Source organism: Saccopteryx bilineata, chromosome 1 (genome assembly GCF_036850765.1).
Source record: "Saccopteryx bilineata isolate mSacBil1 chromosome 1, mSacBil1_pri_phased_curated, whole genome shotgun sequence".
Lineage (NCBI taxonomy): Eukaryota > Metazoa > Chordata > Mammalia > Chiroptera > Emballonuridae > Saccopteryx > Saccopteryx bilineata.
Window position 1 is genome coordinate 51,936,505 of NC_089490.1, and position 288,358 is coordinate 52,224,862.

Consider the following 288,358-nt stretch of genomic DNA (forward strand, 5'->3'; position numbering starts at 1 on the left):
CACAGAGGGTAACTTCTTTTAGTCTTGACTAAAATGAATCTTAATTTTTAAGATAAGCCATTATCTGAGTTTTGGTACCTAACACATTAAAACATATAATAAGCTTTTGCACATCAAGGTTTTTGGTTAGACAGGTATCCAAATAGTCTCCCATGTAATATCTTCCTTCCAAACATTTCGGTCTGTCTGCTGCTTGCCCCATCTGTCTTCCCTTGATTTTAGGCAGCTGTGGCTTGTATATTTGCCTTTAAATGCTCTGGCAAACCCCACCCAGGGGACCACTTCAGCACTGAGAAGGTTTGGAGATAGAAGAGTGAAACAAAGGAAAGCCACAGAGCTGATCCCTCAAGGAGCCACTAAACAGGTCAAACTACAATTCTTTTACAACAAGGCCCATATGGTTCCCTACTAGAAATGCAAGCTGCTATCTTCAAGGTCCCTGCTGCTTTGCCCGAGTGGGGAATGGTGGGTAAGCCAAAGCACCACAACTCTTACTGAAACTCAGCAGCTTTTTTCATTAAACAGTCATTCCCCTGGTTATTTTCCATGAGATTCCAGAATTCTGAAAAAGTTATGACATTTTGCCAGTTTAGTAGAGGGCTGGTTTCGAAATTTCCTATGCCACCATTTTTGGTGGCATAACTTCTCTAGCAATCTTAACATTAATATTAAATTATAAATACCTACCTTCTCAAATGCTCTTTGGTTCTAGATGAATGGACATATCCAGAGAGCCACTGGAAAATCACAAACTCTAGTACTTTTGATTGGTAGTAAACAAGTATTTCAACTCACAATTTATAGTTCTAAGGATTCATAGATCTCCCACTTACTTATAATCAGGCCATGGCCACAAGACATAGCTTGCCTGGAAGCTATAGAGTCAATGGCATATTTTCTTTAGGACTAAATAGAAAAGCCAAGATTGAATCATGAATACAGAGGACAGAAAACAAATTAGAAATAATCATAGGCTATTTAAATTGAACTGGACCCTGAAAATTATCTAATCAACATGTTTTTTACTTTACAGATGAGGAAAGTGAAGCTCAGAGATGACTCAATTCCAATCTCCGTTCATTGCACTGTGCTGCCAACATGTCTAGCTCTTTAGGCAGAAAAGGTATCTCACTGAATCCTTTGTGCTATTATTTTCCCAAACAAAACCAAAAAGTCATCACTATATGGTAAATGTGTTAAATGAGAAAATATTACAAATGCAAGGTATTATACTGCAAGGAACAGAAGTTTTGTACTTTAATGTCTTTAAATAACAGAGAAACTTAGAACATAAAGTTGATGTTACTACTAAAAATAAAGAAAAAGTGGTTGCTGAAAATGGAATTTTTCTTGGCTGGTTCTTTAAGTATATCCTGCATAGTAGTATCAGTCTACTTTTGAAAGAAACGTATTCAGGAATGTTTTACCTGCTTTCCTCAACTTAGAAATTTATTTTATACAGTCATTTAAATAAAACTTCTTAGGAAAAAACGGTCATTAGTAGCACAAAAATCACAAATCATCCCCCCACACTTGCTTACTCTGATTTTCATTTATTACACCTTTATGTACTCCTTATACTGAGTTGGGGTTCTCATAAAGTCAAGAAAAACGTATGCCTATCAGAACAAATTCCTAGGAAAACAACAATAGTTTTATAAATCTCATTACATAAAACTGCTTAATAAGAAACTTTTTCATTGTTCTTCTATTTAATTTTTCCCCCTTCAGTTTTTCTCCACACTTTTGGGAAAATACTTATATGAACTGTTCCTTTTAAGTACACTACTCACAAAAATTAGGGGATATTTCAAAATAAATATGAAGCAATAAAAAAAGCATTTGATTTCTTTTCATTAAACAGTAACATCAGAAAAGCAAATGACAGGTCCAAGAAAGTTTGATTATGCAAATGAAATGCAAAACCAACTTTTATTTCATGGGTGAAAATGCACTGTACAAAAGGCTGCAAGTACTGGATGAAGTATCTGCATGTTCCCTAATCACTTAACTTTTGTGAACAGAAATATCTAGCCTGACCAGGTAGGTGGTGGCACAGGGGACAGAGCAGTGGATTGGAACGCACAGGATGCAGGTCCAAGGCCCTGAGATCACAAGGTTTAGTGTGGGCTCACCAGCTTGAGTGCAGGGTTGCTGGCTTGAGCGTAGGATCATACATATGACCCTATGGTCACTGGCTTAAGCCCAAAAGTTGCTGGCTTGAAGCCCAGGTTGCTTGGCTTGAGCCCAAGGTCACCGGGTTTAGCAAGGGGTCACTCTGCTGTAGCTCCCTAGTCAATGCACATGAGAAGGCAATCAACAATTAAGGTGACGCAATGAATAAATGATACTTCTCATCTCTCTCCCTCCTTCCTGTCTGTCCTTATCTGTCCCTCTCTCTGTCTCTGTCACAAAAATAAAATCTGAATATCAAAGTATTTTATCACCTACTACAGTAATTTGCATAGTGGCAAATCAATAAAATTATTTCATTAAGTGTACACACTAAAAGGCAAATTATTTACTTTTGCAAACAATTTTTTTTTATTTATTTTTTTATTTTTTTATTTTTTGCATTTTTCTGAAGCTGGAAACAGGGAGAGACAGTCAGACAGACTCCCGCATGCGCCCTACCGGGATCCACCCGGCACGCCCACCCTGGGGCGATGCTCTGCCCATCCTGGGCGTCGCCATGTTGCGACCAGAGCCACTCCACTCTAGCGCCTGGGGCAGAGGCCACAGAGCCATCCCCAGCGCCCGGGCCATCTTTGCTCCAATGGAGCCTTGGCTGCGGGAGGGGAAGAGAGAGAGACAGTGAGGAAGGCGCGGCGGAGGGGTGGAGAAGCAAATGGGCGCTTCTCCTATGTGCCCTGGCCGGGAATCGAACCCGGGTCCTCCGCACGCTAGGCCGACGTTCTACCGCTGAGCCAACCGACCAGGGCAAACAATTTATTTTTAACCTTCACATATTTTGGAATTAAAGTGCATTAGGATGTCCACAATCCTTTGACTAGTAATTACAACACTTTGCTAAGTAGACAGGGCATCAGAAACGTTAATATACCATCATTTCCCTAATTGCTTCTTTGGTATAGTGCCGGCTGAAATTATGTAGTGAGTGCTTCATGTTAGCAAAAAAGAAAAAAAAATCCAAATAATAAATCATGAGACTCTACAAAATAGTTTAGAAAAACAAGTTTTCTATTTATTTAAAAATAAGTTTGTAGTTACTACATTGCAGGGACAGGAATTCTTACACATACATTCTAGTTTGTATAAAAGGATTCAAAGAATTATGCATCAAAACTAACATAGAAAGTGTCCACATAACAGTAAAGAAAGGTCCAATCAATATGTACAAAAAGAAAGGGCACTGCTATTCTGGTGTGAGACTGCCATTTATAACATGATTCTCCAGGTTTCTGGAAGGAAAAAAACAAAACTCTCAATAAAGCTAAATAATTTGTCTTTAAACTCTGTTACTTATTACATACAACAGATTTGCTTGTGTTGAACATTGTTTTCTGTACAAAATAAGCATAATTTTAATTTGAAAATGTGTCAGTTTCAACTTTAACCCTCTAGGTCAGTTACTTTTTAAAAATTGAACTACATTCTTCTACATGTCTAAATATTGTGTGACAGGATTTAACAGTTTTCTAAAAAATCTTTAATAAGACCCCGTGTCTTGTAGTTTTAATATGGTCCAAAAATGTAACTTTGTATTTTGTCTCAATTTATAGTTTATCATTGTGATGAATCAACACGCACAATCTTAAAAGTAACTAGCATACACATGTGCATCCTGCACCATATATGTGTACTATATATCACCTCAAACCCATTCTTTTTAATTTTTAGTTCCTTATATGAAGAAACTCATAGCCACCCACTGTCTATGTATTTGGTTTGTGCCACATAAGGTTAATTTCCTGATGATTTTATCTGCATTAAAAAGTATTTCAACACAGAGCTATCAAAATTAAAAATAAGTATGTATTTGTAGCTCATTATAGTTTCTAACTTTTACTGCAGTGCATACGAAGTTCATCTCTGGAGCGTCAACAGTGGTACTTACAGGATTCTGACTAAATTTGACCTCTTCTTGGGTACTGTATTTACTACAAAATGACTTCATTTGGAGTGATTAGCTCAATATAATTAATAACAGAAATAGTTTCTTAGTAAATGTAGTACTTAGTTCAAATCACTTGGAACTCTGGGGAAGTGAGAAGTGCAAGGAGAAAAGAGAGTTTAAGGTTTATTTTTCCAATTTTAATAGGAAATTAATTCTCAACTAAATATAACTAAACCATTTCTCAACCTATTATGTAAAAACTACTTTCTATGAATGGGAGTAAGTCACAGAACATAAAAGTACTTCCTCTATTATGACTTTTAAAATCATATATTTCCTGCATATAAGAACACATACAGCCCTTTACATACTCAAGTATCTTGGTCCTTTCTGCCAGTAAGTTTTAGGTGAACAAAAACATTCAGAATAATAATTTGGTTTCTTTAGACAGAAAACTGAAAATCAAATCGCCTCCAGTTAACATTTGACAAAGATATATAAATATGTATAAAATGGAATGCCTGAATTATGGTAAACACTATTAACTGGATAAACTAATTTATATTACAAATTTTATTTTAAAACAATGTAAATGTTGCTAATATCACATAAGCAAAAAATGTTACTTGAATATATCTGTTAAAATGTCTAATTAACCTGATGCACTGCAGATAAAGAACAAGTCTAGATGTTAATACATACATGCCACATGAGGATTGGCTGATCAGTGCATCTTATATAATCCATTTTCGAGTGATACAAAATTTAGCCAAATTCATGTCTGAGATGTGACCCAATGAAGCTCACAAATATTCTATACAGTAATTTTAATTAAATTTAAGGAGTACCACAGATTCATGATAATAAAATGGTCTTCAAATTTGAAGCTGTGCTATAAAAAAAAAGAAACAATGGAAACAAACCCAACAAACTTTTAGTACATAAATATATGCAGAAAATAGTCCAATGCCGTAGAGCAGATGACAAAAGGTAATTGTTTTAAGAAAATTTACTTCTATTGCCCTGTTGTGAGACTATCATTACACTAAATGTTTAAACTGCTCATTTGCAATGTTTTATAATTGTTGAAGATTTGATTGAAACTTGAGAACGTTGGAGTGAAGACAGAGATTAGGGTTAGGTACTAAAAAACACATAAATTGCTTTACAATGTCCATGCACGTAATAGATTATATTTCCAAAATTTTTAGTAACCTTGAGTTTTTATAATTGCTCACCTAAGACAACTGCCAACATTCCCTTATGCTTATAAACAGTCATACATACATGGAGTCACTGTCTCAAAGAAGATATTTTCCAAGTGGTCAAACAAAACAAAAACATGGTGAAGACTCAAATTTCTCAATTCAACTTCTGCAATATATAGAAGCTAAATTATAAAAATATAAAATCTAAATATATCTGAGATTACTAATACATTTTTAAATGTTTCAATTACAAATAATCTCATCCAAGTCACTTTTGCTTTACTAAGAAACCAGTGTCTAATAATGTCCAAATAAGGTCATAAATATACAGTGTTTTTAGAACAGGAGTAATACATTTACTTGTTGCAGGTAAAATGGTAAATACTCATCTCTCTGCTCTAGAGTTAGAACTAATCCATACACCATACTAGAGGTATATTCCACCCTAAGACTGTGTACGAGCTTCCTTTTTCTGTACACACTTTAAACTGTACACATATTTTTTACAAAAATGGATTTATATCTATAATTTTTTCTAACAATGCAGATAACATCAGGAAATTACATGTTTCAAATAGATTGCCTTCAAAAGCAACAATTACTTCAATGACAAATTTCAAACATATACACTATTATTTTCAATAATGATGTAACTGAAAGACTCATTTTACTATACAACCAAGCCATCCATTTCTGCATTATGAAGAGTTCAGCTACTGAATTTTAATTATATAGTAAATATATCTGTTAGAAAAAAATAAATATACAAAAAACCTGAAAAATTTGAAATTACTTTTCAACTGCAAAATCACAGCAATCCAGTTAAGATCTGGAAAATGGTTTACTTAATTTCACAGGATTTCTGTACAAATTTAGTTACAAATGATTTAAAAAGCCCAAATCCACTGCTTTCCATTCTTCTTCAAGACAATTAAATGACAGCTAACATTTATCCCTACCAGAATTAAGAAATAATTATGTAATGTATTTTGCCAAGGTTCAACTTAAAGACTTTATTTTTCTACATCAGTGTTATACTGATATTTTTTTAAATGTAGTATCTAAAAATTTTGGTTACATTTTTGTACCATACCAGTCCTTGGAAAATACTACATTCTTTCAACTTTTAAAAAAAATGGACAATAATTTTTAAACAACTGAAATGGTATTTATGTTGGTTTTTAAGGTATAAAATAAGTAACTGTACCATAAACAAATAAATAACTGCTTTCCTTTTCCATAGCAGTACATATAGCAATACATTCTCCTAAGTCATATAATTATCATTTACAATAGACAACTTAATTTTACTAAATGCACAAAAATAATAGAATACAAGGCACAATCATTAAATGGAATTCTTTAGGGTGTATACTGACATACCAGCATGATAAGGATACCGTAAAAAGTGCAGAAAAAACACAATGTGCAATGAGACCACTGTATAAAACATGATTGCATAAAAAGTGATTTGGCCTATTTTAACCTTTAATAATTGAAAATAACGAATCTTCCCCTTAAAATTAAACTATAAAGTATGACATTTTAAAATTATTTGTATTCTATCACTATCTAAAAAATCCTGAAAAAAAGAATTTATACCTGGGTAATAGTATATAAGTATGTGTTTGTATATATATTTAATTATACCCATTTATCAATATATACACATACACACACAGACACATTTCTTTGTAAGTCATTTTAGCCTATTAGATATGTCTAAAGTTTAGAAATGACATTAATCCAGATCAATAAGTAAACATCAAATCCCATACCTTTCCTGTATTTTCCTTGAATCCTTTAACCACTTAAAACACTTTATCTAAAACATCTCTGTCAAAGGACCCACCAGTGCATTACTTTCCACTATTAGTTCCAAAAAAAAGATACATCTCAGCATAACTCTTTAATAAGTTGCTCTTTAGAATATATACCTTTCCACCACTGAAAAGTGTATGCTGTCCTGACAGTCAAAAACAGGCTTTCCACTGCACTGATTCTCAGTCTTTGGCACAATAAACAGAGATCAAGTGATTGATATAAGAATCAAGGTCTGAAAAATTAGACAGTCAAATGTTTTCCAATGTGGATATGTTTCCTTTCCATCAGTACATTTTCTCTTACGTTTGGCAGAAATGGAATACAGCAAAGCCTCCTCTAGGTTCTTTGTAAATGAACATTATACAATTAAAACTAAACTCTTCAGGGTATCAAATTGCAGGAATTTTCTATTTATCTTTAAAAGGAAACACATTTCTTAATTTACTGCTGTTCTGGTATCATGTCTTCCTAGGGGACATAACTTCTCTATCATAGAAATGTACCTGGCTTGGTCAAAAATAATTCATTTTAACATGAAATGCTCTATCACTAGGAATATTATGCTCCTTAAAAATGTAGCAGAACCATCTTTTTCAGAAATAAACTAGAAATTCATTATAGGTCCTAATTTCTTTTTTTTCAAACAGCGAATGAAATGAATGTTGAAATGCATAACCTATCTAAGGGTAATAAATAGCAAACATTTAAAATATATATGTATATATTTATATATATTCATTTAAAGAAGTGAAGTGTCTTGTAAGTTTGTTTCCTTTTTTTGCAAATCAAATCATAACATTCCCTAATCCATCACAGCAGCAAGGAAGCAGAAGAGCCTTACTTAGTTCTACGTATTCCTTAACTGTACTTGCTTTATGATTCTGAAGTAAAATAGTTTGGTACAAGTTACCAACCAATTAAATTAGCTTTTGCTTTTTCAGTCAACTTTCGGACTCGTCCTCTGCTAGAAGTTCCAAAAGTCAAAGAGGTGTCTTCAAACAACAGCTGCCTTTGCTCCTCCTCGGAATCATCCTCATTATAGAAAGCTGTCCTTCGACCTTGGTTTCTAGTTCTCATGTGGGGTTCAGAGCCTTTAAGTTCCTCAAACTCTTCTTCCTTATCCATAGGATCATCTGTCTTTTTTCGGTTACTTCTCCTTAGCATTTTAACACTTGTAGGAACTATGAGATCTGAGTCTAGTTTTTGGGTCATCTTCCTTTTGGGTTTTCTGCCTCCACGACTCTTTTTCTGTAACAAATCCTCTTTTACAGCATTAGTTTCAGGAAGAAAATTGCATGTTGAAGAAGGAACTACTTCATCTCTGATAGGATGCATATTATCTTGCTCTGCATTTTCTGGCTTTGCATACTGAAGCCTTTTGGGTTTTCTACCCCTTTTCTTGTGTATAAGTTCACCACTATTAGTATTAATTTCTACTTTAGGTTTCCTTCCAGGTCCCCTCTTTGCAAGTTTAGGCGGCTGCCCTCCATGGCCATTTACTTGAATGCTTCCTGGTACAAGAGCATTATTCTTACAATCTGTTAAAATGGAACAACAGCACACTTAATATATGGAATTGCATTGCTTTTTTATTTAACCCTCAAACTAATCAGTAAGACACTGCTATACTTATATATAACATAATCCTAGTGATTTTTTTTACTAACATAAGAAAAAGGACCGACAAAAGGCTAACAGGTTAATGATATTATTTATAGGCATACCTCAATTTATTGTACTTCACTTCATTGAGCTTCGCAGATATTGCTTTTAAAACAAAACAAAACAAAAAAACTGAAGGTCTGCATCAAGAAAGTCTATCAGCACCATTTTTCCAACAGGCTCAGATGATGGTGAGCATTTTTTTAAGCAACAAAATACTTTTAAATTAAGGTATTTACAGTATTTTCTTTAGACATAATGCTATTGCACACTTAATAGACTAAAAGCATATTATAAACACAACTTATACCCACTGGGGAACCAAAATATTCATGTGATTTGCTTTATTGCCATATTAGCTTTGTTGAGTTGATCTGGAACCAAACCTGTAGTATCTCCAAAGTATGACTATATTTGTGCTACCAGTACCATGATTAAAATCCCACAGTAACAAACTCCATGATAAAGGTCATCATGCTTTTTAAATATTTTTAAGTGAGAGAAAGAAAGATAGAAAAGGAGAGAGATAAGAAACATCAACTCGTTGTGGCACTTTTATTGTTCACTGATTGCTTTCCTACAGGTTCCCTGACCGGGAGGAGAAGGAGGGCTCAAGCCAGCAACCTCAGGGCTTCAAAGCTGGGTCCTCAGTGTCCTAGGTCAGTGGTCGGCAAACTCATTAGTCAACAGAGCCAAATATCAATAGTACAACGATCGAAATTTCTTTTGAGAACTAAATTATTTTTTCTTTTGATAGAGACAGAGGAAAGAGAGTCAGAGAGAGGGACAGAGAGAGACAGGCAGGCAGAAAGGGAGAGAGATGAGAAGCATCAATTTTTCCTTGCAACACCTTAGTTGTTCATTGATTGCTTTCTCTTATGTGCCTTGACCACGGGGCTACAGCAGACCGAGTAACCCCTTGCTCAAGCCAGCGACCTTAGGTTCAAGCTGGTGAGCTTTGCTCAAACCAGATAAGCCTGCACTCAAGCTGGTGAGCTCGGGGTCTTGAACCTGGGTCCTTTGCATCCGAGTCTGATGCTCTATCCACTGCACCACCGTCTGGTCAGGTGAGAGAAAATTTTTTGAACTTAAAACTATATAGGTAGGTACATTCCTTATCGAGGTAGCGCCTGCATGTGGTATTTTGTGGAAGAGCCACACTCAAGGGGCCAAAGAGCTGCATGTGGGTCGTGAGCCGCAGTTTGTCAACCAAGGTCCTAGGTCAATGCTATATTCATTGAGCAACTGCCTGGTCAGACCCATCATGCTTTATTAAAAAAAAAAAAAAGATAATTGAGGAAATCAAATTCTAAATATGTAGTATCTGAAGATCATGATGAACTACTTTTGTGTGGTGTAAAAAAAAAATCTATTACCCTTTCTGATGAAGAAAAAAAGATGACACACATGCACTACTACTAACTTTTTTGTGCCAAAATTCTGAAGTTTTTTGTTTGATTGTGGTATGTGATCTGCAATACAGTATTTTAAAGGAAATTCATAAAAAGATGGAAACTGCTTTTAAAAAGAATGCTTCTTCATAATGGTATTTTTTGCCATGGGTTCATATTTATGAGTTGTACTTCATAAATATGAAGAAAAGACCCAGCAACAGAGGGAGAAGCCAAAGCCCTAATTTCCTGACCCCAAAAGTACACGTTTTTCTATAATGGGGGATGCATGGGCATGGGAGAAATGTACATGTATATATGTGTGTATAAAGTAGTTAAGCACTTTCTAACAAACAGTTAACACTTAACCTGCCTGAGAATTCTGTGTATTTTTTCATTTATTTTCTATTAAGACTGACAAAGGTTCTAAATATCCAGTCCACATACCCACTAGAAAAGTTCTACAAATTCCATTCAAGGATTCCTGGAACTCCCTGAAATGGTCCAAATTTTGTGTGGATAGACCTATGTGCATTTTCTAGCAAAAAGACTACAGGTTTCATCCATTCCACAAAGTAATATATAACCTAAAATGGTTAAGAACTAATGCAGCTCTCTTAAAAAGGAATTCAAGGACTTAAATAAAAAAAACACTGACCTGGACCTGCGCTGCCCTGGTATTTGCTAACCATATGGCTATGGATACTTAAACTGCACCTATGCAACTGATGAACTAAATTTTTAATTAAATTTAAATGTAAAAACATAAGCAGTATACTTTTTGATTTATTTTAAATAATTTGAGTAATGATTACATGTTGAAATGGTAATATTTTGGGTATGATAAAATATATTATTAAAATGAGTAATTTCACCTTGTTGTTACTAACAACAGAGAGATCGCTTCTAGACAATTTAGAATTACATATCTGGATTATATTTTTACTGGACAGCACTGCTCTTGATTCTAGTAATTTTGTATCAATATTATATAATAAGTCATCATTAATGAATCACTTAATAGCTAATTGTGTTTCTATACTGGTACTCTTATGTATTTGTAATATTAGAAAATTATAAATCAAATTGACTATTGGATTTCCTCTACGTACTGTAATGCTAGTACCAATTCACTATATACATTTAATTTCTCTAGGATTCAGGAGTGACAGAAGTAAGGCTAATATATTATTTAATACTTTTAATTAAGTTCAGAAAAGAAGAAAATGTTTAAAACACTGATACACAAAGTCACTTGCTTATTTTTTGAAATACTTATTGTCTACTATATAGAGGTGATTTAAAAATGAATAAACATAAAATTTTGCTTCTACTAGAGAGACATATAAAAAAAGAATTCTATCAACAGTTTAAGTGCCAAAGAAGACAAGAACATTGAAGATGAAATGGTTTAGATACAACTGGAAGTCATGATTCAAATGCGTATTTGTTGAGGGATCTGCTGCCAACAAGCTATAATAGTTTGAATATATCAGAGTGTATTTATAACACTGACTTTCACTTTTCAAACATAATGCTTTACAACGAAAATCTGCAGATGAAAGAAACTGGATGAATAACTGTAAAAGGCCAAAAGTTGTATACTAGAATATAGGCTCTCGCTGTAGACAACCTTGATGAATTATTTAGTGAAGGTTGATGTGTGTTGAATTTTATCATGTAGTAAGAACTAATTTTTCTAAACAACTGAAGACTACCCTGGTCTGGTAGCTCAATTGGTTAGAGATCATCCTAACATGCTAAAGTTGCATGTTCGAACCCAGGCCAGGGCACAAATAAAAGTCAACCCATGAATGCATAAATAAGTGGAATAACAAATTAATGTTACTCTGTCTCCTTCTCTCTCTCTAAAAATTAATTTAAAAATTTTTAAAAAAGCAAAAACTGGCATACAGGTTAACTAAATCTAATTTAAACTTCTTTGATATAATTTTTAGGTTTTTGTCATAATGAAGTAAAAACTCATTTACACCCTTAAAAATCTTTGATTCTATAATTTGTTTTCATTTCCACATAAAAAGTTTCTTGGCCTTCCAAAATTTAATAATAGTTTGCTTTTTGACACAAAGCTGCAAATCAAATGTCTCACTAAATTTATCAACTAATGCAGATTGTGACTTAAATGAACAAACTAAACAGCTGATATATGTGCTAACTCCAACGATAGCATCATTTTAAAGAAAGATCTACTGTATCTTGAAAATACAAATAACACCTTACCTTGCTCAATGACAGTTGATGACTTTGAAAAAGAGGATGTCTTTGAGAGTACAGATGATTTCATTTTACGTTTGACTGGCTTTTCCTTATCCAAGTTTTCCTTTGCAGAGTTATTCCTAGTGCCATGACTAAAATTGGATTGACCAGGACTTGAAAGAGTATTCAAGGTTTTGGAATGTTTCACAGAATTCTCTAGAACTAAAACAAACACACAAAGAAACATTAAAAACTAAGAGCTATTTAACCTAAAAACAAGCAAGAAGGCTGGGATTATTGCTAACCATAATTGCTTGAATTGGCCAAAAGAACAAAACCTGGGAGATGTGTAAAGCTTCTTTAGGAAATCTACTTTTAAAATGGGAAAAAGGCAAAAACAAACTCTTAATTTTAGACCTTTTAGAAACTGTCCAGTCACTTCAAGATTATGAAGGCCAACTCTTGGCAAACTGCTAGCAAGTCTGGACACTAGGACTCAAATATTGGTAGTCTGGGTCAGAGTTACCATTTTTAAAGCATTATACACTGACATTCCCTAACCTCAATTTTCTTTTTCTTGTTAAAAACAGTTTTTTAAAAGAAAAACCAACAGAGTCTGCTAGAATTTACTAAAATCTAGTATATTTCATTTGGCAAAACAGAAGCTTAAATTAAAAATAAAAATCATTCTACATATTTCAATTTAGAAACTGTAACCGGTTCTTACTTGTTTTCCCCGGCACTGCAGATGTATTAGCTTTCGATATAAAAGTCTTTGCTGCTGAGGAAGTAGATGGTTGCTCAGCAGTAACTGGATCTACAACCACTCGGTTACTTCTGGTTCGAACTACAGAACTGGATTCTGTTTTACCGTTTATCTGAGCAGCATTATGTCTAGGTGGTATTAATCGTGCAGGTGTTGAGAATGGAGAGGTAGAGATATCTGACTTAAGTTGGGGTTTTATGATCCTTTTTTTCCTTTCAGGGCTGTAAATAAAATAGTATCATTAGTTATTCTTATAGCTCTATGATAATGAATAAAACAGTTTTACAAATACTACTGGATTCAAAATTTGCTATTATGAAATATGTTAAAATATGAGATTTGTAGTGGATTTCATATGGAATATTTAGTGAAGGATCGCCATAATACTATAGTTATACATGACAGAAAGCATGATGCCATCACTATCCTAAAAATGCTGTTTTACTGTATAGATTTAGCAGTTTGAATTTAAGCACTTACACTAGTATAGCTTTAGTTAAAAGAATAAAAATCCTCCACATCATAGGAACTCGCATGTCAAATATATCATTCTGCAATATAGGGAATAGTAAAGGACGTATTAAAAAACACCGAGTTCTATCAATTTAGATGACAGTTATAGATCAGCTGATACTATTTAAAAGAAATCAAATACCTTGATGCAACACTACTGGAAAGAGAGCTGCTTCTGTTTCTTTTCTTCCTCCTTTTGGTTACTGTATTTCTTTTATGGAAACGAAGAGCAGATTTATAATCTGATAAAACTGAACTGATGTGTTCTTCAAAGAAAGCAGACAGGCGCAAACTCATGCTGTAAATCTATGATAAGAAAAAACTGTTTAAACATTTTTCAAAAGAAAATGCCTATTCCGTAAATATTAACATATAGTTTATCTTCCTAGCCCATAGTTTTTAGAACTTAAACTTTGCTTTTTCCCAATTTCTTTTAATGAAGAGTAAAATTGGAGCATTTTTACAATTACTTTTGTATTTAGACTGGGCAATTTCCAAGCATTTAGATTCTTAAAGAAAAGCCCTGGTATAAATCCAGGGAGCTCATATAGACAAAACTTCTGTTAACTGTCATAGTGAAAGTATTCCTGAGGGTTTGAACCAATTTTCCATTGCTGCCTAGAACTAGCTATGTATTCTTTCTCATTTAATTTGCACATCTGACCCCTTTGTGATGTCTTGTCTGGCCAAACACAGGTAAATTCAATTTTTACTCATAGTTGCAAAAGTTAAGCCCGCATAGCTCTAATATATACCAAGACAATATGTACATCTCTTATCTATTCAAGAAAAGTAATCTCTAAACATCAGTGATATCAGTGTTATTTCACAAAAGGAACAAAGAAGAAGTAAATTCCTTCTTCCACTAGGATACCATTAAAATGTTAAAAGTCAGTCAATTTTGCTCTAAGTTTTAAATAAAAATGAAACTTTTTCTAATAATTTCATTTAGCTTAAACATAAAAGAAAACAATTTAAACGTATACCCTTGATCTTTTGCTCGGTGTATATGCTTTAGAATTACTAAAAATAAGCCTGACATCTTTACATAACTCCATTGGTGACTCATAATTCCCGGCCTCTAATGTTTCTCTAACGGTAGCAAAATCCATTGGAGTGTCAATGATGTCTCGGTAGTCCTAAGAGAGGAAAAATAGGTGGTATTATTATCATTACTACTATAGGTGTTATGTGGCAGCACAGGGATTCACATATAATTTCTGTGATGAACAGAATTCCTAGAACTATTAACAATCATTCTTTTTTTTTTTTTCCATCAAGGCTCCCTTTTCTCTAATAATTTTTTTCATGCCTTCTCCCTTATCTTGTAGTCAATAAAGGATGTTTCTCATTCAAGCACCTAGTAAAGTCTGCCTTTTTTCTCCCCTTGGGGAAGAGTTAAATGGTGGAGTTGTGTTGAAATATAGGTACTTAACTATTGAAAAAAAATCTCAGCTCTACAACTACAAGTTTTATGTAAAAAAACCCAAGCTTGATGCTACCTATAAATTCTAAAGGCTGTTTATCCACTGAAATATAATCATAAGCTACTACAGGTCAGGCCTGAACCATCTTTAAATATGATCAAATGTTTTCTCATAAACAGGATTAATGCCACTTACAAATAGAAAGTTTTATTTCTTCCTTAACAATCTGCATACCTTTAACTTCTTTTCTTGTCTTATTCCACTAGCTAAAATTTATAGTACTACTATATATTGAATAGCAGTAAAAATGAACATGATTGCCTTATTACCAATCTTAGAGGAAAAACATTCATTTTTTTCATGATTAAGCATGAAGTTGGCTGTAGGTTATATACATGTATAATAAATGTTTCTTTATCAAGTTGTGGAAATTCATCTTTACTCCCAGTTTTCTGTCTATGTGGCACCCATTCATCAGAGGGCCAATTATATTAACTATTATTTTCTTATTTTCTGTATTACTGATGCTCTGGCGCGCGCGTGCGTGCGTGTGTGTGTGTGTGTGTGTGTGTGTGTTGGGGGGAGGGGCTTAGAGACCACAGAAGACACTGCCCTTCCCAGGGTTAGCCAATTCTTAGAGAAAGCAAAGGGCTGCGCTGGGAACATGTTTTTATACGGAAAATAACCACTTCAGTTATCTAACTTTTTATGTCCTACTGGGATTATTCCAAGTAGCCAATCCTAGACTGTCTACCCTGCCCTGCTTTGTCTCTCTCCTAGAAACCCCAAGAAAGTATTTGGCCTAAGTGTGTCCCTTGCTCCTACATTCTGTCACATGATCAAAACACAGTGATTTCTTATGGTGCTAAGTGGTATTCATTGGGTGATCCCCTCCCTAGAACCTGAGAGTGTAATAAACTTCCTTCCAAGCTTTGTTCTTGTGGTGTGTGTGTGTGTGTGTGTTTTTCTGAAGTTGGAAACAGGGAGACAGTCAGACAGACTCCCGCATGCGCCCAACTGGGATCCACCAGGCATGCCCAACTGGGATCCACCAGGCATGCCCACCAGGGGGCAATGCTCCACCCATCTGGGGCATTGCTCTGTTACATTCACAGCCATTCTAGCGCCTGAGGCAGAGGCCATAGAGCCATCCTCAGCGCCCGGGCCAACTTTGCTTCAATGGAGCCTTGGCTGAGGGAGGGGAAGAGAGAGACAGAGAGGAAGGAGAGGGGTAGGGGTGGAGAAGCAGATGGGCGCAGAGGGGTGGAGAAGCAGATGGGCGCTTCTCCTGTGTGCCCTGGCCGGGAATCGAACCCAGGACTCCTGCACACCAGGTCGATGCTCTACCACTGAGCCAACCGGCCAGGGCCCAAGCTTTGTTCTTATTTTCTCCTGTCACCAAGCTGACTTTACCATACTATTTTATCCAACATGTACATATATTTGAGACAATTCACTTTGTCAAATACTTTTTCCGCATTGGCAAGATCATGTGACTTTCCTCCTTTAATATGAATTACATTGATTGATTATTGAATACTGAACCAGTTTTCAACCCTGGGAAAAAACCCACTTGGTCATGGTATAAAATAGTTTTTACATTATTGCTTAATTCTAATTTGTTGATATTTTATTAAGATTTATAAATTTTTTCTTTTGTACTGTTTTTGTCTGGTTATGGTTATCAGCGTAACAGTGGCTTCATAAATTGAAGTGTTCTTGCCTTGGCCAGTTTGCTCAGTGGATAGAGCGTTGGCCCAGTGCCAATGTCCCAGGTTTGATCCTGGGTCAGGGCACACATGAGAAGAGACCATTTGCTTCTCTTCCCCTCCCTCTCTCCCTACTCTGCCTATTTCCATCTCACAGCCAGTGGATTGACTGGTTGGAGTGACGGCCATGGGCGCTGAGAATTGCTCGGTTGGGCCGAGCGTCAGCCTCAGGCGCTGAAGATAGCTCAGTTATTGAAGCATCAGTCCAAGATGGGGCTGCTGGATGGATCCCAGTTGGGGCATGTGGGAATCTGTCTATCTCCCCCCTCCTCTTACAAAATAAAATATAATAAACAAATAAATTGGAAGGGTTCTCTTCACCACCTGTGGAAGAGATTGTGTAAAATTTGTTTTGTTTTGGGTTTTTTTTTGGGGGGGGGAGACAGGAAGAAAGGAATATGGGAAACATCAGCTCATAGTTTCTTCACTTTAGTTGTCCACTGATTGCTTCTCATACATTCCTTGACCTGGGGACTCCAGCCAAGCCACTTATCCCTTGCTAAAGCCAGTGACATCAGGCTTCAAGCCAGAGACCTTTGGGCTCAAGCTGGATGAGCCTGCACTCAAGCTGGTGACCTTGGAGTTTAGAACCTGGGACCTCCCTATTCCAGGTCAATGCTCTATTCACTGCACCACCTCTAATCAGGCTTATGTTAAACCTTTAAACGTTTGGTAGAAGTCTCCAGTGAAGATACCTGGACTTAAGAAATTTCTTTTTTGAAAGCTGTCACTGCAAATTAAATTTCCTTACTAGTTACAGAGCTATTCAAATGATACATTCAGTCAGATGAATTATGGCAGTTTGTACTTTGAAAACTGGACCATTCCATCTAGAATGTTAAATTTATGTGTGGAGTTGTTTGTAGTTGTTCCTTTCTTACCCTTTTGATGTCTGCAGGGTCTGTAGTGATATTCCCTACTGCATTCCTGGTATTACTAATTCGTGTCTTTTCTCTTTTTAGTTTCTAAATCTTAAGAGTTTTGTCAATTTTATTGATGTTTTCAAAGTACCAGTTTCTGGTTTTATGAAATTTCTTTATTCTTCTGTTTTTAGTTTCATGGATTTCTGCTATTAATATTTCCTTTCTTCTGTTCTCTTTTGGTTAATTTTATCCTTCTTTTTCTAAGTTCTTGAGGGAAGAGCTTGGATTATTGATTTGATGCTTTCTTCTTCTGATGGACTATTTAGTGTTATATATTTCCCTGCATTGCTTTAGTTGTGTCCTATAAATTTTGATATGTTGTTATTCATTTTCATTAAAGTCAATGTATTTTTCTATTTCATATAAATCTTTGAACCATGAATTATTTAGAAGTATACTGTGCTTAGAGATTTTATTACTTTTCTTGCTGATTTCTTGTTTGACTACACTATGATTGAAAGACACTATGATTTCAATTATATCTGTCATTTTATTATTTGATTTGTTCTGTTTTTTACTTTTTTCCAATCCTGTGGGTCACCTGAACAAATTTTAGAATTCCATTTGATTTCCCTATAATGTTCATGAGTCTCTCTATATATATAGTATAAGAGATTGTTCCCAAATATTTTATTAATATGTACATAATTATCAAAATATATCAGTGTCAACATTATACCAGTTTAAGTGTATAGAAACCTCACCTATCCTTATTTTTTAAAATCACATCTGATTCTTTCCTCTATTCTTTTCAGTGAGCTTTTATTTCACTTAACTGTTTTATAGTTCTACTTTCCTTTCATCTCATTTTTTTTGAGACTTCCTTGGTACGAGTCTAAACTAAATCTCAAACTGGATCTTTTTAAAATTTTGTGTTTTAGTGGGCCTACTCTGACCCCACACTTTGGGCTAAAAGGGGGCACTACCTTGTTACTCACAGGTTGGGATGAAGTCCAGGTTTTATTCAGCCTCCACTTGATGGTTGAGGATTGAGGGGGTAGCTCCTTGAAACTGCTAGAAGGGATAGGGAGTTCAAGCTCCTTACCAGGCTTCCAGTGATACGGGGCAGGGTGGAAGGGAGTACCTTTGTTACTGCATGAGCTCCAATGACACTGGGTGGCCTTGTTATCACTGATCAGTAGTGCAAGTCCTGACTCTCCACTGGGATTCCGGCTGATACCACCCAGTGAGGTAGGGCAGTGTTACCTCATTACTGCCAAATGCGGGTAGAAGTCTCTAGGCTGGTATTTGGGAAGCATGGAGATAGATGGCTTTCCACTGGCCTTTCCAAGTGGTAAAGGGGTAAGGCCACAGTTTTTTCTATGGTATTTGATCGAAGTAAAGCAGCTACTATCTGTCAGTTTTTTGTGTTGCTAGGCTGCCCCTTTCCTAGTCCACTGGTTAGGAAGAGCAGGCTTTTCTGGTGGTATATATGGCATTTCTAGATTGTCAGTTTCTCCAGTATACAGAGTTGAATATATAAGGCAAAAAGCATGCACTACTTAGCCTGTCTCTCTTCTTTCTACCTTTTGGTCTTCCACTAATAAGAAATTTAATTTCTGTAAATGGCCAAGTTATTTATACCAAATTTGGTGCATGAGATAGACTAGTACACTGTTTTTACTAAAATCAAAGTATTAGTAAAAGGTACTAAGACTTAATTTATTGTGTGACTTTATAAAGTAATTCTAAATTCACTTATAGGTGAGACATTTCAAAATTTATTTTGCTCTATATGTCAAACCGATCATGAGAACATGTATGAAATACGAAATAAACTAAACCATAAAAAAATCACAATTTAAAAAGCAAACTGTCATGAATAAGATACTAAGCAAAACAGGTAAAGAAAAATACTTACTGGATATTCAAGGAGATCTACTGGCTGGCGGAAAGGCTCAGAATCTTCACATTGAAATATGAGATTTAACAGTTCTTGACATTGTTTCTTCCATGCTTGAATATCATAAGACTGAGCTCTGTTACGTAATCTTCTTCTAGGTTGATGGTCCTAAAATAGAAATGTTCAAAATATTAATAAAAGAACACAAATTCTGTATTTTTAATGTAGTCTTAGAATAATTAGGTAATATACAGTAACTATATAATAGAAAATATCATTCACTTAGTTCTAAAAACTATGCATTTTGTGATGGGAACTTATTTGGAAGTAAAAATCTGTCTTTAAAAACAAAACAAGTGCCTGACTTGTGGTGGCGCAGTGGATAAAGCATCACCTGGAATGCTGAGGTCGCCGGTTCGAAACCCTGGGCTTGCTCAGTCAAGGCACATATGGGAGTTGATGCTTCCTGCTCCTCTCCCTCCTCTCTATCCCCCCTTCTCTAAAATGAATAAATAAAATCTTTAAAAAAACAAAACAAAAAAAGTGCTCCAGATACCTTTTAATTCACATCAAGTAGTTCTGCTACAACAAAAAATGTATTACCTTCCTTTTACGAGTAGAAGTTCCTGGCACATCAGCATCTTTCTCTTCTTCCTTTGAAGCAAGAATTTATCAAATTTATTAAACATTCTAAATCTCATTTATTACAGCAAACCCTTTGACAACATAGGTTTAAACTGCACTGATTCACTTAATACACAGATTTTTTTCAATACTTTTATGATTGCCTGAACATTTTTCTTTTCTCTAGTTTACTTTATTGTAAGAATACAGTGAGTAATACATATAACATAGATAATATTTGTTAATAGACTATGTTATCAGTAAGGCTTTTCTGGTCAACAGTAGGCTGTTAGTAATTAAATTTTGGGGGAGTTAAAGTTACACTCTGATTTTGGGGTGCTCAAGGGATCACCATTCTTAACCCCAAAATTGATCAAGTGTCAGCTGTACTCTATAGTTGTCCATATATCAATTTTCTCCTTTAAACTTTAGTAAATCTAAAAAGTTCCTCCTACTCCTACCTTTAAAATTTTTTCTTTGTAATCATAAAAAACAAATGGAACAATTTTTAAATTTTCATTAGCAGCATTTATCGGAAAACTAAGTGTATGTTTCCTTTTTTTATACAGAGTAAGACTAGACCAATGTGATAATTATAAAATATTAAATACCTCAGAGTCAGACAAAACTTTCTTCTTCATTGAATTGTAGAGTGGAATTAAGTTATAGCAAGTCTGATCCCTAAATAACAAGGAAATGTTAGCATATGAGATATTCATGACATTGTTTTCCTTTAAATCTGTTACTAGAGCCCAGTTTTAAAATAAAACCTAAAGCTGGAGGCTTCTCTCATAAGTTGATGCCACCTCTGACCATGCCCCTCACCTTACATGGAGCCTCTTCTATAGCCTACTTCATTGTACCAAACCCAATTCAATTTTGACCTACCTACAGGTTTTGCTTAGGTCATTGCTGTGCCTGGGATGCCTTGTTTCATTACTCAGTATACAAGGGGAAACTTATATATCTATCTTCCAATTCCTTCTTTCTTTCATTCTTAAGTCCCTAAAATTTTGCCCTTAGTTATCTCTTGACATTATAACTCTCAGCCCTGATAATGTTTATTTCTGCAGTATACAGATAACACATAAAATTAAACTAAAAACTTTGTAGATAAAATATTACAAGCTATTTTTACCAGGTTTTATAAAGAGACCTCTGAGGATAACAAACTCTTGATTATCAGTTTTACTGAAAAGAAGCAAAAGCATTACAACAATAGCCCCTAAACATCTTGCAAGGCAATAGATTCTTTAGAGAAAAAGGTAGAGAAAGGGCATAAAGTTTATCTTACTAATTTTCTCTAGTTTTTATGTTGTAATGACCTGCATTCCATAGCAAAAAAAATAAACTAATGCCAGGGAAAGGGACCCTATTATTATGTTGTGTAAGAGAATAAAGAGAATAAAGAGAATAAAGCTGGAGAGGTTCAAAAAAGCCTCAGTAATTCCTTAATGTAAAAACAACGCTGATAGCAGCTGAATATTTAAATTATGAAATACATTGTGTCTTCTTAACAAGAAATAATTATCTAATATAAAGAACCTTAATATGATTCATTCCTCCAGCTTCAATTTAGAAGGCTCAATTCATTCTATGATTACAAAAAATCCATAAGACAAGGAAATAAAAGTGCAGCTGCCTTAAAAACATTACAGTTATGGGAATCAATGAATGAGGAAGTAAATGTGACTTTAAAGAAGAATCATCTTCCAAGTTAAATTTACTCTCCTGCAGGACTCCTTAAATACTTGTTTATAAACTTGATAGAGGCACTATATAATGTTAAAATGAAAGATTCTCAAATCAAATAGCAGATGTTCATTCACTATGAAAATCAAACAAGTTAATCTCTAAAAGACTCAGTTTCCTTAACTATAAATTACAAATAATCTCTCCCACATGTAAGATTATTTGGCTTAGAAGAACAGTTTTAGTAAAACATTACATGTTAAATAAATGCTTATTATCATCATCGTCCAACAACTGGATTTAGAAAAGGATATCTGTTTGCTTATGTAAACTGTAGAACATAACTCTTAAGAGTCTATAATTAATATTAGCCAACGAACTAAATGCTACTCTGACAGACATTATATGCTTCATATTCTGAGTGGAGCTATGTGTATAGCACAGCACTTCATATTGTGTATATAAAAATGATTGTATTTTACATTTGACATGTTACAATACTGTCATTAATTATTACACTTATAATTTAGTGTGGAAAAACAACTCACTTTATAAAATGTAGAAGAAGATCAGTCACAAACTTAGCAGATTTTACAATAGGGCTTCCAGGTTCATTAAATGTTCGTGTATTATGCTCTATATATCGAACTTCCCACATTAGGGAAGAAACCCTCCTTTAAACAAACAAAACACAGAAGTATTAACTTCATTATATTTAGAAATACAGGCACAAAATTTAAAACCAAGATATTGTGACTATTCAAATTAGTCTTAAATCAAGTAAAAAACTCACACCTTAAAACTTTATTTTAAAAAAATTATAACCTTTTGTGTAAGGGAAGAAAAGTGAGGCAACATTATGGATCTGCACAGAATGTCTGGATTAGACCATAAACAGGTGTTTCTCAGGGAGAGAGACAGTGTAAAGGGAGAATAGCAGAAGAAAATAGTTTTTACTTTTAACTTTACATATTCCTGTCATAGTATCGTTTTTGACAATAAGCATATCTGTTATTTATGTAAAAAGGAAGCAATTTTAATCTAATTATATTACTGGTAATTAAATGGCATGTAAAAATGACAAGCTGACAGCCTGCCTATGAGATATAAAAATATAAAACCAAGGTAACTATGTTAGTTTACCAGAAAGATAAGTAAATAAAAATTATTTTTTAATACTGAATTACCAATATTAGAATAAATGTTGGTGTTGTAAAAGAAAAATCCAAAGACGATTTCTAAAATATTATCCAGTATGTGGTCCTACTTAAAATGAAGAAAGAAACACTCATAAAATCTTATTGATGCATAAATAAGAATACAATTATATAAAATTATAAAAATTGGTAATTCTGGGTACAGAAATACTTCTGTGCATTTAAAATAATATTCATAAGGCTCATTTTAATAACAGAACCACAAGCATCTTCAGGATACCCTATAGAAAACTGCATGTAAAATAAGACATTATATTAATCAACAGCAGGGCAAACTGACAGTTCAAAAAAGTAGTAGCAAAGAGGAAAACCAGAAACTGTTAAGAAGTCTGAGGCCAATCGGTAAAGGAGAAGCAAAAAAGCTTGAAACAGTGAAACAACACTTGGAAGCACCATTGTATAAAATAAGAACATAACCTGGGTTTGTAACCATTATCAGAAAAGTAAGCAGTTCCTAATTTATGTAAGAATTGTATCCCAAAAGATTTTTCTTAAATTGGTTATGAAACTAGGCTAAGGTAAAAAATCTTATTGCTGTAATGTACCTTAGCAATTATCATATGCAGCAGTATTTCTATGGAAAAGTATATTTACAACAGTGGGAGATATCATAACTTTATCTTTCTAGCTGAAGTCCAAAAACTGTGGTGTAAGAATAATCCTTTCTGTTACCCTCCATGTATTTTTTTCCATCCCTGAAGCACTAGATATAACTCCCAAGGTTTAAAAGGACAGGGGTCTAGGAGAAAGAAGGATCGAGTTAATAATTTCCTCTCCATTTATTCTGTTAAAACTTCTGACAGAGTTGAAAAAGATTTAAAGAAGTGTGCTGCAAGGGTAAAATAGCTGGGAGCATAGTATCAGTGATTTCCTCCTCTATGCTTCTGACAAATATCAATGAAGCAACAGCAGAACCACCTAACAAGACCAGAAAAATTGTCAGGACCCACAGTCTAATATCTTAGTTTTCTTATTCCGGTGGTTCTTAATGAGGGGTGATTCTGGCCATTTGGCAATGTCTGGAAACGTTTTTGGTTTTAGAACTAGGGCTGCTTTTGGCACCTAAAGGATAGAGGACAGCCCCAAATGCCAGTAATGATTTTACTGAGAAACCCTACTCTCATCAGTAAGGAATAAAGTGTTTTCAGGGTCCTGATAGCAAAGAACCAAATCAGATTTATACTTAAAATAGCAAAAAGAATGGAAGGCACTAATTTTATTTAGAAAAATATGAATATAAAATATGAATAAGAACTTTCCTAAGTTCAATAAATTAAAATGTAAAGAACTACAGTAATATAAAATTGAACATACAAAGTTTTAATGCAATGTTAGCCTGTTTAGCAAAAGTCATTAAAAAAAGAAGAAATGTTCAAATATAACTTCAATATGTAAAAACTAGACTTAAACTCACTTTTTGACAAGATATTTTAAGGAATAAACCTATAAAGCCTGTCTGAGATTAGAACTTAATAGTTATTGAAATTGTTAACTAGAGAAACTGTTAAAAGATGATGATGCATATAAATTAAAATTGTGTCTTAAAAAAGTTCTAGGTATATATCAAGCTGACCTATACCTATGAAAAATATCCTGTTTTGCCCTGGCCGGTTGGCTCAGCGGTAGAGCGTCGGCCTAGCGTGCGGAGGACCCGGGTTCGATTCCCGGCCAGGGCACACAGGAGAAGCGCCCATTTGCTTCTCCACCCCTCCGCCGCGCTTTCCTCTCTGTCTCTCTCGTCCCCTCCTGCAGCCAAGGCTCCATTGGAGCAAAGATGGCCCGGGCGCTGGGGATGGCTCTGTGGCCTCTGCCCCAGGCGCTAGAGTGGCTCTGGTCGCAACATGGCGACGCCCAGGATGGGCAGAGCATCGCCCCCTGGTGGGCAGAGCACCGCCCCTGGTGGGCGTGCCGGGTGGATCCCGGTCGGGCGCATGCGGGAGTCTGTCTGACTGTCTCTCCCTGTTTCCAGCTTCAGAAAAATGGAAAAAAAAAAAAAAAAAAAAAGAGAAAAATATCCTGTTTTCCTAATTTCTTTTCATAAGCACTCATAAACTGAATATAGGAAAAACAATTTTTATATTGTTCTATAAAAAATAAAAAATATTTCAATTTGATATCCTGAAGAAATCAATTTGATATCCTGAAGAAAATGAAATACTTTGGCTTGCTTTATAAAATACAATAAGAAGATAGCGAGCAGCAGCCTGTATTAGCCATTAGGAAAATCTGTATCTAGGAATCGTATTCTAAGGGTAGTCCACAAGACCAGTGCCAGCAACAATGCTAGTAACTTTTTAGAAATGCAGTCTCAGGTATTATGCTAAACCTATGCAACCAGATTCTGCATTTTAACAAAATCCCCAGGTGATTTTTATGTACATAAAAGTTTAAGAAATACTACTGTAGGAGATAAAGAAATGGGTGAAAGGATAATTTAGCTTTCTGTTGGTAGTGGTCACAGCAAACAGTTCTAACCTGTAAAACCTGTTTTCCAGTCTCTGTTTAATTGTACTTAAATCTGTCGGATATGCCACGACAGTGCAATACATGGGATAGGCTTGCAGATCCACAGGGGCCACAAATGGTGAAGCAATATCTAAAACAAATGAGACAAATACGTTTATAATTTTTGTATTGTCAATTGTACTTCATTGACAATTCTTGAATTAAGACTTAAGTTTCGATCCACATAACCATTAGTCTTCCATTGTCTTTTCACAGAAAACAGTTTGGCTAACCTAGTAAAAGTCTTGTTTTTTATTATGTATACATTTACACTGCAAAATTCTAGAAATATTTGTTATTCATAGACTGCTTAGAAGAAAAAATATAATACATATCTGACTTATTAAGAATACAAACATGGGCCCTGGCCGGTTGGCTCAGCGGTAGAGCGTCGGCCTAGCGTGCGGAGGACCCAGGTTCGATTCCCGGCCAGGGCACACAGGAGAGGCGCCCATTTGCTTCTCCACTCCTCCGCCGCGCTTTCCTCTCTGTCTCTCTCTTCCCCTCCCGCAGCCAAGGCTCCATTGGAGCAAAGATGGCCCGGGCGCTGGGGATGGCTCTGTGGCCTCTGCCTCAGGCGCTAGAGTGGCTCTGGTCGCAACATGGCGACGCCCAGGATGGGCAGAGCATCGCCCCCTGGTGGGCAGAGCCTCGCCCCTGGTGGGCGTGCCGGGTGGATCCCGGTCGGGCGCATGCGGGAGTCTGTCTGACTGTCTCTCCCTGTTTCCAGCTTCAGAAAAATTAAAAAAAAAAAAAAAAAAAAAAAAAAAGAATACAAACATGCCTCTGATTAAAACCTGGCCATGCCTGACTATGTTTTTGACAGTAATTCTATCAGTAACACTATAATACATTGCATTCAAATGTTGAAACCTTTGACTTTCTCTAAGCTTATCACATAAAACTGTGAAATATTAGGCAAGCAGAAAAAACAGATCCAGAAGTCTTTGACTCAAAGTTACTGACCCAATGGCACATAATAAACTGATAAAAATCTAGAAACTAAAGTCACTCTTCATTTTCTTTTTTTTCACTCATTTACACAGTATGACAACTTCATATCCTAAAATATTACTATAATTATTATTTTTTTTTGGTGAGTGGAGGGGATATGACTCCCACATGTGCCCCATCTGGGGCCAATGCTCAAATTAACCGAGCTATCCTCAGCACCTGGGACCAATGCTCAAACCAGTAGAGCCAATGGTTGTGAGGAGAAGAGATAAGGGGGAGAAAGAAAGAGAAGCAGATGGTCCTGTTTCATGTGTGCCCTGATTGAGGACTGAACCTGGGATGTCCGTACACCAGGCCAACACTCTCTCCACTGAGCCAACCAGCCAGGACCAATAATTACTTAAGATATACTGCTCACAAAAATTAGAGGATATTTCAAAATGAATATGAAGTGGTATGATATCCCCTAATTTTTGTGAGCTGTGTATATTTATGAGACACATTTTATAAAATACTTTAGAAGAAAGTATTGTCCAATATGTGTCTCCTGTGTCTTTAGCTCTTCCTATTCATGTACATGGCTCCCTAGACTCTTTGAAACTGTTTCCTTACTGAAAGAGGTGGTTGCTACAAGGCATCACACTAGTTTAGAGGTACTTCAGATAAACTGTGATCATTGTTTTTCTCTAAATGAGGCAAAGCAAGTCATACACCATTTCTCTCCTCCCCTTACAAATATTCTCTTGTATAGTATATGTATTCAAGGCTAGGGAAAAATTCAGCTTTCAGCCATTCTCTCCCAATTTACATCGTACCAGCTTGAACATATAAAGGTTTTGAAATTGGATTCTGGAGGAAGCGGATTGTTCAGAAGCACCCCCGGCATTGCTGGGAGCCCTCATTCTAAATTCAACTAGAGCAACCCTATTTATAACTGTTTTAGATACCTGACTCCAATGGAAGAACTAATTTTTTTTAATTCCACTTAGAAATGTTTGAAAGCCACTGACTTAATGATATGAAAGAATATTTTGTTTGAATTATAGTACATATTTTTCCTTCCCTTTGGTTTCTGCCAGCTTTTTCTGGACAGATATGCTACTATTATCATTTACCTAGTGTCATCAACTGGTTTATTCCTGCAACAATTCTTTCACATTCTTCATCCCTGGGACTGGAACCCCATTCTCCATCAAGTGGTTTATATATCAATGATCTGCATTCGACATCAGTTAAAGGAACACTGGTACCTAATTCTTCAGGAAATACAGCTGAAATAGAAAGAAATGCATATTTTGTGAAAATATGTAGTAATTTCCTAATATTTAGGTGATCTTTAGAAAGTAGAGTAGATGTCATAAAATTAAATTATAATTTTATAAAGATTTGGTAAATATATTCTTTATTTTCATTAAAGAAAAGTATGTTTCAAGGGTCAATGAAACAAATTATTTTCAAAACATCATAATTACTTAAAATTATAAAAACAATTCCCAAATTTTTTTACCTTACCAAAACTTGCTTTCACCAGTTACAGAAGTAGAGTATTTCTATAAAATGATATAAGTATAAATGGTTTCTAATCATTTCATAATTCAATGTCCATATACTTTGTTAAAACATACACAAGGTACCACTTTTGAACTAAAGTGGTATTTTCTATAATACTTCAAACGTCTAAATTTTTTAAAACAAAGGAACAGAGAGAATTATGAATACTGATGGGTAATACTTATGCTTACTGCTCTTAAATGATGAAGGTATGCTTTCTGTATGTGAAAATCTTTAACTGAATCTTTATGAGAATGAATCGTTAGGGGTTAGTTATGACATAAATCTACAAATCTGCCAAGTAACTTTTTCTTTAAACTAGCCAAGTTGTTTTTTGTTTTTTTGGGGGGTTTTTTTTGTGGTGTTGACAGGGACAGAGAGGGGAACAGATAGATAGGTATAGAAAGAATGGAGAGAAGCATCAATTCTTTGTTGCGGCATCTTAGTTGTTCATTGATTGCTTTCTCATATATGCCTTGACCATGGGGCTACAACAGAGCGAGTAACCCCTTGCTCAAGCCAGCGACCCTGCACTCAAGCCGGCAACCTCGAAGTTTCATATCTGGGACCTCTGTGTCCCAGTCCAAAGCTCTATGCACTGTACCACTGCCTGGTCAGGCGCCACTAATTTTTTTTTTAAAGATTTTATTTGATTTTTAGGGGAAAAGAAAGGAGGGTGGAGACAGAGAGAGAGAGAAAGAAGGGGGAGAAAGGAAGAAATAGAAAGCACCAACTCATAGTAGTTGCTTCCTGTATGTGCCTTGACTGGGCAAGCCCAGGGGTTCGAACAATTTGGCAACCTCAGTGCTCTAGGTCAATGCTTTACCCACTGCTTCACCACAAGTTAGGTAACATGCTACTGTGTATTTGTGTACAAAATTTTCCTCCTCATAAAATGCAATTAAACTTAATGGATGCATTATATATATGTATCCAAATAGATAATAAGAAACAAAGTTCAACCCCTCCACATACAGATAGATATATTTAGGTAGGAAACAAATAGTAATTTAATTCCACAAATTCAGAAATATGCCAGGCATCACAAAAAATTATCTTCATTTCTCTCATATTCATAATAGTGACATATGACTTCAAGCTTAAACTTTTAAACAAGAAAAATAAAAACAGAATATAAGCCATGTAATGTGGTTTTAAGTTGAATAAGATACTTTAAAGGTTTAAATAGCTCTAATCTAGCAGTGAGATGAAAATACTCTATTGATATTAAAATTTGCTTTTACTTTTCCACTGATTTGAAAAAGAGATAGAAAGGCAGAGGAAGAAAGAGGGAGACTTAAGAGATAAAGAGAGAGAGAGAGAGAGAGAGAGAGAGAGAGGAGAAGCGAAGCATCAACTCGTTCCACTTATTTCCATTTAGTTATGCACTCACTGGCTGATTCTTGTATGTGCCCTACCCAGGATCCAATCCACAACCTGGAATTAAATTTTTAAAGTGATAATATCTAGAAAAAACTAGTGCTGAACAATAGCAGCATGACTACTTAAAAATGGTTATTTCTACTATGTCACAAGCAAATTGTTTCCTTTTGTTTTTTAAAATCCTTACCTTATCTGATAGTAAAAGTAATATTTTTCTTAAAAAATCAAACAATAAAAAAAAAATCAAACAATACAGAATTAGTTTACATAATTTCAAAGGCTTAATCCTAAGAATCTGGTTTTGAGACTTTAAGGAACTTGCCAAGATGGCAGAGCTATGCTGTGTCTCACTCAAAAGTTTTAACCTAAGTATTCTGTTAGAGTTATAAAAATATCTTTTCTCGTAAGCGTTCACCTTTCTAGGAGTAGATAATAATTATATAAACAACTTCATATTTTGCTGTAACCAATTAATTTAAATCTTCCCTGTTAAGACTATAAATTCCAATGGGCAAGGATCATGTCTATCTTGTGTTCACTGCTATGCCTCTAAAATCCAGGTCAAAGGTTAATGTGCAATAAATATTTATGAATGAATATTTTCTAATTAATCTTCCTAACAACCCTATGCAATACCAAGTTAGCAAATCAGATTTCTTATTTAAGAAATTATTCCATAATATACATACAAAAAGACTAACATACACTTACCATTATTAGGTATAAGCTCCATATCCCAAGGACTCATCTTTTCAGTATCACCATTATCCCAGCTTAAAGGAAGAAAAATGCTGTTATTAAAAAATCTAAATACTGTAATGCATTTTTAAACAAAATCAAATCATAAAAATAATTGCTTCAGTGTTTACAAGAAGTATCTCTATCACTTTACTAATAGATAGGAAAAACATTCGAAGCAAGTCAGGCTGGACAAGAATACACCAAATACTTCCTTACCAAACGTTATAGCACTGAAACAAACTATCAGGGTATTCAGGTTGAAGAGGTTCCTGGCTTTCAATTGTTCCAAACCACCAGGCATCATCTATGACTGATCTGAAACGGTCCCCTGGACAAGAATAAAAGCCATCTCATTACTCTGAAATGTAAAGCTGCTGCTGTTGCTCCTTTTTCCCAAAGTATAACTTTAAGATACTTACACTACCTGTAGGATTCCAGAAGTTATACCTAAAAAGTGACCTACATTCTTCAACAATCAAGACTCCAGCCTAAAAACAAAACCAAAGCAAACAAAAATCCAAACTTCCTTCCTTCATCTCAATTATCCTTAACCTTTAATACTCACACAAATACTTTCCCTTTCCTATAAATACAAAATAAAAAAGAAACTTTGTAAAATAAACTCACTATTTGAGTCTTTTTCCTTCCTTATCCAATTGCATTCAGCTATTGTCATGCTACAGAAACTACTTTTCCCCGAATATTATAGTAAGTTCAGGTTCTCTCTCTGTCATATGACAACTATCAACCACTCTTCCTTTTGCCACATTTACCCCTTCCCTTGGCTTTCATTATACTCACTGACTTTTCTCCTGAAGAGCATAGGTTAGTGTCTGAAAGATTTGAGGTCAAATACATTTTCCATGTGATTGAACAAGTGAGTATTTAAGTTCTAATTTTTTACCAGAAAAAATATAAAAAATGAGTTAAAAATTTAATCTCTTAAGTTTTAAATTGTATGCCCTTTCTGAGTAGCATAAAACCTTGTGACATCCCATGCCTTACTGCTTGGGAGGTGAATCATCCCTTTCTCTTCTATATTTACACTGTAAACTGTAAACACTACCCACGTTAGTGTCGATAGTAGTTGGCTTGCACATGTGCGCATGCGCACACACACACACACACACACACACACACACACTGGTGCCGGGATAGAGAGCACATTCACTTTTATTAGTGTGTTGTTTAATTGTTCTATTTTATTATGTATTGTTGTTAATTTCTTACTATGTCTAATTTATAAATTAATCTTTATCATAGTATGTGTGTACAGGAAAAAAGTATATATAAAGTCCCATACTATCTACAGTTTCAAGCATCCACTGGGAGGTCTTGAAACATATCCTTTGTGGACAAAGGGTCACCACTATTGTTATCTTCAGAAATAAATGACCAAGAAGTACTAACTTTAGAAGAGATATTAATCTCTAAAACTGGGGTGGGGTAGGGGCCTATAAGATCCAAATGAAAAAATTCTGATGTACATCCATTTGAAATATCTCTTTGATTTCTCCAATGCTTGCCATATTTCTTCGCTTAGTTGTTATCAGCCCATTTCTGGAATATTTGTGGACATAAATATTTGTTCTACAATTTATTGGCAGATGCATTCCTTAAAAAAAATAAAATTTATTGTATCAAGTAACAGATGCACATAATTTTTAAAAATTAAATGCATAAAATTATAATCAAAACCAATAAAAAAGTTTAACTATTTCTTCCTGAATTTATCTACAAATTTCCAAATAATGAGTATAGAGCTATTTCTTCACTCATCAATTTTAGATGTTAAGTACTGACCTCTAGACATACAACTGTATATTAAAAGGTATGTGTATTTTATCTAATCCATATTCAGTTTTCCTTTACCATGACTATGTAAATACTGTTTGCTACTAAGCCAACTTGCACACAATTACTTTCATGATTTTGTATAATTGTTTCCTTGTCTTTAATAGTTTTCTTTGCATTTATACTTGTCTTCCCACATTCTCTAAAAGCTCAAACTATAAAACACTCTCCTTTATCTTTGTTTACTACCTTATTTTGTGGAACACATCTTTCAAAACTTCTAGAGAAATGATACATAATTTTTTTCTCCCATGATCTCAATCTTGGTAACCTGTATTTTCCAAATTTTTCTTTTTAAAGAATACATGTAAATTTCTAAGTTTACTAAGCCCAAACAAGACAAATCATCATGCCTAAATGGCACTGGAGTAGAGATGGAGTGATATATCAATTAATGTCCCTTTCCAAACCACATGATGATGTGTGTGTGTGTGTGTGTGTGTGTACACACAACTCCCTATCAAGATGACAAAGAGTGGCCATTCAAAAATTTTTAAAAGGCCCTGGCTGGTTGGCTCAGTGGTAGAGCATCGCCCCCCCCCCCCCTCCTCTCTCTCTCCCTCTTCCCTCCTTCCTTCTTCCTCCTTCCACCTCCTCCCCTCCTGCAGCCATGTTAGAGCAAGTTGGCCTGGGGCACTGATGATGACTCCATGGCCTCTGCCTCAGGTGCTAAAAAAAATGGCACTGGTTGCAACAGAGCAAGGGCCCCAAATGGGCAGAGCATCGCCCCCTAGTGGGCTTGCCGGGTGGATCTCGGTTGGGGCCCATGAGGGAGTCTGTTTCTGCCTCCCCTCTTCTCACTAAATAAAAAATAAAAAAATAAAATTTTAAAGAAATACTCTAATGAACAGCACAGTCATTTGTACATAAATTAATGCACCTTAAATGCCTGGAAACTTAAGGATTTTAAAATTTGAGTTTTGATTACAATATTAATTTTTAAAGATCATAACAGAGTTAAGCAAACAAAAAACGTCAGTTTAGCTTTAGTCCCACTAAAAATTATTAGACATTTTGAACAATACTTCTTTTGCTTTAATTTTGAAATATTAATATTTTTGGATAAAAATTTAAGTCAACACATAAAATAGCTAAAGAAATAACTATAAACAATCTGGTAACAGTTAACAAATGTATTGCATAGAATTTCAGCATCAACTAATGTATTTTCATTCTTAAAAAAAAAAACTTAAAAAATACCTGACACAATACTGTATTTTGCTATCAATATTCCCAGAAATGGCAAGACAATTTCTGATTATCTTTTCCTACATCATGAAAAATATTGTCACTTATAAGACTAAACAAACGCCTATGACGTCTAAATTCACCCACCTATATTCCACCGCCTGTATTTTGCGTCATCAAACTGTTGTCTCAAGACTAGGAAATCTATAACATCAGGCATATCATGGTATCTAATTACAAACAGAAATAAACTGATTAGGTCACATACCTAAAAATATCTAAGAGAAGTTCAAATTTATCTGAATCTTGAAAAACAATCTAAAATACTAAAAAACCATTGTCTCTTTCAACAGTTCTTACTTCATGGTAAATGATCCACCAGTTAGTTTACCAGTATCAGGATCTAGAAAAGCAAGTTTAAGGCAGCAAAGGGTAGGCAATCCCACTTCATACTTTATGCCAACTATTTTCATCAGTTCTTGTTCCTAGGAAGATAGAGAAAATAAGAAACCAACTTCTTCACAAAATAAATAAAATACACTGCTAAACATAACTGAGAAAGCATTTCTTCATTTCAATCTTAATCTAGGTAACTACTCTGTGTATATGTCAAAATTCATTGAGGTATATACTTAAGATCTGTGTATTATATAGTATGCAAATTTCAATTTTAAACAGTAAAGAAAAAAAAAACTTTACTGAAATAAGAGTTTTCTAACACTCAGATGTCTAGACCTCTAAGTAATTTTGAACTACTACTGATAAATCTAGAAATATTTACCAAATTTACAAATATGGAGTTTACCTTAGATGTTAATGTCTAATTTTCACTATGTCTTGTATCCAACTTTTAAACTACCGGAGTATACAAATTCAGTCAACTTTGTGTTTATTTTACTTTATTTCTTTTTTATTAAGTGAGAGGCAGGGAGACAGACTCCCACATACACCCTGACCGGAATCCACCTAGCAAGCCCCCTATAGGGCAATGCTTTGCTCAGCTGGAGCCACTGCTTTGTTGCTTGGCAATCAAGCTATTTCAGTACTTGAAGTGAGGCCATGGAGCCTCCCCACTGCCTGGGTCCAAACTACTAGAACCATTTGAGCCATGGCTGTAGGAGGGGAAAAGGGGGAGGAGAGGGAAGAGAGGGAGAAGAGGGAGGAGATGGTAGGAGAGGGAAGGAAAGGGGAGGAGAGGCAAGGGAGGAAGGAAGGAGGGAGAGAGGAAGAGAAGGAGGAGGGAGAGAAAGAGGGAAGGGGGGTGGAGAAGCAGATAGTCACTTCTCCTGTGTGTCCTAACCAGGAATCAACACTGGGATTTCCACACGGGGCCGATGCTCTACCGTTGAGCTAATCGGCCAGAACCACTCTTGTGTTTCTTATGTTAACACCCTCTACTTAAGATTGCTTCAGTTAAAAAAGGTATTTTCATAATACAGTTTCTTGTACTAAAACTATTAACTATAATTTTCTCTGTATTCCATAATTATATATTTTTGATTTATTAAATAATAAACACCATACCCGTAATTCCATTTTATGCCATGGCTGTTTTTTAGGATTGATACTATAAATTTTATTTTTCCGGGCCATTTCAACATATGCTTCATGTCCTTGTCGGAAATAATAAACCTATAAAGTAATAAATATAGTCACAATTTTATAATTTGAATGTGTTTCCTTTAACCAATATGCAAGAATTTAACATCCTTTGAACTAAAAGTCTTGAAATATTTTAATTTTTTTCCTTCTTACCTCAAGTTTTTCTGTCAATCATAACTAAAGTTTTCAAAATAACATTTTAGTTATAGACTAAGAGGTTTAAGAACGGTTGTTTCTTGGTTTCACCACTTTAGTTTTGGATTTAAAATGAGTTAAGCTATTTTATATAACAGAGTAAGTAGGGCATCATGATTAGTTTATTGTTCCCTTCCTTTTGTAGCAAGCAGTTTATACATATGCAGAACCTGAAAGTGAAAAATGTATCCTCTCATATATTTTATCCTTATTAAAACAGCAAAGCATCTAATATGTTGATTTTACAAAGGTCAAATTTGAATGACTCCTTACTACCATCCTGAAGAACTGGTATTTAAACACAGTGATTTGATACAAGTATTCTTCCCATTACTAAAACACAGAGCTTGTTAAAAAAAACAGTATTAAAATTTTTTTAATGTTATTAAATTTTTAGTAACATTTTGGGACATTCATTATTCTGCATACCTTCATTATATTCATTGATATCATTATTCAGTTTTCTGAAACTTAATATGAAGGAATGGCGCTGATAAATGAGGACTTACCTATTTAGGCGCTAACAATGAAAAAGACTAATTTCTGAAAGAAAATTATTCAATAAGCAACTACACGCTTTCTGACCATCTTGAAATAATATATTAAATAAAATATAATCAAGCATTTTCTTGATTCAGCAGGATCTCTTAGGATCTATCATTGTATTAATGACAACAATGCAGTAATGTTCGGCTCTTCAAGACTTCTTAGGCAAATAGAATCTCTACATGAATTACTTCAGACTGTTAGTTACTTTTGCATTATAAAGTTTTTGTTTTCCTTCTTTTATTGTAAACCACCACCTGCCACTTTCTATATGTGATTAGTGTGCTTGGCTCAAGAAGCCAGTATTAATTCCTGATTTCTTACTTCTCGGCTACTGGACACCAGCTAACCCCGTCTCTTAACATTATGCATAAAGTAAGGAGATATGAACCCCTGAGTGGGAAATACTGACCTAAGATCTTACATTTTCATTTCATAGCCCAAAACTGTATAGTCAAATGGCAGCCAATCACATTTTCTTAAAAATAAGGTATTTCTTTTTTTAAGTGGGGGGGGGGGGGAATAGAGAGACAGATCCTGCATGTGCCCCAATAGGGATATCCCCGCAACCCAGTCTAGGGCTGATGTCTGAATTAACTGAGCTATCCTCAACACTTGAGGCCCAACCAAGCTATCATCAGCACCTAGGGCCAATGCTCGAGCAACCTTGCGACTGGCTGCAAGAGAGAAAGAGAGGAAGAGGAGAGGGAGGGAAAGAGAAGCAGATGGTTGCTTCTCCTATGTGCCCTGACCAGGGATCAAATCTGGGATGTCCTCACACCAGGTCAATCCTCCATCCATTGAACTAACCAGCCAGGGCCCAAAATAAAATATTTCTTTTTCTAATATAATAAAATTTTTACAGTTCAGAGAAATAAGTTATGAAACCTGTAAGTATTTAGGCCCTGGCCGGTTGGCTCAGTGGTAGAGCATTGGCCTGGTGTGCAGGAGTCCCGGGTTTGATTCCTGGCCAGGGCACACAGGAGAAGCGCCCATCTGCTTCTCTACCCCACCTCTCCTTCCTCTCTGTCTCTCTCTTCCCCTCTCACAGCCAAGGCTCCATTGGAGCAAAGTTGGCCCAGAAGCTGAGGATGGCTCTGTGGCCTCTGCCTCAGACGCTAGAATGGCTCTGGTTGCAACAGTGACGCCCCAGATGGGCAGAGCATCGTCCCCTGGTGGGTGTGCCGGGTGGATCCCGGTCAGGCACATGCGGGAGTCTGTCTGACTGCCTCCCCATTTCCAACTTCAGAAAAATACAAAACAAAAAAGGAAAATTGTAAGTATTTAAATGAAACACTTATGAAATAAAATTAAATGAAAGCAAAGTGCTGAATTTCTTTGCCTTTTTTTTTTTTTTTTTGGCAAAAGTGATTGATCAAGAGAGGGACAGATAGAAAGGGAGAGAAATGAGAAGCATCAAATTTGTTATTGTAGCACTTCAGTTCTTCATTGATTGCTTTCTCATATGTTCCTTGACCAAGGGGCTCCAGGTGAGCCAGTGACCCCTTGCTCAAGCCAGTGACCTTTGGGCTCAAGCTGGTGAACATAGGGTCATGTCAATGATCCCATGCTCAAGCCAGCAACTTCAGGGTTTCAAGCTCGGTTCCTCAGCATCCTAGGTCAACACTCTATCCACTGTACCACTGTCTGGTCAGGCAAATTACATTTTCCTTTAATATGCTATACACATTTAAGTCTTAAGCTAAGAAAAGTATATTTAATTTATAAAAGAAAAATTGGCAATAAAGACCTATTATTAAAAAATAGTTTTTTAAATGCCGAAAAATTTCAGGTCTATACTTAATTTGCAATTGCAATATTAATAGCAGCTTCAAAAAAAGATTGTTTCCCTCATTTCTGTATTTTTCAAACATAGCTACAAACATCCAGAATGACATACTTTATGAAACCACTGAAATCTTCTAAAGTTCTGTTTCGAGGGCTATAAAAATGTTTAGTTATTTGAAAGAAATAAAAGATGTTTTTAAAAGTTTAAAAGTACCTCATCACCCATCTGTGGTACAAATGGACACCTTCGGGGAAGAGTATCTGTAATCCATGTTGAAGGCAACCATTCTTCTAATGTCAATCCATTTTCCGTTAGTTCTCCTACAGCCAACCTCTAAGGTTTAAAACATTTAAAGTAGTAAGATCATAAAAGCACTCATCTACAATCTGTCTTTTAAAATTGGTACAATATATATTCTTTAGCTATCAAAAATCTACTCTGGAAAGATGGCTGTATAGTATTCAATCTCTCCAAATCATTGCATAAAAAAAACAAAAAAAAACTAGATAAGCCAAAACCCTACAGACAACATTCACAACAAAACTAAGTGACAAGATAGTCCCACATATACCAAAGTATAAGCTGAGTGTAGGTAGTCTCTCATCTGCTCAAAATGCTATCAGTTTTATAAACTTTCTTTGTAACAAAGCAAAGTATATTTAAGGGTTTTGTTTTTAACTTCTAGTAACACTGTGTTAGTAACAACTAAAGAATGGGTTGATTAGTACAGGACACAGAAAGCTGTTTCCATGGCTGGGTATAATTTTTCTACATAGGCCAAAAATAATCCTCTCCCCTTTTTATTTTTTGTATTTTTCTAAAGTCAGAAGCAGGGAGACAGAGAGACTCCCACATATGCCTGACCATGATCCACCCGGCATGCCCAATAGGGGGGCGATGCTCCAACCAGAGCCATTCTAGCGCCTGAGGCGGAGGCTGTGGAGCCATCCTTAGCACTCGGGCCAACTTTGCTCCAATGGAGCCTTGGCTGCAGGAGGAGAAGGGACAGACAGAGAGAAACAAGAGGGGGAAGGATGGAGAATTAGATGGGAGCCTCTCCTGTGTGCCCTGGCTGGGAATCAAACCCTGGTCCTCCACATGCTGGGCTGACACTCTACCACTGAGCTAGCCGGCCAGGGCTCCTCTCTTCTTTTTAAAGTAGCCACTTTATAATCTTGGCTCACAATTAGCTTCTAAGAAAAAGTTTTTCTTCAGATTTTTTCCAAACAAAATGTTAAGCCAGGTCCTTTACTTTTTAATTTTTGTGGATAAATATAAAACTAGGCCTCTGAGAAAAACCTTTTAACTTTGCTGGTCATCCACAAGTGACTATCATGGTCTGGGTGTTACAACCTTCAAATTAGGGAAAATGGACTTCTAAGAGCCTTTGAAACCTTGTATTATTTATAAACAGAGAAAATTCATGTAATGATTAAATATATTTTGGTTCAATGTTTATACAGTATATGATTCTAAATTTTGCTACAGCTGCTAGTCAATTATCCATTTTCCTATTTATTAACCACATCTTCCTGTTTCTCTGTCAAACACATCAGGAGCACTCTCCTTACTAAGCAAGTATTTCCCCTCAGAAGGAAAATCCTGTTGGTTTGGATAACTAACAACTCTATAAGAAGCCAGGTAAATTGGCTATTAACTAGCAACAAAATAACACTGTTAAGACTCTGGCATAGCCAAGAATCATTATGCTAATAAATCTTGTTCTCACAGTGTAAATCTCTAAAGTTCAAAACTGGCTTGAGATTAAAAAATATTTTTTTTATCTTATTAGCCAGATACATGGCCAAATAAGTTTGATATTACTAATCTAGCACATAAAATAATGGGTCCGTATACATTTATCATCACTGACAAGAAAGAAAACTGTGGACAAAAGCATATTATTCTTGGTAAATCCTTCCCAGACAAAGCAAAGGAGGTTACAAGAAGAATAGTAGGTGGTATAATCCAAATTAAAGTAATTCATAATTATGAAGCTGAAACAAGTAAGAGCTTAACTGAGACAGATAAAATAAACACTTAAAACAAATGCATTCTTAAAAATGACAAAACTCTCTGGGGACAGAAACCCTTTAAGGTCTCCCTAGTATTTAATTCTACAAACAACAATTATATTTAATTCTAACCATTGTTGGTGGTTAAAAAACCACCACCAACAACAACAACAAAAAAAACTACAGCTTTTTGGGGAATAGAAAACATGTCCCTTGTATTTCACTCACTTTATGGCCTCTTGCATTTCATTTACTGTAATGTTAAACAGCTCTTATTTTTAAGGAATTCCAACTTCTTAAGAGCTGAGAGATCTTATTTCTATATACTTATCTCTTACTTTCTCCGACCTGTCTCAAGTTACATAGTAATTTATACTATAAATATACAGTAATCAAACCAATACTACTACTGACCTAAGGATTGTCTAATTATGCCTCACACACTGTATAAATTAATGAAGGCTGTTACAAAAGTAGTATCCTATACTTTAGATTCTATCTGCTTTGTGTTCAACTATAACAAGTTCTGGTGTTCTTATTCCAGGTGATGTTCCCCTTGTGCACTCTATATATTTCAGCAATAAATATAAGGATGGTTAAAAGGTAAAGGCATTTTAAAGACTAATAAACTGTACAGTTTGTTGCACTATTTTAAAAATACACATATACATAAATCTCACTGGGTTGTCAAAAAATATCTGCTATGTTATAAGACTAAATGCTCCAGATTTATAATATAATTAATTCTACAAGGAAACTCTCACATTTAAAACTTGAATGAACTAAGTATATTTTAGTATACAGTAAGTCCTCACTATTGTCAACAGGTTCTCTGACTTATAACAAAGTCGAAATGACATATAACAAAACCAATTTACAAGAGATAATTAATATAAAGAGTTAAGTTCCTATAGCATCACGTCAACATTACTGCAAAAGAACAATGGATGAAACAGCATTATTGGAGGACCTGCTGTACTTTTTACGACTGTATACTTCCAAGTTGTTTTCTATTACTATTTGCTGGTATAACTCAACAATGTTAACGTTCATCAACTCACGTTTAAAGTGTGTGCTCTGTTTTCTTAAGAAAACATTAATTTATATTAAAAAAAAAATCAACCTTCTGTTTTCTTTCTTTGGGCTTCTTTTTCTTTGGTGATATTGGTCCATCCTTTTCTTCATTTACTTTCTTCCTTTCCTTTTTAATCTGCTTTTGCTTCTGTTTTTCAGATTCTTCTTCTTCATCTGAACTGCTTTCTGCTTTCTTGGTTTTATGCTTAGGAATTTTCTTTGGTGGCTGTAGATTAATTCCGGCATCTGCTGTCCAGTCAGAATAATCACTGGAGTAGTCACTAGAAAAGAAGGAAAAAAAATTAAGTATATACACAAAATATACATTAAGACTTTGTTTGCCTGACCAGGTGGTGGCACAGTGGATAGAGCATAGACCAGGGATACTGAGGACTCAGGTTCAAAACCCCAAGGTCATTAGCTTGAGTGCGGGGTCACTGGCTTGAAGCCCAAGGTAACTAGCTTGAGCGAGGGGTCACTGGCTCAGCTGGAGTACCCCAATCAAGGCATGTATGAACAACTAAAGTGACACAACTATGAGTTGATGCTTCTCATAACTCTCCCTTCCTTTCTGTCTTTCTCTCTCACTAACAAAGACTTTGTTTTATAAATATTCATAAGATTATAATAAAGAGAAATGACTGAATAATATATATTAATGAACTAAAAATATTTCCCTTCAACTCATCATGCTCTAAACAGTTTCTTAAAACTCTGTGGGCCTATCTTACTCAAATATCTAAAAGAAAATTTAAGATAAATAAGGTCAGTTTTAACTGAAACAAATTTATGTGCCTTCTAAGATTTTAGTCAAAAATTGATTTATGAGTGCTTCCTCTTCTTCTCCTGTTTTTTTTTTTTTTTTTTTAAGTGAGAGGAAGGGAGGTAAAGAGACAGTTTCCTGCATCTGCCTCGATCAGGATCCACCCAGCAACCCCAATCTAAGGCCAACGATTGAACCAACCAAGCTATCTTCAGCACCCTAGGCCGATACTCGAACCAACAGAGTCACAGGCTGTAAGAGGGAAAGAAGGGGGGAGGTGAAGAAAAGCAGATGGTCATTTCTCATGTGTGCCCTGAACAGAGACTGAACTGGGGATGTCCGCACGCAGGGCCGATGCTCTATCCACTAAGCCAGCCGGACAGGGCCAGTTTATGAATGCTCCTTATGTTCAAAGTATTGTGGGGCATACAAAAATAAGAAACAGAGTCATCTTCCTCAATTCTAGCAATGGTAGAAAGATATACCTGAATACCACAGGAGTAATCAAGAATGAGAAGAGGAGGTACAGATATTCTTTTTCTGAGAGATGAGAGCTCTTGATATGGAGAAATCCAATGCTCTCATAGACGTTGAATATTGAACTGGCAGGGTCACATGTATTCTTGCCCAGTGGGAAGGCCATGCTTGTAAAATATACTTAGCATTTCCATATATCTTATTCTTCAAAGCATACCATGATTCAGAAAACTCCAGGCCTTATTATTTTATGTATCACTCACTACCAACTATGTTTGCCATTTCTTTTCAGTTTATCTTTAACAGACCTAATTACTTAACTGATGTTGCAAAATAATTAATCCAGTTACCTTTGTTTGTTTCAATTTTAGTACATGAAAATATTACTCGATTTTACAGTTTTGCAAATATAAATGCCTTAAGTCTAAATTATACTATATTAAAATCAATAATTACTTGCCCAGACTTACTGATGTACATACTTCACTCTTCTAAGAAAATTCCTTGTAAGTCCTAAAAAGACAGAATTTTCTGCAGTTTTATTCCACTACCACCACCTCTGCCCTTGGCCCAATGTATTTTATAGGCATTTAGCTATTATTTCCCCAAGAATAATCACCAAAATTCAAATAACTAGATTTCTAGTATAATTTCATGACTTCATTTTAAAATTTTAAATAATTTTAGAGAACTTAAATTTAAAAAATTTCAGACACTATTCTGGATGCATAGGAATGAATCTACAGAACATCTATCCAAGAATAGACTGTATTCACTTAAGAGCATTTAATCACACTTATTCCAGCCATGGTCCCTGCAAATAGCACCTGACGGGTGCTACCCTCTGGAGCACTCAGCTCTCCTAGAAAATCTTCTCCTGCCAGCATAGACCTAACTATAAGCCAGATAACCCATGTTTTTTTACAACACTGCCCGCAACTGCTAAAGCCGAAAAAGGTTTTTATTCATTGCCCTGTTTCAAATGCAGAAAACTACCAGATGTAACCGTGGGCACTTGCACACTATTACTGGAAATGACTGTTGTGAAAATAAGAAAGCCCTAGATTCTAACAATGATATAAGGAATTCTTACACCCTCACCTCATGGTTTCTTCAATAATTTTATTTTACAAGCTACTATTCCCAGAAAGTAAGTACAAGGCATTAACCATAATTACCATTTCCAAAGGCTTATACTCCTCCTCGCTACTAAGGCCTTTGTACAAGGTCAGTCAAGAACATCAGCCCTGTAGTAATGATGTGAAGTGCTAGTATAAGGAGCTGAAAAACTCCTCACTTACATGGTCAAATGGGAGGGGGATAACAGGAAAAAGAGACCCTAGCTGGTTGCTCAGTGGATAGAGCTGTGGCCTGGCATATGGACATCCCAGGTTCGACTCCTGGTCAGGGCACACAGAAGCGACCATGTGCTTCTCCCCCACACCTCATCTCTCCTCCTTTTCTCTCTCTTCCCTTCCCACAGCCAGTGGGTCAATTATTTCCAGTGTGGCCCCAGGTGCTAAAGATAGCACCAAATGGAGCACACCAGCCTCAGAGGTAAAAAATAGCTGGGTATTCAAGCATCAGTCCCTGATGGGATTGCTGGGTAGATCCTGGTCACAGCACATTCAGGAGTCCATCTCCCCCCCTCACCTAAAAAATTAAAATAATAAAAAATAAAATAAAATAAAAAAACATAAAAAAAAGAAAGTTTATTCTCATTGCTAGAAAAAATATTAATAGCATTCAACAAATCCATGGTCTCATTACTTTCATAATTTAATGCTCAAATATTTCTCAAAACCAGCAATGAAGCTAACTTATACTTCACTGTTAAAATAACAACATGTAACAATAAAAAAAACAAAAAGGAAGATAAAGTTAAAAGCATCATTTTACAGATCTTGTTGCAATAACCAATTTTTTTTTTCCTACTAAAGAAAACATAAAAAAAAACCCAATTTTTGGACAACTACAAAAAAATCTCTGGAGGAGAAGCAACTTTTAATTTAAAGAAACTTAAAAAAAATGTTACTGGTAAGAAAAAACCTTCAGCTTTTTAAAGAGTTTATATTACATTTGGAGAAATAAAAATTCATCAAATTACCTAGAACTGCCATCACTGTGCCATGCTCTTTCTTCTTCTTCAGAGGTTCCACCACTGACAGCAACAACTTCACCTTCCTATGATAGATTGGACATATATTTTTATTATGCAATTTCATAAAGTAGCATTCTGTGATTGCAGAAAATATTAGTATTATCTAATGTTACCAATCAAATTAGAATATTTAAATTAAAACCTGGCCCTGGCCAGTAGGCTCAGTGGTAGAATGTCAGCCTGGCATGTAGCTATCCTGGGTTCAATTCCCAGTCAGGGTACAGAGGAGAAACAACCATCTCAACCACCTGCTTCTCCACCCTTTCCCCTTCTCCCTGTTCTCTCTCCCCCTCCCTCAGCCATGGTAGGACTGCTTAGAGCACATTGGCCCGGAGCACTGAGGATGGCTCTGTGGAGCCTCCACCTCAGGTGTTAAAAAAAGCTCAGTTGCAAGCATGGCCACAGATGGGGGTTGCCGGGTGGATCCCAGTCGGGGTACATGCAGGAGTCTGTTTCGATCTCCCCTCCTCTCACTTGGAAAAGAAAAATAAGTAAATATATTAATAAATTAAAACCTGAATACTAGTTGAAAAATGTAGGCCTTATATATATTTTTTATATAAAAAGTTATTCAATGTATTTAGTAATTATTAAATATGTTCAAACTTAAATTTATCTAAAGATATATACTACTTAACTACTATTGGATTTAGGGTAACCTCTTAGATAACATACAGGGTGAGGCAAAAGTAGGTTTACAGTTGTTCATATGGAAAATAAAACAATATAAATAATAATATAAGAATGACCTCTGTTTCAAGTGCTCACAACTTAAACCTACTTCTGCCCCATCCTGTACTGTATTCTGCTTGTTGTTTTTCAGAAGCCTCATGCCACAACTTATCTTCTAGATTGGACATCAAATTCTATAACTGACATGGAAAATCAATTTTCACCTCTTGGGCCTTTATTAAAATTTGGGGAGCTTAAAATTAAAAACTTTTATATTATATTATTATTTTTAAAATAGTTTTCGCTTACAAAAAAGAAAAAACTACTTCAGCTCTGGTATTATTTTAACCAAATGATAGAAAATGAAAATCTACCCAAATACTGTTTTTTTAAATCTCTTTGTAATATAACCAAAAAAATCTAAACAAATGATCTGATTACTCCCACCTTTAGTATATTACTTCTTTAAAGAGGGAGAGTAAAGAAACAACACACTGCTAAATACAAAATAGTCACTATATGGAAGTATAAATATTTGAACCAAAAAGACAAGGATTTTTTTCCCATTAAATAATACACTGTGCCCAAGGTAATATTCTGGTCTCAATATATTTCTTTAGAAATTTATTTAACTGCTCTAAAAGGATGGTAAAGCATAAATAAATTAGTTTGAAAACAAACGAAGAATTGAGTAAATTTTTCTTATGTAACAAATGTACTTGAAAATACCTGTTTCATATAAGCTAAATCATATTTAAAGTATTTTCTAAAAATATTTAAAGAATCATACTATAGGTCTTCTAAAAATAAACATTTTAAGGTAAATAATTCATCTACATGTATGTTATGTTTTGTATGCATATCTAAATTGTCATATGTCAAGTTTATGTAATTAGTAAATTTGGTCTTTTTACCAGACTGGACATATCATTTTGACCCGGCCATACTAAGACCTAAAGCCACCAGACACTAACTTTTAAATTATGGTTAGAATACTATCAGTTTGAGTTAAACTACCCTGTCAATAGAAAATATAGTCAGAGAATTTCATACATGTATGACATTATAAAATACAACAAAGCTTTAAAAATGTACAGTAGTCAATCATAGAGTCTTTGACCTAACTGTGGGGAGGGAGTAAGAGAGTGAGAGAGGGGAGACTGTTGTAGGTGCTGAATAAGATTAATTTGTGCTTACAAACTGATTACCTTTGCTGAAAGAATAGTTAATTTAGTAGGAAAAATTATATTTATGGAAATATTTATACATAAGAAATACTTTAAATATTGCATTCAGAAAACTAACAATATAGCAGTGCAGAGATTAAAAACTAACCAAATTTGTTAAATGCCTATTAGTCAAATATTATAGTTAAGAATAGAGCTTCATGGTACCATTTTAAAAGCTTGGCTTTAGAGTAAAAGGAACCCGAGTTTAATCACTGCTCTACCATATAAATTAGGTAAATGTGTAATCTAAACATCTTGGAGCCTCAGATCCCTCATATATATAAAATGGTAACAATTCATACAAATTTATTTTGTGCATCTGAGATTATATGTGCCAAGCCCAAAATATATATAGTAGGTCTTCAGTAATTGGAAGCTATAAATATCATTTCAGGATCTAAAAATACCGTATTTCAGCTATACCTATAAATATGTCAATAAATGATAAAAATCATTTTTAAAAAACAAGTAAAAATGAAAATAGAAACTTATTAATGTGTTGAGATCTTACATCTGAAGAGCTAGTGCCATTTTCTATCTCTTCCGTAGGTCTAGGAATCTCTTCCAATGCAGATCTTGTACGATAACTGTGTTGATTTGCCTGCTGCTTTTTGGATTCTCCAAGATCCAGGAAATGTTCATGTGCATGATTCTGGAAAAACAGTAAATTAAATTTATTTACAGTATGCTTGAAGAGCTAGCTTTTTACTTTAAAAGTTGTACTTATTATTTCTTTTGTTTTTTTCCTGTATTTTTCTGAAGTGAGAAGCAGGGAGGCAGAGAGACAGACTCCCACATGTACCTGACCAGGATCCACCTGGCATGCCCACTAGAGGGCATTGCTCCATTGCAACTGGAGCCATTTTAGCGCCTGGGGGGGGGGGGAGAGTAAAAGTTGTATTTCTTAACTCTAGCCCGACCAGGCAGTGGTGCAGTGGATAATGCATCAAACTGGGACGCAGAGGACCAAGGCTTGAAACCCCAAGGTTGCCTGCTTGAGTGTGGGCTAACCAGCTTGAGCGTGGGATCATAGACATAACCCCATGGTCACTGCCTTGAGCAAGGGGTCACTCGCTCTGCGATGTTCCTCCCCCAACCCCCCACAAGGCTCACATGAGAAAGCAATCAATGAAAAACTAAGGAAACAAAAAAGCTGCAAAGAAGAATTGATGCTTCTCAGCTCTCTCCCTTCCTGTCTGTCCCTCCCCCTCTGTCTCTATGTCACAAGAGTTCTGAGATGTTCTTCTACCTATCATTAAGATAGAGTGGAAGGTACTAGGGATAATAAACATTTAGCCTCTTAAGCTTTCTGGCCAGACTTGGGTGACTTTGCCAGCTGTAACAGCCTTATTGTCCACTGCCTTTTTTTTTTTTTTTTTTACTGATTTAAACCCACAACTACCCATCTCATGTTACAAAAAGCAAAACGACCCAGAGGAGGATAGTCAAAGAAGCTTTCAACACATGGTCTTGCCAGGAACCATATCAACAATAGTTGTACCAATAAATTTCAAGAATTGGGAGCCATTTCCAACTTTTTCCCAGGAAGGCAACCAATCCTCTATAGTTCAGCAAACTTCAAAGCAATGTCAGCTGTGTGACAATCCAGCACAAATGCATGGCCAGAAATGGTTTAGCTTGGATGGTTCAGGATAATAAACTGAGCCATGAAATCACCTGATTTCATTGGAGGGTTATTTTGCTGCCACAAACCACATTAGTACCAAAAGCATCTTTAACACATTCTTAATATTGAAGCCCAATTGATCTCAGGAAGAACTTCACTAAACGTTTCATGATGCATTTCAACAGACTTTATTTCATTATAGAAGTTTCTAGAGCAAAGGTGACTACCATGCTGAGTTTAAGAACACTAGCTCTTGCATGACACGAAACAGTACCAATACAATCGATTTTGTAGATACCCTAGGATGGATGAATTGATTGCAGAATGCAAACCAGAGCTTCAAGCAACATGGTTCCACCAGCATTGCCATCTTTACAGATAACTTTCCTTCCCCTGAATCAACTGTTAGTATTAGCCCTTGGCTCCACTATGTGGTCACCATTCCAAACAAAAATTAGCACATGTGATACTGGGTAGAGGTTGTAGCCAATTTTCTTAATCTAGGTTCTGATTCCTTGATGTTTTTTTGTAAGTCTTATGGCTGTATAATGGCTCAGTGGAGTCCACTTTGTTAACATTTTACGTTAATTTTAAGATGATTTTTTTTTCTCTTAAGAAACTTTCAGAATGTTGTTTTAGCTGTTTTCAAATCTCACAATAATGTCCTGTTTGGAACATTCGCCAGAGGTTAATTCTAGGAAATGCCTTTTCTTTTTTTCCCCCGAGAGAGGAGGGACTGAGAGATGAGAAGCATTAATTCTTCATTGCGGCACCTTAGTTGTTCATTGATTGCTTTCTCATATGTGCCTTGATGGGGGTGGGGTGGGAGGGAGAGGCTACAACAGAGCCCTTGTTCAAGCCAGCGATCCTGGGCTCAAAACAGCAACCTTGGGCTTCAAGCCAGCAATCTTTAAGCTCAAAGTAGTGACCATGGGGCCATGTCTATGATATCATACTTAAGCCAATGACTCCACACTCAAGCTGGTAAGCCTAAGCTCAAGCTGGCAACCTTGGGGTTTTGAACCTGGGTCCTCTGTGACCCAGGCTGATATTCTATCCACTGTGCAACCACCTGGTTAGACCTGGTTCACTATTTTTTAAAACTCTTTCCTTCCTCTGAATATTTTCTCCTCTTTGCAGACTCTTACTAAATAATACTGCAATACTACTTCTAATCTCACAAATTCGATATATACATATTACATAAATGTTTGTTTTTTACATTTCCCTCATTCTCTCCATTATTTTATATGTTATTGATACACTTGGAGGGAGTTTTTCAACTTGACTTTCCAGCTTATCAACTCATTTTCCAGTGTTTTATATTCTCTTGTTCAACCTGTCCACTGAGTTCTCAATTTGTTTCATTACAATTACCTCTAATAGAAAAGCATCATCAAAACTGCTTGTTACATCAAGTTTCCAATATCCCCGCCCAGCTCTCTGAGAATATACTATTTTGAACATCTGTTTTGTGCATTCCATTAATTTCCATATATACAGCGTATAAGTTTGTTTGTATTCTGGCTCCCACCCACCTCTGACTTCACTGTTAGGTAGTAATGTAGCACTGGGGAAAGAGAGAAGAAAAACACTAAAAATCTAGGTCTAGCTTTGTACTTCTAAAAAATGATTCTGGATGTGTAAGAGGGGGTATGCATCTCAACACCTATAAAACTGCAACCTGAATTCAACTATTCATATTCCTCCACCCACCATCACACTCCCTACAACCAGCCTGGTCACTGAAACTTTTCTGTACTTCAGCCCTACCTTACTGGGGCAGCTATTAGTAATGGCCAAGAGAAAATAAAAAACATTTTCATACAGTACAAGCATACAAGATTTACTCCATACACATTCTAAAAGGAATACTACATGATTTGGTAATTTTATAAAAAAGTTAGGAAATATGCAATGGTATAAAAAAGAAAATTGTTCAACTATAATCTCAAATTTTGACTAATCCTTTGTTAAGAAAGTAATATACTGCTGCTTTCGTTTAACGTCAATATATTTACCTACTGAATTCTACTTCATTAAAAATTGTTATTCTATTGTTAAAGCTTTATAAACAATTTTATATCTCTTTAGGATAAATTTAAAGTCAAAGAACAAACATTTTTAATGCTTCAAATAACGTAGTCAAGGAAAACTTTGTCAACCAATATCTCTTCTCCTTTCTTCCACAAAAATCAAAACTTCTTTGTCAAAATTTCATGAGACTAAATTCCAGCCAACAGGCTACCTGGCACAATGCTGCAGAACAATGACTTCAAAGAACCTTCCTCAGGAGAGCATATGTGCTCTCTGCACCTTCCTCACTGACTTGATTCTCCATCCTACAGCTTTAAATGAGGATGCTGACATCAGGCATAAGGTCAAAGTCACACACAAAAGGAGCAGAAAAATTAAAGAAATTCAGTTCTCAACATTGAGGATATCATACCAGGTCTGGACCTACTGAGGCTTTTATATCAAAGAGGAATATACATCCATGTTGTTAAAGCCACTGTAATTTAGGGACCAAAGCTACTGCCCCAAATCAACTTTATAACTGCTTTCTAAACAGTTTCTATATTAATTTGTACTTCCTACCTGTATAGTAAGTATCCTCTATTATTAAAATAAAAAATTGCAACTGTAAAATGAAAGATGACCTCTAATAATTTGTACATCTGTCATTGTCAGTAGCCTAGTATATAGGCTTTCAAACCATTCTCTGTTCTCATAAAATTTGAAAAACAGAAATAAAGTCATACTAGAAACATTACTGTTCTACTTGCTTTTTACACTTAACAATAATGTATCATGAGCATTTCTCCAAGATAATGGAGTAAACTCTAACTCATTTCTTCAAAAATGCTGTATAATACCCCAAGGGTATATACAGATGTCATGACATGCTACTTTTCTTCCACTAATGAATACAAAGGTTATTCCAATTTTGTAAACAGGGACACTATGAATATCTGTGACACAGCACTTTTCTTTCTAAAAATGTCTTTGAAGTAGTACTATTAAGATACAAAGTTGAGTGTATCTGTTTAATAGACAATACCTTATTATATTCATAAAAGTTGTAGCAATACAACTTACAATCATTATGTGAGTTTATGTTTCCATATTCTTGGATTCTGAGCAAAGGATACAGAAAAGAATATGCTTTCTAGCCACCATTAAAAAAAAAAATAACCCCCACCCACCTACCCACCACCAACAACCAACCAATAAACTCCCCCAAACAAAAAATTATTTGATTATAAGAACAGGTATTATGTGGGGGATCCTAAATATCCCAGGGCATGACACCCTTAATAAAATAAAGCACAAAATGGCAAAGGATTACTTGAGTCCTTTAAAGGGAAGTCACAGAACTGAAAATAAAGTTCTAGAAAAGTAGAATTTAGTTTTAAAAAAACCAAAAGAGGGCCCTGGCTGGTTGTCTCAGCGGTAGAGCGTTGGCCTGGCGTGCGGGGGACCCGGGTTCGATTCCCGACCAGGGCACATAGGAGAAGCGCCCATTTGCTTCTCCACCCCCCCTCCTTCCTCTCTGTCTCTCCTCCCACCCCTACCCCCACCCCCAGCCAAGGCTCCATTGGAGCAAAGATGGCCCGGGTGCTGGGGATGGCTCCTTGGCCTCTGCCCCAGGCGCTAGAGTGGCTCTGGTCACGGCAGAGCGACGCCCCGGAGGGGCAGAGCGTTGCCCCTGGTGAGCGTGCCGGGTGGATCCCGGTCGGGCGCATGCGGGAGTCTGTCTGACTGTCTCTCCCCGTTTCCAGCTTCAGAAAAATACAAAACAACAACAACAACAACAAAAAACCAAAAGAGGAAGAAGCACAAAAGCTGGTTCAAAATTCCCAGCTTTGTTTCATCTAGTTTTCCTCAACTTCAGATTCTAAGGCTCTGAAGCTTTCATGCTAATGGATTTAAAAAATATATATGTATATATAACAGAATTGATAATTGTGATTCCTTGGCACTTAAGCAGGTAAGTATGTAGCTTTCCCAGATAATTACATGACAAACAAAATTATTGGATTCAACTTTTTTCAGATTAAGATGACAGAGAAACCAACAGGGAAAACTAGTAGAGATAATTTACCTATTAATGGAGAAAATAAGCACTATAATTTATAGCAGCACAGTTGACTTTATCTACAAAACAAATAGGTGCAAAACAACAAAAAAACAAAAAACAAGAGTGTTTTACAGTATGAAACCAATGACAGAACTAAAAAAGATCTTGCTTAGAAGTCTGATATAGCCTGACCAGGCAGTGGCGCAGTGGATAGAGCATTGACTGGACTGGGACATGGAGGAATCAGGTTCAAGACCTCGAGATCGCCAGCTTGAGCGCGGGCTCATCTCATTTGAGCAAGGCTCACCAGCTGAGCCCAAGGTCGCTGGCTTGAGCAAGAAGTCACTGGGTCTGCTGTAGCCCCCCGGTCAGATCACATATGAGAAAGCAATCAATGAACAACTAAGGTACCACAATGAAGAATTGATGCTTCTCATCTCTCTTCCTTTCCTGTCTGTCTGTCCTTATCTGTCCCCCTCTCTCTCCTTGTCTCTGTCACACACACACAAAAAAATTCTGATACAATTTATTAAATTTAACAGGCATATAAAAATTGGCATTTGGAGAAATGTATTCTAGAAGGCAAGAAATATAAAATAAAAAAAAATTTAATGGTATAATAGATAACACAAAGAGGTAATCATGGAGTAACTATTAATTTTACTTCATTAATTAAATATCCTATTTAAAATGTTGACATTTTTGTTTACAAAAGGGTTTTAAAATGGTCATTATACTTATGAAGCAAGTATTACACATCAAAAATAATTACTATTTACCTTTGAAACAGTGGGTATTTTACTCTCTTTTGGAGCAGTGAAGTGTTTTCTTTTCTCTTCTGACCTGTAAGTCTTTATTTCTTCTTCTCCCTTTGCAGTTCTCCACTCTTCTTGCCTACTGAAAGAGAATTAAAAGCCACACAGGTTAATTTAGAAATTTTATAACTTATTTATCACTTAAAAAGATATTAGGTGTCAGGAGGAAATGCTACTCTTAAATTTTTTCTTTACAGATGGAGACATGTGATAAAGATTTCTGAGTTTAAATTCATAGATTATATGCTCTGGACATCTGGCATTAAATGACTAAAACATTGTAAAGGCAGACTTTGACTACTTGAACTTGATACTATCAGTTCTGATATGTTATTTGGCAAACCAAGTTTGAGGTTCTGGGAACATCATTATATTCCTGAGATAACTGCTCTCATGGTTAGAAATTGGACTTATTTTGAAAATTATTACCCCAGAGTAGGGTTTATGCTGTGCTATACTTATGTGCCGTATAAAAGGCTAGAATCTTAAAAAAAAAAAAAAAAAAAAAAAAAAAAAAAAAAAAAGGCACAAGAGAACCCTCAAGTTAAATTAATATAACTCCTAAAGTTCCAAAAGAACTACACACTCTCCAGTGAAAGGCAGGACAGGCTTCATTTACGGAAAAACTTCAACTCTATCCAGAAATCAAGCTGTAACTGAGCAACAGAAAAAGTTGAGTAACATTAATTGTGAAATATAATTTCATGAAACCTGAACTTGTAGGGACAAGAGAATTTTAATTTTTTACAATTTTCAAGTTTTTGAATGGCAAAGATATTTAATCTTAGAACTCTTAATTTTTTCAGATTTATTCCAGTGAGGAGTTAATATTCAAATTTGGAACATCTATATAAGTTAGACATTTTTTTACTAGAGTATATTATTGTCATTTTATTTAATTGCAAAAATCTCTGCTGCAGTGGACCATAATTCTGAATGGAAAACAAAATGAGTTAATTTAAATCTTATGAAAAGAATTGCCTTGACTTATTTTTTTGTTATTCCTTAACAATTTATTTGTTTTTTTAAACTTATTAATTGTAGATTCATATGAATAGTTAAAAAATAACAGAGAAAATTCCATATAGCCCTTACTCAGCTTTTCCCAATGGTAATACCCTGCAAAACTATATAGTACAATATCACAACCTGAATGTTGACAAAAATACTCAAAATTTCCCAAATTTATTTTTTCTAATCGTGTTTACTCCTATTCAAGTTTATCACGTATGTTTAGGTTTATGTATCCAATGCCCTAGTCAAGATACAGAATATTTCCATCACCACGAAGATCCCGTGTAGTTCCCATTTATTTATTATAACCATCTTTATCTCCTCCACCTCAGCCGCTCCTCCCAACAATGTTTAGGAATCACGAATATATTCTCTATACTTCTGTCATTTCAATAGCCCATAAATGGAATAATACAGTGTGTCACATCTGATATTGACTTTGCACTCAGTGTAATTCCCTCAAGATTCATTCAAGTGCTTCTATCAATAGGTTGTTTCTTTCTTATAGCTGAATAGCAGTAGTATTTCATGGTGGGAATACCCCACACAATTTGTTTAACCACACACCCACCGAAGATTATCTGGGCTGTTTCTAGGTGGGAATGTAAATTTTAATTTCTTTGGCAAAACTGGTAACTGCATATTTAGATTTTAAAGTACAAAACTACTTTCCAGAGTAGCAACAAACACTGTTTTTACATTCCCATCAAAAATACATAAGTGGCCCTGGCCGGTAGGCTCAGCGGTAGAGCGTCGGCCTGGCGTGTGGGGGACCCAGGTTCGATTCCCAGTCAGGGCACATAGGAGAAGCGCCCATTTGCTTCTCCACCCCCCCTCCTTCCTCTCTGTATCTCTCTTCCCCTCCTGCAGCCAAGGCTCCATTGGAGCAAAGATGGCCCGGGTGCTGGGGATGGCTCCTTGGCCTCTGCCCCAGGCGCTAGAGTGGCTCTGGTCGCGGCAGAGCATCGCCCCCTGGTGGGCAAAGCGTCACCCCTGGTGGGTGTGCTGGGTGGATCCCGGTTGGGCGCATGCGGGAGTCTGCCTGACTGTCTCTCCCCGTTTCCAGCTTCAGAAAAATAAAAAAAAAAAAAACAAAAAAAAAACCACATAAGTGATCCTCAGTTTCTCTAAATTCTATTCAGCATTTGGTGATGTCACTGTATTATAGCCATTCTGATAAACACAAATTATTTAATTTGGGTTTTACTTTGCATTTCCCTAATGGCTAATGATATTCAATATATTTTCATGTGCTTATTTGCCATTTGTATATCCTCTCTGATGAAATGCCTATTCATACCTTTGTCCATTTTCTGATAAAATTGTTTTGTTTACTGTTGATTTGAGAGTTCTTTTTATATTATAAATATTAATCCTCTGTTGGCAATATATTTGGGTTTGATTTTAACTAACAAACTGGTCTAACCCATTTAAGGGACATCTAACAGCAAACTTTAAACTGCATCCCAGGAAGATTCTCTAAAGAATATTAAGTATTAAGAGCAAAGCTCGGAGAAGACAAGATGGCGCTGGAGTAGGCGGACGTACCAACATCCACCTCCCAGAACCAAAGTGGATTACAAACTAATTTTAAGAACCATCATCTGGAAAAACCAACTTCGGACTAAACTAAGAGGACTCTTCAACCAAAGAACACTGAAGAAGCCACACCAAGACTGGTAGGAAAAGTGGAAACGCACAGAGGGCTGCCCAGCTCCGCAGAGCGAACGGCAGCCGGGAGAGACTGGCGTGGCGGGAAGTGAGTTTAGCAGAGAGGGGAGGGTCCTGAGTCCCAGGAACAAAGCCCCAGCAGGCAGCCCCAGAGCCCAGAAGAGGCGTAAGGACAGTATTTAGCTGGAAACAAGACAGGATACTATTTGTGAGAAAGTCTAATTTCTCAGACCCAGAATTCTTTTAAAGGGACCATGCAGAACACCTCTCTCACAACAACTCACCCGGGGTTCCAGGGGACAGGGAGAAAGGAGAATACCAGAGTAGCAGGAAGAGAGTGTAATCTAGGAGGCACAGGGAGAAACATTTTGAGAGACAGCCACCCTAACCCCTGGGTCCAGTCACTCCCCAAATCTGAAGTGAATACTTCCCCCGGAAACAGCAATACCAGCAAAGGGAAGCAGGACGCCAGCCAAACAAGCTCTCCCGCAGTGCTCAGAGCAGAGTTGCTTAGAAGGAGGGAGCTTTCAGGGCTACAGTAGTGAGTGTTAGGGTCTGAGCTGCAGCGCCCCCACCCACAGGGCTGAGGGCTAGCCGGAGGGCAGGCAGCAGTGGGATGCGAAGGGGCTGTTCTGTCAGCCGCCACTGGGCTCACGTGTGAGCACAGTCTTGCCTGGCTGGGGAGGATGGGGCGTGCAGAAGTGGTCAAGCGCAGCAGCCGGCACCTTGTAATCCAGCCTGTGGGAGAAGGGCGGGAACCCCGGAAGGGGTGGAGACCAGCCCTTGAGCAAGGGCGCAGGAGCACAGCCTTGCCCTGCCCGCGGAACCAAGGCTTCTGGCCTGACTTGGGAGTTGGCTCCTCCCACAGGGGTGGAGCCAAAAGCCCAGACAGGCAGAGTTCCGCTACTGGGCTAAGTGTGGGCACGCAGTCCTGCCCAGCCAGTGGAACCAAGGCTAGCAGCCATTCCACGAGCAGGCTCCTCCTGCAACGGTGGGGCGAAAGTCCGGAAACAGGCGGAGACCCGCAGCTGAGCAAAGGTGCTGGCCAGTGCCCTCAGGACCAAGCAAAACACCACCCACGGGGGCGGGGCAAAGGCCAAGGCCAACAAGGCTTGTGCACCTGAGCATGTGAGCACAGCCACTCCCGTGAAGGAGAGGTAGACACACAGTAACAGCCCCAGTGGGCAGGCACTGGCAACGCCCAAACCCAAAAGCCCTAGGCAGCAACAGAAGAGGGGGTGGCGGGCTTGCAGACAGACCATGCCTAGAGAACAGGCCATACCCAGTGGACTCCAGGGGCCAAAACCTTCCTTGACACAGAGAAAATGCGGAGGCAGAGAAATGCAACACAAATGAACCAAGAGAAATCCCGAGAAAAGGACCTAAATGAATCGGATATAACCAAATTACCAGATGCAGAGTTTAAAATAATGATTGTTAGGATGCTCAAAGATATTAGAACAACAATAGATGGCCATTACGAACACCTAAAAAAGAGATAGCAAATATAAAAAAGGATATTGAAATAATAAAAAAGAATCAGTCAGAAATGACAAATACAATATCAGAAATAAAGAACACAATGGAAGGATGGATGAAGCGGAGAATCGAATCAGCGAGTTAGAGGACACGATAAATAAAGGCACGGAAGCACAACAGAAAAAAGAAAAGAGAGAATCAAAAGATCTGAGGAAACTCTAAGAGAGCTCTGTGACATGAAGAAAAATAATATCCACATCATAGGGGTTCCTGAAGAAGAAGAGAAAGAACAAGGGATAGAGACTTTGTTCAAGCATATCATAGCTGAAAACTTGCCTCAGTTAAGGCAGGAAAACATCTCACATGTTCAGGAAGCACAGAGAACTCCATTAAGGAGAAACCAAAGGAAATCAACACCAAGACACATCATAATTAAAATATCAAAGCTAAGTGATAAAGAGAAAATATTAAAAACTGCTAGAGGAAAACAAAGACTATCACCTACAAAGGAGCCTCCATAAGGATGACTTATGACTTCTCAACAGAAACACTTGAGGCCAGAAGGGAATGGCAAGAAATATTCAAAGTAATGCAGAACAAGAACCTACAACCAAGACTACTTTATCCAGCAAGGCTATCATTTAAAATTGAAGGAGAAATAGAAAGCTTTCCAGACAAAAAAAAAATTCAAGGAATTCACTACAACCAAACCAAGGCTGCAAGAAATGCTAAGAGACCTGTTGTGAACAGATCAAAGGAGAAAAAGAATATAGCAAAAGAGGAATACAGTTTTAAAGAATAAAATGGCAATAACCAATTACATATCAATAATAACTTTAAATGTAAATGGATTAAATGATCCAATCAAAAGACATACGGTAGCTGCATGGATAAGAAAACAGGATCCATACATATGCTGTCTACAAGAGACACACCTTAAATCAAAAGATGCACATAGGCCCTGGCCGGTTGGCTCAGCGGTACAGCGTCAATCTGGCATGCGGGGGGGCCCGGGTTCGATTCCCAGCCAGGGCACACAGGAGAAGTGCCCATTTGCTTCTCCACACCCCCCCCTGTCTCTCTCTTCCCTCCCGCAGCCGAGGCTCCATTGGAGCAAAGATGGCCCGGGCGCTGGGGATGGCTCCTTGGCCTCTGCCCCAGGCGCTAGAGTGGCTCTGGTCGAGGCAGAGCATTGCTCCCTGGTGGGCAGAGTGTCACCCCTAGTGGGCGTGCCGGGTGGATCCCAGTCGGGCACATGCGGGAGTCTATCTGACTGTCTCCCCGTTTCCAGCTTCAGAAAAATACAAAAAAAACCCAAAAAACAAACAAACAAACAAAAAACACATAGACTGAAGATAAAGGGATGGAAAAAAATACTTCACGTAAATGGAAATGAAAATAAAAAGCTGGGGTAGCAATACTTATATCAGACAAAATGGACTTTAAAACAAAGGCTAAAGTTAGAGATAAAGAAGGTCACTACATAATGATAAAGGGAGCAATCCAAAAGGAAGATATAACCGTTATAAATATCTACACACCTAATATAGGAGCACCTAAAATATAAAGCAGACTTTGATGGATTTAAAGGGCGAGATCAACAGCAATACTATAATAGTAGGGGATTTCAACACCCCATTAACATCATCAGATAGATCCTCAAGAAAGAAAATTAACAAATAAACAGCAGACTTAAAGGACATATTAGATCAACTCGATTTAATAGATATCTTCAGAACCTTTCACCCTAAAACAGCAGAAGATACATTCTTTTCAAGCACTCATGATACATTCTCTAGAATAGACCACATATTAGGGCACAAAAGCGGTCTCAACAAATTTAAGAAGATTGAAATCATATCGAGCACTTTCTCTGATCACAATGGCATTAAACTAGATAGAAATCATCCACAACAGAAAAACTGAAAAATACTCAAACACTTGGAAACTATATTCCAGGGGTCCCCAAACTTTTTACACAGGGGGCCAGTTCACTGTCCCTCAGACAGTTGGAGGGCCAGACTATAAAAAAAACTATGAACAAATCCCTATGCACACTGCACATATCTTATTTTAAAGTAAAAAAACAAAACGGGAACAAATACAGTATATAAAATAAAGAGCAAGTAAATTTAAATCAACAAACTGACCAGTATTTCAATGGGAACTATGCTCCTCTCACTGACCACCAATGAAAGAGGTGCCTCTTCTGGAAGTGCGGTGGGGGCCGGATAAATGGCCTCAGGGGGCTGCATGCGGCCCGTGGGCCGTAGTTTGGGGACCCCTGCTATATACCATGTTATTAAATAACGAATGGGTAAACAATGAGATCAAAGAAAAAATTAAAAAATTCCTAGAAACAAACGATAATGAGGATACATCAACTCAAAATTTATGGGACACAGCAAAAGCAGTCCTGAGAGGGAAGTTTATAGCATTACAGGCATACCTCAAGAAACTAGAAAAGGCTCAAATAAACAACTTGACCCTACATCTAAAAGAACTAGAAAAAGAACAGCAAGTAAAGCCCAGAGCTAGTAGAAGGAAGGAAAATCAGAGCAGAAATAAATGACATAGAGACTAAAGAAACAATACAGAGCATCAATGAAACCAGGAGCTGGTTCACTGAAAAGGTAAACAAGATCAATGAACCTTTAACCAGACTCACCAAGAAACAGAGAGGACTCAAAATAAATAAAATTAGAAACGAGAGTGGAGAAATAACAACTGATACAACAGAAATACAAAATATTGTAAGAAAATACTATGAAGAACGGTACGCCAAAAAACTAGACAATCTAGATGAAATGGACAAATTCCTTGAAACATATAATCTTCCAAAAATTAATCTGGAAGAATTAGAAAACCTAAACAGACCAATCACAACAAATGAGATTGAAACAGTTATCAAAAAACTCCCAAAAAAGAAAAGTCCTGGGCCTGATGGCTTCACAAGTGAATTCTACCAAATATTCAAAGAAGAACGAACTCCTATCCTTCTCAAGCTATTTCAAAAAATTCAAGAGGAAGGAAGACTTCCAAGCTCCTTTTATGAGGCGAGCATAATTCTGATTCCAAAACCAGGCAAAGACAACAAAAAAAAAGAAAATTATAGGCCAATATCCCAATATTCATCAGGGGATGAATTTATATGCAAAAATCCTCAACAAAATAATAGCAAACCAGATCCAGCAATATATGAAAAAAATCATACACCATGATCAAGTGGGATTTATTCTTGGGAGGCAAGACTGGTACAATATTAGCAAATCAATGTGATTCATCACATAAACAAAAGAAAGGAGAAAAACCACCTGATAATTTCAATAGATGCAGAAAAAGCATTTGATAAAATCCAGCACCCTTCATTATCAAAACTCTCAGCAAAGTGGGAATACAGGGACCATACCTCAACATGATAAAGGCCATGTATGAAAAACCCACAACTAATATCATACTCAATGGGCAAAAATTAAAAGCAATACCGTTAAGATCAGGAACAAGGCAGGGGTGCCCCCTTTCACCACTCTTATTTAACATAGTCCTGGAAGTCCTAGCCACAGCACTCAGACAAGAAAAAGAAATAAAAGGCATCCAAATTGGAAAAGAAGAAGTAAAACTATCATTATTTGCAGGTGATATGATATTCTATATAGAAAATCCTAAAGTTGCAGTCAAAAAACTACTAAAACTGATAAATGAACTCAGCAAGGCGGCAGGATATAAAATCAATACTCAGAAATCAGAGGCATTTTTATACACTAACAATGAACCGTCAGAAAGAGAAATTAAGAAATCAATCCCCTTTACCGTTGCAACCAAAAAAATAAAGTACCTGGGAATACATTTAACTAGGGAGATTAAACACTTGTACTCGGAAAATTATAAAACATTGATAAAAGAAATCAGGGAAGATACAAACAAGTGGAGGCATATTCTGTGCTCATGGTTAGGAAGAATAAACATCATTAAAATGTCTATATTACCCAAAGCAATTTATAAATTCAATGCAATACCGATTTAAATACCAATGACTTACTTCAAAGATATAGAACACGTATTCCAAAAATTTATATGGAACCAAAAGAGAACACGAATTGCCTCAGCAATCTTGAAAGGGAAGAATAAAGCGGGAGGTATCACACTTCTGCATATGAAGTTATATTATAAGGCCACTGTACTCAAAACAGCCTGGTACTGGCATAAGAACAGGCATATAGATCAATGGAACAGAACTGAGAACCCAGAAATAAACCCACACTTTTCTGGACAACTGATATTTAACAAAGGAGGTAAGAGCATACATTGGAGTAAAGACAGCCTCCTCAACAAATGGTGTTGGGAAAATTGGACAGTAACCTGCAAAAAAAATGAAACTAGACCACCAACTTCCACCATTCACAAAAATAAACTCAAAATGGATAAAAGACTTAAATATAAGCCATAAGACCATAAGCATTTTAGAAGAAAACAGGCAGAAAGCTCTCTGACATCTCTCGAAGCAATATATTTGCTAATTTGTCTCCACAGGCAAGTGAAATAAAAGACAGGATAAACAAATGGGACTGTATCAAACTAACTAAAAAGCTTCTGCACAGCTAAAGACAATAAGAACAGAATAAAAAGACAAACTACACAATTGGAGAATATATTTGACAATGCGTCTGATAAGGGTTTAATAACCAAAATTTATAAAGAACTTGTAAAACTTAATACCAGGAAGACAATCCAATCAAAAAATGGGCAAAAGAAATGAACAGACACTTCTCCAAAGAGGACATACAGATGGCCAATAGGCATATGAAAAAATGCTCAACATCACTAATGATTAGAGAAATGCAAATTAAAACCACAATGAGATATCACCTCACACCAGTCAGAATGGCACTCATCAATAAAAAAACACAGAATAAGTGCTGGCAAGGATGTGGAGAAAAGGGAACCCTCCTGCACTGCTGGTGGGAATGCAGACTGGTGCAGCCACTATGGAAAACAGTATGGAGATTCCTCAAGAAATTAAAAATCGAACTGCCTTTTGACCCAGCTATACCACTGTTAGGAATATACCCCCAAAACACCATAGCACTGTTTGAAAAGAAGAAATGCACCCCCATGTTTATGGCAGCATTGTTCACAATAGCAAAGATCTGGAAACAGCCCAAGTGTCTATCAGAGGACGAGTGGATTAAAAAGCTTTGGTATAGGCCCTGGCCGGCTGGCTCAGTGATAGAGCGTTGGCCTGGCGTGCAGAAGTCCCGGGTTCGATTCCTGGCCAGGGCAAACAGGAGAAGCGCCCATCTGCTTCTCCATCCCCTCTCCTTCCTCTCTGTCTCTCTCTTCCCCTCCCGCAGCCGAGGCTCCAATGGAACAAAGATGGCCCGGGTGCTGGGGATGGCTCCTTGGCCTTTGCCTCAGGCGCTAGAGTAGCTCTGGTCACAACAGAGCGACGCCCTGGAGGGGCAGAGCGTCGCCCCCTGGTGGGCGTGCAGGTGGATCCCGGTCGGGTGCATTCGGGAGTCTGTCTGACTGTCTTTCCCCGTTTCCAGCTTCAGAAAAATACAAAAAAAAAAAAAAAAAAAAAAAGCTTTGGTATATATATACTATGGAATACTACTCAGCCATAAGAAATGATGACTTCGGATCTTTTACAGCAACATGGATGGACCTTGATAACATTATACTTAGCATAAGTAAATCAGAAAAAAACTGATTTTTATGTCCCACTTATGTATGATTCCATACATAAGTGGGACATAAAAATGAGACTCAGAGACATGGACAACAGTGTTGGGGGTACAGGGTGGGGGGTGGAGAGGGAGGGGGTTGGGGGAGGGGCACAAAGAAAACCAGTTAGAAGGTGACGGAAGACAATTTTATCAATGTCACTCCATCAAAATTAATAAAAAAAAATAGATAGATAATTACAAAAAAAAAAATCCCCGACTTCATGGAGCTTACATCATCTACAGATAGAGATGGACAATAAACACAAGAAAGTCACATTAAAAAAAAAAGAGCAAAGCTCCAACAAGGTCAAATATCCTTTGAAATAATGGCCACAGTCATGCTTGACCACAGATCAATGGTTAAGCCCACCCCTCCACCCCAGAAGAAAAAGAGATTAAAAGGAGAAGGATATCTGGAGAGAAACAAACAGTTCCAATTCTTCATGTTTCTTTCCTTCTATGTGCTGGTAACTCCATCAACTAGTAATCCACACCTGGCCTCTTTTCACCTGTTACTCATTTTTCTCCAGGAGAGGAGAAGTTACCATAACTAATTGTGAAAGGAAAAATCAGCTTAGTAATATATTTTAAATGCTCTACATTTTAAAGAACAAAACCAACTGCTTCTCCATAGGGAAAAATACAGTAGCCCAATGTTACCTGTGTTTGGGGTTTGTTATTAGATTGTACACTTTCATTCAGGAAAAAGCCACATGTTCACAGCTGTATCAATAACAAAAAGTAATATTCTGATTATCTTATTTGTGTTTTCAATTATTTCAGAACTACTGTTAAAAAAAAGGAGTGTTATTTATTGCACCCCTTCAAACCCTAATATTAGAATTAAAAAGTAGACAAGAATCCAACTAAAAATAAACTGAGATCTAATTTTCATTAAGAACATCTGGGTATATTTCCCATCAGATAAAGTTGTTGTTCAAATTTATACTCTAGGTGTGTATTTAATCCTACCCTAACACAAATTTGAAGTGTTGTCCAATCAAAAAGCATAATCTATATAACCATTCAAATTCAAAATTATTTACTTATTTTAACCATAGATGCACCTCGACTTATGATGTCCCAATAACCCCATCATCGTAAGTTAATTCTGGAGGTAGAAAATGCTTAGGGCACCTAAATTACCCAACATCATAGCTTAGCCTACGCTATCTTTAACTCAACTGACTGTCAATGCCAAGCCATCATTATGAGCAACTTATTTACCACATATCGCTAGCCCAAGAAAAGATCAAAATTCAAATTTTAGCTAAGGGTTTCTACTGAATGCAAATCACTTTCATACCATTGTAAACTCAAAAAATTTTGAGAACGGTCTGTACATAATTACTATTATCCTTTGAGTTTAAGAACTAGAAAATTCTAAAATCAAATTCCCATTATAATAGTACAGTAGTATAATATGCAATGACTATCCTTTGGTTTAGATGGACCACATTCATGAATATTTCATTACTGAAAAATTAAAAGGACCTGCCTGACCAGGCGGTGGCGCAGTGGATAGAGCATCGGTCTGGGATGCAGAGGACCTAGGTTCGAGACCCCGAGGTCGCCAGCTTGAGCGCGGGCTCATCTGGCTTAAGCAAAAAGCTCACTAGCTTAGACCCAAGGTCGCTGGCTCGAGCAAGGGGTTACTAGGTCCACTGAAGGCCCGCGGTCAAGGCACATATGAGAAAGCAATCAATGAACTACTAAGGTGTTGCAACAAAAAACTGATGATTGATGCTTCTCATCTCTCTCCATTCCTGTCTGTCCCTATCTATCCCTCTCTCTGACTCTCTCTCTGTCCCTGAAAGGAAAAAAAAAAATTTTAAAAGGACCTGAATACAAAGTTCCTCATAGCATGAACCTCAAAAATAAGGTTATATCAAATCAATACTTTTTAATTTATCCATATATATTTAAATATAAAAAGAATCATTTAAATATATAAATTATTTATAGAATGTATTACCAAAAAATACCTTTTACAATGCCTCTGAATGATATGAGAAAAATTCATTAAAAACTTAATTGTAACAAACTTCTACAGCATTTTAAGCTAGAGTTAATTAAGACGAGTTAAGATTTAATATGCTACTCAATAAATTTCATATGTAGTCAATTCAAATTTATTATTTCCCCCCATTCACTTAACTTATTCTCCCTTCATATCCTTTACATGAATCTTCTAGAAAGGAACATATATATAAATTTTATTTTTCTCCTGTCATGAATAGTTTAAAAATACTAGTTATTCAGATAAATCTAAAATAAATCACAGGGTTGAAAAGGCCCTATGAAGACCACAACTGAAAATGAACCCAAAGTGATACGAAAACAGTAAAAATTAGAGCAGAACTAAATGAAATAGAGAACAAAAAAAGTATATAAAAAGTAAATACAACAAAGAGCTGATTCTTTGAAAAGATCAATAAAATTGAAAAACCTCTGGCAAAACTCACTGAGGAAAAAAAGAAGACGGACTCATAAAAACAAAATCCAAAATAAAAGAGGAGAAATTACCAGACATCAGTTATACAAAGAATCATAGTGGAATATTATGAAAGATTATATGCCACCAAATTCAACAACCTAGAGAAAATAAGTAAATTCCTGGAACTATACAATCTTCCTAGACTGACTGTAAAACCTAATAGACCTGCCTGACCAGGTGGTGGTGTAGTGGATAGAGCGTCGGACTGGGATGTGGAGGACACAGGTTTGAAACCCTGAGGTTGACAGCTTGAGTGCAGGCTCATCTGGTTTGAGCAGGCTCACTAGCTTGAGCCCAAGGTCACTGGCTTGAGCAAGGGGTCACTCAGTCTACTGTAGCCTCCTGGTCAAAGCACATTTGAGAAATCAATCAATGAACAACTAAGGAGCTGCAACAAAGAATTGATGTTTCTCATCTCTCTCCCTTCCTGTCTGTCTGTCTCTATCTGTCCCTCTCTCTCTCTCTCTCTGTCTCTGCCACCAAAAAAAAAAAAAAATCTAATAGACCTAAAAGCAGGAAGAAAATAGAAACAACCATCAAAAACCTTCTCCAAAATAAAACCAAAACCAGAAGGTTACACTAGTGAATTCTACCAAATACTCAGAAATATTTGGTATAGTACCTATCCTTCTCAGTCTTTCAAAATACAAAAGAAGAAGCAATACTCCCTAACATATTTATGAGGCCAACATGATTCCAATACCAAAACCTGGCAAGGACAACTCACTCACCCCACCAAACAAAAATAAACAAAAAAAACTACACAACAAATATCTCTAAAGGCCCTGGCCGGTTGGCTCAGCAGAAGAGTGTCAGCCGGGTATGTGGAAGTCTTTGGTTCGATTCCTGGACAGGGCACACAGGAGAAGCATCCATCAGTTTCTTCACCCTTCCCTGTCCTTCCTCTCTGTCTCTCTCTTCCCCTCCTGCAGCCAGGGCTCCACTCGAGCAAAGTTGGCCCAGGCACTGAGGATGGCTCCATGGCCTCCGCCTCAGGCACTAGAATGGCTCCGGTTGCAACGGAGCAATGCCTCAGATAGGCAGAGCACCACCCCTTAGTGGACATGCTGGATGGATCCCGGTCAGGCGCATGCAGGGAGTCAGTCTCTCTGCCTCCCTGCTTCTAACTTTGAAAAAATACAAAACAAAACAAAGAAATCTCTAAAGACTACACATTGAAAAATCATAATCAAATACTAGCAAAATCAAATATAACATATTAAAAAAATAATACGTCACAACAAGTGCGATTCATTCCAGGAGCACAAAGAGAGTCCAGCATAGGTAAACCAATCAATGTGATACACCGTATCAACAAAACAAAGAACAAAAATCATATGAACCTATCAAAAGGAGCAGAAAAGACATTTGTTTAGATACAACATCCTCTATGTTTAAAACAATAAAATGGGTATAGAAGAAAAGTACCTCAATAAAATAAAGGATATATATGACAAATCATCAGCTAATATACTAAACAATAAAAAATGAAGGCTTTCCCTCTAAATCAGAAACAAGACAAGGCTACCCAGTCTCTCCACTCCTATTAAACATAGTTTATTGGGATAGAGAAGTAAAGGTATCACTTTTTCAGATGACATAATCTTGTATATAGAAAACCCCAAAGACTTAACCAAAGAATTATTAGAAACAATAAACCAATACAATTCCAGCCTAACCAGGCGGTTGCGCAGTGGATAGAGCGTTGGACTGGGATGCAGAGGACCCAGGTTCGAGACCCTGAGGTCGTCAGCTTGAGCGCGGGCTCATCTGGTTTGAGGAAAAGCCCACCAGATTGAACCCAAGGTCACTGGCTCCAGCAAGGGGCTACTCAGTCTGCTGAAGGCCGGTGGTCAAGGCACATATGAGAAAGCAATCAATGAGCAACTAAGGTGTTGCAACGCGCAATGAAAAACTAATGATTGATGCTTCTCATCTCTCTCCGTTCCTGTCTGTCTGTCCCTGTCTATCCCTCTCTCTGACTCACTGTCTCTGTAAAAAAAAAAAATTAAAAAAACCACAAAAAACCAATACAATTCCAAGATGGCAAAAAAGTAGGAGGATGTTCCAACTGCCACCTCCCAGGACCAAACTGGATTACAATTTAAGAACAATCATCTGACCAACCTTAGACTAAATGAAGAAGAGTACCGTATTTCCCCATGTATAAGATGCACCTTAATTTTGGGTATCAATTTTTGAAACAACAATATGTATTACATAAAGTTATTTAACTCAAGTTTTCTTCATCATAAAATTCATACAACTTCTTCATCATTGTCAAAACTCCCATCCATTAGCTTGTCCTCGTGTGTCTGATGACGAATCACTGTCTTCAACAATGAGAGCAAAAACAAGCACGAAAAAGCATGAAATGCAAGTAAATACCCAAGGATCATAGAATAAGCCACATCAAGACTGGTAGGAAGGCCAGAGACACGGAAAGGGTAGTCCCACTCCCAGGAATGGGTGGCAGCAGAGGGTCTGGAAGGACTCTCAGTGCAGAGGCTCATGTTGAGAGGGGAGGGCCCTAAGCCTCAGGTCAGGCACCCCAGATTAGAGCACCAGAGCCTAAAAGAGGTGCCTACATAGCAACTGGCTATGAAAAGCGTTGAGGTTTCGATCTGCCAGAAAAAGAGGGGAGCTCTGGGAGAATGAGACGCCATCTTCAAGTGTCCACACAGAAAATCTCATTCACAGCCACTTACCAAAACTCCGCCACAGGAAAGGCTGAGAAGACTAGAGTTGCAGGAGGGGAGTGTGAGGTTGATGGTCCAATGAGAGACACTGGGGGATTCTCCAATACTGCAGTTTCCATCTTTCTTAGGTGGAGCAGTCCACTCTGTGGGGCATCAGCCAGGGGGAAAACAATCATCCTACCTTCAGGAAATTCTCTTTCCCCACTCTATGGAGACTAAGCTATCCAGAGAAATCAGCCAGGAAGCAAGGAGTGTTTCAGAGATGCAGTTTTCCAGCATTGAGGCCAGAACACCTCCTACACAAAGAGACTCTGCCTAGACGAGTGGTTCTCAAACTTTTTGAAGTCAGGGCGCATTTAAAATTCTACAAATAATTGTAGGAGCACTATATACAAATTTCTAAGAAATATGTTATAATAATTAAGTCAAATATTAAAGAAAAAAATATAAAATCCAAGTGTGCTTCTATGGTAATTAAACGAAATAAATACGACAAAATAAATTAAGATTAAAAAACATGTTTGTTACATTTTTTGAGTTATGCTTTTTAGAATTCGTAAAAAAGGGGTTAAAAAATAAATAAAATGCCAAAAAAGTTATCTTTTTTTATATATAGTTACATTTTTAGTAAGATTTAGTAAATTCGGCAGGTCCCGGTGCAAATGTGTTAAGTTTTTTTATTCTTGTGTTAATAAGACATGAGCCTGATGTGTCCTAGAGATTTCTTCAATGTTTGGGCATATATCTGAAAGGCAAACTCTCATTTCCTCATCAATACATTGAAGAATTCCTCTCTTTTTACTCTTAGTTGTGTTGAATGCAGAAATCCCCCACTATATATAACTCTTAACTTTACACCAAACAAAGGATAGAAAAAACTTGCCTCCAGTCTTTCCGGGGAACATGGGGGGGGGGGTAGTGTAAACAATCCAGCACCACAGCTTAACAGTCTTTTGCAACCTAATCAGGCAAGTGAGGTGGGGGGTTGGACAGACCATCAGCTTACAGCCAATTCCCCACACCTCTGTCCCCCTAAAATCTAAACTCCAAAAATCCTGTTGGTTTTTTGGTCCCCAACAGGTACATATTTCTTTGGAATACCATAGGGCACACCTGGAAATCTTTTAGGGTGCACCAGTGCACCCTGGCGCACACTTTGAGAACCACTGGCCTATGATTGGTGCTTCCATCCTATGGGAGACTCAGTAGAAACTGTCCAGACTGCTGGCAGACCACATCTCTGGGCTTCAGAGGCCACACCCACCAGACTCCTGATGGTCACACCCAACTGAGGTTTGTGAAAAAAGTCTGGACAGAATGACACATCCAGTAGAGGGGTAGAAGGACACACCCAACACTATTGCTAATCCCTGAATTGCTTTAGGCTTTGGAATCCACCAGAGGCTTTATTTCACTAGCCAAGTACAATAAACATAGAGCAGACAGAGGCTGTAGGAGGTAGGCTAGGGGAAACTTGGCCTTTTGCTCACCTTTACCCAAGGGCAGTGTGGGTAAAAGCCAGCCTAGGTGTGCGGCTTGGTATTTCCACGTGCACCTGGGCTCAGCAGTGGCAGCCACTAACTCTGGATTACTTGTAGTTCCAACAAGATTGCTGACGGCCAGGGACAGGCAGAGTCCCCACTGGTCTGTACGGGGTTCCATAAGGGGTTCCCTTCAGGGAGGCCCAAGGCAAGCAGACCCAGAGACCAACTATGGAGAGCATTGGTTCATGACCTAACAACCCTTGCTGGCAGCCTGTCCTAAGAAAGGGTTCATCAGACACCTGGCCCAGATCAGGTGAGCTCCACTTTCTGTGATTAGCACAAGCAGAGTGGCTTGCAGGGGTTGAGCTTCACAGTTAACAAACCAGGTCTGGATATCCTGTCCCACTGGGCTAGGTTTCATAAGGGGAAGGGAGAGAAGATTAGAGCAGAGATATTCAAGGTGTGGATCCTGTGGAGCCTACTGTTTGGTCCGGTTGATGGGCTTAGCCACATTCTGGGGGGGCACAGTCAGTCCCAGAGGAGGACTCTCTCAATCCTCCTCCTCCCTGACATAAGGGGCTCCCCAGCTGGAAGAACTTCAGCAGAGGTGACTGTCAGTCCAACTCAATCTGAACCTACTGCTACTACACTGGGGAGAAAATAGAATTGGAGTAATTTGGTGACAGCCAACACCAAACTCAATGGCGAAAAATTAAAAGCAATTTTAAGATCAGGAACAAGACAAGGTGCCCCCTTTCACGATTCTTATTCAACATAGTTCTGGAAGTTCTAGCCACAGCAATAAGTGTCTGAGGGATTAGGCTCTGAAGTATGGGCTACTTTCCCCATACTGAGCTCCTGACTAAGAGACCTCTGAAGTAGGGGATCCTGCTAACGTTGTATTCCCAACCACAGCTGCCCAAACCCATCAAGCTTGCAAGCTGTAGAGGGGTTGGTAGGGTAAGGCCAGTCTAATCCTACACTATAGTCTTTCTACAGAAGACTCTGTGGGAAGACTCGCAGCTGCAAGAGGAGAAGGAGAACTTGAAAAGTGGAGGTTGGTGCTTTTATGAAGCTGCTGTTATATCTAAGCAGGAGAAAGCTGATCCTCATACACAGTTTGGGCCATCCTACACTACCCAGACACAGAAAACACAGACACAAACGGAAAACAGAGCAGTAGCTCCAGACAGCTAGCCTATGAACGTTACAAACAACTGCTGACACCAACCCCAAAAGACCCAGAAACAACATAACCTGTAGTGAGTGGCAGACTGCACCAATGTTAGAATCACCTATTTACACAAGTAGAACACCCAAAAGAGGAGTCCAACAGGCACCAGACACTGCAGAGAATATACCCAACAAGACAGACTCTTTAGTGTCTAATACACATGATCAAGGTTGACCTTTAGAGCCAGCTAGCCTGAAGGGATAATGGTACCCACAAAAGGACCACAGCATTCAATATTCAAATACAAAAGGAAGGTAAATACTACCCTCAAGAAGCATTCCTAGAGCAAAGAACTCAGATAGACTGGAAGTCATCTGAGACGGAACCCATCGTCTTCAAAAAGACACTACAACAAATTTCAAAGTCACAGTAGTGCTACCTAATATAGACAAAATGAGAAAAGAAATATGACCCAAAGAAATCAACAAGAGGAGTCCCCAGAAAAATACCTAAATGAAATGGAAGAAACCAAAGCTATCAGACATAGAGTTTAAAACAATGGTTACTAGGATGCTCAACAATCTTATAGCAGCAATGGATGATCACAATGAGAACTTAGAAGAGACACCAAGCATCAAAAAGGACATTGAAATCATAAAAAGGAATCAGTCAGGAATGGCAAATATAGTATCAGAAATGAAGACTGCACTAGGAGTCAACAGCAGGCTGGATGTAGGGAAGGATCAAATCAGGTTTAGAGGACAAGATAAATATAAGCACAGAAGCAGAGCAGCAAAAAGAAAAGAGAGTGAAAAAAGACTGAGGAATCTCTAAAAGACCCGTGGAACAACATGAAGACACACAACACTGGTATGATACAAGTTCCTGAAAGAGAAGAGAATGAACAAGGGATAGAGAACCTGTTTGAAGAAATCACAGCTGAAAATTTCCCTAAATTGATGAAGGAAGAAGTCACACGAGTTCAAGAAGCACTGAGAGTTCAATTAAAGATGAACTCAAAGATGTCTACATCAAGACACATTATAATTAAAATGCCAATGTTAGGAGACAAAGAAAGAATACTAAAAGCTGTAAGAGAAAATCAGTTAATTACCTACAGAAGAGACCCCATAAGGATAACATCTGACTTCTCAACAGAAACACTTGAGGACAGAAGTGAATGGCAAGAAATATTCAAAGTGATACAAAACAAGAATCTACAAGCAAGACTATTCTGTACAGCAAAGTTATCATTTAAACTGAAGGAGAAATAGAAAGCTTCCCAGATAAAAACAGGCTCAAGGAGTTAATTACAACCAAACCTGTACAGCAAGAAATATTAAATGGATTGTTATAAAAAAAAAAGAAAAAAATTGTAGATTTAAAGAAAAAATGGCAATTAATAAGTACATACCACAAATTTAAGAGGATTAAACACTCCAATAAAAAGAAATAGGGTAGCTGCATAGCTAAGAAAACAAGACCTGTATATATGCTGTTTACAAGAAACCCACCTCAGAACAAAAGATACATACATGTAGACTGAAAATGAAGGGATAAAAAAAAATATTTCATGCAAAAAAAAAAAAAAAAAAAAGGCTGGGGTAGCAATACTTATATCTGACAAAACAGCCTTTAAAACAAAGGCTATATAAGAGACAAAGAAAGTCATTATATAATGATAAAGGGAGCAAGCTAACAGGAGGATATAACCATTGTAAATATTTATGCACCCAATATAGGAGCACCTAAATCTATTGATGGACATAAAGAGTGAAATAGACAGCAATACTATAAAAATAGGGGATTTTAATACCCCCACTAACATCAATGGATAGATCTTCCAGATAGAAAATTAACAAAGAAACAGTGGCCTTCTACACCACACTAGATCAACTGGTTTAAATTAATATTTTTGGAACCTTTCACCCCAAAGCAACAGAATATACATTCTTTTCAAGTGTTCAAGGTACATTTTCTAGGGTAGACCACAAGTTAGGACACAAAACAAGTCTCAAAAAATTTAAGAAGATTGAAATCATATCAAGCAATTTCTCTGATCGCAATAGCATAAAACTAGAAATCAACTTCAATAGAAAAACTGAAAAAACATTCAAATACTTGGGAGGCTAAATAGCATGTTATTAAATAATGAATGGGTTAACAATGAGATCGAGACTGACCAGGCAGTAGCGCAGTAGACAGACTATTGGACTGAGAAGCAGAGGACCCAGGTTTTAAACTCTGAGGTTGGCAACTTGAGTCCAGACTCACCAGCTTGAGTGTGGGTTGCTGGATTGAGCATGGGATCATAGACATGACCCCATGGTCGCTAACTTAAGCAATGGATCACTGGCTCTGCTGTAACCCTCTGGTCAAGGCACATATGAGAAAGCAATCAACGAACAACTAAAGAGCTGCAACAAACAGCTGCAATGAAGAACTGATGCTTCTCATCTCTCCCTGTTTGTCCCTATCTGTCCTCCTAGCTGTCTATTTCACACACACAAAAAAATCCTTAAATGAAAATAAACATACATCAACTCAAAATCCATGGGACACAGCAAAAGGACTTGTGAGAGGGAAGTTCATAGCATTACAGGCATACCTGAAGAAGAAAAAGCTCAAATAAACAACCTAACCTAAAAGAACTGGAAAAAGAACAAGAAGTTAAGCCCAGAGAAAGTGAAAGAAAGAAAGAAAATAATAAATATCAGAGCAGAAACAAATGTCAGAGAGGCTAAAAAACAATGACCATCGAAACCAACAGCTGGTTGTTTTGAAAAGGTAAACAAGATTAACAATCTTTAACAAGACTCCTGAAGAAAAAGAGAGGACCCAAATAAATAAAACTAGAAATGAAAGTGGAGAACCAACAACTGACACTGCAGAAATAAAAAGGATTGTAAGAAAATACAATGAAGATATAAATGCCAAAAAAATTGGACAACCTAGGTAAAATGGATAAATGCCTAGGATCGTACAATCTTCCAAAACTCAATCTGGAAGAATCAGAAAACCTAAACAGATCGATTACAACAAATGAAATGAAAATAGTTATCAAAAACACTAAGCCAGTGGTCAGCAAACTCATTAGTCAACAGAGCCAAATATCAACAGTACCAACGATTGATATTTTTTTTGAGAGCCAAATTTTTTAAACTTAAACTATATAGGTAGGTACATTGTTATTAACTTACTTAGGGTACTCATAGACTGACCTTTGCTAATCATTAGGTATTTTGTGGAAAAGCCACACTCAAAGGGCCAAAGAGTCGCATGTGGCTCATGAGCCACGGTTTGCCGACCACTGCTCTAAGCAAACAAAAGTCCTGAACCGAATGCCTTCACAGGCAAATTTTACAAAACATTCAAGAAATAATATCTATACTTCTCAAGCTATTCCAAAAAATTCAAGAGGAGGGAAGACTTCCAACTCATTTTATGAGGCAAACATTATCCTCATTTCAAAACCAGGTAAAAACACTACAAAGAAAGAAAACTATAGGCCAACAACCCTGATGAACATAGATGCTAAAATTCTGAACAAAATATTAGCAAACCAGATCCAGCAATACATTAAAAAGATCATACATCATGATAAAGCAGGATTTATTTCAGGGAGGCAAGGCTGGTACAATATTTGCAAATCAATAAATGTGATTCATCACAAACAAAATAAAGGTTAGCAATCACTTGATTATATCAATAGATGCAGAAAAAGCATTTGGTAAAATCCATTTATGATAAAAATTCTGAGCAAAGTGGAAATACAGGAAACATACCTCAACATGATAAAGACCATAAAAGACAAACCGACAGCCAACACCAAACTCAATGGCCAAAGATCAGGAACAAGACGGGGTGCCCCCTTTCACGATTCTTATTCAACATAGTTCTGGAAGTTCTAGCCATAGCAATAAGACAATAAGAAGAAATAAAAGGCATCCAAATTAAAAAAGAAGTAAAACTGTCATTTGCTGATGACGTGATACTGTATAAAAAAAACCCTAAAGTCTCAGCCAACAAACTACTAGACCAACCTGACCTGTGGTGGCCCAGGGATAAAGCATTGACCTGGAAGGCTGAGGTCGCTTGTTTGAGACCCTGGGCTTGCCCAGGCAAGGCACATATGAGAAGCAAGTTGATGCTTTCCATTCCACCTGCCATCCTTTCTCCCTCTCTCACCTCTCTGAAATCAACAGTTAAAAAGCTTAAAATACACACACACACACACACACACACACACACACACTAGAGCTGATAAATGAATTCGGCATGATGGCAGGGTATAAAATCAATATTCAGAAATCAGTGGCAATTTTACACACCACCAATAAACTGTCAGAAACAAAAATTAACAAAACAATCCCCTTCACTCATGCAACAAGAACAAAAAAATAAAGTACCTAGAAATAAGTTTAACCAAGGAGGTAAAACACTTGAATTCAGAAAATCATAAGACATTGAAAAAATAAATTGAGGAAGATACAAATGGAAGCATATACCGTGTTCTTAGATAGGAATAATTAACATCATTAAAATATCTATAACACGCAAAGCAATCGATAGATTCAATGCAATTACTATTAAAATACCACCGGCGTACTTCACAGATCTAGAACAAACATTCTAAAATTTTATATGGAACCAAAAAAGAACCCAAATAGCCTTGGCAATCTTGATAATGAAGAACAAAGTAGAAGACATCACACTTCCTGAGGTCAAGTTATACTACAAGGCCATAGTAATCAAAACAGCTTGATACTGGCTTAAGAACAGATATATAGGTTAGTGGCACAGAACAGAGAATCCAGAAATAAACCGACACCCTTATGGTTGATATTTGAGAAAAGAGGAAAGAGTATACAATGGATTAAAGACAGTCTCTTTAATAAATTGTGTTGGGGAAAACTGGACAGGTACATGCAAAAAAATGAAACTAAACCACCAACTTACATCATTCCCAGATACAAACTCAAATTAGATAACAGATTTAAATAAGTCGTGAAACCATAAAAATCTTGGAAGAAAACAGGAAACTCTCTAATATAGCTCATAGGATCACTTTCATGATATATCTCCACAAGCAAGTGAAATTAAAGACAGAGAAACATATTGAACTCTATCAAATTCAAAAGCTTTTTTACACAGCAAAAGACACCATAAACAAAATAAAACAACAACCCACTCAATGCGAGAACATATTCTCTGATACATCTCATAAGGGATAAATTTTCAAAATTTATAAAGTACTACTAAAACTCAACAATAGAAAAGTAAACAATCTAATTTTTCATATGGCCAATTGGCATATGAAAAAAATGTTCAACACACAAGGGCTGGCAGGATGTGGAGAAAAGGAAACCCTGCTGCACTGCTGGTGGGAATACAGATTGCACAGCCCCTGTGAAAAACAGTACGGTGTTTTCTCAAAACATTAAAAATGTAACTGCCTTTTGACCCAGCTATCCCACTTTTCGAAATATACTCTAAGAATCCCAAAACATTGATTCAAAGTTAGATATGAAACCCCATGTTTATTTCAGCATTGTTTACAATAGCCAAGATCTGGAAACAGCCCAAGTATCTGACAGTAGACAAGTGGATAAACGTACACACAATGGAATACTACGTGGCCATGAAAAAGAAGGAAATCTTACCTTTTGCAGTTGGCAGGGATGGACCTGGAGATTATTATGCTAAGTGAAATAAGCCAGACAGAGAATGACAAATATGAAATCATCTCACTTATATGTGGAATCTAATGAACACGATGAACTGAGGAATGGAATAGAGGCAGAGACGGAGTCACACAAAGCAGAGGGACAGCTGTCAAAGGGAAGAGGGATGAGGGGATGGTACCAGAGAAGGTGAAGAGATTAGCCCAATTATATATATGTAACACAAAGATACAGGTAACAGGACAGCACGTCTCAGAGGGAAGAAGAGGAATGGAAGTAGGGGGAGGGAGGACAATAGGGGGTAGGTTGTTGGGTGTGGAGAATGTTATATTGAATGGGACACTTGAAACCATGTTAACACAATAAAATAAAAAATTTAATAAAATTTTAAAATCATTAAAAACCAATAAATCAATACAATAAAGTTGCCAGATACAAAATCAATAACAAGTCTACTGCTTTCCTTCCCCCCCCCTTTTTTTTTCTGTGACACTGAAAGAGACAGAGAGAGGGACAGACAGAGAGGAAAGGAGAGAGATAAGAAGCATCAAGTCTTTGTTGTGGCTCTTTGTTGCAGCTCCTTAGTTGTTCGCTAATTGCTTTCTCATATGTGCCTTCACTGGGGTCTGCAGCAGAGCAAGTAACCCTTTGTGCTCAAGCTGGATGAGCCTGTGCACAAGCCAGCAACCTTGGGGTTTCGCACCTGGGTCCTCTACGTCCCATTCCGACGCTCTATCCACTGTGCCACCACCTGGTCAGGCTCTTCTGCTTTCCTGAAAACAAATCCTTTTACAATTGCAACAAAAAAAATAAAATACCTAGGAATAAACTTAAAGTATGTGAAGGACCTAAATACTGAAAACTACAAAGCATTATTCAAGGAAATTAAAAAAGACACAATGAAATAGCAAAAATATTCCATGTTCACAGATGAAAAGATTCAACATAGTAAGAATAGTCATATTACCCCAATCAATATACAAATTTAATGTAATCCCCATTAAAATCCCAAAGTCATTTTTAAAGAAATAGAACAAAAATAATATATAACAGGTTTTGTATAGAACCATAAAAAACTCCAAAGAGCCAAAGCAATCCTGAGAAGAATGAAGCCAGAGGTATCATACTACCTGATTTCAAATTAAACTACAGAAGCACAATAATTAAAACAGCATGGTATATGGCAGAAAAATAGACATAATAAATAAAGACCAATGGAACAGAATTGAGAGCCCAGAAATAAAACCACAATATATGAACAAATCATCTTTGACAAAGGAGCCGAAAGCACACAATAGAAAAAGAAAGCCACTTCAATAAAAGATGTTGGGAAAATTGGAAAGCACATGCAAAAGAATGAAACTTGACTACAGTTTGTCCCTTGCACAAAAACTAATTCAAAATGGACCAAAGACCTAGATAGAAAATCTGAAACAATAAACCACATAAAAGAAAACATAGGTACTAAACTTATAGACCTTTGCTTAGAGGACATTTTATGAATTTGACCCTAAAGGCAGGGGAAATAAAGACAACAATAAACGATGGGACTGTATCAAACTAAAAAGCTTCTGCACAGCAAAAGAAACTAACAACAAAGCAAATAGGAAGCCAACTAAAGGGGAGATGATATTCACAAACAATAGCTCCGATAAGGGGTTAATATCCAAAATATATAAAGAACTCACAAAGTTCAGCAACAAACAAGTAAACAATCCAATTAAAAAATGGGGAGAGGGCTTGAATGAGCATTTCTCCCAAGAGGACATACAAATGGCTAACAGGTATATGAAAAGATGCTCATCTTCACTAGCTATTCAAGAAATGCAAATCAAAACTACAATGAGATACCACCTCAAACCTGTTAGATTAGCTATTATCAACAAGACAGGTAATAACAAGTGCTGGAGAGGATGTGGAGAAAAAGGAACCCTCATTCACTGCTGGTGGGAATGTAAATTAGTACAGTCATTATGGCCTGACCAGGCGGTGGCGCAGGATAGAGCGTCGGACTGGGATGCAGAGGACCCAGGTTCGAGACCCCAAGGTCGCCAGCTTGAGCGTGGGCTCATCTGGTTTGAGCACAAGCCCACCAGCTTGAACCCAAGGTCGCTGGCTCCAGCAAGGGGTTACTCGGTCTGCTGAAGTCTCGCAGTCAAGGCACATATGAGAAAGCAATCAATGAACAACTAAGGTGTTGCAACGCGCAATGAAAAACTAATGATTGATGCTTCTCATCTCTCTCCGTTCCTGTCTGTCTGTCCCTGTTTATCCCTCTCTCTGACTCACTCTCTGTCTCTGTACAAAGTAAATAAATAAAATTAAAAAAAAAATTAGTACAGCCATTATGGATCAAAGTATGTTGGTTCCTCAAAATATTAAGAATAGAACTATCATATGACTCAGCAATCCCTCTACTGGGTATCTACCCAAAAATATTCTAATAAAACATTGGTACATAAAGACACATACACCCCCATGTTCATGACAGCATTATTCACAGTGGTCAAGACATGGAAACAACCGAAGTGCCTCTAGATAGAGGACTAAATATAGAAAATATGTTATGGTACATATTATATATACGATGGAATACTACGCAGCCACAAGAAATGATGACATTATTGCCATTTATGACAACATGGATGGACCTTGAGAACATTATAATCAGTAAAATAAGTAAATTAGAAAAAGTTAAGAACTGTATGATTTCACACATAGGTGAGATATAAAACTGAGACTCATAGATAAAAGTGACGTGGTTGGGGGGGAGGAGCATAGGGAGGTGGTGGGGGAAGGGTGTAAAGAGGGACAAATATAAGGTGACGGAAACTGATTTGACTTTAGGTGATGGGTATACAGCATAATCAACAGTTCAAATGCTATAGAAATATTTACATGAAATCTATGTACTCTTATTGATCAATGTCACCTCATTAAATTTAGTTTCCTAAATTAAATTTAAAAGTGAAAAAAAGAAAGAAAATGAACACAAACTACTGCGGTACATAAAAATTCACAGCACCACCTACCTGGCTACCCCGGCTGAAAGCTCAGGTACTACCACCCTTCGACTCCAAGCTACAAGATCCCGCTCTGTGGCTATTTCACTTCTTGGTGCATTGCTGTGCATTTGCCGTACTCCTTCAATCTGTCCACTACGCCTTAGCCCTACATTTGGTGGTGAATGGACCTCTGAGGTGGAGCTTACAGAACCTAAGTGAAAAATACAGTAAGTTCTGTTCAGAGACATTCTACATTAGCCTTTAACAGAAAAAAAATCTATTCATACTATCTTCCACATGAAATTTCATGTTGTGGAAAATAAAACATGGTTATTTAGTTCATCAGTTATGCTAATGAATCATAACTATTGACTGCTAAGACCCAAAGATGTAAAATAATTACTATAAAATAATGCTTATCATATATTTTGGACAAAAATATTTAAAAAGCAGATATAGACAAACCCAAGGATATTTATGGTTCATAAATGTGCCTTAACTTTGCTTTTCTATCTCTCCCTCTCCCCCTTCCGCAGCCAGTGGCTGGAGATTGGTTCAAGCTTTGGCCTTAGAAAGGGGATGCCAGGTGGATCCAGGTTGGGATACATGTGGGAATCTGTTTCACTATCACCCCTCCTCTCACATAAAAAAAAAAATAATAATAATAATAAATACAACAAAGGTGATTAGATGTTTGAGAATCTGGCATTGAATACATTTTATATATTACTAAATAAATTTATTGTAAAGGTTTTCTAAGTTCTACATGTTTATTATGAAAAATGGAAATATACGTATTAAAACCCATAACATATAGTATGAAACTTTATATTAATTTTCTTAAAGTCATTAAATATTTTTCAAACATAACCATTTTGGCACCTAATATTTTATTTTATAAATGTACAATAACTGCTGGAGGTTTGGACTATTTCAGTTTTTTAATGTTTCCCTTAAAAAAAATCACATCTTACCTCTACTTAAGCGACTGGTATTACTAATACCTGCTTCACCAGAACGTCTCAGGTCTTGTTCCTGTTGTAGTCTCTGAATCATGCTGTCCAGTGGGCTGATCTCCTGATTTGCTTGCTGACTTAAAACTTGGTTCAATCCTACATAATAATACACAAAACGCTAAGGCTACTTTAGTTGACTACTCAAACCATTTCACTCATTTACCTCACTTTGAGTGTAGAAGTAAATGTAAAATTTGCTTGAATAAAAGCCCTAAAATGATCAATTATAAATGATGGGACTAAATGGAAACATGTCCCCTCAATCTTAATTTATTAAAAACAAAAATGATGATGATGCCTGAGGATCCATCATGATATTCAGGCACTCACATAATCATTACAATGACTCAGGTGTGCATGATTAACTCCAATTTGCAGGCGAAAAAATCAAAGTAACTACTTAAAATCATATAAAAGTAGGATTCATCTTAGCTCATAGTGGTTTTTTTTTTCATTTGCTTTTTGAAGGCAAATCTGATATCTACTTTCTCAAAAAATCTTTAGTGCTTAATTTATCCAACAAATTCTTCAGTGTCTATGATATTCCAAAGAATTGAGGATCCAATGGTGAGTAAGATATATCAAGGTCCCAGACCTTCCGGAAGCTAATGATCTAATAGGGAAATTGAACAATAAACCAATACATAAGTACAAATTGTAAAAATGTTAAAATAAAGATGATGATAAGAGAAAACAGAGAAGGAAGAGAGAGAGGAATTACTTATGGTGAGTCACAAAAATCAAAGTAGTCCTCCGAGAAGGCAGCTACTGAGTTTATAATTAAAGAATTAGTAATCCATGCAAAAAGGATTACTCCATTATGCAAGGAGCTACAATAAGAACATTCCAGAGAGAAATCTAAGAGTTGATAAAAAACTGAAGTAAAGAACTTAGTGTGTTTTAATCCACTCTGCTTTTCCAGCATCAACTCTCATCTGTACCAGTCATATGGGACTACTTGACTCTGCCTCTCCTAATAGGATCAACACCTTTATACTTTGGAGCTTTTGACCACAATACCTCCACTTCAAGTATACACGTGATAAACAATAACTTATCTTTCAAACACCAACTAAAATGGCATCTCTGTGACATTTCATCTGTGAAATCATTCCAGACTATCCCTGAAAAAACTAGTTGCCCCTTTTTCGTCAAATAATATGCACATGTCTGAGTTTAGCCCAATATAAAAAGGAAGCCCAATAGTTAGTTCCTCAAAAGCATGAACTGTCTTATTTATCTTAATATTCTAATTCTAAGTCTAGCACAAATTTAGGCATATGAGTATGTTCAATCCTGCTGAATTAATAACAAATGTTTTTAAGTATTATGAGATATAAGAAAACACTGATAAGACAGTTTAGAAGGTAGCAATTAATATGGGGAGTGTGAATACAGAAGAGAAGATTTGATGAGATCAAACTTTTAGAATGAGCTGGTAAACGATACAAAAGATATTCTTCAATATAGAAATATAGTAGTAAAAAAAGTACAGTAATGAAGGTATGGAAAAGGTAAAAGAAAAATATGTGCATTAAGCACATAATGTTATAAAGTAAAACTAAAATTCCATGGAATGAAATAACTTGTCTTAGATCACAAAACTAGAAAGCAGCAAAAGTAGACAGAGATAAAAGTTAAAATGCCAGCATACTTCTTTCCTGGTATGTTGCTAGCAAAACATCTCATGTGTGAACAGTGTTGAGTAATTTGATATAGCTCAAGTTTACAACTATGAAAACACATTTAGAGAATATTGTTTAGTGTAACTATAACCAAACTGTACTCAAGCCAATTTATTAATACAATAGCTGTTGTCTAACTCTAAGGAATTTCCAAAAATAAATTATAAATCTAGATTTGCAAATAGAAATATAGTTAGAAATAATGCTGTTTTTTTCAATAAGTATTTGTCTTTTGTTCTATTTTTGTACTTGACAGGTCTTAATCAAAGAAATGATATTTATCCTAGATTCTATGACCTAAAATGCTTAAAAATCTGTGGTTTTCTTTGAAGCCATAATTATTGCTATGGGTTCTTTTGTGGCCCTGTACTAGTAAAGACAGTGTCTATTTTATTTTCAAAGTCAAATTTACTTTTTACTCTAAGGTCAACTTAGTATAAAGAAAGAACAATGGACTGGGAGTCCAGCTGGGTTTGAATCCCTGTGATTCCATATACTTTAACTTAAACAAGATATAATGTTGTTTTCATTTTCTAAACTTTTAGGATTGGGATACAATAGATGTAAGAATTAAATGAGATTATTTATAAAAGCCCTTTATAAACTGTTAAGTGAAGGAAAAAAGTAATAATGACATTAAGTGGCACTAATATTTTAAAAAGTGAGCCCATTCCTCATTTTCACGTACCTAAAATCCCAAACTAAGTATCTACAATTTTCACAAAAATTAGGGGATATTTTATCACTTCATATTCCTATTCATTTTGAATTATCCCCTAATTTTTGAGAGCAGTATATTTTGAGACCTGGGCAAGATCTGATTCTTGCCAGTTCCTCCTCCAAGAGAATCAAGATGTTTATCTTAATTTCAGTTCTATGACTAAAACTTCTCTAATAATTGGGACTTCTCTAATCCTAATGTCTGCCTAGACTTCTTGAATACTACCTGTTCTTAGATTCTTTGAGTCCATGCTGTGTCCATGTATTGAGGCATTTTAATTTCACATACTCCAGATATTCAGGTCTGTTGGACTGTACTACTCTCTACAAGTAGCAGCAGGGACTATTCCTTTAATGCTTCTCCTCACCCTCCATCCTGAGTGGGCATGTCTAGTTCCAAGAGCAGCCCTTCCTATCCAATATGTCCATCTTCATGGCAATTTCATGCCCAATCCTTTAAGAAAAATAAGAAGCGGGTTCTCTATAATGCAGTGAAATTGGCTTTTCTGTGCTGCTTACACAATAAATTCATTATTTTAAAGTTACTCATTCTATTATACCCCATTTGTGTCCTTTAATTCTACTTGTCTATTATACTAGAGTCAAAACTTAAAATATTTTCATAAACATTTCAGTTGTCTAAAATATAACAGAAAGATTCATAATTTCAAAATTGGCTTAACCTTCCTTATAGAGTCTATTATTTTCACTTAATAGTGCTACATTTCTTGTCAAAAGGGTCAAAGAAAGTATCTGTAGACTTTGTTCCCATTTAAACTTCCATTCAATTCCATGACTCATTTGACATTCACTCTTCATTATTTCACTAAAATAGCTCTCAACACTTTTCATTACTACCTTATAGTCTTTTAAAAGTTGATCACTTTTTAAAACAATCTTCAATGTGAATAGGCTTTTTAGTGTTAGTCTCTCTCTCTTATATCACACTATAATCCCCTTAATAAAATTTATCACAATTAACTATGTATCTGTTTATAACTGTATTAATATAACTACTCCATGAAAGAACACATTCGTTTAATAGCTTAGCAGGTGTTGGGGATGAAAAATATTCTCAGTATATATTGCTGAAAGAATAAATAAATTGACTCATCTCATATCAAACATAGGAACTTATACTACTAGCACCCAGAGATTAGAAATAGATATAGACCAAATTATTGCTTTAAATCTTCAATGTTTCTTAATAATCTTGTAATACTTAAGCATTATCCAAAAAACTTTAGATGTACTGAAAATCATTTTACTTCTCATTAGTTTAAATAATTGAAAAAAAAGTGTTATCCAATTGACAATTTTATAAAACTTCAGTAGGAAGAAAAAAATTTGGTTTTCTATAAAAATGAGCATTTACCTGAGGAAGTGACTCCCATCTGAGGGATGAGCTGCTCCTCCCTGCAATTTTCACGACCAGGAACTAATCTCTGATATCTTGATGGATGAGGATTACCATCAACATCAACCAAAAAAGGTGGAGGCATGAGATGAGGTGCTTGCTGAGTCTGTTCATCTAACACAAAATTGTTGGCATCACGAATAAGGGGCCGATAATCACTATGAAAGAACATCTGATCTGCTATCTGTGAAAGTAAAATATCATAAAAGATTGCAAAAATAAAAATTTATCACTACAAATTTCTACGAGAAGGCAAACATTTTAACATAAATCACGATATTGAGCAACATTATAAAAGAATATTCTTTTCTTGAATTAATTGTAAATAAATCTTCATTTTCTACATTAAATTTTATGACCAGAAGAGTAGCTGCTTTGAATTTCCCCTGGGACAAGAGATTATACACATAAAAAAATAGGTTATATAATCTCAAATTACATGATAAAATCAAATCTAGGCATAAATCACCCAGTGGTGTTATTACTTACACAGAGCCACCATAGTCATGTTATTTTTTTGCATTTTGCAGAGCAAAATCATTTAATGAATTTATTCTTTGAATTAAACTCTTTAATGACATCACTTATAAAATTTGAGAAAATCATTAAGTATATAGTAAACATGGCTAATATTAATATAAAAATTTAACAATCCAATTTTCCAAGAGTTAATAAAAATTTTTCTGAAATGTGAGATATAAAATTATTAATATAGACTCATGTCTGAGACATCTATAATTTCAAAATTTTATCGGTTAACTTGGAATTTCTTAAACCATGAGCTATGCCATTTTTTGTACCACTCTAATGTAAATAATTTAAGTCTTTTAGTCACGAATCATAGCCTTTAACATTTAAAAACATTAACTACCATCAGTATACCATACCTTTTTTGGGACCCACAGGAAAGCCACAGATTTGTACCCAGATAAATGCATGTTATCCATATAAATAAAATATTTTACATAATTTCAGAATCCCTTTATATATACTGCCCATTCTCCACTTGTATGCTCCAATGCAATCTGGATTCTTGTAGCAAGCTAATTAAATATAAAATTATTCCTTCTAAAATATACAGATATTAATACTTATTTAAATTAAGACCTAATTATCTAATGCCTATTATAGAAGAGATATTTAAACATTGCTGTCTTCACCCTCCTCTCCAAAACATGTCTGCAGACTATTTGAAATATGATTCCTCTATATGTAGAAATAGTCTTCAAATATACTGAAAGCATAAAAAATTCTCACCCATGCTCCTCTCCAAAATACAACAAATAAACATCCAGAGATTTAAAAAATAATAAGGAGAAGATATCTTCTCATTATACACTACCTTGTCATATTTGCTACTGGAGCCAAAGCCAAAAATTAAAAGATGTCCATGAGAGTCTGTACATGCAAAATGCTGACCATCAGGAGAGCATTTGCAGTCAAATACTGCACCATGTCCTTGGCCTTCAATCTGAAATGTATTTAACCAGCAATCAGAAAATTGCCATTAAAAATAAAGAACCGGTCACTATTGTTACTAGAATTTTATGATGATATAAGCATACATCCTAATGAAGTGAAGAAGTTTAACAACAAAACAGTATCAAAATTTGTGAATATTTACAAAAAGTGCCAGATTAATAGCTTTAAAAACAAATTAATAGAAAAACAAATTGTTCTATTTATCCATAGACCAGAAACAATTCAGGAAATAAAACAGCAGTCTCCCCCACCCATAGCATTCTGCTTCATGTCTTTAACCCAGATTTAAAATATAATTGCACCTTACATTCCATTCATTTCCATTTAATCAAGCCCTTTTGGCAAAGGCTGACAATGTGTAGTAACTGTAGCTTTTTTTTTTTTTTTTTGGTAACTGTTGGATGTAGTAGCCAGAGATCACTGCTCACAAGACACTTTTTTTGCCTGTTAGTAATAAATTCCCTTGATGGTCTGACTCATATTTTAAATGGTGAATTTCAAAGGTTAAAGAAAAGGTTTTTTTTACCTGATAACTGTTTTCTGTTTTCCAGTTCCATTAATCCAGAACGAATGGGTTTCTCCCTGCAACCTGTCAATCAAACAGAGGTGGCCAATCACCACTCTGAATTTTTTTGCTCTCATTGCTTCTTCAGACTATGTTCCAGTTGAAAACTTCATTAGCAGTGTTCTGAAAGAGGTAAAAATTCTACCCTATCTAAAGCACATCTAGGGGCTGAATTTCAGAAAAAAATTAAAATAGGGAGTTAACTCCCTAACAAATAACAACTAAGGATGATTTTAAACAAATGCGACTGGATTTCTGGATTAGCAGAATCGGAACACACACACATTATCAGGTAAGAAATACCTCCTCTCTGTTCCGGTATCCACTGATCTAGAACAAATTGAATTTTATTAGTAATATCCCAATATCCCAGGAAATGCTTGGAAAAAAGAGAAGTGGTAATTTTCTTTCTTTATTGTTAAAAATATGCCATAAAGATGAATGTGCAGTTCACCAAATCCAGAAGTGAAAATCAAATTTAGAAGAATAACTGATTTCTCAAGAAAAGTTTATTTACATTTTGGTCAAAATAGAAAACATCACTTTAAAAGGGTTCTCCTTAATACATTTAGATACCACAAATGGAATGGCCTCACAAAAAGAAAGCAAAAAAAATTAAATAAATAAATACATGACAACTATTTTCTCCTTTAGCTTGCTGAAAAGAAAGAATGAGCCTACTGGTGTTCATTAGTGATAATAATGGAAGAGAAGAATACCTTTCCTGAAAATTTAACCATATGAAAGGAAATTTGTGAATTTATCTAATGGCCACTATACTTGAAGATTTACCGTAAAAGCAAGAAAATGAATCCTAAGTGAAACGCAATCAAGGAAGTTGGAGGGTAAGACAGCAGAAGAAGGAAACATATCCAAGTCCTTTAAAACTATTCAAAAATGATAAAGAACAACTGTTTCTTCAGAGTAATATAAAGGCATTGGTAGCTATAAAACTTACTATTTGCCAAAATTGAAAGATTACAAGTAGAAATGTTAGAATTCAAGTCTCTATTTTTATGTTTTCCAGGCAAATAAAAATTTAAATGAACTGTTATAAATAACTGCATCTACAAAGTTTACCTCTAAATAGAATTCTACATAAAACATTCAAGATAAAAAAATCAAAACTGCCTTGGCTATTTGTTGCTAAATGTTTTATTATTTATCTTAGTTCACTAACTTTTAAAAAAGAGAAAACAAAAAAAAACTACATTATAAATACACTCTAACAAAATAAATGCTTCCAGTACTGTAATATTATTTTAAGTCTAAAATTACAATTCTAAGGATAGAGAATTGAGAAAGAGATCTGAAAGAAGTCTGGCTGAGCAACGCCAAAGGACATCTGACAGACATTCAAAAACATGGTATCCAGTATGGGGTTTTTTTTGGCAGGGTGTTCTGATATGAGAATTAACTCCATCCTCATATTATCTACCAATATTGCCACATTTACAGTTAGCATATCTCTACAAAATATCTGGGAGGCATGTAACTTTAAAAGCTCTAAAGAAGCAAAGAAAAAAATAGCAATCCTATTGAAGATCACTACAATTCCTATGTAACACATGCCATAGCGAAGATGGCAGGATGGTAGCAATTTTCTTTGTATAAGTCATCTGCTTAAATTCAAAATGACTTTTATATAGGAAAAATTAAAGTATATTTCAATAAAATCAGAAAATAGGAAAAATACATTAAAATGTATTTGGTTTAACTTTATTCATTATAGAAGGCATTAAAATAATCTGTATTACTCATGAACCAATCAGAAAAAATGCCATGACCTTATTAATTAAAATGACAAATTTATCTTTGGTAATGGCTCCTTAGACAATCAACACCCAAAACTAAATATTGCAGACAAGGCTTTTCAGGGATACAAAACAGGAAAATATTTTACTTTCCTTATATATTAAATATACCCTGCTGTTATTATTTATGCTATAGTTCGCTAAGTGAACCAAAAAAAGTTGAATATTTCTCGAAAAGAATTTCATCTTCTTATACCAGGGTCAAAGTATTTTAAGAATTTTCAAAGAAAAAAATGTAATATACTGATTGAACATGTATGTATAACTATGTGTAATAGATATCCTATCTATCTATATTAATGTTAAGACTATCATTAAGTTAAATATATTGCTTAACAAGCATAGAAATCACTATAAATTTAATATTGTATATATCTAATGCTAGTAGTATTGCAGCTTTAGCTAATTTAAAAAAAGAAATTTTCAAAATAACTAAATTATAGATGAATTATTCCTCTAATAAAATCAAGTATGTTTGCTAAACACTTAGAAATAAAAACCACCTAATAAAACTCATACACATTAAACCAGAATAAAAGCTGAGAAAACACAAAAGATAGTATTTATGAATCAGAGCAAAAATTTCAAGAATAGGAGTTAAATAAAAATATAAAAATATATTAAGCAATTATTATAAAGAAGTTAGTGTTTCATTTTTTGTTTTTGTTTTTAAAGCAAAAGATGAAAGAACCAGATAGGTTAAAATAATGACTTCTTGTGTAAGAAAATTCTCACACTAAAGAATGTTGAAAATATAACCAAGAAATGATAATGACAGAATTGTCATATTTAAGAAGAATATTAGTACCTCTTCAAGGCAATATAATATCCACAACTTCCTATATAATTTTTTAAGTGAAAAGATAATTAATTAAAGGAGAATGAGGCTTACGACCCAAGAGACCTTTCCTCTATTAATGAGCAAATCACCTCGTCTCTATGTGAAATGACAGGAATAAGTTAAATGATCATTAGAGTCCGATCCAGTTCTAAAATCTTTACATCTGATATTTAGGAAGGCTTTTTGGAAGAACTGGACTATTCTGGAAGTAAGGCATGCTAAAAGCACTAGAAAAAAGACTAAATTATATGGTCCAAATTTTATCAATCATGAAGAAACAGATACAGCTCAATACAGGAAGAATGTACTCCTAAAGGAGTAGAATACAAATCAGGAAGGTGAAAAATGAGAGCTTTCATCCTGTTATGGAATTATTACAAATTGATGATCAGTGTCAATTTTTTTTTTTGGTCTCATTCATATTTTTAAATATACCACTGACTAGAAGGTAGCACCTTACCTAGAAAATACAATTTAAAATTATGAGTCATTTAAAATACCCTAATAATTTTATGTGGTAGACTCAGAAAGTCCTTCTCTTTATATAATGAACCTGTAGTTTATCAACCCAGGGGAAAATAAATTAAGAATGTACACTAGATACTGGAGACAGTCATTGTCATACCTATGACTAAAATGCTGAGACAACCTTCTAATCATTACAATAGTTACAGTGTGAACGAAGAATATTTAAGGGGAGCTATCTACACTTCAATAGTCCAGGTATCATCAAACTACTTTAAAATATCACTGCTAAATGAATGTTTCCTTTAATATTGAAAATTCTTTATAGTAACATTATTACATACTAATTAAGTATAGCTATTTAAAGTAAGTGGTGCCAAGATAAATAAATTTACCTAAAAAGGGAAACTCCTGTAAGTGGCTTGATAAAACCACTAGGCTATGTAAATGATTTTGAATTATCAGCTCTAATTTTCATAAAAAATATATTACCAAAATAAATGACTCATCTTCAAATTTAACAGCATTTTTGTTTACCATATTCTGATTTCTCTGAGAGCCCCAATACTATTAAGCAAGTCCTCCTTAAACTCTATTCTCTTCCTTTGGTCTCTCTGACATGGTGTCTTACACTCTAGAGCAGGGGTCCCCAAACTACGGCCCGCATGCGGCCCCAAGGCCATTTATCCGGCCCCCGACCCACTTCCGGAAGAGGCACCTCTTTCATTGGTGGTCAGTGAGAGGAGCATAGTTCCCACTGAAATACTGGTCAGTTTGTTGATTTAAATTTACTTGTTCTTTATTTTAAATATTGTATATGTTCCCGTTTTGTTTTTTTACTTTAAAATAAGATATGTGCAGTGTGCATAGGGATTTGTTCATAATTTTTTTTTTATAGTCCGGCCCTCCAATGGTCTGAGGGACAGTGAACTGGCCCCCTGTGTAAAAAGTTTGGGGACCCCTGCTCTAGAGAGTGTGATCCCTTCGACATCCTGCTAAATATGACTATTTCTAACGCTTTAGTTTTAAGACCTCTACATTGCCACAATGAGGTAAACACTATTCTACATGGAAGACTAACATTTCTTGCTCTTTACTCCTAGCCTATGTATTCTATCTCCAAGTGCTTGCTGGCCATTCCCACATAGACAGTCCAATACTATGTCAAAGTAACCCTATAAAAATAAACTTAGAAATTAGTTTTTCTTCACATCTTTCATATTTCCATTAATATCAATGTTATCAAAATCACTTAGGCTTAATATGCTCAAAAAATTTATTAAATCTATCAATCTCCAGCCCTAGTCCTTCTAGCAGTCACAAAACACCAAGTCCTGTATATTTCTCTTTCTTTCTTTTACAAACTTCCTACTATCTAGTCATATAATTTTTCGTTATGTTTTCACTAATGACAGTAGTCCCTCCTCCCACCACAACCTGAAATGTTATCTAATTTCATACCTGAAATACTACTACTGGTATTCAAATTATTTTTAAGTTTCCAGAATATAAATATAACTTACCAAAAATCCCCACTATAATAATTATTCTTTATGCTCACAAAAAAAAAAAAAAAAAAAAATGAAGCTATCAAACAATCTGCCTCAATGTCACACTTTTTATTTTTAAGCCATTTTTAAAAATCTATTCCAGACAAATTTTGTAACCTGCTCTATTTCTAACTTGGTTACTTATTATACTCCTTTTATTTATAAAATTACCTCTTCTAATGATTCAATTCTTATTTATCTTTCAAGGCATAGTTCATTTTAAATTCTTCCCCCTTTTCTCATATGCAGGCTACCATTTCAAACTATTTATCAAAACATTTTATGTATGTTTTATCTCCCTGATTTAACTGCATGCTGGCTAAAAACAAGTACCATGTTTTAGGCTTCCTTATGGTCTCCATATTTTGTGCTCATAAACAAAACAGCACTTTAATATTCACCAATCAAAATGTCTTCACCTGTGTGTTTACATTATGCATAATTTAAATACTTTCCCTTATAACTACCAAATCTCAAACATCCTTGTGGCATCACCTCATAGACCATGTCAAAAATTACAACATAAACATAATTACCCAAATATAGTGTGATAAGCTAGAGACAATTTCTAGAGACAATCTCACAGTTCATGGCAACAAATTTTAAGGCAGGATACTAAGATATAGATGAGAATGAGACAGAATCTAAAGAACCCCAGAAACCTGAAGGGCAGTAGCAATAACTAAAGTTTATAATTATAAGACTGAAGGCAATTCCTTACCCAGAAAGACTGAAACAAAGACTGGAAGCATCAAAAAATCCTTCTAATAGAATGCTGATAGGACATCTTGTTGGTTGATGACAGATAGGTAATGGAATAGGAAGGAAGAAAGGAAGAAAGAAAGGAAACGAAGGAAGGAGGGAAGGAGGGGAGGAAGGAAGGGAAGGAGGGAGGGAGAGAGAGAGAGACCTTAAAATCTAGATTCACAAGAGAATACGACATACCTATTTTAAGCTTTTCATTATCCCTTTCCTAGTTATATACAGCTACAATTGTTGTTAACTGAAACATGTTAATGTCAGAAGTATGCAAATGCCAAAATTCTGAGTGGTGGATTGGCAGCCTCTGTTCGTTTGGAACGTTGCAAGGAGAAATTTATTCTGGATTAGTGGACACTGGAACATTTTTTATTTTTAAATCTCAAGTAAAAGAAAGGTTAACAATTATAAAAATAAGGAAAATAAATAAATAAAACTTACTTGGAATTTACCCATACAACAAGAAAAATAAAGCAAAAATCAAATTCAGTAAAATTGCCTTCTAGCAAGACACATTGTACTCTTCACTTAAAATCAGAACCAGACAAAAGGCAACCAGAAAAGAGCTTTGAATAACATGACAGAAACAGACATGCATGTGAGAGAAAGAGAGAGAGAGAGAGAGAGAGAGAGAGAGGAGTGTGTCACAAAAACAGCTAGAATAATAGCTACAGAAAGAGAGCAGGAAAGATAAAGCAAAAGCATCAAACACAGGAGATAAACTAATAAGGAATCTACAAATTCCACTCCAAAAGTTTTTTATTTACCTATCTAATAAATCACCTAGTACTAAGATATTTAAATGTCTCTTTTCCTGTCTTTTCAAATAAATTTAATATTTATTTAAACTTGTAAAAGGTGAAAGATTTATACGATGTGAACTTGTAGTTAAAACTTAGCTGTATTATGACAATTTAAGAGAAAAAGGGCTAAAAAACAACTTTGTAAACTTAGAAACATATATGGTGATACAAACTTCTAAACTTGCCTGCCTCTTACAGGGGATGAAAATATGACAAAAGCCCTCAACTTCAGTAGAGAATCTGCTCCCACTTTCAAGTTATCTCTGGGAATAATCTATTTGCCTCTCAGTAACTGAGTTTAGAGCCTTTAAACAAGAGTTTAGAACTCTCTTCAAAACAAAGCTATACCTATGTTTACCTCCCAACACTATCAAACAAAAATATATGGACTTGCTAAACTATACCTGAACAGTTAAGAATATTCTTAATATACACCATCTGCCTTCAATAAAATATCTAAATGTACTTTGCTTTTACCCTGGATAACAATTATATAAGGAATGTTCAGCTGGTAACATGAATAATTTCCATTTTTAAGAATGTAGATAAGTAAAACCTAAGGCCTAGAATTTAGGTTTTTCAAAAAAGATAAATTTGTCTTATGTTCATAATCTTCTTGACAATATTTTCTTTAGCTTCCTTCTTTAGTTCATTAAGAAAAAAAGGTTCAAAGTTTCTACTTTATATTATGCTTTTTCAACAAATGCTTTAAAAAGTTTAAGATTCTTTCATTTTTAGTTAAAGATGAGACAACAAGTCGGAAAAGGAGTGCAATGAATTTATATTGTCTATTTCTTTTCATAGCCAATTGTAACTTGTCAGACCACTTTCAGGTAACAAAAAAAACCCAACATCCACAACCAACTTCTCTGATTATTCAGATCCTCCATTAAGAACAAAGCTAGCAATAAAAATAATAAAATTGAATCCATCACTTTTTATAGACAATAACACTAGCAAGTTGAGAATCTACTTTAAGATATGGAAATAAAATAAATTAGGAAATTATGTAAGCATACAAGGAACTGAATATCTTTTATCTCAATTCTCAATCTCAAATCTTTTGTTTAAAAATTTGGATGATCCTAAAATAAAGTATAAGATTTTTTTCCCCCCCCGAAGTTGGAATCAGGGAGGTAGTCAGACAAGACTCCTGCATGCACCCTACCGGGATCCACCCAGCACGCCCACCAGGGGGCGATGCTCTGCCTATCTGGGGCGTTGCTCTGTTGCAACCAGAGCCATTCTAGCCTGAGGCAGAGGCCACAGAGCCATCCTCAGTGCCCGGGCCAACTTTGCTCCAATGGAGCCTTGGTTGCGGGAGGGGAAGAGAGAGACAGAGAGGAAGGAGAGGGGGAGGGGTGGAGAAGCAGATGGGCGTTTCTCCTGTGTGCCCTGGCCGGGAATCAAACCCAGGACTCCTGCACGCCAGGCCAACGCTCTACCACTGAGCCAACCGGCCAGGGCCAAGTATAAGATTATTAAAAGTGTTGTCAGAGATTGCTGCAGAAATAAAAATAAATTAGAATATTTATATGAGTCAATATCAGTTCAATATTAAAATATAATGGCAAAATACTTAAAATTTATTAAGTGTATTAATAAATTTATTTAAATATAATTACTATATATCAAATATAGGCATTTAAAATTTTAACTTTTTACCTTTAAAAGGCTTTCTGATGATATAGGATTTTTTACTACTTCTAGAATTTCAAAAAACAATTTTTATTTCTATAACAAAAAAGTACAATGTAATACTGATTAATACAAAATAAGCATTACATGACTTCATTACCTTTTACAAAGGTATAAATTTCCTTTTTCTTTCTTTCTTTTTTTTTTTTTTTGGTATTTTTCTGAAGTGAGAAGCAGGGAGACAGAGAGACAGACTCCCCGCATGTGCCGGATCGGGATCCACCAGGCAAGCCCATGAGGGGATGATGCTTTCCCCATCTGGGGCATTGCTCCATTGCATCTGGAGCCATTCTAGCACCTGAGGCAGAGGCCATGGAGCCATCCTCAGCGTCTGGGCCAACTTTGCTCCAATGGAGCCCTGGCTGCAGGAGAGGAAGTGAGAGAGGAGAGGGGAAAGGGTAGAGAGGCAGATGGGCACCATTCCTGTGTACCCTGGCTGGGAATCAAACCTGGGATTTCCACAAGCCAGACCGACACTCTACCACTGAGCATACCAGCCAGGGCCTAAAGATACAAATTTCTTTCTTTTTTTTATGACAGAGACAGACAGAGAGGGACAGAGAGGGACAGACAGGGACAGGCAGGCAGGCGGGGAGAGAGATGAGAAGCATCAATTTTTTGTTGTGGCACCTTAGTTGTTCATTGATTGCTTTTTCATATGTGCCTTGACATGGGGGGGGCAGGGGGGGCTGCAGGGTGGCTACAGCAGACTGGGTTACCCCTTGCTCAAGCCAGCAACCCCGTGCTGAAGCTGGTGAGTCTTGCTCAAACCAGATGAGCCACGCTCAAGCCAGCAACCTCAAGGTTTTGACCTGGGTCCTCTGCGTCCCAGTCCAATGCTCCATCCACTGCGCCACTGCTTGGTCAGGTAGGTATAAATTTCAAATGGAAAATACAAATTTCATTTCAAACTATACTTGATAAAAACCTGTATTTTTAAAAATTTGTATAAAACATTTTTGCTCTTTTTTTTTTTATAACTGCCTTTCTTTTTTTTTAAATAACTTTTTATTTTTTTGTTTTTTTATTTTATTTATTCATTTTTTTAGAAAGGAGAGAGAGAGGAGAGAGAGAGAGAGAGAAGGGGGAGGAGCAGGAAGCATCAACTCCCATATGTGCCTTGACCAGGCAAGCCCAGGGTTTCGAACCAGCAACCTCAGCATTTCCAGGTCGACGCTTTATCCACTGCGCCACCACAGGTCAGGCCATTTTTTTGCTCTTTTAAAGGCACAATTTACATTCCTTATTTTCTGGCTGAATGTTTATTGGTGAATTTATTTATTCATGTTATAAATTTGATTTTAAAACTCACAAAATATTATTAATTTTAACACTTTATTTAAACTTTCACAGTAATTAGTCCCTCTCTACACAAGGCACAAAAAAATATTTACTAACTTGAATTTGTGATTACTAGTACAATTTAATGTCAGGGATTGAATTTGAACTAGATCAATTTTTACAGTATTTTAGTAACACCAAAGCTTACTTATTAGCTACAGAAAGCTAAATAGTTATAACTACAGCCAAAATTCAACACTCAGGATAATGGGCAGTGAACACAAGTTTCTATTCTTCCTTCAAATTGTTTTTATACTCCTATAATGGCAATGCTAGATGCTTTATCTTCCATCTACCCATAGATAAAACAAACAATGGGGAAATAAAGAGTAAAGAGCAAAAACTAGAGCACTTAAACAACAAAATTCAGAGACTGCAGAAAAATCGTCAAGCTAAATTATATCTCAAAAGACTTACTTATAGTTAATATCATCATGAAAACATTTTCCACTGCACATATCACTTAACTGGCTAGAAATGAAAGTTAGCTGTGTTTGCAGTAACTACATACAAACTAGCATTAGCATTAAGAACACATTAACAAAGAACAGAAAGCCATGGGTTTAAATCCCAAGTACTCATATTAGTAGCTGTATGACCTACTGGACCTGGGAAAAGCATTTATCTCTGTATAGTTTCTCTACTCGCTGAAACAGTAATAATAAAATCTACCCCTATTACAAGATCTTCCAAAGACCCAAATGAGGTAATACATAGAAGTACTTTGGAAACCTTTAAAATCATTCAAAAAAAAAAAAAATCAGAGTATCTTTAGGTTAATAAGATGAAGAGTTGCTCATTTTCTGTATTGTTAAATGCAGAATAAATTTTTAATCCTTTTTAGTTTATTTTTCTCACAGTTTGAAGAGTCTATGATCACTAAACAATTCTACTTATTATATAAAGTTGTTTCTTCTGCCATTTAAAGGCTTTTTACCTCTTATTCAAAAACGGAAAATATCCTTATCTAAAACACTTATTAATCAATAAATAATTTTTAAGGCAGTAATGTAACTAACCCCTTAGCTAATTTCAAAGAGTAGACAATATAGTATAGGAGATTTCTACTTCTGATTTTATCACTAATTTCTCATAGTCTAAGAGTTAATCACTTGAATCTCAAGGTGCTACAATTTTTCTATCTACTAATAAATTGAAATATTAGTGGGATCGACTTACCTGATAAGAAATGATTTACATTTATAACAAAGGTCAAAGCAGTATTCAAGTATGAGAAAATTCTCCCTCTAAACACTCTACTAATATATCAATATCCTTTGAAAATATAAAATTACTAATGTCACTTATGTGTAGACCACAAATTGTTTTCTTTTGAAACTATAAAGACAAACTGCGAAATGACCAATTTCCTTATTCAGCCAAGATGTCCCAAAAAGAAGCAAATGAGAAACACAGGATAGAAAAGTTGATAAAATCTTTCTTTTACCAGCATATTTAAGAATTTGCTTTTTAAAAAAATCTCCTCTGTATATATAATCACTAAGGAAATCCATCCATCTCTAACAATTGTACCTCAAATAATTTGACAAATCTTCTTTCTTACCTAACTGTACACTAAGGCATATAAAGACAGCTACATTAATTCCTTCATTAATAATGCCTTTTTATCTTCTGTTTATGCCTCCCTCAAATTGTTTCTATTAACAAAATCTTACTATGTAGAAGTAATTTTACTATAATTATCAGTCGTATATATCATTTTCATAGAATTTTTTCACAAACTATTATTTTTCACGAGACTGGTTTGTGAAACAATTATTTTTGCACAATCTAATTCTGACCATACAATTGTACTATTTTATGATTTATCACCAAAGATTTCTATCCTTAACTTTTAAAAATATCTAAATTTACTGAAATAGTAAAAACACAATTTTCTGTTTGCATTTTTTTGTTGAAAGGTATCACTGATATATAGGAAGTAGAAAAAGGTAACTAAGCAGTAGTATTTAAGGGCATTTCATACAGTGGTTGAAGAGGAATGGAAACACTACAAAATTAGGTTTATGTAATATTAAACCACTGCAATTCAAATACTCAGCAAAAAACCCACTAAAAATCTATATAAGCAGCAAAATATGAAGGAAACAGTGCTTAATCACAAATGACTAACATACTATACTTCAACTTTATAAAAGGCAAGGCTTCCTGATTCTTTTTCTTTAATTTTTAAATTGGGTAAATTAAATTCTATTGTACTACAGGACTACTGAAGAAATATAATAATAATATATTTATTTACAATTTCTTCTTGTAATTTGCCAAATTTTAGGCTTACATGTATGTGTGTATGTGTGTATATATCTTCATACTTGTTTCTGTTTCACTGTTAGAACTACTATAAAAACTAGCTTAGTTATCACAATATTCATGTATTGTAATATACACAATTAATTTTCCTTTATATTTATCATCTACAGAAAACTGTAGAATAAGCAACTTTTCGAAACTCAAAGTCAAAATAATGTCTGAACACATTCTTAAATGGATTTCCTTTGTGATATGCAGAGTACCTTGGTCAAGAAGTTCCCAACTCTTTTAATAGCTATAAATAGACTGATAATTACCATATTGAAATAAGATCGAATTTTTACTCCTCTTGCCAGATCCCAGACTATCACGTTTCCATCATGACCAGCAGAAAAGAGAACTCTTGGATCAAATGGGTGTGGCTCAAGAACAAATACTTCATCTTCATGACCCTGAAATATTTTTGAAGTAGCAAAAAATTATAAATATTTCAAAAAAGAAATTCAAACTCCAATATAGGAACATTTTGAGAAACTGAGTTTTAAGAATTACTGAGAGTGGCAAAAATCTTCACTTTTATCAATGACTAATAATGAAGCTCAGCTAATATCATGTCAAAGGTTTTGCTATCATTTGGTAAAACCTAAGACTACAACTGATGCAGCCTTAAATACTAAATAACAGCAAGTATCCATATTTCTAAGCTAAACTCGTTTAACTGCATTTTAAAATTATTTCCAATCTCTGGCCAAGACGTGTTACCCATCTAGCAAGTTAAAAGATTTTAGCTAACATAAAACACTTCATTCCTCAATAAAAATAGTCCATTCTACAATCAATTATACTAAATAAAAATTTATCTTTTTTCTCACCATCAGGACATGAATTAGTTGACCGGTATAAGAATTCCAAACTTTCAGAGTCATGTTATTAACTGCAGTTATAACTGTATTGTCATGTCGATCCCACGCTACCATAGTTACTTTCATCTTTGTGATTTTATCTTCTATTCCTTGAAGGTTTTGGCTGAAAGTGATGGAGGCAGTATTTGTTTACACTGACATTATGACCAGTATGACAAAAACCTAAATGTATTTTTATATAATTTATATTTATTAATAGAATTATCACATAACACTTAGGAATAGTTTGAAAATACATACATAGTATATGGCAAAAATCACTGCATTGAGTCAGCAAACTCAGGATGCAACAGCACTCCCAAGCCCTTAAAAATTACTGGACTCAGGAACTCTGTGTGATGTTGCTCTCCATCTTTTACTGTTAATGTCAAACTCTACTAACTGCTTTGCTTTCCCGTACATCTGACACTACTATACACAAATACAAACAGGAAAAAAATGATAAAATACTAAGACCAAAATAACAGTTACAAGGCATAATATAATTTCTTTAGTCTGGAAAAAAACATTGGATATACCACATCATCCCTGTGACAGATGGAACATTATAATAAGTCTTGCTTTTAATAAACTAGTGAAACTTACAACTATTCTTACAGTACCAGCTTCGTCTTAAAAAACTGACTGAAAAAATCATAAATGCAGGTCTTTTTATATACTGCAAAAAATCATTTCATAAAATGGAAACCTTTCATCTCTAGTAGTAACTCTCGTCATAAAGCAATCGCTTTTACATAGATTATGATATATATTTTTATAGACTGAGAGCCACAGCAACCTGTTATATAGCATATTTTAAATGATCTATCTATATTTATATATTATTTCAAATTTGATCTCTTACCCTGCGGGACGAGTAGCCATATCCAACAAAATGCTCTTCCATTCTCTTCGTTTAAATTGCCAAATACGTGCTGTACCATCACGACTCCCACTTACAAACCTGCATAAAAGGTGCCCCCCAAGAGAAAAATCACACAAGCTTTACCAAAATGTACTTTCAGAGTCATGTTTTTAAAAATACTCTAAAAGACAGTGATCATGTTTAATTACACAGCATTTTAATATAATAAAAATTAATTGAATATTCACTACAAATCTAATAACTTCTGAAACAGTATATATAGGCTTTTATAGTTGTATACATACATATTCTAATATGCATGGCTAGGTCTCAAAATAATACTGAAAAAGAGTTTCAAGGCCACTGTTTACTACCTTAGAAATAGAAATGATATTTTCCAATGGAAAAATACTGATGTTCCTCTCAATATTAATGACCCTGACTTATTCTTAGAAATACCTTTCCTTCTGTTTAAAACAAGAACATGGGAAAAACAATTCTGCCTCAAATATTTATATTACAATACATTTCCAATCTCCACGAAAAGTTTCCCTTTACTTTGACATGTAAAAAGAAATAGGTAGGGTAGATGAAAGTACTATTAAAAGTGTCCCATCAACTAGCATTATTACAAATAAAACATAAAGATATGTTCACATGTGAAGGCTATATTCAGTATAATTGGTCATCTTTCTTTTAGGTGGTTGATTCATATACAATTCTAATGAAAACCTGATTATAAAGATAATCTTTATTTTGTATGTTTAAAATTGAAATTAAATTTAAAAAAATAAACAATTATTTTACCTGTTACTAGTGTTGGAAAACTGGATACTGTCAACTTTGTCCTATATATAGACAGACAAAAAAAAGAATCCTGAAAATAACCTGTTACTCATTTAAAATGTACTCATCTAATTCTTTTCACCAGTACTTACAGTATGAAACTCCAATTCTGATATTTTCTCTGGCTGCCCCGAGCCAAAAAAATAAACCCTAATAATATGATCTGTGCTTCCTGTAGCCAGAAACATTCCACCTGAAGAATAACAGCAAACATTTATGAGAAAAACACAATGTCAAAATTTCTGAAAATTAGATAATGCAATGCAAACATCACAATATTTACTGAATGATTAACACTTTACTCTAAAACTATTCCTATGTATCCTAACTATGTAATAGATATATGAATTTAATAAAGACGTTTGCTAACACAGTTTTGACTAGGATAAATTTTTCAATTATTTACAGACATTTTCCACTAAAAGTGATTTCACTAAGATGATGCATAATTCTATGTTAAAATTAAGTCATCTTCATTAGAAAATATGCCTTTTAACTGCTAAAATCATTCTTTTGCCCCATCTCTCATCTGCTAAAATTTAAAAAATTCTTAGGGCCAATTCTTTCAGTAAGTTATCTTACAAGTTTAAAATCAAATGACCCTGATCTTCTCTGAACTCTCATTAATTTAAGACTCTGTCATACAGCACATACATTCTACTTTCCATTACAGTGATTTAGATATGTAATTTACTCTCTCCCATGTTGAAAACATTCCTATATGGCCCGCCCAGACAGTGAAACAGTGGATAGAGTGTCAGACTGGGACATGGAAGACCCAGTTTCAAAACCCCGAGGTACCCAGGTTGAGCACAGGCTCATCCAGCTTGAACACGAGGTCACTGGCTTGAGCCCCAAAGTCACTGGCTTGAGCAAGGAGTCACTTCCTCTGCTGTAGCCCCCCCCCAGTCAAGGCACATATGAGAAAGCAGTCAATGAACAATAAGGTGCGACACAAAAATTGATGCTTCTTATCTTTCTCCCATCCTGTCTGTCCCTATCTTTCCCTCTCCTCTCTCTATCTCTGTCACAAAAATAAATAACCAGTCCTGACGTAACTGCATTCACAGTACTTTAAACACATGTATAGTGCCTATATTAATGTCATTACTAGAAGGAAACTGTCTTTAGGAAAGTAACAGTGGAAATCTAGAAGTTAAAAGTTAAAAATGTTCAGATAGTAAAATGGCAAAAATATTCTTATCATCAGCTTGTAGATACTGATTCTCAGGTACTACTACTGCTATCTACAAATACAATTATAAAGTGAAAAGATAAAGTAAAACAGGTAAAGCGATTAAGCAAAAAAAAACACAAAAAACAACAATAAACAAAAAACCTCAGAAACAGTATGATCATTATCAGAGCAAAAGGGGGATAGGAGGTGGTAGAAGCGAGTAAAATGGTGATGGAAGGAGACTCTACTTGGGATAGTGAACAAAAGGTGTGTAATACAACTGTACACCTAAAACCTATATAATTTTATTAACCAGTGTTACCCCAAGAGAGTCACGATAAAAGAAAAAATGATAAAGTAAAACTGGAAATAAATGAGGAAATAACTGGTACTAGGAACATTAAGTATAAAATCCATTCAAGTTTCATTTTATTTCATCAATTCAATTCAAATCTGCAGATAATTTTTTTTAAAAGACATTCAAAATGCTGCTGCAAAACTCAAACTTTAATCTGAATGTCAGAATTGTTATACAGCTAGTTCTTAAAAAGCAAATAAGAACTGAGCAAATTAATAAACCTGTATAATTATTAAACTTATTTTACTTAGCTATGAGAAACTTCCAAAGTCCATAAAAAATATAAAGCAAATGTCAAATACCTATCTTCCAGCAAGATAACTACTGAAAGATCTATCCTAAATAGAGTAAATTTTGAAACTATTTATTCTCACCACTAGAGCATTATCTTCTTATAGAAAAATATTAGTCATATAGTATATAAACTAAACTCCAGAAAAGTTCAAATCTTTTTGATTTTCATCCCCTAGAATATGTATAAAAATATAACTTATATTAAAATAGAAAATATTTTCCAAAATTTTGTGTTCCACTAAAAGCTAATTTTCTATTAAAAAAAATCAATGGACATCTGTTTCTCAAAGTTATGTAGTCTGGGAAAGCTGAGATCACGGTGCCAGCATGGAGCAAGGGGGACAAAAACATTGAGGCCATGAGAGTACTGTAAAGTCAAGTCAGGGACCTTCATGGTATTTTTATCATAGAATGTCATATTTTCATTGCCTATGTCTTAACAAATCTATTTTCTCTAACCTATGAAAATTTTGGCATTTAATCAACAGCTATACAAATTCTTTCTCGACTTGGAGGGACAGCAAGATGGTGATGGAATAGGTAGACATACCAACTTGCACCTCCCAGAACCAAAGTGGATTACAACTTAATTTTAAGAATCATCATCTGGAAAAACCAACTTTGGACTAAACTAAGAGGGCTCTTTAACCAAGAAACACTGAAGAAGCCACACAGAGACTGGTAGGAAAAGCAAAACGAGGAAGAGGGCTGCTGAACTCTCCAGAGCGAACGGCAGCCTAGAGAGACTCGTGTGGCAAGAAGTGAGTTTAGCAGAGAGGGGAGGGTCCTGGGCCCCAGGAACAAAGCCCCAGCCTGCAGCCCCAGAGCCTAAAAGAAGTGTATGGACAGTATTTAGCTGCAAAACAAGTCAAGATACTGTTTCTGAGAAAAAAACAAAATTTTCAGACCCAGGATTCTTCTTAAAGGGACTGCGCAGAAAACATCTTTCACAACCACTCACTGAGGGTTCTGGAGAACAGGGAGAGAGAGAAGAGAACCGCAGCAGCAAGAAGAGAGTGTAATCTAGAGGCACAGGCAGAAACACACACTTTGAGGGACAGCCACCCTAACCCCTGGGCTAAATCACTCCCCAAATCTGAAGTGAGTATTTCCCCTGGAACCAGCAATCCAACAGGAAGATATGACCATTATGAATATCTACGCAACTAATGTAAGACCACTTAAATATATAAAGCAGACTTTGATAGATATAAAGGGCGAGATCAACAGCAATACCATAATAGTAGGCAATTTCAATACCTCACTAACATCACTACATAGATCCTCAAGAAAGAAAATTAACAAAAAAACAGCAGACTTAAAAGGACACATCGTAAACACACCAGCAAAGGGAAGCAGGAAACCAGCCAAACTAACTCTTCAGTGGCACTCAGAGCACAGTGGCTTAGGAGGGAGCCTCCAGGAATACAGTATTGACTGCTGAGGTCTGAGCAGCAGCGCCCTCACCCACATTGCTGAGGGTTCGCCAGAGGGCGCAAGTGCATTCCCATGGGCGAAGACAGAAGCTGGCCAGGCTGGCCACAACTGAGGTCCAGCATCAGCTCAGTCTCACCCAGCAGGGGTCGAACAAGAGCACAAAAGTGGTCTGGCTGGCTGTCCACCGCCTACAATACCACCCACAGAGGAAAGGTGAAAACCTGGGAACTGCAGAGACCTGCAGCTGAGCACGGGCATGCAGCCCTGCTAGACCCGCAGAACCGGGGTTTAAGCCTGACTCACGAGCACAGATCTGCCTGCAGGGGTTGGGCGAAAACCAGGAAACAATCAGAGACTCGCAGCTGAGCAAGTGGTGCCGAGGCTTGCGGTCCAACATGCGAGAACAGCTCTGCCCACGGAGGTGGGGCAAAAGCCCAGAAATAGGCGGAGACCCCAGGCTGAGCAAAGGTGCTCACCACTGCCCAAGGTGCCAAGCCTTATGGCCCATGGTGCTGTGTGCAGCCCCACCAGCAGGGATGGGCGAAAACCTAGGCTTGTAGATCCAGGCAAAGGAACACAGCCCCTCCCCTGAAGGACTGGCAGAAACCACAGCAAGAGTTGAAAGCTGGTCAGACTAACGCCCATACCCCAACCCTGAAGAGGGTGGCAAGCCTGCAGACAGACCACACCTAGGGAACACAGACACCACACCCATTGGACTCCAGTGGACACACCCTTCTTATACACAGACCAAATGAGAAGGCAGAGAAATGCAACCCAACTGAATCAAGAGAAATCCCCAGAAAGGGACTTGAATGAGTCAGATCTGAGCAAATTACCATATGCAGAGTTTCAAATAATGATTGTTAGGATACTCAAAGATCTTAGAACAGCAACAGATGGTCATAACCACCAACTAAATAAAGAGATAGCAAGTATAAAAAAGGACACTGAAATAATAGAAAACAGTAAGTCAGAAATGACAAATACAATATCAGAAATAAAGACCACAATTTAAGAAATTAAAAGCAGGATGGATGAAGCTGAGGATCGCATCAGCAAGTTAGAGGACAAGATAAATGAAGGGACGGAAGTAGAGCAGTAAAAGGAAAAAGACTCAAAAAGTCTGAGGAAACTCTAAGAGACCTCTGTGACAACATGAAGAGAAATAAAATCTACATCATAGGGGTTCCTGAAAAAGAAGAGAAAGAACAAGGGATAGAGACTTTAATCAATCAAATCATAGCTTAAAACTTCCCTAAATTGATGTAAGGAAGGGTCTCACAAGTTCAAGAAGCACAGAGAACTCCAATAAAGAGAAACCCAAAGAAATCTACACCAAGCCACATCATAATTAAAAAACAAAGCTATGTGATAAAGAGAAAATATTAAAAGCCGCTAGAGAAAAAAAGGCTATCACCTACAAAGGAGCCCCCATAAGGATGACATCAGACATCTCAACAGTAACACTGGAGGCCAGAAGGAAATGGCAACAAATATTCAAAATAATGCAGAACAAGAGCCTATAACTGAGACTACTTTATCCAGCAAGACTATCATTTAAAATTGAAGGAGAAATAAAAAGCTTCCCAAACAACAAAAAAAATATCAAGAAATTCATTACAACCAAACAAATGCTGCAAGAAACGTTAAGGGGCCTGTTGTAAACAGATCAAAAGAAGAAAAGAATATAGCAAAACAAGAAAGAGCTATAAAGAATAAAATGGCGGGCCCTGGCTGGTTGGCTCAGTAGTAGAGCGTCGGCCTGGTGTGCGGAAGTCCCGGGTTCGATTCCCGGCCAGGGCACACAGGAGAGGTGACCATCTGCTTCTCCACCCCTCACCCTCTCCTTCCTCCCTGTCTCTCTCTCCCCCTCCCGCAGCCGAGGCTCCATTGGAGCAAAAGATGGCCCGGGCGCTGGGGATGGCTCCTTGGCCTCTGCCCCAGGCGCTAGAGTGGCTCTGGTCGCGACTGAGCGATGCCCCTGATGGGCAGAGCATCGCCCCCCTGGTAGGCGTGCCGGGTGGATCCCAGTCGGGCGCATGCGGGAGTTTGTCTGCCTCCCCGTTTCCAGCTTCAGAAAAATAAAAAAAAAAAGTAAAAAAAAAAAGAAAAGAAAAAAGAATAAAATGGCAATAAACTACATATCAATAACAACCTTAAATGTAAATGGAGGAAATGATCCAATCAGAAGACATAGGGTAGCAGCATGGATAAGAAAACAGGACCAATACATATGCTGTCTAGAAGAGACACACCGTAAAACAAAGGATGCACACAGACTGAAGGTAAAAGGATGGAAAAAAATATTTCATGCAAATGGAAATGAAAAAAAAGGTGGGGTAGCAATACTTATATCAGACAAAATGGACTTTAAAACAAAGGCTATAGTAAGAAACAAAGAAGGTCACTACATAATGATAAAGGGAGCAGTCCAAAAGGAAGATATAACCATTATGAATATCTACGCACCTAATGTAAGAGCACCTAAATATATAAAGCAGACTTTGATAGATATAAAGGGCGAGATCAACAGCAATACCATAATAATAGGTAATTTCAATACCTTACTAACATGACTACATAGATCCTCAAGAAAGAAAATGAACAAAAAAACAGCAGACTTAAAAGGACACACTAGATCAACTCGAGTTAATAGATATCTTCAGAACCTTTCACCCTAAAGCAGCAGAATATACATTCTTTTCAAGTGCTCATGGTACATTCTCTATAATAGACCACATGCTAGGGCACAAAAGAAGTCTCAACAAATTTAAGAAGACTGAAATCATATCAAACATTTTCTCTGAGCAGAGTGGCATGAAATTAGAAATCAAGCACAACAGAAAAACTGAAAAATATTCAAACACTTGGAAACTAAATAGCATGTTATTAAATAACGAATAGGTTAATAATGAGATCAAAGAAGAAATAAAAAATTTCCTAGAAACGAATGATAATGAGCATACAACTCAAAATTTATGGGACACAGCAAAAGCAGTACTGAGAGGGAAGTTCATAGCATTACAGGCATACCTTAAGAAGCAAGAAAAAGCTCAAATAAACAACTTAACACTGCGTCTAAAAGACTTAGAAAAAGAAGAGCAAGTAATGCCCAGAGGTAATAGAAGGAAGGAAATAATAAAGATAAGAGCGGAAATAAATGACAGAGGCTAAAGAAACAATACAGAAAATCAATGAAACTAGGAGTTGGTTCTTTGAAAAGGTCAACAAGATTGATGAACTTTTAACTAGACTCACCAAGAAAAAAAGAGAGGACTCAAATAAATAAAACTAGAAATGAGAGTGGAGAAATAATAACTGACACAACAGAAATAGAAAGGATTGTAAGAAAATATTATGAAGAACTGTATGCCAAAAAATTAGACAACTTAGATGAAATGGACAAATTCTGTGAAACATATAATCTTTTACAAATCAATCTGGAAGAATCAGAAAATCTAAACAGACTGATTATAACAAAGGAGCTCAAAACAGTTATCAAAGAACTCCCAACAAACAAAATCCCGGGGCCTGATGACTTCACAAGTCAATTCTACCAAATATTCAAAGAAGAACTAATCCTATCCTTCTCAAACTATTTCAAAAAATTCAAGAGGAAAGGAAGATTTCCAAGCTCCTTTTATGAGGCGAGCATAATTCTGATTCCAAAACCAGGCAAAGACAACACAAAGAAAGAAAATTATAGGCCAATATCCCTGATGAATCTAGATGCTAAACTCAACAAAAAATTAGCAAACCGGATTTAGCAATATATGAAAAAAATCATACACCATGATCAAGTGGGATTTATTCTGGGGAGGCAAGGCTAATAGAATATTCACAAATCAATGTGATTCATCGCATGAACAAAAGGAAGGAGAAAAACCACACAATTTCAATAGATGCAGAAAAAGCATTTGATAAAATTCATCCCCCATTCATGTACAAAACTCTCAGCAAAGTGGGAATATAGGGAACATACCTCAACATGATAAAGGCCATCTATAACAAACCACAGCCAACATCAAACGCAATGGGCAAAAATTAAAAGCAATCCCCTTAAGATCAGGTACAAGGCAGGGGTGCCCCCTTTCACCACTCTTATTCAACATAGTCCTGGAAGTCCTAGCCACAGCAATCAGACAAAAAGAAGAAATTTTTATTTTATCACTATTTGCAGATGATATGATATTGTATATAGAAAACCCTAAAGTCTCAGTCAAAAAACTACTGGACCTGATAAATGAATTCAGCAAAGTGGCAGGATATAAAATTAATTCTCAGAAATCAGAGGCATTTTTATACACCAGCAATGAACTGTCAGAAAGAGAAATTAAGGAAACAATCCCGTCACTACTGCAACAACAAAAAAAATAAAGTACCCAGGAGTAAATTTAATCAAGGAGATTAAAGACTTGTACTCGGAATATTATAAAATATTGATAAAAGAAATCAAGGAAGATACAAACAAGTGGAAGCATATACCGTGCTCATGGTTAGGAAAAATAAACATCATTAAAATGTCTATATTACCCAAAGCAATTTATAAGTTCAATGAGATACTAATTAAAATACCAATGACATACTTCAAAGATATAGAACACATATTCCAAAAATTTATATGGAACCAAAAAAGAACACGAATAGCCTCAGCAATATTGAAAAAGAAGAATGAAGTGGAAAATCAAATTATACTACACAGCCATTGTACTCAAAACAGCTTGGTACCAGCATAAGAACAGGCATATAGCTTAATGGAACAGAACAGAGAACCCAGAAATAAACCCACACTTTTATGGACAACTGATATTTGATAAAGGAGATAAGAGCATACAATGGAGTCAAGACAGCCTCTTCAACAAACAGTGTTGGGAAAATTGGACAGCTAACTGCAAAAGAATGAAACTAGACCACCAACTTACACCATTCACAAAAATGAACTCAAAATGGACAAAAGACTTGAATGTAAGTCATGAAATCACGATCATCTTGGAAGAAAACATAGGCAGTAAGCTCAACGACATTTCTCGCAGTAATATATTTGGTAACTTATCTCCATGGGCAAGGGAAATAAAAGACAGGATAAACAAATGGGACTATATCAAACTAAAAAGCTTTTGCACAGCTAAAGACAATAAAAACAGAATAAAAAGACAAACTACACAATGGGAGAACAAATTTGACAATACGTCTGATAAGGGGTTAATAACCAAAATTTATAAAGAACTTCTAAAACTCAACACCAGGAAGACAAGCAATCCAATCAAAAAATGGGCAAAAGAAATGAATAGACACTTCTCCAAAGAGGACATACAGATGGCCAATAGGCATATGAAAAAATGCTCAACATCACTAATCATTAGAGAAATGCAAATTAAAGCACAATGAGATATCACCTCACACCTGTCAGAATGGCGCTCATCAACAAAACAACACAGAATAAGTGCTGGTGAGGATGTGGAGAAAAGGGAACCCTCCTGCACTGCTGGAGGGAATGCAGACTGGTGCAGCCACTGTGGAAAACAGTATGGAGATTCCTCAAGAAATTAAAAATGGAACCGCCTTTTGACCTAGCTATCCGAGTTTTAGGAATATACCCCAGAATATCATAGCACTGTTTCAAAAGGAGAAATGTATCCCCATGTTTATGGCAGCATTGTTGACAATAGCTAAGATCTGGAAACAGTCCAAGTGTCTGTCAGTGGACGAGTGGATTAAAAAGCTGTGGTACATACATACAATGGGATACTATGAGGCCATGAAAAAGAAGGAAATCTTACCTTTTGTTACAACATGGGTGGACATAGAAACTATTATGTTAAGTGAAATAAGCCAGGCAGAAAAAGAAAAATATCATATGACTTCACTCATTTGAGGAATCCAATGAACAGTGTGAACTGAGGAATGGGATTGAGACAGAGGAGAGATCAAAGGGACCAGAGGAAAAGAGGACAGAGGGAAGGGGGATGATAGGATGAGATAAACCTGAAGGAAAGGGGGAAGGGCGCTATAGAGAGGGAGACAGGGAGATGTTGGGGGGAATATGGGAAAGGGGGATGCATTCAGGGCAACACTAGAATCTATGTAAACACAATAAATTAAAGACAATAAAAAATTTTCTCAACTTTAACACAGAGGTTTTGTGTCTTTACACACAATGTGCATATACTGTGTGTGTTAAAAACTTTGGCTCATGGACTTACATTGCTTTTTACCATTTGCATACAAATTTCTCAGAGCATAGAACTTGATAGGGTAGAGCTTATGTCAAGTATAATGAAAACACAGGTGGGGCAAAAGTACGTTTCCAGGAGTGAGTACACTCAACAGTTTATTCTTGTATTATTATTTTATTTTCCACATGAACAACTGTAAACCTACTTTTGCCCCACCCAGTAATTATATACAGGATAAGAAAAAGATTATAATTACAATTTTAAGCAGAAGATTAGGGAAAAAAAGAAATCTTACCAGCACTAAAAGAAGAACAGATCATTTGAACTCCAGGCCGAGGGCGCTCTGTAAATTTTGTGGGTCTTGGGCTACAATACAAAAAAACAAAAAAACAAAATAATTAAAAATACCCCAAAGGGAATAGCAACACCAGAAATCTGTTGTTTGAAAAAATAATCAGGGCCCTGGCCATTTGGCTCAGTGGTAGAGCGTCAGCCTGGTGTACAGGAGTCCCGGGTCTGATTCCCAGCCAGGGCACACAGGAGAGGTGCCCATCTGCTTCTCCACCCCTCCCCCTTTCCTTCCTCTGTCTCACTAAGGTCAATTGAAAAATTAAAAAAAAAAAAAAAAAAGATCGATGAGATAAATGTAGAGCGTTCATTACTAGCCTGACAGGCTATAAGCATTTAATAAAAATTGGGTTATCATTATTATTATCATCTGCCTTTTTAAGGATTCTAATTCTCTCCTTACATTTAATCTGTAACACGCTTAGACAGCTTCCTCCTCCTCAGAGATCTCTTGAGGGAGCTTCCGAGGGACCCAGAGACTCAAATATTCACCTAAGAAGCATCTTTACTAGAGGGAGTTGTTACCATATAAACAAACACTATATAAATAGTGAATTTATCAAGACATTTGGTTTTCCAGAACAGGTTTTATTTAGTGATCAAACCAACTCTTTCAATTAATGCAGATGGAATTGCTGAAGTTAAAGCATAATAGCTCAATACATTTTTGCTTTTGATTAGTAATGAAAACCTATTTGATATAAATATAGTAATCAAGTCCTGCCAAATTTTTTAGTAGTTATCAACTATTTGTAATACAGAAAATAGGAGTCCCTGTCTCTAAGGAAAATTACTCTTATATTAAACCTGACTCTAATTTAAAAGTTTTTAAGGAACAACTATCATAATAGAAAATACTGCTTATAAATAACTAGAAAAAACCTGTATAGCCAAAAATAGAAAAATCGCTAGGCAAAGTATGAAACAACTCCATGGAATACAATACAGTGTAGTTATTGAAATGATTATAAATGGTTAGGATAAACTGTTAAGCAAAAAAACAGAAAATTATATACATTACTTACATCTATATTTTTTTAATTATGTAAAAAATTAAAGTAATGGGTTAATGGGTAATTCTACATGAAGGTTCTAAAAAAACATTTATATGAAAAAACTCGTTTCTCAAGGACACATAAACATTATACTTAGCAATGTAATCCTCAAGAAGCACAAAGAGTTTAATATTACAAAACAAATGTTTATTCCTATGCTAATCACTTTTTCTTCTCTATAAAGACAATAGAAAAAGATAAAGGCATTCCAATCAGGTCCACAAGAAAGTAAAAAATATTCAAATGAAAAGAATTTACTGCTATTGTCCATATATATATCAGTAAAATGTTTCAAATTTTATTTAAATGTCTACAGAAAACCTTTAATATTTTAAATATTAAGAATGCAAACTAAAGTGAGGTCAATCTGTTTTCTCCAAAGAACCGTATCTTTCATCAAAATCTTTTTTTCAAACAAAGTATAGTTTGTTTTATTACATTACTCAAACTACCATGGCCTCCTAATGGCCTGCCACAAGAGGAACTCTCTAAGAATCTTCATACAAGAGCAACATCATACACAAATTATTTTATTAAATAACTTAATTTGCATTGGTAATTTACAAATGAAAGAAATAATTATTGAGATTGACTTTCTATTCTGAGAGCACAGAGATGGCCATTTCAATACTGTATAAACACTGGATATACTACTTCCCCATTCACAGACTAAGTATAAAGTAAACAGAGCACTTCCTGTCCCCACTACATCCACTTGACAGGTCTCATGCATAGACAACACAGGACCAATGGGCAAGAAAGTGTTCTAGTCTTGACTTTTTGCCAACTTTCAAAAACTGTTTCAATTATGGAAAAGTCACTTAACCTTTCTTTGCCTCAGTGTCCTTAATTAAAAGATAATATTGTCCAGTCATCTTGTTTTAATAAACCAAAATAATTTAAATGAAAGTACAAATGCAAAAACCTCCAAGGGGAGGTACATTTCTACCTACCCTAATGTAGTTTAGTGAAAATTTAATGATTCTGTTTTTCTAAATTTCCTTAGACCTATAATAAAATCTAAAGTGTATAAGATACAGTTACAGAAACAATTACAATTGTTCTAAAGAAAAGCCTTAGGATTGCTAAGATTATCTTCTCAGCGCCAGAAGGAGCTACTCAAATACTGTAAAACTAGGGAACATAGATAAACAAATGATAAGACAGGTATATTCTGAAGCAAAGAGCTAGGGCTAGGATAATGATGAGAGAAAAAAGACACAAACATATTAACATGAGAAAACTCTCTGAAGCATGAAAAGCAAAGCATAAAAATGAAAGAGGTCAAGGAGAGCCAAAATTATTTTCTATAATTTACTCAAGGAGAAAAGTAAATTTATTCCTTCTGTCAACTATTTTTTAACTTTTGAAATTTCAACCATTAGACACATTTATGCTTATAAAGTTACATCTGTGAAATAAAAGAACTGACTTTATTTTAAGGGTTCCAGCATCCCACAGCCAAAAGCAAATAGTGCCATCTGCCCCAGTAGAAGATAGGTATCTCTTTGAGCCACTGCACAATGGTGAGAACTGAAAAACAATCGAAGAAAAAAGTATCTTTACAAGAGTGACACAGTCCAAATAACAAACCCATTTTTTTTACCATACAAATAGCAACAAGAGAATTAGAAAACTCCCAGAATTGAAAAGTCATGATTATCAAGTTAAAGCCATCTATTTATAAAGAAAGCAGAAATATTTCTTTTTAGTAAGCTTTACAGAGTAAATTTTAAAAGTGACTTGCTAAAATTTACTTCAAATTATAATAAAAAAGGATGTTACAAGGATTGAAACTACCTGTAGTGACGTTATGGATGCACTGTGGCCCTGAAGAACAGCCAAAGGTGCACATGTTCGAAGACACCAGACTCGAATCATTTTATCACAACTTCCAGCTGCTATCATGGTATTCTCATAGTTTACAGCCATATCTGATATTTCAGCAGCATGTCCTCTTAAAGTAGCTAATAATCTCCCATCATCTGTTGCCCAGATTTTCACAAGACAGTCATCAGAACCCTTGAAATAAAAATAAATATAAATAGAACTATAAATTTTAATTCAAAATCTTAATAGATAAATAAATCATAGCTGTATGTCCTCAATTTCCCATCATTGATCTTCAGCTAAACAAAAACTCACCCAAAGCCAGTTATAAGAAAAAATTTTATCTGTATGAAACCAATAAAAAATATGTAAATTACTTGTTTACTCTGCAATAGCAAAAAAAGCTCTGGAAGAAAATGTAAAAGATACACTGTATTCTATAATACCTATATTTACAAATAAACATTTCAATTTCACATAGCCAAAGCAGAAATTAGAATTTACAGACATTATTTTATTTTTTATTCTCTACTTTTTCTTATTCATTTTATAGCTTGTACTCTATTCCCAATCTCTCCCTATATCCTTTTTCATTATTAAAGTTTTAAATATACAAAAAAGTAGATTATAATTAACCCCATATATTCATTTCCCAGATTCAAAATTTACCAACAGATTGCAATGGCTGCATATATTAAAATTCTTTACAACCTCCCAATCTAATTTTTTTTTAAATTACCACTGTCCTACATTCCTCAGAGGACCTACAAAAGCAAATGATATAAACAAGTTGTCTGCTTCACACTGACGTTTATATATACACACATACATACACACACACACACATATAAATGATCACACACAATTAATAGGACATGTTAAATGTTCTACCTTAAATCAGACTACCAACACTACCCAGAATGCTCTCAATTAACTATAAAACCAGCTCTTCACATTGAGCTTTGAAGCAAATTAAATGCATAACCAAACATGAAAGACTGGTAATAAAATTTAACTGGTAAATTATCCACATTAAAATCAGGTATTCTCATCATGTTCACTTAATCTCAGGCTTTTCATTTATAAAATAAGGAGGTTAAATTGCATGATCTCTAACTTTCCCTAACCTTTAAAATTTGGTAATTTATGCATATGCTTATCTATTTGTCATGTGATTCAATGTACCCAAAACACTGGAGATACAAAGACACAGTATTCCTGTTCTTATGAATAAAAGCAGGAGTATACAGACTCCCTCACCATATCACTGTTCACTTTTCACAGTCTCACTGTAATGTGGATTTTTAAATTGTATATACATAATTTTTTAGTGCAGATTTTAAAGCTATATCGTGGGATTTTGCAGTATATAGGTATTTTTATATATTTTTAAATTATCTTTGCAATAAAATAAGCAAAGTAAGTGTGGGAAAAGCTTACAATAGTCTGGAGAGGGTTTATAAAGCCTTTAAAAAATATATAAATAATAAATAAAATATAAGGTCGCTGCTTCACGGATTTTCACCTATTGCGGGGGGTTCTGGAACCTATCCTCCTGAGATAGACAAGGGACCATTGAATGCAGTAGTATGTCGTTAAGTGCTATATAGATGAGATCTAAAGGGAGCAGCCTGTTTTTCCTGAGAGGTCAAGTAGTGAGATTTGAAAGGGAAACCAGAAGCAGTGAAGCTTAGTCTTATGCATGAAGAAAGAAAAGTAGTGTACTAGGCTTTGAGTACAGACTCCAGGATCAAATGTCTGGGTTCCTGACCTGCTATGACTACTTTCTAGATGCTTAACCTTGGGCAAGTTACACATTATTCCTGTGTCTCAGATTTCTTCTTTTTTAGGCAAAAGAGGGAGAGAGGAGAAGCGTCAACTCATGGTAGTGGCACTTTAGTTGCCCATTGATTGCTTTCTCGTATGTGCCTTGACCAGGAGACTCCAGCTGAGCTAGTGACCTCTTGCTCATGTCTATGATCACACACTCAAACCAGTGACCCTGAGGTTTCGAATCTGGGTCCTCAGTGCTCCAGGCCGACGCTCTATCCACTGCACCATTACCTAGTCAGGCTCGGTTTTGTTATTTGTACCTAAATTATAGGACTGTTGCAAAAACTATAAAGAAATAAAGATGGAGTGTCTGGTACATGGTGAAAGCTATATATGGATTATCTACCTGAACTGCTTTTGTGGGTGGTAGTATTCTTATTATTCTAATATTATTATTAGTTTAAAATACAAATATTCCATATAGCAACTAGAGAGAAAAGTATGATCAGAGGCATGAATATGTGAATGTGGGTACTTTAGGAAACTGTGTATTAAGAAATACAGTATATAATAGGGATCACGTTAACCTTATTACACAGGTAGGTGAGTGTCAGGAGGTTTTTCAAAGATCATCCTGGACATCGGTGTAAATTAGGCTAGAAAGTAAAAAATTTGGTTGAAAGTTATCATAGTATACAGGCAGGAGAGAATGAGTGTAGCACCTGTGATCTAAAATCAGCCCTGGTGACTTTCCACCACTAAAACTTAACAGAAAGACCTACTATATTCCTACTGAGTTCATTATTTAGTAACTTCATCAATTTAATATTACTTTATAATTGTGCTCTATTTAGACAATTAAAAAAAAGTACCCCAACACCAAAAATAACTATGTACATTTTCACTGAGTGTGCATTATCCCAATTAACCTCCCTCCCTCCATTAAATTACAGGAGAGAAATCTTTGAATGCCCTTTCAGGGAAATCTCTCTTCACTGTTCTCTCTTCCATGATACTAGAGTAGCGTGCTATCTCCACTCTCAGCCTTGCTCCCCAGAACTGGTAGAATTTCAAACAAAACTCTAAAGTATCCTTAAATAATTTCTATTCCATGCATCATTCACTGTAATCATTAAGTAATTTCTAAAAATTTTCCATTGATTTTGAGAGAGAGAAAGGGAGGGAGGCAAGGGGTGCATGAGGGAGAGGGGCTAAGGCGAGAGGGGGAGCAGAAAAGGGGGAAAAGAAGCATCAACTTGCTGCTCCGCTTAGTTGTACCATTTAGCTGTGCACTCTGATTGCTTCTTGTAGGTGCCCTGCAGACAGGGGATCGAACATTCGACCTAGGTACTTCAGGACAATGTTCTATCCATAGAGCAACCCAGCCAGGGTCATTAATTTTTTTTATGGGATGTGAAACTACAGATAATCTGACAAATTCAGCAAAGTTATTTTAAAATGACTATTAGAAATATAAATACACTGAATACATCAAATGACTGAAAAGGAATGCAGAAGAAAAATTAAATTTACTGGGAAAACATTTTATAAAGCACAATAGATGAGTTTAAATCAAATGTGAAAAGACAAAATTCTTCTTAAAAGACCACACTGTAAAGCAGAATTTTTGAAGAGATGAACTTTCTTTCCACAAACCTACTGCAAATGTTAGTAAGGTCAATAATAAACCAGAGATTAGAACGTTATAGTCTTTCAATCAAAATGTCAAACAAAGTTATGAACATTAAAATAAAAGCAATGTTATGTTAATGGTGAAAGAGATGATAGTAGTATGGTGATGATTACCAAAGGGAAAGGGGGATAAGAAGTAGTAGAAGGTATGGAGGGGATAAGCGGTAATGGAAAGAGACTTCACTTGAAGTGGTAAACACACAATACAATATACAGGTGATATATTATAGAACTGAACACCTGAAACCTATGTAATTTTATTAACCAATGTCATCTCAATAAATTCAATAAAAAAGAAGAAAAAAGGGGATGAGATCAACTAAATAAGCATGGGGTTGGCCTTGGCTAGGAGGGATACAAAGGCTTCCAAGATGCATGAAGGCCAATAAAGGTATAGTAGAGGCAGCGATTTTAAAGTAAATAATAAAGAAATTAGATGATTCTAACAGTAGCAAATAAAACAAGTATCTGAGGATTACTCCCCAAATGACGGGGAGGAGGAGGGTAAACTGAAAACAGGAAGCTCAAAAAAGGAAAGTTTAGAAACATAAAAGAGACCCTGGTCAGTTAGCTCAGTGGATACAGCGCTGGCCTGGGTGTATAGACATCCTGAGGTTCGATTCCCAGTCAGAGCACACAAGAGAAGCAATCATCTGCTTTTCTTCCCTTCTGTCTTCCCCTTCTTTTTCTCTCCCCATCTCACAGCCAGGGACACAGCTTAGGTCCCAATGTCAGCCTAAGGCGCTGAGGATAGCGTGGTTGATTCAAGCACCAGCCCCAGACGGGTTGCTGGGTGGATCCTGGTCAGGGTGCATGTGGGAGTCTGTCTCACTATCTCTCCTCCTCTCACTTTAAAAGAAAAAAAGAAAAGTACGAAGAATTATTTGAGTAATAAAAGTAAAAAATAAAATCTGTGAGCAACAGTGAAAGTCCTGATAAAATTAGCATGATTCTATTAAAACCTCAGCTGGCCAAATTTCCCAGCAAAGTTCCAGGACCTAGGAGAAGACAAAGTAGTCATTTTTCAGGAACACATAGATATTGCTGCTAGGATTGCGGGTTGACATGAAGTAAATTAAGTTGGGAGTACAAAGTATAGCGGAAAAACAAGAAATTCAGCTGAAAAGATTTATCTGAGAAAGATAATAAATAGAGTACTTTAAAAATGCCTGTTAAGGAGTTTGGATTTTACCTGGTGAGGTAACTACAGAAGAATTTTAAGCAGACAAGACATGGTCAATGTACTATTTTAGCCACATGCTTTAAGAAATCCATGAGCTAGGTAGGTGTGAAATTGAAAATACTTATTTGAAATTAATTTTAAAATCAAAATAAAATACTAAGTTACTGTTTAATGCCAAACAGATAGCAATAGATCACCAGTGTCACTTTTCAATAATGTAAAACCCTTGTAATTACTGTGAAAGTGTGCTCATTAATGTTACCATCTGTGTCAAACCTGGCATAAACTGAAAAAAATTGCAACAATAAGAATGTGTCCTTTTTTTTTTTTTTTTTTGAGCGAGATTGAGAGACAGGAAGGGAGAGAGATGAGAAGCATCAATTCTTTCTCATATGTGCCTTGACCAGGGGGTCTCTAGCTGAGCTAGTGACCCTTGCTCAAGCCAGTGATCTTGGGCTTCATGCCAGTGACACCTGGGCTCAATCCCAAACTCAAGCCAGTGATCCCTCACTCAAGCCAGTAACCTCGGGGTTTCGAATCTAGGTTCTCAGCATCCCAGGCCCATATGCTCTATCCACTGCTCCACCGCCTGGTCAAACAAGAATATGTACTTTCAGTTTACTTAAATCCCCAAACAAAATATGACAGCAAATTTAGTGTTTTTTGTTCTTGCTGTTTTTAATGTCAAGACATCTTGTCAACACAAAGACAAAGCCAAGGAAACTAATAAAAGTACATTCTCTATCCTCAAAGAAAAAACAGTGTGGATATTTGTAAAAAGGCCTGGTCAGAAAAGGTGGGACTTAAACCATAAATTTGCCTAATCATGGGAATTTAATTTGAGTACCCTGTAAGTTTGCTTATTCCACTACCACAACTAAAGAAGCCAAGCACACAATGATGAAATCCTGTGCCTTTAAGACAATCAATATACTTCTTAAAACAGAGAGAAAAAACTAAATATACACAGAATCACTGTTATTTCTTTTAATATTTTTAAGGAAACTATGGAGATGGTAGCACCAATGACCTTTTTATTCTATCCAAAAGAAGTTCCTATTTTGTGAATCTCTTTTAGAAACTGCAAAGTTTCTTCAAAATAAAGTTTGAGGCAAAGTTCAGATAAAAATGACCACTGACATTCTTTATAGACAGAGCTTAGGCAATGTCTAGTAGAAATCTGACTTTAGTAAGTCTGGTAAAGAAAAGTTCCTCAGGTCTCTGTGACATGGTTTTCTACTTTGTCATACACTTGGGTATTAAAATTCTCCTTAAAACCTACAAAAAAACTGTCCTACCTATTTATATGAAATAACTTCAGATACAGGGCTTTGAATCACTTAAATTCTATGCAAAGACTAAAGTAGAACCTGAAGTATATACCTTCCAAATTTAATAGTTTCTGGAAGGTAAATTTTAAAGGGTTTAACTTATTTATTTATTTATTTATTTATTTATATGTTTGCTTAGTTAAACTAAACACTAGAAGATTAGAGGTGACAACAATGTGAACTGGTCAATGAAAAGTACAGGACGGAGCAGTAAATAAAAAATGTTTGACTTCTACAAGCAGAAAACTAAACACATTTGGAAACAGTACAGCAGGTAACATCTGCTCAGGTGACCTTAAAATTAAAAAATAGATCTGTAAACTTTTCCCTGCTAAGAGAAGCATCAATAGTGAAGACCCAATGATGACTACTTTGACATGAAGACAGAAAAAATTAGGTAAATCTAAACTTTATCTTGGAGAATTTGGTGCCCCTTGGCAGAAGCAACAAAGAAAATTCTAATTTCTCTATTACTACATAGCTTTGTAAGTCAGATTTCACTTCTTGGTGTCATTAGAACAAACAGAATTAAATGTTTAAAATGCCATGTATTCTGCAATGTCATTTTCTTATTTCAGCTAAAAAGTATCCTGCTCTTTAGGTAACTAAAAATTGTTTATAATTTAAATTCAGTTCAGTGTGTTTTTCAAGAAAAGACCACTGGTTTTCTTTCTTATCAATCTATCTGACCTGTTTCATTGCCTCACAAATTATCCTAAACTTCAGTGTCAACATTTCAGCACATGTTCAATTTTCTTATTCCCTGTCCACCTAAAACATAAATGACTAACCTTGTATCAGTCTAATCATCACTTGCTCTGATCCTGATCCTAGGATGCCAAGTAAGTACAATTATAGACAAGATAAGCATACTAAATCTGTAACATTTGCATATTTATGAATCCTCTATTTACTAGGAAGGCTAAAGCTAAATTAGCAACCCCCCCCCCCCCAGGGACAGAGAGAGAGTCAGAGAGAGGGATAGGGACAACAGACAGGAACGGAGAGATGAGAAGCATCAATCAATCATTAGTTTTTCATTGTGCATTGCAACACCTTAATTGTTCATTGACTGCCCTCTCATATGTGCCTTGACCGGGGACCTTCAGCAGACCGAGTAACTCCTTGCTGGAACCAGCGACCTTGGGTCCAAGCTGGTGAGCTTTTTGCTCAAGCCAGATGAGCCCGCGCTCAAGCTGGCAACCTCGGGGTCTTGAACCTGGGTCCTTCCGCATCCCAGTCCGACGCTCTATCCACTGCGCCACCGCCTGGTCAGACGCAATCTTTTTTTCTTTTTAATCCCTAACTAGTCTCTATTCATCACTCTTTTACCTATTACCAGGCTTTATCACTCATGTCTAGAACTCAGTCCCATTTCCTAATCAAAATTCTCAGCAGATAAAATATATCATCACATTGACAAACAGGGTCTGTTCACTGTGAACCTAATTAACTAGATTCTTTTTTTTAAAATTATTTACTCATTTTCAGAGAGAGAGAGAGAGAGATCACATGAGGAGGTGCAGGAAGCATCAACTCCCATATGTGCCTTGACCAGGCAAGCCCAGGGTTTTGAACCAGCGACCTAGTTAGTGTTCCAACTCGACACTTGATCCACTGCGCCACCACAGGTCAGGCTCTTAACTATCTTTCTAAATAGTCAAAATAAGCTGCTCTTCATACATCCCATCTTCATCTATTTATTCATCCTCATTATATCCTCCTTAAAGATAATTGCAAGATCCTGGCCGGTTGACTCAGCAGAGCGTCAGCCCAGCATGTGGAAGTCCCTGGTTCAAGTCCCGAGTTCAACTCCCGGTCAGGGCACACAAGAGATGCGACCATCTGCTTCTCCACCCTTCCTCCTCTCCCTTTTCTCTATCTCTTTCTTTGCCTCCAGCAGCTAATGCTCCACTGGAGCAAGTTGGCCTGGGCACTGAGGATGGCACTATGATCCCACCTCAGGCGCTAAAAACAGCTCTGGTTGCAACAAAGCAACGCCCCAGATGGGCAGAGCATCACACACTAATGGGCTTGCTGGGTAGATGGATCCCGGTCAGGCACATGCGGGAGTCTGTCCCTCTGCCTCCCCACTTCTCACTTAATACAAAAAAAAGAAAGAAAGAAAAGAAAAAAAGACTTTGGTATTAAGCAGCTCATAACTTAATAGACATCTAAACAAATTTACTGCAAAATACAGTATCATGGAAATATGAAGTTCAATGGTAGTACTCTACATTCAGAAAACAGCCTTTTTTAATCATCAAGCTTTCTGGAGTGTTAAGTCTGTATCATGTCTTTTCAGTTTTTCAATTCCTAATCCCTCCTCAGTTCATTGCAAACTCAAGTTTACCCTTAATACTAAAATTATTTCTGGAGTGTTAAGTCTATATCATGTCTTTTCAGTTTTTCAATTCCTAATCCCTCCTCAGTTCATTGCAAACTCAAGTTTACCCTTAATACTAAAATTATTTATTTATCTATCTATCTATCTATCTATCTATCTAGTTATTTATTTATTTTGGCCAAGGTCATTAATGGGCTTACCAAATCCAAAAGATGCCTTTCAGTTCTAATTTTACTTTAGGTTTCCGTCTTTCATGAAATACGAATCCTTTGGTTGTTAAGACATCACTTTTTTTTACTGTTTCTCTGACCTTTTAGGCAGTTTTTTCAGTCTCAGTTACTGAGATTCCCCCTTCCTTGTTTTTGGCCTGCTTTAAAAAGTAAAGTTTCAGCCTTCTTTTGTTATGTACATATGAGGTAATATAGTCAATTTCCATATACAGTGATTCCCAAGAATCAGTGGTCCGCAAACCCTGGCTGAGAGCCACATGCTGCTCTTTGGCCCCTTGAGTGTGGCTCTTCCATAAAATACCACGTGTGGGCGCTACCTCGATAAGGAATGTACCTACCTATATAGTTTAAGTTAAAAAAATTTGGATCTCAAAAGAAATTTCAATCGTTGTACTGTTGATATTTGGCTCTGTTGACTAATGAGTTTGCCGACTACTGCCCAAGATGAATCTTCTAGCCCAGATCTTTCTCTCCTGAGGTTCTATCTTTTGAACATTTCTACTTGGCTAGCTACATGAATATTTCAAATTCAACGTATCCTACCTTTACAACTTCTCCACGTAAATTCCCTAACCTATCGTGACAGGACTTTCTAACCAGTCATACAAGTTAAACACATGTCTCCTACAGCATTCTCTCTTAAATTATTCCTACATTCAAATGAATCTCTTAAATCCTATAGATTCTGTTCTTAATCTGTTAATTCCATCCCTATTTCCACCGTGGCTCTGTTCAAGCCCTGATGATTTCTTTCATGGATCACTGCCAGAACCAATTTCTCTGTATACAGACTTAGTTTCAATCCACCTAACTGAGGAATCCAAAGGGGCCATCTAAAGAAATTCTACCTACTCTTCTGTCTACATCTGTCATTTTCTCTCCATTACGTTCAGGAAAAAAACCCAATCCTTCATGTCACAAAAGGATATTGATAATTTTGTCTCCCACCAACATCTCTAGCTCTTGCTTAGTAATGATCCACATTAATTCTTTGCCACACCCAATAATACATATTGAACATCACACTCTCCCAAAGTTTATAATGCTTTTCCCTTGCCTAACCTGTGTTGGCCTAATGAATAAAGTGTCAACCTGGAATGCTAAGGTCACCAGTTTGAAACCCCAGGCTTGCCTGGTCAAGGCACATAGGAGAAGCAACCATTACAATTTGATGCTTCCCGCTCCTCACCCCTCATTCTCTTTCTCAAAAACAAAACAAAAAAAATCTATAAATCTAATACCTTTCCGTAAATCTGCAGCATCTAGCTCAACTCAGCTGAGGTGTCAATTCCCTAATAAGTTTCTCTTACCATCTCTACTACACACTGGATTAGGTACCTCTGTCCTATGATACCTCAGTATCTTGTGCAGCCTCTCTCTTATTATACTAATATTGTCTGTTGACCACCTGTGAAGTCTTCAGAGATGGTTACTATGTGTTTCATTTCTATATCCTAAGTGGTTTAGAACAGTGTTTGGCTCCTAAAAGACTCAAGTTTGTTAAAAGAATGTATAACCTCATAGTCTTTATTATAACTTATAACATTTGTGGAAATATTTTATGCTCTTTTGCCTTAATTTGAAGAGATACATTTTGTTTCTGAAAGAAACGGGGGAGGAGATGAGCTTTTTATGTGGTCAACATACTTTTGTATTTTGAGTTAATGGCTTACTACTGAGAATTCATTAGTTCTACTTTTCTTTACTTAATATTACTTGAGGCAAAGATTCGAAAACCAAGTAAAAATAATTTAAAAACTAAAAAAGAGAATTAGAAATAAAACTGACTTGGAAATTACACTATCTCTCTCCCTGGGTTCTTTTCTTCTATTGGGAAGCATCTATTATTTAAAAGATTCTAGTACAAAATACTGGTAGACTTTCCTAATACAGAATTTATCAATTACACTTATTTATGAATCACTTATCAATTACAATTATTTCAATTTAAATCTAGTAAAGTGCTTATAAATAAGATTTTAGTTGGATAAAGAAATGAATATTTATTTAAATCTACCTATATAATTAATATCAGCAGGTAAAATTTAATGACTAAAACCATATATGTTGTTCAGTATTATTGATATGTATTTCATATAATCCCACAAAACTCCTGTGGGTTGATACTATTAATCTTATTCCCCTTCACTTTTTTTAAATATATGAACACTGGCAATTAAAGAGGTGAGGTCATCTGTCCCAGCTGCACTCTAGGAAGCTGTAAAATTGTGAGTCAGACTAATGCCGAGCTGATGCTCTTAACCACAGTGCTAACTGCCTCTACTTGTTCCTATTCAGAAAAGACTCAAGAGAATGAAAAAAGCTTTCATGATATAGCTACACAAAACCCTTAGTAATAAATGTGCAAGGTCGTAAGATATCAAACACATAAATAGGAAATCCTAGTTGGTCTGTTACTGAATTGTTATTCCAATAAATAACAGTGTGCTCTCTGACTGGAATCTTTCATTCATCAATCATGATCTATCCTAAAGCCTTATCCTATCAGCTTTCAAAATGAATTTTCAAAGCATTAGTCAATGGTTAGTGTGTTTCCAGAAGAGGAGGAACAACCAGCAAGCCATCTACTTGACGAAGTTTTATGAACAGTGAACACATATTTACACTACCTGCCACTTGAGGGGATAATCATAAAAATACAATAAATTTTGATATAACAGTACTTCCATATCTTTGTACTTTCATTCATAAGGAAACATTTTGGAATCTGTAACTACAAATCACCAATAAAAAATTACAAATGAGATTTACTCTGGTATAATTAGCAAATTATGTCAAATATGCAAAACATCAACATCTTGACACTTTTAGTGAGACCATATAAAACAATACAGTGATCATTTTTTCCCTTTATTTATACACGTCTTTAATAAAGGAAAATCATCTGAAAACAGCTTCCTCATATATTGTTCCTGTTCCTCCAATCAAATTCTCTTAAGTAGGAATTACACGGTTAGAACAGGGGCTGCAAATTTTTCCTGTACAGGGCCAGAAAGTAATTATCTTAGACACTGCAGTCATAACTATCAAACTCTGCTATAGTGCAAAAGCAACCACAGACACTATATAAACAACTAAGCATGTCTATGTTTGAATAAAATTTTATTTCTAAAAACAGGTGGCAAGTAAATTTAGACTCATAGTAGTAGTTTGCTAACTGCTGGTTCAGAGTAGGGCTCTTCCAACTCTGTACCTACCACTCGAACTAAACTTATGAGATAACAAAAGCATTACTATTTCACTCCATTTCTTCTAAAAACATTCTAGATTATGGATTTAATTCAAATCAAATTACATACAATGCTTCATAAAACTCAACAACCAAATGCCATCACTATTATCTTTAATTTTTTTGAAATTTATTGATTTTTTTTAGATTTATTCTTTTTAGATAGAAGAGTAAAAGAGAGAGAAAAAAGTGGGGGAGCAGGAGGCATCAACTCCCATATGTGCCTTGACCAGGCAAGCCCAGGGTTTCTCAAAACAGCGACCTCAGTGTTCCAGGTAGATACCTTATCCACTGCGCCACCACAGTGGATATCATCTTTAAAGAAAGAATTCCCACAAGGTACTTTACGAACATTAAAAATTAAGTTTATTTATTTATTATAAAACAATGCAATGACATAACTTTATACTCACCAAAATGAAGTACAAATACAATGAAATGCTTCTCTCATTATTTCAGTTTACTATGAAACTGAAATATAGTATATTAGAGTAGAAATGAAAAGTCTACTTTTTTGCTTGGGAACTGAATTTACATATAAGTATACTGAACTTGAAAAAGATAAATGTAATTTTCCACTACCACTGGGGAGTAAATTATTGTGGTAGGTAATAAAATACTTTAGCAAATATATACACCTGTTCTTCATTGTGAAAATAATGTCAGAAAATTTTTTAAATTTCACTCTTATGTTGCTCCATAGAAAACAAAGGAGATAAAGGTAAAAGAGAAGAATACAATGGTAGGAGATGACCTACAAATGCCTGAAGTGGAATAGAACCAGAAAAAGGATACATCTAAAAATCCTTCCTACATCCTGCTATTTAGCTGTTTTGCAGATGACTGGCTATACAAGTAGAGAAGAATTAGATATAAATAAATCTCAGTTTGGAAGTATGTTTACTTAAAAGAAAAATTTATAATTGTCAGAACTGTGTAAAATTCACAGCTGTTCTCTTCAAAGACAGATATAGAAATTTCTATTTTGATTTTCATTTGCTATTTTCTTATTTTAAAAGAAATTAAGAATCTTGTGAATAAATGTTCCACCTTAAGCTCAAAAAAAGTATTTAATTATAAATACAACCTTATAAGTGTGACCTTTAGTGGATATAATAGTTAAGATGCCTAAAAATAAGTTGAAATATTTCCAAAAGTAATTTTTTCACTAAAACTGAAAAGCTCCATTCAACAAGTTAAAAGAAACAGAAATAAATAAACCCAAAGAGCCTATTTAAATACAACATCATTTAGATTAAAGAAAGAGGTGTTAAGGAGAAAAAGTAATAAGCAAACCACATTAGTCATGCTCAGAATTTTTTCTAACACTATTCTAAAGGAGAATTACCCACAGACTAGCAAATAGTCTTCTACAAATAATATAAATAGACACATTTAGTAATTTCCTCTAATATGCTTAACACACTCTGGAAATGTCCTTGGTTTAGAATTAAGTTATGTGGCATTTTACAAAATTTAAAATTGCATATCAGATATAATGCTGAGAATTACTTATCCATGATGTAGGGCTATAATATAGCTGAAACTGTGATATAACATGTCTTTCAGGAATTTTCCAAACTTGGATTAAGTAAAGTCTTCTGTTTGCTAAACCATCTGAATTCCCAATTTCTCATTAAAAGATTTTGAAAAACAAAGGTTTTATCTGAATTTCAACTATAAGCAATGTTTCTTCAATTCCACAAAAAGTAAGATATTTTAAAAGTTACTTACAGTAAATATCCGTCTGCCAGTCCTATCAAAAGTTACACAGTACACAGATGACAAGTGTCCAAGAATTCGTTTATGCATTTTCATGTGCTGATATACTGCAGTTGGAACAAGTCGCTCAAGCCTGTATTTTCCATTCAGTCGCCTTGAAAACAAAGTATCCGCTACCAAGAAAGGGAAAAATATGTATAATTCAGAAGTTATTTTTCTTAATTATCATCTTTTAAGAATTCACACATTCTAATTTCTCAAAAATAAAGGTGCTTTCTTATGTTAATAGCTTCTAGTTAAAAGAATCCAAAATAGTTAATAAAAACTATTTCACCTATAAGGCACTTTTATCCTCATTTTACAAAGAAGGAAATTCAGATAAATGATCTAACAGTCACAAAGTAAATACAGAATAAAGTTAGAATTTAAATTCAGAATTGTTTACTCTCTGGCTAGTGCTCTGAAAAATCAAAATCATTTTATATGATGTTATTTCTCTAAAAGGCCCCTATAAGATAGGTTTTCTTATAAAAGCAGTTAAACTAGATCCAGTAATTTTTAGTTTTTATCATCCAACAATTACTGAACACACTAAATCTATATGCAAATGACTTTTAAAAAAACTTGCAACAAGTGAAATAGGAATAATTCATTGCATTATTTTAAAAAATAAAAAATAAACTGGGGCTTTTGCCAACAACTGTGTAATGATTGCTTCTTTAAATCTATTCACTTTTAAAAATATTTTTATTTAGAAAATTAAATTTAACAGGGTAACATTGATCAATACGAGTATACAGGTTTCAGGTAAACATTTCTATAACATTTGAACTGTTGATTATATTGTATACCCACCACCTAAAATCAAATCATTTTCATCACCTTATATTTGTCCTTCTTTACACCCTTCCCCCTACTTTTCCTCCCCATCCCTCTCCCTGATAACCACTTCACTTTTATCTGTGTTCATGAGTCTGTTATACATTCCACCTATGTGTGAAAGCATACAGTTCTTAGCTTTTCTGACTTACTTATTTCACTCACTTTCTTTTTTCAACTCACCCTTTTAAACATTTTCCAAGATATGACTGAAAATTATATTTTACTCCAAAGCCTAATGGGCTGAATCCAACCCAAAATGTTCTCTTCCATCTAAATTATGATTGTACTTATCTTCCATACTGATAATTATGAATAAAGATAGCATTCAATAAACATATGCTGCCTAATCAGCAGGCAGATTATTCACCTAGAGATTATCTTTTAACACAAGGCTTTTTTCTGACTGCCATCCTAGTAAGCACTAGATGGATAGTAAGTGCTCTAGTTTCTCAGCTGAATTTAGTCCCAAAGATAATTAAATATGTATACAAAATGCTATTTAACCCAGATTTAGAGCATAGCAATTGTCTTAAAATTGATGAAATACAAATATCTTAGCTATAAAGTACAGAATATCAGTATTTATTGTCTTATCCACATACAATAATTGTCTGAATATGTAAGATGTTTGTATATTTGAAAGCAAAAATAAAAGTCTTGAGGACTGGTGAATAGATATGTAGAAGAATGTTTTACAGGTTCTAAGCAATAATAGAAATAATTATATTATGTTTATATGTTCTTTTACTACATCAGTCATTTTCTATCCTAATAAATATATCTCTTGACTGTTAGCATGTAAGTTCTATGCAAAAATCTATCTCAACATCTAAGAATATTTAAGATAAACTTTAACAATTGTAAATTAGCATATTTAGGCTTCAGCTGGCTGCACAATAACTTAACAGTGATTCCTTAAGTTTCTAATAAGATGACATATTTTTCCTTCTGCAAAGAAATGGCCTGGTAAAAGACATCCTTCAGTGTTTTGGCTCCAAACTGGTTTAGAACAGGAGACACAAAACTACAGACATCAACTGTTCTTCCAAACAGGTATGCAAATGATCTTATCCAAACACTAAGAATCAATGATCTTTCAGGCTTACCTGTCTATTCTGTAAGAAAATAAGTGGTGACGTGTTATCAAGACATAGTTTATTTCCCTCCAACCAAAATTTAACAAAATTCTCAAAATGTCAAATTTTACTAAAACATTTAACACTGTTCAGTTATAAAATATGACTGTTGAAGGTAACTACAATATCAAAACTATTATTTTAATGATCATCAAGCACTTGATTATGTGTCGGAATTTTTTTAATGAATTTGTTATAAAAATCATATAGAAAATCAGAGTTGATGAAGTATTTTCTAAGTAAAAAATACTCCCCTTAAGTAAAGAAGAAAACAATTTACTGCAGTCTTAAACACAGTTTTTACTGAATCTACCTAAACTAGGATTAAATCTTCATTTTCATTTTGGGAATTAATTGAAAAATAAAGAAAACCTATCTTTAGGGGGAATGAGGGGGTAGGAGGAGATATATTCGGTGGGACACTTGAATCTACGTAAACAAATTAAAATCATAAAAAAAATAATAAACAATAATGCAAGAAAATAAATAAATAAATAAATAAAAAGAAAGAAACAGATCAAGAGAAACTACTGACACAAAGCAATGGGGTGAGGGGTGCATAAGGAGCTCTAGGAGCCTCTTCAATAATAAATATGGGCCAATAGCTTCTGACAGCTAATCATCTCTTAATGGGGCATGCCCTTTGGCCTGCATGTTTCTAAGAGATTAAAATGTTTGCAGAAAAAAAAGAAGAATATGCTTTTAAAATGTTACTTTTCAATCAAGTTTTCAAGTAAAACTTTCCAGAAATGTAACCTTAAGCACAATATATTTATAGTTAACCTTATATTCCACACTACTCTTTGTTAGCTTCACTACCAATTAACTATTGACTATCTACAACAACGACTGTATCATAAAGGAGAAGGTATCTAGACAAGTCTTTGCTCTCAAATTACAAACTTGTGCAACAGTACTAAAAAATTTGACCTCTACAGAGAAGCAGTATATAGTTTCCCAGGTAAAAAGTTGGCAATTCAAACTTGATACAGGGAGTTGGAAAATATATAAATTATTGTTCAACAGTTCAAGTGTAACTTGAAGAGGCTGAATTTAAAGAAGGCCTGACCATACTGAGGTAGAGGATTTACACCAAGATAGAGAGAATGTTCTAGATTCCCACTTAGTATACTCACATTTTATTTTACTATACAATTTGCATGTCTATCGCCCTTACCAGACCTTAAGTACCTGTACTTTAAAGACAGAAATTCTGTCTTATTCATATTTCCTACAATCGAGTATACAGCCTTTTAAATAAAAAAGTATATAAATGAATCTTAGTTAATAAGATATACAAGATTATTCAACTTATTTCATAGTTTTATGGCAGAAAGGCAAATGGCAATTATTCACTTTTAAATAAATTCTTAATAGACTAATTGGATTTGAGTGAAAAAGGAAATGTCTCTTAGATTATAGAAACTCCTTAAATTTTATTAAACTAGAACATCAATTTTCTAAATGAGCATGGTTAAACAGATATAAGAGGTCACAAAGAATTAAGTTCTTTATATGACATTAAAATAGTTTAACCTTAAATCAAAAAGCATATATGGCTTTGGTTTAAAAGTACATTTATTTTCTTAAGTATGGTGTCGGGAAATATTCTTAAATTAAGTCTGCCAAAGCAAATCTCTATCTTCTTCACTTGGAAAATGCTCTCACCATCCAGGGCCAGTTAAAATGCCACTTTCTCTAGTAAGATTGTAGTAAAATTACAAAAGCAATCTAACTGGACACCTTGCAACATTACTCTGCTTAAAACTGCATGCTCTTGATTTCACATTCAAAGTAACACCAAATTTTTTTTTTTTCATTTTTCTGAAGCTGGAAACAGGGAGAGACAGTCAGACAGACTCCCGCATGCGCCCGACCGGGATCCACCCGGCACGCCCACCAGGGGCGAGGCTCTGCCCACCAGGGGGCGATGCTCTGCCCATCCTGGGTGTCGCCATGTTGCGACCAGAGCCACTCTAGCGCCTGAGGCAGAGGCCACAGAGCCATCCCCAGCGCCCCGGCCATCTTTGCTCCAATGGAGCCTCGGCTGCGGGAGGGGAAGAGAGAGACAGAGAGGAAAGCGCGGCGGAGGGGTGGAGAAGCAAATGGGCGCTTCTCCTGTGTGCCCTGGCCGGGAATCGAACCCGGGTCCTCCGCACGCTAGGCCGACGCTCTATCGCTGAGCAAACCGGCCAGGGCTACACCAAATTTCTTATCCATCAGTCTACCAAGGCCCTGCATAATCTTGTCTCCCATCACCTCTCTGACCTTCCCTGCTACTCCCTCTAGCCCCCAATTTGGTCTGCTTAAACCACTCTAATCTGTCCATTCTTCTAACACATTAGGCATATTCCTAATTTAGGGTCACTGGCTATTTCCTTTGGCTAGAATACTCCCACGTATGACTAATTCCTTGACTGTCTTCAAGTCTTTTCTCATGTCTGGCAACAAGGTCTAACCTGCCTGACCAGCTCGTGGTGTGGTGGATAGAGTGTTGACCTAGAATGCTTAGGACCCAAGTTCAAAACCCCAATGTCACCGGCTTGAGCACAGGTTCACCAGCTTAAGCATGGGATCATAGACATGACCCCACCCCATGGTCTCTGGCTTGCGCCCAAAGGACCTTGCTTGAAGCCCAAGGTTGCTGGCTTAAGCAAGGGACCACTGGCTCAACTGGTACCCCCCAGTCAAGGCATGTATGAGAAGCAATCAATGGAACCTAAGGTGCTGCAACTATGAGCTGGTAATTCTCATCTCTCTCTCTTCCTGTCTGTCTGTCTCTCTCTTGCTAAACACACACACACACAGCCTAACCTGATCAGTGCACTGAAAACTGCAACCTGTTTTCTACCACCACCACTCATAACTCCTAATTACCTTTTATGTAGCTCTATTATTTTTCTTTTCCCATTACTTATCACCTGATGCTACACACTTATTTGCTTATTATGTTCACTATTTCCTGCCTCCCCTAATATAGCATAAAAAGCTCCCTATGGGCAGGATTTCTGTTTTGCTCTTTGATTAGCCTAAGAGCTGACAGTGGTAGCCGGCATTTAGTAGATAATCAATACATATTTGGTGAATTTAATGAATAAATTACATGTTAATAAAACAATGAGGTTTAGGAATAAAACAAAAATGAAGAATTTCTTTATTGTACAGAGTATAAATGCAAAACATCTCAACAGTACTTCATTTCAAATGCCCTGCAAAATGTATTTAATTTGGAGGGAAAGGAAGAAGTCAACATATTTACTCAATGTTCTGAGTAAACAGACCAGTAAATGAAATATACATTTCAGAAATCACTGCTATAGATTTGAAGTATCAAGCTATTTAGAGTCTGAAAAGAGGCCCTGACTGGTTGCCTCAGCAGTGGAGCATCGGCCTGGCGTGTGGAAGTCCGGGTTCAATTCTTGGTCAGGACATACAGAAGAGCATCCATCTGCTTCTCCCCTGCCCTATAGCCATGGCTCAAACTTTGAAGCAAAGTTGCCCCCACGTCCCCCTGCATGGGAGAATGGCTCCATGGCCTCGCCCCAGGCTCTAGAAGGGCTCTATTGCTAAGCAACGAAGCAGCAGCCCAGACCAGCAGAGCATCCCCTGGTAGGGGACTTGCTGGGTGGATAGGGGGTGTGTGTGCATGCAGGAGTCTGTCTCTGCCTCCCCAGATCTCAATTTAAAAAAAAAATCTGAAGAGAGAAAAGAACAGGGACAAGTGCCTTTTGTAGCAAATCATTCAAAACAGTCTTTGACGTAAAGTTTATCTGTACACCTGTCTACCGTATTAATTACTAGGGATAAATAAAAGCCCCATGATTTCTTCACATTAGATACAACTGTGTACATATCTAACCAGTGGGTTATTATCTGTTATTTCTCAAGGTACTAGGATGATAAATCAAATTCCCCCACAAGTCACTTTGTCCTTATTCACACTCTTTTTCAAGAATGGATGTATTTTTCTAATCATAATAAAGTGCATACTCAATGCAGAAAATGAAAGCGTAAAAAGGAAAAATCCATATTTCTATCCCTAGAGCAATCACTTTTTAAATTTTGCAAATGTTTCTCTCTTAAATAGCATTTTAACAGTTATGCTGTTTTTCTTGGTGAAATAAGAACAAGGCTTTAAGTTCTATATACTTAAGTTCAAACCTGACATTATGGTTGACTTCAACAAGTTTCACTTGATTCTAATTACTCCAGTTATATTTCTAGGAACATTTTCTACAATATACTTTGCTCTCATATTATATATTTTTTTTACATCTCATGATTTCAAAACTTTTACACAGTCAACTCTATAATATTTACTCCTTTCATTTGTAAATTCTTCTACTGCTTTAATATGATGAGTCCACCTGCCTGCCAAGAGTACAATAAACATCCACTTACACATTTTTTATTTTTGTGATTTAAATTTCGAACTCCTTGGTATATCTAGAATTTTTGTATATATTATTAGGCAAGTCTCCAAAATTTGAAAGGAAGACTTTTCTCTCCTAAATGATCAACCACTTGTCTCAGCATTTTCATTTACTAATACTCTATTCATTCCATTAAATTGTGATTTAATCATCTTATATACATATTTCTGTACCAGGTCACTAACAACATGTCAATTTATATGCCAATACCAAAATCTTAATTTTATACTTGATAATGCTTTAATATTTATCCAGCTATCATGCTATATTATGTGTCAATTTTGAGGAAAAAAATTGAGTATCACTGAAAGAAAAAAATTTTTTTTAAGTAAAAGGAGGAGAGATAGATGGGACTCCAGCATGCATCCCAACCGAATCCCATCTAGCAACCCATCCAGCAACCCCATCTGGGGCAGGTGCTCTAATCAACCAAATTATCCTCCACGCTGGAGGCCAATGCTTGAACCAACCAAACTATTCTAGAGCCTGGGGCCAACCACTGAACCAATCAAGCCACTGACTGTGAGGGGAGAAGAGAGAGCGAAGTCGAAGAGGGAGGGGAGGAGAAGCAGACAATCACTTCTCATATAAACTGACATCTTTCTATCCAGGAACATGATGCTTTCTTTCTATACCTGGCAACAAGATTTCAATGCAGATGACTATAGAAAAAGATATAAAGTTACCCTTAGTTTTTCTCACTACACCAATCTGTACCATTTGAAACAAGTTTCCTGGAGGAAAAAATGGGTAGCTGCCAGAAAGGAGTATCTGAATAAATGTAGTAACTACATTTTTTAGGACAAGAAAAATACATAATAAAATCTCTGCAAATAAGAAAGAACTGAAGAAAAGTCTCTCCTTCCACTAAGTACTTGTAACATGGACAAGGACACATGCTGTAACTGCAAGATCAAAATTAACCAGTGTTTTAAATGAGTTACAAAAAAACTCAATTACTATGAATTAATATTAACAATATATTATATAATGTCTACTCCAGGGTAGGAGAGCCATTCCCCCATAATAATCAGAACTGAAGGGTCTTAGAACAAGTGCTTACAACTTCTAGGAACTCAAAAATGCAAAAGCTCTGGTGACAGCAGATCCCAAACCTGAAAACTAATTCTTGTGTTATGTGTTAAAGAATTAGATGAGTAGACAAAGAAAAGATAAAATATGTAACTCAGAAGGTATCTCAGTACAACTTAGCTTCTTTTCTGAAACAGGGATCGAAAAAGAGGTACTCAGGTCAGCAACTTCATCAATATTTTACCAAAAGATTATTATAACTAATTTTATTAAATTCATTTTTACTCTATATTAACTAATTTTATTGTTATTCTAGTTAAAGAAGAGACCTGAAAAGCTCCTAGAGTTCCTGAAAATAAAATGCAGAAGTAAGTATAACTTATAATCAATAACCACATAAACAATTCCTAAAGTACAAAAGAGTAAATTCAGGATAAATAGTAGCTAGGTTTCATTTTAATCTCCACAATCAGTGTTAATAAAGGCTTTCTAAATGTAAGATCAATAACTTATAACTTCAAAACAAGAGTCTGGAAACCTATAAAACTAAATTTGGGTCAACTACAAAAAAATACTGGTAAACATGTAAGCTAGATCACATAAAAATAAATTCCAAACTGATTTACCCTTTAGATGGGCTAGTGCTTCCAGGACATCCCCTACAGATTCTCAAGACCCTTGTAAAAAGTGGCACGGTTATTTGAATATAAGCTGTACATATGCTCCTGTATAATTTGTCTCTGTATTATATGAAACTTAATATAGTGTAAATGCTATGGAAATAGTTGTATTATTTAATAAATAATGACAAAAAAGTGTGTTTCATGTTGAGTACATGTTTAGTATAGGTGCAACCATTCAAAACCTAATATAGTTTTCCCAACAAAATAATGCTATATCCATAACCAGGCATTAAGAAGGCAATTTCTAAATAAAAAAAAAATAACCTTCAAAGTTCATTCAAGTGCAGTATTATGTTGTTTATATATATGATGTTAGTGATTTCAGAATTTCTATCAAACAAATATATTGTGTGGTACAATGTATTTGATAAGGCATAAAATTTTATTCATTTTATAGAACCACAAAATATTCGAATGAAAAGGATATATGACTACAGGGGTCAAGAAATAGCTATAAAATTCACTAAAGAGAAGTTACGATAAAGCCAGGAGTCAAATACCTTGAAAAAAAATGACTATGAAGAAGAGAAGCCTGCAGGGCTTAGAACTAGAGGGAGGTTCTTACTAGAAAGACTCCAAGAATCTGACAGTAGAAAAAAGTATATCTGATCCAATTAACAAAGTGGGTAAATGTCAAAATACAATATACAATGTGAGGAGGAAAAAGGCTATAGAACATTACTATAATGTGTAGATTTGAAAAATGATAGTACTTTCTGAGTGCTTTACTATATACCAAGCACTATTCAAGGAACTTTACATATGCTCTCATTTAATCTTCGCCCATCTTTTAAGATAGCACTACTATTACCCCCAATAAGGGAAAATTCCTTATTAAGGATGAAATGTAACTTTCCCATAACTAAAAGCCCAGGTTTGAATTCAGACAGTTTGATTCCAAAGCATGCATTCTAGATAGACAAATATTACCAAAAAGACTGAAAGGAAACATCCCAAACTAGTAATAGCAGATAACCAGTGAAAGTGACTGATACAAACTGTTCTCTATTTTCAAAGTTTTCTCCACTGAGCATATATTCATTGATTTTTTAATTAAAGTATAACTCAATCTACTACAAGGAACTCTAGAGAGACATTAAAAATCTAAATTGTCTAAACAGATTAACTTAAATTCAAAGAGTGAGAAAAACAGGCCCACAAATAAAGATACAAGTAATTTATTTAATCATAGAAAGAAAACAATAAAGATTATGTACATTAAAGTACCTGAAGGTATATTGTACTACAGAGAATAACCACTGCCTATTTGACAATGGATTCAACAACATGCTACAAAGAACTCACATCTGGTTTGATTTGATAGCCATAAAATAATACAAACGACCATAAATTTTGTTTGTAAGTTTTGTTTCTAGTACATCAAAGACAGTTTAGGTTCAATTTTACTTGGAAAGGAATCGTATAAGGACCTTTTCACATTTAATTCACTATAGAGCCACAACTGGAAAGTCTGCCACAATTTTTCTGAAGTTACCAGTTAGACAGAATCTGGAGAATAATTTAACACAGGTTGGTTTATTGCTACAGCACAATCTGGTCTCTATATTATCTTGCACCAATAACAAGACAAACAAATAACCATCAACTGTAACTATAATAAAAGTCCCAACTTTAAAGTGGAAGAGGGTGGCAACATTAAAATTATATATAATCCTGTAATAAGCTTTTGTCCACAAAAATAAAGAAAAACAGAATGGAAGAGTAAAAGGAAATAATCACCTAGACAACAAACACAATCTCCATGAGAGCTTCTCTCATTTTACTACTGTAACTAATGTAATCACTGTGCATAGTTATCCTCCAAATCTTTACAGTCAATTTTGATGTCTAGTTGTACCTCCTGTTTGAAAGACACTAAGTTTTTAAGATTTAGCATACCACAAAGATAAATGATGTCTGAAAAGAACACAAATACTAACTGAAATAAAATACAGAAAACAATGATAATTGCAAGAGTTAGGCAAAAAATATCCTGAACCAAGTACATAACAAGCACTAAAAACAAAACAAAATTACTAGGATTGTAATTTATTAAACTTGTATAATTATTTGATTTGTATTACTCTGCCTTCTCTTTTCTATTTTGTAAACTAGTATGATATCACTTAAAAGAAAAAATAATACAATGTTTCCAGTTTTAAGTATTTTATATAGCTTATAGTTCTTTTAATAAAAATTTATTTTTAAAAGCTATATAATTTTATGTCAAATATTTTAATCATTCAATTTTGAGTCAACACACATTTATAGAGTACTTAAGGGATATAGCAGAGTAAAATAAAAGACAAAGCACTTACCCTCTTAGAGATTGCAGTCTAGCAGGAAAGACATATGAAACAAGAACTGACAATAGTTAAGCATCATAAAAAGTATAGAAAATTTCTGAAATATATACTGCAGGGTCCTAAACATTTGAGGGTGGGTATCAAGGAGTCAGGGTAGACTTCTCTGAAAAACGGACACTTAAGCTGAAAGAGATCAGCCATTTTTGACTGAAAAAATGAACAACAAAGATCGTTGGTGGGAGGGAAACATATTCTAGGTTGAGGAAAGACATGTGCAATGATCAGAAACTGGCAAGAGCATAGCATTCCAGCAACCTAAGGAAGTTGCGTATAGTTAGCAGAAAGAGCACAGGGGGCAAGTGTCAAGAAAAGACTGAGAAGGTAGAGGGCACAGTACAGAGTACTTTCTAAAGTATGGTCAGAAATTCTGGACTCTTTCCTAAGGACAGTAAGTTGATGGCTTTCAGTTACAATAATGTAAATAATATAGTAAGACAGCTTTGAGGTAACTGCAGATTTATCTCTTGACTGCAATAAGACTAGATGAGAAGGCATATAAATAAAAGCAAAAGCTGATTTTATAAACTAAGAGATTTCTAAAAAAATAATTCACTTCAGAAAAAAATTTATCAGTTTGCCAACAAGATTCTTAAAACTTTTTCAAGGAACTAAACATTTTTTCTCAAATTTAAGTATTTATCTGGCAAGATACAAACTTGAAAGACTAGCCTGACCTGTGGTGGCACAGTGGATAAAGCACGGACCTGGAACACTGAGGTCACCAGTTCGAAACCCTGGGCTTGCCTGGTCAAAGCACATACGGGAGTTGATGCTTCCAACTCCTCCCCCCGCCCCTCTATCTCTCTATCCATCTCTCTCTCCTCTCTAACATGAATAAAATCTTAAAAATAAATAAACAAACTTGAAAGACTGTATCAAGTTATTTTTAGAATTCAGATTCTGAACCAAAAGGGTCCTACACCGAAATCAATATGGGCACATTTCATTTTATTATGCTTTGCTTTACTATGTTTTAAATATTGCAATTTTTACAAACTGATGAAGAGACCTTCAACAGCAAAAAAGATTATGACTTGCTTTATTGAGACAGCCACTTTATTGCAGTAGTCTGAAACTAAACTTTCACTATCTCCAAGGTGTGCCTATAAATGGATACATATGGTACAATACTAAAGCATAGAGAATTTCAGAAAAGGCAAAATGATGCTATATAAACCCATGAGATCAGAAACAAAATAACTAGGGATATAATTGAATTTTAGTTACTACTTCAATTAAGTTTATTTCCTGCCCTGGCTGGGTAGCTCAGTTGATTAGAGCATCATCCTGATATGCTAAGGTTGCAGGTTCAATCCCTGGTCAGGGCAGATACAAGAATCAACTAATGAATGCATAAATAAGTGGAACAACAAATCAATGTTTCTCTTTCTTCCTCCCTCTCCCCCTCTAAAAATATCAACTAACATATAAACCTTTTTTAAGTTTCTTTCTCTTTAATCAAAGGGGAGGTATTTTTCAGAGTTGTTATGAAAAGCAAATGAAATAATACTATCTTCTATATTGACTGTCTTTAAACAATCAAATCCTTATATCTTATAAAAGTAAATCTCACTGAACAAAGTTTTACTTTTTGTGGCTCTCTCCTCTCTAAAATGAATGAATAAAATCTTTAACAAAAAGAAAAAGAAAGAAAGAAAAGAAAGAAGGGAGGGAGGGAAAGAGAGAGGGAGGGATGAATGGAGGCCTGAACTGTGCTGGCATAGTGGATAAAGTGTTGATCTGAAATGCTGAGGTTACCAGTTCGAAACCCTGAACTTGCCTGGTCAAGGCACAAATGGAAGTTGATGCTTCCTGCAACTCTCCTCTCTAAAATGAATAAATAAAATCTTTAAGAAACTATTTTTTGTAGGAGATAATTTTTCCCTATAATCTTCCTTAAGGAGCTGAACAAATTACTGATTGTTTTTATAAATATCTACTCACGCTGATCACAAACTTCCACTTGCAACATGTCTAGAAGGTATTCCACCCTTAACTTCAAAGGTTCCATGAAGACATTCAAAATAAAAAGTCAAAACCTTCATGAAGAAAGTATGTTCATTTCCTTAACTTACAGAGATATGAAACTCAACATCAAACCAAATCAATCTGGAAGAATATGTGACACAAACTGAAAGAGAAAATAGCTAAAGCTTTCTAATTTTTACTGGAATTGCCTGTAAGATACATCACATGGTGTGTGTAGGGAGGTAGGAATACCTCAAAACAAATTTCATGTTATTTAAACCCACCTAGTTCATTAATTACCTACTGCCTCTTCACTTAGTATTTACTAATGCTGAGGAGTTGGGTCTATAAAGAGCAACTCTATCCTCCAGGCCCTAGTAGTAGAGGAGAAAAGTAGTACAGGAGACACTGAAGGATAAAGGATAAAGTCTGTATTGAGGCAGAAAAGGTATAAAACTAAATTTAGAATACCAAGGAAACAATAAATGAACAGAAAAGAAAACACAGAATATTATAACCTTATAATTTACTGAATAATATGTCAAATGTTAATTATATATATTAAATCTTACAGACTGATAATAACATACAACAATCTAATTAGTAAGAAATACAGTCACGAGGCAAAATTAACTCTGCAACTCCAGAGAGATCCTAGCACAGTGTCATATGTTAAGAAATTACCAATTATATATAACAGTTATATATAACAGTGAGAATAAGAAGGAAAAGAACTTTCTCTTCAAAAAATTTTACTAGCAAAATAATTCATTAAATGGTTACAGAAAAAACAGGCAGAGGATGATTTCTTATCATCTATTTTGTGCCTTACTTTGCTATCTCATTTAGGCTTATAAATAACCAGATTTGATAGGTAGTACCTGCATTTTACAGATAAAGGTGAGAGGCTGAAAAATAATTTGCCTAAAGGCACACATCTACACTAAAATAGAGTTAAGATGTATAACTTAATTTTAAGTGAATCTTTATGGCCCATTGTTCAGACTAGTTTTCCCAAAGAGAACTATAAAGGTAGACAAGATCTAAGGCTTCTTGTAACGCACAGGCTTGTTAGCATTAACTAGATGTTTGTGTAGTAAAGCTATTTTTCAAGGCAAAGCGGTTGCCTCACGCACATCATTAAAAATGAGGTTCTCCAAGGCTGCTTTATCCCCACCCACCCAGCCTGAAGCCTTGCAGAAGCAACAAATAAAACAACAAAGATACTGAAATAACTAGGCAAAACAACAAAAATAGATATAACCTAGAGATAAAAGCTTTACTTTGCTAATATGGTAAATGTAAAAATAAAAAGGAAAAAGAAATAGGAAAAACAAACATAAGGTGAATCACGAGATCACTTTACCGCAATCATTTTCACAAGATAAATACACATTAAACTAATCTCAAATTTTAACTTTAAAAATAGCTTTAATGTATCTAAATCTCTTCTGTACTGATCTCCCTCAATCCAGGCCATTTACTACTGAAATAGGGTTTATCCACAAGTGTGGGCAAATACAAAGTAAATTATATCTGAAAACAGACATAATGTAGGTAAGAAGGTTGCATAAAGGACAACAACAGAGATTCCTAATGTTTACTTTGGAAGTAATCATTATTAAAGGGGGTTTTAGAGGGCTGGAAAGTAGATGACCCTTGAATACCAGTTCCAATTTTTCACAATTTACATCATGTACTAGGAAGTACAAAGTAGTCAGGACAGGATTTATAAGCAAACAATGAAATACAAGATGAGAAAGTACTGAGATAAATTCAAGAGTTGTTTCTTAAATTGTACAGATTTGGGTTCTAATATTCCAAGTGTAATAAATCAACTGATAACCTATTTTACTAATAAACCTTAGTTTTTAAAAAATCAGTTTCTGGATTTTTCCTTACCCCAAAGCTTTCCTTGGACCAAATTCTCTCTCTTCTTCCAACTGTCTATTCTATATTTTTACCCCTTCCCACTTTCGAACTTTCCTTGTCTCACCCCAATTCATCAATTATATAGACTACCTACTGCCTCTTCATTTAATATTTATTAATGCTGAGGAATTGATCTATAAAGAGCAATAAAACATAACCTCTTTCCTCCAGTTCCTAATAGTACAAAAAACAAAGGTAAATAAATAGCTACAACTATGTAATAAAGCAATACTAGGGCTAACTACAGGCACTTAATTCTACCCAGCGACATTTAAATTTTAAAGGATGAATGAACAAATGTTCATAGAACAGACTAAAAAGACATACTGCGGAGAGAAATAAAACATACATAAGAGGCAAAGGGATGAAAGAATTTAGCTGAGAACTGCCAAAGAGTTGTACAAAACTAGAGCACAAAGTACAGGTTAACAAAAGTAGGAGAAAGTGAGTTTTGTGGCCACATTATAGGCCTGAGACTATTCAAAGTCACCAGGGGAAAGGAGGCATGATATGAATACATTTGCATTTTAGAACATTTAGAGCAGTTGTTTTTCAACTGGAAGCAATTTTATACCAGGGACATTTGGGAATGTATGGAGATATTTTTGGTTGTCAACTGTGAGAAGGTATAGTTAGTGACAAGTGGTTTGCTACTACCCTTTACTGGATAGGAGGTATGGATGCTGATAAACATCCTACAATGCACAGAACAAAGAATTATCTGGCCCAAAATGTAAACAGTATCAAGGATAAGAAAACACTGATTTAGAAACCCCAGTAGAGCTAAATCCTATGATACAGCAATAAGACTGGAGACAGGAAATTAGGTAGCCTATAAGTTCTAGGAGAACAGAGGCCATGTCCATGTTCACCCTTGCAACTCCAAAAAATACACACATCATCGCCCACTGAAAGATATAAGGTAATGATGTAAGCTCCAGACATGGAAGTACCCAAGAACTGAAATGTTGCTGTTGCAATGGTAATGAAAATCAGATTCAAGACATTAGAACAGAGTACAGGGGGTCCTCAGGTTACGACACAGTTCTGTTCCTACGACAGTGATGTAACCCAAATTTTGGTGTAAGTAGAAACATAACCTAGTCTAGGTCACTTACCTATCCTAACAGTTGTAAAATCATAATCTAGAACAGAAAATCACAACTAAGCCAAAATGGCGTGGATAAGTATACTAGGGGACGCCAACTCCTTCACTTAATATTCCATTTTACTGTTTATTGTTCCACGGCATGCAACCAAATAGTTCGCTGTTCTCCCACGTAGACTGAAAGTACAACTCTAACAGAGTAAGCCAAAACATTCACGTTTCAATTTTTTAAAGTTCTTATAGGAGTTAATGCCATAAACTTGAAACATGGAATGTCAAGAATGTAGTAACCTGAGGAACCCCTGTATATAGATATTATTTACAAAATACACACAAGAAATGAATAAGAGATCTAAAATAAAATGTCTCCTAGGCTTTGAATAAGTTTCCAAGGGTCAAAAGTTCTATTTTAGACATTCTGAAGTTTGACACAACTGTGAGATATCCAAAGAGAGAGGTCCAATAGTTTGTATATAATTTGGAAAAAACCTAAGAAAGGAAAATACAATTTATCACCACATTGATCTTAAATGATCATCTAAGTAACAGAAAGAAGTTCAGTGAAAATGAATAAACCCTAAGTGCAAAATGGTATACGGGAATGATAATCCTGGAACAGAAAAATGTAATTAATGGGAAAATTTGGTGAGATATGAATAGTCTGGTGCTTAGTTAATAATAACATAGCAATGTTGGTTTAGTAGTTTATCTGTTTAACTTTTTGGTAAATGATTTCTTATTCCAAAATTAATTAAAAGTATACTTAAAAAAAACCCTGCTATATCCCAAATGTATTAACATTTAAATACTTGAATTTATATTAAACATTTAAGTCTATATTTTAGGAAAAGCTAAAATACTAAGGCTTTTTCTAACTAGTTTGAAGGATATGGAGTCCAGGCCTAATTTAAGGGCCTAATAAAGTAAAAGGAATGAATCTAGGTGGTATTTCAAGAAGACGACCTCTCAATTTTCCTTCTTTAAAATTTTAAAGGAAAAAAAACTGTGCACTATGCTTTATAAAAAAAATAACAGAACTCTTAGTTTTCCACCCTTATAATTATTCTGTATTATGATAGTCATTCATTAAATCAACCTAAATAATATACATTATTATTATTATTGTTACATGGTAAACCAATGATTTTCAACCTATTTCATCTCATGGCACAAATAAACTGCTAAAATTCTGCAGCACACCAAAAAATACATTTTTTGCCAATCCGACAAAAAAATAGGTATAATTTTTATTTGATTTACAAAAACAGTAATAATAATAACCTACCCTTTTCTTACAAAGTATCTTTTTAAAAAGTCCGGTGCCTAACCTGACCAGGTCATGGCACAGCGGATACAGCGTCAACCCTGAGATGCGGAAAACCCAGGTTTGAAACCCCCAGGTCACCAGCTTCAGCACAGGGTCAATAGCCTGAGCAAGGGGTCACTGGCTTGACTGGAACCCCCCAGTCAGGCATGTATGAGACGCAATCAATAAACAACTAAAGTGACAGAACTATGAGTTGATGCTTCTTATCTGTCTCTCTACTTGTCTCTTTCTCTTTCTCACTAAAAACAAAACGAACAAAAAAATGAGGTGCTTATATGTATATAAAAACATTTATGATACTGTGAATTAACCAATGAGGACCCTGGCCGGTTGGCTCAGCAGGAGAGTATTGCTTCGGCGTGTGGATGCTCCAGGTTCAATTCCTGGTCAGAACACACATGAGATGTGACCATCTGCTTCTCCACCCCCAAATCCCCCTTCTCCCTCTCTCTTTCTAACCCCCTCCTGCAGCCATGGCTTGACTGATTTGAGCACATTGGTCCTGGGCACTGAGGATGGCTCTGTCAAGTCTCCACCTCAGGCACTAAAAATAGCTGGGTTGCGAGCATGGCCCTAAGTGGGAAGCACTGGCCCCAGACAGGGTGGATCCACGGTCAGGGTGCATCCCCCTCTTCTCACTTAAAAAAAAAATTTAACAAATGTGATGCAACCTTATTATGCTACCTGACCAGTAAAATGCAACTCTATTATATGACCTACATATTTGTTATTCAAGACATGGCATTCATATTGGATAGCTCTTGCTGTGTTGGCTGTTGTCATTTTTTTATTTGACCATCTAAAGGAAAAGAGGTCAGTGCCCCTGACTAATCAGGTAGTGCATATTTTAAAAAACTTTGTGGCACACCTGTTGAACATTAATGTAGCAAAGAATTTTTTGTAAAAATAAAATACCAATGAACTATAATTAGTCTACATTACATACAATATACACAATCCATAGTTACATATTACAACTTCTTCACTATTAAGATCACTGATAAAAGAAAAAAAATCCGATAGTATTTTTCTCTGAGTGCTAGTGTACATAATATGAAATTCTCTGATTTCACAATAACTAAAAACATTTTTACTTTCAAAAGCTTTTTACCAAGAGGGTATTAACTTGGTAATGAACTTGAACAACTCACCAATGCTGGGTGGGCTACCATAGTTAATCGGTGACTCAGGTGGTCTTCCACAATGCAATGCAGCCAGAGCAGATCCTTTCCACACAACATGCTTGCAGCCTATTAAACACACATATTTTTATGGAGACAAAGATAAGACAAAAAGACAAATAGTAAAAAAGAAGTGTCTAAAAGCTATTAAAACTTTTTCATACTTTTGTTTGTGCGTAGCAAGGACTGTCTGCCAGCTCCTAATAAAGTTTGTACTCCAGGAACACTTTGTGGAATTTCTTGTTCAAGAAGAGGTCCTAATCGATGACATATTTGCAGCAAGTGATCAGGGGCTAAATGTCTGTAGTACTTCACCTAATATATAAAAGACATAAAATGTTTGTTAAAAAATGACATAATTCTTTACAGTAAATAAAATGTATTTTTAAAAATATAGTAATTCGCTCTAGCTAGTTAATATTCCATTTTAATAGGAGAAAAGTTCAGGTTTTTCTGTGGAATTATTTGACGCACAGAACAGAATAGCTACCCAACCATCATTTAATCCACAAAGAAGGAAAATACTGAACAATTCATGTAAACTAAACATAGCAAGTTATAAATTAACAGATGCCAATCAAGTCAAATATTGTACGATGAAAAACATATAGCATTATAACCTAAAATATTATGTTTCAATTTAATATTTAAATTTTCAAAAACTTCAGCCTGATCCGTGGTGGCACTGTGGAGAAAGTGTCCACCTGGAATGCTAAGGTTGCCAATTCAAAACCCAGGGCTTGGCTGGTCAATGCACATACAGGAAGCAACTGCTATGAGTTGATACTTCCCACTTTTCCCCCCTCTTTCTCTTTCTCCCTCTTTCTCCTCTCTCTAAAAATCAATAAATCTAAAATAATTTTTAAAAATTTAAAAGAAAAACTATTAAAATTTGCCTAAAATAAAATTTAAAAGTATCTAAAATATTTATAGGGTTTCTTCCAGTTCAAAAACTTCAAAAAAAAAATCATCAAACTATAAAATACAAGTGTTTTGCATCCCTGATATTAAAAGTTTCTCCAGAATAATTAAGGATTAAAAAAAGCTTGATAGTTCATGTTATTACAAAATTTAGAAACACTTATATGCTGAGTTTAAAATTTACCTAAACCTAAAAGAAAGGCCAAATTCTAACTATTAAAATATTTTGAGTATAAAATAAATCAACCTACTAGAAAAGTATGCGTAATTTTGAAATACTGCTTAACTTATGGTATCATTTGAAAATGTTATAAAATGCTAATATTTTTATCATTTATCCTAAAGTCTTTTTAGTAATAGACAATATTTGCATAATATTCTAAAGAGAATTAACTTAAAAAAGATGAAATTTACTCTTCTTTCACTTTATATTTAGGTTATTGAGTTACTAAAATTTTGCACGGTAGTACTACCTAAATAATACTCTAGTTCAGCTGTTCTCAAAGGTGTTCTGGAAACCCCTGAGGGTTTTTCAGGTAAAAATTACAAATACTGAGACATCATTCACTGTTTTACTCAGAGTATATTGTGTTTTCCGGAGGCCACATGGCATGCGATGTTACAAAAGAATGAATGCAGAAGCAGACAAGAATCTGTCTCTATTAAATCAGACATTAAATGTTCTCAAAAATGTCTTTTAAAAAAATGACATTAGTCTCAAATTTGTTTTGAAGTAATTATATTATAAAAAAAATTATGTTAACATAAAATAAATTTAAATTTTTAAATAAATATTTTAGAATTTGTTTTAATTTTTAAACTACAAATACGAGATTATAATACACATAAGCAAAGAAACTTTAGTAATTCTTATTAATATAAGGGGTTTTCTAAGGCCAAGAAGTTTGAGAGTTGCTACTCAAGTTCATCTAGTAATGGCAACTTTAGTATGAATTCCATATAAGACTGGTTTGGGGGAGAAGAGGGGTTAAATCATTTCATTCTGTCTTATAGTACCTGTTATATTTTAATTGCTACAGACCATGTATGATGTCTAAAAATTTAGCTGATATTTGTCCTTCTCAGCTGAAGCTAATTAAGAGGAACTTTATTCTTCCTCATAATATACTCCTGGTCTGGAGACAGCATGAAGCCATTTTGTCACACTTTGATAGTATAATTTAAAGCTATAGAGAGTCTGGTATACAGTGGATGGTCAATATGTACTGACAGAATGAATACTTTTGGAAAAGAGGTTCTAATACAAGTTATATATAATGCATCTCTGCTTCAGAGATTCACAAAGCACAGTAACATTAAAGCATCTGAAAAATCTTGACATAAAACTAATTTTGCTTAATGCACAATTTCCCAAACTCAGTTAGCTATAGATTCCCTTTTTTCTTAATATCATCTTGACTGAAAACATATTTTTTCAAATATCTGCTTCAGTATGATTAGCTAAATATAAAAAAATATATATACCAAAATAAGAACCTTTACAATTGTATTTATACTTTCCTCTAATCTTTCCAAATTTGCCTAAAATAAAATTTAAAAGTATCTAAAATATTTATAGGGTCTCTTCCAGTTCTAAACTTGTCTATGATAATTATTCTAATGTACTTTTTTTAAATTGATCTGAATTCCTCATAAAAATTTTACTTTAACAAGAAAGTTCATTACTTATTAATGTTAATTATACAATAATCCTATTTTATAGTCCTCTTGCAAAATATATTTTAGGTAATGAACCTGAAAATCCTTACACAGAATTTCATCTTTTAATAAAATATTATGTATCCACTTTTTCCAACTAAATCCTTCCTTGATGATTTAGTATGTTAAAATTTTTACTTTTTCTTCTTCTTCTTTTTTAAGTGAGAGGCAAGGAGACAGACTCCTGCATGTGCCCTGACCAGGATCCACCAGACAAGCCCTCTCTGAGGTGATGCTCTGCCCATCTGGATTACTGCTCCATTGCTCAGCAACCGAGCTACTATTTTAGTGCCTGAAGTGGAAGCCATGGAGACATCCTCAGTGCCCAGGGCCAACTTGCTCGAACCATTCAAGCTATAGCTGCAGAAGGAGAGAGAGAGAGAGAGGGAGAGAGAGAGAGAGAGAGAGAGAGAGAGAGAGAGAGAGAGATTGGGGAGGAATGGGGAGGAGTGGAGAAGCAGAAGGATACTTCTCCTGTGTGCCCTGACCAGAAATCGAACCTGGGATTTCCACAATCCAGTCCAAAGTTCTATCGTTGAGCCAACAACCAGGGCCAATATATTACAATTTTTCAAAATCAACTTTCATTTTAAAGTTAGAAGAGCTACTTTCAGTTCTTAAAACTCCTCATGCTTTCTGGTTTTTAAATCTTTGGACAAGATGATCCCTCTGCTTTAAATCTATTCTTTACCCACTCACCTCCACATCGCATTCTCTTTCATATCTCAGCCTATACCTTACTGTCTTACACGATCTGTTTGTTACACCACCGCTGCCCCCTCTTGTGTTTCCATAGCACATAATATTCCTTCCTAAATGTTCCTTTATGCCCCAACTCCCAGTTTATAGTACTTATCTTTAAAATATTTTGATACCCGATTTCAGTGAGACTCTAATGACAGTTATAATCCTCTCTCCCTAGCTTTAAAAATACACACATATAGACTCTACCACAATCGTGCTGATTTAGGGATTCCTAAGACCCCTGGCACTACACTAAAATTGTCAACTTATCGGTCCATGTCCTGCATAAGACATGGAATTAGATCTTGTTTACCTGTCAAATCCACTACCTAAAAACAGGACTTACAACTGCATGCTTAATAAATTGTTAAATAAATAAACATATAAAAATATACAGAAAGCACTGACTTCTCTTCTAGAAGGCCTTTAAATACTGAAGTTCCTTATGGTCCAAGATCCCAGGAACCAGTTTTATAATCTCATTGCTTCACACTTTACTCTAGCCTTGGAAAATGTATCTCTTTCGAGTCCCAACGTCTCTTCAATTCAACACATACATGTAAAAATAAACTCATAAGCCTCATGCCAAACCCCATGTTACCTTAGTAATGGCAACACCATAAATTCAGCCTCAAAGCAAGAAGTCAATCTTTTTTTACACTGACCATTCTTCTCTCCCACCCCATTCCCAATATACAAGCAGTTTCACCAAATACAACTGATTTTTCCTTCCTATCCTTAAATCCATTCACCTCTCTTCACCACAATAACAGCCCAACTTCAAATCATCTTTGCAATAAACTCCCATCTTTCCCACATCCACTTATGCCCTCTGCCTGACTCAAATCTATTCTTTATTTGCTTCAGAATGCTCTTTCCAAAACACGTATCTGGTCAAATCATCTGTACCTAAAACCACCGGAGTCTTTCCTTGTTCTTTGAAGATTCAAATTCTTAACATGGTCTACAAATCCTGAAATGCATTCCTGGTCCGTTCCTATTTCTCTGCTTTCTCTGGAACATTCCCAACCCTACACCCCCTTTTTACATTTAGACATACTGGTCTTTTTTCGGGTTTTTTACCTGCACTCTCTTCTGTCAGGCTTTTCCGATATGATGCATTCAGCATTTTCCCACATCCCCTTGCCCACAAAATTCTTCTATGTGCTTCAAATCTTCCCTCCAATGTAACTTCATTTTCTTTACCCTATTTAGTGTAAGGGTGTCATCTTGGGTGCACACGCTCAATGACTCTTCCTTAAATCATGTACCAATTTATGTTATATTAAAAATGTAATGATTTAATGCTTTTCTTCTCAAGTGAACCAAACTATTAAGAGAACAGTTCCGTTAGATCCAATGGTGTCTATCACACAAACAATACATATTTTAAAAAGTAAATAAAAATGATCTTTTGCTACTCTCTTTCTAAACTATCCTTCAAGAATATTAATCCTTGTCACTATGATCAATATTTAAAATGTAAGAACAAAAAAAAAATTTAATTAAAATAGCTCATTTATGGCCCTGGCCATAAAGTGTAAAGCAATGAGATTATAAAAAACTGGTTCCTGGGATCTTGGACCATAAGGAACTTCAGTATTTAAAGGCCTTCTAGAAGAGAAGTCAGTGCTTTCTGTATATTTTTATGTGTTCATTTATTTAACAATTTATTAAGCATGCAGTTGTAAGTCCTGCTTTTAGGTAGTGGATTTGACAGGTAAACAAGATCTAATTCCATGTCTTATGCAGGACATGGACCCATAAGCTGGCCAGCTGTCTCACTGATAGAACACTGGTTCAGTGTGTGAAGGTCCTGTGTTCGATTCCCGGTCAGGGCACACAGAAGCACCCAACTGCTTCTCCACCCCTCTCCCTTCTTTCTCTCTCTTTCCCCTCCCACAGCCAGAGCTCAATTGGTTCAAGTGCATCAGCCCCAGGAGCTGAGGATGGCTCCATGGAGCCTCTGCCTCAGGTGCTAAAAAGTAAGCTCAATTGCAAGTATGGCCCCATATGGACAGAGCATCAGCTCCAGATGGAGGTTGCCCAGTGGATCCTAATCAGGGCACATGCAGGAGTCTCTCTCTATCTCCCATCCTCTCACTTGAGAAAGAAGAAAAAAATTCCTCGTTTATGAATATACATATTTTTACATTAGTAAGAGTCCCTGTCTTTAATAGTAAGCTTTTTAGTTTCAATAAACTTTTACTTACTCTATTTCCCCATGTATAAGATGCACCCTTTTACAAAAAAATTTGGGGAACTTCAAATGCCACAGATGGAACTGAAGACAAGGCAATATATAAAGACAGTAATTCGTCATCAAACACAGATGAGGACAAGCTAATGCATGGCAGTTTTGACAGTAAGGAGAAGTTATATGAATATTATGATGAATAAAACTTGAGTTCAATAACTTCATGTGATACATCTTATTTTCTAATTTTGGGCCCCAAAATTAAGGTGCGTCTCATATATGGGAGCATCTTATACATGGGGAAATACAGTATATACTAATATACAATTTAAAAGAAAACTTGCAATGATGTTCTAAAAAAATCCCTGGCCCTGGCCGGTTGGCTCAGCGGTAGAGCGTCCACCTGGCAAGTGTAAGTCCCGGGTTCAATTCTGGCCAGGGCACACAGGAGAAGTGTTCATCTGCTTCTCTACCCTTCCCCCTCTCCTTTCTCTCTATCTCTCTCTTCCCCTCCCACAGTCAAGGCTCCACTGGAGCAAAGTTGGCCCAGGCGCTGAGAATGGTGGAGGCACCATGGCTTCCGCCTCAGGCGCTAGAATGCAGCAGAGCAACGGCCCAGAGGGGCCGAGCATCACCCCCTGGTAGGCATGCCGGGTGGATCACAGTCGGGCGCATATGGGAGTCTGTCTGCCTGCCTCCCCCACTTCTCACTTCGAAAAAATACAAAAATAAACAAGTAAATAAAATTTAAAAGTCCCTTATCTAAAATATCTATTTGGATTATTTATACACTATTATTTAGGGGGAAAATGTTGACATTCTCAGTTCTAATACTTCCCATGACCAGAGTTGCTTTCAAGCCCTTAACAGATGCAACATAAAAAGTATGACCAAATTACATAGTTAAGTGTGATAAATACTAACAGAGTGTACACATATTGACTGCAAATTAAATACCAGCCTTTGTCTCATAAGTTTTACATGTAAAAGCTCAGTTAATTATTTTAACAACCCTAAGAGGAATGAACTATTACTATTCCCATTAAAAAAAGAAATTATGATGCAAAAATATAAAACAACCTTGAAAAGTCACCCACATTTAGCAGAAGAGAGATGAGTCAAACCAAGGCAGTCTAAGTTCAGAGCCCACATTCATACTGACCAGTCCTAAAGTACCAATTGCCTCAAACACATGTATATATCACTGTGCGAGCAAGCTGTAAGAGACATTTTGAATATTTTTCAACAGACATTAAACTGAGTCAAAACAAGAAATGTTTGAAAGTTCATTCACTACTAAATAAATTAGCACAAAGAGTAAATTCCTACAGGTAAAGGGGACCACTTCAAAATCTATGGATAAGGTTCAAAATTGTGGCAGAGCAGGTGAAAACTACACTTGTCACCTTCCAAGACCAAACTGGAATTAAAACTAAATTATAGAACAATCATCTTGAATAATCAACTGAAAACTGACGAGAAGTATTATAACCAAGGATTTACAGAAGCCACATATCAAGACTGGTAGGAAGAGCAGAGACAAAAAGGGAGTTCCTTCTGAAAAGCATGGGGTCTAAACCCTAAACCGTTCCCCAAATCAGAGCATCAGAGCCAGGAAGAAACACTCACATAACATCTAGGTGTGAAAAGCAACAAGGTTTCTGTCTACCAGAGAGAGATGGTAGTCCACCTGAAACACAGGCACACTCTTAAAACTTGAACGCACAAAATTTTCTTCGAAGCCATTCACCCTAAGCTCCAATTAAGGAGGGCATAATGAACTAGTCATGAGGAGAGGATGGGGGTTGTGGCACTGGGGAAGGAGCTGAAGTAACAAAGCCAGGATCTCATTACTAAGTCATTGTCCCATGCCACAGATGCCATCTTTCTTGGGTAGAGCCCTCATCTTTAACCTGCATCAGCCTGGGGTAAAGCAACAGCCCCCATCATATGGACTCTCTGACCCCACCCTGTGGAGCTTACAACCTGCTGAGGAGTATAGCCAGAGGATCTTTCAGTGACTGAGGCTAAAAGGGAGCAGGCAAGCAGAGGCAGATCTAGGGAAGCTTTGGGACTTTTGCTGACCAGCCCCTATGCCTGATGCTGGTAAAAGCCAGACTTGATGAGCAGCTTAGTCCTTCCCACGTGTATCCAGGCCCAGCAGAAGCAGCCACAAACTATGGACTACTTTTAGCTCCAAACAGGTTGCCAAAGATCACTCACAGGCATCGTCTTACATTGGCCTGCACCAGAATCCCTCCAAAGAGGCCCAGAACTAACAAACCTAGTGGCCAGCTTCAGACAACATCAGAGCAGGATCCAGTAAGTCATAAGTAGCATATCCAAAGGGGTATCTCAGCAGGCACCAGAACTTGCTGAAGCAAATTCTGCTTTGTGTGAACTGCATCTGTACAACAACTCACATACCATGGCCGGGTTAAGCCTCAGTCAACCAACCTAAGGGTGGATCCCACGCAAAAACGGGCCAATAGCAATCAAGACTCGATTACGACAGAAGGGCCCACATAATCCACACAAAGGACATTCCTGGAGCAACCAGCTCAGATAATCAAGGAACTACACCACTGAATCCCACAGGATACCTACTACATAAAGCCACATAACCAAGCCTGGGAGTCACAGATCTATCTGTACAGAGAAACAAACACAAAGAGGACAGCCAAAGGCCCCAAATGCAAGAATAGTAAAAATCTCCAGGAAAAGACCTAAATAAAATGGAGGTAAGAAATTTATCACATATAAAGTTCAAGGTAATGATTATAAGGATGCTCAAGAGCATGAAAAAGGACAAAGAAACCATAAAAATGAACCAATCAAAAATGAAGAATATGGTCTGACCTGTGGTGGCATAGTGGATAAAGCATTGACCAGGAACCCTGAGGTCGCTGGTTTGGAATGCTGAGCTTGCCCAGTAAATGCACATATGGGAAGCAACTAATATGAGTTTTCCACTTCTCACTCCCCTCCCCTCTCTAAATACCACTAAACAAAATTTTTTAAAAAATGAAGAATGCAATATCTGACATCAAGACTATATTGGAAGGAATGAACAGTAGGTTGGAAGAAGCAGAGGACTGAATCAGCAATTTGGAAGACAGGGTAGAAAAAACACAATCAAAGCAGAAATAAATTTAACAAAATGAGGACAGTTTAAGAAACCTTTGGGACAACATGAAGCATAACACCATCCACATCACAGGGATAACAGAAGGAGAAAAGAGCAAGAGATCAAGAACCTATTTTAAGAAATAATGACCAAAAAAGTTCACTAACCTGTGAAGGAAAATGCAGAGTCCCAAACAAGATAAATCCAAAGAGGCACACACCAAGACACATCATAATAAAAATGGAAAGGCTAAAGATAAAGAGAGAATCTTAAAAGCTGCAAAAGAAAAACAGCTACCTACAAGGGAGCTCCCATAATACTGTCAGTTGATTTCTTAATTCTCAAACCAGAAGGGATTGACATGAAATACAGTATTCAAAATGATGAAAAGGACCTACCACCAAGACTACTTTACCCAGCAAGGCTATCACTTAAAATTGAAGAAATAAAGAGCTCCCCAGACAAGAAAAAGCTAAAGGAGTTTGTTACCACCAAATCAGCATTACAAGAAATGTTAAAGGGTGTAGATGAAGGAAGGAGGAGGTGGGGACCAAAAGGAACACAGTTAAAAGAATCATATGGCACTAAATACGTACCTATGGATATTAATTTAAATGTAAATGGTTGCTCCAATCAAAAGACAAAGGATAGTTGAAAACAAGACCCATACATAAGCTGTCTACAAGAGAACCAACTCAGAATGAAATATACACACACTAAAAGTAAAGGGATGGAAAAAGACATTTCATGCAAGTGAATATTAAAAAAAAAGCTGGGCCTGACCTGTGGTGGCACAGTGGATAAAGCGTCGACCTGGAAATGCTGAGGTCGCCGGTTCGAAACCCTGGGCTTGCCTGGTCAAGGCACATATGGGAGTTGATGCTTCCAGCTCCTCCCCCCTGTCTCTCTTCCCCCGCCTCTCTGTCTCTCTCTCTCTCTCTCTCTCCCTATCTCTCTCCTCTCTAAAATGAATAAATAAAATTAAAAAAAAAAAATTTAAAAAAAAAGCTGGGGTGGCAATACTTATATCTGACAAAACAGACTTTAAAACAAAGGCTATATAGTAAGAACCAAAGAAGGGCACTACATAATAATGAAGGGATCAGTCCAATAAGAGAATATAATCCTTGTAAACATTTCTGTACCCAATATAAACACACCTAAATATTATATGTAAAGTAAATCTTGATGGATATGCAGGAAGAGACTGATAGTAATACAGTCACAGTAGGGGATTTTAACACCCCACTGACATCAATGGACAGATCGTCCAAATAGAAAATCAACAGGGAAACGGTAACCTTAAATGACACACTAGATTAGCTGGATTTAATTGATATCTTCAGAATACTTCACCCGAAAGCAGCTGAATATATATATTCTTTTCAAGTGTACATAGAACACTTTCTATGACATGCTAGGAAACAAAACAAGTCTCAATAAATTTAAGACTAATACCATACCAAGCATCTTCACTGACCATAACAACATGAAACTAGAACTCAAGCTCGCTCTCTCTCTCTCTCTCTCTCTCTCTCACACACACACACACACACACAAATAATGGAGGCTAAATAACATGTTACTAAAAAATAAATAGGTCAACCATGAAATCAAGGAACAAATAAAAAGATACCTTGAAACAAACGAAGAACACAACAAACCAGTATCTATGAGACAGCAAAAGCAGTTCTAGGAAGGAAATTCACAGCATTACAGGCCTACCACATAAAACAAGAAAAATATCAAAAGAACAATCTAAAATTACACTTCACAGAACTAGAAAATAACAACAAAGCTCTAAGGGAGTAGAAAAAGAAAATGATAAAGATCAAAAATAAATAGTCTAAAAAAATACAAAGTATCAATAAAACCAGAGCTGGTTCTTTGAAAGATAAACACTGACAAACCCTTAACCAGACTCATCAAGAAAAAGAGAGGACCCAAATAAATAAAATCAGAGATGAGAGAGGAAAAGTAACTACACCAAAGAAATAAATGATTTTAAGAAAATATTAGAAATACTATATGCCAACAAATTGGACAATCTAGACAAAATGAATAAATTCTTAGAAAACACAATCTTCCAAATCTGAATCAGGAAGAATCAGAGAATCCAGACAAATTACAACAACCAAAACTGAAGCAGAAATAAAAAAACTACTACCAAAAGTCCTGGACTGGAAGGCATTCAAAGAACTAACACCTATCCTTCCTCAAGCTATTCCAAAAATTCCAAGGGCAGAAGACTTCCAAGCTCATTTTACTGGGCCAGCATTATGCTAATTCTAAAACCAGATAAAGACACTACAACAAAAACTATAGGCCAATTTCCCTGATAAACATAGATGCTAAAATTCTTAACAAAATATTAGCAAACTGGATACAGCAGTACCTTCAGATGATCATATACCATAATCAAGCATGATTTATCCCAGGGATGCAAAGTTTGTACAATATTAGCAAATCAACTAATGTAACACATCACATAAACAAAATGAAGGATAAAAAGTACATGATGGTATCAATGGATGTAGAAAAAACATTTAATAAAATCCACCACATATTTATGATAAAAACCTTCAGCAAAGTGGGAATAGAGGAAGCATACCTCAACATAATAAAGGCTGTATGTGACAAACCCACAGACATCATATTCAATAGACAAAAACCACAACTGTTACCCTTTAAGATCAATAACAACACAGGTATGCCCACTTTCACCACTCCTACTCATAGTTCTGGAAGTCCTAGAACAGCAATAAGAAGAAACAAAAGGCATATAAATGAAAAGGAAGAGCCTGACTAGGAGGTGGCACAGTGGGGATAAGAGCATCGACCTGGGATGCTGAGGACCCAGTTTTGAAACCCAGAGGTTGCTGGCTTGAGCACGGGCTCATCTAGCTTGAGCATGGGATCATACTACACATGACCCCATGGTTGCTGGCTTAAGACCAAAGGTCACTGGCTCCACTGGAGCCCCCGTCTCAAGACACATCTAAGAAAGCAATCAATGAACAAGTCAACTGCTGCAACGAAGAATTGATGCTTCTCATCTTTTTCCTTTCCTGTCTCTCTCACTGTCTAAAATATAAAAAAATAATAATAAATGGAAAATAAAACCCTTGATGACATGTTACTGTATACAGAGAAGATTAATTTTCCACCAAAAAACCCCTGGAACTGATCAATAAATTCAGTAAAGCAGCAAGATGTAAAATAAATATCCAGAAATCAGTTGTATCTTTATATACCAATAATGAACTATCACAGAAAGGGAAATCAAGAATACAATACTATTCACAATTGCTTAATAAAAAAAAAAAGAAAGAAAAAAACTAGATTTAATCAATCACATTCAAGACTTGTACTTAAAAAAATTATAAACACTGAAGCAAAAAAACTGAAGAAGATACAAGTAAGTGGAAGCACATACCTTGTTCATGAATAGGAAGAATTAACAGTGTTAAAATGTCCATACTACCCAAATACAACACACTCAGGCAATCTAGAGATTCAATACAATTCCTATCAAGATACCAATGGCGTATTTCACAGAACTAGAACAAATATTCCAAAAATTTACACTGAAACAAAAATGAGCTTGAATAGCTAGCTATATAGCAATCCTGAGAAAGAACAAATTTGAAGGAATCATGCTACCTTACATCAAACTATACTTATACTGCAAAGCCATAGTAGTCAAGCATGTCACTGGCACAAACACAGATATAGAGATCAATGGAACAGAAAACACAGCCCCAAAATAAACCCACGCCTTTATGTCAATTAATATTTGACAAAGAAGGCAAAAACAGACAATGTGGTAAAGACACTCTATTCAAGAAATGATGTTGGAAAAATTGGACATACATGCAAAAATAAATGAAATTAGAGCACCTTCTTGCACCATGACACAAGAATAAATTCAAAATGAATGAAAGATTTAAAGACTCAAAACCATAAAAATTCTAGAAGAAAACATTAGCAGTAAAATCTTGGACATTTCACGTAGCAATGTTTTCTCTGATATACCTCCTCAGGCAAGGGAAACAAAAGAAAAAATAAACAATGGGTCTACATTAAAGGTTTTGAACAGTAAAGGAAACTATTAACAAAATGAAAAGTCAATCCACTGAATGGGAGAACATAGCAGCCAATACATCTTGATAAGGGGTTAATATCCAAATGCATAAAGAACTTATAAGACATCAAAAACACAAAAAATCCAATTAAAAAATGAACAACGGACCTGAACAGACACTTCTCCAAAGAGGACAGAGACATGAAAAAAATGTTCAATATCACTAATCATCAGAGAAATGTAAATTAAAACCAATGAGATATCAACTGTAAGAATGGCTGAAAGATAGCCTGTCAGAATGGCTATTATCAATAAATCAACAAACAATTGCTGGCAAGAATGTGAAGAAAAGGGACCCTCATAAACTGTTGGTGAAAATGCAGATTGATGCAGCCACTGTGGAAAGCAGTATGGAGTTATCGCAAAAAATTAAAAGTGCAACAGCCAACTCCACTTCTGGGAATTTATCCGAAGCAATCCAGTAAAACACTAATTTAAAAGAATATATGTACCTCTATATTCACTGCAGTGTTATTTACAACAGTCAAAATTTGGAAGCCCCCCCAAGTGCCCATCATTAGATGAGTGGATAAAAAAAAGCTGTGGTACATTTACACAATGGAATACTACTCGGCTATAAAAAAGGAAACCTTACCCTTTACAACAGTATGAATGGACCTTAAGAGCATTATGCTAAGTGAAATAAGCCAGTCAGAGAAAGACAAGTTCCATATGATTTCACTCATATGTGGAATCTAACAAACAAAATTAGCTAATTATAGCAAAACAGACTCATAGATAGAAAGCAGGCTGACATCTGTGGGGAGGTGGCATGAAGGGATTGAACAAAATGAAACAGAAAAATCTCATGAACAAAAACATCAGTGTGCTGACTGCTGGGGGAGGGGTGTGGAGGGAGGTGCAAAAAGGTATAGGGGGATAAATAAATGTTGGACAGAAACTTGACTTGGTTTTGTGATCACACAATACCGTGCACAAATTTGTTGTGTAAAATTGTAAAAAATAAATGAATATAAAAATAAATTGGATAGAATATAAAACTACTACAATGATATATATACCACTAAAACGCTTTCCCCCAAAATGGCTAAAGAAAATCAATGTGATCAAACCTACAGTATTCAATATTTCTAAGATTAAAATCATAAACTTTTTTTTTTTGGTACCTTTCTGAAGTTGGAAACAGAGGCAGTCAGACAGACTCCCGCATGCGCCCAACCAGGATCCACAAGGCACACCTACCAGGGGGCGATGCTCTGCCCATCTGGGGCATTGCTCTGCTGCGACCAGAGCCATTCCAGCGCCTGAGGCAGAGGCCACAGAGCCATCCTCAGTGCCCGGGCCAACTTTGCTCCAATGGAGCCTTGGCTGCGGGAAGGGAAAAGAGAGACAGAGAGGAAGGAGAGGGGGAGGGGTGGAGAAGCAGATGGGCACTTCTCCTGTGTGCCCTGGCCGGGAATCAAACCCGGGACTCCTGCACACCAGGCCGACGCTCTACCAATCGGCCAGGGCCTAAACTCTTAATTTAATGTTAGAAGATACAGATTACATTAAAGGGTTAATATTGTAAAATTTATTATTATTAAAAAATAATTTTTGAAATGCACATTTATCAGTAGTCTCCACTTTTTTAAATCCATACTCCTAACATTGCATCCCCACTAAGATGCAAAAGTCTGCTTTTATGGATGGAAACCTTGCTGCTACCTCAGTTTTACTCCTAGACCAGTGGACTAGTCAGAGCTTTTTCAAAATTCTCATATCCCTGCCCCCACTTCCAATACCAACTGAGAATCATCCAAATAGTAACAAGAATCTTTGGTTAAATGTCCATAATGGTTAAAATCTGAATTAAACAAAAGTATCTTTTTTGTAAATATGTATGTTACATTGGCTAAAGAGGAGTTCAGCAAACACTTTCTGTACAGGGTCAAATGGTCAATACTATATTTTAGGCTTTAGGGGCTCCTCCTATCTGTCACATATATATGGATTTAAAAACTTTTTAACTCTGGCCAGTTGGCTCAGTGGTAGAGCGTCAACTCGGTGTGTGCATGTTCAGGGTTCGATTCCCATTCAGGGCACACAGGAGAAACGCCCATCTGCTGCTCCACTCCCCCTCTTGCTTTTCTCTCTCTCTCTCTCTCTCTCTCTCTCTCTCTCTCTCTCTCCTCCTCCTCCTCCTCCTCCTCCTCCTGCAGCCATGGCTCCATTACAGCAAGTTGGACCTGGGCTGAAGATGGCTCCATGGCCTCTGCCTATGGAACAACATCCCAGATGAGCAGAGCATCAGACCCTTAGCGGGCTTGCCAGATGGATTCCGGTCTGGGCGCATGCAGGAGTCTCTGCCTCCCCCACTTTCACTGAATTAAAAAAAAAAAAAAAGAAAAAACCTCTCTTTAAAAAAGTATTAACTTTAGGTCAGAAGCTTTGCAAAAACAGGTCTTCTGTACAATTTACCTATGTCCGCCATAGTATAGTCACCCAAATCCAAAGAAAGATCCTTGGTTCTAGCAACTTTTCCAGCAGCAGGGGTAACACAATTCTGTAAAAATCAACTGTTCATGCCTTCTCCATCTTAGCCCAAATCATCAATCTGTATCACTCCTTTCTCAGTCTACATATAAAAAATACTTTATACTTATCAATTACAACTTGAACAACAGGATCCTCTTTTAAAAATATAAATTGTAGCAAGGACAGATCAAGAAAAGAAACATCTGAGTGGTTTTATTCTCCTGCATCTTTGACTAAACCAACCTGCTTCTGCTTGGTATGCTACTTTATATAAACAGACAAATACTCTCGTTACCCGTGGAAGGTATTGTTAAAATGTAGATGTTTAGAAAATATATAGAACCTACAAGCCACCACATTCCATCAGACATACTGTCATTAAGAACTTCTCGGCCCTGGCCGGTTGGTTGGCTCAGCGGTAGAGCGTCGGCCTGGCGTGCAGGAGTCCCGGGTTCGATTCCCGGCCAGGGCACACAGGAGAGGCGCCCATCTGCTTCTCCACCCCTCCCCCTATCCTTCCTCTCTGTCTCTCTCTTCCCCTCAGGCGCTAGAATGGCTCTGGACACAACAGAGCAACGCCCCAGATGGGCAAAGCATCACCCCCTGGTGGGCAGAGCGTGGCCCCGTGGCAGGCGTGCCGGGTGGATCCCAGTCGGGCGCATGGCGGGAGTCTGTCTCTCCCCGTTTCCAGCTTCAGAAAAATACAAAATAAATAAATAAATAAATAAATAAATAAATAAATAAATAAAATTTCTCTAATCAAATTTTAAAGAAAAGGTCTGCAGTTTAAGGGCTCTAAAGTCAAGCTACCTAAATTTAAGCTTGCAACTCAGTGTGGGAAAAACATTTACTCCAACTCTCAATGTCCTCATCTATAAGACTCGGACTAGAACCGCCTTAGGAAGGTAGTCAGAGCACCTGACATAAGAGTTGGCTGTTACTTTAATAATACTCCACATTACATATCGTATTTCACCACGTATAACACGCATTTTTTTTTTAATTTCGGGTCTAAAAACTGGGTGCATCTTAACAAGGGTTGTGGCATTTCAAATACCATAGATAGAACTAAGGACAAGGCAATTTATGAAGACAGTGATTCGTCATCAGACACATGAGGACAAGCTAATGGATGGGAGTTTTGACAGTGATGAGGAGTTGTATGAATTTTATGATGAATAAAACTTGAGTTCAATAACTTCATGTAATACATTCTTTTTCAAATTTCGCGCCCCAAAATTAAAGTGCACCTTAAACATGGGAGTGTCTTATACATGAAAAAATATGGAACTACATATTCACCTTTCGTGTTGAAAAAATTTTTTCTAGACCTGAACAGGGAAAAAGGTGGGTTATTTTTTGAAAGATCTTTTTCCAAGTGAGATTAGATCAATATATATATTAATTTCAATTACTTGACTCACCTATAAGACCTAAATGCCAGTCCTTCCTCTAGTATATAATTAAAAGTCCCTATGAAAATAAGATCCACCTAATGATTTGCATTTGTATGATCTAGCCTCTTCATTTCTAGAAAACCTAATTGGTTCTAAAAAAGTCAGGTTATCAGATTATCTCATCTATTTTCTGTTTTTCAGAGTTGAAAGACTAGTTGCTTCTCTCTACAATTCTGAGTACTAAAAGGTCAGCTTAATGAAATATGGTTCCTATTTTTATGACATTTTTAAAAAATCATAAATTTTAAAAAACCTATTTGCTATTTAATTGCTATATAGGTCAATTATTAAAACACAGCCCCTAAACTTCTCTAAACTTTTAAATTTATAATTATTCTCTTACCATTTTACAAAGTATATGTTAAATTATATGTACCTATAATCTTTAAGGCAAGTTTACCTTTTTCTCTGAATACTTTCACTAACAGCATTTTCACGTGGACAAATATATGGAATAATTTGTGCCAAGTATTCTCCAAATGTATTTTTCTTCACAAACAAATAAGATTAAGTACTCTCTCCATATCACAGGTGAAGAAAATTAAAGTCCAAAGGTTACATAGTGTGTCCAAGGTCATACATTCAGAAAGAAGGAGAAATAGTAATCAAACCCCAATCTCCTGAATCCAAGTTAACTTACTTTCCTTACAATTTCCTTCTCAAAATTTTAGTCCCACTCCAGTCACATAGGTTTTATGATTATAAACTTACTAGAACCATATAACCATTTTTCAAGTCTAACTAAGATTTTCAATCTTCTAACTCTCAGAAGGACTTTTACATGTCTTTGATTTCTTTGTAATTAGAAATAGAATTAGTATATAATCTTATTAGGTGTCAAAATTAATCTTGGTGGTCTATTTACTCTTAATTGTGAATAAACATGGTAGAAAGACTGTGTCTTATATTCACAATTTAGTCAACCACCCAAGAATGTATTTACAATTATCAATACAAATGAGTCATTTAGAGAAAATGCAATACTGCTCTTCCAAATTTTATTCATCACAATTTATGTTCTGCTTAAAAAAAAAAAAAATACTCCATCCAAATTAAGGTTTCCACAAACCACAAAGAACACTATAAAAATTAATCTTAAACACAACAAAACTTAATTTTAAAATAATACATTTTAAACTTTTATTTTTAAACCAAGTCATATTGGCTAAGCAAAATTTGTGCAATAAATCCTCTTTAAAACATTTACTTAGGCCTGAGCAGGGGTGGTGCACTGGACAGAGCATCGACCTGGAACACTGAGGTCCGCAGTTCAAAACTCTTGAGGTCACCAGCTTGAACGCGGGATCATTTACGTGATCCCAAGGTCGCTGGCTTGAACAGGGGTCACTGGTTCAGCTTGAGCTACCCCAGTCAAGGCATGTATGAGAATCAATGAGCAACTAAAGTGAGGTAACTATGATGCTTCTCATCTCTCTTCCCCTTCTTCTCCCTTCCCGTCTCTTAATAAAAAAATTTTTAAACTCACTTACTTGGTTTATAATTTAAAACTCAAATATATAATTCTGTTGAAAAAGTTATTGTATATTAATTTAAAGATGAAAAATTCTTAAACTGTTTATGCTTAAGATACAAACTTTATGCTTAAGATAAAGAAAATGACCAGTTTCATTTTTAACATTTGTTTTAAACAATGTACTCAAAATATTAACACCTAACATACAATGGCAGTGAAGTTGTATCAGAAAATGCATATTTTTCCAAGTTGCCTAGAATTTACCATTTCCACACCTCAAAAGTAAACCAGAACCAAGCTACATGAGTAAAGATAAATATTTTTTGTATTTATGTTATAACCTCTGTGAAGACAGACTATGTGCCTCTTAGCTATGACAGAGACCAAATAGGTCATGCTACCATGACAAAAGGCCATCTGGAATCCAGAATAGGTTCTTTATGTATGTACTTGCTTTGTAGAAGGCTGCCACCATTCATGCTATAATGAATAACCTTAGCCTCATACTACAAATCTCATTTCTTATAATTTACTTTTAATTTAAGTAGTTGTATCAAACCATGTTGCTACCTCATTTTTCTGAGTATCAATTTCTCATCCAAACATCCTTTTCCTTATGTGATCCCTGTTGCATTTCTGTGTGTGTGTAACTAAAGGTAGATTGCTTTAAACCTGATCACTGCCTTCTCTGTCACTTAAAATATTTCACTGTTCGGTATCTTAATTTTAATTTTTCAATACCTGAATTCTCAAATTTCATGAAGAAAAAAAGTACTCATTTCCATCTGTTATTAAATACTTACACTCTATATTCTACATTTAAAACTTTCAAAATTATTAATTTTCAAATTAGTTGTTTCACAAACATAGCATCTCACAAACAAAAAAAAACTGATCATTACACATTTTAAGCTTATTTCTAAAATTTTAAATTTGCTTCCTATTATAATAGCCTTTATCACCTTAAATGTAATTATGGAAGAAACTTAAATATCCAAAAATTTTACTGTTAATAATTTTCTCTAATACACTCATTTTAATGACTGACTTTCTTGAAGTTAATGAAAAGGACATTAAAATAGGAAGTGATTCTAAATGGGTAGGCTTAGAATAACTGCTACTCTGCTTAGTAGTATAGACACTTCTATGAATTTGAAAATTCATATGAAGAAACTACTAGGCAAGAATAAAATTAATGTTGGTATTACTTGTCCATAGTAAGTTGGGTAAAATACAATTTTACTTCTTACAATTCTGTAGTGACATGATAGATAACCACAAACTTTGGGGAAAAGTATGGCTGCAGTGAGAGAAGCTGTTTCTAGATATAAGAAAAAATCTTGCTATCTGATAAAGAAATTGAGTGGATTAAAAATTGACATTCATAGAATTTATTTAATCTAATATTAATTTAAGACTTAATTCATAAAAGTCTAATACTATTAAACCTTTTAAAAATACATATATCATTAAACCAGATTGGCAAAACAAGAAAAAACATCTCTGACAATTTCAAAAAAGAATACAAACTATTGTGATGGTTTTAAATTACACAACTCTTTGGACAGGAGGAGCCAGAAGAAACAGCCAAGCTTCCTTCACATATTCCTAAATGTCACCTGATCATTACCAAAAGAAAAAAGCTTCATATATCCTTGAATCAATTCTGGATATTTCAACCACCCAAATACTTCTTCATGTCAATAGTTCCACAAAATAGTCATAGTTAGAATCACCATTCAGACCATCAAAACTTTTCTAGATGTCTACACAACATGCCTTACAAGTTATTTTTGGTATTTACACTTTTTCTTTGTATCTTAGGCTTAATCATTTCCCCTGTGAATCTAAAAGTAATTATACTAATAGAATCTTCTGAAGTTTTAGAGTGCCTTTTTTATATTCAAAAAGTTACACATACTTGTTATACTCAAAAAGTTACACAGACTTGTTTCTGAAATAAAAATGCTTTTCTTAAACTTTAATACATTATAAAGCTATATATAATTGGAACAACCTTTACTACATCTACTAAAGATCTACTAACAGCAAACACAAACCCTTACTTAATACCTGACTTGTGCCAATACTTATCACTCACAGAATCTTACAAAGTAGGAGCTATTATTAGCCCATTTCACAGAATGGGCAAGACTCCTACAATACCACTCTGACCCACAGCAATTATCTAACACATCACTGTGTAGTTAGAAAAAAGATCATCAACTTTCTCTTTATAGAATGCCTATTCAAGGATATTACAATTTTAGCAAGTATTAATTTCATTTTTAAATGTCTGTAAATGTCTCTTAAAAAATAATCATATAAATACCAACAGAAGAGCCTTAACATCCAATATTTTATTCATTATAATGATTATGATACATTAAAGCCCTGTTTTAAAAGCTAAAAAGCAAAGCTTACTACTTCTCTGACACTCTACTAAAAAAAAAGGAAATGTAAACTCTACATTTACTTTATATACCACAACCCACCCCATGTTATACTGGTTAAGGTTTGAAAAGTATTATATTATTTTTAATATAGAATATTAAATATCACCCTTGATACAAAAATATTTAAAGTGTTACATATTTTTCCCTAAAACACGTCTCCTACGCTTTATAATTTAACTTTCACATTAATCAGCACACTCTAAATACATACATACGTAAGATACACACCTAAGTAACTCCTATTCATGGTTTCCATTCATTTCTGAATTTCAGACCACCAGTTATTTATGAAAATACTTAAACCATAGTGAAAATTATAATGTAAAGAAGTGGTCTACGATTTGGTTAGTGTCTCAAAAATCTTCATCCTTGTAAGGAGAAATCACACTACAACCTAAGAATGGCACTATCAAGTGTTCATAAAATTTTAACGTCTGCATTTCTAAATATTACTTTTCTGTGTTTTGGATACTCAAACTCCAAAAGGAAAGTTAAACTCTTAGAAACAGTGTATTGCTATTTCTAGTTCAAAATCAGATTTTCAAAATAAAAACCCTTTTAATTCATTTATTTCAGGAATGAGATAACTGGGGCCCACAGAAATTCCATGACTTGCCCGAAATAACCTTCAGGTTAACTGCTGGCAAGGCTAAGATTACAGCCCACATCTCTCCTGATTCCCAATTCTTTCACTTAAATGAAAAGAGTCTTAATAAAGTGAAATCATTTTAAGAAAAGCAAATACCACTAAAACAATAAGAATTTTATCATTTTAAAATGCCTTATAAGCAGGAAATGAGATCAGAGTCCCAAACTTGGGAAAATGTGTAAAAATTCAGCCTCAGGATATCATAATTATGCAGTCAACACTAATTAAGGTGAGTCCTAGGAAGTGAAAGTCAACAAGCCAACTAATTTCACTATGTAAACTAAGAAATAAACAAATAATTGTCTAATTATTTGCATTTTTGTATTCTATATAGTTTGCCTGGATCCATCAAAAAAATAAAATAAAATAAAAATAAAAGGTCTTCTGATAAAATCTTTTAAACAACATCACATCTGCCCTGGCCAGATAGCTCAGCTGGTTAGAGCGTTGGTCAGAAGTGCAGAGGCTGCCCATTCGATCTCCAATCAGGGTACATACAGAAGCAAATCCATGTCCTGTCTCTCTTTCACTCTCCTTTCCTCTCTAACATCAATAAATAAAAAAATTTTTAAATAAAAATAAAAACCTTAGGTTTTAGAAAATATAAACTTGATCAAACATATACCACAGAGCAAAAAAATAAATATAAACTAACTCCCTATCAAAATGTTTTAAATCTTAAGGTAGATGGAAATAATCAGTTTTGCAATGCCTTCATCAATCACACTTAAAATAAATGCATCATAATCTGTTAACTTTTTAAACTGCTCATAAAACTAGACTTTCTTTCCCCTTGGTCAAAACTCAATCACTGTGATTCTGTCTGCAGGCTGACTGCTGATGTATATCTATGCCTATTTCTAAGCTCATAAATATATGTACTACATCCCATCCCAAACAGATGTAATTTGAGATTTTTCTAAAAACTTCAATCAGACATATGAATTCTTCCATTTAAAATATTATTCAATGATCAGCAATGTCGCAACAAATTTCCAGGTAGAGGTAGACACTACTAAAACCACAAGTTATTATTTTGGTCTCACTCACCAAAACACTCTTCAAACTAATTAAAGTTAAATAAAAGCAATACGATAAGAAACAAAGTTAAACATGTTTAAGTCATAAGAATAAATTAAAACAGAGAAAACTGTACAAGATTTTGCATGTTTTCATTTAAGATAAAAAAATTTCCAGATCCTACTAGTAAACAAAAAAGTGCTTAGATAGCTGGTGTCTTAAAATGTTTTTAAAGCTAACTACATCTCATTTAAAAAGCTGAAGTTAAACCAAATACCCAGATACCTAGATATACAGTTGGATGGATATGATGGCACCTTGAATGATGCACTATATCCAATAGATACAGTGAGCAATGCTGAATGAATAAAAAGGGAAAAGGAGCCAGAGAACTCTGAATTCTGAGAATTCTTAACTCTCCTGAGTATGCCAACATGACTGCTCAGGTATAAAGGTGAAAACACTCCAAGAAATACTTCCATACGAAATAGGTGGACTCTGATAAATAACACACCAAAGACAACACTGTTTATCATGTCCTAAGTCTTGAGAAAAAGACCAGGAATATAAATTCATTTTATTAATATTGGAGAGATAATAAATCCTGTCAGAAAATTAATTTAAAAAAATCAACACTGGTACTGAATAAAATGATATTCCTACAAGGATTAGACATTTCCATTACTTGACCAGATACCATTAGCAACTTCATTTAAATGTAACATTACCAACTGTCTCCAGAAATATCCAGAAATCTTCAATGACCTGCGGTTTGTGAGGTTTTTGTAAGAAGCAGATAGGTTTTATAAAATCTGACCAATTCTTAAAAATATAAAATTATAATCCATATTTTTTCAAATGACAAGGAAAACACAGAAATCCACTTGATATTTTGTCAAGTATTTATAACTAAAATTTAAATACTGCAATTACTGAATTTTAATTGGCTTCACTCTATTCAAGTTAGCCAAGTACTGAATGAAACTAACCTAAATCACTACTTGAAAACTGTTAAGTCTCCATTAAATTTATTAAACCTAAGTACCCTTGCTTATCTCAACAACTATGAGCACTTATCAACAATCTCTATTAAATCAGTAAGAGATTTAGAGGCATGTTAAATATTCGACATCTATATGAAACAAAAGCCATCGTATCATACCTTCACCTCACACAGGACTTCGTTTCTAAGCTAGCTTTGAACTTCTTAATCGTTTCAGAAGCAAGTCATTAACTATATATATCACAGTATCAGCTGCAAATATCTCAGAAAATAAACACACTGCATAGATTTCAAAGGCTTGATTTGCCCTGTTGTAGTGCTTTAACTGCCACACACACACACACAAACAACCTAAATAACAGTTTAGAAGAACATGGAAAACCTAACTCCCAGATACAAATACCTTACACTTTTCCATTCACAATACTCAAGTGATAGGTCCACATTCAAAAGTCAATTTCGACAAATTACTAAAATATTCACCTTGAAAACCCACAAGATTAAGTAGTAAGTATTATCAAGCTTTTTAACAAAATATATCCCAAGACAAAATGAAAAACTTTTACTAGCCAAATTCCATCATAAGTAAACATGAATAAAAATCAAAACTCTTCAGTGGCCTCCAATTAACAGTTTTTAATTGAGCAAAGGGCATTACACAAGAATTAGCAAAATCAGAAAAAGCCTATTAAACTGCTGACTTCTAGTCCAAGCTTTAAACTCCTGTGAAAACATTTTGATAAGTGCAAGATGTTCTATCTATAGCCAACTAGCATCTCACATCTGAAACTCCCCTACAAAAAAAAAAAACCTACCTCCGAATTTAAAGCAAGCAAAAAAAAAAAAAGAGGAAAAAAAAAAACATAACGTCTTGCCACGGCTCCGCTGCGGCTGACTAGCCTGCTTGTGAAATGCTAATGCCACTTCGGAGCAGTTAGTCACCAGCTATTGTGTGCGGCTGGAGAAAGCCGAGCCGACCGCGCGTGCAGAGCAAGCGAGCGAGCGAGCGCGCCCTCCTTCCTCGCGCCGCTCCCGCCGCCGCCGCCGCCGCCGCCGCCTCGCGCGCCCCCGCGGCCGCACGGACGCGCGCGCCGGCCCCTCCTCCTCCGGCCTTGCACTGCACAACACTCATGACGTATCTTTATTTCTAGCACATTAACAAAATATCACAAATAAATTGTCGGCAGCCCCTGCGGCCCCAGGGTGCAGGTCCCCCCGGCCACCGCCCCCCGCAGGCCCCGCGCCGGCCCCCCAAAGCTCCCCGAGGCCTTTGGAGCTTTCACGTTCTGGGGCCAAGTTTTTGTCTCTGTAAAAAATTGCGGGAAATTCAATTTTTATTCGACTCGGGGAAAAGTTTCTTTGCTCCGCGACGTGAATGTCTCACCAGATTCTGATAGGTCCTGGGATGCTCCTTCCCGGTCCAGTCGGTGCGCCGGGGCAGCAGCTGCGGGGAGAGGACGCCCCGTGAGCCGGGCCCCCGGCCCCAGCCCGCCCGCTCCCCTCCCCCGTCCGCCCGCCCCGCGCCCCGCCGGGGACCGCGAGCCCCGCGCCCCACGCCCCAGCGGCGGCGGCAGCGCGGGCGCCGCGGCCCTGGGGCGGCCGCGCGGCGGGAGGACGCGGCGGGCCGCCGCCGCCCTTACCTCCTTCTCAGCCACCTCGCGGATCAGCACCTGCAACAACAAAGCGGGGAGAGCTGAGCCCCGCGCCCCGGGCCGTGGCCCCGCCGCCGCCGCCGCCGCCGCCGCCGCCCTCCCCCACGCCCGCGAGCGCCGAGTGCCGGCCCGGCCCGCGCCACGCGCCGTCCTACCTGAGCCGCCTGCTGACAGGGTCCATCTTCCAGGAACCGAGCGATGAGGAAGTAGAGCTCTGCGCGGGAGAGAGGGACGGGGAGACACAAGCTGAGCGGCCGGCGGCGGGGGGCGGGGGACCGCGAGCGGAATCGCCCGGTGCCAGCGGCCCCGGCAGCCCTCCGACTTACCCGATCGCAGCTCCGAGAGGCCTTTCCTCTCACAAGACATGTTTATGGGTCACTTCAGGGCCGCTGGCGGGATACCCCGCCGCCAAAGGGAAGCGGGGATGGTGCCGCCGCCTGCCCTATAGCTGTCACTGTGTGTTCACGAGCCGAGCCTCCGCTCCACCATTCAAGCAACGGCGGCGGAGGCGGAGGAGGAGGAGGAGGAAACAACAACTCTCAGGCAGCGGCTACAGCCGCCGCCTCCGCCGTGGATCCCTCCGCCGCAGAAAAGAGTCCGCCGCCTTCCTGGCCCCGGGCTCGACTCCGTCCTCGGCCCGCGCCCCCGCCCCCCACCCCGGCTCAAAAAAAGGAGTGCCTCCGACCCTGCGCCGCCAGCACCCCCGCACTCGGCGCGGTGAGACCCCCGCCCACTCCTCCCGGGCCGAAGGTGCGAGTTATTTATTTATTTCCAGTTGGAGAAGATGTCGGAGCCGCAGCCGGGGGTTGGCTGGGAGGCGCTTTCTCTGTGGAGGCCGACCGCGGGAGGGAGGGAGGGGGCCGGGGACTACTCCGCGGAGGGATCTGACGCACGGAGCCGCAGCACAGCTCTATTCAGTGGCTCTGGCTAGGGCTGAGATGGAAGTTAGTTTCTATGTAGCAGAAATAGGAAACAAATGAAGCAAAACTGCCCAAAGAGAGGAAATGCCCCGAGGATGGGTCCTACTCTCACGCGCGCACACAGACACACACGCAGAGAGCACTCTCACGCTGGGCAAAATCGAGATCGCGCTACCCTGCCCGAGTTGAAAGATAGTGTTTGGTTTCTGTCTCTTGCCATGTGCATGTGTATAAATGCTGCGGATTGGCATCTGTGTAAGTCTTGTCCTGCGTTATTTCTGCAGCCTGTGCGAAGTGTTGTGTAATTTATTGGAGTGCTTTATATTGCAATAGAGGTTCGGGCGCTTTTTGTTAAGGAGTCGCGTCAGCTAGCCCGTTATTTGCTGAAGCCACCTATGCATATATTTTTTATTTCTGCCATTGCCTTAAGCGTACATTTTTCAAATGTTTTTATTGTTATATGGGCAAACCGAACTCCTGATCGGTACTTCAGATACTCTTTTTCCTCATTACAAAAAGGCTAGTGAGGGCTAATTAGGAATTTGGGATTTAAGAACCTTAAAGCTTTTTTTTAAGTGTTTACCAGAAGGAATAATGCAAACATAAAAGAAAGGAAAGAACGCTAATATTTATCCTAACTGATCTGGAGGCAATTTAGTGACAAATCAATAGCCTACCGAAGGATATTGGAAGAGTATACTACACTTTAGCCAGGGTTTTTAGTGATTAAATTTGAATTATCTATGTATCTTGTAGTTGACTTCGTCATGCTAATTAATGGCTTCTAATTTGAGGTGTAAACCATTCCTGTTTACAGTTAATCATGGGAGACTTCTTGAAAACTGAGAAAAAAGGAAAAAATTAATCTTTCGTAAATTAATATGTAATTACCGGTTTTATATGCTAAATCATACATCTCCGTTTTGTGATGAGGACAAGGGCCTTGTTTGTTTAAAATAAAAAACGAATGTGGGTGAAATTAATGGACACAATGGAAAAAAGCCATTTGTTAGAAAACAAGGACATTAGGTGATATTTATCTCCAGATGATTTAAGCACTTTTCAAAAAGACTTGAGAGTTGAATTTTTTTTTAATGATTGCATTTGAAAGGGAATTGGGATACTCGTTCTTTTGTTAGCATTTAACAAAAGATTCTCCTTAAAAATTTTAGATTATAAACTGCATTTTATGGATACAGTCTAAAAAGGTTATTTTGGGGGAAAAGACCAACAAGCTGTATTGTGGTTTTCTAGATTGTTTCCTCAAGCCTTGTACCCTCCTAGCTCCTTAACATTCCTAGTGGGAAATGCTTGCTGCAACTGCCTTGGGCTGCACTGCAAGACTGCATCGGTGTGATGTCCTATCCTAAAACATTCAGAAATTACCACACATGTGATGAAGAAGAAAAAGAGCCTAAACCTCCTTGGAATAATACAATGTAAAATTGCCTTTTATAACAATCTTAACCAAATAAAAAAAAAGGAGAAGTTACCATGACTTGTCCCATTGCAGCTTAATTATCAGAGAAACTTGTTTATTGAAATGGCTGTCCTTCAAATGTTGAAAATATTTGCATTTTTAAAGACAGTAATTCCAACTATTATAAGTAAAGTAGCTTGCTTCTAGGTGGTTAGGTTTGAAAAGACACATATCTAATATGCCTTTATGCAATTCTATTTATTTCTATGATGTTCTATACTTTATCTTTTCTTTTTTAAAACTATTATATTCTCCAAATAATTGTAATATTTTAAATTATGATGATATTCTTCAAATAAACATATTTTAAGAACTGAGGATTATAGTTAAAATCCTGTGGCTTTGAAGTGTTTGTATTAGTCTGATTCTTACTAATAGATGTTCTATCCTTGCAAAGGAAAATAAACCAAATTATGACATGGAATATAAAATTACCCTGGGTAAAGTTTTCCATATATATTTTGTGACTGTTATGTAAACACAAAAAGCTAGTGCGATTATCTCATGTATGTTTTTCATTTAGAAGTTACAAAAGCTTTTCCTAAGTATGCTACTATACTTAGATCCTAAATTTTTAAAGAAAATTTCCCTTCTAAGTTTTCTGAATATGATGTTCCTGTCATTTTGACTACCCTTTGACAATGTTTATAGTTTCTTTTTCAAAGATTTAATTGAAGATGGCTGTTGTCCTGCTTTTGAACTAATTTATAACTATCAGTCTATTTTAAGAAAATGTATCTTAACTCCTAAATAAAACTTCTCTTCAGCCAATAAAACTATTTGTTTTTAACAGTGGATGTTAAATTGAATTTTACTAAGTCTTTTAAATGTAATACTCCTTATAACATTTGAATTTCTTTAAACATAAAACACATTTCTGCATTCTGGCATCATCTGTTAAATATACGGTTTATTGAGTCATTTATTGTGCACGTGTACACAAAATGTCTATACATGTCAAAAAGAAAACCTTACTTTGTAGTCCTTTTAGTTCTCAAGGCAGTTGCTCTTGCAATTCTTTTCTTAGCCTTCTCTTTTGCATATAAGGATAGTTCAGATTCCATCTACAGTATATACCTATTTGTTTATTTTAACTTTTTCATGGACTTCAAAAATAAAATGTCAGTTTAAAAAGATATTCATGCCTTTTATATAAGAAGACTAACAAAAGTCATAAAAGGTTGGAAAGCCAATGATCAATGTTTTTAATTGTAATCATCTCATTAGGAGAATTAAAAACTTTTTTTTCAAATGTGAAAATTCAAGAAAATTTTCTCTGATATTTATCCCTTGATTTCACTTGACATCACATAAAAACATGATCAGCATTTAACAGAAAGTATGTCTTGATTGTGGTAAGTTATTAGTCTAAAGAAATAATCAAATGCTGCCATTCCAGTTCTTTCTAGAACAAGGTGGGATAGTATTTATAAATAAAGGATTCCAACACATTTATGAAATTTGGTTTGCTTTCCTTAGTATGAAATAATACATAGCTCAAGAAAATCGCTGCATAAACTTTTTGAAATTATATATTAAATCTTGGTTTTATTTTGATATTATGCTTTTTTATATAAAATAAAGAAATGAAAAAAATAGAAAACACTCTTCTTCAAAAATAAAAATATCTTCTTTAATATTCATCTCTCCTGAAAATAAAATACAACCATCAGAAGAATCTTGTGTTATACACCCCAGTCCCCCTTCTGGATTGCTCCCCAACATGTTATTTTTCTGTCCATGTCTCTCTCACTTTCTCTCAGTACACACATTCTTCTTTCTTCACTAAGCTTGAATATATATCAAATTTGAAGCATATGAGTAGATATAATATTTGGCTGCTACAGAACAAATAGAGATAACCAACTTTAGTAAAACCAAATTGTAATTTAACGATTTGTATTATCTCCCTTATACTGTATCAGTGAAATACATTGAGAAAGCTTTTCACTTAAATTAGAGCACAATTCCTTTTAATCTAACAAAAATTATGGGGTTACCAATAATCAAATAATCCCTTACTTATTTTATAAATATTATTAGTAATTTACCACTCAATGTTTTTTTTCTCCAAATTAAGTAATCCTATTAGTTTAGTTTTTTTTTAATGTTTTAGTTTGCACAAGAAAGACAAACTTTATGGACTTATTTATGTTTTATTTTTAATATCACTTCATGATTTAATAGTACAATTACAAAGGTTAATGGAGAAAAACAATTTTAGAATATATTCCCCCAAGATTTGGAGCAACACAGTGGAAAAAACTCCCAGATGGCAGGAAACTTAAGGGAGAAGTCTGTAGGCGTGGTCTATCATATGAAGATGTCTGATGAATCAAGAGTGAGCTGGACTGAACAGAGAACAATGGAAGAAGAGAAGATAGACTCGGACTGGTGGGAAGGATGCAGAGTCTTTGAAAGTTGCTAGTAATATATTAATTAAAGCATGCTATTACCAATGTGATTTTAAGATAGAATCTGATGACAGGAGTTATGGAGTCACTTGCCTTAACATGTACCCAGATCCATAAACTCTAAGAACCCCAAAGAAGAAGAATTATTCATGTAAAGGAAGGGGAGGTTTATCTGACAGGTTAGTGAGGAATCTCCACATAATAAAAAAAACACTCAGAATCAAGGCACCAAAGTAGACACTGTTGATGGGGAAAGAATAGCTGTTTAAAAGAACAAGATCTGACCACCAGAGTGCCCACAAGTCTGACTTATGACTCAAATAGCAGAATAAGACATATATGAAAGTAAGATCCAACTCAAAATTGAGTAAAAAACCTTAGATTTAAACTGACTTTGTAATAAAAAATTGTTTTCCCATTTTCTGAATTCTTATAGGAAGGTCTGTTTAATTTACTACCTTATTTTATAAATTGCCTATATTTTTCCTCTTTTATTTTATAAAGTTAGCAAAGATTATCTTGATTTATGCCTCTATTACTTTATTCTCTTTGACGAGTGTAGTCATGTGTTTGTTGAAATAGTGGTTAGCTAACTAGCCCAAACAAAGAATGAGTTCTATTATACAGTTACAAAATTTAAAATAATGTTGAGAGCAAGTAGATTTTTTGACTGGGATGTGTATGTTGAAAATTTAACAAAGGCTTTTAATTTGGTTTTGAGCTTACACTCGCAAATCCCACTGCATTCATAATTCATGCTTACATTTGAGTGCATAAAAATATAGATGTGGAGAAATTGTTATAGTGGATATTTTTAATGCTCATCAGAACTTACCAACTGATAATAATTTATGGAAAATAATATAGCCTTTAAATGAGATCTACTGGTAAGAACATATATGTTATTTTCTCTCAACAGTTAGCAGAAGTAATGTCACTGAACATTGTTCAAGAACATCTTATGAATGTTGAGTAAGCTGTATCATGTGAGAAGGAAGAAATATATTGCCTTTTTGTCTTGACATCCTCATCCCTCTGGTTTGCATATGTTACACTTTATTATTTATTTGTCATTTGGTGTTTTCTGGGGATTTTTTTGGTAAATATATTGTGGGTCAAATAAGTTTGCAAATATGATGTATATGTTTGCTCACTTAAAGTTTGCATTGGGTTTGGGGGACAGGCTGTAAGCAGGCCGGGTCATTATAGCCCAAGGCTTAGTTTTAAGACTAAACTTTTCCCCACACCCTTGACTGTTGCATGATAGGGGGTGGTGCACTCTCATGAGGAATCCCATTATGCCTCAGATAAGTGACTTTGTATCAGAGACTTCCTTGTTTGTATATTGGATTAAAGGTTTTGATTTCTATAATATAAAATGGAGCAGAGGAGCCCATGCTGGAGAGGAGAACAGAAAAAGGCCACGTGGAAGAGAGGAGAAGCAGCTGAGATGGTGAAGTGCTGAAGGAGAAGCCAGTTTGTGCAGAGAGAAGGAGATGGGGACAGAGGTGAATAAGGCTGGTGAGGTAGAAACTTTGATTCTAGGAAACTCGAATAAGTCAGTGGCTTTCAGAGCCCAAATGGAAAGGGAAGTGTTTTCCCACTCTGTGTATTTCTCACCCATCGGGTGCAAGCTAGGATTAAAGGTAATGGCCCACCAGTTCTTGGCTCCGTTGTTTCATTACCGTCTGTCCGAATCAAATGCGAACCTGCAGTGGCCATGCGGCTGTGATGGTGGCCGTGGCTACTGGCTTTACATGTATGTATAAGATTTTCATCTTTCCTTGATAATCCAAATTTTCAGATTTTTCAATCTACAAATTTCCTTGTCTTCCATCACTGAAACTTTAGTTTCCAATGGTAAACCAAATATGGGAATTAAGATATATAATTAATTTGGACAGATTTTTTTTTTTGGACAGGCCTTAAGAGCTATAAAAATATAAAGGAATCTATTCTTTGTTATTTATAGTTGAGACAGCCACACATTAAGATCTTCAACATCTCTTATTTCCTGCTCTCCTGGTTATTAGACAAAAGTCAGAGAGACAGTTTACACAACTGATGTGAAAAGAAGGAAAAACAGTTTCTTCCTTCCTCTCCTTTTCCATAAGGATAGAAAAGAAACGCCAAACAGCAAGAATTTTCTGTTTGTGAAGCATATATGTACATTTTTGTATTATTAAATTTTTCTTATTTCTTTTTGCCAAAGTCAAGGTAAATATGGCCTCTTTAAGTATTACATTTTGCTGAATTAGAGGAATTACTGATTTTTAAAAAAATTATTTTTGGAATAATTAATGCATCTTTCAGACTCGAGTTTATAAAGTTTCCAATGTAATACTGGCTGAAGAGGACTTAATATTGACTCTATAGCCAATAGTTTTGCTTAAATTTACCTCTTTGAGATGTTTAGAATGGGAAACTCAGTTCATTTTGAGAGCCAGATCCCATCATACATAAAAATACATTTTAAAAATGAATCCTTAATGAACACACAGTGGTAAATTTCAGTGGCACAATAAAATACTTTTTTCTAATGCTTATTAACATAGCATTCTTCTATTAGGATAATAATTACAAAGGTCATTTCCCCTTTAAATCAATCAGTTTCTTTTGTGGTCTCTTCTTTTCCCTTGTTGTTATGAAGAGATTATGTTAACATAAATTTAGTTTTTTAATGTTGCCATATTTCCACATGTATAAGATGCACCCTTTTTTGAAAAATTTAGGGTCTAAAAACTGGGTGCATCTTATACAGTGGTTGTATATTTTCTTTACTTTCACTTCCCACTTTTTCATTCTTGTTTTTGTGCTTATTGTTGAAGACAGTGATTCGTCATCACACACAGGTGAGGACAAGCTACTGGATGGGAGTTTTGACAGTGATGAGGAGTTTTATGAATTCTATGATGAATAAAACTTGAGTTCACTTTATGTAATATATTTTTATTCAAATTTCGGGCCCCAAAATTAAGGTGCATTTTATACATAGGAGCGTCTTATACATGGAGAAATACAATAATCAGAAAAAGAAATAAGAAGTCTGTTACAAGTTCTGGTGACTTGTACTACTTCTATGAATCTATGTTTCTTTTTCCTGGGCAAAATCATATGAGTTAACATAAGGCCCTAAACTCGGTCTTTATATCTGTCCCTTGTCTCCATATGCCATTTCTACTTCTCTTTTATCATCATTGTAGCATTCTTACTTTCTCTCTGTGCATCAGCTGAAGAACCACCATTTAAACACTGGCTTTCAGTTTGACACTCATATGTGCAATATCATGTTCAACACATGGAGATACCTAACTCACCACAGGCTGATGCTAGATGAGAGCTAATCCAAAGCAGCTGAGACCTTTCTATACCTGGAAAGCAAAGGTTGCCAGTGATAGCCTGGCTGGTCTCCAGAAAGTATCAATTATTAAAACCTAACTTTATTTAGGAGCAATAACTTAGTTTATTGAATGGGCTGCAAGAGATATGAATCAATGGCTATGCATAACTTTTAAATTTCACTATGAAGAATTTATATTCCTCAAATGGAATATATATATGTATATTTGTAAAATATACAAATTTTGTACTAAAATCTATATATATTACATATATATTCATATTCGTGAAATGGAAAAGATCTTTTATATATGTATATATAACAGATTTTAGTACAAAATGTATATATTTTTCAAATATAAGCAGGAATAAATTTTACCATGTTATTTTTAGTAACTAGAAAATAAAAAATCTTGTAATCAGTTGAGTGTGAAAGAGATTAATGTGGAAGCATCATTTTAAAAAATTAAACAACTAACTTCTAACAGGTTCAATTCTATAATATAAACTATGAGGAGGTTTAAATCAAGAAGTTCTCTAGCCAAAATTAGATCAAAAACTTACAAACCTAGAAATCAAGTTTACATTGACTCCAAAAATTTTATAGTATCCAAGGTTTTACTTTAGTTTATTTTAAAGTTACAAACATATTATCAATTTTAAAATGTTTAACTCTTTTTAACTAAGATATTTATGTTTCAACCCATTAGTATTTGGAATCTAGAAATCAGGTCACTTTAACTCAGAAGCAATTTTTAAAGCCTCCTTATTATGGAAAATAACAAATGTGGGGAAACAGCTATGTTAGGCTTGCTCACTGGTTTACCTGCTGCAAGCACTTTGCACGATTAGTAGCATATGGCAGAAAGCCACATGTGTGTCTCTATTAAAAGTGATGGGTGCTTTCCCTTGATGGTGATTCTCCCAGATCACTCTCCCACCACTGCAAGGTGCGGTTCCATGATTCGCTTGGCAGCCACAATGTGGGGCAGTTTTTTTTGATCCCTTACCCTCCACTGGAAGAGAAGTTTTCCTTTGTTTATTTGCTCCCCCGTCTCCACAAACCTGCAATAAACAGGTAATGGCCCAACACTTTCCGGTCTGCAGTTCCTTTCTCGTCTGCCCAGATTTAATGTGAAAGTGCCTGGCTTCTACCACCAACATTACATCTGGTGTAGTTGGCAGGATTCGGATCAGATCAGTATGGAACCCCTGACACCCTTGAAGAGTCGGATAAAGGAGTGGCCATTGTTCTCTAGCATATGGTTGTCTGTGGCTGTCCAGTCGGAGGCCATGGGCCGGGTGTTTTTTACAGCCTTGCAAGAAGAAAAGGAAAGCTTTGTGCAAAAGGCTACATGAGGTCAAAAGCTCTAGGATGAGCTGCAGACAGCTCCAACAATGCCAAGAACTGGAATGAGTTCTAGAGATGGAGGCCAACCACTTTTGAGAACTCCAATCACACTTGGAATTGGAACAGTCTGTTGAGAGGGAGATATGGGTCTGAGAATTGCAGTTTGCCCTAGAAGCCAAACATTGGCAGCAACAGTTGTTAGAGAAACAACTGTGGGTTCAAGAGCTTGAGTTTCAGCTTCAGGCCAAGAGCCAGCAGTTGCAAGAGCCGAAGCAGTTACTGAAGAAGCAGCAGCATTTGTGATAGCAGGGTGGCTCTGAGTCAATAGTAGGCATTTCCAACTCCTCCTCTTCTGAGCAGGAGGAGGTTTGGGCCTGAAACTGCCATCCACAGACTCAGAGCCCAGCCAGTGGTCACCCATAAAGTAAAAACCCAGCAGCCAGGAGTGCCTCAGGGGCAGGCACAGAGCCCTTCACAAGTAGTGGAACACTCTGTGGTTCAATCCTACACCCAGACAGAGTTGATGGAGTTGGGGGAGAAATTCAGGCAGAAACCCACCAAGTCCCTGGCAGCTTGGTTGCTGTGGTTGTGAGACATAGGGGTGGTTGGCATCATGCTCTCTGGAACAGAGATGGAGAATTTGGCTGCCATTACCACACTCCTCTTTGAGGCAGCATCTTCAGAACTATCTTCACAACCTAGGAAGCCTTTACTATTAGAATGGGTGGTGGCTGTCATTTGTACAGTCTGGCAGAATGGTGGACACTTGCTGGAGGCAGTGAGTTGGAGGCCGTCATATACTGAGCTGCAGTAGGTCCTCCAGGAACTAGATATGAAGAATGCTCTTTCAACTTAAGTTCCCGTGGGCTAGATGAGGAAGCATTCACGGCAGGGATGAGGGATCTTATTCTCTGTAGTACCCCATCAGCCCTTTTTGGGTCACTAGTGGCTATCTCGAGCCCCTGTGTGGGGCAGCCCGTCAAGGCAGTTACACAGACAGGGGCAGATTTGGGGGAGCTGGAGACAGCACAAAATCATAAGGCCGGGCAGGCTGCTGCCCGTGCTGGCCCCACTGACTAACAGGAGAAACAGGCCTGTAAAGGTTGCCTGAACACAGATGTAGGTAGATTTGATTGTGGCTGGGGCAGAGAGGCAGAAATCAGATGACAAATCTAATATAGTTCTTTTGGCACTTTGGACAGCAGGGCAGCATCCCTCCTTAAAGGCCAATGTCTTCAGTGGACATGGCCCTGAACTCTATAGGACCCCACCTATGATGGGTGGCTTTGTTCACCCCATGGGGTAAGGGCCTAGTTGTGGGCCTCCAATTAACTCCATGGGCAACCAGCACCTGACCACCTAAGATAGAAGTGTATTATCCCTTGAGTGCTCAGGGAGACAGAATTATAAAGGGCACCTTTGTAATTTCCTTATGGCTGATAATGAGTTCTCCCATTTTATTACACATGGAACCTGCAGATCCTGGTGTACAGGCCAATAAGGTTTTGTACACCCCCCTGGTATGGTGTCTGATACCTGCTACTATGCTGTCTGTGGACTAAACTCTGGCTTGTATGCTACCAGAAGGGAAAGAGCTGCCTCTCTTGGTGCTGCTGACAACTGTCTCTTTTCACCAATATCTTACTAGATAGACATTGTAAACCAGGCCTCGCATGCCCCAGTGGAGGAGACCCAGGAAGTGGAACAGCAAATGGAGGACCGCCTCCAAGGATGGTAGGCATCTTTAGCAGCAGGCTGGTACACCATCTTTATTGTCATATAACTTGTGTTTTTGTAATTCTGTTGCTATAGTCTGTACTGTTTCTATTTATGTAATGTACCACACTCCTTTCATCATGGAAGACACCTGTTGCGTAGATTGTGAGGTGAGCAACTCTAAAGGGGTGGAATGTGGGGTTTCCCAGCTGCAAGCACTTTGCATGATTACTGTGTGAGCACATAGCATAAAGCCACGTGTGTATCTCTATGAAAAGCTGTGGGTGCTTTCCCTTGGTGGCGATTCTCCCAGATTGCTCTCCTGCCACTGTGAGGTGCAGTTCCTTTATTCTCTCTGCCACCACCGTGAGGGGTGGTGTTTCTGATCCCTTGCCCTCCAATGTGAAAAGCAGTTTTCCTCTGTTTATCTGTTTACCCATCTCTCCAAGCCTCCAATAAATGGGTAATGGCCCAATGCTTTCTATCTGCACAGTTCCTCTATTGTCTGCCCAGATTTAATGTGAACCTGCCTAGCCTCGACCACCAGCATCACATCAAACATTAAAAAAATAAAGAAAATAGAAATATGTTCCCCAGTACTAGAGTCTCAGTATTCATTATTATCCACATTTGGTCAATCATATTTTATCTATGCTTCCAGCCATCCCATTTTTTGCTGTAATGTTTTAAAGTAAAATCTCATTACCCCTGTAAATAATTTGGTACGTAGTCCACAAGCGAATTCTAATGAGCTTAGTTCTATCATTGATTGATTGATTCATCTATTTATTTTCTCATTTATTAAACATTTCTCAAGCATCTACCATATTCTAGACACTGTTTTAAGCCCTAGAAATTGATTGGCTGGACAAGAACATTGAGATCCTTTCTAGAAAGTTCTCTTATGCTTGGAAGTGTAAACTGCTAACAAATCAGATTATATCACTCAACTACTTAAACTTTCATCATTGATGCTTCATGAACTCTTGAACATGTTCGTATGACATATGAGATCTGTTAAAATCTACCCCCCACAATGTCTTCATACTCAACTTTACCCACTTGACCAGAAGAAGCTAAACTTCTCCTATATGAAAATAGTCATCCAAATATGCCTTTCTTTTATTTTCTGTACATCCTGGTCTCTTTATCTGGATACTTCATCTCAAAATCAGACCAATTCTTGTACAGTTTTCAAGATATGACCTAATCATCACTTCTTTGAGAAAGCCTGTGTGCCTCCCCTAACAAACAGCTAGGTGTTCACCCTCTGTATTTTCAGACCCCTTTCATATGCCCCAACTGGAGCACAGCTTTCAGATATGTTATAATTCTGTATTGTTCTGATTCATTAATACTTTTCTTTTAGGAAAATCCTTAAGATGGTCTCTTCATTTTAGGTTTCTATATTTCTAGTATATGCAACAATTTAGAATATACAAGAGGCCTTAATAAATTCAGGGTTTCTTTTTCCCTTGGAGTATGTTTATTAAAGAAACTACGGTCATTTCTGAGTTATGTTAGGGCGGTTCCTAACAATGACCCCAGTTTGCCATAATTTTTCAGGGCTAGCTGAGGCACATGGAACCATTGATACTTATCTTATTAAAAGGAAGGAAACAAAGTATGTGTTGCATTTGAAGAAACACTAGAATGTCATGTAACATTTGGTTATCAGCTTTGTCCTTTCAGACACTTCATTATAGCATTATTTAAATATAAAATGAAGGAATGCTATGCTAACTAAAAGGTCACAGAATACCAAAATAATGACCAAAAAAAAGAAGCCTAACCTAAAGTGAATGACATCAAATCTGCTTTTTCCTTCTTTGCCACTTTAACATCTTTTTAAGTACATACACATTTTCTTACATGTCTTTTACCTCTGTCTTATATCTAGTGCTCTAAAGAATCAGAAAGAAAACAAACATATATGTAAATAGGAGATCAAATAAATGGAATGCTGTATTAGCCCCTGTGGGAAATAAAAAAGAATGTCTGGGTCATTACATCTGTACTTATGAAGATTCCTCACATAGGAATACAGAATTTTATAGCTGGAAAGGACCCTACAGATAATCTAGTCCAGGGGTCAGGGACCTTTTTGGCTGAGAGAGCCATGAACGCCACATATTTTAAAATGTTATTCCGTGAGAGCCATACTACTCGTGTTTACGCATTATCCAATAAAAATTTGGTGTTGTCCTGAAGGACAGCTGTGATTGGCTCCAGCCACCCGCAACCATGAACATGAGTGGTAGGAAATGAATGGATTGTAATACATGAGAATGTTTTATATTTTTAACATTATTATTTTTTTTATTAAAAATTTGTCTGCGAGCCAGATGCAGCCATCAAAAGAGCCACATCTGGCTCAAAAGCCATAGTCCAAATCTCCTTACAAAGAGGTTAAATGATTTGTCCAAATTCACATCCTCCTTTTAAAATTTCAATCAGCCTTGCAATCTTTTCTGAGGTTGTTGGTGAAAGTTTAGGGCAATTGAATAGCTAAAAGATAATAATTTAATATAATGGAGTCAACATGATTTCTGTACAAGAAATTATGGGGTTTTTTGTTCCACTAGACTTGTTTGAGGAGACAGATAAACACAACTAAGGAGATTTGGAAAAAAAATTTATATTTAAACTTTCAAAAGTTTTTTGACAAGTTCTTAATATTAGACAATTTATTTAAATATTTCCCAAAAGAAATTGGCTTGGAAAGAAACAAGGAGAAATTTGAGTAGTTATTAAAGTACATAGATAAAAAAATCTAAATCCTAATTCTGTTTTTTTACTAAGCGTCCTTGAGAAAACTGTTTCACATCACTTATCATCATTTCCCCACAAATAATATAGGCATAGTGGTTTTACTTAACTCACCAAACTACTGCAAGGTGTGAATGAAATAATACTGTTAGTGGCCCTGGCCTGTTGACTCAGTGGATAGAGTGTCCTCCTGATGTATAGACATCCGGATTTGACATTCCCGGTCAGGGTACACAGGAGAAGCAACCATCTACTTCTTCTCTCTCTCTTTTCTCTCCCTCTTCCTCTTCTGCAGCCAGTGGGTAGTAAGCCAGTGATAGTAAGCTTGTATGGGAAGAAAAATGCCAAGTCAGTAATATCAAGTGGCCAGATCCAAAGATGAACTGCTAGACAAGGAATCTATTGTTATTTTAGGTTATTCCCTATAAAACATTGTTTTAGTTTTTGTGCCAAAAACTAATGCAAGTGTTACAAGGAAGAGTACTGGAAATATAAAGCATTATCCTGTGATATTGTACATTATTAGCATTAGAAATATTTCTCTGCTGCTTATGATGTTGAGCACCTTTTCATATGCTTATATGCCATCTACAGATTTTCTTTGGTCGTATGTCTGTTAAGTTTTTTGGCTTATTTTTTAATTAGGTTGTTTTCTTGTTGATTTTTAAGTTATTTGTATATTTTGGGTAAAAATCTTTTCTCACATCTGTGTTTTGTAAATATTGTCAACCATGTCTTGTCTTCTACTTCTCTTGACATTGTCTTTCATAGAGTAGAATTTTTTAATCATAATAAAGTCCAGCTTATCAATTATTTCTTTCATGGATTATGCCTTTGTATCTAAAAAGTCATTGCCATACCAAAGTCATCTTGATTTTCTCTATGTTATCTTCTAGAAGCTTTATGGTTTTGCATTTAACATTTAGTCATTCAATTTGAGTTCATTTTTGTGAAGGTGGAAAATATGTTCTACATTTATTTATTTATTTATTTGCACATCGATGTCCATTTGTTCCAGACTATCTTTGTTACATTGTATTGCTTTTTCTTCTTTGTCAAAGATCAGCTGACTATGTTTATGGAGATCTATTTCTGGGCTCACTATTCTGTTTCATTGATCTATTTTATCTATTCATTCATCAATACCACACCATCTTGGTTACTGTAGCTTTATATTAAATATTGAAGGTTAGTAGTATCCATTCCTCAGCTCTGTTCTTGTCCTTCAATATCCTGTTTGCTATTCTGGGTCTTTTATCTCTCTATATATAAATTTTAAAATCTGTCAATAGTCACAAAATAACTTCTGGGATTTCTACTAGGATTACATTGAATCTATAGATCAAGTTGGGAAATACTGACATCTTGACAATATTTAATCTTCCTATCCATGAATATTGAAATCTCTCCATTTCTTTTTTAGTTCTTTGACTTTGTTCATCAGTTTTGTAGTTTTTCTCATATAGATCATGTACCATATTTTTCCATGTACAAGATGCACCCTTTTTCAAAAAATTTGGGGTCTAAAAACTTGGTGTGTCTTATACAGTGATAGTAGGTTTTTTTAGTTGCATTTCCCACTTTTTTGTGCTTGTTGTCTTTGTGCTCATTGTTTCGTGCTTGTTACCAGTACATTACAGTAGGTTACATTTTGCCCAGAAATGGCTCAGAAAAGATTTTCATACAGTGCTGAATTCAAGTTAAAAGTAATCTGGTTTGCAAAAGTGAATGGAAATTGTGCTGCTGAACTTAAGTTTGGTCCTCCTACAACTGAGAAATCAATCTGAGACTGCCTATGGGAAGAAGAAACCCTACTGAAAATGCCAGAGTAGAAGAAGGCCATGAGAGGTAAGTCAGCAAAATGACTTGATTTAGAGAGGAAATTAAATATATGGATTGAAGAGCAAAGGGCACCTGGATTTCCTGTGTCCACAAAGATGGTTCAGCATGAGGCAAAAAGATTTGCTGATGAAAAAGAAGTTACTGATTTTAAAGGAGGACACAATTGGTGCTTCAGTTTCATGAAATGGAATGGACTAAGCATGCATACACACACCAAAAGATGCCTGAACGCTATGAGCAGAAGGTCCTTGAATTTTATTGTTTTGTCATTCAATGTCAGAAGACACATCAGTTTGAGTTGGGACAGACTACAAATATGGACAAAGTCCTCCTTCTTTGATGTTCCAAGTAACATAACTGTTGATAAGAAGGGGGTGAAAATGGTAACTGTGAAGAGAAATGGACATGAAAAGAGTGATTATACAGTTGTTCTAGCTTGTTGTGCTGATGGAACCAAGTTGCCTCCTATGCTGATTTTCAAAGGCAAAACAATGCCCAAAGAAGACATTCCTTGAGGAGTGATTGTCCACATTCACGACAAGGGTTGGATGGATCAGGATGTGATGAAGATCTGATTTGAGAAAATTTGGAGAAGGAGACCATGTGGGCTCTTACACAAACCTAACCTGTTGGTGCTTGATCAGTTCAGGGCACACAGAACAACAACAACAAAAAAAAAACACAAAGAAGATTTCTGCAGAGCAAAAAACAAAATTTGCCGTCACACCTGGAAGCTTGACATCCCAGGTCCAACCATTTGATGTCAGCATTAACAAACCTTTCAAAGCTGCCATGAGAGATGAATGGAACCAATGGATAAAGTCTTCTGGGAACAATTTGACACCAGCAGGAAGAGTAAAGAAACCAACTATAGGAGAAGTTTGTACCTGAGTGAAAAGATCCTGGGAGAATATCAAGATTGAGATTATTGCCCTGGCCGGTTGGCTCAGCGGTAGAGCGTCGGCCTAGCGTGCGGAGGACCCGGGTTTGATTCCCGGCCAGGGCACACAGGAGAAGCGCCCATTTGCTTCTCCACCCCTCCGCCGCGCCTTCCTCTCTGTCTCTCTCTTCCCCTCCCGCAGCCAAGGCTCCATTGGAGCAAAGATGGCCCGGGTGCTGGGGATGGCTCTGTGGCCTCTGTCTCAGGCACTAGAGTGGCTCTGGTTGCAACATGGCGACGCCCAGGATGGGCAGAGCATCGCCCCCTGGTGGGCAGAGCTTCGCCCCTGGTGGGCGTGCCGGGTGGATCCCAGTCGGGCGCATGCGGGAGTCTGTCTGACTGTCTCTCCCTGTTTCCAAGCTTCAGAAAAATGCAAAAAAAAAAAAAAAAGATTGAGATTATTGTCAAGTCATTTAAGAAGTGTGGCATTTCAAATGCCATAGATGGAACTGAGGATGAGGTAATATATGAAGACAGTGATTCGTCATCAGACACAGATGAGGACAAGCTAATGGATGGAAGTTTTGACAGTGATGAGGAGTTGTATGAATTTTATGATGAGTAAAACTTGAGTTAAATAACTTTATGTAATGCTTTTTTTTTTTCAAATTTTGGGCCCCAAAGTTAAGGTGCATCTTATACGTGGGGAAATATAGTATATATTCTGTTAATTTATACCTACATATTTTATGTTGTGGGGTGCAATGAAAATTACATTGTTTTTAATCTTAAAACTCATTTGTTTGTTCATTGCTAGGAAACAAGAAATAATACTTCCTTGAAGTTATTTGCATCTATGTTCATGAGAGATATTGGTCCATAGCTTTTTTGTGTGTGATGTTTTTATCTGGTTTTGGAGTTAGGGTAATGCTGTCCTTATAGAATGACTTAAAAAGTAGTCTTTCTACTTCTAGTCTCTGAAAGAGATTGTAGAACATTGATAAAATATGGTTGGTAGAGTTCACCAGTGAACCCATCTGGGCCTGGTGTTTTCTGTTTTGGAAGGTTATTAATTATAGTTGCAATTTCTTTACTAGATATAGGCCTGCTCAGCTTGTCCATTTCTTGCATGAGTTTTGGCAAGTTGTGTCTTTCATGGAATTGATCCATTTTATCTAGTTTGGCAAATTTGTAGGCCTAAAGTTACTCATAGTATTGTATTATTCTTTTTTCTCATAAGAAATAATTTATTTTCATTAAAATTTGATGTTAGAAAGCTGATGATGAAAGGCCGCTGTGGCTCTGTGCTGGTATTCCTCATCCCTGCCCCCAGAAGCACTGGCATCGTCTCTGCCCCTGTGCCCAAGAAATTGCTAATGATGGCTGGTATCAACGACTGCTATACCTCTGCTAAGGGCTGCACTGCTACTCTGGGCAACTTTGCCAAGGCCACCTTTGATGCCATCTCCAAGATCTACAGCTCACCCCTGACCTCTGGAAAGAGACTGTGTTCACTAAGTCTCCCTATCAGGAATTCAATGACTACTGTGTAAAGACCTACACCCAAGTTTCTGTGCAGAGGACCCAGGCTCCCGCCACCACATAATTTTATATAAGGACAATAAAGTGAATTGCGCCTGCTTAAAAAAAAAAAAGATAGCTGATGGTGATACTTTTAATTTTGAGAGAAGAAATTTTAAACAAATTTAAGCATTTTAGTAATTTCCCCAAAAGAAGATTTTCCACAACAACAACAACAAAAAAATGGTGGAATACTAGGTATAGATAATCCATTAAAAAGAAAAGTCAGTCTAGGCAGCAAGTTTATTATTTCTCTCAAGAGTGCTTAATAAAGATATAATTTCAATATATCTTTCTTTTGTTCCTTGATTTTTAGACAAATTTAGCTCTTGAATAATTGTGTTTATTATCAACAGTCACTTGTGCCTGCTTGAAATATAAAGACCAGCAATGCACTCAGCAGAAGGACTGATGCCAATGAAATTACTTTAATGTCCATAGGCTCTCTAGGGATATCCCCTCTATTATTTCTTGTCCTAGTATTTGTGTCCTACCTCTTTTTTTTCTTTGCTGTCTGGTTAGAAGTTTACCAATTTCATTGATCTTTTCATAAAACAGCTTCTGGTTTTGTTGATTTTCTCTATTGATCTCCTGATTTTGGTTTCTTTTATTTCTACTGCAATTCTTATTATTTCTTTTTCTGCTTATTTTGAATTTAATTCGCTCTACTTTTTCTAGTTTCCTAAGGTAGAAACCTAGATGGTTGATTTTAGCTTGTATTTTTGCTAATATATACATTTAATGCTGTAAATTTCCCTCTAAGCACTACTTACACTGCATCTCATAAGTTTTGATAAATTGTGTTTTCAATTTCATTAAGTTCAAAATATTTTTTAATTGTCTTAAAATTTCTTCTTTGACACATGTTATTTAGGACTTTGTTGTTTAATCTCCACATTTCTATACTTTTCAGATATCTTTCTATTACTGATTACTAGTTTAATTCCACTGAGGTCTGAGAGCAGACATTGTTTAATTTCTATTGTTTTAAATTCTTAAGGTGTGTTTTATGGTCCAAAATGTGTTTTATCTTGGTGAATGTTCAATATAAGCTGGAGAAGAATGCTTATTCTTCTGTTGTTAGATAAAGTGGTCTACTGATGTCATTTATATCCAGCTTTTGGTGTTGCCAAGTTTACCCATGTCCCTCTGATTTTCTGCCTGCTGGATATGTCCATTTCTGATAGAGGGGTGTTGAAGTCTTCAACTACAATAGTGGATATATCTATTTCTTCTCAAAGTTCTATCAGGTTCCTAGATGTTTTTGGAGCACTGACTGCTTTATCATTATGTAATGCCCATCTCTATCGCTGATAACTTTACTTGCTTTTATGTCTTCTTCGTCTGATATTAATACAGCTACTCTCATTTTCTTTTAATTAGTGTTAGTATAGTATATTAGCTTTTAAATATGATTGAATGGTACCTTGTAATTTTAATTTGCATTTCCCTAAAGACTGATGATTTTGACTATCATTTCATGTACCTATTTGCTATCACTATATCTTTATTTTCGTAAACGTCTGTTGAAATCTTTTGGTCCTTTTTATAATTGTGTTATTTATTAATATCTGAGATGTGATTTTTTAAAACTATCCGGATAGAGTAGCAGCAGCGCCGGCTCGCCGTGCGGAGGTTCTCCCAGCGTTGTTGTTTCTCCAGGGGCGGCAGTTCTCACTACAGCGCCAGGACGAGTCCGGTTCGCGTCCGACCGCGGAGACCTCTCTCATCTCACTCGGCTGCGGGCAATCGGGCTGAAGCGACTAAGTCTGCGATGGAGAAAACTTTAGAAACTGTTCCTTTGGAGAGGAAAAAGAGAGAAAAGAACACTTTCGTAAGCTCTTTATTGGTGGCTTGAGCTTTGAAACCACAGAAGAAAGTTTGAGGAACTGCTACGAGCAATGGGGGAAACTTACAGACTGCGTGGTAATGAGAAATCCTGCAAGCAAAAGATCAAGAGGATTTGGTTTCGTAACTTTTTCATCCATGGCTGAGGTTGATGCCGCCATGGTAGCAAGACCTCATTCAATTGATGGAAGAGTGGTTGAGCCAAAACGTGCTGTTGCAAGAGAGGAATCTGGAAAGCCGGGAGCTCATGTAACTGTGAAGAAGCTTTTTGTTGGTGGGATTAAAGAAGATACTGAGGAACATCATCTTAGAAATTACTTCGAGGAATATGGAAAAATTGATACCACTGAGATAATTACTGATAGGCAGTCTGGAAAGAAAAGAAGCTTTGGATTTGTTACTTTTGATGACCATGATCCTGTGGATAAGATTGTGTTGCAGAAATACCATACAATCAATGGCCATAATGCTGAAGTAAGAAAGGCTTTGTCTAGACAAGAAATGCAGGAAGTTCAAAGTTCTAGAAGTGGAAGAGGAGGCAACTTTGGGTTTGGAGATTCTCATGGTAGTGGTAGAAATTTTGGACCAGGACCGGGAAGTAATTTTAGAGGAGGATCTGATGGCTATGGAAGTGGTGGTGGATTTGGAGATGGCTATAATGGGTATGGAGGAGGACCTGGAGGTGGCAATTTTGGAGGTAGCCCTGGTGATGGAGGAGGAAGAGGAGGATATGGTGGTGGAGGACCTGAATATGGCAATCAGGGTGGGGGCTACGGAAGTGGTTATGACAACTATGGAGGAGGAAATTATGGGAGTGGAAATTATAATGATTTTGGAAATTATAACCAGCAACCTTCTAACTATGGTCCAATGAAGAGTGGAAATTTTGGTGGTAGCAGGAACATGGGGGGACAATATGGTGGAGGCAACTATGGTCCTGGAGGAAGTGGAGGAAGTGGGGGTTATGGAGGGAGAAGCCGATACTGAGCTTCTTCCTATTTGCCATAGGCTTCACTGTATAAATAAGAGAGGATGAGAGCCCAGAGGTATAGGAGAGGATGAGAGCCCAGAGGTAACAGAACAGCTTCAGGTTATCGAAATAACAATGTTAAGGAAACTCAGTCATGCATAAGTATGCAATGATATGGCAGAAGACACCAGAGCAGATGCAGAGCGCCATTTTGTGAATGGATTGGATTATTTAATAACATTACCTTACAGTGGAGGAAGGACTGTAAAAAAAATGCCTTTGAGACAGTTTCTTAGCTTTTTAATTGTTGTTTATTTCTAGTGGTCTTTGTAAGAGTGTAGAAGTATTCCTTCTTTGATAATGTTAAATTTGTAAGTTTCAGGTGACATGTGAAACCTTTTTAAAGATTTTTCTCAAAGTTTTGAAAAGCTATTAGCCAGGGTGCTGGTGTAATAAGACATAATGTTTTCCTTTAAAAAATTTAAGTCCGTGTGTAGAGTTAAGAAGCTGTTGTACATTTATGATTTAATAAAATAATTCTAAAGGGAAAAAAACCCATCTGGATAGAAATTCTTTTTTTTTTTTTTTTTTTTTTTTTGCAAGAGAGACAGAGTGAGGGACAGAGAGGGACAGACAGACTGGAAGGGGGAGAGATGAGAAGCATCAATTCTTTGTTGCCACACTTTAGTTGTTCATTGATTCCTTCTCATATGTGCCTTGACCAGAGGGCTTCAGCAGAATCAGTGACCCCTTGCTCAAGCCAGCGATCTTTGGGCTCAAGCCTGCAATCATGGGGTCATGTCTATGATGCCACGCTAAAGCCAATAACCCCACGCTCAAACTGGCAACCTTAGAGTTTCAAACCTAGGTCCTCTGCATCCCAGGCCAACACTCTATTCACTGCGTTACTGCCTGGTCAGGCTAGATAGAAATTCTTTATCAGATAGTATGATTATTTGCAACTATTTTCACCCAGTATATGGCTTATATGTTCATATAATAACTTTTACTTTTTTATTTCTCATCATTCTCTTAGTGTCTTTTGAAGAGCATTTTTCAATTTGGAAGCCAATTTATCAGGGTTTTTTGTTTTGTTTTGTTTTGTTTTGTTTTATTAACCATGCTTTTAGTATGTCTATAAAGCCTTAGCCTAACCCAAGATTTTCTTATATATTTTCTAGAAATTTTATTGTTTTAGGTTTTACATTAAATTTTATAATTCATTTTGAGTTAATTTTTATATATGATATGACATACGGATCAAAATTTATTTTTTTGTGTATGTGCATCCAAATTTTCTAGTATCATTTGTTGGAAAGATAATCCTTTTCTACTGAATTGTCATTGCTTCTTTGTCAAAAATTATTTTACTATTTCCAATTTTTCATTGCTAGTATACAGAAAAAATAAATTTTGTACAATGCACTTTTATGCTTCAAACTCACTAAACTCTCGTAGTTTTGACATCTTTTATTTGTTTCCACATAGTTTTTCCTATAGGAAAATCATGTTTCCTGTGAATAAAGGCAGTTTTACTCTCTTTCCGATGTCCAAACATTTTATTTCTAACCTCCAGTAAAATGTTGAGTAGAGCTGGTGAAAGCAGACATACTTGCCTTGTTGCTGACATTAGGGAAAAAACATTAAAAAGACTTAATATTTCACCATTAAGTTTGATATTAGCTCTGGGCTTTCTATAAATGCCCTGTATCACATTAAGGAAGTTCCCTTCTTTTAGTTTGCTGAGAGTTGTAATCAGGTATGGATATGGATTTTGTTCAATCTTTTTCTGCACTAGTTGAGATGATGCTATAGTTTTTCTATTTAATTTATTACTATGATGAAGTACAATGATAGATTTCCAGATGCTAAACCTACCTTGCATTCCTGAGAAAAACCCGACTTGGAGTTTATTTTTTTATTTAAATGGCTGAAATTTTGTTAAAATATTTTTTCATCCATGTAAATGAAAAATATTAGTCTGTAGTTTTTGTCTTGTATAGTCTTGGTCTGGTTTTGTTATCTGATTAAAGTTAGTCTCATAGAATGACTTGGGAAGTTTTTTTTTTTTCTGGCAAAGTTTTTATAAGATTGTTACCTCCTTTAAACATTTGGGCAGAATTCACCAATGGAGCCGTCTGGACCTAGAGTTGTTCTGTGTAGAAATATTTTTAGCTAGAAACTTAATTTCTTTAATAAATATATTAACATTAAAATGATGTATTTTTCTTGGGTGAGCTTTGTTAGTGTGGGTAGGATATCTCTGTTTACACAGTTTCCTCGTGTGTACCCTGAAAACTCTAGCAGCCTTGGCCTCTCTGGCTTCCAACTATGCTTCTGGAACTTAGGGAGACTTCCTAGTCCTCATCTGGTTGCCTCCATTCTACACCACAATCTAGAACCTGATTCCAGGCATAAACTGGGGCCATTTGTGTGCTCATCTCATCTGTTTTTTGTTCTTAGATCACTATCATTTATTTCCTGATGTCAAATTTCTTGAAAACCAATGATTTATATATTTTATTGTTTTTTGTGTGTGTGAGCTAAAAATATTTTTTATTTTTTTTATTTTCCTTTTTGTATATTTCTGAAGTGAGAAGTGGGGAGGCAGGCAGACAAATTTCCTCATGCGCCTGACTGGAACCCACCAGGCATGCCCATCAGGGGGTGATGCTCTGCCCATGTGGGGTGTTGCTCCATTGTAACCAGAGCCATTCTAGCACCCGAGGTGGAGGCCATGGAGCCATCCTCAGCTCCTAGGCCAACTTTGCTCCAGTGGAGCCATGGCTGCGGGACAGGAAGAGAGAGAGAGGAAGGAGAGAGGGAAGGGTGGAGAAGAAGATGGGCACCTCTCCTGTGTGCCCTGGCCAGTAATCAAACCCGGGACTTCCACACACCGGGCTGACGCTCTACCACTGAGCCAACCGGCCAGGGCCCATATTTTATTCAGTTTTTTATTTGTTTCAGGCAGGGAAGTAAATCTAGTCTGTTATTCCATCTTGGCTGGAAGCAGAAAATTTTCAACTTATAAAATGTTTGTCTCACCCAGATTTAACTAGCTTATCTCTCTTACATAATGCTTATTTTTAAGTAATATTTTAGACTCTGACACTCTAAATAAATGTGACTTTTCCCCAAGGGGGAAAAATGCTTTTTTAAAAAATTTTATGTTACTCTAGGGATGAGTATATATTTTTTTTCTTGAAGATGCTTATGGAAAAAAATGCTTTTCACTCTTGTATTTATCTTGGTGCTTGACTCATATAATTTTCACCTATCAGCTTCATAAAATGTCTTCAGTGTAAGCTATTGATATTAATTTGACAGTGAGACTTTGTATGATGAATGCATTCTCTAATTGTAAAAAAAAAAAATCTAAGCAAGAGATTTAACTGCTATTCCTAATTCTTCTTCACCATTGCACTAACCTGCAGAAAGCTGAAAAACCAACCATATTCTCTTTTGTGTTCTTTTCTTTATTTGCCACTGAAGTTAGTTGGAATATCATACCAACATAACAAGGTATTTTTTAACCATTTAAATGATGAACATATAAATTAGCTTATGGTTACTTATGTAAAGCATGCATTTGTCTACTAAATCTACCATAAAATCAAGAGATAAAATTTGAATATTAGACAAATTTAAGTTTGATTTATTAGGGGCTATCAGTGACGACAGATTTAGGGCTTCTTTATTCCTTTTGTATGCCGGGCTTTACTAGTGGCGGACAAATCTCCTCTTTGCTGTTTTCTCCTCCAGCGAGCATTATACCTACTCACGGGTGAGAATATCATATCACAAAAGTTATGTACACTTCCAGAGCTCTGGAATCTGCGAACATCTTGATATTGTATGCAGATGTTTGTGTGTTTATATTTTTTTGTACATAAAATCCATAACTTTCATTTGGTATTCAAGGAGAGTTTTTATATATTAAGATTCCTCCATCTAGTCCCATTACAGAGTAGAACAACAGAAAAACCATACCTAGTCAAAGTACTATAAAATGACACTTCCATAAAATTATCCTCTGAGGATAAATAAGAATCTGGATCACTCAGGCTTCAGAGTGGACATTTTTGGCCTAATGATCTCCTGCCATGTTCTAAATTGTAGTTGGTGGGTTAACATCAGGATAATCAACCCTTTTGGTCTCTTAAAAAAATACAACTTTTATATCTGGTTTTAATTTTTTTTTCTTATTAAAAAAATAACTAAATACATATTTAGGTGAAGCTTCTGTTTAAGGCTGGAACTGACTTAAAAAGATAAAATTATTTACCCACATGGTCAATTTTTATTTTTTTATTTAATTTTTTTTAGCAAGAGAGGGAGAGACAGCAAGACAGAGACAGAGACAGACAGACAGGAATGGAGAGACATGAGAAGCACCAACTTGTAATTGTGTTACTTTTTAGTTGTTCATTGATTGCTTCTTATACCTGCCTTGGCTGGGGGGCTCCAGCTGAGCCAGTGATACCCTCGCTCAAGCCAGCAACCTTGGGCTTTAAGCCAGCGACCATGGAATCATGTCCACTTGATCAATTTTTAAAGTGAAAGCAATGAGGTGTTAATTTACCAATGTCTATGCTAAATCATAAAGTCAGTTTGATAAGATTAATTGCATTATATATCAAGATGAGTGATTTTTTAAAATCACATTATTCTTTCTCACAGTAAATCATTTCTTGGCTACTTTCCTCTTTCTAGTCTAGCAACACTAGACCTCAGGATGTATTCAATAGGTTGGTCATTTTAATCATTATATAATAATTCACTCTATCATGATTTTTATATGAGAAGTGTTATTATTTCCATGTCACTTCTAACAAACCAGAACCTCCAAAACAGCTTATGTTCATGAACAAGTCCACCTTCTTATTTTTCAATAGTGTTTATTAAGTAAGCACTATCTTTTGTTCTAATGCTCCCTTTAGTTTCATTTTTGATACCTGAGGATGTTTCTTTTTTTTTTTTTTTTTGTATTTTTCTGAAGCTGGAAATGGGGAGAGACAGTCAGACAGACTCCTGCATGCGCCCGACTGGGATCCACCCCGCAAGCCCACCAGGGGCGATGCTCTGCCCACCAGGGGGCGATGCTCTGCCCCTGGGGGGGGTCGCTCTGTCACGACCAGAGCCACTCTAGCGCCTGGGACAGAGGCCAAGGAGCCATCCCCAGCGCCCGGGCCATCTTTGCTCCAATGGAGCCTTGGCTGTGGGAGAGGAAGAGAGAGACAGAGAGGAAGGGGGGGGGTGGAGAAGCAAATGGGCACTTCTCCTATGTGCCCTGGCCGGGAATCGAACCCGGGTCCCCCACATGCCAGGCCGATGCTCTATCGCTGAGCCAACCGGCCAGGGCCCTGAGGATGTTTCTTTGGTGAAAAAAATGGTAACAGTGAAGTCATTCTTTAAAAACATTCCATCATCCATTCATATTTTTTGTTTTTCATGCCATGTCTCAGACTCAACTTATACTTAGCTCTCCCTTTGCTAGTTTCCCATTTTGGTTTTTTTAATTCAAGAGGTAAGCAGTGCATATTTTAAAAAGCAGTTCACCCATAGTAACAGAGTAAGTAATATACTAAAATAAAATACATTTCAAAAAGGGAGGTGATTTCTTTAACACTAAAGCATTTTACTGCAATATTATTTGAAGATAATCTTAATTGCTAATTATCCAATACAATAAATAGAGCTAGACATTCTAAGTTTTTCTAAAATCTCTGGGGTATTTTTTTGTTTTTTGCTAAGAACCACTTTTTTTTTAAGTGTAATTAGTAAATACTGATTTTTAAAAACATCACCATTTTTAAAATGAAAACTCATTCTTTTATGTATTCTTTCTAAAGTTATTAATTTAAATCATTATTTCTCTATGTCCATTGTACTCATTGTGTTGGTGAAGTATTTTTCTCTCTGAAATAAAATGAACATTTATGTATGCAATATTGATATAAAATGTCAGGGTTCAGATAAAAGGCTAAATTTAATAGCAGCGATTGTAATCTCAAGAGTAGTATATGATTATAAGAAGTGCTTTTAATGTGCTTTCTTAATTTATGAGCCATAATAACAATGATAAAGATGATAAAGTTTGGTGAGGCTTGCACGTGGCTTCCTTTGAACAACGGTGGGCAGTTGGTGGCACAAATGGCAAAAGCGACAAGTAGCAATATTATAGCATGATATGAGGACTATTTTAAGATTCATCCCTGTGGAAATTTAAACAGATCAAAGGAAGAGAATCTGATCTGTTAGTATCAAGCTACAATATTCCACACTGCTTTTTACTAAGGTCTTGATAAACAAAAGTATTTGATTACTTTTGAAAAATTAAGCACCTTTACATAATGAAATTTTGCTTTACTAAAGGTTATATTGACATTAAAATATTGTGACACAACTATTTATAAAACAGGACTATCAAATATCCAAAATTTTATCTGTTCTTGGTATAGAACGCAAATTCTAAATAGGTTACCGAATTCAATTAAATGAATGTATCTAAAATAAAAAGTCCCAATACTGTTTCATCTCTGAACTAAATAAACCCCACCTAAATATTCTCAGTCAGGTTAATTGATACCGAAAGAAAACAAAGGGCATCCATGGACCAGTACATGGCTGGCTATGTTTACTATATAATTTGCCTTACTCATGATCCTGCCATCTCAGTTATCACTAGCCTCAAAGCATAGTTTTCAATTTTTTTCAAAACAAGTTTATTAAACATTTTAAAGCTGGAGATTTCTTCTTGTTTCAATTCCAATCAATTCCCAATCTCTCTGAGAGTTAAAAGAATTCCTAAAGTGGCAGTAAAACTCATTTAATCATCACCAGTTGTTTTGAATAGACTTCCTGATGAAACTTCTCATAAAAACTTTAAAACCTTTTCCTACCAAAGATAATTTTTAAAAATAGGGTAGGTGAAACTTACAAAACTAACAATATGCAACTTGTAATCACATCCTGGAAAGTATAGAGTATGAAAAATTAAGATTATTTGGTAAACAATTCAATTGGACCTGGAGTATTTAACCCAAACATATTTTTTTAAACCCATGTATATGAAAAACAGATATTCAAGTCACTAGCAATCTGTTAGGAGTACAGAAAAAATTCATGGATCCCTCAATTATAAGTTGCCAGCAATATTGAAACACCTCATTCATTTTGCAGTAGCTTTCAAGGATAAAAACCATATTAAATTAAGGCATTTGTTTTAATTTTGCAACAGTATAATTATTTTATCTATATCATTATGTTTGTGTGTGTGTGTGTATGTGTCTTTAGCAGATCAGGATTTGAGAGTAAATCTACATGTCTGACATCTAAGAATCTGCTTTATTTATGTTAGCTAGGCTATTTTTAATTACAGAAAATACATAGTGACCCATTGCATTCATAGTTTGTGCTCAAACCTTGACCTTTTTAACATCATAAGTCTTGAGAGGAGACTTTCTAGATATATTGAAGAATACCAGTGTTTTTCCTTGCACTTTCTATTTGAGTAAAATCACAGGATTTTTGTTTTGTTTGTAAATTAAAAATTACTTTTCTTAAAAGCCAGCTGGAAGCTTTTGACAGACAGATATTCAATGCTTTAATGAAAGGCTTTCACTTCACATAAACAAGATTCTCATTTAATTTAAAATTCAACAGCAAATAACAAAGTTGAACAGACTCCTTCTAAATACAGGTTTGCACATGCGCAGGCAATGACAACATATTCTCTCCTCCCCAGCCCCCATTGCTGGCAGGCTTTTTCCTTTTAAAGAAAATATCACTCTAAAATATATTCCAACTCTATTGACACATTGAATGTGAAGAGAAGACTGGAGTTTGAGAAAATAAAGTATGCTTCAACTTCTTTCTTTTCTATTTTGTATTTAAATCTGATATGTTTCTGTCACACTATTGAATATTACAGCCATAGCAGCACATTGAAACCATTCAAGACTCAAAGCAAAGCTAAAGTGAGCAACAATTACAACAAAATTAATGGCAAGCGTGTAATAATGTCTCACAATGCCTATAAAAGCAGAGACAGTTATCAGACAGTTCTTTGGTTGTTCTTTCAATACTGTTGCTGATGCCTTGACTGTGTAGTCTTTAATACTCACTAGGTAGAGTTCTTGAATCTTCCCATTCTACATGATTTTTTCTTGTTGCCAGCTTAATGTTACTTTCATGAGGCTGCTTACTCCTGTACACTTTCTCATTTGACCTACTCAGCTCAGCATCCTATCTGACAGACATCACCTTAAATATGTAAATCTTAGTTGCAGCAGGTATAAATTAGCTGGAGAGAGAGAGAGAGAGAGAGAGAGAGAGAGAGAGAGAGAGAGAAAGAGAGAGATATTTTACCATATTAAGGCAAAAGAAGAATTAAATTGTTTCATGTAGTCAAAGAAAGTATAGCACGACCAAACCATAAGTAAATCAGTAATCACTGAGTCTCAGGAAACTCTGGACAGATCCTGGACCAATGTTAATTATGTGGATGAAAAGAGGGCATTTTCTTGAAGAGGATGTGAATCAGAAACTTTTAGATGTATCCTGAAATGTGTAAAATCAAGTTTACACATTGTTTATAATTTGTGAAGACTCTGTAACACTCAAGATGGGGAAATCTGGTATACAAGTACTGTGGTGGTTATGTTTAATAAAATAAAGTATTGCAATAGTGGATCATTGGCACATTCAAAAATTTTGTTCTCTAATACCAACTTTTACAGGTTTAAAAAGTCATTAGATTTGCAAAAGTTGCATTGATATTAAAATATTTCTTTCTTAATTCTGTGGTCATTTGCTCTATCTTTTAGTGTTTCAAGACCCACAAATAGAAGGAAGCACAGATATCTAATGCTGTTTTTTCTCTTGCCTATAGTCTATTAATATTTTGAGACTGATTGTATAATATAAAGAAAAACAAAAGTGTCAGAGCAAATATGATTCCTGATTTTCTAATTTTGTTAATGAATATCTAAAAAAACAAGAGCAAGATGATGTTGCTCCAGGTGGAACAGGAAGGAAAACAAACTATAACAGAAAGGAAAATATTTTCAAGAAGAATAAACTGGTGGCATGGAGCAGAGAAGCAAAGAAAAATTATTTTGGAGCAACTTTTAAAGTCAGATATATTTAAATAATCAAAACAAAGAGAACATGAAAATCAAAGTTTATAGAGTTTGTTACACCTTAACCAGTGTTCACATCAAACTTATTATTATCCCTGTTTAGTCACATGGCTGCCGGTGGCAGAGCTAGAGTCTGAATTGAAGTCCTCTGGCAACAAATTACTATTCTTTCTCTTACTCTATTCTGTTGTTTACATGCTTGAAGTTAAGCATGCTTCCTACATGCTTAGAATCCTAAGTCCTACCTCCAGCACTTATTAGCTCAGTGACCTCAGGAAAGTTATTTTAATTTCTTTGCACTTCACATGACTCAGCTATGCAATGAGAATTTTGACATCTTTCCTGTCATTACTAAGTTGTTGGAAAATCAATTAAGACAGTGTTTTGTAACAAGAATATTTATGCATATAAGGGATTGTTATTATTGAAATGCATAAAGAAAAAAGTTGATGCAATTTCCCAGAACCTAGTTATTATCTTTAAGTACTCATGGTAACAATAGTTGGAAATAATTTCTTTCTCAATTAGGCATATGTTGGGCCATTGTGGAATTAGTATTTCATCTACTTTGTGTCTTCTCACCTCAAGGATGCTGCGAAGTGAAAAAGTTCAGAGTAGTTTAATATGATTAAAGTAGTGAATAAATAAGACCCATGAGAACAGGTAAAAGGAGTTGGAATTAATTAGTTTGGAGACAATACCTGTCTCCTAATACATGAGACATTATCATAAGAAAGATGTAGACCAACTTGTATCCATATCTCTGAGAAATTACTTGAAAGTAACTGTGAAAATACAGAACAGACATAAGAAGGATTGTTTGTTAAATATTAAAGCAGGCTATTAAAAAAAAGATGTAGAGTCTCCTTTGTTGATGTCTTTTCCAAAGAAAAATAGACACAAATCAGTTTGGTATGGTCAGGGAAAAGGTATACTTGCAATCAGAAACTAGAAAAACTAAATTATTATCTTTCAGCTCTCAAGAATTCTACAGGTCTCTGGTCAATTGCCCTGATTAATCATAAAATAGGTAGCTGCAATTTTTTTCTAATCATCCTTATACAAATATGCAGACTATGTGAATTTGTGACCATCCTATAATATATCTAATTTTATTTTATTTTATTTTATTTAACTTTTTTTTAGAGGAGGGTATGATAAATGCAGAGATTGAGTTAAAATCTTTGGTTCATGATCCATTGTCATTATTGATCTGAACAAGTCCCCAAAACAATTTTAAATGTATTTCCTGCCATTATCACATTCCTCACTTTCATCCTCCCCTTCCCAACAAGTAACTGCTCTAATGTGTTTGATGTGTATTCTTAAGCTTAAAATGTACCTTTGGACATATGTAATGTCATTTTGCATGTGTATATTTATTACATACATATATCTCGTTTTTTATTGTTTGTTTCCATGAAGCCTTGTATTTTAAGCTCTACATTGTTTCTAACTACTGCGTCATGTTTAGTAGTGTGCATCCACATCCTTTTCCTTCTTCTTCTAGGGGTAGGCAGTGAGATTGTTTCTAATTCCTTGCTTCCACCATCAATGTTCTGAAAAGGATATTCTCTTACATGGTTCTTTTTGTAAGGGTTCTCTTTCTGCCTTTTTCTTTAGGAGTGCAATTGGATAATCACACATAATTGGTATCATTACTTTGTCAGATTGTTTTCCAAAATGGCAACATCCATGCATAAAGGAGTTCTTGTTTCCCCATCAACACTTAACATTATTGAACTGGGCAATTTTTTCCTATCTGATGGGTGTAAAGTAATACCTCATAGTTAATTTTCTTCTTTACTTACTGAGATAATTTAGTTGTTATTTATTCCTATATTTTTTCAACTTTCTATGGTTTTTCATCTTTTTGATTCCAGGAGTTCCTTTTATAGTATAGATATTTCCCTTTATTCCATTTTTATCTACTCCATTGAGCTATTTGTCTATTACAACTGACATTTGAATTGGGATTGTAGTGAATTTATAGAATAATTCAGGAATAGTTGACATCTTTACACTAAGTCACTCCATCTATATGCAAGAGCTAAATCTTCATTCATTCAGATCTTCTTTAATGTTATTTAGTAGAGTTTTAAATTTTCTCCCTAGTGGATTAAAGTATTAATGACATTTCATCTAATACATAGTTATCTCTCTACAGGTTGGTCTTATTAACCAACTTAACGTACATTTTCAATATTAGCCTTGTTTATGCTATTTATGTCTGTAGTGATATAAACTCCTCAAAACAAGGTCCATTTGAACTGATCTGTGCAGTGTTTACACAGCTACATGGAAAGATAGACATTGATATGTACTTTTGATTAAATGATTTCTTATTTGTTCTCTTATAAAATGGCTCAAACAAAATGATAAATTCTAAGACAATTATTTTTATAGTAAGTATTGCTGAGTCAATAATAATAGAACAATGTAGCAGGATAATCTAGTACCTTATTTATATATTAAAATTTTTATTGACTTCCCTGGTAAGCTATCATGTGTTCTTGTACGGTCTGTAGATCACTGTGATCCCAAGACCTTTTCAGGTCTGTGAGATAAGAAAATATTCACAAATTTTCTAAGATGTCATTTGCTTTCTTCACTCTGTTGCCATTTGCCCTGATAGCACAAAAGCAATTGTGGGTAAAACTGCCAGTGTCTTAGCATGAATCAAGGCTTTAGCACCAAACTGTACCAAGAGTCATGTGTTCTTCACTTGCAACCACTCGTAGTAAAAAAACAATAACACCAATTTTATTTATTAAGGATCTCTTTGCTGAGGCAATACAATTATTAATTGTTTTAGCTCTAACTCTTGAATATATCTTTTTAATGTTTTGTGATAAAATGGAAAGTATGCATACTGAAGTACAATGGTCATCTTGAGGAAAAGCACTTTTGCCATTACTTGAAAACTGAATTAGCCACATTTTTTCCATTATTTTTTTTTTCATTTTTTTATGAAGTTGGAAACAGGGAGAGACAGTCAGACAGACTCCCGCATGCGCCCGACTGGGATCCACCCGGCACGCCCACCAGGGGCGAGGCTCTGCCCACCAGGGGGCGATGCTCTGCCCATCCTGGGTGTCGCCATGCTGCGACCAGAGCAACTCTAGCGCCTGAGGCAGAGGCCACAGAGCCATCCCCAGCGCCCGGGCCATCTTTGCTCCAATGGAGCCTCGGCTGTGGGAGGGGAAGGGAGAGACAGAGAGGAAAGCATGGCGGAGGGGTGGAGAAGCAAATGGGCGCTTCCCCTGTGTGCCCTGGCTGGAATCGAACCCGGGTCCTCCGCACGCTAGGCCGACGCTCTACCGCTGAGCCAACCAGCCAGGGCCCATTTTTTCCATTATTAATTGAAAGAATTACTGGCTGACAAACTGTAATTATCAGACTTGGTATTTGACAGAATTTTCTCAAAAATGGAAAAATGTGAGTATTTCATTTCAAAAGAGACAAAAGAAACAATAGTTGGTGCCAATAAGAAGTAAAGCTTCCAAATGAAAATTAGAATTTTTGAAATTTTTTATCTTCTACCGTGAGCTTGACAGCTTCCTAATACATAAGAACTTTTCTGATGAGATCAGAAGAAATGTGATTTATTTTTGACATTGTATAATAAAACATGTCAACATTTGAAAAATCTACATCAACAAGTTGCCAAATGGCCAATGCGTACAATTACAAAATCATATGTAGGCAAGAGATTCATTCAAATTTCATAGTAGAATTTTAATGCACAGTGGAAGTGTTAACTGATAGTGTTTAAGATTCCACGTTGCATTTAACCTTTAAGGAACTGCCACTTGTTGAGTTTTAGTGTAATATCAAAGAGGATATACACAAGTATTTGAAAAGTCTGTAAAATATTTTTTCTTTTCCATCTATGTGTCAGTGTGAGGACTGATTTTCTTCATATAGTTCAACCAAAACAAAATGTTACAACAGAAACAGAAAAGAAAATCCAGATGTCTTCTCTTAAATCAGACATTATAGATATTGGCAAAAATGAAGAACAATATCATCCTTACTATTTTTTATTTTGGAAAATATATTTTTATAACATTATTAATAATATATAATAGGCTTATTGTTTTAAATAAAAGAATACATAAATATATTCTAAATTTCTCAGTATTAATTTTTGATAGTAGATACTAACAGACATAACTCACGTATACAAAAGTTTTTGGGGATCCTTAATGACTTTTAAGAGTGTAAATTTCCTGAGATAGTATGTTTGAGAACCACTGTTCTAGGACTTGGAAGGTGACTGAGGGAGATAAAGTCCCTGCCTTTGTTAATGCTGAGGTACTGAGGTGAACAAATACATGAAGATAAGTTCAGATTGTGTAAGTCTCTAAGAGAAATCAGATGATGTGATGCAAAGTGCATGTGTAAAAATGCTTTAAATACTAAGCTCATGGAAGTCTTCTCTAAGGAAGTTACAGTTTGATCTGAGACTTTAAAAAATGAGTAAAAGTGACCAATTAAAGAGCCAGGAGAAGAGCATTCCAGGCAGAAGGAGTGAGAATTTCTTCAGTTTGAGACAAAAAGTGTTTGCACGTTTGAAAACTAGAGGAGAGGCCAGGATGGCTAGAGTAGAATGGTCATCAGAGAAAGGAGTCCTAGAAGAGGTTGGAGAAATAGGCAAAGGAGCAAGGGCCTTGCCGGCCACCATTTGAATTAAAACAGAAATTCAGGGTGAAGCCACTGAAGGTTGTAGTAGGGACTATATTATTTGACTAAGAGGTTGGAAGCTGACTATGACTGCTGTGTAGAGGATGCATTGCTGGGTAGTAAGAATTGAGGCAGGGGTACCTGACCAGGCGGTGGTGCAGTGGATAGAGTGTGGGACTGGGATGCAGAGGACTCAGGTTTGAGACCCCGAGGTCGCCAGCTTGAGCACGGGCTCATCTGGTTTGAGCAAAGCTCACCAGCTTGGACCCAAGGTCGCTGGCTTGAGCAAGGGGTTACTCAGTCTGCTGTAGCCCCACGGTCAAGGCACATATGAGAAAGCAATCAACGAACAACTAAGGTGTCGCAACGAAAAACTAATGTTTGATGCTTCTCATCTCTCTTTGTTCCTATCTGTCTGTCCCTATCTATCTATCTAGCCCTCTCTCTGTCTCTGTAAAAAAAAAAAAAAAAAAGAATTGAGGCAGGGAGACTAATTAGCCAAAACACTGGCAATAAGAGGCAAGTGACTACATCAAAGTGCTGGCCACGAAGATTGAGAAAAGGTGATAGATTTCAGATATATGTTGGAGGTAACAGAATCTACTGATAGGGTGGTGTAGGGAATGAAGTAAGGGAGCAATCTAAGATGATTTCTAGGTTGTTGAATGGATAGAGTAACCAAGTGATTGAGAGTACACTAACTGAGATGACCCGTCTCTATATAATCACCAAATTGCCACACTTTCCGCTTCCTTGCACCTCTCCATTAAACTTACCAGGCATACCTCCAAACCTGGTCAAATCTAAATCTCCACTGACTCCTCACTTGCACCTGAGCACTGAAACATGGAGGGAGAAAACTCATATGCCCAAGCTAACTGATCTTTCTTTATGACTTCAAACTTCAAGTAGGACTTTGCCCTGCCATGCAATCTTAACCATAATTTCCCAGTTGATTTGCCTTTCTACTCTCTGAGATAACTATTGAATATTTTACATGTTCTTCTCTCTCCTTTAACCTCCAATGCCTGTCCGTTATCCATTTTCTCAGTTAATAATGGCCTGCTTCCTATTTCAATAAAAAATGAGCTTCCACATCTCTAGCTACATCTGTCAATTCACTGCAAACTGAGCCTTTTGCCTTTCCCTCCATTGCAATAAATGAACTCCTTAGAGCATCATCTTTATCTGAACTCTGGCTCCCCTCTTGCCTACTTGTGAACGCTTCTCCAACAGATAACTCCTGTTTTTCCTGAGTCATCTAGTCAGCATCTGCAGCACTAGAGTTCAGCTTTCATTTCCTTTATTCCACTGAAATTGTCCTGTCAAGATCATCGATGATCCTCACAGTGTTTATCTAATCATCATTTCTCAGACTTCATCTTGTTCACCTTTTTAGCAGCATTTAACAGAGTCAATCACTCCCTTCTTAAAAATACCTCTTCACTCTTCCTCTGGGCACTACCTTCTCTTGGTTTTCCTGTTTCACGAGCAACTCTTTCCTCAGTCTCCTCAGTGAGGTCTTCCTAATCTTCCCAATCAGTAAATTTTAGAAACCCTCCCACCCTCCAGATCTTAATCGTTGAAACTCTTCACATTTTCTATTTATACTCACTTCTTTGTTGATTTAGTCAAGTTTTGTGGCTTTAAGTACTAGTCATGCACTGATGAGTTCCAGTTAGTATATTCTACTCATGTCCAGCAACCACTTGACATCACCATTTGTTTGTTTAATGTTATCTCAAATTTAACAAATGCATCTGAGCTCCTGTAAACCACCACCCCAAAATATCTGTCCCACATAAAGCCTTCATCATTTCAGTAACACCATAACTTCATTTGTTCCAGTCAAAAAACTTGGAATATACTCGACTCTACTATTGCCAGTCCTTCGGTAAAAATTTTTTACTCTAACTTCAAAATATGTCCAGAATCTGCCCTGGTCAGGTGACTCAGTGGATGAAGCATCATACCAGCATGCCAAGATCTTGGGTTCCATCCCTGGTCAGGACACATATAAGAAACAATAAGCAGCCCTGGCCAGTGGCTCAGTGGATAGAGCATTGGCCCATTGTATGGACATCTCAGGTTCAATTCCCAGCCCGGGCTCACAGGAGAAGCCACCATCTGCTTCTCTCCCCCTCTATTTATCCTTCTCTTTTTCTTCCCCTCCCACAACTAATAACTCAGTTGGTGCAAACATGGCCCCAGATGCTGAGGACAGCTCATCTGGTTCAAGTGTGTTAGCCTCAGGCACTAAAAATAGCTCAGTACTTAAGCATCAGCCCAGATGGGGTTGCTGGGTGGATCCCAATTGGGGCACATGTGGGAGTCTGCTTTACTATCTCTCCTTCTCTCACCTAAAAAAAAAAAAGAAAAAGAAAAAGAAAAAGGAAGCAATCAGTAAGCGCATAACTAAATGGAACAACTAAGTAAGTGGAACAAGTTGATGCTTCTTTATCTTTCCCTTGCTTCCCCCTCTCCATTTCTTCTATTGCTTCTCACCACATATATTGCCACCATTCTAGGTTAGGTCATCGTCATCTCATGCTTATTCACTCCTAATTGGTGTCTCTGCTTCTGTCTTCATCTCCCTGCAGAGTATTATACAGCAGCCAGAGTGATTATTTAAAACATAGTTTTAATAATGTGTTTAAAATCTTCCAAGTTCTTCCCATTTCATTCTAAATAAAAATAAAAATCCTACCATCACTTCCAATAAGTGATGAGGCCCTTTGCCACCTTTCTAACTTCCTTTTCTAACAGTCTTCCCTTATGGTGCCACCTCTCAACTCCACATCAGCAACACTAGACTCCTTGCTGTTTTTTAAACACATTAAACACACTCCTACTTTGGGACTTTTCTCACTTGCAGCTCCCTCCATCTGGAAGCCCTTCTTTTAGATATCTACATGACTTACTTCTTTCAAGTTTCTGCTTAAATATCATTTACTCATAAAGACATTCCTTTAACACTCTTCAAATTCTAGGTGAAGATGGAGGATTGAACATCTGCATTTTCCTCAAGACTCTCCTCAAACTCTTCCAAACAGCAGTTGATAAATGTGTTTTAAGCCCATGAATTCACAAAGAAAAAAAGAGCAAAATAGAAAACACTAATGACAAAATTGTGGAAGCTGGAAAGAGATAACAGAAAACACAGACATACACAACTATCCATACCTTTTACTTAGCTATATTTTTCTCAATAGCACTTAACCTAGTTAAATGTAAATATACATAAACACAAGATATATATTGATTTCAAGTTTTTTTGTTGACTCTTCCTCTACCTTTAAGAATGGAAGCTGCATGACAGCAATCTCTTCAGTTTGGTTTGGTGTTGTATTGTCTGGCTTTAGAATCATGCAGATACACAATAAAAATTTTTGATTGTATAACTGGTGTGGCCTGGGCAAAGTGCAGTTTGTGGAGGGTGTAGGGTTGTGGCAACCAAGAGTTCTGATTTGGAGGTTAGAGTTGAGTCTATGAGACATCCAGGTGAAGGTATAAAATGAATATCTGGATATCTAGAGTTGAATGCAGAGGTCAGGGCTAAATGTGTAAAATTTGGAGTCATCAACAGGAGGATGAGGTGAGATCACCTGGGGGAGTATGAATACAATGAGAAAAATGTCAAGCTCTGAGCCCTGGGGATTCTCAATACTGAGAGGCCAGGAAGAGCAGTGGTCTTCAAACCTTTATAATCACATATGATTATCTATAAGAAGAAGAAAAAAGAATTTTAATTGAGCAATGCTATAGTATTTATTTATGTATTATATATGTATTATCCAAATATATACCTTATAAAAGACACACACATATATTAAGAAAGAATGGGCTGAAGGCCTTTTAGTTGAAGAGAAAGTATTGAACATATGTATTTTCAGCTTCCTCTTGAAGACCACTACAATGATAGTTACATGGATTTTTAAACTTAAGATATAAACCAACGGGACAAAGAGAACAAAAATAAATATAGGAAGCTGGAAAGAAGAAAGATAAATGGCAACTAACTTAGCAGCCCCAGGATAGCTGGGGCTGCAATGGGGAAAAGCCATGAAACAGCCTGTTACATGTAGCACAGAATCCTCTCCCCACCACCACCCCAAAGGTTCAGGAATTGGTGTCTGGCACCTCTGATAGAAGAGGTAAATTCTGGGCAAGAATAGACTTGGCTGAAAGTCTCTTTGAGAAGCAGTTACACCCACAGACACCTTCACTACTCTGCACTGCAGATGACTAACCCTCTACTATACAGTAACAGACTGGAGGTTATTTTCTGGAGAAGATTAAAAGACCGTCTTGACTGACTGAAGAACAGGCATACTTCAAGATGGGAATTCCGAATGGAAAACAGGTAGATTAAGACAAAGTTAACATCAGAGTGCTTAAAACTGAAATAACGCCAAGAAGCTCTGTTTTTTAGAGCTATGGATGCAAATAACAAAAAGCATTGTTTTGTTGTGTAACAATGATTACCAATTGAATTCGCCTACATAAGAAAACTTGAAAATGAATGCTATATGTTTCTTAGAGCTATTTCAAATATTTATTTTTGTTTCTTTTAAACTTCATAGATTGTTTGAACATTATCTCGGTAGATGAATACAGACATTTTAAATAATTGCATTTGTTGAATTCTGGATTGGAAGTAGGCATAAATATTGACTTCTTCTATTCTCTGTAACAGATGATACAGATTCTACTTTGAACATCAAGGCATCACCAAAACTTATTTACACATTACATGTGATGTGTGTACATACTTAGAGAAATAATCCTTGAAAATGCAATACCAATATTTTGCTCTTAAATAGTATTACATTTTGATATTTGTATACCTTGATTATCCAACATATTCTATACTTCATTCACAGTGAAACTGTTTCTGTTCTTGGAAATCGCTCTGCTTTTATTATTCTTTGCCTGCAATGTCCTTTCCTTCCCTATCTGCCTAAAATGCTTCTACCTACCTTTCAAGAACTATCTCAAGTATGACTTCCTTTTAAAGGATTTCCTTGACTCTCTTCAGCTGTTATGGCTCCATTATCTGTATAATACAGCACCTTGTTTGTACTTCATTATGGCAATCCCTGTATTGTTTTATGATTATATTTATAAGTCTGTTAACTCTCTTAGCCCAGATGCTATCTTTTATCTATATTTGTAGTCTGTTAAATTGCCATAGTGCTAGGCACACAGTAGTCATTCAGTAAATGTTTAAATGGGTGTTGAAAATGATTTTGTGTTCATTATCTCATTTGATTTTTCCATAAACAATCAGTCAATAGATCCCATTGCTCTAAATATTTATTACATCTATCACTTCTTATCCATGCCAATGTCTACTACCAAGAATTTATACTTCTGCTGTTTGTTGCTCAGACTATTAATATTTTACCCAATTTTGGTCTTTAGTCTCACTCCCTCCAATTAGTATTTCATTTGCCCATCAGAGTGACTTAACCACAGATTTTACCATATTCTCTCTAGAGAGGCGAAATAAGGTTCATTGAGACCCTGGGTGCAAAAGAAAATATTGGGCCCCTTAAAAAGAGAGACAGGGAAAATAAAAATACATGTTAACCATATTTTTAAATAAATAAAAATATTATGTATTATTAATATTAAAGTTGCACATATTGAGGGTCAAATAAGTTTACAAATATGATGTATATGTTTGCTCACCTATAGTTTGCATTGGGTGTGAGGGACAGGCTTTAAGCAGGCAGGGTCCTTATAGCCTAAGGCTTAGTTTTAAGACTAAGCCTTTCCTGCCCTTTTAACACTAAGATCTTTTCAAAACTTAACTTTTCCCCACACTCTTGACTGTTGCATGATGAGGGGTGGTGCACTCTTATGAGGAATCCCATTTATACCTCAGATAAGTGACTTTGTATCAGAGACTTCTTTATTTGTATATTGGCTTAAAGGTTTTGATTTCTACACTATAAATTGGGACAAACCAGGGGCTCTCCCTCTCTCTCTCTCTCTCTCTCTCTTTCTCTCTCTCTCTGTTCCTGAAATTAGCATTACAGAGAAGAAGCAGCCAAGATGACAGAGTGCTGAAAGAGCAGCCAGTTTGTACAGAGTTTGTGTAGAGAGAAGGTGTTGGGCAGATAAAATATAGTGTGTCCATACAGTCATGATGCACTTTTGACCGGTCACAGGAAAATAACAAAAGATGATAGAAATGTAAAATCTGCACCAAATAAAAGGAAAACCCTCCCAGTTTCTGTAGGATGATGTGGCAGCATGTGCGCATCAGATGATGACATAACACCATGTATACAGTGGAGCAGCCCACGGCAATGCCAGTTGAGATGTGGACGGTACAGAAGAAAGTTCAATGTGTTCTGTGGCTTGTTAAATTAGAATCCGTGACCAAAGTGCAATGTGAATATCAGTGCGTTTATAACGAAGAACCACCACATAGGAATAACATTACTCAGTGGGATAAGCAATTGAAGGAAACCGGCAGTTTGGTGGAGAAACCCTGTTCTGGTAGGCCATCTGTCAGTGATGAGTCTGTAGAGGCTATACGGGATAGCTACTTAAGGAGCCCTAAAAAAATCTGTGCATGAGCCCACATTGAACTGCACTGAATAGGTATGAAACTGGAAGAGTTTTCCTTTTATTTGATGCAGATTTCACATTTCTATTGTTTTTTGTTGCTTTCCTGTGACCAGTCAAAAGTACACCATGACTTTACAGATACACTGTATATTATGCTCACTTTATTAAAGATGGTACTGCCCATGTGGAAGCCTGTCACCCAGGTAATATTAATATGTGTTGGGGGCGGGCTGTGGGCAGGCAGGATCCTTATAGCCTGGGGCTTGGTTTTAGGACTTAGACTTTCCCACCCTTTTTGATGTGGGATGATGCAATCCCATCATGCCTCAGATAAGTGACTTTGTATTAGAGACTTCCCTATTTTGTATATTGGATTAAAAGTATTGATTTCTACACTATAAAATTGGGGCAGACCAGGAGCTTGCTCTCTCTTGGTTCCTGAAATTAGCATTAGAGGAGAGAGCAGAGAAAGAAGAGCAGATAAAGGCCACGTGGAAGAGAGGAGAATCAGCCAAGATGGCGGAATGCTGAAAGAGAAGCCAGTTAGCACAGAGTTTGTACAGAGAGAAGGAGATGGAGAACAGAGGTGAATAAGGCGGGTGAGCTAGAAACCTTTGATTCTAGGAAACTCGGATAAGTCAGTAGCTTTGTGAGCACTGAATTGAGTGGGTTTTAGAGCCCATGTGTGTTTTTACTTGCCCGCCGAGTGCGAGCTAGGATTAAAGGTAATGGCCCACCAGTTCTTGGCTCTATTGTTTCTTTACCGTCTGTCCGAATCTAATGTGAACCTGTACATGAATGGCCACGATGTGGCTCTTGGCCTTACAGAAGGAGATGGGGAACAGAGTTGAATAAGGCTGGTGAGGTAGAAACCTTTGATTCTAGGAAACTCAGATAAGTCAGTGGCTTTGGGAGCCCTGAATAGAAAGGGAAGTGTTTTCCCATTGTGTGTATTTCTTGCCCATCAGGTACAAGTTAGGATTAAAGGTAATGCCCACCAGTTCTTGGCTTCATTGTTTCATTACCGTCTGTCCATATCAAATTCGAACCTGCATGGGCCAGGTGGCTGTGATAGTGGCTGTGGCTAGTGGCTTTACACATATGAAACAAAACTTGGTGTCATTAGAAAAAAGTATAAAGTTGGAATTTTGTGGGGCCCTTCAGAAGTCAGGGCCCAGGGTGTGCCTACCATTAAATCTACCTCTGTCTCTATACCTTAACATTTAAGTTGGCTACATTCACTTCTAAATAAACTAAAGAAAGTATAGTTACTCTTCAACTTGCAACAATTAGAAACCAACAAAAACAATTTTTAGATATTGAGACAATAGACAGTACAGGACATTTGATCCCTTAGAGAAAGGAGACTAATAAAATGAACCCTTTGATTGCCCCTGCTCCCTGCCTGGAAAGAGTTTCCAGGCCATAGTAAAGTGAGAGAGAACCAAAACAAAGCCTGGCAGTCTTGCTCAGTTGAAGAGACAGAGTTTGAAGTTCAGAGAGATAAAGATAGTTAGAATTTGTGCAGCAAAATACTGAAGAGGCAATGCTTTGGGGAAGGGGTGGCCCCAGGTATCCTCTGAAGTTTCCTCACAGGTCTTGAGGTTGAGTACTGATCTGAGAAGGTATGGAAAGAACTGCCTGAAGCTAAAGTAAACACTCCCATGAAGAAATAGGCTAAACAATCCTTAAACCTGCACAGGCAAACAATAGTTTGTATTCCAAGTAGCCAGAATGAAACAACCTCTTGCTACATGGGATTTACATAGCGTCCTCAGATCAGTGCCTCAGTGATGTGGACACAGCCTACACTAAAAGTTATTCTCAATCAGCTTCACAAAATTTAAAGGCATATCTCAGAAAGGTCAAGCAGATTCCAAGTACTAAAGTCCAACAATATTTAAGTGATTACCACAAAATACGGCATCTAAAAATGTAAAAATTAACATTTTCAGTATCCAATCTGATATTCCCAAGCACTCAAAGAAGTAGAAAAATGCAATCAATACCCAGGAGAAAAATAAATCAATAGATACAGATGCAGAGATGATAATGATAGTAGAAATAGCTAGCAAGGATGTTAAATAAAATATTATAAATACATTCCATATGTTCAAGATGGTAGAGAAAAAACATGAACATAAGGATTGGATAAATGGAAGGTATTAACACATTTTTAATTTCTAGATATAAAATTCATGATTTGAAATAAAAAGTAACTGAATAGGATTAATAGTATATAATATACCACAAAAGATTTAGTGAACTTGATGACATAACAATAGATACTATCCAAAATGAAATAAAAAGAGAACAAGTAAAAAAACCATAAGATTAATAAGTTGTGAGATAATATCAAATAGTTTTATAACATATGTACAATTGATGAACCAGGAAGTGAGGAAAAACAGAAAATATATTTTAGAAAACAATGACTACAATTTCTCCAAATATAATAAAAAGTGTACACCCATTGAGCCAAGAACCTTAATGAGCCTCAGTCAGCCAAAATATGAAGATAAGTATATCCATACATATTATAATTGAGTTACTAAAAATTAAGATAGAATAAATATCATAAAAGAACCTAAAGATAAGGGCATATTTTGTTCAGAGGAATAAGGACATAAATGGAGGCAGACTTCTCATCAGAAACCACGCAGGCCAAAAGATAATGGAGAAACTTCATTAAAGAAGTAAAACCAAAGAAAACAAAAAATTTTAATCTATAGTTTTATACCCAGAAGAAAGGTCTTTTAATAATAAAGAAAACGTCTGCTATCTCTGAGGATGTAGGAACCCAGAAAGCATACTGTTTCTACCATAACAATTAGAAATAGTTTGTAGAAATGACGTCAGAGTAATGGCGGGGTAGAAAGCGATACCGATAAATCTCCTCCAAAACTCAACAAGATCTTCAACCAGAAACAGAAAAACCTATCCTTGGAGCCTCCAGATGTTTCGATATACACCCGGAGGTATGGTCGAGCGAAAAATTGGCTAAATATATAACCAAACCCCGAAGAAAATAGGGAGTAAGAAATGCTCTGCCTTCCTCACTAACCTAAACAGGGCGGCTTTCACTGGGAACTGAGAATATAGAAACTAAGGCAGGCAAAGGGGGTGAATAGATCCAGGCCGCGGCACAAAAGGCCGAACCAGGCTGTGGAACGGAGATCCAAGCCGAGGAAAAACTGTTCCTGTGGCAACCCGGGCAATACAAGCTAACACTTGCGCCAAACCCAGACAAAGAAAGACAAGTAGGGCAGCCATTTTCCCCGATCCCCTGGTCTGCGTGTGCAGATAGTGGGCAAGAGATTCCTTCCAAAGCCTCGGGAGTGGGCACCCGTATTATCCCACAGAGAGGCAGAGTTAGAGGTCTTTGTGTGGGCTGAAAGCAGAATCTCTGGACCGCCCCAGCGCCCTGGGAAAGCCGCGCACAGGGAGGGAGCGAGAACTAATTCCAACGCTGGAACTTTTCCGTGCGGGTGGGGGTTTCACTCAGAAGGTGAGGCGACCGGCCTGATATCCTGGTCTGCGTGCACAGATAGTGAGCGAGAGATTCCTCCCAGTGCCTCAGCAGTATGCGCCCGTGTGACCCCACAGAGGGGCAGAGCTAGGGGCCTTTGTGTGGGCCAAAAGCAGAATCTTGGGCCGCTCAAGCGCCTTGAAAAAGCCGCATATAGGGACAGAGCAAGAGCCAATTCCAATGCTGAAACTTTTCCGTGTGGGCGGGGGGTTTCACTCAGAGGGTGAGACTTCCGGCCTGATATCCTGGTCTGCGCGCGCAGATAGTGAGCGAGAGTTTCCTCCAAGCGCCCTGGGAGTGGACGCCTGCCCATGTTGCCAGACAGAGTGGCAGAGCCAGAGGTCTTTGAGTGGGTGGAAGCCCCGCCTGATTATGCTAGCAGCTCTGACTGACTGAGCATTACTCAGAGCCCTGTGCTGAGTGGAAATAGAGTGGGGAGTTGCCAGCTCTTTGAGCCTCTTACTATCCGGGCAGAGTCAGCAACAACCCCATAGCTGGATTATCAGGCTACTAATTGAGGAAGGAAAGACTAGGAGAAAGGCTCCAGGAACATGGACGCTCTCACTGGTGGAGCCTATAAATGCTAATGAGCCTCGACTGCTAACGAGACTAAAGCACAATACATGACATCGCCATAGAGACTTATCAACTGCAAACCTCTACCTGAGCATGCCAAAGGGGCAGAACCCGGGGTACAGAGTCACCAACCAGGAGGAAGGAGAGAAAAGAAATAGCAAGAAGATAACCTCTCAAAATCAAGAATAATCTGCAGACTTTATAACCTATCCCATTTTATTATATTTGTTCGTTTGTTTCTCTTATATTCATTCTTGATATTTTTTTACCTCCTCCAATTTGGTCATTTAACTCTCTGCCGGTCTTACTCTCTCCTCTCCTTGAACTACACTACCCATAAGTGTTACATCTCCAATTATCTTTTCTTTCCTCTTCCTTTCTCTCTATGAGGGTTGCACTCCAAAACCCTTAACTCTCTCTCTCTCTCTCTCCTCTTTTTTCTTTTTTCTTCTTTTAGTGGTTCCCTCTTTTTTTCTCTCTCTCTCTCTCTTTCTTTTCTCCCTCTATATTAGTTTCTTCCTTTCTCCTTTACGTCTCCTCTCATTCAAACCTCAATAACAAACAAAGTATCTTATCTGGGACTCAAAATTATGTTTCTGGCATTCTGGGGTTTTTTTACTTCACCTTTTAAACTCACTAGCAGTGCTCCCATCCCTAGCTCTCCATTTTATCTAGTTCTTGTTCCACTAAATACAATAGTAATTTTTTAATTTGTCCCCCCCATTTTCCTGTTTCCCTCTTATTCTTCTCATCATAACTCTTAGTCAACCAACACCTAAAAGCAAATCATTTTATTCTTGACCCAAATTTTTTTATTATTTGCTTTTTGTGGGTCCATACTCCCTTTTTTTTTTCCTTTTTTTTTTTTGCCCCTTTATTACTTTTTCCGATTTCAGGCCCTCCATTACAGGCATTGTTTGTTCTATTTAATACAATATAATTCACAGTTCACCACAAGATTTTCTCAAGAAAGAGGGGAGAGGAGAGGAGAGGAAAAAAGGAGGGGGGGGGAATAATTTCCTTTTTTTAATTTTTATTTTATTTTTCTTTATTTCATTATTAATTTTTAAAAAAAACACAACTTTTTTTCATTTTTTTATCTTTTTAACTTTTTATTCTTTATTAAATCACATTAATATTATCAACAAAACCACCCTCAGATGCCATTAAGGAAGAGAAAATCGAATATCATGGATACAAAAGAAAGAGAGGTAACAAAGCTAGATGAGGAAAAATCTATGGAGAAAAAATTTAATATATTGGAAACCTTGGAGCTAAATGACAGAGAATTCAAGATAGAAATCCTAAAAATCCTCCGAGATATACAAAAAAACAAAAAAAGGCAATTTAGGGAGCTCAGAAAACAACTCAATGAACACAAAGAATATATGTCCAAGGAAATTGAAACTATAAAAACAAATCAAACAGAGATGAAAAACTCAATTCATGAGCTGAAAAATGAGGTAACAAGCTTAGCTAATGGAACAGGCCTGATAGAAGAGAGGATTAGTGAAATAGAAGACAAGCAACTTGAGGCAAAACAGAGAGAAGAAGAAAGAGACTCAAAAATTTAAAAAAAATGAGATAGCCCTACAAGAATTATCTGACTCCATCAAAAAGAATAACATAAGAATAATAGGTATATCAGAGGGAGAAGAGAGAGAAAATGGAATGGAGAACATTCTCAAACAAATAATAGATAACTTCCCAAGCCTGTGGAAAGAATTAAAGCCTCAAATTCAAGAAGCAAACAGAACTCTGAGTTTTCCTAACCCTAACAAACCTACTCCAAGGCACATCATAATGAAATTGGCACAAACCAATAGCAAAGAAAAAATTCTCAAGGCAGCCAGGGAAAAGAAGAATACAACATATAAAGGAAGGCCCATTAGATTATCATCAGATTTCTCAGCAGAAACTCTACAAGCTAGAAGAGAGTGGACCCCAATATTTAAAGTCCTGAAAGAGAGGAACTTTCAGCCACGAATACTATACCCATCAAAGCTATCCTTCAAATATGAAGGAGAAATAAAAACATTCACAAATACAGAAAAGATGAGGGAATTTATCATCAGAAAACCCCCACTCCAGGAATTACTAAAGGGGGTTCTCCAATCAGATACAAAGAACAAAAAAGAAAACAGAGCCACAAGTAAAAGCTCCAAGAAGAACACAATAAAACCAAATTTAAACTGTGACAACAACAACAAAAAAGGGGGGGAGAGGATGGAGATTAACAGTAGCAAAGGACGATGGAGTGCAAAAGTACTCACAAAATAGTGCACTACAATGAACAGGGTAGGGACCCTTTTCATTACTCAAAGGTAACCACTACTGAAAAAACCACCACAGAAGCACATGAGATAAAAAAGATAGCAACAGAGGAAAGATGTATGGAATACAACCAAATAAAAACAAAAGATAGAAAAACGAAAGAGAAGGATCAAACAAGACACAAAACTAACAGAAAGCAAGATATAAAATGGCAATAGGGAACTCACAAGTGTCAATAATTACACTAAATGTAAATGGATTAAACTCACCAATAAAAAGGCACAGAGTAGCAGAATGGATTAAAAAAGAAAATCCAACTGTATGCTGCCTACAGAAAACTCATCTAAGTAACAAGGATAAAAACAAATTCAAAGTGAAAGGCTGGAAAACAATACTCCAAGCAAATAACATCCAAAAAAAAGCAGGTGTAGCAATATATTGGATAATGCTGACTACAAGACAGAAAAAGTACTCAGAGACAAAAATGGCCATTTCCTAATTGCTAAGGGGACACTGAATCAAGAAGACATAACAATTCTTAATATATATGCACCAAACCAAGGAGCACCAAAATATATAAGACAGCTACTTATTGACCTTAAAACAAAAGCTGACAAAAATACAATCATACTTGGAGACTTCAATACACCGCTGACGGCTCTAGATCGGTCATCCAAACAGAGAATCAACAAAGATATAGTGGCCTTAAACAAAACACTAGAGCACCTGGATATGATAGACATCTACAGGACATTTCATCCCAAAGTGACTGAGTATACATTTTTCTCCAATGTACATGGATCATTCTCAAGAATTGACCATATGTTGGGCCACAAAAACATCAGCAAATTCAGAAAAATCGAAGTTGTACCAAGCATATTTTCTTTTTTTTGTGTGTGTGTACCTCTTTTATTGTTCTTTTTTATTATTTTTTAAATTTTTTTTATTTTATTTTTTATTTTATTTTATTTTTATAATAATTTTATTTTTTTTAATGGGGTGACATCAATAAATCAGGATACATATATTCAAAGATAACAAGTCCAGGTTATCTTGTCGTTCAATTATGTTGCATACCCATCACCCAAAGTCAGATTGTCCTCTGTCACCTTCTATCTTGTTTTTTTTTTTTTAAGTTTTAAAAGATTTTATTGGCTTTATTCAAATATTTATGAATTGAGCAGCATCTGATGAACTGTACAAAATAAAAGACCTTCACAGGGAAATGGGAGCAGGAGCAAGGAAGTTAGCCTAAGCAAAAAAGTGGGTTTGTTAGCAAGGTTATTGGGGATGGCATGGTCTTTCAGGGAGGTTACTTAACTAGTGCTGATCAGGCAATTATTGATTGGTTGGTTTAAGATTACATTTCTGGAAGAGCTGAAACTGTAATTAAGTCTTGATTTGGTAACATGGGGTTTAGCACAAGTGACTCCATTTTGGACCTGTTGTCTTGTTTTTTAACAGCCCACAGCAGGCAGATCATAACTGAACCTAAATGGGTCAACTGCTTCCTAAAACAAAAACTCAAAAATTTCCAAAGGATTTAAACAAGACTTAAGAGTCTCATAATATAATATTCAAATATCCAGTATACAACCCCCAATTTTTCTAAATACAAAGAGCCAAGAAAGTCTGAACACTGAGATGACCCAGATTTTGGAATGATCAGAAAAAGACTTTAGAAATGAAAAGATATAAAAAGGCCCAGTAGAGGAAAATAAGATATAGAAAATAACCAAATAGAAAATTTTAAACTAACAAAATATAATAATCAAAATTGGAAAATATGCCTGACCTGTGGTGGTGCAGTGGATAAAGCATTTACCTGGAAATGCTGAGGTCACAGGTTTTGGTCAAGGCACATATGGAAGTTGATGCTTCCAGCTCCTCCCCCCATCTCTCTCTCCTCTCTCTCCCTCTTTGTCTCTCTCTCTCTCTCCTCTCTAAAAATGAATAAATAAATAAAAATTATAAAAAAAAATTGGAAAATATACTGGATGGCATTAGTGGCAGAATGGAGATGATGGAGGAAAGAGTCTGTGAACTAGAATCAATAATTGGAATGACTACTGATTTCTAGTAAGAAACTGTAAAGCCCAGAATGAAACGGTAGATTTTTAAAAAGCTGAAGAAAACTGTCAATTGAGATGTCTATATCCAGCTAAAACAACTGTTAGGAACAAAGACAAGGCTGGTGGGGGATTGCCAAGGGCACTCTGAGAACTTATTTTGTACAACAGCACTCAAAAGTTCTATATGGTGGAATGCTTTCTTTGAAAATTATCTTATGCATAAATCCAATCCAAAAACCAGAGTTGGGTCCCTATGGTTGAAGGTGGAAGCAGGACTGGCCTGGGGCCCCTAGGTCTCCCAAAGCACCACTGAAGGTCACTTATCCAGTAGAGCGGCACTTACTGTGAAAAGCAAGGAGGTGCATGATATTTAAGGCTCTGGCTTTGGATTTGAAAGAACAAGGTGGGATTGTGGCAGATTCATGTCTGAGTTAGTTGATCTGGGGGAAGGCCACAGAATTCCAGTCTTGCCATATGCTTTGTGTGCTGGTTCATTTGACCTGGACACTACCTGCCTTACTCACTCTCTGGCCAACTGCTAAGACATGTCAGAGGGTAGAAAACTTATCTTCGCCATCCTACATTTAGTGAGTTTAACCTTTAACAATATGGATCATAAGATTAAAAGTTACAGTACACTTCCTTTTCTATTACTCTGATAAAAGGCATCATCTGTTTTTTCTGTATCACAAAAGTGGGATGTTTAAGTTCAGATCTTAGTGTAGGATCAACAGCAAATCTGGGCTTCTGACATTTCTACCCCAGTGCAGGGGCTGGTGGCATGGCTCACAGGGGAACCATCAAATGGACCTCCTTTTCATAGATGTCAGGGATCACTCCCACAGGGGAGTTGACCATGTGCACGGTATTCTTGCCAAAGAGCTGGAACTCATAGTGGATGAGCTGCTCCCAAAAGCCGCTATTGGGCCGGATAATGGGCCGGCATGACTTGGTCCACGTGTGAGCATCCAGCAAGGACATGGCATGGTACTTCATGAGGTAGGCGAGGCAAAGGGCAGCTGAGCGGCTCACACCAGCCGTGCAGTGGAGCAGTGTGTGTCCCTGCTTCATCTCAACACTGTGGATGTGATCAGCAATGGAGTCAAAGAAGTCACATAGACGCGACACAGGTGTATCAGCTATAGGCACCTGTATATACTGAATGTCCTCAAATAAGGTATTCACCACTGCCACTGAGATATTGATGACTGTGGTGATCTGGTTACTGGAGAGCATAAGTTTGTTGTTGGCGGCCACCCCACTGCTGATATACAGGCTGCTGGTGATCTGTGAGAGACCACTGACCGAGGGCTGTCGGAACTGAACCAGGAAGGGACATGGAGATACTGTCATCAGGCTGGTGGTTAGCGGCCAGTGGGACCTAAAGGCTGAATCTTTCTGCTAGGCTGTATCCATGGAAAGCTCTCTCCCGCTGGGGCGAGGGCAGGTCTGTTTAGGAAGCCCTATCTTGTTTTCTTTGTGCCCCTCCCCCTCCCCCTTTCCCTCTCCCATTCCCCCCTCCCCCCCGTAACCACCACACTCTTATCAATGTCTCTTAGTTTCACTTTTATGTCCCGCCTACGTATGGAATAATGCAGTTCCTGGTTTTTTCTGATTTACTTATTTCGCTTCGTATCATGTTATCAAGATCCCACCATTTTGCTGTAAATGTTCCGATGTCATCATTTCTTATGGCTGAGTAGTATTCCATAGTGTATATGTGCCACATCTTCTTTATCCAGTCATCTATTGATGGGATTTTTGGTTGTTTCCATGTCCTGGCCACTGTGAACAATGCTGCAATAAACATGGGGCTGCATGTGTCTTTACTTATCAGTGTTTCTGATTTTTGGGGGTATATACCCAGTAGAGGGATTGCTGGGTCATAAGGTAGTTCTGTTTTCAGTTTTTTGAGGAACCACCATACTTTCTTCCATAATGGTTGTACTACTTTACATTCCCACCAACAGTGGATGAGGGTTCCTATTTCTCCACAGCCTCTCCAACATTTGCTATTACCTGTCTTGCTAATAATAGCTAATTGAACAGGTGTGAAGTGGTATCTCATTGCAGTTTTGATTTGCATTTCTCTAATAGCTAAAGAAGATGAGCATCTTTTCATATATCTATTGGCCATTTGTATTTCTTCCTGGGAGAAGTGTCTGTTCATATCCTCTTCGCATTTTTTTATTGGATTGTTTGTTTGTTTGTTGTTGAGTTTTAGGAGTTCTTTGTATATTTTGGATATTAGGCCCTTATCTGACCTGTTGTTTGAAAAGATCATTTCCCATTTAGTTGGCTTTCTGTTTATTTTGTTATTAGTTTCTCTTGCTGAGCAAAAACTTCTTAGTCTGATGTATTCCCATTCATTAATTTTTGCCTTCACTTCTCTTGCCTGTGGAGTCAAATTCATAAAATGCTCTTTAAAACCCAGGTCCATGAGTTGAGTACCTATGTCTTCTTCTATGTACTTAATTGTTTCAGGTCTTATGTTTAGACTTTGATCCATTTTGAGTTAATTTTTGTACAGGGGGAGAGACTGTAGTCCAGTTTCATTCTTTTGCATGTGGCTTTCCAGTTTTCCCAGCACCATTTATTGCAGAGGCTTTGTTTTCTCCATTGTGTGTTGTTGGCCCCTTTATCAAAAATTATTTGACTATATATATGTGGTTTTATTTCTGGACTTTCTATTCTGTTGCATTGGTCTGAGTGTCTATTTTTCTGCCAATACCATGCTGTTTTGATTGTCGTGGCCCTATAATAGAGTTTGAAGTCAAGTATTGTAATGCCCCCAGCTTCATTCATTTTCTTTAGGATTGCTTTGGCTATTTGGGGTTTTTTATAGTTCCATATAAATCTGATGATTTTTGCTCTATTTCTTTAAAAAATGTCATTAAAATTTTGATGGGAATTGCATTAAATTTGTATATTACTTTGGGTGATATAGCCATCTTGATTATATTTATTCTTCCTAGCCAAGAAAAAGGTATATTCTTCCATCTCATTATATCTTTTTCGATTTCTCTTAACAATAGTTTATAGTTTTTATTATATATTTCCTTTACATTCTTTGTTATGTTTATCCCTAAGTATTTTTTTGTTGTTGTTGCAATCGTGAAGGGGATTATTCTTTTGAGTTCATTCTCAATTGTTTCATTGTTGGCATATAGAAAGGCTATTGACTTCTGTATGTTAATTTTGTATCCTGCGACCTTACTGTATTGCCTTATTGTTTCTAGTAGTCTTTTTGTGGATTCTTTGGGGTTTTCGATGTATAGGATCATATCATCTGCAAAAAGTGATACCTTTACTTCTTCTTTTCCGATATGGATGAATTTTATTTCTTTGTCTTGTCTGATTGCTCTGGCTAGAACCTCTAGTACCACATTAAATAAGAGTGGAGAGAGTGGACAACCCTGTCTTGTTCCTGATTTAAGGGGGAAAGCCTTCAGTTTAGTGCCATTTAATATGATGTTAGCTGATGGTTTATCATATATGGCCTTTATCATGTTGAGATATTTTCCTTCTATACCCATTTTGTTGAGAGTCTTAAACATAAAATTGTGTTGTATTTTATCAAATGCCTTTTCTGCGTCTATTGATAAGATCATGTGGTTTTTGTTCTTTGTTTTGTTGATATGGTGTATTACGTTAACCGTTTTCGTATGTTGAACCATCCTTGAGATTCTGGGATGAATCCCAATGGTCATGATGTATTATTTTTTTAATATGTTGTTGTATTCGATTTGCTAGTATTTTGTTTAGTATTTTAGCATCTGTGTTCATTAGAGATATTGGTCTGTAGTTTTCTCTTTTTGTGCCATCCTTGCCTGGTTTTGGTATGAGGGTTATGTTGGCCTCATAAAATGTGTTTGGAAGTATTGCTTCTTCTTCAATTTTTTGGAAGACTTTGAGTAGAATAGGAACCAAGTCTTCTTTGAATGTTTGATAAAATTCGCTGGTATAGCCGTCAGGGCCTGGACTTTTATTTTTGGGGAGGTTTTTAAGGTTTTTTCTATTTCTTCTTTACTGATAGGTCTGTTTAGGCTTTCTACTTCTTCTTGACTCAGTCTAGAAAGGTTGTATTGTTCTAGGAATTTATCCATTTCTTCTAGGTTGTTGAATTTAGTGGCATAAAGTTTTTCATAGTATTCTACAATAATTCTTTGTATATCTACGGTGTCCGTGGTGATTTCTCCTCTTTCGTTTTGGATTTTGTTTATATGAGTTCTTTCTCTTTTTTCCTTGGTAAGTCTTGCCAAGGGTTTGTCAATTTTGTTGATCTTTTCAAAGAACCAGCTCCTTGTTCTATTAATTTTTTCTATAGTTTTTCTGTTCTCTAATTCATTTATTTCTGCTCTGATTTTTATTATCTCCTTTCTTTGGCTGGTTTTGGGTTGTCTTTGTTCTTCTTTTTCTAGTTCTTTAAGGTGGGAAGTTAAGTGGTTCACTTGGGCTCTCTCTTGTTTGTTCATATATTCCTGAAATGATATGAACTTCCCTCTTATCACTGCTTTTGCTGCATCCCATAGATTCTGATATGTCATATTGTCATTTTCATTAGTCTGTATATATCTTTTGATCTCTGCACTTATTTCTTCTTTGACCCACTCATTTTTTAAAAGTATGTTGTTTAGTTTCCACATTTTTGTGGGATTTTTTTCCTCTTTTTTGCAGTTGAATTTTAGTTTCAAGGCTTTATGATTAGAAAATATGCTTGGTACAACTTCGATTTTTCTGAATTTGCTGATGTTGTTTTTGTGGCCCAACATATGGTCAATTCTTGAGAATGATCCATGTACATTGCAGAAAAATGCATACTCAATCACTTTGGGATTAAATGTCCTGTAGATGTCTATCATATCCAGGTGCTCTAGTGTTTTGTTTAAGGCCACTATATCTTTGTTGATTCTCTGTTTGGATGACCGATCTAGAGCTGTCAGCGGTGTATTGAGGTCTCCAAGTATGATTGTATTTTTGTCAGCTTTTGTTTTAAGGTCAATAAGTAGCTGTCTTATATATTTTGGTGCTCCTTGGTTTGGTGCATATATATTAAGAATTGTTATGTCTTCTTGATTCAGTGTCCCCTTAGCAATTAGGAAATGGCCATTTTTGTCTCTGAGTACTTTTTCTGTCTTGTAGTCAGCATTATCCAATATATTGCTACACCTGCTTTTTTTTGGATGTTATTTGCTTGGAGTATTGTTTTCCAGCCTTTCACTTTGAATTTGTTTTTATCCTTGTTACTTAGATGAGTTTTCTGTAGGCAGCATACAGTTGGATTTTCTTTTTTAATCCATTCTGCTACTCTGTGCCTTTTTATTGGTGAGTTTAATCCATTTACATTTAGTGTAATTATTGACACTTGTGAGTTCCCTATTGCCATTTTATATCTTGCTTTCTGTTAGTTTTGTGTCTTGTTTGATCCTTCTCTTTCGTTTTTCTATCTTTTGTTTTTATTTGGTTGTATTCCATACATCTTTCCTCTGTTGCTATCTTTTTTATCTCATGTGCTTCTGTGGTGGTTTTTTCAGTGGTGGTTACCTTTGAGTAATGAAAAGGGTCCCTACCCTGTTCATTGTAGTGCACTATTTTGTGAGTACTTTTGCACTCCATCGTCCTTTGCTACTGTTAATCTCCATCCTCTCCCCCCCTTTTTTGTTGTTGTTGTCACAGTTTAAATTTGGTTTTATTGTGTTCTTCTTGGAGCTTTTACTTGTGGCTCTGTTTTTTTTTTTGTTCTTTGTATCTGATTGGAGAACCCCCTTTAGTAATTCCTGGAGTGGGGGTTTTCTGATGATAAATTCCCTCATCTTTTCTGTATCTGTGAATGTTTTTATTTCTCCATATTTGAAGGATAGCTTTGATGGGTATAGTATTCGTGGCTGAAAGTTCCTCTCTTTCAGGACTTTAAATATTGGGGTCCACTCTGTTCTAGCTTGTAGAGTTTCTGCTGAGAAATCTGATGATAATCTAATGGGCCTTCCTTTATATGTTGTATTCTTCTTTTCCCTGGCTGCCTTGAGAATTTTTTCTTTGCTGTTGGTTTGTGTCAATTTCATTATGATATGCCTTGGAGTAGGTTTGTTAGGGTTAAGAAAACTCGGACTTCTGTTTGCTTCTTGAACTTGAAGCTTTAGTTCTTTCCACAGGCTTGGGAAGTTCTCATCTATTATTTGTTTGAGTATGTTCTCCATTCCATTTTCTCTCTCTTCTCCCTCTGATATACCTATTATTCTTATGTTATTCTTTTTGATGGAGTCAGATAATTCTTGTAGGGCTATCTCATTTTTTTTAATTTTTGAGTCTCTTTCTTCTTCTCTCTGTTGTGCCTCAAGTTGCTTGTCTTGTATTTCACTAATCCTCTCTTCTATCTGACCTGTTCTATTAGCTAAGCTTGTTACTTCGTTTTTCAGCTCGTGAATTGAGTTTTTCATCTCTTTTTGATTTGTTTTTATAGTTTCAATTTTCTTGGACATATATTCTTTGTGTTCATTGAGTTGTTTTCTGAGCTCCCTAAATTGCCTTTCTGTTTTTTCTTGTATATCTCGGAGGATTTTTAGAATTTCTATCTTGAATTCTCTGTCATTTAGCTCCAAGTTTTCCAATATATTAAATTTTTTCTCCATAGATTTTTCCTCATCTAGCTGTGTTACCTCTCTTTCTTTTGTATCCATGATATTCGATTTTCCCTTCCTTAATGGCATCTGAGGGTGTTTTTTTTTTTTCTTTTCTTTTTCATTTTTCTGAAGCTGGAAACAGGGAGAGACAGCCAGACAGACTCCTGCATGCGCCCGACCGGGATCCACCCAGCACGCCCAACAGGGGCGACGCTCTGCCCACCAGGGGGCGATGCTCTGCCCATCCTGGGCGTCGCCATGCTGCGACCAGAGCCACTCTAGCGCCTGAGGCAGAGGCCACAGAGCCATCCCCAGCGCCCAGGCCATCCTTGCTCCAATGGAGCCTTGGCTGCGGGAGGGGAAGAGAGAGACAGAGAGGAAAGCACGGCAGAGGGGTGGAGAAGCAAATGGGCGCTTCTCCTGTGTGCCCTGGCTGGGAATCAAACCTGGGTCCTCCGCACGCTAGGCCGACGCTCTACCGCTGAGCCAACCGGCCAGGGCCTGAGGGTGGTTTTGTTGATAGTATTTATGAGATTTAATAAAGAATAAAAAGTTAAAAACATAAAAAAATAAAAAATCGAAAAGGGTTGTTTTTTTTAAAAAAAATTAATAATGAAATAATGAAAATAAAATAAAATAAAATTTTTTTAAAAAAGGAAATTATTCCCCCCCCTCCTTTTTTCCTCTCCTCTCCTCTCCCCTCTTTCTTGAGAAAATCTTGTTGTGAACTGTGAATTATAACAAACAATGCCTGTGATGGAGGGTCTGAATTGGGGAAAAGTAATAAAGGGGCAAAAAAAAAAAAAGAAAAAAAAAGGGGGTATGGACCCACAAAAAGGAAATAAGGAAAAAATTTGGGTCAAGAATAAAATGATTTGCTTTTAGGTGTTGGTTGTCTAAGAGTTATGATGAGAGGAATAAGAGGAAAACACAAAAATGGGGGACAAATTAAAAAAATACTATTGTATTTAGTGGAACAAGAACTAGATAAAATGGAGAGCCAGGGATGGGAGCACTGCTAGTGAGTTAAAAAGGTGAAGTAAAAAACCCCCAAAATGCCACAAACATAAGTTTGAGTCCCAGATAAGATAATTTGTTTGTTATTGAGGTTTGAATGAGAAGAGATGTAAAGGAGAAAGGAAAAAACTAATATAGAGGGAGAAAAGAAAGAGAGAGAGAGAGAAAAAAAGAGAACCACTAAAAGAAGAAAAAAAAAAAGGAGAGAACCACTAAAAGAAGAAAAAAAAAAGGAGAGAGAGAGAGAGGGAGGGAGTTAAAGGTTTTGGAGTGCAACCCTCATAGAGAGAAAGGAAGAGGAGAGAAAAGATAATGGGAGATGTAACACTTATGGGTAGTGTAGTTCAAGGAGAGGAGAGAGTAAGACCGGCAAAGAGTTAAACGACCAAATTGAAGGAGGAAAAAAAGTATCAAGAATGAAGAGAAACAAACGAACAAATATAATAAAATGGGAGAGGTTATAAAGTCTGCAGATTATTCTTGATTTTGAGAGGTTATCTTCTTGCTATTTCTTTTCTCTCCCTCTTCCTGGTCGGTGACTCTGTACCCTGGGTTCTGCCCCTTTGGCACGCTCAGGTAGAGGATTGCAGTTGATAAGTCTCTATGGCAATGTCATGTATTGTGCTTTAGTCTTGTTGGCGGTCGAGGCTCATTAGCATTCATAGGTTCCGATAGTAAGAGAGTCCGTGTTCCTGGAGCCTTTCTCCTAGTCTTTCCTTCCTCAATTAGTAGCCTGAGATTCTAGCTATGGGGTTGCTGCTGCCTCTGCCTGGATAGTAAGAGGCTCAAAGAGCTGGCAACTCCCCACTCTATTTCCACTCAGCACAGGGCTCTGAGTAAGGCTCAGTCAGAGCTGCTAACATAATCAGGCGGGCTTTCCGCCCACTCAAAGACCTCTGGCTCTGCCACTCTGTCCGGTAACACAGGCAGGCGCCCACTTCCCGGGCACTTGGAGGAAACTCTGCTCACTATGTGCGCGCGCAGACCAGGATATCTGGCCAGCAGTCTCACGCTCTGAGCGAAACCCCCAACCGCATGGGAAAGTTGCAGCGTTGGAATTGGCTCCCGCTCTGTCCCCGTGTGTGGCTTTTGCAAGGCGCTGGGGCGGCCCGAGATTCCGCTTTGGCCCACACAAAGGCCCCTGACTCTGCCCCTCTGTGCGACAACACGGGCGCGCACTGCCCAGGCACTCGGAGGAATCTCTCGCTATATGCGCGCGCAGACCAGGATATGAGGCCGGCCGCGTTTCCCTCTGAGTGAAACCCCCACCAGCACGGAAAATTTTCACCGTTGGAATTAGTTCTCGCTCCCTCCCCGTGCGCGGCTTTCCCAGGGCGCTGGGGCTGCCCAGAGACTCCGCCCTCAGCCCACAGAAAAGCCTCCGACTCTGCCTCTCCGTGGGGCAACACGGGCACCCACTCCCGGGGCCTAGGAAGAAATCTCTCGCCTACTAACTGCGCACCAACCAGGAGATCTGGTAAAATGGCTGCCCCGCTTGTCTTTCTTTGTTTGGGTTTGGCGCGAGTGTTAGCTTGTATTGCCTGGGTTGCCACAGGATCAGTTTTTCCTCGACTTGGATCTCCATGCCACAGCCTGGTTCAGCCGTTTGTGTCGCGGCCTGGATCTATTCACCCCCTTTGCCCGCCTCAGTTTCTATATTCACAGTTACCAGAGAAAGCCGCCCTGTTTAGGTTAGTGAGGAAGGCGGAGCATTTCTTACTCCCTATTTCCTTCGGGGTTTGGTTATATATTTAGCCAATTTTTCAGTCAAGCATACCTTCGGGTGTATTGCGAAGCATCTGGAGGCTCCAAGTATAGGTTTTTCTGTTTCTGGTTGAAGATCTTGTTGAGTTTTGGGGGAGATTTATCAGTATCGCTTCCTACCCCGCCATTACTCTGACGTCATCCTCCAAGCATATTTTCTGATCATAAAGTCTTGAAACTAGAAGTCAACTGCAAAAAAGAGGAAAAAAAATCCCACAAAAATGTGAAAACTAAACAACATACTTTTAAAAAATGAATGGGTCAAAGAAGAAATAAGTGCAGAGATCAAAAGATATATACAGACAAATGAAAATGACAATATAACATATCAGAATCTATGGGATGCAGCAAAAGCAATGATAAGAGGGAAGTTCATATCACTTCAGGAATATATGAACAAACAAGAGAGAGTCCAAGTGAACCACTTAACTTCCCACCTTAAAGAACTAGAAAAAGAAGAACAAAGACAACCCAAAACCAGCCGAAGAAAGGAGATAATAAAAATCAGAGCAGAAATAAATGAATTAGAGAACAGAAAAACTATAGAAAAAATTAATAGAACAAGGAGCTGGTTCTTTGAAAAGATCAACAAAATTGACAAACCCTTGGCAAGACTTACCAAGGAAAAAAGAGAAAGAACTCATATAAACAAAATCCAAAACGAAAGAGGAGAAATCACCACGGACACCGTAGATATACAAAGAATTATTGTAGAATACTATGAAAAACTTTATGCCACTAAATTCAACAACCTAGAAGAAATGGATAAATTCCTAGAACAATACAACCTTTCTAGACTGTGTCAAGAAGAAGCAGAAAGCCTAAACAGACCTATTAGTAGAGAAGAAATAAAAAAAAACCATCAAAAACCTCCCCAAAAATAAAAGTCCAGGCCCTGACAGCTATACCAGCGAATTTTATCAAACATTCAAAGAAGACTTGGTTCCTATTCTACTCAAAGTCTTCCAAAAAATTGAAGAAGAAGCAATACTTCCAAACACATTTTATGAGGCCAACATAACCCTCATACCAAAACCAGGCAAGGATGGCACAAAAAGAGAAAACTACAGACCAATATCTCTAATGAACACAGATGCTAAAATACTAAACAAATTACTAGCAAATCAAATACAACATATTAAAAAAATAATACATCATGATCAAGTGGGATTCATCCCAGAATCTCAAGGATGGTTCAACATACGTAAAACGGTTAACGTAATACACCATATCAACAAAACAAAGAACAAAAGCCACATGAGCTTATCAATAGACACAGAAAAGGCTTTCAATAAAATACAACACAATTTTATGTTTAAGACTCTCAACAAAATGGGTATAGAAGGAAAATATCTCAACATGATAAAGGCCATATATGATAAACCATCAGCTAACATCATATTAAATGGCACTAAACTGAAGGCTTTCCCCCTTAAATGAGGAACAAGACAGAGTTGTCTACTCTCTCCACTCTTATCTAATGTAGTACTAGAGGTTCTAGCCAGAGCAATCAGACAAGACAAAGAAATAAAAGGCATCCATATCGGAAAAGAAGAAGTAAAGGTATCACTTTTTGCAGATGATATGATCCTATACATCGAAAACCCCAAAGAATCCACAAAAAGACTACTAGAAACAATAAGGCAATACAGTAAGGTCGCAGGATACAAAATTAACATACAGAAGTCAATAGCCTTTCTATATGCCAACAATGAAACAATTGAGAACGAACTCAAAAGAATAATCCCCTTCACGATTGCAACAACAACAAAAAAATACTTAGGGATAAACATAACAAAGAATGTAAAGGAAATATATAATAAAAACTATAAACTATTGTTAAGAGAAATCGAAAAAGATATAATGAGATGGAAGAATATACCTTTTTCTTGGCTAGGAAGAATAAATATAATCAAGATGGCTATATCACCCAAAGTAATATACAAATTTAATGCAATTCCCATCAAAATTTTAATGACATTTTTTAAAGAAATAGAGCAAAAATCATCAGATTTATATGGAACTATAAAAAACCCCAAATAGCCAAAGCAATCCTAAAGAAAATGAATGAAGCTGGGGGCATTACAATACTTGACTTCAAACTCTATTATAGGGCCACGACAATCAAAACAGCATGGTATTGGCAGAAAAATAGACACTCAGACCAATGCAACAGAATAGAAAGTCCAGAAATAAAACCACATATATATAGTCAAATAATTTTTGATAAAGGGGCCAACAACACACAATGGAGAAAACAAAGCCTCTGCAATAAATGGTGCTGGGAAAACTGGAAAGCCACATGCAAAAGAATGAAACTGGACTACAGTTTGTCCCCCTGTACTAAAATTAACTCAAAATGGATCAAAGTCTAAACATAAGACCTGAAACAATTAAGTACATAGAAGAAGACATAGGTACTCAACTCATGGATCTGGGTTTTAAAGAGCATTTTATGAATTTGACTCCAAAGGCAAGAGAAGTAAAGGCAAAAATTAATGAATGGGATTACATCAGACTAAGAAGTTTTTGCTCAGCAAGAGAAACTGATAACAAAATAAGCAGACAGCCAACTAAATGGGAAATGATCTTTTCAAACAACAGGTCAGATAAGGGCCTAATATCCAAAATATACAAAGAACTCCTAAAACTCAACAACAAACAAACAAACAATCCAATAAAAAAATGGGAAGAGGACATGAACAGACACTTCTCCCAGGAAGAAATACAAGTGGCCAATAGATATATGAAAAGATGCTCATCTTCTTTAGCTATTAGAGAAATGCAAATCAAAACTGCAATGAGATACCACCTCACACCTGTTAGATTAGCTATTATTAACAAGACAGGTAATAGTAAATGTTGGAGAGGCTGTGGAGAAATAGGAACCCTCATCCACTGTTGGTGGGAATGTAAAGTAGTACAACCATTATGGAAGAAAGTATGGTGGTTCCTCAAAAAACTGAAAATAGAACTACCTTATGACCCAGCAATCCCTCTACTGGGTATATACCCCCAAAACTCAGAAATATTGATACCTAAAGACACATGCATCCCCAAGTTCATTGCAGCATTGTCCACAGTGGCCAGGACATGGAAACAACCAAAGAGCCCGTCAATAGATGACTGGATAAAGAAGATGTGGCACATATACACTATGGAATACTACTCAGCCATAAGAAATGATGACATCGGATCATTTACAACAAAATGGTGGGATCTTGATAACATTATACGAAGTGAAATAAGTAAATCAGAAAATACCAGGAACTGCATTATTCCATATGTAGGTGGGACATAAAAGTGAAACTAAGGGACATTGATAAGAGTGTGGTGGTTACGGGGGGAGGGGGGAGAGAGAGAGGGAAAGGGGGAGGGGGAGGGGCACAAAGAAAACTAGATAGAAGGTGACAGAGTACAATCTGACTTTGGGTGATGGGTATGCAACATAATTGAAAGACAAGATAACCTGGACTTGTTATCTTTGAATATATGTATCCTGATTTATTGATGTCACCCCATTAAAAAAATAAAATTATTTTTTAAAAAAAGTACAGAAAAAAAAAGAAATAGTTTGTAATAACGAATTACAAAGCACAAATTTTCTTGAACATATCAGAGAACTATGATTACAAGGTAACAATGAGGTTTGAAATCCAAAAATAGGTCTCTCCAAGGAGAAAGAGAACATGAGAATCGGCTTATCTCTGGTATAACATGGGAAAGAGACCATATGCACCATAAAATCATGTAAAAAGAATTCAGCTTAAAGTTGCAAAAACTGATAAAAAGGCCAAGTCTGGGCTAGGGTGACACCATGACCTAGGAGACACAAACAGAAAGCAAGAGTGCACCTATATACAAAACCTTTCCCATGGGTTTCTGTTGAGGACTCACTAGAAATACTGTAGGAAGGACAAGGGACCAGTAAGAAGTTCCTTCAGTAGTGCGGGGGCACTGAAAGGAATTGAATACAGCTGTGGAAAGGGCATGAAACACCTCTTGGACTCTTTAACCCTTGGAAATAAAAGCCTTAAGTCATGGAGATAGAAGCAAAAACCCCTAATACTCCCAGTACACAATGAAGTGCCACTGTGGCTGGTAGATGGGTAAAAGAAAAATATGCTCTACTTATAGGAAAGAGGCAGGAAACAGTCCTAGACAGAGATCCTATATTTAGCAATACAATTCCAGCAAGGTCTCCTATTGCTGGAAGGTCGGAGTGTAAGGAGGTGAGTCTTGAAACTTATGAAAAAGACCCAATAAGAATATAATGCAGAGTTTGGTTGTCATAGGAAGGAGGGACAGAATAATGAGAAATGCCCACCACAAAGACTTAGGCACACAGAGCGTGACTAAGACTGAGCTGGGCCAGGACAACAGGGAAACTTACTGCCTCCTCCCCAGAGAGCAAGCATTGAATTGTAGCAATAGTAGGCTACCTCTGGGTAGGAGGCAAGATTGTGTGAAAAGATCTCCAGTGTGGCATGGTTGCACAAGAAAAGATGAAAGCTAAGGGTATATCAGGAACAGTAGAGAGAGAAAAAAGAACATTCAGCACAGAGTCCCCAATCCCAATCCTCTTGTTATATCTTTGTCACATTTTGTCATCAGGGTAATGCTAGCCTTATAAAATAAGAAGTGTTCCTTTCTTCTTTTCTTTTTTGAAGCATTTATACAGAGTTTGTATTATTTCATCTTTAAATACTTGACATAATTTGCCAGTAAAGTCAACTGGGCCTGTTTTCTTCATGTGAAGATGGTTAACTACAAATTCACTTCCTTTAATAAACATTGCCTATTTCTGTTGTTTATTTCTTCTTGAATAAGCTTTAATATATTGTGTTTTTCAAGAAATTTGTCCATTTCACTTAAGTTCTCTAATTGGTAGGCATAAATTTGTTCATAGGTATTTATTATACTTTTAATGTAGGTAAGATCTCTAGAGATGTTCATTTTCCTATTCCTGATATTGTCCTTCTAGAGCTGAGCCTTGCCTACCTCTCTACCTAACTTGCCTACTCTCTCTTATTCTGTCTTGACTCTTTCTTATGTCAGCTCCTTTGCAAATACTTGTGTGTTTCTCATAACTCTAGGCTAGCACTGCCCTCTTTTCCACTCCATATTCTTTGCCCTCTCTAGGTCAATCATCTACTTCCCTGCTTTCAATTATTACACCAATGACAGCAAAGCCAGGAAGCCACAGAGCTTACTTCTTTTCTCTATACTGACAAAGTGTTCTTTTTCGGCAATGAGGCAAGCTACCTGAATTGTGTTAGGAAATGGAGAAAGAAAATGGAAGCATATATGGAAGAAGGAAAAGATGGGCAAAGCTAAGGAAGACAAACAACCTTTGTTGGTATTTCAAAATTATCTTCCCAAACTTAGTATTCTCTTGTAGCACCCTATATTTCTTCTTTGAAACACATACCACATTTGAAATCATTTGTTTAATATCTGTCTTCTGGGCTGAACTGTAATCTTTCTTTCTTTTTTGTTTTTTTATGACAGAGCCAGAGAGAGAGCCAGAGAGAGGGACAGATAGAGACAGATAAACAGAAAGGGAGAGAGATGAGAAGCATCAATTCTTTGTTGTGGCTCCTTAGTCTCCTTAGTTGTTCATTGATTGCTTCCTCTTATGTGCCTTGACCCGGAGTGGGGAGAGCTACAGCAGAACAAGTGACCCTTTGCTCAAGCCAGCGACCTCTGGACTCAAGCTAGCGACCGTGTGGTCATGTCTATGATCTCATGCTCAAGCCAGCAACCCTGCACTTAAGCCGGATGAGCCCATGCTTAAACTGGTGACCTTGGAGTTTCAAACCTGGGTGCTCCGCATCTTAGTCTGAAGCTCTGTCCACTGTGCCACTGCCTGGTCAGGCTCTTTTTGAAGGTCTGTCTTATTTAATTCTGGAATCTTGCAAACCAGGCAGGGTATTCAGCACTTAGCAATCGCCCAATAAAAATTTGTTGCCTAACTAAACACTCTAGCTTTCAAATTTGTAGTTTCATCCAAGCTGACCTTGTACACTATTTGTTTCATGTCCCTGTGCATTTATTTTAATATTTCCTGTGCCTGGATTGCCCCGTCCTCCCGATTTCTTCCAACCCACCTTCTAACCTTAATTCACCAAGAATATTTTTACTTTCACTTTCAACCTGAGCTTAAATGTCTTCTCTAGAAATCCTCCCTGACTTCTGTTTAGCAGAATTTTGTGCCATCCTCATACCTTGTAGGTAGTTTATAGGTAGCTTAACATTGAAATGATGTTTCCATCCCAGTTTTTCCTTCCTAATTCATTCTGACCCTCTCACATCTGCCTTGAGAGTTGGCACACAGTAAGTTTCTAATATGTATTTGTTAAATGAATGATTTATTTTTCCATCAGTCAGGTGATATATAAAGGGAGGCATTATGTCCAGTTAATTATTAGGTTTGTGAAGATAACGAGGCCCATTTTCTTTACATGGAGAATAGTTTTAAAAGACCAAATCAACTCCTCTTACAAAGGTAGATACCAAAACTCAAATCTTGGAGACAGCTGTTATTGGAACAGCTAACCACAGCTGTAATGAGATTTAAATAGATGGTTAAGCAACCCAATTTTTATCAAGAGGTTCTCCAAAGGAAAAATAATAAATGCATGTCTACAATTCTTTGAAAATTAGAGGTTAGGTACATTAGCTTGGAATCTGCTTAACTAAATGCAGTCATGAAGAGATCATGAAAAGGAACTTTTCATGTGGTCTAATTCAACTATGTGTGAGGCAACTGCCTTAGTTAACCCAACTGATTTTTAAAAATATTATAATTGTGTTATATACTTACTTCCAGGAATTAAAATTAAAATGTGATTACAAGGAAATTTCTAACCATGACAAAAAAATTTTTTTTTGTTAGCATGTAGGACAAATTATTTGTAACTATATGGCATAAAAGTGTATTAGATCTGTAAAATAATGGTTTAGATGAATAAGAATTTTAAATACACAGATGCTTCTTCTTCTACAAATTTTGCCACCATGCTAGAAGAGTGACATATAGTTCAGAACTTGGTCAGAAGTCAATATATTCAATTCCCCTAATGACACCAAGATTTGAAAGCAGGTGACTTAAGTGATGGAAATGAATACAGTTTCAACTGTTTAAAAATATATATGTAATATATATGTATAACCTCCTTCTTGGTTGTATATAAGATACTCTGCTCAATACCTAAAAATAATTTTAGGTTAAAAGAAGAAGAAATAATAAGTTTGAGAAAGTCCATAAATAAATGTCTGTTAATTCTCTTTGATTTGCTAGTTTCAGGGTTCGAGTTGGGAGTGGGGCAGGAAGGAACTGGAAAGAGACCTGAGTTCTAGGTTCTAGTCAGCTATACTACTTGAGTCACTTAAGAAAAATTTCAATTTATTCCCCCTGTAAAATAAACATGCTTACCCAAAGCTTCTTGCACACAGCGAGGGTCCCATTCAAACCTTATTCATTCAGAGGGAGCAGGACGGTAGTCACAAAGGATTTTCCTTTTTTCTTTCATTTCATTAAATTCAGTGAAGAAAATTCTCCTGGATAATAACTGACCTACCAAGCTAGATGATTTCACTTCTACTGAAAGATCTTACTGCAAATTTCATTCTATTCTGATCCAGCTTTCCCGGAATATATACATCTAGAATTAGTACTAAATTGTCATGTGCTGTGTAATTGCTACCCCACAATTATTTCCTAGTTGTTTCACTCATTCAATAGTGATTATTTCAACAAAATTTGTTGAACACCTCCTATGATCTAGGTAACTCACTGCTAATAAGTGTGAGAAGCATACCATGATAAATGGACAAGTATGTACAACAAACACCAAGAGTGAACCCTAATGTAAATTATAAACTTTGGGTGATTACAATATGTCACTATGGTGGGAAATGATAGAGGAGAATAGGCATGTGTGGGGGCAGGGGCCATACGAAAAATCTCTGCATCTTCCTCCTAATTTTGCTGTGAATTTAAAACTGCTCTAAAAGGTTTTATATAGAATAAATATTATAGAGAATAAGAGAAAACATGTAAAGTGACTTAATTTTACTTTTGAGTTTTAGGGAATGTCTCTCCAGGAGGTGATACTTAAATTGAAATCTGAAGAATGAAGAATGAGAAGAAACTAGCTATGGTGTGTGTGTGTGTGTGTGTGTATGCGTGTGTGCATGTGTGTGTATATGTGTGTAAATATTCCAGACACAAGAGAGGCATATGTAAAACCCTAACTTGGGAAGAAGCAAGGAAAATGGCAGAGGCTGAAAGACCAGTGGGTGGTACCAGCAAGAGCTAAAATTTGAGAGGTAGAGGCATGATCATGCATGACTATATATGAAAAAGTAATTAGTCTGGATTTTATTCTACTGACATGGGAAACCATTGAAGGATTTACAGCAGGTAAGTAACATGATCCTGAAAAGATTAGAGAATGCATGAGTAAAAGGAACTTTTTAGTTGCAGGCCTCCTTCTGCAACTAGATTGTAATAGTGAATAGAGAATACATGCTGTTTCAAGGGAAGGCATCCAATGCATGCTTATTAAATAAACAAAAGTAATATTCACATTTCATGGTACGGTGTACTCTTCTAGTTTAATAATGTTTAAAATAGTAACTAAAAAGATGTGAGTACATTAAAAGACCTTGCATAATGAGACTAATAGCACCTCTATTTTTACTTTTAGAATTGGTTATAAAATGAAAGCCACATTCAGCCAGGCAAAGAAGATGAAGAGCAGAGGGAAGAGAGATGACAATTTTTTTCCTCTTGCCCATGATCCTATCTTTTTAAACTCATTTTTCTGTGAATGTCTTTGGCTAATTTAAGGAACCTATTCTTGACTAGAAGAGCCATATGTTGTTTCTAAATGTTATGCCCTTAGAAACAGCTTAAGCTTTTTTTGAGGGGGGCATGGTTACTCATACTTGATCTTTAAAAAAATCATTATAATCATAAGTAATCTGAGTAAGATTATGATCTTTTGAATGTTTGATGGAGATAGTAAGATATTTTACCTTTGCCTATTTATTAAAGCCATGAAATTTCATTAACTGCGCCTATATAATATGATCTGGAATTTCACTCCATGATTACACAATTTTGAATAATAGGTGACATGATCCAGCAATTATTTGATTTACACATGGGAGTCCGCTACATTGGAAAGATCAGAAATATATTTCATGATATATTTTACATTTCTACTTTGTTCACCTAGTCTAAAAGCCTAAATTAGTTCTTAATACATTGCAACCAAATCACTTGCCTATTATTTCTATTTAACTTATTTGTAATAAAAAAAATTTGCATTAAAAAAAATAGCTCACTAGATAAAATAGATCCAAAATTATGCACAGATCGAAGACATGGGCTCTTGGGCTTGCTGTGAATATGTCCAGTTTGATAGTGGCTAAGAGAGGGAATGGGAGCCAACTATGGTATCCTTGGGGTACCACGCTGAGCCTTCAGAGATTCCTACTTTTTGAAACAAATGTGCTGATGCCCCCCCCCCACCAACAAAAGCCCAATTATGTTGGTAAAGTATCTTGGGCACAAGTCTGTGTGAATGGCCATCCATAAGATGTGGCTTCTACTTAGGTGGATCTTACGAAGTAAAAATTTCCAAGAAATTAGAGATATGAAAACTGTTTTTTTTAAGAGTAACCTAAAATTTCTTATATTATTTAAGCAATTAACATCATTATTGCCTCTGGTAATTGTAATCCAAGATTGATGTATAGCTTTTTTGCATCATGATGATGTTGATGATGATGATAACTTATAACATATTTTGAATTATTACTGTATGCACACTCTGAGGGGAACACTGTCTTTGTTACATCTCATTTACTCTTTACAACAACCCTATGGACTAGATATTACCATCCCCACTGTACTGATAAGGAAATGGAGGCTTTGTGCTCTTCACCACTTCCTCTTAATGTCTCTTACAAAGCTAGTACTTCCCTTAGGGAGAAAATTGGTTGGATTATACTGTTCTCCCTATTACTGGAAGAGGCAGGCCAGAATCTTTGTCATGTTCAGACTCACTTCAAAAATATTATCTCTGGAGAAATGAGATTGTGTGCCACAATTTTTTGTTCGATTAATAACAACATGCTTCTGCCTGACCTGTGGTGGCGCAGTGGATAAAGCGTTGACCTGGAAATGCTGAGGTTGCTGGTTCGAAACCCTGGGCTTGCCTGGTCAAGGCACATATGGGAGTTGATGCTTCCAGCTCCTCCCCCCTTCTCTCTCTCTCTCTCTCTCTCTGTCTCTCCCTCTCCTCTCTAAAATGAACAAATAAAAAAAAATTAAAAAAATAACAACATGCTTCTATTTTTCTTGACAGTTGAAGAAATTGAAGCTCAAAGTAAATGTAGAACTTGTCTAAAGTGAGAATTGTAATTTGGGAGCCAAAGCCAGGTTTAACTAATAATTCCACCATTCACTAGCATTGCTACCTTTGCTAAACTTTTAAATCTCTCTGAGCTTCTGTTTGCATTTAAATCATGCTGGTAATAATGCCGATGGAATAGGATTCTAATTGTCAAGATCCTATTGTAAATATTAAAACGAGAACCCATGTCAGTGCTTGCTACATAGTAGCTGCTGTTTGAAGGTAGCTATCATTATGACTTTGACCTACCAATCTCACACAAGAAGAGCTGATGCCCATTTCTCTTCATTACAGACACAAGCTGGGATGTGCTTTTCTTGTTATGTAAGGGGAGAATGTCCATGAAGCCTATCTCTACCATGGAAGAATTCTTGGCCCATTTCTTCCTGGAAACAAATCTGAAATTTAATTTTGCCAATGTGCCAGTAATTGCAAGATATGACTACTAGTTATGTAAATTTATGTTTTTTCATTTCTTTTTTTCTTTCCTTTTTGTGACAGAGAGGAACAGATAGAGACAGACAGACAGGAAGGGAGAGAGATGAGAAGCATCAGTTCTTCGTTGCGGCTCCTTAGTTGTTCACTGATTGCTTCCTCATATGTGCCTTGACAGGGGTGGAGGGGAGTGGGGAGGTGGGGTTGCAGTAGAGCAAGTAACTGACCCCTTTCTCATGCCAGCAACCATGGGCTCAAGCTAGCAACCTTGGGCTTCAAGCCAGAGACCTTTACGCTCAAGCCAGCGACCCTACTCTCAAGCTGGTGAGCCTGCGCTCAAACCAGATGAGGCCACACTCAAGCCAGTGACCTCTGGGTTTCGAACCTGGGTCCTCTGCATCCCAGTCCAATGCTCTATCCAGTGCGCCACCACCTGGTCAGGCTATTTTTTTTTTCTTAATGCACCATAATATTTTATAAAATAATCAAAATAGCAAAAATGTGATTTGAATATTTTCCATTTGTTTCTACTTAGTAGGAGATGAATAAATCAGTGAGATATAATTGAGCATACAAAATGTGACAAATATGTTTATTGTCTTCCAGATTGGGGGAAAATGTATATATATATTTCTCTTGTAGGATGAAATTTGAAACAACATACAGCATTAATATACAGGTGGGGGGAGGCATCTGTGAATTTTAAAGAATTTTTCAGTGTTAAAAATATTCTCAGTTGCATGTTTTGCCTTTGGACTTTGAAATGTTAAGACTTTCGCTCTTTTTCTTAGAGAGAAAGAAAATGTTTGTAAGTTTTGAAACGTCACAAGCCATTCTTCATGTCTTCAAGGCTTGAGTCCAAAACCCCCAAGATGGAGAGATTAAGAATAAACAAAAGTAGAAGCAGGATGAGATGTCCTGCAGAATTCTGAGCAGGCTCTTGCTCTTTGAACAATTCTTCTTGCTCTAATTCATTCTAGCTAACTACTCTGCCCGCACCTTGATTCTCTCTCTTACTATGTTTTTTGCTCACTGCCTTGGTTACCTATACTCCTCTTGCTTTCTCTTTTTTCTTTTCTTTTCAATAACTCTGTTAGGGCCCAACTTTCCTTTGATCTTTGGCTCCAGCTTCCAGATTTGCTCTGCACCTGTGTTCATCTAGCCTCACCTTGACTCCTTTTGGTTTCTGCCTCCCATTTCAGGGCAAACCCTTGCTGAATGTTGGCATGTTTAGGTGCCCCTCCTGACTGCATCTGGGCTCTTCTCCAATATATATTGTGTCATATATATGTATGTATAGGGGGACTGGTGATGAGTTTCATATATACAAGAATCCTAGCTTTTAAAAAGCATTTTATAACAAAAGCAACATCCACATTGGCTGAATTCTATATGGTGAATGAAGGAAGAAAACACTATTATTTGGCCAGGACCCCCTTGTCAGTTTGCTTATATTTTAGAACAAAAGAGAGATTCAGAGAATAATTATTTTTTGTCCTACAATTCAAGCCAAATAATAGAATATGATAATCAAATGATTATATAATTATAAAAATCCCTAAAATTAATGGTTAAAATAATATCCTGATATTTTAGCTTTATTCATAGCCCAAGCCTCATATCTATTCCAAATTTAAATTTAATGAACTTTGATTAATAAACTTTCTCAGAGTATTTAAAAATATACTTCCTTAAACATTTGGTTACCTTTATTATTATTATTATTTTATTAATTAGTCAACTCCAGCATTTATATTATATATTGGAGGGGACATGTTCATTTATAATATTTATAATTCATATGGAAGAAAAATTTACTTCTGTATTACTGAAGTTATAAACATTATCACCAATCCTGGGAGACATGCTAGAGTATCCCTGCCTCTAATGCAAGGCATTGTGTCATAAATTTTGAGACACCCTTTACCTTTTTTAAACGAATAGTTTGTATTAGTATGTATTTTGTGTTATGCCATGTTTATTTAATGTTTCATAAATTGTACATTATAATACTGTGAACCATTCTTTACCTCATGCTACTTCTACCTTTTTTTTTTTTTTTGTATTTTTCAGAAGCTGGAAATGGGGAGAGACAGTCAGACAGACTCCCGCATGCGCCCCACCGGGATCCACCCGGCACGCCCACCAGGGGGCGATGCTCTGCCCCTCCGGGGTGTCGCTCTGTTGCGACCAGAGCCACTCTAGCGCCTGGGGCAGAGGCCAAGGAGCCATCCCCAGCGCCTGGGCCATCTTTGCTCCAATGGAGCCTCTCTGCAGGAGGGGAAGAGAGAGACAGAGAGGAAGGAGAGGGGGTGGGGTGGAGAAGCAGATGGGCGCTTCTCCTGTGTGCCCTGGTCGGGAATCGAACCGGGACTTCTGCACGCCAGGCCGACGCTCTACCACTGAGCCAACCGGCCAGGGTCTACTTCTACCATTTTTTAAGATAAATAATTATTTAATGTGTTCTCTTTTTAAAAAATAAAACCCTAAAATAAACAAACTTCAAAAATTGCAATGTATAGTCTTCCCAATCAGTTTCCAGAAATTTTACTATTCACTGATTTATTCAGCCAGCTACTCACTAACCATTTACTGAAAGCCTTCTGTGTGCTCGGTACTACTATGCAAGCTGCTGAGTATATAAATAAATAAAATACAATTATTCTCTTAATGATTTTATAGTTTAGATGGATGATCAAGAAATCATCAAGATAATTATAATACACTATTATATAGGCTAAAATAAAATTACAGGGGATCCTTGGGTTATAACAGTTCCATTCCTATGATAGGGACATAACCTGAATTTTTTGGTTTAAGTCAAAACACACCCTAGCCTAAGTCACTTACCTATCCTAACACAGTTGTAAAATCATAATCTAGAACATAAAAACACAACTAAGCCACAGAAAAAAGAAAAAGACATAAATATACTGTACTGTATACACTGTAGTATAGTAGCAGAAAAATTGACAAAAAATGGGTGTTAAAAATTCCTTATCTTTATTCCTGTGGTTGGCTTGCACACTGGAAGGGGCATTGCAAGGTGGAAGAAAGTGACCTATTGGGAGGAGGAAGCTGGAGAGGCAGGAGAACCTGCAGAAGGTGCTGGAGATACTGGGTCAGGTGAGTCAGGATTGCCTAAGGAACATGCAGGAGACGCTGGAAATGATTCTACCTGTACTGCAGGTGTTTCATCTCGAGAAGCAGTTGATGTAGAGGGCACAGGATCTGTTGCAGACCTATCTATCTCCTTAAAGAATTGTTCCAGGATAGTCTGGAAGGATGACTTCATCTATTCTAAAATCTTCCTGTAGCATTGCCAGGCATTCATAATAGCTCTGTAGACATTACTGAATCTGTCATTGCTGGAGTCGTCAGCCTGAAATTTTGCCAACCCATCCTCTATCATAGAAAAACCTTTGTCGAATGCTTGATAATAAATCTCTTGGGTTCTGGGGTTTCTATCTCTTCCCCTTCAATCAGCTGCTTCTCCAGCTAAATGAGGTCCTCGGCAGACAGCTACTCTCCATGTGAAGTCAGTAGCTCTATAGTATCTGTTGTGCTGGCTTTCCTCTTTTTTGAATCCCTACCATCTGAAGACTCTGACTTTCATTTAGGAGTCATGATAAGGGTTAAAAGTCACCAAACAAAGCAACACAAGCTAAACAATGGTGCTTTTTTGGGGTATTTTTCCAAAGTTAGAAGCGGGGAGGCAGTCAGACAGACTCCCACATGCACCTGACAGGGATCCATTCAGCATGTCCCCCGGGGGCGATGCTCTGCTCTTCTGGGGCATTGCTCCATTGCAACTGGTGCCATTCTAGTGCCTGAGGTGGAGGCCACAGAACCATCCTCAGCTCCCAGGCCAACTTTGCTCCAATGGAGCCTTGGCTGTGAGAGGGGAAGAGAGAGATAGAGAGGAAGGAGAGAAGGATGAGTGGAGTAGCAGATGGGTACTTCTCTTGTGTGCCCTGACTGGGAATCGAATCTGGAACTTCCACATGCTGGGCTGACACTCTACTGCTGAGCCAACTGGCCAGGGCTGAACAGTTGTGCTTTTAACAGTCCAAAATGGTGTAGATAAGTGTACTGGGGAGGCCAACTCCCTCACTTACATGCTGCATTACTGCATATTCTTCTGCTGCATGCAACCAAACTAGTTTGCCCACATAGTCCATAAGTATGATGCTAACAGAGTAAGCTGAAACACTCACATCTCAATTTTTTAAAGTTTTTATGGGAGTGAGCATTGTAAACTTGAAACATTGTATGTTTAGACTGTCCTAATCCAAGGACCTCTGTATTTATAAATTTCAGATATGAGAGCCTTTTTTTCTGTCTGCAGGACTCATGGAAAACTACATGAGTATTTGGGTTGGCTTTGAAGAATGAGCAGGATGCTGATGCTGCAGAGGCAAGGGATGTAGATAGCACATTCCAGGAAGGAGCATCTACAGTGTGTCCATAAAGTCATGGTGCACTTTTGACTGGTCACGGGAAAGCAACAAAAGACGATAGAAATGTGAAATCTGCATCAAATAAAAGGAAAACTCTCCCAATTTCATACCTATTCAATGCAGTTCGATGTGGGCTTACCCACAGATTTTTTAGGGCTCCTTAGGTAGCTATCCCGTATAGCCTCTACAGACTCGTCACTGACAGATGGCCTACCAGAATGGGGTTTCTCCACCACACTGCCGGTTTCCTTCAACTGCTTATCCCACCGAGTAATGTTATTCCTATGTGGTGGTGCTTCATTATAAACACGCTGATATTCACGTTGCACTTTGGTCACAGATTCGAATTTAGCGAGCCACAGAACACACTGAACTTTCCTTTGTATCGTCCACATCTTGACTGGCATGGCCGTGGGCTGCTCCGCTGTATACATGATGTTACGTCATCATCTGTGCATGCGCACATGCTGCCACATCATCCTACAGAAACTGGGAGGGTTTTCCTTTTATTTGGTGCAGATTTCACACTTCTTTTGTCTTTTGTTGCTTTCCTGTGACCGGTCAAAAGTGCACCATGACTTTATGGACACACTGTATGTGCAAGGAAGCTAGAATTACATGATGGGAAGAGACAAAAATGCTGTTGAATGCATGAGGCATGTGGGTAACACCAAACAGTGCAGTATGGCTGGAACATGGGGAATGAATAAGAGAAGCTATACAGGTGAAATGGTGGGTGGACACTTTTCAAAATGGTCTAGACTTGGCACTCTTTATGATAGAGGCTAAAGATTCATCAAAATGAGAAAGATAGACAATACAAAGAAAGATTAAAGAAAAAATTTTACATGGCTCTCAAATTTGTTTTATGTTTTTCCTTCCCATGCACAAAGAAAATGTCATTTCTAGATTTCTTGCTGCTAGATGATGACATATGCATAATTTCAGGCCAATAAATTGTGAGCAAAAGTTTAATGTGTTACTTCTGGGTGGTGGCCATGAAAAGCCCCTTTGTCATTTTTTGGTGTCTCTCTTCACCTATCATAGGAATCAGGGGCTTCATGTTTATGTGGGAAACAACACGGTCATTGCTGCCTGAATTCATGAATCATCACATCAAAAAACGTTGCCCTGGAGATTTAACTAGAAGAGCAATGGGTTTGGTGAACAAAATAAGTAAAAAATAATTTTTATTGAACCATCAGACTTAGAGTTGTTGTTTTTTATTGTTGTTACTGCAGCATATCATAACTGATCCTGACCAAAACACAAATTTGAAAGTCAATACTTAAGGCACATATAATTCAAAGGAGGCAGAAAAAGATAGTTTCAAGACCACAAATTAGGAGGTCTGCAGCGAAACTGAGCTACTTCTTCCTCTGAAATGTAGGAAAGTTTAGGGAGGGAAAAAATATAGAAAAATTTGGAGGCAGAAAGAGGAAGATGAAGAATTTATTCAAAAGGGATGCTATATTTTATTATATTAGAAATTAAGTCTTCTGCTGAGAAGATGAGTGGCAAGACAGAGGGAAGTAAAAGAATTGAGCAGTTCTTCAGGGGACAGTTACAGAATGAGAAAGAGAGCTGGATAGGTAGATGGGAAAGAATCCTAGGACAGTGGCAGGTATCCAGCTGGGTCTGTACCTCAAACATTTCTAGTGGAGTCAGTCAACATGAGTTATTAATTAAAAAATTAGCAAATAAAATCCAGCAGTGTATTTATTAGTAGTTATCAAATACTAGTTTATTAATAGAAGCTGAAAAAGCCTTTGGTTAAATTCAGCATCCATTTCTACTAAACTCTAATCAAAATAGAAATAAAAGAAAACTACCTAAATATATTGGATACTACATAGGCAAAATTTTTTTTTTGTATTTTTTTCTGAAGCTGGAAACGGGGAGAGACAGTCAGACAGATTCCCACATGCGCCCGACCGGGATCCACCCGGCACGCCCACCAGGGGCAACGCTCTGCCCACCAGGGGGCGATGCTCTGCCCCTCCGGGGCATCGCTCTGCCACGACCAGAGCCACTCTAGCACCTGGGGCAGAGGCCAAGGAGCCATCCCCAGCGCCCGGGCTATCTTTGCTCCAATGGAGCCTTGGCTGCGGAAGGGGAAGAGAGAGACAGAGAGGAAGGAGGGGAGGGGGGTGGTGAAGCAAATGGGCGCTTCTCCTATGTGCCCTAGCTGGGAATCGATCCCAGGTCCCCCGCACGCCAGGCCGACGCTCTACCGCTGAGCCAACCGGCCAGGGCCTACATAGGCAAAATTAAGAGCAAACATTTTAGACATTAACACAAGAAACTCTCTTTTAAAACTGTCAAAGGAATTTGGTAACATACCTGTATACACAATACCTATTTTAAAAGTAATAGTGTGGCTCTATATTAGAACTAATAAGATAGTATTAGAAATGGAAAATATAATCCACATATAATAATATAAAGACTTTAAAATATTTTGAAATAAATTGAATAAAAAAGTAAAGGGCCTATAGAAACCATAACATTTTACTGAAGGGCTACATCACGAGCTTCCAAGGGAAGACTTAATTTTATAAATATGTCAATTTTGCACATTTTGTTATACACATTTAATGAAATACCAATTAAAATCTCCATGGTCTTAAATAATTGGATTATCTTACATTTATGTAAAAGAACAAATGTCTAAGAGAAGCTAAGAAATGGATGAACATAAAAAATAATGTTGAGATTCATTAATAGATATTAAAATATTATAAAGTCATCATTATCAAAGTGGTTGGGTAGTAGCAAAGGAATGGATTATTAGACCAAATCGATTAGTACACCAATAACTACAGAGTACATGGGAACTCAATATAGGATAAGGGTGATTTTCACTTCAAAGGGAAGAGAATGGTTTAGTGAATGAGCACATTTTATTTTCATATTAGTAAATAGTATAATCAGCTACTCATTACAGTTGGACTGCTGTCTCATATGATATATACAAAAACATTGCATTAGTCTTCAAAGTTAAATAAAATAATAAAAATTAAAATTAGAAGACCATATGCATAACCTATATGTGAGGGATACCTGTTAAAACAAGTTAATTACTCAGAAATTATTAAGAAAATACTTGAATAACCCTATATAAATGTTAAACCTTTTCTTAGGCCAAAAAAATACCTGTGTTAGGATGCATTCAGCTTCTAGCACTAAAAAATCCAACTCACACAGGCATTTTACAGGCTTTCATGCCTTGAAGTCCAGGAGGAGAGTAGACTTTAATAACCCAGAGTCTTTATTCAAATAATTTCTCGGTGATTCTCTTATCTTTGCCCACTTTTTTGAATCGGCTTTCTCCTGAAACTGGTATGCAGCAGATTTTTTGGAAGTGGCATCTATACTTGACAATGGCCAGAAGAAAAAGAGCCAATTCATTCTAATGACCCATTTTTAAAAGTGAAGAAGAGACCTTTCAGCAGGTTTCTCCTCACATCTCATTGGCCCCACTGACTGGATTCCTGAAACCTACGGCTAGGGAAGTGAATTGATGGGCATTGTTGTAGGTGTGTATGCATCAAAAATTGTCACAAGATTTGATTTTCTCATGTTGGGGGATTTTGTGTAATTTTTACTTTCTTTTTCAATATAAGATTGAATTTTAGAAGTAAGCATATTATTACTATAATCAGTAAAAGATGATAAAGTTGTTTTTGAATGTTTAGAAAGGTTATTTCATAATAAGAGATTACTGGGAGAGAGTATAGGTTTATATATTTTTTCTCTTTTTTTTTTTTTTTTACTTTCTTTTTTTTTTTTTTCATTTTTCTGAAGCTGGAAACAGGGAGAGACAGTCAGACAGACTCCCGCATGCGCCCGACCCGGATCCACCTGGCACGCCCACCAGGGGCGACGCTCTGCCCACCAGGGGGCGACGCTCTGCCCATCCTGGGCATCGCCATGTTGCGACCAGAGCCACTCTAGCGCCTGAGGCAGAGGCCACAGAGCCATCCCCAGCGCCCGGGCCATCTTTGCTCCAATGGAGTCTTGGCTGCGGGAGGGGAAGAGAGAGACAGGGAGGAAAGCGCGGCAGAGGGGTGGAGAAGCAAATGGACGCTTCTCCTGTGTGCCCTGGCCGGGAATCGAACCCGGGTCCTCCGCACGCTAGGCCAACGCTCTACCGCTGAGCCAACCGGCCAGGGCTATATTTTTTCTCTTTATCATTTTTTTTTATCTTTATCCTGGCAGGAAGTCTTTCTTTTTAATTTAATCTTTCTTTAAAAATGGCTCCCCAAATATTATGTATGTATGAGAAAATTTTCCTCCATTAATTTGCAATGTGTTTGATTTTGTTTACTAAACATTAGCAATTCAATTAACATTTTCTTCTCATCAAGCCTCTGTACTTAGTTGAAACAATGGTATAAGTAGACAGACGGGCTTGACTTATATTTCTATCTCAATGGTTACATTTGTTTTATACCCGTGAATCAATGATAAGTTGTGCCACTCTCATCTGAGAAGAGAAAACACACTGACTCCTTTTGATCTGATCTCATAGTGACTAGGGACAAATTCCTGTGGAAGTGTGGGCATCTTAGCAGTGGGTGTGGGGGGAGATACAGGGTCTCCCCACACTCACTTGCAGAATTTGATCATCTCATCTCACCAGTTGTTCTTACTGAGACTCTCACACCCCAGGAAATGCCACTGGTGCTACCACACATAGTGGGTTATTTTTAGCACTGGGCCACCTCGGGGAAACTGGAGAACTTGAACACTCACTGACAAGGAAGTTGAAGAGTGCAAAGGCTTAAGAGAGAAAGATGAGATGCTTTATCTTATCCTCCTGTGATTTTATTTGGCAGCTAGTCATCCAGTTAGCAAGGTCTAGGAGATAACAAAGAGATAAGTGTTGAGTAGTGAGAGATGGTTGCGAGAAGGGAAGCTAGATAGCAGGAAAAACAATGAACTGAGTTACTTAAACATAAAGGAAAAGTTAAGGGCAAAGAGGCTGTTACTGGAGAAGTCAGTCAAGATCTGCAGTTGAAATCTTTCAAAGTTTAAAGAGTGGCTATAAAAAATCAGATAGAACTTTTGATAACTTTTTAGCTATGTGAATTTAGACAAATTACTTAAACCTCTGTGAAGCTCAGTTTTTTTACTTATAAAATATGAGTATTAAAAACCTACCTATCTTACTGGGTCATGAAGCATACATAGGCTAAATGTATGTAAAATACTCAGCATGGTGCCTAGAACATAGGAACCACTTTTAAGACTGGCCAATCATTATTATTTTGTTTTAATTTTCAATTTCTAAATAAAATTGCTGTGGTGTTCATCAAGAGGCAAAAAAGTAATAAACTCTATGGCAAGGGGAACATTTTAGCTCTTGTTCCTCATACACATACACTCACACACAGGGAAATAAATTACAGATGCATTCTAGGTAGCATAATCCATCCATAAAGAGGCAATGCTCCATAGAGTTATACCACATTACTGTTCACCTCTGTATTGTAGTTGTTCAGCAAAGAGGGAAAGCCTTCTTAACTACCATGAATATGGGTTATGTGTAATACGAATGTGAGGGCAAACCAAAGTAAATCAATGTACCTTCTTTAGTTGCTCTGTGCTAATTAAATGTAATAGATTCCAGAGGCAAAATTAAACAAAAGATAGGTAAATGAATCAATATTAACACAACCAAAGAACAAGAAAAGCACTGTAGTGCATTAAGCCTCAAGGTAATATTTAGCAAAGTGTAAAGCCAGGAGCCGTCATCGTGACCATTCATATGCAGGTTCGCATTGGATTCGGACAGTCGGCAAAGAAACAGCGGAGCCAAAAACTGGTGGGCCATAGTCTTTAATTCTAGCTTTGCACCCGGCGGGCAAGTAAAAATACACACTGGGCTCCAAAACCCAGTCACATTCAGTGCTCACAAAGCTACTGACTTATCCGAGTTTCCTAGAATCAAAGGTTTCTAGCTCACCAGACTTATTCACCTCTGTTCCCCATCTCCTTGCCTTATCCCAGATACAAACTCTACACAAACTGGCATCTCACTCAGCACTCCGCCATCTTGGCTGCTTCTCCTGGCCTCCTCCACGTGGCCTTTCTCTGCTCTCCTCTGCTCTCTCTTCTAATCTCAGGAACCAAGAAGCCCAAGCTCCCACTTCGTCCCCATTTTATAGTGTAGCAATCCAAACTCTTAATCCAATATACAAAACAGGGAAGTCTCTAATACAAAGTCACTTCTCTGAGGCATGATTGGATTGTACCGCCCTACATCAAAAAGGGTAGGAAAGGCTTAATCCCAAAACCAAGCCCCAGGCTACAAGGATTCTCCCTGCCTTTAGCCCACCCCAACACACATTAATATCACCTGGGCAATGGCCTCTTTAACAAAGTGAGCATAATACATTTTATCTGCCCAACACAAAGATTATTAATTAAACTTCAAAACATGAAGATATAAAATTAATATTAGAAATATATTTGTGTGTTATAAACAAAAGTAAAATAACTCACAGAAAGTATTCCTGCACTGACTAGGACTTTAGACTATATGACTTTTAAAAGCCTTCTGTTGGGCAGATAAAATATATTATGCTCACTTTGTTAAAAATGGCACTGCCCACGTGAGGCCATCGCCCAGGTGATATTAATGTGTGTTGAGAATCCTTGTAGCCTGGGGCTTGGTTTTGGGCTTAAGCCTTTCCCACCCTTTTTGATGTGGGGTGGTACAATCCAATCATGCCTCAGAGAAGTGACTTTTTATTAGAGACTTCCCTATTTTGTATATTGGATTAGAAGTTGTGAAGCTGCAATATAAAATGGGGGCAGAACGAGAGTTTGCTCTCTTGGTTCCTGGGATGATTAGCATGAGAGAGCAGAGGGAACAGAGCAGAGAGCAGAAACAGGCCATGTGGCCAGGAGAAGCAGCCAAGATGGCGGAGTGCTGAGTGAGATACCAGTTTGTGCAGAGTTTGTATCTGGGATAAGGAAGGAGATGGGGAACTGAGGAGAATAAGGCTGGTGGGCTAGAAACCTTTGATTCTAGGAAACTCGGATAAGTCAGTGGCTTTGTGAGCACTGAATGTGAATGGGTTTTGGAGCCCAGTGTGTGTTTTTTACTTGCCCGCCGGGTGCAAGCTAAAATTAAAGATGACAGCCCATCAGTTTTTGGCTCTGTTGTTTCTTTACCGACTGTCCGAATCTAATGCGAACCTGCATGGCCCAGGTGGCTGCTTTGATAGTGGCCCTGGCCATAGCTTCTGGCTTTACACCTTCCAACTCTCAGGAAAAAGTAGTATTATAATTCCTTTACACTTAAAAGAAACACAATGAATATTGTCTCTTTTAATCTTACCTTTTCTTTAACTTAATTTTCTTCAGTTATCTGGGGAAAAGCAATTGACACTAAAGGTCTTGGCATATTTTATACTTTGTATAACAAACACCAAGTCTACTCTTGAAGATGGCTTAAACAACTTTGTATTTTAGAGAATTTTATAAAATTTTATAATTTGTATGTAAAAACTGCCAGCAACTTTTATTTACTCTTTGTTTTTACTTTTAATTCCTCCCTAATGCAATCTAGAAAGAAATAAAAATATAAAAGTTTTTGTCTGTTGTATCTTTCCCTCTCCTTGCAACAATATTTCCATTGATTGTATCCAAAATCTAAAATTACAGAACTAAACTTCAATTCTTTATCTATGTCACTTGTTTAAGGGAAGACTCTAGGTCAGTGGTAGTCAACCTGGTCCTTACCGCCCACTAGTGGGCGTTCCAGCTTTAATGGTGGGCAGTAGCGGAGCAACCAAAGTATAAATAAAAAGATAGATTTAACTATAGTAAGTTGTTTTATAAAGATTTATTCTGCCAAACTTAGTGAAAATCTGACATAAAGTACTTGGTAAGTAATTATTATATGCTTTAACTTGCTGTAACTCTGCTTTATAAATTTTATAAAGCAAAGTTACTTCCCTACTTTATAAATCACCATTACTGTAGAACCGGTGGGCAATTAGAAAATTTTACTACTAACAGAGATGCAAAAGTGGGCAGTAAGATAAAAAGGTTGACTACCCCTGCTCTAGGTGAACTGAAATTCCCCAACATTTTTAGGTTTCTGGAACTGGGATATAGATTTAAAAAAAAAAGGACCTACATTTAGAGAAGTCTAAAGGACAAGTGTATTAGAAAAGAGACTCTGAAACAAAGATTTATGTGCAGAAAATTAATGAAGATTGTTCTTGGGATCAACACTTAGCAGGAAGGAAAGGAGGCAGAATGGAACCAAAACGATGGACTGTAATGTAGTCACAGCAAGACTTCTGCCAAACCTGGAATTAGGTTAGTGGAAGGGGCTGGCCTTTAGATTGGTTATGAGATGACTAAGGCAGGGGGCTGGACCCTAGGCAAAGAGTCTCTCCATAGCTGAGGGCAATTCCTAGAGAAAGCTGCAAGCTGAGAGCTATCAGCAGGCAAAATTCCTCATAAGACCTTTAGTCCCAGAGGGAGAACCTAGTGCAGAAATCAAGGAGAGCAGATGTCATCTTTGGGTCAGGTGCTGGCTGTGAATGTCAGTTGGAATGACAGTTGAGACATTTGATTGCCTCCCTCTCTGACATACACAGTCCTATAGCCCAGACTTTCCTGCCATCACATCTGCCATTGTCTTGGCAAAGGGATGAAACAACAGAAGACAGAACAAAGAGATCAAGTCTTTGCTTTTGAGTTTCAAAAACTTTGGCCTTGGCAAAGGCAAAATATTTGGAAAAAAGCAAGACTAACCTTCTCCCAGACTGGCCAAAGATTCCCTGGGCTTTGGTGAGAAGAAAAGCAAAAGGGAAATTAGCAACCTTGGAGGACTAGATTCCTGAGTTAGAATCTGAGGAGCTGACAGCAGAGGAGTGAAGACAAGACACTGTCTCTGCCCCCCAAAGAATTTATAGACTCACAGGGAAGACACATTCAACAAATAAATGTAATTAAAGTGAACTATTATGACAGAACATATAGGAATGGGATCCAACCTGGCCTAAAAATCTAGGAATGACTTGCTAAAAGAGATATTGTATTGGAATCCTGCAGCATAAGTAGATTTTGTTTAACTGGAGAGCAGAGAGAAAACGTGTTGCAGGGAAAAGGAAGACATAGAAATGCATGGAGAAGAAGATGTGGCATACTTTAGAAGTCAAGAGAATTCCAAGCTGATTATGGGCAATGCAGAAAGAAGAGGAGTGGCAAGAAAGGTAGACAAAGCCATTAGGAGTTTGATGCAATAATCAAGCAGGAAAAGGATGGTGAGTAAAACTCTGAGGGAGTCCCTGGATTGCATAAAATCAAATGGATTAGAGATATGTTTAGGAGGTAGTATTGATGAGACTTATTGATTGATTGCTGTAGGAATGAGAAAGTACTCAGGGCAAATGTGAACGATCTAGTAGGATTTCTGGGAAACATTGAGGACCTGGTTTAGGATGATGACTAAGAACTGTATAATAGCACAAATTATCTAGGAATATAATTTTGATATATAATATCTATATATTCATACATACATATACATTAGATTATTTCAGAAGGCTTCTCTCTCTCTGGTCTTATTATTTCTATGGAGTTATTTTATGCATCTATAGACTTGGAGAGAAAAAACTACCTCTATGAGTTTATTAGCCATGTGCATTGACTTTTTTAGAGGGAAGGGATTTACTACAGAGAAGTGGATATAGGGAGGCAGAGGGAAGAAAAAGTTGGGTCCTAAGGAAATTTTCTGGCAGCTCAAGTTTATATTCTTTGGTGAGTTTCACTTTCTGGTGCATTCAAACTCTCTTGTTGAGTACCTGTTTGTTAAAGAAACCATGCAAGGATTGTGAAATATTTAAGAATGAATAGCAATTAAAGGGTACTGACTGTACTGGCAGCGATTTCAAGGCTGCCTCAGAATCACTAGCCCTGAAGGATCATACCTAAACCTTATTACTTTTATCAGCTCTGTAGGATTGAATTATGCAACTCCTCAAATTAGATTAGAACCTGTTCAATACACCCTTTTTCCCTTTCTTGGGAGATTTTTAAATTTCATCCAATGGCAAATCTTCCTGTTGCTCATGGAATCAAGCAATTCAACTCCCTTCTGCTCAAAGTCCTGAAACAAACCCAGTATTTTGGGGCTCCTTTTTATATTTCCGTCCTTTGATCTGATAATGATGTCATAAGCTAACATGGTCATCTCCCATTCTGTCTTACCTATATAGGTCAGTGTATCTTAAGCAAGAACAATCCTGTTGCTTCTGATGCTTTGATTTATATCTTCTCCTACCTTTTTTCAGCCTATAGACAGACTTTAAATCACATGCTCATGGGTTTGAACATTGCTTTCTCTAACCTTTTCCTCCCTTAATGGCACATTTCTGGTCCTCACTGTTCCTTTCCTTACTCTTCCCTTCTTTCCTCAAATTTCTCCCTCTTTCCCCTCCAGTCTTCCTCTTGAGTAGGTCATTAAGGGAAGTAGAGATCTTTAGCAATCATACCCTGCCTGCAAGATAATTAACAACTGTTTGTGTATATATTACCTCATTGGAGTATAAGGTCTTCCAAAATGGGGACGATGAGTTATATTTCTTTGTATCTTCTAATGCAACCTGCCACATGGTAGACCCTCAATACATATGTATCATTCGAGAATATTATTCAGTTTGACGCTCTTATCAAATGGTTGATTTCAAAGTTCCATTTCACATTAACTGCCTACTCTACACACAAACACAACTAAGTACATCAGAGAAATCATATTGAAATCAAATAATTATTTTAACTGTAAAAACAATATTGACACATATGGACTATATCTTTTAGTTTCTTTTCCTCAACATCTAGTACACTCCCAGAAAAAGCTCAATAAATGTTGTGTGATTTTGAATGTTTACCTATGTGACTAGAGCTTTGAAAAATTTTTATCATTGTTCCACAGATGTATTCTGATAGACATTTACATCTCTTTTTACTGGTTTATTTAATAGTTTGAAGTCAGGAAAAAATATCAATTGTCCTTAGCTAAGGTAAGATAGTAAAAACAAAATATTTCTCTTCTCATAAGAAACCACTTTCATTATGTTACTAAATTCCAGTTTTCTCTTTCTTTGGGAACTTTCTTCTGGTTATATAAAGATGACTGGCTAATCTAGAAGTTAAGTTTTGCCAATTATACAATGTTTAACAATTTCAAAGTTTCTTTGGCATCTGAAATCAAAATGGAAGCTCCAAATAGTACTTTTATACCTGTTTCATACCACCATGCTAATAGTTTCTCACTCTCACCTTTTACCTGTGACAAACCCTCTGGGACTTTGCCTAGCTATGACTATATGACAGACAGGAACTTTGGATGTATTATATCTGGTAAACAGATTTCAAGTACTTATTTTATGTCACAATTTCCTTGGAAGTTTTGTAATATTATGGTAAAACAGAAACTCATACACAACAAGACAATTGTCTTTTTACATAAGGCAGTTCTCTATCTAGCTCCAACTATTCCACTACAGTCAGTAAAAAAAAAAAAAAAAAAAAAAAAAAAAAAAAAAAAAAAATCCCGAGTGAACACAGAGCATGTTGTGCATTGTTTTAAGTAAGAGCCTGACCTTGCAGATATTGGACTCAGAGTAAAGCAGCACCAGCCTTGGGCAAAGGCAGTGATTACACCAGCCTTGTGGTCAGTCAGGGGTCAAGGCTTGGAGCTCGCTCTTCAACTCACCTGGTTCTGTTAAGAGAAGAACAATGATTAACATTTCAAAATCAAAGACTTTCCAGGGTATAGCAGTTTGCTGAGCTTATGTCACACGTTACTACACAGTTACAAATTGGGCCCCAGCCACACCAGTCAAGGTTGTTGCGCACTAGTATTTTCCAAATTTATTGACAATGAAATATTGTCAAAATTTAGTATTCATGTATATGCCTGGATGAAGATACATAGTAAAGAAATTACTCACGTACACCTTAAAACTTACACAATGTTTTATATGTCAATTATATCTCAATAAAAAGATAAAAAAGCAATGACAGTTTCTCTCTCCCAAGTACCATTGCTGGGCTACTCACCCATGTCTCCTCCCAGGGTTCCACAGAGGGAGCAAAGCAAAAGCCCTGACTTTCAGGGTTCTCCAAAATGAGAAAGGCACCATCCCTTCTGTCAGGGCTTCTGCCTGAAAATGGATGGGCAGGACTGAGTGTTACTTCCTACCTCTGTCTGTCTGCTCTTTGCTGCAAATCTGCCCTAGGCCAAAAGAGGTAGCATGACCTCTCCTTGCCCTTCTCCATGATCTTCCCAAGTTACAGGTTTCCCTCAGGTCTTATTCTGAATTCTGTCTATCCCTGGCATTTGATAACTTCCATGAACAAAGTCAACATAGAACTATAAGAATTTAGAAAATTGTGGAGTTTTATGATGAAACCTAGATTTCAGAAGTATTTTCTTGCTGCAAACTCAAAACTCCTACTTTGAATATTAAAACCCTTTTTATTTTGCATTCTATTTATAATATAATCTTAATGCCTTGGGAAGAATAAACAAAGGTTACACTCTAAGAAATGCAAAAAAGAAAAATGAATATATATATATTTCCATTACGGAGTTGATTGCAGTCAATGGAAAAAACATATAAACTATAGCAAAATTTCACTTATTTGGATTGAATGTTGAAATCAGAATGAATTAATAAAATATTTAAGTTTTGACTATTACTAAAAAAATGTAATTTTAAAGTGTGTAGAAAGTATTAAAGATAAGAAGAACTATAATTGAACATTAAGGTGGTCTGGCATTGGTGGTATAGTGGTGAGCATAGCTGCCTTCCAAGATGGTCTGGGCCCTAGATATTTTCTGTGTGTGTATATATATGACACATATATATTAATGTATGTAGATATAATTATATCTTACACATACATGTAGATATATATACATATGTTAAGTACTTTACATATATGAACCAATTAGTCTTAAAACAAACTTTACCGAGGAGGAAACAACATAGAGATTGACTTGCCCAATGTCAAATAGCTAGTAAGTTGTTTTGCTAGATCTTGGCTTTGGAATCCTGATAGATAACTTTTATAAAACTATCTTCAAAAAATAAATTTTATAAAAATACATTTAACTAATACATTTTACCTGAAAAATATATTTAGTATATTTTGTATAGAAATTCAATTCTTGAAAATGTTTTATTCCTCTAGTATTAGATTTTTAAAATTTCATTATTTTCATAACAACTATGTCATAAATTTTATGATAAAAATTTAGCTACTGGTTTATGTAGCTATTTAGAAAGTCTACCTTAGAAAGATTTACCTTAATGAATGTTTACTCTATGATTTCCACAGAACTAAACATAATCCTCCCTTATTATATTTGCCATTTTATCCACTTTCTCTAGGTACTTTGTAATTACAAGATGTGAAAATATTTAGACAATTCTCTAATAACTAAAAAACACAGTCAAAGGTCACAGACTCTCAGCATCACTTAACCAAATAGCCATTTGAACTAATTGAATTGGCACAATTGTAGAAAAATTCAAATTTCCAGACTCTCAATTTAATAGTAAGATATACAGAAATAAAATATGTATGTAAATTACTTGCTTGAAATGAAAGGCTTAATATTTAATATAGGTAGATATCTTAGATTAACAGTGACTTTTGAAAATTGGAACTATAAAAAAACCCCAAAGTTGTACAATAAACTATAAACTACAAAAACAATTTAAAATTTCTGAAATAGACAAAATGGTAGTAAAAATATGATTTTAAAATATTTTATTAAACTTGGTGGTGCCCAGATATTGATTTCTTTTTTTTTTTTAAGAGACAGAGAGGGATAGATAGGGACAGACAGACAGGAATGGAGAGAGATGAGAAGCATCAATCATTAGTTTTTCGTTGCGACACCTTAGTTGTTCATTGATTGCCTTCTCATATGTGCCTTGACATGTGGGGCTACAGCAGACCAAGTAACCCCTTGCTCTAGCCAGAGTCCTTGGGTCCAAGCCGGTGAACCTTGCTCAAACCAGATGAGCCCTCACTCAAGCTGGCAACGTTGGGGTCTCGAACCTGGGTCCCCCACATCCCAGTCTAACGCTCTATCCACTGCGCCACCACCTGGTCAGGCCAGATATTGATTTCTAATACCATTCTCCAGTAAAAAAAATCAGGGTTCCTTGGAGAAATGACTGATTCTTGAATGGGGCAGGGAATATACATGATGTGAGCCTGGGGTATTGTATGCCAAAGAGTAAGGAAGTGCTTAAAACAACACACCCCATATTCACAATGATAGAGCTATGTCAAAGGAACACAGGTGGAACAATTTTAGCAACAAAATAAAGTAGTACTGTATAGCCTTGTACTTGAGGTATGTAATAAAATATATGAATAATACTGATATAAGTAAATGATTAAATAAATAAATAAGGGAGAAGAAACAAATCTGCCATGCAGACTAATTCAAAATAATTTATGTAAATATTCTCCCTAAAGGAGATGGAGCATAAGTCTTGACTCCATAAATAGGGGCTTCAAATAGAACTTTCCTTCCAAAGGGGACTGTATAAAAAGAGAGATGAGAGAGTAGCCTGATATTGGAGAAGCCTGACACACAGGGCCTCAGTAGGGCGATAAAGGTTAGCATCAACAGTGATAAATCATGTGGATAGTAAGTACAGTATTTTTGATGTGATAGAGTGAATATGGCAATTTACCTCTGTGGTCTTCCTCCCCAAAGCCCTTTACCCCAGTTTAGTCATGAGCAAGTATCAGACAAATCCTAGCTGGGGGACCTGCTACAAGAACTATTATGTTAAGTGAAATAAGCCAGGCAGAGAAAGAAAATTATCATATGACCTCACTCATTTGAGGAATCCAAAGAACAATATGAACTGAGGAACAGAATAGAGACAGAGGCGGGATCGAAGGATCCAGAAGGAAAGCAGGCATAGGGGAAGGGGATGATAGGATGGGATGAGAGCAGAAAAGCAAATCCTAGAGGGAAGGGGGGAGGGCATTATGGGGAGGGGGACAAGGGGGATGTACTGGGAACATGGGGGAGGGGAGGATGTATTTGGGGGTACACTAGAATCTATGTAGACACAATAAATTAAAATAAATTTTGCGTTAAAAAGAATAGATGCATCACCAGTACATCTCAAAACTATAAAGGTCATAAAAATCAAGAAAAGTCTAAAAAACTGTCACAGTCAAGAGAAGCCTAAAGAGATATGTCAACTCAATGCAAGATAGTATCCTGGATGGGATCCTGCAACCTCAACAAAAAAATCAGGTAAGAACTAAGGACATTTAAATAAAGTATGGATGTTAGTTAATAATAGTGAGTCCATATTTGTTTATAGTAACAAATATACCATACTAATTAAAGTTGTTATTTAAAAAGGAAACTGGGTGTAACCTCTCTGTACCATTTTCGTGTTTTTATGTAAATCAAACCAGTCTAAAATAAAAAGTTTATTTTTAAAAAGAAGCTACATATGAATATTACACTGGACAGCACATTTCTGTATTCATCTAGTAATATTCAGGTAACACATGAGAGTGAAAAGTATATTAAACTATATCACAGGTTGCACTGAGTAAAATCTAGGGTATAGAAAAGACGACAGGACAAATGACCCAGTTTCTTTAACAAATAAATTGCAAGAGGGAAAAGAAGAGAGAGTGAAGATTAAAATAGACTTAATAGACATATCAACCAATCACAATGTGTGAACCTTGTTTGAATACTGATTGAAACAAACTGCAAAAGAAAAATATTTTAAACAGTTGAAAATTGAAACACATACTGAATATTTGATGATATTTTAAAAATTACTGTTAATTTTATTTTGGGTGTGATAATGATACTGTGGTTATTTTTTAAATATTCTTTTATAGATAACACATTAAAGTATTTAAGTAATGAATTATATGATTTATTTTATTTTATTATTACATTTTTAATTTATTGTGTTAACCTGGATTTATGTCCCACCCTATATACCACCCTCAACCCCCAACAACGTGCCCCTCCATTACACCCCCTGTGCTCCCCTCCCTCCACCTTCTTTCCCCCCTTTCCTCTGGGATTTGCTGTCTTGTTATCTGTATCTCTGTGTTATGTAAATATAATTTCACTAATCCCTTCACCTTCTCTGATCCCATCCCCTCATCGCCCTTGCCTCTGACTGCTGTTCCTCTGCTCCCTGTGACCCTGCCTCTACCTCTATTTTGTTCCTCAGTTCACCATGTTCATTAGATTCCATGTATAAGTGAGATCATTTGATAGTTGTCTTTCTCTGCCTGACTTATTTCACTTAGCATAATAGTCTCCAGGAACATCCATGCCTTCGCAAAAGGTAAGATTTCCTTCTCTTTCATGGCCATGTACTATTCCATTGTGTGTGTGTGTGTATATATATATATATATATATATCACAGATTTTTTATCCATGTGTCCACTGAGGAACACTTGGCTATTTCTAGATCTTAGCTATTGTAAACAATGCTACAGTAAAAATGGGGGTGCATCTCTTCTTTTGAACTAGTGTTTTGGGATTCTTAGGATATATTCCTAAAAGTGGGATAGTTGGATCAAAAGGCAGTTACATTTTAAATTTCCTTTTTTTTTTTTTTTGCATTTTTCTGAAGCTGGAAACGGGGAGAGACAGTCAGACAGACTCCCGCATGCGCCCGACGGGGATCCACCTGGCACGCCCACCAGGGGCGATGCTCTGCCCACCAGGGGCGTCGCTATGTCCCGACCAGAGCCACTCTAGCGCCTGGGGCAGAGGCCAAGGAGCCATCCCCAGCGCTGGGGCCATCTTTGCTCCAATGGAGCCTTGGCTGCGGGAGGGGAAGAGAGAGACAGAGAGGAAGGAGAGGGGGAGGGGTGGAGAAGCAGATGGGCGCTTCTCCTGTGTGCCCTGGCTGGGAATTGAACCCGGGACTTCTGCACGCCAGGCCGATGCTCTACCACTTAGCCAACTGGCCAGGACCACATTTTAAATTTTTTGAGGAAACGCCATACAGTTTTCCACAGTGGCTGCACCAGTCTGCATTCCTGCCAACAGTGCGGGAGGGTTCCCTTTTCTCCACATCCTCATCAGCACTTCTTGTGTGTTGTTTTGTTAAAGAGCACCGCTCTGACAGATGTGAGGTGGTATCTCATTGTAGTTTTAATTTGCATTTCTGTGATGATTAGTGACGTTGAACATTTTTTCATATCTCTTGGTCATTTGTATGTCCTCTTTGGAGAAGTATCTGTCAGTTCCTTTACCCATTTTTAATTGGATTGTTTACCTTCCTGATGTTGAGATTTAGAAGTTTTTAATAAATTTTGGTTATTAACGCTTTCAGGTGTATCAGCAAATATGTTCTCCCATTGAATGTGTTGTCTTTTTATTTTGTTAATGCTGTCTTTTGCTGTGCAAAAGCTTTTTAGTTTGATACAGTCCCATATGTTTATTTTGTCCTTTATTTCACTTGCCTGTGAAGATATATTGGCAAAAATATTGCTAAGAGACATATTGGAGAATGTACTATCTATGTTTTCTTCCAAGATTTTTATGGTTTTGTGACTTACATTTAAGTCCTTTATCCATTTTGAGTTTTTTTTTGTGATGGTGTAAGTTGGTGATCTAGTTTCATTTTTTTGTATGTACCTGTCCAATTTTCCCAACACATTTATGAAAGAGACTGTCTTTAAACCATTGCATACTCTTGCCTCCTTTGTCAAATATCAATTGGCCATAAAGGTGTGGGTTTATTTCTGGGTTCTCTTTTCTGTTCCATTGATCTATGTGCCTGTTCTTATGTCGATACCTAGCTGTTTTGATTACAGCAGCCTTGTAGTATAACTTGATATCAGGAAGTGTGATACCTCCCACTTTGTTCCTCATTTTCAAGATTGCTGAGGCTGTTCAGATTTTTTTATGGTCCATATAAATTTTTGGAATATTTATTCTAGATCTGTGAAGTATGCCATTGGTATTTGAATAGGAATTGCATTGAACCTATATATTGCTTTGGGTAGTATGGACATTTTAATGATGTTAATTCTTCCTACCCATGAACAAAGTATATGCTTCTACTTGTTTGTATCTTTCTCAGTTTTTTTTTCAATGTGTTATAATTTTTCAAGTACCTGTATAAGTCTTTTAACTCCTTGGTTAAATTTATTCCTAGGTACTTTTTTTGTTGTTGCAATAGTGAAGGGATTGTTTCTTTAATTTCTCTGACAGTTTATTGTTGGTGTATAAAAATGCCACTGATTTCTGAATATTAATTTTATATCCTGCCACCTTGCCGAATTAATTTATCAAGTCTAGTAGTTTTTTTATTTTTAAAAATTTTATCTATTGTTTTTTAGAGAGGGGAGAGAGAGAGAAAAAATGGGGAAAGGAATAGATAGCACCAACTTGCTTCTTGTATGTGCCTTGCCTGGCAAGCCCAGAGTCTCAAACTGGTGTCCTCAACATTCCAGGTTGATGCTTTATCCACTGGGCCACCACAGGTCAGGTTGGTCTTGTAGTTTCTTGACTGAGACTTTAAGGCTTTCTATGCACAATATCATGTCATCAGCAAATAATGACAGTTTTACTTCTTTTCTAATTTGGATGCCTTTTATTTCTTCTTCTTGTCTTTTTGCTGTGGCTAGAACTTCCAGAACTATGTTGAATAAGAGTGGTGAAAGGGGGCATCCCTGCCTTGTTCCTGATCTTAAGGGGATTGCTTTTAATATTTCCCCATTGAGTATGATGTTGGCTGTAGGTTTGTCATATATGTCCTTTATCATGTTGAGGTACGTTTCCTGTATTCCCACTTTGCTCAGAGTTTTGATCATAAATGGGTGCTGGATTTTATCAAATACTTTTTCTGCATCTATTGATGTAATCAAGTGATTGCTAACCTTTATTTTGTTTATGTGATGAATCACATTTATTGATTTGCAAATATTGTACCAGCCTTGCCTCCCTGAAATAAATCCGGCTTGATTATGATGTATGACCTTCTTAATGTATTGCTGGATCTGGTTTGCTAGTATTTTGTTCAGAATTTTAGCATCTATGTTCATCAGGGATGTTGGCCTATAGGTTTCTTTCTTTGTAGTGTCTTTACCTGGTTTTGGAATGAGGATAATGCTCGCCTCATAAAATGAGCTTGGAAGTCTTCCCTCCTCTTGACTTTTTTGGAATAGTTTGAGAAGAATAGGTGTTAGTTCTTGAATGTTTGGTAAAATTCACCTGTCAAACTATTTGGTTTAGGACTTTTGTTTGCTGGGAGGTTTTTTTTATTGTATTATGGTTTCAATTTCATTTGTTGTAATCTGTCTGTTTTAGTTTTCTAATTCTTTCAGATTCAATTTTAGAAGATTGTATGTTTCTAGAAATTTATCCATCTCATCTACATTGTCCAATTTTTTGGTATATTGATCTTCATAGTATTTTTTTTACAATCCTTTCTATTTCTGTGATGTCAGTTGTTACTTCCCCACCTTCATTCCTAATTTTGTTTATTTGGATTCTCTGTCTTCATTTTGATGAGTGTGGTTAAAGGTTCGTCAATCTTGTTTACCTTTTCAAAGAACCAGCTTTGGGTTTCATTGATCATTGTTTTTTTAGCTTCAATGTCATTTATTTCTGCTCTGATCTTTATTATTTTCTTTCTTTTACTTTCTTTCAGCTTAATTTTTTGTTCTTTTTCCAGTTCTTTTTAGGTTCAGGGTTAGGTTGTTTATTTGAGGATTTCTTGCCTCTGAGTTGTTGTATGTTCATTTTTATTTATTTCAATGAAATTTTTTATTTCCTCTTCATCTCATTGTTAATCTACTTGTTATTTAATATTATGCTACTTACCTTCTAAGAGTTTGAATGTTTTTCAGTTTTTCTATTGTAGTTGATTTCTAGTTTCAGGCCATTTTGATCAGAGAAAATGCTTGATATTATTTCAGTCTTTTTAAATTTACTGAGACTTGTTTTGTGTCCTAACATGTGGTCTGTCCTAGAAAATGTACCACGAGCACTTGAAAAGAATGTATATTCTGTTGCTTTGGGGTGAAAGGTTCTGAAGGAATGAATTAAATCCAGTGGATCTAGTGTGTCATTTAAGGCCAATGTTTCTTTGTTAATATTCTGGAGGATCTATCCATTGATGTTAGTGGGGTATTAATATCTCTGAATATTATAGTATTGATTTTGATCTTACTCTTTATGTCCATCAAAATATGTTTTATATATTTAGGTGCTCTTATATTGGGTACATAAATATTTTTAATAGTTATATCCTCTTGTTGGATTGATCCCTTTATCATTATGTAATGACCTTCTTTGTCTCTTAATGTAGCCTTTGTTTTACAGGCTGTTTTTTCAGATATAGGTATTGCTACTCCAACTTTTTATTCATTTCCATTTGCATTAAATATACATTTTTTATCTCTTCATTTTCATTCTACATGTATCTTTTGTTCTGAGGAAGATCTCTTGTAGATAGCATATAGAGAGGTCTAGTTTTCTTATCCATGCAGCTACCTTACATCTTTTGATTGGAGTATTTAATCCACTTACATTTAAGGTTATTATTGATAAGTACTTATTTATTGCCATTTTATTCTTTAAACCTACAATCCTCTTTTTCTCAATTTCATTTGTTCTTTTTATAGCTGGCCTTTTAACATTTCTTGCAGTACTCATTTGGTTGTAACAAACTCGAGTACTTTTTTTTGGTCTGGGAAGCTTTCTATTTCTCCTTCAATTTAAATGATGCTTTGCTGGACAGAGTAATCTTGGTTGTAGATTCTTGTTTTACATCACTTTGAATATTTCTTACCAATCCCTTCTGGCCTTAAGTGTTCCTGTTGAGAAATCACATGTCATCCTTATGGGGACTCCTCTATAGGCAATTAACTACTTTTCTTTTGCAAACAACCTAATTAAAAAAATGGGGAGAGGACCTGAACAGACACTTCTCTCAAGAGAACATACAAATGGCCAACAGGTATATGAAAAGATGCTCATCTTTGCTAGCTATTCAAGCAATGCAATTCAAAACTACAATGAGATACCACCTAAGACCTGTTAGATTGGCCATTATCAACAAGACACGTAATACCAAGTGTTAGAGAGGCTGTTGAGAGGCTGCAGAAGTTCTTCTAACTGGTGATACCCTGGTCTTAAAAAGGAAGACCAAGAGCATTCTCTTCTGAAGCTGACTGTGCTCCCCCCAGAAAGTGGCTAAAGCCCCTTGGCCAGACCAAACAATAGGCTCCAGCAGGTCCACACCTTGAATTTCTGTGTTCCAAACCTCTCTCCCTTCCCCCTGTGGAACCTTACCCATCAGGACAGGATATCCAGAATTCGGACCAGTCAACTTTGAAGCTCCACCATGTCCAATATGCATGAGCCGCTGTGTAGGTGCTGACCATAGAAAGTGAAACTCACCTCAGCTGGGGCAGGTGTTTAACGAGCCCTCCCTTAAGACATGCTGCCAGCAAGTGTCATTAGGTCCTGAACTGTTGCTTTCTGCAGCTGGTCTCTGGATGTATCTTCTCTGGGCCTTCCTGGAGGGAACCCGACACAGACCAGTGGGGACACTGCCCATGATGCCCTCAGTAACCCTTCTGGAACTACAACCAGTATAGAGTTTGTGGCTGCCTTTGCTGGGCCCACGTGCACACCTAGGCTGGCTTTTACCCACACTGGCCTGAGGGAAGGATCATCAAAAGGCCAAGGTTCCCTAAGAGCTGCCTCCTGCAGCTTCTGTCTGCTGGCTGCTTGTTTTGCTCAACCACTGAAATAAAACCTTTGATAGAGTCTAGAGCCTAGGCCAATTCAGGGATTAGGAAGGGTGGTGGGTGTGGCTCTCATCTTTCTGCCCCAGGTGTCTGTCAGTCTAGACTTTTTTCACAGACCTCAGTAGGGTGTGGCCACCAAGAGTCCAGTGGGTGTGGCCTCTGAAACCCAGAGAAGTGGTCTGCCTGCAGTCTGGACAGTTTCTACTGAGTCTTCTGTATGGCAGAAACACCAGTCATAGTCTCTGCAGAGTGTGTAGTGGAGGAGCTTTGGCCTTAATGCCAGGAAACTGATTCACTGACGCACCCCTTTCTTCCTGGCCTACCTCTCAGAATGGTCCAGTCTCCATAGGGTGGGGCAGGAGAGACTCCCAAGGGCAAGGCAGTTGCTTTCTCCCAAGCTGATGCTCCATGAAAGGGGATGCTCCACCCAAGAAAGGATGATAACTGCAGTATTGGAGAATGACTCAGCACAGGGGTTCTGGTGGCTATGTCCCACTGTGTTTCTCCCTGGGCCTCCTACTTCACACTCTCCTCCTGCAACTCCAGTCCTCTCAGCTCTCCCCTGCCAGAGCCCCAGGTGGGTGGCTGTGAATGATATTTTCTGTGTGGGCCCTTCAAGACTGAGCCTCTGTCTCCAAGAGCTCTTGTCTCTTTCTCACAGACAGAAACCTCAGCTCTTTCCACTGTCAGATGCTATGTGGGTGCCTCTTCTAGCTTCTGGGGCTCAAGGCTGGGGTGCAGGGCCTGAGGATCCTCACCTCTTAGGGCAAACCTCCCTGCAGTGAGTCCCTCAGACCTTCAGCTGCCATTCGCTCCTGGGAGTGGGGCAGCCCTTTTTGTGTCTCTGCCTTTCCTACCTGTCTCCATGTGGCTCTTCTGTGACCCTGGGTTTTAGACTTCTCTTCATTTAGTCCAAAGTTGGTTTTTCAAGATGATTGTTCTTAAATTTAGTTGTAATCCAATTTGGTCCTGGTAAGTGGCAGTTGAAATGTCTGCCTACTCTGTCGACATCTTGGAATCTTCAAACCTAGACACTTATTCAAATCATATGACTTATGATGTTTGCTCTAAATTAATATGGGCTAAAGGGACGTTTGGGTGGAGGTACAGATAAAGCAAGATAAATCATGAGTTAATTGTTGAAGCTGGGCTAGATGTATGGGGGAGATTCCTTATACTATTCTTATATTTATGTACATATTTATAATTTTCCATAATAAAAGTTAAATGAAATAAAAGCTATAAAGTGAAAATAATTTTCTAATAAGCCTTACTATGTAATACTCTATTTGTAAATATATAGTAAAGTGTTTTCTACCTACACATCACCAATTCTTAAAATAGCAGCTTGGAGATAGAAAGTGACATTTAAGCTGTGTCTACAGAAAACTAAAAACCTACTGGTTGATTTGATTAATTCAGACAAAGAACTAGTCATTTGAGAGAAGGGGAAAAAACTATTCATTTTGCTGAGTTTAATAAATAATACCTTCTATAATGCTATGCACATAATAAGTGATTGGGACTTGCTGGTCAATAAAACAGTGAAATTACACTTGTTCTTATATCTTAATGAAGAGATAATCTGGCTGTAAAGAAACAATATAAAAAACTAAAAAATAAAAAAAAAGGTAAAAGGCTAGCTTGAGGTTAAACAATGGAGAAGACAACATTTATTTTCCAAATATTCATGCACAATGGACATCCCTATAAACACACACAGTCTAAGATGATAAGAACCACACTGCAAAATTATCATTAGATTAAATTTTGATAAAATTCTGCCAAAAATTATAATATATATTTGTATTCAGTTGATATTTCAATGAGAGATGTATATATGCTATATATGTATTTTAAGCCCAGTGTAAGGACCTTGATGTACAGAACCCTTTAAAATTTACAGAGCACTTTTATATATGTGGTGCATCATGTTACCTCATTTGTGAATCAGACAAAAATAGGTAATACTATCTCTGTTTTTCAGGTAAAGAACAAGCTGTGGACAGCCTCCTCACATTGTTAGTGCCAGAAGCAGAGGAATGGGAACTGGAACCCAGATGTTCTGGCACCAAGTTCAGTGTTCTTTGTTGACACCTAGCTATCTCTCAAGGGGAAGTATATAATATATTCCTGTGGCTTCTACTTGGATTATAGTGGAAAGAAAGTTGGCATAAATATATATTTCAAGTTTAGGAACACAACCTTCTCTTTTGCAAATCTCAAGTATTTAAATCTTGTCAGTAAACTGGTGTTTCTTTTTAATGACTATATATTATAAAGAGTCAATATGCTGGGTAAAGTAATGCTTCATTAATATTACATTCAGTTTGTCCAGTGAGGCAGAGCTGAAATCCAGAAATTACACTCAGAGAAGATGCTAAACACTTTACTAAACATTATTAAATCCTTTGATATTGAAAAAGAATACATATTAAAATATTATATAATGACTTTATAATAGCAATTAATACAAAGCTCAGCATTCTGGTCCATTATTTGACAAGTGGCTTTATTGTCTCAGTATCGTTCTCTGAGAAGACTTTTGTTTCTCCCCAGTAGATTTAGTTCATTTATTTATCATGCCTTCATTGCTGCTTGAATTCATTTTCTGTCCTATACTATGTGCAAAGAAAACCATTTATAATAGCTTATATGTGACTGTTTCTCACCTCCAGTCAATGACCATTTCTATTTAAATTATTTTGAATAATGTTTAGAATCAGTCCATCCCTTGTCTTTGCATATATTCTCTATCTTTTCTAACTTTCCCCAATGACTCACTTTTGCCTTTGTTTTTAATTAAAGCTTCCTCTTATAGTTTCTTCCTGAGTATCCCCTTTGGAGCTAGACAGATACTTGTTTTGCACAGCAGTATGTCCAGCCAAGAACAAAAATACAGGCATGTGTTCATTGCAACAAGGTTTAAGTGGATTTAATCAGAATGCAATTTAACAGTTCAAATATGTCCATATTTTAAGGACCATAGAGGAACTTAGCATTATAGGCTCTCAGTTTCAGCAGTGTGAACGAACCACACTGTTAAACACTGTGCCAGTAGAAAACAAATGTACTTTCAAAATCATCTCCCTGATCACTGCAAACAGCTTAATCACACTGGAGAATGTGACCCATGGGATTGCCAAAGTGTATTTTCCCACTTTACCTCATGCAGAATAATTAAACTAAGAGGATCTGAAACATCATGTCACAAACACAAACTGAGGAAAATGCAAAAGATAAACTATAAGAGATTTCTGCACTGGAAATCTTGCCTGGTGGGCCGCAGCAGTGTGGCAATGGTGTACCTGAAAGTGCCTCAGAAACCTGGGTGAGGGTCAAAAGAGGAGGACTTGGTGCTAAGCTTCAGGGAATTTAATCTTCCTGGAGTGTTCGCACCAGGGAATTAAGAGCCCATTTGCATATGTCATCAGGTGACTCACTTCCCTGCTTCACCAAATGTCTTTTTTTTTTTTTGTCGCAGCAAAAAATCACCACAAGTTTAGTGGCTTAAAACAGCACAAATTTATTATCTTGCAGTTCTGTGGGTCAAAAGTCCAGTAAGAATCTCATCAGGTTAAAATCAATGTGTCAGCAAGACTGTTCACTTTTGGAGACCAGCATCACAGGTTGAGTCTCTTTCACAAGTCTCGCTGACATCTCCTCTGATCACAGCTAGAATATAGTCTGCTTTTTAGGATTCATGTGATTAGATAGGGTCCATCTGGATATTTCAGGATACTTTTGCCGTCTCAAGGTCTGTAACCTTAATTATATCTATGGAGTCCTTTTTGCCGTCTACTCTAACATGTTCACAGGTCGGGAGGATCAGGGTTTCTTTGGGAATCATTATTTGGACTACCACACCAAGTGAGTGGAAAGACCTTTTGGCCTCCACCTTTCAACTTATTCTATGTCTTCACCTACTGACTAGATCTGGGTCTACCACCATGCACCCCAATATAACACTCTTCTTACTGTGTAGTGTGAGCTTACCTGGCTTGAAAACCATGCCATCTATCATTTTCCTCATTATACTCAACAACATCTAGTAGTTTTGGAAATTTATATGAAATAAATTTCTGTTTTTTTAAAACTAAAAACAGGATGGAAATTCTTAGTAAACTGTGGGAAAATGGCCTGAGAATGGAATGTTGCCTTAAACAAATATCGTTCGTGTAGACTTAGGAACACCAGATTCCTGACATGATTATCTGCGCAAGAAGCTTCTCTACTCTATTTGCCATTTCCTATCTCCCTCAAATACATGCTTACAAGCAAGCTTGCCCTGATGTACTAAGGGATGATTACCTTGTATACTGAAGCTTTATAATAAATAGATAAAAATAAATAAATAAATACAATGAGGACTTGCATATCAGGACTCTCAGTCCTTAAAACTGGGAGACCCCTGGTCCCATCTTTGCTACATCTTATGCCTAAGATTTCTTTCAAATTTTACGGCACCTTCCACTCATGACTGTCCTTAGCAGAGCTGGTCTCTACAGTAAACACCTTGCATCCACACATCAATTATCTTCTGGAATGGGAGCCAAACATTTCTTTCCACAATAAGCATGCTCATTACAGCAACATGAGGAGGTCATAATACATTAATCAATGGCAGCTAATTTGGATCCTTTGAATAAATAAAAGTGTGAAACTATGTGTTTCTTCAGATAAGGCCCTCTAAGGAATTCCCACCTCCCTTTTAGTGCATGGCCTAGGTGGCCTCAGGAGGACAGAAGATTATCTTATTGTATTCTTAGGTCCAAATGAATAAATAGTCATTTACCTATTAAAAATTATAGTATTTTATTTTTAAAGAACTTTGTTAATACACATTTTGAAATGGAGGCTATCTGTTTGTTTGTTAAGATTTTATTTATTGATTTTAGAGAGTGGATAAAGAGAAAGACAGGGGGCGAAGCAGGAAGCACAACTCACAGCTGCTTCTCACATGTGCTTTGACCGGGCAAGCCCAAGGTTTCGAACTGGCAACCTCAGCATTCCAGATTGATGCTTTATTCAGTGTGCCACCATAGGTGAGACAAACAGTTAAATATCTTTTTTTTTTTTATTTATTTATTCATTTTTAGAGAGGAGGGAGAGAGAGAGAGAGACAGAGAAGGAGAGAGAGACAGAGAGAGAGAAGGGGGGAGGAGCTGGAAGCATCAACTCCCATATGTGCCTTGACCAGGCAAGCCCAGGGTTTTGAACCGGCGACCTCAGCATTTCCAGGTCGACGCTTTATCCACTGCGCCACCACAGGTCAGGCCCAGTTAAATATCTTTGATGTTACATTGGCATATGACTTAAAGTCAAAATGAGAAGGCATTAATACTGGTGTAAAAATAGACGAAAATGAAGTACTCTTTATCAGACATGCCAAGATTGGCAGTTACGTATCAATGTTTAACTTTGCTTCCTTTTTAGCCTATAAGGACCGTGAGGGCAGGAGACAACTTATGTTTGTTCACTTGTGCCAGATCTTTCCTGTTTTAAACCTCGTCTCGTCTCCACCTTGCTGCATCATTTGGCCCCTTTGCCTTATGCTTAGGTTCAAATAGTAGGAACACCAACAGATCAGCAGATAGAAAAGATTGAGGCACATATGCACATACCACAAATGCTCTTGCTATTTCTCAATTTACGTGACCCTCTTCCAGAGCCTAAAAATGTTTTAGAAATCTTTGCAGAAAATTTCCTCATTTAAAAAACAATACTCTGCAAGCATAATTTAAAAACCCCCACAGATTTAATTCCCCCCAATCCTCCAAGTTAGTTTTTTTCCTCCTTAGCATATAAACAAATGGTAGTAAGTGTTACAGGGAACATACAGAGAAGTATTTTTCTCTAAGCTTACCTAATTGAAACAAATTTTAAACAATCTTTATTAACTACTAGAAAGAATTCAGTTTTGCCATCAAATAAAATAGGTCTTTTTCTTTTGTTCTTTTTTTTTTGTGTGTGATGGAGACAGAGAGAGGGACAGACAGACAGGAAGGGAGAGAGATGAGATGCATCAATTCTTTGTTGTGGCATTTTAGTTCATTGATTGTGTTCTCATATGTGCCTTGAGAACACATATGAGAGGGGGCTACAGCAGAGAGAGTGACCCCTTCCTCAAGCCAGCAACCTTGGGCTTCAAGCCATTGACCTTGGGGTTTCAAACCTGGGTCCTCTACGTCCCAGTCTGACGCTTTATCCACTCTGCCACTGCCTGGTCAGGCTCCTTTTGTTCTTAAAGGACTCCTTGTAAAAGTAGTTGACTTGATAAAGGAGTCACTGACAGGTTCATTCCACATTAACACAACTCAATACTGCTTACAACCGACAATCTAGTGAATGTTTCTGAAGTTTAACTTAAAAGAATGTTAAAATATATTCTATTGGGAAACTATTGAAAAATAAAACAAAAACCAAAAGATAAATTATCACGACAACATTCAATGACTCCTGAATTAGAAATGATTATCATCTTTTACTAAGTACCTAAGTCTCCATGGAGTAAAACTCAGGAAAGGAGAATCAATTTTAGACCCCATTCTGTAGACTTCAGCTTCTAAAATAACAAACCATTAGCCCTGGCTGGTTGGCTCAGTGGTAGAGCGTCGGCCTGGCGTGCAGAAGTCCCGGGTTCGATTCCCGGCCAGGGCACACAGGAGAAGCGCCCATCTGCTTCTCCACCCCTCCCCCTCTCCTTCCTCTCTGTTTCTCTCTTCCCCTCCCACAGCCAGGGCTCCATTGGAGCAGGGTTGGCCCAGGTGCTGAGGATGGCTCTGTGGCCTCTGCCTCAGGCACTGGAATGGCTCTGGTTGCAGCAGAGTGAAACCCCAGGTGGGCAGAGCATTGCCCCCTGGTGGGCATGCTGGGTGGATCCCGGTTGGGCGCATGAGGGAGTCTGTCTGACTGCCTCCCTGTTTCCAACTTCAGAAAAGTACAAAAAATAAAAATTAAAAAAACAAAACGAAACAAAACAAACAAACCAACAAAACCATTTCACCTGCAGCTAGGGTTTACAGAATGGAGTCAAAGTAAAACAAACAAAATGTATCTTCAATGCATGTGAAGTAAAAAGATGTGTATTCTATAAGGATTTATAAAAGAAATATTTTAGTTCAAAAAATTAAAAGCTTGATCTAAGAATGGAATTATTTTGGGACTGCTATGTAATAATGCTCAGCTCTTTGTTGATATCATGAATATATACGAACTATTAAAACAACTTCATATAGTCAATAGACAGCTGGCTTACACTTATGTTTATTAAAAACTAACATTAACAAACAAAACCTGTATAAAAAATATATAATCACATATCACTGTGAAACAATAATTCTGGGAGACATTATCGCCTAGGACCCCCTCTTCCTCTGCCCGGCCATGTCCTCTTTCTCTTCCTCTGCCTCGGCCTCTTCCTACAACAGTTTTCCTTTTCTTAGATTTCACCTTCGGTTCAACACCCACAAGTAGTGTATCCAGAGGTAAGCTGTCTGGCAGAATAAAATATCACATGTTATTTTCTGAAACATGCAGTGTTTCCAGTTGTACAGGTTCTCAGTTCTTCAGGGTCACCTTCTCAGCTTTAAGATGAGTATTCATGCTGACATCTACACCTGTGATTGTTCCATGGACCTGTGTTCCATTCTTTAATTTAATGGTTACAGTTTTTTGACTCAATTTCATCAAAAATCTCATGAGCTTCATCCTAGCAGAGCCATCATTTTTTCAGTCTGAGAGTGCACTTTACATGTTTTTGCTGTAATTTTATTGATCAATGGTATTAGTTTTTTTAACATTATATAAACTAAAGGCAAAATCTAATTTACCTTCAAGATAATTAAGCTTAAGCTTCAAGGCCCACAATTTTGTAGTAGAATTCGATCATATATTCCTAAAGAGAATCACAAAAATTATATATGTTTAACACTTTATAAAATTTGGCTTCACTACTGACTGGAAGAGTTTTCTGTTTAGATTGCTTACGTGTTTAATAAGCACAATATTTTCTTTAAAATAGGTTTATTTGTTTTCTAGTTCTTAAATGTGATGGAATGCTCTATTGGTCTACTATTTTTCATTCTTCTCCATCTTTGCCATATTTCCTTGCCCTACTGATTTTGGAATGTGAGCAGACAAGAAGTATGATATGTCCCCCCAGAAAATTACAATGCGCTTGTGTGCTTTGGCTCTGTCCCTCAATTTCTGCTCTCCATGATAAGTAGTGTGTTACATGCCATTGAGTCCTGCTTCAACTCCTGGTGACTCTTTGAATGAGTGAGGTCCACAGTGTCCTGTCCCCAACAGCCCTGCTCATCTCCTATAGACTCATGCCTATGACTTTTTTTTTATGAAGTCAATTCATATCATATTGGTCTTCCTCCTTTCTTACTGCCTTATATTTTTTTACCAGCATTATTGCTTTTCCAAAGAACCCTGACTTCTCATGATGTGCCTGAAGTGGGACAACTTTAGTTTTGTCATTTTTATTGTGAGTTTTCAGTGGATACTGCAATGGTCCAAAGAATTTCACAAGAAGTTAGTCCATGTTTTATAGACGATCGGACAGTAAAGCCTTCGACTGTGTGGATCATGAAAGCTGTGGCTTGCTCTGGGAGAAATGGGTTGATTGTACTTATGTATACCCTGTATTGAGAAAAGGAAGCCCCTGTCAGGACAGAATAAGGAGAGAGAGAATAGTTCCTTGTAGGCAAAGGTGTCAAACAAGGGTACATTTTATTCCCCTATTTGTTTAATCTGTATGCAGAACATATCATATGAAAAACTGGGCTCAACTCAGAGGAAGGAGTGAAAATTTGTGGAAGAAATATCAATAATTTAAACGTAAATAACACCATTTTACTGACAGAAAGCAACAATGCTTTAAAACAGCCTCTGGTGAAATTCAAAAAGGGAAATACCAAAGCAGGACTGAATTTTAATGTCAAGAAGACAAAAATCATGACTACAGAATAAATATACAACTTTAACACAGACAATAAAGAAACTGAAATTGTTAAAGATGAGTATTGCATGCCCAAAGTAGTGGCTGCTACTTCAACCTGGGTCCCAGAATAAGAAGATGCATAGAGCCCAGCCAGCTCAGCACAAGCCCTTCAGTAATGTGAGCAAGAAATAAATGTCTATAAATACACTGAAATTTGGCCATTGTTACTATAGAAAAAAGCAGAGTGATTGTCATTCTGCCTACTTTTTTATTTCACCATAAGATTATCTATCATCTATCTATCTATCTATCTATCTATCTATCATCTATCTATCATCACCTATCATCTATCTATCTATTTATCCATCCATCCCCTTTGTATTGTCCTAAATTTGCAGCATGCATATTACATATTACACTCTTTGGTTGCTTTAGCATACTTATTGATGATTGCCAAGGAGTCATTAATCACACAACTTCTCTTCCCTGGAGACAGTCCTTTGTGGTTCCTTCCTTCCTTCCTTCCTTCCTTCCTTCCTTCCTTCCTTCCTTCCTTCCTTCCTTCCTTCCTTCCTTCCTTCCTTCCTCCCTTCCTCCCTTCCCTCCCTCCCTCCCTCCCTCCCTCCCTCCCTCCCTCCCTCCCTCCCTCCCTCCCTCCCTCCCTCCCTCCCTCTCTCCCTCTCTCCCTTCTTTCTTTCTTTCTTTCTTTCTTTCTTTCTTTCTTTCTTTCTTTCTTTCTTTCTCTCTCTCTCTCTTTCTTTCTTGGAAATTGGCAGGGATACACAAGGAAGGAAGCTTGCATCACTGGGGACTTCAGATCCCAAGTCTGTGCTACATGCTCACCATTTTCTGAAAATGCAAAGTCCATCTCTGTCTGTTTTCTTGAAGTTATTTTATAAAGTATGTAGTTTTATTCTAATTATTTTTAATTATGCCCCTATAGAATTAGTGCAAATTTCCCCTACTTGTTTCTCTGAAAACCCATTATGTGTAGCGAGGCTATGTCCCCTGATGGGCATTATTTACATTTTAAAGCATCTAAACAGGAGCCTCTTCTGCGGATCCTCTCCACTGTGGCCATATTAATGTCATTTCAATTTTTACATTTTCACTAAATTTTCCCAGTCAGTGATAAGATGTTATTTGTGTGTGAGAGTTAATTAAATATACTATTTCCTAAAACACACAAGATTGTCAAAAAATCTTTACCTTCTGTAAAACATGCTATGATTCTAAACTATCAACTGTTTTAACTATATAAGATGGGTTATTCTTGAGACATAGGAATATATATCTGTTGAAAATTCATCCTTGCCTGACCTGTGGTGGCAAAGTGGATAAAACATATACCTGGAATGCTGAGGTTGCTGGTTCAAAACCCTGGGCTTACCCAGTCAAGGCACATACAGGAAGCAACTACTACGAGTTGATGTTTCCTGCTTGTCACCTCCCTCTGTCTCTCTCTCTTTCTCTTTCTCTCTCTCTGTAAAATCAATAATAAATTACTTTAAAAAAAAAGAAAGAAAATTCATCCTTGGTAGAAGGATGAACTAGCTTTGAAAAATAGCATGATAGTCTCTTTATTTTACAATTGCTTTGATTGGCCTGACCAAAAACCAGCCAGGCCCTGCTTCAAACCACTTCTAAATCTAAATTGTAAAAAAAATTTTATTTAAAAAAAGTTATTTTTAGAAGTAACCAGTTGCAGTTATGTAAAATCTTAATGCTATTTAATTCATCTTAATGTAAGCAGTGAAAAAGAGTAAAACAAAGTAAATATTTAATAAATTAGATTAAAAAATAATCCAGGATGTAGAAAATGCTAGAATATCTTTATACCTTTTTATTTTTCATGAGTTTAAATGTATCTTTACTCTAAAATAAAAATGTTCAAATAGGGAAAAAAATTTTAAGGGAGGTTATGCCATAAATTATAGTAGGTACTCAACAAATATTGAGAGAATAAATTAGACTGAACTAAAGAAATATGTCATTTTTTCAGGGGCTAAGAACATGGAAAAGGCACTTTTGGAACATTGCATGATTATCTAAATTTAGGCTAGGGTGATATTTAGAATTGATGGTGAACAGTGTGATGATTGCCGGGGAACTGCGGGGCGTGGGGGAGGGAATAGAGGGGATAAATGGTGATGGATGGAGACTTGACTTGGGGTGATGAACATACAATAGAGTGTACAAACTATGTGTTTTGTAAAATTGTGCACCTGAACCTGTATAATTTTGTTAATTAGTGTCATCCCAAAAAATTCAATAAAAAGTAAAAATAATTGATTGTGAAATGAACATGTTTAATCACTTGACTGTATCTTTTTTATATTAGACTGAATGCTCCATTTATTTTGTGAAAGAGAGTGAGTGAGACAGGAAGAGAGAGAGACATGAGAGGTGAGAGAGGGTGAGAAGCATCAACTCGTAGTTGCTTTCACTTTAGTTGTACATTGAGCTTCTCATACATGCCTTGACTGAGGCAGTACTAATGTCCCCTTGCTCGATTCAGTGACCTTGGGCTTTTCATGCCATCAACCTTTGGACTCAAGCTGGTGAGCTTTGTGATGGTGTGAATGATTCCTCACTGCAGCCTCAGCATTCTGGGTTGATGCCTTATCCACTGTGCCACCACCTGTCAAGCTGAATGCTTCATTACCAAAGAGAATTTTTACTTCTCTTTGAGATCAGCCGAGTATATAAGGTCATCTGTGTCACTCTTATCCGAAGCTGGCTTTTTCATTAGTGAGGACAGTGCCGTGTAACTGTGCACACACAGAGCAGATCTTGGCAATACTGAATCGAGGTGTCAGGGAGTCTAGGGGTGAATCTTAGCTCTGGAAGGCACCAGGACACTTTAGTCAAATTCTTATTTTTTCTAAGTTTTCACTTTTTCACTTGTAAACAAAGGATAACGATGTCCCTGTCATAAGATTGGACAAGATTGGTGTAAAATTTAACAAGATTCTGGGAGTAAAATGTAGGGGGCTGAATGATGCCCTCCTCCCCAAATATAGGCATACCTAAGTCTGCGGAGTCTATGAATGTTACCTTACTTGGGAAAAGAGTCTTGAGATGAGGAGATCATCCTGGTTTGGCCAACTGGCTCCTAAATCCAATGAAAAGTGTCTTTATAAGACTGAGGCAGAGTAACATTAGTCAGAGAGAAGAGGAGAAGGTCACTGAAGGCAGAGGTTGGAGGGAAATAGCCACAGTCAGTGAGTACTCGCAGCTATCAGAAGCTGGAAGATCAGGGAATGGTGAGCCTATGGAGGTAGTGTGGCCCCTCCAAATGCTGGCAACTTGATTTCAGATGCCTGGATTCTAGAACTGGGAGAGAATACATTTCAGTTTTAAGTCACCCAGTTTGTGGTAATTTGTTACAGCAGCCTAAGGGAACTAATACATAAAGTTTGTGATATAGAGCAGGTTTTTAATAATATAAAATTCTTTTTCTTCTCAACACATTATTATTGAGGTGTACATTTTTAAAAGATCTTCAACATTCAATGACCCACATTCAGACACTTTAAAGTTATTCATTCACTAAATGTCCACATTTCTATGATATTTAATGGTTAAGGAACAAATACAGAATAGCCCTTGCAGTCTAGATGTATCAACATAAAACTAGTCTACTGTGTAACAATGGGAGATATATTGATGTTAGTGGCTAGAGAATTATTTTAGGGAATAGTTACAAACCCTAACAAAAAAACAACTAAAATATGAAAGAAATAAAAATAAAAAATACAATAAAAACTATAAAAAATTTTAAAATAATGACAAGTAAAATCCCCACAGAAAACAAAAATAAAAAACCAAAAAAAAATCAAATACAAACAAAATACCCACAAAAATATAAAAAGAAAAAAATATAAAAATTATAGAAAATAGAATTCAAAAAAAGAAAAGAGAGAAGATTAAGAAGAAAAAAAGAAAAATGTTTTAAAAAAGGAAAAATACATTTTGGTTTTGATTGTTACTGTTTTCTTCCAGTAGGTGTCAGTGTATTACAAATTGTAGCTCTGTGAAATTCCTAGGCTGTCCTCCACTGAGATGTCACTGTCACAATGAAGTAGGTGCAGCCATAGTCACGTTAGTGGATGAGGCGTGTTGCTAGTGCCTTATTTAGTATATGTGCTGCTGAAGCGAGCACTGCTAGTGCCTTATAATTTGGGTTTTAAGGCTTTCACTTTCCAGAGGCTTTCTGGCTTTACAGCTCTAGCAATGGCAATCTTAGGCTTCTGGGAGCTCCTCCTCTTGTCTCAACAAACCTGGGGACCAGATGTGGAGCACCTCTGTCAGGAAAGTGACGGTTCTGGAGAGTTAGCTGTGAGGTTTGACTCGGCCACTCTCTGTATCATAAGGCGAGGGAGGCAGGATCTGGGAGGCTAAAGTGTGTGTGTGGGGGGGCTGCACATTAGCTTTCTCTCTCTCTGCTGAGTGCCGGCTACAGGCCAACCTTGGGAACACTGGTTGTGACCTGGTTGGTTCTCTATTGCCTCTTTGGTTTATCTCCCCCTCTGGCCCTCTATCTCACCATTTCTCCTGGCAGAAGGAGACCCAGTCACTCCAGGTTTCTCTCTCCATACCCCTCAGACCAGGGGTCAGGAACCTTTTTGGCTGAGAGAGCCATGAACGCCACATATTTTAAAATGTAATTCCATGATAGCCATACAATATGTTTAACACTAAATACAAGTAAATGTGTGCATTTTATGTAAGACCAACACTTTTAAAGTACAATAAGTCGCTGAATTCTTTTTAATAACGTTGTTATGCTATTGCTAACTAATGATGAATAAAGTACTTCTTACCATTAATGCAACTTCTGGTGCTGCATGGTTTTGCTGATGAATTTGTAGTCTGGTTGATACATGGTGAGGTTAAGCTTCATGCAGGCATTGAGACTTCCAGCCATTAAACATGATCATAGGTTGGTCTTAATGTTCTTTAGATGTGAGAAAGACTGCTCACATGCATATGTAGAGCCAAATATTGTCAGTACAGCAATACTCACACACTGCAGTGTGTGGTATGTGACAGGAAGCACGTTCCAAGTTTTGACAATCAGCTGGTCCATGGGTTGAAGTTTTTTCATTTCTCCCCACTTGTGTTTGCTCACCAACTCTGCTTGCTATCGTGCAAGTTTTTCCAAATCTTCATTCACGGACTTGAACTTATTCACCCACATGTCTGAGGCCTTCAGGTCAGCAGCTTGTAGCTCAAAATCTCTGATGGAGACACCGAGGATGTAACTCAGGTTGGCACTGTCCACTGCACACTAGTGTGGATGGGTGATGAACTTAAAAAGTTGAGTAGGCTCATGAAATTCTCCAAAGTGCTCTTTGAATGACTGCGGGAGATTAGATGTGAAGCCCGCTAGCTGCTGGAGATCAAGATGTGAGTAGGGTCACTGTGCATGCATCTTTAAACTCTCCTAGTTGTTCAAGTGTAGGAAATGACCAGTTTCAATGTTGGTGATGAAGAGTTCCAGCTTGTTTTCAAATGCGAACACTGCTTGTTGAAGGGATAAGAGTGTATTTCCAATGCCTTGCATTTTTACATTGAGCTGGTTCAGATGTTCAGTCATGTCCATGAGATAGTAGAACTTCAGGAGCCACTCAGTGTTAGCTAGCTCAGGATGCTCGACATTTTTCATTTCAAGAAAAGTTCGGATTTCGCACAGATGAGCCGCGAAATGGCTGAACACCTTCCCTCTTGACAACCAACGCACGTTGCTGCGCAGAAGCAGACAAGGATAATTATTCCCAACTACATCTAGCAGTGTTTTAAACCGGCAATCATTTAAAGCTCGGGCAACAATAAAATTGACCACTCAAATGACCAGCGACATCACCTCACCAAGCTGCTCACCACACATCTGAGCACAAAGTGCCTCCTGATGTAGAATGCGGTGAAAGCTTAGGATAGGTCTCTTTTCATGTTCATGAAGAAGTGCTACAAATCCTCTGTTTTTCCCCACCATGCACGGAGCACCATCAGTGCACACCGAAATAAGTTTATCCATAGGTAGATTTTTTTTTTCTTTTGTGAACTCAGTGAAACATTTGAATAAGTCCTCCTCTCTTGTTGTCTCTTTCATAGGCAAAACAGCAAGACTTTCCTCACATAGTGTGTCACTGACAGCATACCTTGCAATCACGCTGAACTGGGATAAATGGCTTACATCTGTTGACTCATCCAAAGTGAGTGAAAAGAACGGTGCTGCATTTATGTCCTTCACTTGTGTTGCCTCAATTTGATTTTTCATCATGATGGTACATACGATTGTGAACAGTTCTTGCCGACAGAAGCATGTCTTTTATTTGTTTGATTATCTTGTCTTTATCCAAAAAGTCGTCAAAAAGTTCATTGGCAACATCAAACATGAATGTTTTGGCATACTCCGCATCTGTTAGTGACCTTTCATTTCTCACAATTGCTAAAGCACCAGCAAAGCTAGCTGAATTCCAGTCATCTTGTTTGGTCCAATCATGAAGATGCTGCTCACTAGCTTGCACTCTGCACAGTAGCTCTTGTCATGCTTTCTTCCTGCTGTCCCCTGCTGGATATTTCAATGCAAATATAGTATGGCATGTGTTGAAGTGCTGCTTTATATTTGACCATTTCACCGATGCAATTTTATCATTGCATATTAGACACACTGCCAAACCTGCTCTCTACACAAAGGTGAATTCTTCTGTCCATTCCTGCTGAAAAGTACAATACTCCTCATCTTTTTTCTTTTAGCCATCTTCTTCATCAAAAGGGTTTCTGCAATTAGCTAGCTGACTACTTGGAGGGAAGTTTACTTCCTGACCTCACAGCGAACCATGTACGTTATGCATTATCCAATAAAAATTTGGTGTTGGCCCTGGCCGGTTGGCTCAGCGGTAGAGCGTCAGCCTGGCGTGCGGGGGACCCGGGTTCAATTCCCAGCCAGGGCACATAGGAGAAGTGCCCATTTATTTCTCCACCCCACCCCCTCCTTCCTCTCTGTCTCTCTCTTCCCCTCCCGCAGCCAAGGCTCCATTGGAGCAAAGATGGCCCGGGCGCTGGGGATGGCTCCTTGGCCTCTGCCCCGGGTGCTGGAATGGCTCTGGTTGCGGCAAAGCGACACCCCGGAGGGGCAGAGCATCGCCCCCTGGTGGGCAGAGCGTCGCTCCTGGTGGGCGTGCTGGGTGGATCCTGGTTGGGCGCATGCGGGAGTCTGTCTGACTGTCTCTCCCCGTTTCCAGCTTCAGAAAAAAAAAATACAAAAAAAAAATTGGTGTTGTCCCGGAGGACAGCTGTGATTGGCTCCAACCATCCACAACCATGAACATGAGTGATAGGAAATAAATGCATTGTAATACATGAAAATGTTTTATATATATATATATATATTTTTTTTTCTTTTTTTTTTTTTTTTTTTTTTCATTTTTCTGAAGCTGGAAACGGGGAGGCAGTCAGACAGACTCCCGCATGTGCCTGACCGAGATCCACCTGGCATGCCCACCAGGGGCGATGCTCTGCCCCTCTGGGCCATCGCTCTGTTGCATCCAGAGCCAGTCTAGCGCCTGAGGCAGAGGCCACAGAGCCCTGCCCCAGCGCCTGAGCCATCTTTGCTCCAATGAAGCCTCTGCTGCGGGAGGGGAAGAGAGAGACAGAAAGGAAGGAGAGGGGGAGGGGTGGAGAAGCAAATGGGCGCCTCTCCTGTGTGCCCTGGCTGGGAATTGAACCCGGGACTTCTGCATGCCAGGCTGACGCTTTACCGCTGAGCCAACCGGCCAGGGCCGATGTTTTATATTTTTAACGTTATTATTTTTTATTAAAGATTTGTCTATGAGACAGATGCAGCTATCAAAAGAGCCACATCTGGCTCATGAGCCATAGGTTCCTGACCTGTGCCTCAGACAAAACTTAGATAGCCTGAGTTTCCCTCCTCCCATAGTCCAGCAGAGAAAAAAACCCCAGTCACTCCAAGATTGTCTCCTCTCCAGAGCCCACTGCAAATATGTTATATCTTCCTCCTCCCTTTTTAACTCATCCCACATTTAGTTCATTTGGTGCATGCTTCTTTCAGGCACACCTGTGCAACCAGGTGGGGGTCCTTCACTGCATTATAGTTCAATTTGTTTAAATTTTAGGAGGAGAGATCAGGAGTATCTCTCATGTACCATTACTCTGATGTCATTTCCATCATGGTCTCTCAAAATCCACTCTTCAGTACTAATTGAGCATCCTGAAAAGAAAGGGCAGAATTTGGAAATAAATATAAAAATTAACAAAAGAGCCAAATGTTATAAAAAAATAAAAATTTTTTACATTTGTGTATTTAAAGCTTCACGTTAAGTGTATTTCATGCCATCTAAAAATGTAAAATGTAAATTTTCAGAAGATATATATATATGCCAAATTATATATTCAAACAATATATATTTTTTAAGGTTATGTGTTTCTAAATTTATAAAAAAAGTGTCAAAGCTTTAACATTAATAACCTTTAACTTAGTGTAGCAAGTTCTAGGAATCTACCATTTATATATATATATGGTCTTAAATGTGACCAAAAAAAAATAAACAGTGATATGCTTTGGAATATTGTTCATCATGATACAAATTTTAAAAAACCTAAATGTTTAACAGTAGAGGAATGAGGATTTGTCTTGTAAATGATGGCATATCTAAATGATAGACATATACAATGATTAAAAATCATGTTTACAAATATTTCATTATAGGAAATATTCTTGATAGTAAAAATTGGTATATGAAATTTATTCTGAATAGAAAAAGTGAACAGATATTTTTCCAAAGAAAACATACAATGGCCAACAGGCTCATGTTAAGATGTTCAACATCATTAGTCAACAGAGAGATAGCACCTCACACCTGTTAGAATGTCTATTATAAAAAGCACAGGGAATGATGTGTTTCTGAAAATGTGGAGAAAAGGGAACCCTTATCTACTATTGGTGGGAATGTAAATTGGTGTAGATATTATGGAAAACATTATGAAAGTTCCTCAAAATGTTAAAAATGGCACTAACTCAGTAGCTGAGAATTCCACCTCTAGGCATCTTTCAAACAAAAAATTACTATATTTAAAAAAATATGGGGAGAGCCCTTCTTGTTGCTAAATGAGATACTGTCCACTTAATGAATTGCTTAGCCAATTAGATCTTCAAATTTGCTCTTAAGGTTTATTTTTAAATAACATTTGCAACTGGGACCTGAAGATGGCAGCAGAATAGGCAAATGCACAGATTCCCAGCTCCACCACCAAACTGGATTACAAATTAATTTAGGAACAATCAGCGTGAAAAACCAACTCTGGAAAAGCTCTCAAAAACCAAGGAGCAAAGAAGAAGCCACTCCAAGCCTGGTAGAGAATGCCAAGGAGTGGTGGGTCTCCCCTGCACACAGGAATAAAGGGTGGTGAGGCTGAGAGCCCAGAAGGGCTCTCATTCCAAGGAAAAGAGCAGAAAATATCACTCACAGCCACTTCTCTGGGGACCTGGGAACGATGTGTGTTGAAAGGGCTGGCTTGTTTTCCAAAAGGAAAAGGGGGAAAGAGAGACAGACAGTGAGGGGCAGAGGAATGCATAAGATGACCTGAGAAGCTGACTCATCCAATGCTAGAGGCAGCCACAGCTGGAGTAGGGTTGATCCTTCCACAGTATATAAGACTAAAGTGGTTCTGGGTGACCCATCTCCAGACATCTCTCCAGCTCCAATCAGTGCAACAAGACACAGCTGAAAACAAGAAGTGGGGAGGAGGGGCAGTAATTCAGGTCTCCATGGAGATCTGAGATACACCTCCCCCTACTGAAGAGGAGAAAGCACCCTGCCCCTGGAGAGAGTATCTGGCAGATCAGGCCTTTAGAGTCTCAGGTTACACCCACTGCATTCCTGGACACAGTTTCAAATAAGCCCCCTGCTGAGATCAGTAAACAAGACTACCACCATGTTAAGAAAACAGAGAAGAAAACAAAGAAATCAAGACTTCGAAGTGGCTCTACTACAAAAGCCAAATCTGAGAGTGGATTACAAATAACAGCTGATGCTAACCCAAGAAGACCTAGAAATAACACAACTGAAAATTGGAGGCAGACATCAAGCCTAGACTCAACCAGCTCTACAAACAACACAGCCAAAACACAGACATAATGAGAAGACAGAGAAGTGCAATCCAAATGAAACCACAAAAGAAATCTTCAGGAAATGAACTGAGTGATATAGAAATAACCAAACTTCTGGATGCAGAGTTTAAAATAATGATTGTTAAGATGCTTAGAGATCTGAAAACAACAATGGATGGTCATTACAAAACCTAAATAAAGAAATAGAAAGTATAAAAAAGGACATTGAAATATTAAAAAAGAATCAGTTGGAGATGACAAATACAATATCAGAAATAAAGATCACAAAGAAAGGAATTAAAAGCAGGATGAATGAAGCTGATGATTAAATCAGCAAGTTGGAGGACAAGATGAATGAAGACATGGAAGCAGAGCAGAAAAAAAAAGAGACTAAAAAATCTGAGGAAACTCTCTGAGAGCTCTGTGACAACATGAAGAGAAATAACATCCACATCATAGGGGTTCCTGAAGAAGAAGAGAAAGAACAAGGGATAGAAACTTGATTCAATCAAATCATAGCTGAAAACTTTCCTAAATTTATGCAGAGAAGAGTCTCACAAGTTCAAGAAGCACAGAGAACTCCACTAAAGAGAAACTCAAAGAAACCTACTCCAAGACACATTATAATTAAAATACCAAAGCTAAGCGATAAAGAGAAAATATTAAAAGCTGCTAGAGAAAAAACGGCTATCACCTACAAAGGAGCCCCCATAAGAATGACATCTGACTTCTCAACAGAAACACTTGAGATTAGAGGAGAATGGCAAGAAATATTCAAAGTAATGTAGAACAAGAGCCCACAACCAAGACTATTTTACCCAGCAAGGATATCATTTAAAATTAAAGGAGAAATAAAAAGCTTCCCAGACAAACAAACAAACAAACAAACAAAAAAAACTTAAGGAATTCATTACAACCAAACAAATGCTGCAGAAAATGTTAAGGGGCCTGTTGTAAACAGATCAGAGTGGGAAAAGAATATAGCAAAAGAAGAATATAGCTTTAAATAATAAAATGGCAATAAACAACTACATATCAATAATAACCTTAAATGTAAATGGATTAAATGATCCAATCAAAAGACATAGGTTAGCTGTGTGGATAAGAAAACAGGACCCGTACATATGCTGTCTACAAGAGACACACCTTAAAACAAAGGATGCAAACAGACTGAAGGTAAAAGGATGGCAAAAAATATTTCATGCAAATGGAAATGAAAAAAAAAAGCTGGGGTAGCAATACTTATATCAGACAAAATGGACTTTAAAACAAAGGCTATATAGTAAGAAACAAAGAAGGTCACTAAATAATGACAAAGGGAGCAATCCAACAGGAAGATATAACCATTAAAAATATCTATACACCTAATATAGGAGCATCTAAATATATGAAGCAGACTTTGATGGATATAAAGGGCGAGATCAACAGCAATACTATAATAGTAGGGGATTTCAATACCCACTAACATCACTAGATAGATCCTCAAGAAAGAAAATTAACAAAGAAATAGCAGACTTAAAGGACACACTAGATCAATTGGATTTAATAGATATCTTCAGAACCTTTTACCCTAAAGCAGCAGAATATACATTCTTTTCAAGTGCTCATGGTACATTCTCTAGGCTAGATCACATGTTAGGGCACAAAAGCAGTCTCAACAAATTTAAGCAGACTAAAATCACATCAAGCATTTTCTGTGATCACAATGGCATGAAACTAGAAATGAACCACAACAGAAAAACTCAAAAATTCTCAAACACATGTAAACTAAATAGCAGGTTGTTAAATAACAAATGGATTAACAATGAGATTAAAGAAGAAATAAAAAAATTCCTAGAAATGAATGATAATGAGCATACAACAACTCAAAATTTATGGAACACAGCAAAAGCAGTCCTGAGAGGGAAGTTCATAGCACTACAGGCATACTTTCAGAAGCTAGAAAAAGCTCAAATAAACAACTTAATTCTGCATCTAAAAGACCTAGAAAAAGAACAGCAAGTAAAGCCCAGAGCTAGTAGCATGAAGGAAATAATAAAGATCAGAGCAGAAATAAATGACATAGAGGCTAAAGAAACAATACAGAGGATCAATGAAACCATGAGCTGGTTCTTTGAAAGGGTAAGCAAGATCAATGAACCCTTAACCAGATCACCAGGAAATAAAGAGAGAGGACTCAAATAAATAAAATTAGGAATGAGAATGGAGAAATAACAACCAACACAACAAAAATACAAAATATTGTAATAAAATATAATAAAGAATTGTATGCCAAAAAATTAGACAATCTAGGTGAAATGGATAAATTCCTTGAAACCTATCATCTTTCAAAAATCAAGCTGGAAGAATTAGAAAACCTAAACAGACCGATTACAACAAATGAGATCGAAACAGTTATCAAAAAACTCCCAAAAAACAAAAGCCCTGGGCCAGATGGCTTTACAGGGGAATTCTACCAAATATTCAAAGAAGAACTAACTCAAGTTATTTCAAAAAATTCAAGAAGAAGAAAGACTTCCAGGCTCCTTTTATGAGGCGAGCATAATTCTGATTCCAAAATAGGCAAAGACAACACAAAGAAAGAAAATAAAAGGCCAACATCCCTGATGAACTTAGATGCTAAAATCCTCAACAAAATATGAGCAAACCGAATCTAGCAATACATGAACAAAATCATACATCATGCCCTGGCCAGTTGGCTTAGTGGTAGAGCGTCGGCCTGGCGTGCAGGAGTCCCGGGTTCAATTCCCGGCCAGGGCACACAGGAATATGCCCATCTGCTTCTCCATCCCTCCCCCTCTCCTTCCTCTCTGTCTCTCTCTTCCCCTCCCACAGCCGAGGCTGCATTGGAGCAAAGTTGGCCCGGGCACTGAGGATGGCTCCATGGCCTCTGCCTCAGGCGCTAGAATGGCCCTGGTTGCAACAGAGCAATGCCCCAGATGGGCAGAGCATCGCCCCCTGGTGGGCATGCCGGGTGGATCCCAATCAGGCGCATGCGGGAGTCTGTCTAACTGCCTCCCCGTTTCCAATTTCAGAAAAATACAAAAAAATAAAAATAAAAAAAATAAAAAAAATCATACATCATGATCAAGTGGAATTTATTCTGGGGAGGCAAGGATGGTACAGTATTCGTAAATCAATCAATGTGATACATCACATAAACAAAAGGAAGAAGAAAAACCACATGATAATTTCAATGAATGCAGAAAAAGCATTTGATAAAATACAGCACCGATTTATGATCAAAACTCTCAGCAAAGTGGGAATACAGGAAACATACCTCAACATAATAAAGGCCATCTATGACAAGCCCACTGTCAACATCTTAATCAATGGGCAAAAATTAAAAGCATTCCCCTTAAGATCAGGAACAAGACAGGGGTGCCCCCTTTCACCACTCTTATTCAACATAGTACTGGAAGTCCTAGCTACAGCAATCAGACAAGAAGAAGAAATAAAAGGCATCCAAATTGGAAAAGAAGAAGTAAAACTATCATTATTTGCAGATGATATGATATTGTATATAGAAAACCCTAAAGTCTCAGTCAAAAAACCACTCGACCTGATAAATGAATTCAGCAAAGTGGCAGGGTATATTA

The 288,358-nt window shown here is 36.7% G+C and overlaps 2 protein-coding genes and 2 pseudogenes across 3 annotated transcripts; 1 reads left to right on the top strand and 3 right to left on the bottom strand.

The window, feature by feature from the left end:
• Nucleotides 1-6,480: 6,480 nt before the first annotated feature.
• On the bottom strand, nt 6,481-169,708 carry PHIP (pleckstrin homology domain interacting protein). Of its 2 annotated transcripts, none has more exons than XM_066253951.1 (40): nt 169,471-169,708; nt 169,300-169,358; nt 169,133-169,162; nt 168,877-168,936; nt 144,268-144,418; nt 144,074-144,172; nt 126,068-126,228; nt 112,498-112,719; nt 112,130-112,230; nt 109,590-109,660; nt 99,942-100,042; nt 99,811-99,851; nt 99,004-99,102; nt 98,109-98,262; nt 97,554-97,688; nt 84,990-85,118; nt 83,606-83,831; nt 79,784-79,921; nt 78,837-79,020; nt 52,341-52,455; nt 46,365-46,505; nt 43,899-43,975; nt 40,601-40,832; nt 37,676-37,795; nt 34,855-34,962; nt 33,691-33,815; nt 33,478-33,560; nt 30,505-30,616; nt 30,259-30,320; nt 27,729-27,884; nt 25,630-25,750; nt 22,486-22,611; nt 20,857-20,926; nt 20,225-20,275; nt 19,640-19,789; nt 14,646-14,798; nt 13,802-13,965; nt 13,108-13,367; nt 12,405-12,602; nt 6,481-8,648 (listed from the first exon to the last, which is right to left on the bottom strand). In XM_066253951.1, exons 1-40 carry the CDS (start codon nt 169,508-169,510, stop codon nt 8,017-8,019), a joined length of 5,457 nt encoding a protein of 1,818 aa, XP_066110048.1. In that variant the 5' UTR covers nt 169,511-169,708; the 3' UTR covers nt 6,481-8,016. The 2 variants fall into 2 exon arrangements, with proteins under 2 accessions (XP_066110048.1, XP_066110041.1); XM_066253944.1 differs by having other exon boundaries at nt 52,341-52,458; nt 169,471-169,705.
• Nucleotides 169,709-189,046: 19,338 nt separating this feature from the next.
• Nucleotides 189,047-190,327, top strand: LOC136319870 (heterogeneous nuclear ribonucleoproteins A2/B1 pseudogene; annotated as a pseudogene).
• A 29,220-nt stretch (nt 190,328-219,547) lies between these two features.
• LOC136319871 (dual specificity protein phosphatase 18-like) lies at nt 219,548-220,543 on the bottom strand. Its single transcript, XM_066252997.1, has one exon. The coding sequence runs from the start codon at nt 220,467-220,469 to the stop codon at nt 219,903-219,905; it is 567 nt and encodes a 188-aa protein (XP_066109094.1). The 5' UTR covers nt 220,470-220,543; the 3' UTR covers nt 219,548-219,902.
• Nucleotides 220,544-273,025: 52,482 nt separating this feature from the next.
• LOC136319872 (small nuclear ribonucleoprotein Sm D1-like) lies at nt 273,026-273,384 on the bottom strand (annotated as a pseudogene).
• Between the last annotated feature and the right edge of the window lie 14,974 nt (nt 273,385-288,358).

Bases quoted from the DNA above. Each gene is read 5' to 3' on its own strand.
- PHIP (XM_066253944.1), bottom strand. From the start codon at position 169,510: ATGTCTTGTGAGAGGAAAGGCCTCTCGGAGCTGCGATCGG. The intron at 52,459-78,836 runs GTAGGTGGTGCT...ATTCTCTTTCAG, and splicing joins CTTTCAGCCGGGGTAGCCAG to TAGGCAAGAAGAGTGGAGAA. The intron at 27,885-30,258 runs GTAAGTGTATGT...TTTCTATTTCAG, and splicing joins GGAGCTTATACCTAATAATG to CTGTATTTCCTGAAGAATTA.
- LOC136319871 (XM_066252997.1), bottom strand. From the start codon at position 220,469: ATGACAGTATCTCCATGTCCCTTCCTGGTTCAGTTCCGACAGCCCTCG.